The following is a 243,793-nucleotide window of genomic DNA, read 5'->3' on the forward strand; positions in this document are numbered from 1 at the left end:
TGCCCTGTTTCATTCTGTACTCCAAGGCCAAAGTTGCCTGTTATTCCAGGTGTTTCCTGACTTCCTACTTTTGCATTCCAGTCCCCCATAATGAAAAGGACATCTTTTTTGGGTGTTAGTTCTAAAAGGTCTTGTTGGTCTTCATAGAACCATTCAACTTCAGCTTCTTCAGCATTACTGGTCAGGGCATAGACTTGGATTACCATGATATTGAATGGTTTGCCTTGGAAATGAAGAGAGATCATTCTGTCATTTTTTAGATTGCATCCAAGTACTGCATTTTGGACTCTTTTTGTGACTGTGAGGGCTACTCCATTTCTTCAAAGGGATTCTTGCCCACAGTAGTAGATATAATGTTCCTCTAAGTTAAATTCACCCATTCCAGTCCATTTTAGTTTGCTGAATCCTAAAATGTTGATGTTCACTCTTGCTATCTCCTGTTTGACCACTTCCAATATGCCTTGATTCATGACCCTAACATGTTTACTTTTTTCCTTTTTTTATTATGTGGCTCTCAGAAAAATTTTAAATTCCATATGTCGCCATTTTTAATTCCATATGTCCATATGTTATTTGTATATTTGATACATTTGTATTAGACAACTTTGTATTCAATAGACCATAAAGACAATTTCTTAGTTGATTCTTTACTGCCTTTTTCAGAAAAGTAAAATATATATTTATAAAGCAGATTGGTATTTCAGACTCAAACTTACAAATATACTCCTTTGTATATATAAGGCTGATCACACTTGAAAGAAATTCACTTTTCCCAGGAATGTGCTTCCCAGTTTCATAGACACCTGAAACTGAAACTACCCAGTTTGCAGAGACAATACATTCTGTGCTCTGTGTAGGTTTCTTTTTCCTCTGAAAGGATTTTACTGTGCTATACTATTGAGTATCATCTATTCTTGTGAGGATTATTTGTGCTGTTAGCTCTCAATGGCTGGATGCTCTGCATGCCTGGACAACTTCTCCAGACAATCAAAAGTGTTGGGAAATATATTCTCATCTTGTGGGAATGGCACAATCACAATCATTGGCTGATCTCACATTTTAGTGTACATAACAATGATGAGAGAATCTTGTTAAAATGATAAGTTCCCAGGTTCCTACTCCCATTGAATTTTATCCAGGTAATTTAAATGGCAGGTGAATATTCGTTTGTCAGGCTTCCCATGTGATTCTGATGGGTAGAACCTCTAAATTATACTTTGGAAAGCATTTGTATAGAGAAAAGGCTGTGTGTACATTTGAAAGCAAGAATATACATGTCTCAACAAATGGTGTATTTGGTCAGCAAATCCAGGTCTTATTTTCATGTATTGTTTGTAAGACTATCGATACATTTATATAGCCCCAACAAAAATCAGAGTCACGTTAGGAAATAGAAATTAATCACAGATGGAGTGATGGTGGATACACAGGTTTAGAAGTTGTGGGTTGGAAATGGACAAGTCTTTTATAGTCTCTTAAATTCTAATTTCATCATCTATAAAATGAAATCAAATTACTTTTATTGCACTAAACTGTAAAATGTGTTATTATTTAAACTTTACACACTAAGGATAATTTAATAGCTAAGTATCTAGTAGACCCAGTATATAACTTTCACTGTAGCTTGAAGAAAATGCAATCTAAGGTAGAAATCTATCAGGGGAATTCCCTTGCAGTCCAGTGGTTAGGACTCTGTACTACCACTGCAAGGGAGGCCAGGTTCAAACTCTGGTCCTAAATCTAAGATCCCATAGCCAAAAGCATGGCCAAAAAAACCCCCAAAACAGCATTCTGATATTTATTCACTGACTATATTCAGACTATACATACTGACAACTTTCAAAAAATGAAGAGGAATTGGTATTTTGAAAATAATCACTTAACAGTGAAAACTGTTCTTTCTCAATAGAGAGAGAAGAGAAAGAGAGTCATTATATTACATTATTTTGGCCTTATGATGGTAATTTATTGTTCTTTTGTCCTTTGGCATTTACTGATATTATCTGTAAAATTCATTTGAGGGTATTTCCGGATATTTCAGGGTATTCCGGGTATTTCCCAAAACAATCCAACTTTTGCATTATTCTATAGTCAGTTACCAAATTTTGCTGTTTATTTTGCTGTTTATAAAAAATGTCAGTCGAACACTGAATTGACAAAGATGTGGCATGAGTATGATGCAACATAATTGACCAGTTTCCAGTAATAAAAGATCAATACATGCAACATAGAAAAATGTTATGTTATTGCCTTTATATTAATAATATCCACTAACCCATCTCTTTTCCTGTTTTATCCATCAAATCATAGGAGACCAGAAAATGGTAAAGTAAATGTATTAAAGCAATTCTCTCCCAAGCATTATTTTCAGGAGAATTGAGTGATCATAATGTGTAAGACAGTTTACTAAGTACGTTATTATGGGAAAGTGAAAGTCATAGTCTATGCTTTGCAACATAAAGACTGGCAAGTAGAAGACCATTTGGAATATAATCAGCATTCATTAAACAACTCATGATTAAGTGAGCAATTTATGAGTTAATGACAAAACAAATGAACTAATAGAAATGTAGTGAAACAACTCTGTCAAAACTGGAAGAGGACAAATCCCTAACTACCAATGTGGTCTTATCAGTATATATGAAACATTACTTCTCAGATGTCAAGGCTATGGAGCAGGAGGTAGACTGCTGAAGGCCAAGTTTAATTGTCATAGATACCGCTATGTGTGAATATTGTTTTAAAAAGGCTGCAGACTTTTGTAAATTCAAAAAAAAAAAAAAAACTCCACTTGCCAGTATGCAGGTGGGACCTGAGAAACAAGGAGAATGCATTTGGAATGTCAGGTTCACAATAAGAAAAAGATTACTAGATAACACAAAATTTAGAAGGGATGAAAATCTTTCAGCAGGTCGCTTTTCACTAGAGCAGAGGTATGAACAACAACAAATCTCTGACATACCACTAACATTGTTATACCACTGACAGTATTCAGTGCTTAAATTGACAAATTAGCATTAATAGATATCCCACCAATATCCCATTCAGGAATAAGACTGTTTGCACCAGAATAAAGCAAATGGGGAAACTAAAGAAAGAGGTTCCAGCATTTGTTGAGCTCTTATGTTCTAGATCCCTTTGTTTTGCTGATCTCAGTTAAGCCTGATACTAGCTCTGAGACTTACATATAACTCTCATTTTTCAGCAAAGGAAATTGACCTCCAAGATCCCTAACTATCTAACAAAGCCATATGGTAAGTAAATGATGAAGTCAAAACCAGAGCCATCTTAAATCTTCAATTTCCTGTGCTTTTTCCTTTCAAGGAAGAATACTGCTTCAGGGCGAAGTGAACAACTCCTGATGTCACTGATCATAGTTTAATTTCATAGTTTAATTGAATTTCCAAATCAAGGAGCTTCTGGTGTTTTCTAATACCACATACCATATAGAAAGAAAATATCACTAGGAAGAGGACAATGTCCTAAAGTTTGATCCAAATGGATTCTGCATTACTAAACAAGGTGGAAGTTCAAGGAAGATGAGTCTACAATACAAATAAAGATTTTAATAATGTGGGCAACTTGGAACATTCTATCAGAGGAATCATCTACCTGCAATAAATCTCCATGCTGATCACATGCATTTCACCACAATGAATTAGAGAGGTAAAAGGTAAATAAATAATTAGCACTTTGGCCAGTTCCAGTGGGTTTTTCTAGATATATTCTTGTTTTCATTTCATAGTAAGTTTGAAACAGTGAAAACAGTCATAGAGTGACAAAGAACATTTAATTGAGTGCCCTTAAACTGTTCACATTCTGTTACATTTGTGCAGTCTTTAAAGAAAGAAGCTACTTTACTGAAATGAAAAAGAGTTTTGGAAGAACATATAGGCATTTATATTCAAGAGGGAGAAAGGCCAACTGCTCTGAGAGAGCAAGATTTAGAGGAGTCTTGATTTGGGTAGATGAGAAAAGTTACATAATTGATAGAAACTGATAGGGCTCTATCATGAATTGTGGGATATGAATTGTGGGAAGTCATGTCTTTGGAAAGTAGACACCACTCTGCAGTGGATATTGAACCTCTGTGCAGAGATACCTGGAAATTCCTTTCTAGTAAGCTGAACTGAACTATTCTGGAGCCAACAGAAAGTGCCATCTATGTAAGCAAACCATATTCTGACTACACCTCCCCTCTGCAGTGTTATTCCCCCCACTCCTTTTTATTTTGCAATATACCTTGGGACTATCTCTGTTCTTGAGCTTTCTGTATTCCATAGGAATCACTCATTTACATGTTCATCTTCTATTTAATTATGAACTCTTGAGAGCAGTAACCATAGTTCCTTTCTTTACTCCCTTGATCTTCAAAACCTGGAGCACAATGCCTGGCATGACTGCAACATGGTACTTTCAGCCACCGATTTGGCCCACCGTCACATCCACACAGACAGTCCTCAATAAAAATCAACTACTTTGTCTGAGGTCTGGGTCCTCAACCATATCCCTCACTACACTTTACACTTTCTTCATGTTTCCATAATCACTTTGGCTCCTGCTCTGCTGTCTGTCTCTTTTGCCTGTGATCTCATATGATCTCCCCTTAACATTTCATGCCACATCTATAATGATCTTTTTCATTTATATTCCACTCAGGTTGGTACTTTGGCCTTGAATTAGTTTTAGTTTGCCCACTTGGGAGGGCATTCCAGCCTCATCCACCCTGAAACTATACATGAATTGACCCATAGATTTAGCATCAGTGACCAGGCTTGACTTATTCATGAAACATAACCAGACATATAGTGAAGTCACTCAGTCATGTCTGACTCTTTGCGACCCCATAGACTGTAGTCTACCAGGCTCCTCTGTCTGTGAGATTCTCCAGGCAAGAGTACTAGAGCGGGTTGCCATTTCCTTCTCCAGGGGATCTTCCCGATCCAGGGATCAAACCAAGGCCTCCTGCATAGCAGGCAGACACTTTACCCTGAGTCACCAGGGAAGCCCTAGACATATAGTTGGCACTCAAAAAATTATTGCTAGCTAAGTAAATATTTTAAATGCAGGAGGACTTACAAAGGCCAATGATAATATCATACAAAGAAACAGAAATTAAGACACATCCAGTTCCATAATGTTCACCTGACATCTATGAAGAAAAAAAATCTTAACAATCTCTAAATAATTTAAAATATACTGGTCTTTCTTAATATAGCAACTTAAGGGAGAAATTTAAAACACACACATACACACAAGGCAAGAAAACAAAATCTGTCATCATTTTTAAAGATTCCTATGCCCAAACACAGGGAATTCTGACATGAATTAAAACCTAAATTAGTTATAATTTGCATGGGATCACAAAGCCTCATACACAGGGTGCATCACGCTGATTTGGTTTCTAGGCTGCCCCAGTGCTCGTTTTGGATTTGTTCACACACAGATTCAGATGCATTTTAATCTCCATCTCAGCCCATATGGTCATCCCTTGAGCATTGAGAATAATTCTCAGGTACACAGTCACTCAGCTCTAAAACAAAAGTAAGAGCATGTCAGGCATGTACCTTATTCATCATTTCCAATATAGTAATTCATGAACCTCAAAGAAAATGGTACAAACTCTAGTGAAGCCTAATAATTTCCAATTCCATCTAATAGCAGGATCAAAAGGTGTTTCTTCTCCCAATGTGAGGGGCATGTACGGTGAGAGAATGGATACTAAGAAATGTTCACCACCGGGCTGGGGTAGGAAGCTTCCATCTGAGTAGGAGTTCAGGATCTGTTCTGTGATTTCTGTTGCTAGGCAACTGCTTCCTTTGTCTGCTTTGTTCAGAACAGTTGCTTTATTTATACTTGGTTTAAATGATGCAGATCATAATGTGAAATTATAAAATAGGAAAAATTTATATTAAAATTGTTCCAGGGAATTGGTAATTCTGTATGAAAACTAACGAATGTTGATGCAAATAAAGTTCCCACAAAAAAAAAACAAAGAACTCTAACCCAGTAGGTTCAATCTACCTGATACACTTTTGGAATAGACTATATAATAACCTAAAGTTAACTTTTGGTATCACCTATGATTGACCAAAATAAAATCTAGGCAACACTTAAATAATATAAAATACACCCTGAGGGCACTCTTTAGGAAAGAATAACATTTTAGTGTGAAATATTGAAATAATTTGGAGATTAAAGTGTGTTCAAAATCCAAAATAAACTGAGAAACAAAGAAGAGAAAATATGTAACAAGGCTAATGGATACAGGAGAGGAGAGGTATATTCATAAACTTTCCAAAATTTGAGGATCCTTGAAATATGTTTGTAATAAATTTTCCTATAACTCTAATCTGCACATACTATAAGAATTGAACTAATCTTCTTGATTGGGAAATATCACCTTTAATCTATTATAGATACATTTTAAAAATTGTTCTGAATATATTATTGTAAATGTGATTTTTAGATGAAGCAAAAACAATGAATATGTTCTGACCATGTTGTTGCTTAAAATTTGCCAATACTTTAACTATTCATCCCTGTTCTCATTAGCTAGTTTTTTTCATTTTTTCTTCACCCATTAATAACAATAAACCATTGAATACCTACAAGGATCAGATGTTTTGACACTTCACAGATCTTAATTCATTTGATCTTCAAATGATCCTATGAGAAAGTACTGCTACTATTATCATCACCATTGTTAGCACAAGAGCTGTGAAATGACATTCCCAGAGGTATCCAACTAACAGGTGGGAGATCAAAGATTCAGACATACATATTCTGATCTAGATTCCACCTGCTGAGGCACTAATTTATAAACTGTGATTTTATTTTCCCCCTGTGACATGATTTTGTGATTGACTATGTTCTCTCTGGACAACTTCCTTGACTTGGGTTTTAGTAAAATAACCAGCTAAAGGAATACTGTCTATCTCCATTTACTTTTGTTCTCAAGCCAGGTTATAAACATTATAAACTGTTGCATTCTTTCCATAATAAGCCCTTTCTAAAATGTGTCCCATTGGGACTTCCCTGGTGGTCCAGTGGTTAAGATTCCGTGCTTCCAAGCAGGATGCCCAAGTTTGACCCCTGGTCAGGGGAACTAAGATTCCACATGCCACATGGCCAAAAACAAAAGAAATTTTCTTCAACTGAATAAAAATGAAAATGCAACATACCAACTTGAAATATTTTAAAAATTAAATAAATAAAATGTGTCCCATTCATGATATTAATTTTATTGCTTTTTCCACTGTTCCCTATGGTCTTGAGTTTTGCAGTTCTTACTGTAAACTAACATGCTTGCATACTTATGAAAGCCTTCAGGCTCTTGGTTTCTCCATTATGCAGGAAAGTATTAAATAAATACTAAGAATTTAAAACACAATATATAGGTGCAGACTAGGTGTGAAGTCTGTTAATACTATAGCTAATGAAATTAGGGGTTTTTTCCTAACTTACACCGAGTTCTCAGTATGATTTTTTAATGCCTTCATATTACAAATTCTTTTTTTTTAATTATATCTCATTATTATTCTCTAAAAAAATAGTTTGTCAGATTTTTGAAGCAATAATAACTCTGATGTCATATGTTATCTGTTACTCTGATAACTAAATAAACCTTGAATGTAAAGAAAGGATCACTTTGATTTTACCCTAAGCAGAGGGAAAATAAGAATGGAAGAGCAAAGAGATTCTGATGCTTATTGGATTTGTTGTTTTGAGACTAAATTTCAATAGAGGTCAATCTTGCTTTATTCCACATGCAACTGGAACCTGATAAGATTTTCATCTCTAAGTCAATAGTTCTCAAACCACGAGTCACAGGCAAATAAAGAACTGTCTAAAGTTCATTGCGATCACTTGCTTCTTCATTGAACAGAAACAGAAAAGACGAAACAAACCAAGAGGTACCTGGCCAAGATGAAAGGACATTAAATTTCCTTAAGGCTTGTAATTTTCATGAGATTCCATCCAATGTTATTTTAAACCACACAAAGGATATTTCAATCCATTTACAAAATTATAGTTTTTAGGGTACATTTTTTCCCTATCAATAATATATATTAAAATTATCATTTTTATATATACTGTAAGAAAATTATTACTGTCCCTTAAGACTGTTCTTTGGAATAATTTGTTGTTGTTTAGTTGATAAGTCATGTCTGACTTTTTTATGACCCACAGACTGAGCCCACATATCCATGGGATTTCCCAGGCAAGAACCCTGGAGCGGGAAAATAGACTGTATTTTTATATAAAGTAATCATTTTAATAGCTTTCATAGTTCCTAAATAACAATACTTTTAAAAAGTACTAACTTTTAAAAATAATTTAAGTATAGTTGCTGTACAATATAAGTTATTGGTGTACTATATAGTGATTCACAATTTTTAAATGTTATACTACATTTATAGTTGTTACAAAATATTGGCTGTATTCCCCATGTTTTAAACACATCGTTGTAGCTTATTTTATACCAATTGGTTTGTACCTCTTACTCCTCTACTCCTGTATTACCCCTCTCCCCCTTCCCACTGGTAACCACTAGTTTGTTCTCTGTATCTATTAGTATGCTTTTTTTTTGTTATATTCACTAGTTTGCTGTATTTTTTAGATTCCACATTTAAGTGATATCATATAGTATTTTTCCTCCTCTGTCCAAATTATTCCACTAAGCATAATGGTCTCCAAGTCCATCCATGTTGCAGCAAATGGCAAAATTTTATTCTTTTTTATGGCTGAGTAGTATTCCATTATATATATAATATCTGTATATATACACAGCTTTACTGATTTGTCTATTGATGGACACTTAGGTTGCTTCTGTATCTCAGCAAACAATGCTGCTGTTGAGGTGCATGTATCTTTTGAATTATGTTGAAGTACTCAGCACAGGTTTGAAAATAATTTCCAAACATAGAGCATTTCAGAAGTGAGTTAATTAAGAACAAAGAGCAGAGATAAAGTGGGCACTGTGAGCTCAGGGGGCCAACCACCTGACAGACTAGGGAAAGTTGACTGATTTCCTGGGTTAAGAGCCAATTTTTACAGTTTCAAGACAAAGAAAATTCCTGCAGGAAAGTGTTAGGTGACTAGTTGGGGCACTATAGGGTGTTTACTGGAGTGGGTATCCTTACTTAATTGAGAGTTAGTAAGCTTGTAAGTGATTATCAGGGGGTTTTTTGCCAAGGTTACAAAGCGGCTCAGTCAGCTTCGGAGATAACTTGATTCTGGGCTCTGCTTTGAGGCCTTGGTGTAAGGCCTCATATGTGTGACCCCGGGCAAGACTCAACCAATTAATGGGCTTTTCTTGTGTTTCATTTTTGTTTTTTCAAATATATACCCTAGAGTGGAACGACTGGGTCACATGGTATTTTCATTATTAGTATCTTGAGAAACTTCACACTGTTTTCCACAATGGCTGGAAAGCACAACTTACATTACCACAAACAGTGTAAGGAGGATTCCATTTTCTCCACGTCCTCACCAGACTTCGCATTTGTTATTTTGTATGGAAGCCATTCGAACAAGTGTGAGGGAAAGGCCAGTAGAACTTACCTTCAGGAGCCCCACTGCGCTGCGGGAAGCAGAGACTTTTCTCTTCTGTGTGCTGCTGCTAAGTTGCTTCAGTCGTGTCTGACTCTGTGCGACCCCACAGACGGCAGCCCACGAGGCTCCCCCGGCTCCCCCGTCCCTGAGATTCTCCAGGCAAGAACACTGGAGTGGGTTGCCGTTTGCTTCTCCAGTGCATGAAAGTGAAAAGTGAAAGTGAAGACGCTCAATCGTGTACGACTCTCAGCGACCCCATGGACTGCAGCCTACCAGGCTCCTCCGTCCATGGGATGTAAATGCACACAAAATCTCATGTACATGGAGACTTAGGGCAAAATTGGTAATCTGATAGCAGCAGGGGTCAGACCTACCTGTTGCAGCTTGTTCCAGAGACAAACACACAGGCAGCGGCCTCATTTGGGATCTCGTTAGAATGAAGACGCTGGGGCAGCCGCCATCTTGAGATCCTTCTTCTTGCTCATGAATGGTCAACACCTGGTCCTTCCCAACAGCTAATAGGCACCAGGGCTGGGAGCCTCAGGCCAAATAGCCAGCCTGGTGAAACCGAGCCTGGCTCAGCCAGCAGGAAGTTAAATTGAAAGCATTAGCTGCTCAGTTCAGTTCAGTTCAGTTCAGTTCAGTTGCTCAGTTGTGTTCGACTCTTTGCAACCCCATGAACTGCAGCAGGCCAGGCCTTCATGTTCATCACCTACTCCCGGAGTTTACTCAAACTCATGTCCATTTAGTTGGGATGCCATCGAACCATCTCATCCTCTGTCGTCCCCTTCTCCTCCCGCCTTCAATCTTTGCTAGCATCAGGGTCCTTTCAAATCTCTGTTCAACTCTTTGCGACCCGTGTTCTATAGCCTGCCAGTTTCCTCTGTCCCTGATATTCTCTAGGCAAGAATACTGAAGTGGGTTGCCATTCCCTTCTCTGCCTTCTCTGGGGATCTTCCCAACCCAGGGAACAAACCAGGGTCTCCTGCATTCAAGGCAGATTTTTTACCAGCTGAGCCACCAGGGAAGCCCCATCAGCAGAAGGGATGCCTAAATGCTTCCAGAGCCCAAGTCTCCTCCAGAAGGCCACTTCTCCAGGATTGAGAAAGGTAGCTAACTTACCACATACATAAACACACAAATAAGAACTTAGGCCAAAATGAGGAGGCAGAAGAACATGTCCCAGATGATGCGACAAGATAAAACCTCAGAAAAGCTAGGTGAAGAGATAAGCAATGGACTCAAGAAAGATACTAACTTCTAATATATTAAAATATATCTTTTTGAAATAAAATGTGTAATGTATGTTATAAAATAGCTCCAATAATAAATGTATTTTTTATTTCATAATGGCACAGAAAACACACAGGGTTTAATCAAAGAATAGGGAAATGTAGTACAAAAGCCTGTTATCAGGAGTAACAGTGTCTCAGTATTCACAGACAAGGGGTGAAAGTCACTCAGTCATGTCCGACCCTTTGTGACCCCATGGACTATACAGTCCATGGAATTCTCCAGGCCTGAATACTGGAGTGGGTAGCCTTTCCCTTCTCCAGCAGATCTTCTTGATCCAGGAATTGAACCGGGGTCTCCTGAATTGCAGGCAAGTTCTTAAACAGCTGAGCTATCAGATACATTACTTATTTATATTTGGATTCATCAGAGGGCACAGAATTACATGAGATCACCATCATTTCAAAACATTTTTTATTATATGAGTTTCAGATTTACAGCATTCAAATTCAATATCTATATGCAGTACAAAGTGATGACCACCACAAGTCCAGTTACTGAATCACTGTGTTAGATAATCAAAAATATTTTATCATACTGAAATGCAATATGTAATTCTAAATAGAGGCAGTCATATACATGTAAATATTTAAGCTGATACTATTTATGGGTTCATAATGAGGCTGTGCAAAAGGAAAAGGTGTCACTTGTGATGGATAGTAAATTCATATTAGTGAAATACAAGAAAAAAAATCTTATCCTGGTAAGACTGATTATATTTGAAATATTGGGGTGACTATGAAATATGAATTCTATATCTGCTTTTGCAACCCATATTATCCCTAATTTTGACTTTTTATCTAACTGGGAAAATTAGAGCTTCTATTGTTTTTTAAAAAGTTTTCCAGCAGTTTTCTATCAGACAAATAGGAGAATTTCATGCTAAATTTAAGTGCATACCATGAATGTTTATAAAAACAAGAAATTAAAACTCAATTCAGGAAAAAAATATGTTTTTTTACACACTCTTTGACAGATTCCTGGATTTTGTTTTTGTCCACAAGCAAACTGCTTAGAAATAATTATATGATGATCTTAGAGATAACTGGATTCCTCCTTGGAACATTGTTTTATTCTTTTTTCCTATTGTTTAGTTATAAGCTCCGTGCCTGCAGGATTTTTAAAACTTGGTATTTTAATGATTGTGGATTAAAACCACAGCTATTTGGCACACACAGAAGGTTTAATGCATTGCAGGAGGAACCATCAGCAAGAACAGCAGGGGTGAGCTTTATTAAAGCAGTTGCACCACCCTTTGTCTATAAAATTCAAGCTGTTCTTAAACATTAGGCCTAGTGTAGGTTGCTTTCTAGAAGTGGAATTCTTTGCAGACTTTCACACTGCAAGTTCTTGCCCTGGGCATGTCAATGGATTTAAAACAAACAAACAAAAGAAACAGGAGCAACAGCAACAACGAAAAAAACCCTCTTATTGATTCTAACATTCTAATATTCTTTCCGTCTATGTTTTCCATTTCTAATAAACATATGTTGTTGCAATTAAATACAAACAGTAAAATTCTATTTTAAAATACATATTAACACATTGTGTGCTTTTGTTCTATATCATATTTTTTGATACAATTTCATAAATTTTTTTAGTTTTAGCTTACATCTGGTACTTTACATCTAATAACCCCATTTTGTCATAATTAAGCCTGTTTTTAGGAAATGTTTAAGATGTTGGATGCTAGCATCAATAATAAATGTGTGGGACCCAGTGATTTTTGATAAGCTTTTAGACTGACCAGTTCTCAAAGACTAGTTGGGTCTTGAGTGTTCATTAGACTGAAATTATCCTGAATTTCTAGCTTTAGCTTTCTATATCTTAAAGATTCATGGCTTTAAAGAAGCAAGTTATTCTTGAACATTATAAATTTTCTGGTGATGCTTTTGGATGGGTATGTGGGAGGAAAAAAAACAAGAAAATAGAAAATCAGAGAAAGAGGATTGATTGTGCCAAATCCACCTTTTTTTTTTTTTTATGCCGTTATATACAGTTCATGGAGCATAAAGGAAAGAAGTGTCTGATTTGTCCTTGTGGATACCCATTAGAAAGCATTGTGTATTCAAGGGTTGATTTTTGAATTTGCATTAAAGCAGTTAAAAAGAACTGGAGTCAAATGGTAGCATGAAGCATTTAAATAAAATTGGGAGAAAATAATAGCAAATGAAGCAACAGACAAAGTATTAATCTCAAAAATATACAAGCAACTCCTCCAGCTCAACTCCAGAAAAATAAATGACCCAATCAAAAAATGGGCCAAAGAACTAAACAGACATTTCTCCAAGGAAGACATACAGATGGCAAAAAAACACATGAAAAAATGCTCAACATCACTCATTATCAGAGAAATGCAAATCAAAACCACAGTGAGCTACCATTACACGCCAGTCAGGATGGCTGCTATCCAAAAGTCTACAAGCAATAAATGCTGGAGAGGGTGTGGAGAAAAGGGAACCCTCTTACACTGTTGGTGGGAATGCAAATTAGTACAGCCACTATGGAAAACAGTGTGGAGATTTCTTAAAAAGCTGGAAATAGAACTGCCATATGACCCAGCAATCCCACTTCTAGGCATACACACTGAGGAAACCAGATCCGAAAGAGACACATGCACCCCAATGTTCATCACAGCACTGTTTATAATAGCCAGGACGTGGAAGCAACCTAGATGCCCATCAGCAGACGAATGGATGAGGAAGCTGTGGTACATATACACCATGGAATATTACTCAGCCATTAAAAAGAATTCATTTGAATCAGTTCTAATGAGATGGATGAAACTGGAGCCCATTATACAGTGCGAAGTAAGCCAGAAAGATAAAGACCATTACAGTATACTAACACATATATATCGAATTTAGAAAGATGGTAACGATAACCCTATATGCAAAACAGAAAAAGAGACTCAGATGTATAGAACAGACTTGTGGACTCTGTGGGAGAAGGCGAGGGTGGGATGTTTCAAGAGAACAGCATCAAAACATGTATATCTAGGGTGAAACAGATCACCAGCCCAGGTTGGGTGCATGAGACAAGTGCTCGGGCCTGGTGCACTAGGAAGACCCAGAGGGATGGGGTGGAGAGGGAGGTGGGAGAGGGGACCGGGATGGGGAATACATGTAAATCCATGGCTAATTCATTTCAATGTATGACAAAAACCACTGCAATGTTGTTAAGTAATTAGCCTCCAACTAATAAAAATAAATGGAAAAAAAAATAAAGAAGAATTTTACAATTCTTTAAGTTGTAAAGAATTTTCCAATTCTTTAACTCACATTTAAGTTTTTGACTTCATAAAGCTGAAAGGTAAATTACCAATCCACGTCTCTCCCAGCCTAACCAAAAGAAGATGAGACTGCAGCGTATTAGAAAATCCTTTGCCAAGAACAATTGGGGTTTGGAAGCAGTCTCTCATCCTATTGCTAGAACAAAACAGCTACAACCTAACAGAACTGAGATGCGATGGGAGATCTCCGCCTCAGGTTAGTAGATTCTGCCTAAAGTTTCCCCACTTCCTTGGTTCAAATATCTTAATCTGTACACCGGTCAAAGAGCAAGAGCTCTTCCGCTTCTTTTCTCTTGTCATTTACCTTATTTTCCTAGTTCTGATTTTTTTCCCCATCATTATTGGGACATCCCTGTAATCAACATAAACTTAAATTTGGTTCCAAGTAATGCTGCCTGAATGTTGAAAGATACATCATTTTACTTGCCAAGCCCTGAATTCTCATCTATCAAAGTGCTTCCTCTAAAATGCCTGAAGTCAGCTTGTTTGAAATTAATTTATTTTGATTTTAGTTTCTCTTATTGTTTTGTTTTTTTTTTTGTTTTTTTTTTTCCATTTATTTTTATTAGTTAGAGGCTAATTACTTTACAATATTGTAGTGGTTTTTGCCATACATTGATGAATCAGCCATGGATTTACATGTGTTCCCCATCCCGATCCCCCCTCCTGCCTCCCTCTCCATCCCATCCCTTTTGAATCTTAGTTTCCTTCCAGAACGGAAGAGGTCACCTGCCCTGCTGAGGTGTTTCTCTCTTCCTTTTGCTTACTTTTTCCTTGAGCCACCATCCCCCTGTAGATTTCAGTACCCTGTGTGGCTGACACCATGCCTACCAACAGGGAGAACAGCAACTGTGGAATCTGGTTGTGATTATTTTCTTCTCCTGGAAGGTTATTAAAGGATAGTGATCTTATGTTTGCATTTTGTTATCAGTAAAAAAAAACAAAAAACAAAAAACACAAGTCTCTACTGCTTAGTTGTATCTGAAGAAGAAAACTGTATATGTATTTTATTCTTAGTCTCCCTAAGCAAGATAAAGTAATATGCTAACAACAATTGGATACTCAACATGACTCTTAGCTGTAAAATGATAGTGAAAATTAAGCCCCCTCCCTACAGTGAGCAGATAAGAAGGAATAGGGGAAAATATTACTGTTTGATTATTGATTTGCCATCCCAGAAAGGCTTATTATAGTACATCTTACTTTTTTACATGACACCCTGAGGACTGACAACAACTTCTGTACTTACCTAGAAGAGCGGTTTTGGAAATTTCCCAGTGTTATCTGGACATAATTGAAAAAGAGTCCAGGTATTGAATCCAGCAGTACCATATTCATTTAAAAGAATCTGGGAAGGGAGACAGGTGAGCAGAGTTACAATTTTCATGAATTCCTTTTGACATTGGCAGACTGTTCAAATGTACTGCCTTCTTTTTAGTCACAAAAATTTCCTAAAAGTATACAGAAGGAATAAATTCTTAACAGCAAAGAGAATGGAAAGAAGTGATTACTATAGAATAAGACTTTTAAAAACTCTAGAAGATACAAACCAGAGGTCGCTGCATGAATGCTAATGAGGTGGGGCAATGCAACTGTTGGTGACAACCCAGGAGAGGATTGAGTTTCTAAAATTAGCAGGTATATAAAGTAAAGATTTGTCTGTGAATTAATTGCATTGCTCAGGGACAGTGACATTAGAATGAAATTGAACACGAGCATACTAGTGATGGACAGTATTTACCTAATCAAAATATTAACATTATCCTCAAATCCAGAGCCAAAATATAGACACAGATTTAACTGTGTGATCAAGGATATAATATAAAATTCCCTTGACAATGTAAACTTGAAAAAGAATAAAGATGGTATATGAAAAGGGGGAAGAAAAGAGAAAGAATTTTAGAGACACTATTATCATCATATTCAAAATGAGGATGTCAATAAATACTTCAAAGTGATTAAAACAGTACATAGAAATGCAATTATACTTTTAAAGTACCTGGCAAGCTCCAGGAGATGGTGAGGGCTAGGGAAGCCTGGTGTGCTGCAGTCGGTGGGGCCACCAAGAGTTGGACATGACTGGGCAGCTGAACAACAACAAAGCAAGAAATACCAATAAAATGATAATATAACTATCAAACACTGGGAAGATGAGAGAACAAGAAGAGAGGGGATAAAATCAGGTAAATTGTTAACTTTATAAGATGTAGTCAAGAACTACTGCCTGAACTTGATGAAATAAAAAATTGACATAAAACAATGCTATCTACAAAGATGGGAGAAATCACGAAAAGAAACTGAAACACAGACTGTTAGAATGTTGCCTCAGGATAGGAACATTGGAGTTAGAAAGGAAAGTGAAAGTTACTCAGTCGTCTCCGACTCTTTGTGACCCCAAGGACTATAGTTCATAGAATTCTCTAGGCCAGAATACTGGAGTGGGTAGCCTTTCCCTTCTCCAGGGGATCTTCCCAACCCAGGGATCGGACCCAGCTCTCCCGCATTGCAGGCAGATTCTTTACCAGCTGAGCCACAAGGGAAGCATCTTAAAGGCATGATCTTAACCACAAACTCTTTTAGAATATTTGGTTGATATTTATTATATTTTTTTATGACAAACTAAAAATGTCAGACTTAACTCCTAATTTAGGTATAACTCTAACATGTCTTCTTCCTAAGCCGCTAGGTATAACTCTAACATGTCTTCTTCCTAAGCTGCAGTTTTCTCAGGTCAAAATGAGATAATGAAATAAACTGGTTAGCATGAGGCCTCTTACCTAAACATAAAACTTTTGTCATTAATATGATTCTTCCCTTTTTTCACATTTTCCTTTTGGGAATGGCAGAGTGGTTGGTAGAGAGGAAGAAATAAGTAATAAATGATGTGGTCATACATTCACATGGTAATAACTAGTAAACTGGAACTCACTACTAGAAAGTAAATCCCAGATATTGGAAACCTGAGATCAGGAAAGTCTCATTCCTGATATCTTGTGAAGACTTGTATAAAAATCTAAGCAGTCTGTTCTTAGACTTCTCCGCCTGCCATTAACACCATTTCAGAGTTTTGGTTGCCCCAGGCAGAGATATGAGCTGGAAGTAAGCACTAACACAATAGTCATAAAGGGTTATTGCACCTCCTTTTAATATCTAACCTGTGAAGCATTGAGAGGATTCAAGCCATTCTGATTCATTTCATATAATTTTTACACAGCCTACTAACAGGAAATGATATTCTCCATACTGCTTCAAATTTTAACTCGAAGTATTTTCTATTTATTAAAAAATAAACTTCCATTTTTTTTAATTCATTGTTCTATTTAAGTGTAGCAGGTTTTGATTGGAGATGACATTAATTATAAGTAAGGCTAATTTAGCAGATGGATAGTAATAAGATATACTGAATCATCAATTGAGAGAAAAATACACACTTACAGAAAAATGTGCTGACTATTCACTGGACATTTGTAGGCTGTATATCCAGTATTTAATTAATCAGATTTAGAATACTATTATCTTCATCAGGTAGTATCTCTTTATTAGGTAGTTATATATGTATTAATATATAATGTGAGTTATGCTTATACATATGTCCCTCCTTATCTGCTGTTTTGCTTTCATGGCTTCAGTTACCCATGGTTAATTATGGTCTGAAAATATTAATTGAAAAGTTCCAGAAATAAACAGTTCATAAGTTTTAGATTGCAGGCCAGGCCATTTTGAATAGCATAATAGAATCTCATGCTACGCTGCTCCACCCGCCTGCAGAATCATCCCTCTGTCCAATGTATCCTGCCCATTAGTCACTTAGCACTCATTTCGGTTATCAGATCAGCTATTGTGCTTTATCAGTGCTTGTGCTCAAGTAGCCCTTATTTTACTTAAAAATGACCCCAAAGCACAAGAGTAGTGATGCTGGCAATTTAGACGCACCAACAAAGCAGTAAAGCACTTCCTTTAAATAAAAAGCAGAAAGTTCTCTACTTAAAAAGGAAAACAAAATCATACTGAGGTAGCTAAGATCTGTGATAAGAACGAATCTATCTGTGAATTTGTGAAGAAGAAAAAAGAAATTCATGCTAGAAGATGGTGGAGCAGGAAAATCCTAGGCTTGCCTCCTCCCACAGACACACCAAAATTACAACTGCATGTAAGCAACTATCTCTGAGAATAACCTGAAGACTAGAAGAAAAGATATTTTGAAACGAAGGATAAAAATAAAAAGCCACACTGAGATGTTTAGGAACGTGGTCTCGCTGGGACTCACACCCCTGGTACTGTGAACCACAGGCAGGAGGGATGCACGACCTCAGACGTCCTCCCTGAGGAGTGAGGACTCTGACTTCCACATCAGGCTCCCCAGCTTGGGGACCTGCCCTGGGAAGATGAATCCCCATATGTCTGACTTTGAAAACCAGCAGGACTGGGAGAGCTGGCGGACTGTAGCAAATGCAGAATTTTTTCTGGAAGTTCACATGCAAAAACACACTTGCTCCAATGACCAGTACAGAAGCAGCGGCTAACAAAGTGCATGGGTCATGCATGATAGGAAATTTTTCCACCTGAAAAAGAAGGAAATTTTGACACATGCTACAATGTGAATGACATTAAGTACTAAGACATTATACTAAGTGATATAAATCATTCACAAAAGGATAGATACCACATGATTCTACATAATAAAGTGCCTGAAATAATCAAATTCATAGAGATGATTCAAGAAGAGTGGTGGTCAGGGGCAGGTGAAGGGAGAGTGACATTTTATTGTTTAATGGTTATGAAGTCTCAGTTGGGGAAGTTCAGGAGCTGGATGGTGATGATGGTTGCACAATAATATAAATGTGCTTAATGTCACTGAATTATGCACTCAAGTTTTGAAAATAGTACATTGTATGTTATGTGCATGTATGTGTGTTAGTTGCTCAGTTGTGTCCAACTCTTTGAAACCCATGGACTCTAACCCACCAGGCCTCTCTGTCCTTGGAATTTTCTAGGCAAGAATACTGGAGTGGGTAGCCTTTCCCTTCTCCAGGGGATCTTCCCAACTCAGAAATCAAACCCTGGTCTCCTGCATTACAGGAAGATTCTTTACTGTCTGAGCCACCAGGCAAGCCCCATGTTACATATAGTTATGTATAACTATTTTATCATAATTTTAAAAATTAAATTAAATTGAAAATAAAGTGATTAGAGCTTATCTAAACATTATAAGCGTGAAATCAAAGGAATTTTTCTAAAATGATTATTTCTTTAAAATACAATATTTTAATTATCAAGGGGGGAGGATTTACTATGAGTCATGATAGTCATCAATATTATAGTTAGCACAAAATGGAAAATATGTTGCAGAACATACAAAGAGGACCTAAAATGGACTTTTCAGAGGTGATTTTTATTTTTTAATGTTTTGCAATTATTGGTATATAAATCATTAAAACTGAGGATGAGATATTCAAAATGCACAATCCAAAAAATAAATTTTAGATAGAAAGGCATAGCAAAAGCCCAATCTAGTATATACATTTATAACTCTCAGGACTCCAAATTTTTAGAATGAACATTTATATATTTTCTCTCTGCTGGGACTCAGCCTGAGATGCTCTAGGACATTAAAACTTCTTTTCTTTCCTGAACACTCCTCTGTTTTATAATAAAAAAATTTGTTCTGCTATATAGCATGTAAAATTTTCTAACATATCAGGATAAAATGAAGTTAGAACATAGTAATCTGCCACCTTTCTTTTCTAGTACATTACAACATCTACTGAAATGATCAAACTTAATCTTGCACATCTAAACACGGGTGAGCCACAGTTCTGTGTAATCAACTTTGTTGAGGTATAAGTTGCACTAGACAAATTGAACCCATCTTGAGGGGATAGTTCAAGAGTTTTGCCAAATGTACACACCTTTTAACCACTAACATAATCAAGATATAGGAGATTTCTATTCTCCCCAAATGTTTCCCCTACCCTGCCTGGTTAATTCTAACCCTCTCTGTGGTCTCAGTTCAGTTCAGTCGCTCAGTTGTGTCCAATTCTTTGCGACCCCATGAATCACAGCACGCCAGGCCTCCCTGTCCATCACCAACTCCCAGAGTTTACTCAAACTCATGTCCGTTGATGGTGATGCCATCCAGCCATCTCATCCTCTGTTGTCCCCTTCTCCTCCTTCCCCCAATTCCTCCCAGCATCAGGGTCTTTTCCAATGAGTCAACTCTTCACATGAGGTGGCCAAAGTATTGGACTTTCAGCTTCAGCATCAGTCCTTCCAATGAACCTCCAGGACTGATCTCCTTTAGGATGGACTGGTTGGATGTCCTTGCAGTCCAAGGGACAATCAAGAGTCTTCTCCAACACCACACTTTAAAGCATCAATTCTTTAGTGCTCAGCTTTCTTTACAGTCCAACTCTCACATCCATACATGACCACTGGAAAAACCATAGCCTTGACTAGATGGACCTTTGTTGGCAAAGTAATGTCTCTGCTTTTTAATATGCTACCTAGGTTGGTCATAACTTTCCTTCCAAGGAGTGTCTTAATTTCATGGCTGCAATCACCATCTGCAGTGATTTTGGAGCCCCCAAAAATAAAGTCTGACACTGTTTCCACTGTTTCCCCATCTATTTCCCATGAAGTGATGGGACCAGATGCCATGATCTTAGTTTTCTGAATGTTGAGCTTTAACCAACAGTTTCACTCTCCTCTTTCACTTTCATCAAGAGGCTTTTTAGCTTCTTTTCACTTTCTGCCATAAGGGTGGTGCCATCTGCATATCTGAGGTTATTGATATTTCTCCCAGAAATCTTGATTCCAGCTTGTGCTTCTTCCAGCCCAGCATTTCTCATGATGTACTCTGCATATAAGTTAAATAAGCAGGGTGACAATATACAGCCCTGATATACTCCTTTTCCTATTAGGAACCAGTCTCTTGTTCCATGTCCAGTTCTAACTGTTGCTTCCTGGCTGCATACAGGTTTCTTAAGAGGCAGGCCAGGTGGTCTGGTATTCCCATCTCTTTCAGAATTTTCCACAGTTTGTTGTGATCCACACAGTCAAAGGCTTTGGCATAGTCAATAAAGCAGAAATAGATGTTTTTCTGGAACTCTCTTGCATTTTCCAATGATCCAGCGGATGTTGCCTGACAAACACCAAATCTCCTTTTTATTACCATAGATTTAGTTTTTCGAATACTTCAGGTGTGAGAGTGTACAATATGTTCTGTTTAGTGCTTGAGCTCCTAAGAGTAAAGTATTTTCAGGAAGAAGAAGAGATGTGGCAGGAGGAATTCAGGGATACTTGAAGGACCAGAAGGACTTGACTTGCTAGTCTGAAGATGGATGGGCTCCACATGACATCAGAGCAGATGGCTTTAAAGAGTTGAGAGACTCCAGCGCCATCATACGACAAGGAAATGAGGGTGTCAGCCCAACAGCCTCAAGAGCTGAATGGTGTCAATGACGCAAATGAGCTCAGAAGCAGACTCTCCATCAGGCAACAGCCCAAGGAGCCAACGCCTTGATTTTCTCCTTGTGTGGCCAAGAGTAGAGGAACCAGTAACATTCACCGGAGCTTCTGACCTACACACCTCTAAGCTAATGTGTTTTTAAGCCCAAAAGCTTGTGGTAATTTGTTATAGCAACACTAGAAAACAAGTGTGATATGTAAAGCAAAAAGAAAAGAAATAATAATTGTAAGAGTATTTAAAATAGGAGAGGATAAAAAGATACTAAAAAGTAGAAAAGTAAGCCTCTTTGAAAACACTCACTAAAGAGAAAGAAAGTGAGACTGATTTAGAAAACAAGAAGCCCACATGATTTTAGAAACGTGAGAATAACAATGCTAAAAAGTTAGACTAATAAATATTAATATTTAAAGTTACTCAATATTATTATATTCAAGACAGGGCGATTTGGGCATAAGTTTAGGAAAAACAATCATTGGAACAAAATAGAGTCTGTAAAAGACACAAAAATATACATTGACATGTTTAATGACCAAAAAATGTACTGTAAGTTGGTCAAGAAACAAGTCTTTACCAAAAAAATGGTGCTCCGTCAGTTAAATACCTATTTAGAAAAAGAAAAAAGAAAGTATAGCAAAACTTTGAGCATTACCTCCAATCACGCATAAAAATTAATTAGAGATAGATCTTAGGTCTAAATGTTAAAGATTTTAAAAAGTAGCCACAAGAAGAAAATCATGACCTTGGGTTAATAATTATTTTTCTTAAACAAGGAACAGGAAGTATTAACCATAAAAGGAAAAATTTTAAATAATTTTTGTTCATCAAATGTTAAAATAAGAGAATAAGAAGGAAAATTACAGACTTGAATAAAATATATCCAGACAATTGTTCGACATGCATGGGAAAGTATGCGTAACATCATTAGTCATAAAAGAAATGCAAAGTAAAACCAGGAGATAATTATACCCATCACAAAAGCTATAATTAAAAGGGTTAATGATACAAGGTGTATGCCAAGGAAAAACATCTAGAACTCTCATATGTTTCTGGCAGGAGTTTAAATTGATTTAACCACTTAGAAAATTGGGTGTATCTGTATGTAAAAATTTAACAAGTCATACAGTTATGACTAGTGTATATGTTAGTCTTCAATAGAAAGTTAAAAGTAATGCTAGAAATAAAAAAAAGACAGTTAAAAGAAAATAATTATAAGCAAGTATTGTAAACTACATTACAAAAATAAATTTGATAGATAAAGAATTACTTCCTTAATCTAAATTGTGCATTTTTAAAACTGAATCAAGAGGATATTTTTGTCAATGCAATTAATTAGTAAAAGAAATGAGATTTAAGAGTTGAAAACAAAAAAAAATCTAATGTTCATAGATGTTAGATTTTTAAACACAGAAAATCCAAAACCAAAACTAATCATGAAAACTCATGATAAATTTCAGCAATATCATCAGCTATAAAATGATATAAAATAAATATATTTAATATGCCAGGAACAATTTTACAATAATTTTTAAAGTTCTATTCTAACTATAACATATCTATAAATAAGGAAATCAAATGTTGTCCAACATCTAAAAGTATAATTAAATGAAATATTATTAGAATACAAGAAAGAAAGAATGAGAAATGTAACATTTTATGGAAAAATTCAACATTTTGGAGTTGTTTCTCCGCAAGTTACTCATAAATTTAACATAGCTGCAAAAATGTTCCAGCCGAGTTTTTCATAAAACTTACCAAGCTATCTAAAAGGTATATAAAGAAAGGCAAGAGTAGGCAAGACAATTTTTAAAAGCTATACATAACATAAACCTGTCCAGATTTCAAATTTTATTGGCTAATTAAAACAATGTGGTTTCAGAGAACTGTTAGCCAAGTATATAGTTATGCTACAAGATAGACTAGTAAAAGACACACACACACAAATTCATGGCAATGTGGCATAAACACACCTCTGAATATTTTGAAGGTGGTTTTGGCAGAAGTGCTCTGCATGAGCAAGAAAAGGATACACTTTTCCTGTAAATGACGCTAAGACAACCGGTTCTCCATATGGAGGAGGATAAATTAGATACTACCTCACACCATACTCAAAAAAAAGTTCCAGATGGGTTAAATACCTGTATATAAAAAGCAAAACATTGCAACATTTATAAGAATATATGTGAAAGCATCTTTGTGACATCAATGCAAAAAGATTACCAAAAAAAAAAAGGACAAAATTAGCCTATAAAATTAAAAGGAAATCAACAGTCTAAGAAAAATATTTGCAATGCATATAACCAATGCAATTTTGGTAGTCATTCTGCTTTTAGAAATACAACATGTACACAAGGATAGCTGTGAAGAATGTTAGATGCAGCACTGTTTGAAATAGTGAAAAGAAATGAAACTTGGAAATAATATACACACATCCCTATACATACATGTGTATACACACATATATACATATAGGTATATATTTTATTTTATTTTATTTTATTTTATTTTTCCATTTATTTTTATTAGTTGGATGCTAATTACTTTACATCATTACAGTAGTTTTTGTCATACATTGAAATGAATTAGCCATGGATTTACATGTATTCCCCATCCCGGTCCCCCCTCCCACCTCCCTCTCCACCCGATCCCTCTGGGTCTTCCCAGTGAACCAGGCCCGAGAACTTGTCTCATGCACCCAACCTGGGCTGGTGATCTGTTTCACCCTAGATAATATACATGTTTCAATGCTGTTCTCTTGAAACATCCCACCCTCGCCTTCTCCCAGAGTCCACAAGTCTGTTCTGTACATCTGAATATACATATAGGTATATATGTATATACATATAGGTATATATTTTATGATGCCAAATTTAAATACAGTTTTATTTAAGACCCTGAGTTTTCCACTTAGAATAGAGTGCTTAAGATGTGAACATTGTTCAGTCATGTCTGACTTTGTGACCCCATGGACTGTAGCCTGCCAGTCTCCTCTGTCCAAGGAATTCTCCAGGCCAGAATACTGGGGTGGGTAGCCATTCCCTTCTCCAGGGAATCTTCCCAACCCAGGGATTGAACCCAGGTCACCCACATTGCAGGCATCTTTACCATCTGGGCCTCCAGGGAAGATGCAATGTTATGTTATAAATTTGGATCCTTCACTGTTTCATTGTATGGGAAAATGTCAAATCTATGCTAAGGTTGACTTAACTCTTCAGTGGTGAGCCCAGAGGAGGCCTCCGCAGATAGACGAGCTCCACCACCAGGATGTCCTCCGGCATGCCTCCTGTACTCCAGAGTCCGGTAACGATGGAATTGCAGTCTTTCTAGCTCTTTCTACAAGTGTTCAGATTCTTTCTCTGAAGTCTGATTCTGATGATTTCATTACACTTACTAAGAATTTTTGTTTGCCCTCATTGTTGATCTTGCCTTGAAGTTTGTCATCATCAACAGCTTCATGCATAAGATTCAAGCAAATATTTGGAAAACACCTTTTTTCCGCTCTTTCTAATCTTTAGCTTTGTACTTCTCAGCTTTCTGGACCCTATGCTCCATAGCTTTCTTACTCTTATATGTATACATATATGTACATATGTGTATGTATTTCACTTCTTGGAGTATATATAGGATAGGCACACATATATCTATTTACATGCACATGTATACTCATTTGTACATATTTATGACAAAGCCATAAATTGTAATATTATATGAATTAACTAATCTGATTTCTATAATACTCACAATCTAAAAAGATACTTACTAAATACATAGCCAAAGGGCAACAGACTTGTGGAGAGAAAAAAATAGATTTAAAATTTATGCATAATGTTCTACTTTCATGAAAAAATTAAAGGAAATTACATATTAACATTTGACAAATATTAGTAGGGCATAGTTGGATTCAGTTACACTTTACTCTGTATTTTATTATCATTGATATTACTTTAAAAGTATCAAAAGAAAAATGCTTTATTTTTATATATGCTTTTCATCTCATAATTAATGTCCCTTATGAATTAGATTTGGTAGTTTCTACTTCAATCAGCAACTACATATAAAGGGTCTATTCTGAGCAACTTTATTTGCAAGGAGTAAACATTACATATAAAATATTATCTTCATTCTCAAGTGATACTACATCATTCTAAGCGGTAAATATCATGATCTGTGAAATACGTATGACATGAAATGCAATGAAATGTGAATATGAAATATAGATGCCGTAGGGGAGAAGAAACTGACACAAATGAAGACAATTAAACATGCAAGAATTTGTAATCTCAAATAAGCCTCAAAAATCAAAGAATTTGATAAAAGCAAGTGAAGTCATTAACAAGATAAGGAAACAAGATAAGCTAGGGAAGTGAACATTACTAAGGTTTATTTAATGAGGGCTTGCTGGAAGGAGCAGATTTTGTATTCTGGAACAAAGTGAGCGATATCCAGGCATTTAGAAGATAGTATTAGAGACTAAATGGGCCTTGAAACTTGTCAGAGACATTAGTAGTTGATGTGTATATATTTCCTAATTTGAACAAATTCAGTCTTTCTTTATTAGGCATTAAGTGTGTTAGTTGCTCAGTCATGTCGACTCTTTGCGACCACGTGGACTGTAGTCCACCAGGCTCCTCTCTCCTTGGGAATTCCCAGGCAAGAATACTGGAGTGGGTAACCATTTCCTTCTACAGGACATATTCCTGACCTTGGGATTGAACCCATGTCTCCCGCATTGCAGACAGATTCTTTACCATCTGAGCCATCAGGAAAGGCCAGGTCTTTCTTTATAACTGTACTGTATTTGATTGGTCCCACAATGGATGTGGCTCCAGACAGGGTAAATTCTAGTATCAATTACTGCTGTCCAGTAGCTTCATCACTAGATATGGGATAGTCCAGAATGAGAACAAGGGTGATATCATTAGAGCTTCTACTTGCTAATGATATAAATCCTGCCTAACTTTCTACTCCCCAAATCTCTTTCCCACTAGAAATACAGATCTGTATCACAATGGAAGTTTTACACTTTCTTGATCGAGGAATCAACATTATTCCAGAACACTACAATGTGTTTGAGTTGGTCACAGAATACGTTTTTAGCCCCTCTGAGGCACGTGGGAACCTTCATTCCGTGACCAGGGATCAAACCTGCACACCCTGCATTGAAGGAACAGAGACTTAGCCATTGGGCCACCAGGGAAGTCCCTGTCACAGAGTATGTTTTATTTCCTGATCTCTCCTTTTTCCAGGGTGTTTATGGGTTTATATCTGATTTAGATATTCCCCAGTCCTTCAGAAGTTCTCCTATATGGTCTTCCCTAATTTCTTTACTCCCCACTGTCTGGCTTATACTTGAAATGAATTTTTTTTTCATATACCTATGACTCTTTATTTCCCAAAGAAGGTTACAGATGCTTTTCCCTGGAAACCAGACTGCCTGGATTGGAGTATAAATTCTGTTCGTATCCATACAACCTGTGGCAAGTTGTTACATACTTAGATTCTTGGTTTCCTCCCCTTACAATAAGAGATCTATCTCATAGCATTTTTCTGAATATTAAAAAATGAATATTTGTTACGCACATATAACAGAGCCTAGCATAGAGAATAACAATCGTTTGCTGCTTTTCTATCTGATATTTCTTTTACATCTCTTCCGGTGACCTTCTACTGATTCTCTAGGAAGAACAATCTATGTGTTTCTAGAGGGAAGACTCCACTTCTTTCTACAGAAGTGGGCAATGGACTGAGGCCTTACCAGTTAGAGTAATTCAGTATTCTAGCCATAAGATAGGTTTGGGGCTTGGAATATGGTCCAATAAGGGGCAATGAGAGGAAAGGAGATTTTTGAGGAAGATGTGGGGTGAAATGCTGGAAATTGGACAGGTGCCCCTTTTCTTTTTATATTCATGAAGTTGCGAAAGTGTAAAATGAAACTTACTGGTAGTTGTTTTACTATAACAGAAATAAAACTAGGAACACATTTGATTACAATGTGTATATTTTTATAGTTTGAGCTATATTTCTTATAACTTGTAAGAAATACTCTAATTTAAATACTTGGCCTAAAAGGCTGAAAAAGATAGCTGCCTTCCTACACTTAGTTAAATCACAAAATCCTTTCTTAACATTTAGAGGAACTGTTTGGAGAAGAAATTGAGTAAATGTCTTATTCTTAATCCTATATATTATATATTAATCTATATATATATATATATATTATTCATCTAAAAAGCACTAATGAAAATAAATGTTCTTAGAAATATATATGTTCTCTCTCAATCCTTGCTAGTGATAACACCAAGTAGGGTTTTTTACTAAAGAGCAAGGAATTTATCACAAAGAATAAATCTAATTATGAACAAGAAGTAGGTCATCTTCTCACCATTTGGTAATATTTGATATATTAGGCATTATATTTATTTAAAACTATAAGTAAGGTTTTATATCTCATCGCAGTTAATGAGACAAAAGCAATAATTTCATGAAGTAATCCATTACCATAGTCATAAATAACAAAGCACTGAGGCTAATTGGTAAATTTCATATTAGAAATAAAGATAAAACCAGAAGGGTGGAAAAGTTTGTAGTAAGTCTATCTAAATTACAGAGCATCCATAGGTTGCAAAGTCTGATTCAGCATGAACAAAAAGGTGATTTTTAAGTATGTACTTGGCTGCGCCTCTGTAAATAAACTGCTTTTGTTAGTGCTTAACTTTAGAAACACTTTTAACTCCTAAGAGCCATTAAGCGTTTAATTTTGAATAAATATATTTCAGTTTTTCAAAATAATTGAAAAATCTTTTGACTAGAGAATGTAACATTTTCTTGGCTTTAGCATCACCTTGGTAATATTCAAATATGATTGCAGAAAGAAAATTTTTGACTTTGTTTTAAATTTTGGTATTTGTAATGGGGTTAAATATTAAGAGTTCAAAGAAGAGGCACATTCCACCTTCCCTTTATAATAAAAACAATTTACTCTCATTTGTTTGCTCAGTTTGATCTAAATACTAATGTAGAGTATGTTTTTCGCAGATTAATCAAAATGGAAAAGTAATTTTAATTGAGTTTGGTTTCAGAATATCTATTTCTTAGATAAGCATTTTGTTCCTTAAGCTTTAGAGTGAGTTATTAGAAAGCTCTCTGCCTCTTGTGTTGCATAAATTGAAAAGAGATCCTAAAATTAGAAAACATTGCATACTTAACTGTAAGAATTCTAATAATGAGACGTGTATACTGACTTAAAAATGTAAATAAAAAAAATATGTATAGTGTTATCACCCCCAAAACATTTATTGTACCACTGATTGTTCATGATATTATTTTAAGCCTTGACAATAATCAAGCATCTTCAGTTACAATGACCTCTGTCATAAGTTCCCAGGGGATAGAAAATACACTAATTTTAGAATTCTATGCCCTTTGAAATACTACTGGTGATTGGCCATAGTTATAAGTAATAGGGAAGACTATACCAATCTGGTAATTAAAAACACTTTTCCAAATTTTATGAAAACTATGTTTATTTTAATTTAATGCATTTTAAGTCAGTAGTATAATTTACATTAATATCATCTTTTTTAAAGCATGTGGTTCAATGAGTTTTTCCAAATGAATATAGTATTGAAACTGAATCAAGATGTATTTTCATCACCTCAAACTTCCATCATATACTTTGTACTCATTCCCATCCCAAATCCCTGCTGGAATTGTATAGAGTCTGAAATGACTTAGCGACCAAATGAACATACACACATACACACACACATATTCCATTGTATAGAAAACCACTGTTTTTAATCCATTTGCATATTGATAGTCATTTAGATTGTTGCCAATTTTGGCAATTATGAATAAAACCACCATAACTATTTGTGTACAGGTCTTTATGTAGATATATGTTTTCATTTCTCTTGCATACCTAGAAGTGAATTTGTTGGTTCATATATTCTTAAATTTATAAGAAAGTTCCAAACAGTGTTTCAAAGTGCTGTACCATACTGTTTTTCCAAAATAATGTAGGAGGGTCCAGTTGCTCTGCATCTTCACTGGGATTTGGAATTACCAAATCACCAGTTTTTATAAATTTAAGCATTATAGCAGATATGTAGAAGTATCTCATCATGAGTTTAATTTGCATTTCCTTCATGACTAATGATGCTGAGCATCTTTTCATGAGTTTATTTGCTATTCATATGTGCTCTTTTGTTCACATCTTGAGCTCTATAATTTCGGGGGGGTGTTTTATTTTTATTATTGAGTTATGAGAGCTCTTCATGTAGCTCTTCATACAAGTTCTTCATCAAATAGGTTTTTTGAAACTGTTTTCTGCCATTCCACTGCTTATGTTTTAATTTTTACAATGTTTTCTGAAGAGCATACATTTAAAATTTTGATAGTCTAATGTATTCATTTTTCTTCCTTATGGTTCATATTCTTTTGTTCTAAGAAATATTTGCCTATGATACAAAAACTTTTTATGTTTTGACTAAAACTGTTGTTTTATCTTTATATCTATTTGTTCAGGTTAATTTATATATAATGTGAAGTAAAAGTAAAAATTCACTTACTTTTGTGTATGAAAGTCCATTTATTACAGGATCCTTTGTTCAAAAGACTATTATCTTTCCCTCTGAAGTAATTTGACCCTATTGTCAAAAATCAATACATTTATATATGTGAGTATATTTCTCAACTCTGTTATGTTTCATTGGTATATATGTCTTTTCTAAAACAATACTATCTTGAATTCTCTTAGGTTTTTTTTTTTCCTAATATCTGATAGTCTGAGTTATCTAATTTATTTGTTAGTTTTTAAATTTGTTTGGTTGCTCTTGTGCTTTTCCATATGAATTTCATAATTGAGTGGTCAGTTTCTACAAAAACAATTTCAGGAAATAGGTTGATATTGCATATCTAAACATAATATTTTTTTCCAATCCCTGATCATGGTACATATTTGAATTTACTTGTTCATTCGCTAAGTCATGTCTGACTCTTTGTGACCCCATGAACTGCAGCACACCAGGCTCCTCTGCCCTTTACTATCTCTCAGAGTTTGCTCAAACTCATGTCCGTTGAGTCAGTGATTCCATCCAACCATCTCATCCTCTGTAATCTCCTATTCCTTTAGCCCTCAATCTTTCCCAGCATCAGGGTCTTTTCCAAAGAATTGGCTCTTCGCACCAGATGGCCAAAATATTATCTTCATATGTTTTGTAGATTTTAATGGGTAGAAATCTCTAAATATTTCATCTTTTGTTATTATTATAAAAAGTTTTAATTTAAATTCCCAATGTCACATTATAGTTTTCAAATAAAAAGTCTTCTGTCTTCCTCTCCAACTGTGATGTCTGTAAGTAGGTTGGGGATGGAGGTTAATGCACAATAGGAGGGACTGTAGCTAAATGCATAGAGAATTTATTTATAAATGCAGAATTTATATACAAATGTTCTGCATTTACAATATATGAAGTTTAATAGTATGTATAATGTATAAGCTTAATAGTATGTATGTAGAAGTATAATATATGAGCTTAATAGTATATGAAGCTCATTATTATTTTCTATGATCTTTTATAGTCTACTTTAAAAACGAACTCAAGAAAATATAACCATTTACATACAGATCATAGTTGTAATTCTGTGCCAAGAAATCAAAATGATCAGCAGTGATAGGTTAGTATATCAAAAAATAATTTAGAGTCTACATTATATCTCATTCAAATACAAGACTTTTAACATGTGAATAATATCACATTTATATTCTGCATTTTAGCGAGTAATAACATGTTTTGGAAGAATTAGCTTTCATATTTAGAAATTGATAATGAAACACCCTAAAAATAAAATTAATGTAAAAATTATACAATATTCTACCAGTACTTTGAGAAAAAATTCTCATCAATGTAGGTGTGAAATAAAGTTAAGTGCAATAAATATCATCTAACAGTTATAAGCTATTAATAATGTATCATAAAAAAAGATTGAATTCAGTGGAAATTTCCCACAGAATAGTAGTGTCAATAATTATATATTTGATCTCTTGCAATGTAAATTTTAGTCCATCTAAGTATTTTTGGCTAATCTGAATTTCTTAGGTCTGGGTGTATTATAATTTTATTTTCTAGCCCATATGACTCCACACTATTTTTGACTAAATGGGAAAGTTACCTAAACTGTTCCAAAAACTAAGATTTGATTATGTCTGTATGAATACTATTATTTTGACTTAGGATGCTAGAGTTGTACATCTAAATGTCATAAAGAAAATAGAACAAAATTATGAAAAAAAATGAATAGATGTTTCACTGAAGGGAATACAAGATGAAACAAGGAATATCAAAAGAAGTTTGACACCATTAGCCATCAAGAAATGAAATTATCAGTGAGCTATCACCACATACCTATCAGGATGACTAAAATTAAAATAAACAACAAATGCTGGCAAAGGTAAATAGTGACAAAAACAAATGCCACTGGGAAATTCCAGATAACTTATACTTTACTGGTAGTAACATAAAAGAATACAAATAGTCTGGAACATAGTTTAACAGTCTCTTTAAAAAGTAAACTTGCAACTACTGTAACTGTGTTTACATTCACATAGGGAAAATTATTTAACAATTAAAAAAAACATTTTTGATTCATGCAATGACTTGAATGCATTTTCAAACTATTCTGGATGAAAAAACCAGTCCCTAAAGGTTACATAATGGCACCCCACTCCAGTACTATTGCCTGGAAAATCCCGTGGACAGAGGAGCCTGGTAGGCTGCGGTCCATGGGGTCGCTAAGAGTCGGACACGACTGAGCGACTTCACTTTCACTTCTCACTTTCATGCATTGGAGAAGGAAATGGCAACCCACTCCAGTGTTCTTGCCTGGAGAATCCCAGGGACGGGGGAGCCTGGTGGGCTGCCGTCTATGGGATCACACAGAGTTGGACACAACTGAAGTGACTTAGCAGCAGCAAAGTTTACATAGTCCATATTTCTATTTATATAACATTTTAATGGTAGCAAAATTATACAACTGGACAACAGATTAGTAGTCACCAAGAGTCAGAGATGGAGTAGACAAATAAGGAGGTGGTGTAGTTAAAGGTCAGCATGAGGGATTCTGGTTGTGATGAATATATTCTGCACCTTGGCTATATGAATGAAATCTATTTTATGCACTTAAAAATACACTTGTCACATCCATTTATCGATGAAATATATGTATATTTCAAGTCTAAATTGAACTACATAAATTTTATTGATCTGGAGAGAATTTGCCATATGGATTCTTTACAATATTTTTATAACACTGATGTTATGTTATACTTAAAGTGGTAATTTGTATGTGGCATTGTTACTTTTGTTAATAGTATCATTCATATTAACAATAACCATTCAGCTTTTAGTAAATATTTATTTTTCCCACTATTACAAATATCAATATTTCTTTGATGAATATCTGTTCCATATTTATTCATGCTTTCTTCTGTATTTTTTGTGAGATGCATTCCCACAGGAAAATTGCTTAGGAGATAAGTATTTCCTAATTTTTGAACTATACTGTGAAATTGCCATTCAGTATAATTTGTCCTAAGACTCTTCCCATCAAAAATGTGTGAATGTTTCCATTTATCCAATACTAGTTGACTTTGAGGAATGTCCACTTGCCAGGAAACTCACTTTGACACAGTGCTAACCATTATTGAGATAGAGACTAGGAGTATTCAAGTGGTGAAAACTTTTTTCAAGTCTGAATAACACAGAGTGAAGCAGAGAGATGGAAAGTGGGAATTTGCACTGTTTAAATACCTAAAAAGAAATTCAAGTCAAAATGGTGTAAAGTCAATATAGTTTATGGAAGGGTTGCTTTCTTCAAACAACACATGCTTACATTGCTTCAGATAAGTTCATATAACAAAAAATTATCTGTGTGTTATTATTTCAAATTAGCAATGTGTTATATATTTTCAGCCTATATTTTTGGGACCATAATTCTGATGAATTTAATTTTAGTGCCAAATGATTCAGCTGCCAGCTTACATTGGCCATGTCCCAATTCATCCCTCCTAGAGCTGTCTACATGTACCTGTAGGGCTTATGTCCTGCTTTGCTCCACATTAGACAGCAGGTATTTTCTGAAAGTCAAGAGATTTTGAAAGGGACAGACTTATTGTAACTCAGCGAATCCCAGTGAAGACAGAAAGACACCAAAACTCACTGGCTTCAAAAAATATTATCAGGACATCTTTAATTCTTCAAATGCAGTAGACAATTTATTGATAAGAAGCTAGAGTTTGTCATTCTTTGTTTTGGACAGATATAGCAGTTTTGGCAGTTCAATCACATACAAATTACTTAGATAATCCAAGAAAATAAATTTACACATATAAGTTGCCTTTACATCATTATGCTCTGAAAAATAGTTTCATGGAATAGAGAGTGACATCTAACTCATGAAGTTGTAAACACAGTCAGCTGGCTCTGTAATGTAATCTTGACTCAAACCATCCCTTTTGCAGGTATGACATTAGCAAGCTATCACCTCTTTAATCTTCCTTGTTGTTATCTATAAAAGTCACAAGAAAATCGGCCTTACAGGGTTTTTGTGGTAATTAGAGATAATGTCATATATAGTGCCTGACCCAAAAGAAGTAAGGAAACACTGTTATTTACAGTGTTTATCATAAAGTTGGCCTTGCAGATAACACCACCTAGCAAGCTGAATTATAGTTAAACACTGCATTATCTATGTCTGCCTGCTAAACTGTAAGTTTCTGAGAGCAGAAACCATGTCTTATCTCTGAGCACCATTATCTAATACACGGTTGTTACTCTGCAAATGTTTCCTGGGATCAAGGGGAAAATTCCTCAAGTTACTAAAAACACCTTATATCAAGTGCACGTGAGCATGCTAAGTTACTTCAGCTGTGTCTAACTGCGACCCTATGGACTGTAGCCTGCCAGGCTCCTCTGTCCATGGGATTCTCCAGGCAAGAGTACTGGAGTGGGTTGCCATGCCCTCCTCCAGGGGATCTTCCTGACCCAGCATTGAACCAGCATCTCTCACTACTCCAGCCTTGGCAGGAGTGTTCTTTACCCCTAGAGCCACCTGGGAAGTCCATTATCAAGTTCAGGGATTACAATATCAATTTAAGGATATGAATACAATATTTATATGAGTAAGATAGACCACAGATTTTATATAATTCGATTTACTTCTAGTTTAATATTTTTATAAAGCCAATCAATATATCAAAATAAAAGTTAAGTTTTATCACTCACTCTTATATGCAATTATTAATATCTTGGAGTCTTACAAGTCAGAGCTTGAGAAATGTTTCTGAATTTAGTTGCATATGGGTAGCCAAATTTATTCCAACATTTTAATAATTTTGTGAACTACTTTTCATATATCATGAAGAAGCTAAGCTATATGTTTAAAAATCATAAAAGAAAAATATTTAAATTCTATTACAAGAGAATGGAGAAAAATGATTGAATATTGAGATTCACAGGTGAGAAATCAACCTTGACCTCCTTGTATTAATATTTCTCTTTAATGATGACCTAATGTAGGTGCAATACTTTGGGCTAACAAACTGATACGAGTTGTAGTTAGTCCATATGAACATGTCTAAATACTATGTCTTTTTGTTTACTCTTATGTTATACTAATATATAATATTTAACTATTTTACATAATGTCTATTGATTATATACATTTTTCTTACTATTATATACTGTCTACTATTCACTTGCCTAAATAATCAGCACAGACACACCAAATGAAAGTCTGAGATACTATTGACCCTCATTTGCTTTTTTATGAGTTTTAATTTGCTCATCACTTCCTCTATCACTTTATTCCTAACTGTTCATAGTACATGTGTGTGTCTGTTGGTATTGTCTCTAGTTTATCTGCCTCCACTTTCCACCCTCAGTATCTGCTGCTTTTCCTAAGCAGGGCTCTCACAGTGCTGTCTTCTGTACCTAAATCCTAAATGTGTCTTATGGTTTATATTTCCAAGGTTCTGCCATTAAGCTATATTTCAATGTGATGATTAATGTGATGAATTGTATTAATGTATTTTACATAGAAATGGCAGGTGACAATCATCCACATGAAGGTCACTCCTATGCATTTCTAAGTGACCTTGTAAAGGTCATCCACATTGCTGAGTGTCTCAGGCTAGAGAAGAGAAGTTAGAACTTCATGTCAGTTTCACCATCTATTAAACATCATTTAGCTAGAAACACAGAAGTCATTCTTTCCTCACATTTCTACAGTCACACCATGTAGGCAATCATGTAGGCTGTGACTTTTCTCCCACTTACATATTTCTTAAACTGCTTGTCTTCTCTCCCACTAGCTTCCCTTAATCAACAAACTCATCACCATACTTTGCCTGAACACCCAATAGCTGCCTCCTTGGTTCCTGGTACCTGAGTCCTTCTGTCATCACATCTTACGGAGAGATCCAAAATGTAAACTACATCACTGTAATGTCCTTGTTCAAAACTCTTAAATGGTTCTCACCACCTGGAAGAGAAATTTTAATGTTTACTACATGGCTTGCAGAGCCTTTATAATTCCCCCCGCCTTGTCCACCAACAGCATCCCCAAACTTTAAGCTACAGGAATTTATAATTATTTGCAGTTTCCAAAGCACAATTCACATTAGCAGCAAAATTTTTGCATTGGATGTTTTTTCTCAGAAATACTCAATCTGACTAATCAGAAAAATCTAACTCTTCTTTCGAATCTTAGATTAATGTTACCTGTTCTGTGATGCTCTATGCTGTGCTACAAATAAGCCTAATAGTTTCTTTGATTCTTTTCCCACCTCTTCTCATATATTAGACTCATTATTATTAGTGTTTTTATAATTAGCTTGCCTATTTAATAAACTGCATACTTTTTTGTGGATGCGCTAAGTTGCTTCAGTTGTGTCTGACTCTTTGCCACCCTATTTATTGTGGCCCACCAGGATCCTTTGTCCATGGGATAATCCAGGCAAGAATACTGGAGTGGGTTGCCATGCTCTCCTCCAGGGGACCTTCCTGACTCAGGGATCAAAACCGCATCTCATACATCTCTTGTATTAGCAGGAGAGTTCTTTATCACCTGAGGATTAAGTATTCTCATCACTGTGTTCCTAGGCACTAGCACAGTCATAGTACAGATGGGATGGACATGCTCAGCATGTCTGACTTTGCAACCCCATAGACTATTATTGCAACCCCATAGAATATTCCAGGCGAAAATACTGGAGTGGGCTGCCATTTCCTCCTCCAGGGGATCTTCCCGACCCAGGGATTGAACCCACATTTCCTGCACCAGCAGGCAGATTTTTTACCACCTGAGCCACCTAGGAAGCTATTTAGTACATATTAGGAGCTTAATAAATATTTATTGAGTGTATGAGTGCACTTTCCCAGTGACTCAGATGGTGAAGAATCCTTCTGCAATACAGGAGACCTGGGTTTAATCCCTGGGTCAGGAAGAGCCCCCTGGAGAAGGGAATGGCTACTATTCAAGTATTCTTGCCTGGAGAATTAGTGACTAAATTATATTGCTATCTAGGGAAACAATAGTATCTAATATTTGTCATTCAACATTATCTAATATATAATGTTTCTAATATTTAATATTATCTAATGCTTTCTATACTGGGAAATTTTCTAAAACCAAACAAGATAAAAATACATTGACATATTCTCAGATGGCACTAGAGGTAAATAACCCACCTGCCAATGCAGGAGACAGAAGAGGTGAGGGTTTGATCCCTGGGTCAGGAAAATCCCCTGATTTCCCAGGCGGAGGAAATGGAAACACTCTCCAGTATTCTTGCCTGAAATATCCCATGAACAGAGAGGAGCCTGGCAGGCTACAGTCCATAGGGTCGCACAGAGTCGGACACGACTAAAGCAAGTTATCACTCACACACGCAGGTTAACATAGTTAATATATAGGTGCTACAATTAGCTCCATTTTGTAGATGAGGATATTGAGGGAACATTTTGTGGTTTGCCTAAGATCCTACAGAAAGTAAATGAAAAAGAAAGGATTCAAACCCAGGCAATGTAGCTTTAGAGACCTCTCTCCCAACCACACCACTGTATCACTTTATAATTGAATATAATGTTACAAGATTTTGATCCAGCTTGTTTCTAGGCTTGTTTGATAAACATTTGAGAGTCCACCAGGAGTTATTTGCAAGATGGATATTTTTAAAACCTAAAAATAAAATTAGGGAAAAAATTTCTGTGTTTCAGATAGCATGGTGCCTGCCTTAGATAATAATTCACCAGCAGGGGCAATGAACTTGTGCTTGAGGGCTTAAGGAAAGAGAAACTCTAGGCTAAAAAATAAAAAGTTGTTTTTACACCAGGCACAAGGCACAAATAGCTCTCAGATGTCCAGATGAGAAATCATGGATTAGCATTTATCTCATTTTTGCATTGGGCACAGCGTGGATTTGGCCTGTCAGTAATGCAGGGTCAGTCTTCTAAAACTTTAACCCATTTGGTTACACCTGTGGCATTGTTAAGGTACAGGGAGCTTGTTCACAAAGTAACAAACAAACCCCAAATCATCTGCTTGAGTCTTTGAGTTGATTTCAATTTCCAGTGTTATCCAGAAATAGTGAGAAGTTTTCCTTAAAAGGTTAGCAAGATTTTGACAGTTAATATTTTCATGGCAGTTATGTTACCAATTCTGGACTCTGATAAATTAATTCTTTCCACGAGCACTTACTTTCTACCTTACATCTCTAACCTAGATAGACAACTGAATCACTTTTGCTCATTTTTTCCCAAACTATTGCATCCAAAGTTAGTAATGCATGGCAAATTTTAGCGAAGATTTTTCATGGTGAAAAACCTTTATATGTCAGAAATGCTTGCATGTCCTATTATCCTTAAAAGTTCTTGGGCCTCCTCATAGATGATTTATGTCTGGCCACCCTTCCCCAGAGAGCCCAGACTTATGTGCCTTGTTGCCTGCCTACTTCCCTTCCCCAACTCCAATTTCTCCCCTCTTACAGCAAATTACAAATTCCTTATCAGTGTTTTATGATAACAGTGTGGCTATATTTCTTTGTTTTGTACAGAACAAATCACAAAGGCCCAGATTTGCCCTCCCAGCATAGCTGATCAAAGTATATCTCTCAAATTAGAAACAGTAAGTAAATTAGTAAAAATTCCTTCTTCATAGATTCTCTTGTGGCAATAGTCCAAATAAATTTTTTACCAAATCATCCATCTTAATTGTCAAATGAATGCATAGTACAAACCCATATGTGTCACTTTGCAAAGAAGAATGCCACTGTCTCTCACTCATTATTTACAAAGAAATTTTCTCACATCAAAGCTCTAAAATTAATTTGTGTTTTTAATTGATTGATACTGGGTTTTAAATAAAATATAAGTATTATATTTTTATGTATATTATCATATATATTTAAATGTACCTGAATGAAAAACTGTAACCACATACCAAATTGCCTTTATTTTTGGACAGTATTTTTTTTTCTTCCTTTTTCCTTTAATCTTCCTTATTCTTCTTTTTCTTCGTGACATTTTTGAACCCTTATTTTCATTCTACCTGTCTAAACACAAGTGACTGTCTTCCCATATTATTCATTGGAATGGAATGGAAACATAAATAGAACCATATGTTTATGTACATACGCAGAAGAGGAGAGACCAGTCATCTTTTCATTCAGATACATTCAGGGCAGGACTCTACAATCTCATAGAGTTATAATTAAGTAATTTTAGTGATGTCTATATTTGATATTAAAATTTATAGATGAGCAGAAAAGTAAAGATCTATCAAATGACCCTTTTTCAAAAGCAATGAATTCATCCCCAAGTAATCGTTGAGAGCAATCAAGAGAACATACCAATTTCATAAAATCCAGCATCCAAATGACTAAGATAACTACAGGCTTATATCTTAAAGCAGCAGTCCCCAACCTTTTTGGTACCAGGGACTGATTTTATGGAAGAAAATTTTTCCACAGAGGAAGAAGGGGACGGTTCCGTCAGTAATGTGAGCAATGGGGAGTGACGGGGAGCTACAGATGAAGATGAAACTTGACTCATTCACTGGCCACTCCCCTCCTGCTATACAACCCTGTCCTGAACAGGGATTTGGGGACCCCTGTCTTAAAAGATTTCACTATACTTTGTGGTTTAACAACCAAAAATTAAAATTATCGGTTATTATTAACTTTACTAGTAGAAGGCAATTATGTTTACTCTTGGAAAAAAGCACTGTTTTAGAGATCAAGTTACTTATAACTATGTTGTGAAAAATGCATTTGGAAGACACATTATGCTTTTCTTGTTCTTTTGTATTAACATTGCAAGGAGATGCAAAGATTTTTTCATTTCTTAATCAAAAATCATAATAACTTTCTTAAAGTTAGAACATTATTATGAAGTCATAATGAGCCACAAGTATCATGAATTGAATGCAGTATGGTTTATTTAAAAAGTCCTCTGCAAGCTAGCTATCAATAATAACTCAGTAGGTACAGTGCCAACTAATCTCTGTGACCTAAATGGAAAAGGTATACAGGTTACATTGGGCTGTTAGAACAATGCAGAAGACTATGCTATTATGTCCAGCCAAAGGAAGATTATAGTAGTAATAATAGTGTTCGTCACTCAGTCATGTCCAATGCTTTGCCACCCCTTAGGTTATAGCCTGCCAGGCTCCTCTGCCCATGGAATTCTCAAGCAAGAATCCTGGAGTTAGTAGCCATTCCCTTCTCCAGGGGATCTTCCTGACCCAGGGATTGAACTGGGATCTTCTGCACTGCAGGCAGATTCTTTACCATCTGAGCCACCAGGGAAACCCAAAAATGATTATAGGAGGGATAAAGGAAGGTGTTTTTTAAAAAAACACATCAAAATTGCCAGAGTCAAATTACAACTAATACAGCATGTGTTTGTATGAAACTGTTTAAATAACGGCCACCTCAGGAATGGAAAAAAATGTTTCTGTTCCTCCTTTCACAACAGTAATTCATTTTTAAGAGAATAATACAGATAATCACCTGGGTTAGTAAAGAATGTCTGACTTTATACCCCAACGCCTATTTTCTAAAATCTCCTGATATCGAATTTTTGCACAGAGCATGTCAGTGCTCTGTGTGTTGGGATGCTGGAAAGTAAACTGAACTGCTATAGACATCTTTACAGGAATCTCTTGTTCCAGGTCTCAGCTTGGCCCTTGGTCTTTCTTTTCACAGAAGGAAAAATATTAATACTAACTGTGCTATCTTTGCCTCAGGGGCCACAAGGACACACCCATTCATTTGCTATTTATTCCTTGGGCTTATTGCCACTAAATGCTCTGTAGTGCTGAGATCCTAACTTATGGTAACATTTTTAATTTTAAAGAAGGAGTCAACAATAATAATCTGGAGATAATTAAAGAGGTAGGGACAGAAAAAATGGTGAATATTTGTAATGAAAGTGAGGTATAAATGAGAGTAAACTGGGAGGCAAAAAAATTAAGTGACACAAAGTGTAAGAAATGGAAGATTGAAAAATAATGAAAGCATTAAAAATGTAAAGGCCACTGTTGAGAAAATATTCTCTAGGACCTTAAGGCTGTCAATTCATCTTCTTCATTCACCAAATCTAACCTGTCACTGGAAATCCATACTCCTTTGCCAAAACTTTTTCTCTGAAAATGCTGAGGTCAGTAAGTCTGTTCTCCAAGATAAGGATGTACACTCTGTTGTTTCCATTCTTCACATATTACTGTTAGTCATGACACGTGCACATATACACACACACAAACACACACACATACTCACAGAAAAGGAGCATTTTTTGAAGTTATGTTACTATTTTACAATATGCATTTGTGTATAATTTTGACCTTAGACAATTATTCAGAAGAAATACATTCAATGTAAGATAAATTTACAAGACAAACAAAAGGTTAATGAAGCTATTTCAGTTCAGTTCAGTTCAGTCGCTCAGCTATGTCCGACTCTTTGTGACCCCATGGACTGCAGCATGTCAGGCTTCCCTGTCCATCACCAACTCCCAGAGCTTACTCAAACTCATGTCCATTGAGTTGGTGATGCCATCCAACTATTTCATCCTCTGTCGTTCCCTTCTCCTACTGCCTTCAATCTTTCCCAGCATTAGGGTCTTTTCAAAAGAGTCAGTTATTCGCATCAGGTGGCCAAAGTATTGGAGTTTCAGCCTTAGCATCAGTCATTCCAATGAATATTCAAGACTGAGTTCCTTTAGGATTGGCTGGTTGGATTTCCTTGCAGTCCAAGGCATTCTCAAGAGTCTTCTCCAACATCACAGTTTAAAAGCATCAATTTTTTGGCGCTCAGCTTTCTTTTTTTTTTTTTTAATTCCATCCCATTTTATTTATTTTTTTTTCCATTTTATTTATTTATTTTTTGTTTATTTTTATTTTTAATTTTTTTTCCATTTATTTTTATTAGTTGGAGGCTAATTACTTTACATCCTTGCAGTGGTTTTTGTCATACATTGAAATGAATTAGCCATGGATTTACATGTATTCCCCATCCCGGTCCCCCCTCCCACCTTTCACATCCATATATGACTCCTGGAAAAACCATATCTTTGACTAGATGGACATTTGTTGGCAAAGTAATGTCTCTGCTTTTTAGTATGCTCTCTAGGTTGATCATAGCTTTTCTTCCAAGGAGCAAGCCTCTTCTAATTTCATGGCTGCAATCACCATCTGCAGTGATTTTGGAGCCCCCCCAAATAAAGTCTGACCACTGTTTCCCCATCTATTTGCCATGAAGTGATGGGACCAGATGCCATGATCTTAGTTTTCTGATTGTTTCGTTTTAAGCCAAATTTTTCACTCTCCTCTTTCACTTTCATCAAGAGGCTCTTTAGTTCTTCTTTGCTTTCTGCTGTAAGGGTGGTGTCTGCATATCTGTGGTGATGGATATTTCTCCAAGCAATCTTGATTCCAGCTTGTGCATCATCCAGCACAGCATTTTGCATGATATACTCTGCAGATAAGTTATTTAATTGCACCAAATTACATCTGACCTTTATCATTTATCCAAAGCAATGAAGTAAAATGCTCTTGTCACTATTTCTGTTTTATTTTCAGTTCTGTTCATGCAACTTAATACTTCTCTTATACTGTATTTTCATGTCTGACAGAGTGAACATTCTTCTGTTTATTGACATTATCATTTTAAATATGGCTTCTCCTCATTTTCTTGGTTGCTTGGGAGAATATTTTTTTTCTTACTTTTATGCAGTATATTGTACAGTGTTCCTTCCTTGCTAAAAGATTTTTAAAAGCTTTTTTTCTTCATATATGTTTCCAGGGTATACATTCAAACATAAATTCACAGTCTAAGTTGATATTTGGTTTTATAACTTGTTAATTCATTGTTCTAGTTTAATAAGAATTTATTTGAATCTTAACATTATTTTAATTTGCATTTCTTCCCGTAGTAAAACAAATCATCTTGTGGTGATTTACCTAACTGTACACATGTGTTAAGTTATTCATCCACTTTGAAAACTTGCTCAATCTAAAACTACAGTAACATAGACCATCTGGTAATATCATGAGAATACATAAGTAGATCAATAGAACAGGTTTGATAATCCAAAAATAAATTCTTACATTTGCAGTACATTGATTTTTCACAAAGGCATCAAGGCAGTGTTAATAGGAAAAAGCAGGACTTTTCACCACAACATCCTGGGACAGTAAGATATAATCACGCAGATATTTATCCCTATCTCACATCATACAAACATTAGCTTAAAATGGATAACAGATTTAAATGCAAGGGCTAAACTGTAAATATTTTATAAGAAAACAGAAGAAATTTTCATGACTTTGAATTAGTCAAAGATTTCTAAAATGTGATTAAAAGCATGACCCATAAAATAAATATGAAAAATTGAACTTCATAAAAATTAAAAGCTTTCTTTCTAAGGACACCATTAAGAAAATGAAAAGCAATAGGGAAAATTATAATTCAGATATGATAAAATTACTTGTATCTTACATGTTTTTTGCTATTTGGTCACTAAGTTGTGTCTGACTCTTCTTGCAACTCCACGAACTGTAGCCTGCCCGGGTCGTCTCTCCATGGGATTTCCTAGGCAAGAACACCATAGTGGTCACCATTTCCTTCTCCAGGGGATCTTCCTGACCCAGAGATCAGGAGACCTTATCTTCTTCAATAGCAGGCAGATTCTTTACCACTGAGATACCAGGGAAGCTCCTGTGTCTTATATATACAATTATAATTTTGGCCCAATAAAATTAGTAAAATCTAAGAATTCATATTTCATCAAGAAAATATATGCTTTGCCAGTAAGCACTATGAGATATGCTCAATTTTATTCATTATTATGGAAGTGTAAGTTAAACCACAATAAGATATCATTCACTAGGATAATATATATTCAGACAATAGTAAGTATGGTAGGAACATGGAGAAATGGGAACCCTCATATCTTGCTAGTGGACTTGTCGAATGGTGGACAGAATTTGAAAAACCAGTAATTCTCAAAATATTGAGCATAAATTTACATATAAGAAATGAAAACACAGGACCACAAAAAGATATGTATGAGAATGTTTATTGTAGTATTATTTGTAATAGCCAGAAACTGGAAGCAGCCTAAATGTTCATCAACAGAATAATAGGTAAACAAAAGGTGATATATCTGTACAATGGAATATTAATCAGCAACATAATGGAAGGAACTACAGATGTACCGATCTACAATATGGATGACACTCAAACATATTATGCTAGGTGAATATATTCAGACACAAAAGAGTACATTTTTTATGATTCTACATCTATTAGATGTCCAGATAAAGGCAGATCTAGACAGAAAGGAGATTAGTGATCACCTGCGGCAACCCCAGTTGGGAAAAAAGTACTGACTACAAAGGGGAGATCTTCTGAGGAAAATAGAAATATTCTGAAACTGGATTAGGTGACTCTTGAACTTTTATGTACATACTAAAAGCTACTGATGTAAAACTGAGTGAATTTAATGTGTGTAAAATGCACTTAAATGAAAATGGTTAAAAATCAAATTTCATGTGAACCCCAAAGAGTTATCATTGAAATCAGTACAGAAACATAGTATTTTTGTGTGACATGAGTTTGTGATTGTTGCCTAATCATGACTGTGTGTGACTTAAATGAATCATGCCTGTTGCAGTATTTTTAGAGGTTAATACTTGAATATGTCTTTGCTCTCCAAAAATTCTGTACCTATTAAAACTTTTGTTTTCTCTTTATGTTCACTACGACTCACATGAGATGTATTTCAAGGAATACATTTTGGTTGTCTGCCAAGTTGGATTCAGAAGTGGGGGGAGAAATTGAAAATTGCGAGATAGGCCAGAGTCAGTTTACTGAGGAGTGTGTTACCATGGAAAGGAATTTAAATGAATATATTGTCTATAAAGAATCTTAACAGCTAAACTTTTTCATTGAACATCAATTTTATGTATCCTTTTTCCCCCTATACTGTATCTCTAAGTTAATAATATAAAAGGACATAGAAAAGAAATTACAATTTTCTTGTAATTGGTAAATTCTTGGAAGTTACCAAGAAAGATCTGCTTATACAATGTACATCTGGGAACTACTACATAAATACATTTGTATTTCTGTATGACATTGGACTTTCTTATAACATTCATTAATGCATTTAGACTAATGCACTTTCTCAATAGATGTACTGTTATATATTTGGTGATTTAGACTTCAGCCTAGAAAAATCAGATGAAGGTCTAATGAAATATACTAGGAAATGAAATCTATGTATACTAAATTAAGATATCAATATATGGAGAAAACTGTCCATTATGGGTAGGATTATTTATAGCCCTTTTTTTATTTTCTGTACTTTATTTAAAAGTGGGTGGTTCTTGGATGTTTTATCTTCCAGGTATCATCATTACAACTTGATATATTACATATAAATGGTAGTTATCTATAAACCCCATAAATACAAAGATCATATTTTTTAAAATATCAAATATTTCAGACTTGGTGGAGTTGCTTATTGAGAAGTTTTTGCTACCAGTAAATTCTCTGACAGTGTAAAAGATACTCCTTAGTTCATTTGGCCACTAGGAAATTTTATCCTTTGTTAAGGAGGCTGAAAAAGACATGGCCGTCTTGTGATCTTATGCACAGATATTAGTATGTTTTCTGGGAGTAAAAAAGATTTGGAATGACAGACTAATTACAGCTCAAGCAGGCAGATCTCTTGGCTTCTGTCTCATCTGAGCAAGGATTCAAACCAACAGACTGGTCACAGCTCAAGCAGATAGAACTGTACCTGCCACCAATCAGGAAAGGAAATGTAAATTGGGTGCATGATCAAGGCCAATCAGGAAAGGGGGCATGTCTGGGTACATGCAAAATAAGGCTTCTACATATTCAACTAGGCATGGACTGAGAGTTTTGATTGACAGTTGCAAATTATATAACAGACTCTATTGCACATCTTTTCCATAATTCAGTCTGCTATAATCAGATGTATGTATATATAGAATATTTATGAACCCTTAATGGGGCTCCTGGGTGCCTAAGTTTACTTGAAGCCACAGCTGTGCATCCAGGGTGCATGTACTTGAATTGGAGAAGCGCCTGTGGTTACATTGTACCCACCGCATGCCTAGGACACATGCTTAGAAGTTGGAAAAGTCTTTGTGGTTATTTTTCTAGCATATCTGTGAGCTCTCCAGGGCATGTCTAAGTGGTGTTTAGAGATTCAGGTTGCATCCTTTTCAGCTAGGCCACTCCTTGTGCTTGGCGTAACTTCCTACCTAATAGAACCATGGAAAATTTGAAGTGCCTTCTTAATTTTCAAACATATAAAAACTTCTAGTTACTTTTGTTGTATTGATTAATAGCTAATCTTTGCTATGATCAGAGAGCAAATCCTCTGATTTTAGTAATTTGACTTGTTTCATGACTCAGTATCTGATCAAATCTTGTCAATGATCCAGGTACTTAAACAGCATGAAAGTGAAAGTGAAAGTTGCTCAGTCACGTCCAACTCTTTGCGACCCCATGGACTGTACAGTCCGTTGAATTTTCCAGACCAGAATACTTGAGTGGATAGCCTTTCCCTTCTCCAGGGGATTTCCCAACCCAGGGATCGAACCCAGGTCTCCTGCATTGCAGGCAGGTTCTTTACAAACTGAGCTATCAAATTATCTTTTCTTCCTTTTTTTTTTTTTCCTGCAGTGCAAGGCCCTATATGGACTTCCCTGGTGGCTCAGACGGTAAAGCGTCTGCCTACAATGTGGGAGACCCGGGTTCGATCCCTGGGTCGGAAAGATCCCCTGGAGAAAGAAATGGCAACCCACTACCTTATTCTTTCCTGGAAAACCCCATGGACTGAGGATCCTGGTAGGCTACAGTCCACGGGGTCGCAAAGAGTCGGACACGACTGAACGACTTCACTCACTTCACTCACTCAGGCCCTATGTAAAGTCATTGCATTTATTATAAATCTTACTTTTCTAATATCCTTAATAATTTGTCTCTGTTTTTCAATTGATTACTGAAAGAGGTGCATCAAATTTTTCCATAGTAATTGTGAATGTGCCTATATCTTCTTTAAATTAACTTTTCTTCATATAACTTAGCTTATATTTTTAGGTCATTGTGGCTGAAAAGTGTCATATTTTCTCATGATTAATGCCTTTCATCATCTTTGGAAGAGTGATTTTCCTTAAAGTCTATTTGCCTGTTATGAATACAGCTACCCCTGGTTTATTTGGGGAAGCACTACTATGAGTATATCCACTTTTATCCTTGACTTGCATGTCTTAGAAAATGCCTAGAGTTAAATTTTGTCCACTGTACAAGCATGTAATAGCATTAATTGAGAAATTCATTATTTTAGGGCTTGTAATTTTAATGACAATGAAGTTAGGAGACCTGCCAAACAATTCCTGAGCTATGGAAGTATTAATTACGCCAATGTGTGTTTAAATTGTCCTTTGTAATAAAATATAATACATTATTCACCAAAGCTATTTTTGACTTACCTGCAGAATTTAATTAATCAGTTTCACAATCTTATTCCCTCTTAGCTATGACATTCTATTGCATTTTTATTTGCACTGTATGAAGTATTGATGGATAAGAATAATTATTTTTTTTATTTAATTAATTAAAGGAAAAATTAGAGTAAAAAACTGGTGCATATAGAAGTACTTTTGAAATCAAGTTCTACTTTTTAATACTTTCTAACCAACCATATATCTTTTTCAAAATTATTCTTGTTTTCGTTTTGTATCCTAAACACTAACCCCTTTCACTGACTACATATTGTGCTAATTCTTGAAATTGCTAGGCCTTTCCTTTTATTTAGTTGGTTCATACTCCCATCCAATTTACAGGCAATTTTTGCTAAACTCCATTTGAATATATTTTACTACAATACAGATACAAATAAATGTATCCAACAGGGTTTGCCTCAGTTCCTAAGTGTCAAAGTAATTTTCTTTCACAGGTGACTACATCCAGCATTTGAACATTGAAGATACACACAGGCCTGGCATCTCGGGTCATTTTAGTCGCAGAGCTCTTTATACAGTCAGCAGAACTGTCTTGGAACCTACATCACCGCTTGGCTTTGCTGTTTCCATAAACTTTGACGCCTGAAGCAGTTCTTAGTAAATATCTCACACTAAATACCTTCCAAAGAATCTAATCTGTGACAGCAGACAAACTTGTAACTGTGCTTGTGCAAAACAGAATAAGCTCAAATTGAAGTTTCACAGAACTCGAAGTGGGAGACTTTACCATCCACACAATCAGATCTGTTTCCACAGGAGGATGTAAAAGTTGAGAGATAAAGGAAGAAACTCCACAGAAAAAGCCAAAGGTTATAAACTGGACATGCACAGAAAAACAAAATGGACTTTAAAATGTGAAAATATGCTTAATTCCTCTTATAATGAAAGAAATGATACCTAAGACTGAGCATGCACACATAAAATGAACTGGCAATAGTCTTTGCCTCAGGAGATGGGAACAAAACTGCTTAGTGAGAAAAGTATAGGAGTCACACTTTTCACTACACGTGCATGTGTGTGAAGTTGCCTCAGTCGCGTCTGAATCTTTGTGACCCTATGGACTGTAGCCCGCCAGGCTGCTCTGTCACGGGATTCTCCAGGCAGAATACTGGGCGGGTTGCCATGCCCTCCTCCAGGGGATCATCCCAGCCCAGGGTCTCATGTCTCCTACCCTGGCAGGTGGCTTCTTTACCCCCAGCACCACTTGGGAAGCCCTTAAATCAAAGTGTTAGTCACTTAGTCTTGTACGACTGTGCCACTCCATGGACTACAAACTCGCCAGACTCTCTGTCCACGGAATTCTCCAGGCAAGAATACTGGAGCCGGTAGCCAGCCCCTTCTCCAGGGGATTTTCCCTACTCAGTCATCAAATCCGAGTCTCCTGCTGTGCAGGTAGATTCTTTCCCATCTGAGTCACTAGGGAAGCCCCTTTAGTTACACAGCCTATTGTAAATTCTGAATTTTGTGCAGTGTAACTGTATTAACTATTTGAAAAATAACACTAAGAACCAAAAATATTGAGACTCAAAGTCATATCCATTATGTCATATTGGACAACCCTTTAAGATGTCACTGGAAATGGATATTTGATTTCTTTTTAAATTCAATATGAAATTTTTGAGTGGTCACATTTTCTGGAGTTCTTTGAACAGTTCTAGGTGTCCTGACTGCTGATAACAGTTGTCTCTCCTAACAGCTAAGGCATTGTTTCTCATATTCTTAATTCTTTTCATCACTTTCTCTCTTCTGAACAGCAGTTCAGTAACAAACATGGACATTTATTTTATTGAAAAAAAACAAACAAAACATTTGTCTCTACTTCAGATAAAGACTTTAGTCATCATTTCCTAAATTTTTTCTTCAACCACAAGCCTCTATCTACACGAGATTAATGAATAGGAATATTTGAGGAGATGATATGATGTGGTATCTAAGTTTGCCATCCAGGAATCCTCTGATTATCCATTACCTGTTTTGGGTTAAATTCATAAACTGCATAATTCTGTTAATATGAACTAAAATATATTAGGAAAGCTGATATATCTGCTTCTTTTATTTATCTTTTAGAGTATCACAAGTAGAGCACTTGAACCTGACAATAAGGATTCTGTCCTCTGATCTAGGATTAGTCATACTGGTATGATACTATTCAATACTTTCAAAAGCTAAGTAAATCAGCTCTTCTGTGAAAATTTGAAAAAGGAACTCTCTGTCCAGACATATTGGATAAAAGATTCCTCTCTGAACTGAGCAATTAGGTAAAAAGTTTTCCCATCTGGTGAGGAGCTCAGGGTACAGCTTAGTGAGTGTGCAGAGGTGGATGTCAGCCCCTTGACCAGAGTGCAAGCTACCCAACTCTGAGCAACGGGGCTGCCTTGGCCAGCCCAGGGATGGAGATGAAGTTCAGGTGCAGCTCAGAGCTATTATTCCACTTAATATACGCTAACACCAGTTATGCCAAAGAAAACTGACACCTTGCCTGCCTTCACTTCAAGTGAGCAGAGCAACAAGACCTATGTCAGAGAAAAAGAAAAAAGAATTTCGGTTTCTCTGATAAATCAGTATATTTAAATAAATATAAATAAATACCCTTCTCCTTGAAACAGAGTAGTAACCCTATCTCTACTTAGTTCCTGTCTGCTAAATAAAGTCTTCTTGAGCTTTACCTAAAACTTCCCTCAAGAAGCACCATTTTCCCTCAATTTTGGAGGGCTGATCTCTGAAAATCTCTGACAAGGAAAATAGCAGCTTCTATCAACAACTGGTTCTCATCAATAATCTTGTTATTGTTGTGGATTATTTTCTCCTTTAAACACCTGAGATATTTTTATTTGGTGAACCAGTACCTGTCTTGTAGACTTCTTTGAAAGCAAACTTTTTTCTTTTATATCTGAGTCTTGATAATTTTCATTTAAAAAATGGTGGGAGAGCAAGAGTTATGAAATAGGTATAAAGCTTGATTTGTCATGTAATTATAATTGGGTTTCCCAGGTGGTGCTAGTGGTAAAGAACCCACTTGCCAATTCCTGAGACATAAGAGATAACGGGTTTTATCCCTGGGTCAGGAAGATGTCCTGGAGGAGGGCAGGACAACCCACACAAGCATAGAATCCCATGGACAGAGGAGCCTGGTGGGCTACAGTCCATGGGGTCACAAACAGTCAGGCAAGACTGAAGCGACTTAGCATGCACTTATAACTACAAAGGCAATTGCATGCTACCATGCCAGCACATTTTGTCAGCTATCTTCAAAAATACAGAGTACAACTACTTCTCACTAAATCCACGGCTGAATCCCTGCTTCTTGTGTCAATATCTCCTGCATGGACTATGACAAACATCTAAATGACCTCCCTGAGCTGTCTGTGTTCCTTATTGATCTACTTTCAACACAGCAGGTGGTGTGATAATATCAAAGTGTAAATGAAATCAATGTCACTTCTTTGCAGAAATTCTCTCAATAACTTCTCATTTCATGTCAGTAAAATATATATATATATATATTTATATATATATATATCATCTTCTTTATCCTTTCATCTGTTAATAGATACTTAGATTGCTTCCATATCTTGGCAATTCTAAATAATGCTGCTATGAATATTTGGGCATATTATCTTTTAGAATTTGTATTTTTTTTGTATTTTTGGATGCCCAGGAGTGAAATTTTTGGGTCATATGATAGTTCTGTTTTTAGCTTTTGAGAAACCTTCAGAAACCTGCCACAATTTACATTCCCATGGAAAGCGTCCCAGGTTTTCCTTTTCTCCACACCACCAACACTTGCTATTTGTGTCCTTTTTGAAGATAGCCATCATCAAAGGATGATATCTCATTGTGATTTCAATTTGCATTTCTCTGATATTAATAATGTTGAGCATCTTTTCATGTGCCTGTTGATCATCTGTATGTCTTCTTTGGAAAAATGTCTATTCAGGTCCTTTCCTCATTTTTTAATTGGGGCTTTTTTTTTTAAATTGAATTGTATGAGCTATGTACACATTTTGGATATCAACTCTTTATCAGTCATATCATTCAGAAATATTTTCTCCCACTCAATAGATGTTTTCATTTTGTTGGTTTTCTTTGCTGTGCAAAAACCTTCAAGTTTAACTAGGTCCCATCTGTTTATTTTTGCTTTTGCTTTCTAGTTAAATTGTTCTTGCTGTTTCTTGAAATCAAATTACTAACCATGTTCATGTCTAGAGAATATGCCTATTCTCTGGATGCCTTCTTCTCACAGAGCTTCTGGGACCTCCATTAGGTCTTTATTCCAATGTCACTATCTTAGTAAGCACTTCCTGTGTACCCCCTTTAGTACTTCCTACCATCCTTCCTACATTTTTCTGTCTAGCAATAATCAGTCTATACAGATCTTGCATTTAGTTGCTCAGTTGTGTCTGACTCTGCGACCCCATGAACTATAGTCCACCAGGCTACTCTGTCGATGGGATTTCCCAGGAAAGAATACTGGAGTGGGTTGCCACTCCCTCTTCCAGGGGAAATTCCCGACCCAGGGATTGAACCCACTTCTCCTGTGTCTCCTGCATTGGCAGGCAGATTCTTTACTTTACCTATTTTAAGTTATTGTTTATATTTACAACAAAACATGACTCCATAAAATATTTCTGTTTTGTGTATTCAGTCTTCTGAAATGTATATTTGTTTAGGGAAGATATTTATTTCATTCATTGAACATATACTTTCCTGCATTAAAAGAGCTACTTAATGCTTCTTTGTGTCAATATTATCATTTTTAATATGAAGACAACAATTCTTTTAACCTATTGAATGTTTGTGAAGGTTAAAAAGAATAAAATCCCATAAAAATTGTCACTATCAGGAACACAGTAAGGGCTCCATAAATGCAACTTTATAAGTATGATAATAATGATGAATGATAGTTTGTTACCTGATTCAGGGAATACTTAGTTGGATTTGGTCTCTTGAAATACAAAAAAACAAAATAAAAAGCTCATTGCCTGTCCCTGAAAAAGAACTTGAACAACTAGAAGCTGATGAGCTAAAGACTCACAATCAGGAGTTTGTTAGTATTGGCTGGTTATCCTACATTCACCAGGGAGGTCCATTTCAAATGTATAATTTGTCTCCTTCTCTACTTTGCTGCTTCATTTTATCATAATTCTCCATCCTACATACACTGTTAAACAAATCATCTTTTGAAACAAAAGATTCTCCTTTCACATGTTTCATTATTCAAGCTATGCAGTCTAAAACACAGAGGCAAACATTTGATTTTCTCAAGGTTTTAATTCTCACAGGCAATTACAGGCTCTGGTCCCTGTTACCAAATCATCTCACTAAATATAACTTCTTTTTATAAGTTTTCCATTTCAGGTGAATAAAAAACTACTTTCCCTTCCACATTATTGGGCTGTTACTTATATATCCACACTCATCCTTACTGTTACCTTCAATCATATGTGTTTATTCTTCGCTTCACTGCTTAAAACTTCATTCTCTAGATAATTGGATACAATTGTTTTAGCAATTTAGTGATACTTTTATTACTTTATCAAATAGGTTTATAGATACACATGTCAAAATTATTACTACCATTCTGCAATCAGCTTTATCTAAAGATCTTACTAATTTTGAGGTACATTATCAAACAAACTCCCTTAAATATATTCCATATGAATTTTTATTGAACTTTGCAAATTAACTTTTCAACATTTGAATTTAAAAAACTGATCTTAGAAGCTGAAATATGGATATGGCCTATTTTTTCAGTAATTTTAGTCAACACAGTTTTAATATACAAAGTAACAACAAAAAAGTTACCTTGTTAACCCAGAAAAAGGAAGATTTTCAAAGTTATAATCAGATTGTTTTGTTTTTTTAAAAAAATATTCTAGTGAAATAAACATTGCTAATAGTTGTACTGTTAAAATTTAGTTGTACTTGAACCTTAACACAAAGAAATGTATTTGTAGTTAAGTCAGTTTTTAAAATGCTTGCTGTTTGAAAATAGATGGTGAATTCAGTGACTGAGTGCACTTGTATGCTTTCACTTACATTCATACTAGAGTTACTTTTATAGGAAAAGATTTTAAGGAGAAACAGAAAGTCCAAATTATCAAAGGAATAACTCTTTGATAAATTGCTCCCTTTTAACAAAAGCAACATAATATGAATACTCAAAAACACCAAAAAAAAATTTAAAACATAGACAATAAGTCACATTTTTTGAAAACCGGATAATATTTAGTCTATGGATGTGCACAAAAATGACTATTTTCTTGTTGACCATTTTCATGAGAAATGCAAGATCACATTTCTTTCTGAGTTTTATAAGTGGTTATCCAAACAGCCATGTTGAAATTTTCAAATTTTAGCTTGTGAGGTTTTGTTGTAATGATAGTGGTAGCTGCTATGTTTTGCTATTTACAGACAGAAGATACAGGATAAAGCTACACAAGCCTGGTTATTACAAAACGTGGTTGCTGATACAGTTTGACTGGTGACATCATATAAGGTATCTGTTCGGTTTTCTTTTGCAAAAAATTAATATGAAGTTAATTTCTATTTTTTATTTTTCCTATATTAATATTATGCTTGCAAGATTAATCCACAGTGTTATCTGTAGTCTTGTTTTTTTTATTTTCATTATTTTATAGGATTTGATTGTATATATTAGGAAGGAAAAATATTAATATAAGGATAAACAGAAAATTACCTTTTCTAGTTACTGCTACACAACTTTTATTTCCCTATAAAATTCTCACTTAACATCATGGTAAGATCTGACTCAGAGGTAGACACATTTTCTTCAGGTCATTTTGGAAAACTTGATACTTCTGTAGGACTAAATAAAAGTGAGCTACTTAGCGGTCTGTGTGGAGTCCTATACATTTGATATTTTTTAAGATGGAAAGAGCAGCAGAGGATGCATTCTGGAAATTTCCTGATGACCTACAATTTTGGGAATTTATCTGTTCAGATTGTTAAACTATTCAAAATTGTCATAGTCTTCAAGACAGACCAAATGAAGAAATAAACCCCTGAAACTTATCTCCTGATATTAATGCTTTTATGTAATCTCTACCCTTGATGTGGGCAGCACCTGTGGCTTGCTTACATAGAGAAAATGGAGGCAAGACAAAGGAATTTAGATAGTTACATAAATGTGACACCACCTGTCTCTCTTTCCATTGCTGGCTTTGAAGAAGCAAGCTCCTTTCCATTGCTATATGGCAGAAACCAACACAGCATTGTAAAAATTTAAAAAAATAATAATAAAAAGAAGCAAGTTTTCATGAATCCTACAGCCACAAGGAAAGGAATATTTCTCACTTACCTTGCTCATATTACTTCTGAATAGCAGGGCTATTATAATACATAACTTAATTATTATTCAAAGATAAGGCAGACCCATATACTTTTCATTCAAGGGACAGAGATCAAAAGAGTCAATTTAATTAGACTTTATCAGGAAAATAGCACTCATCAATTATATTACATATTTTATGTTAGAAGCTACCATTGTGTTGGATGTGAAAGGAATGCAGATTAAGTAAGAGTTCAGTGAGCATATATCTAAAATCTTCCATAGGATGGTTGAAAGAGTAGTTGCACATTCAATTCCATAGCACTGGAAGAGAATGGGATGTAATTCACTATCATATATGTCCTCACTGGCATGGGAGTAACATATCAGGAAGATTTGTTATTGTTCAGTCACTCAGTTGTGTCTGACTCTTTGTGACCCCATGGACTGCAGCATGCGAAGGCATCCCTGTCCTTCACTATCTCCCAGAATTTGCTCAAACTGATGTTCATTGAGTTGGTGATGCTGCCATCCAACCATCTCATCCTCTGTCACCCCCTTCTCCTCCTGCCCTCAATCTTTCCTGGCATCAGGGTCTTTTACACTGAGTCGACTCTTCACGTCAGGGGGCTAAAGTGTTGGAGTTTCAGCGTCAGCATCAGTCCTTCCAATGAATATTCAGGACTGATTTCCTTTAGGATGGACTGGTTGGATTTGTCTTCTCCAGCACTACAGTTTGAAAGCATCAATTCTTCAGCATTCAGCCTTTATTATGGTCCAGCTTTCACATCTTACACGATTACTGGAAAATGATTATCTGGTAGATGAGTACGGGAAAAAAATGATTCTACACTTTGGCACATAAGGGGTCACCTGTTTCCTGAGAACAATGAATAACAATCAAGTCACAGAATGAAGCAATCTGTTCACATCATTCAGTTTGTTTACATGGAGGTCTAGTATAAACTAGAGTCGCCAAATTCTTTGCATTGTAATTAGTTTCCTCTTCTAAACTGAACTAAAATTATTCTCTGACCTGACTCACTTATAGGTAAATACAAAAATAGTTTTCTTAATATCTTAAAAATTATCTGACTATTCTATTTTACATATTCTCTTAAAACTTGCATACTGATTTTGAAATCATTTATATACATGAATGCAAACATCTAAAATAATTATTGTAGTCTCTTTCTTCCATCTCAAAGAATATAATTTATAAGGTCTGCACAGTCAAAGCTATGGTTTTTCCAGTAGTCACTCACAGATGTAAGAGTTGGACCATAAAAAAGGCTGAGTGCCGAAGAATTGATGTTTCCAAGTTGTGGTGCTGGAAAAGACTCTTGAGAGTCCCTTGGACAGTAAAATCATCAAACCATCAATCCTAAAGGATACCAACCATGAATATTCATTGGAAGGACTGTTGCTGAAACTCCAATACTTTGGCCACCTAATGCGAAGAGCTGACTCATTGAGAAAGACCCTGATGCTGGGAAGGATCGAAGGCCAAAAGAGAAGGGAGCAGCAGAGGGTAAGATAGTTAGATAGCATCACTGACACAATGGGTGTGAATATGAGCAAACTCTGGGAGATAGTGGAGGACAGAAGATCCTGGCATGCTGCAGCCCAGCGGGTCTCAAACAGTCAGACAGTCTGACAGTGACTGAATAACAACAAAGACAAGCAAATATCTAAAATAATTATTGTAGTCTCTTTCTCCCATCTCAAAGAATATCATTTTTACATTTCAAACTTTATATGAATACATATACAGATATATATGTGTATATATATATATATATATATATCAGAATTATCAAGTCATTTTATTATTTTGAAACTATGATTTAGTTATTTTTAATGCACTGAATAGGCATGAATTCTAACATTAATTAAAGAAGTACTTGGAACAGTGATCTGGAAATTTAGATTTTTTGAAAATTACTTTGAGATGGAGTTTGGTTGACTTCCTTTCTTGTCATCAGGCCTCAGATTTCCCTTTCAGGTTTTGCCAAGTCAGCTGCCATTAAGCACACTAAATACTCAGATAGTTCAGGAATGAGTTTCTTTCAAGAGAGCACATTAAGTTGAGGACTTATCCTGAAAGAAAGTTAAAGTTAAACCTTTAATTAATATTAAAATTATCTGAGTATGGCAAAAAAATGTCTGCCATGTTTATTTAACTTTTCACTGGATATAAATTAGACCAATTTGCATGGTGAAACTGGGTGGAGATTGGCATTTGTCAAATGGCATTTGTCTAACCCAACCAGGATACTCAGAGAAAACATTGTATCTGTGCCCATCATCCCAGATATTGCAGAGTGGTGTAGCGTGGTCTATTCAATTCAATTTCTATTGAAATTTCAAATGATCTATATGACCTGGGGGAGACCAAGATATATACCACTGATTCTCTTTCCCCAGATGTGGGAAATTAGCTATATTATAGCAAGTTAGCTATAAATTAAAATTGTAAAGAAGAAATTCTGATTTCTACCTCATCAAAGCTCACATTTTACATTTAACTATATGTGGTCTGTGTATGAATATCAGTCTACATGTGGTCTACATTGGCGCATCACTATGCTGAATCCCAAGGCTGAATGAAAGGGTCACTATATGAACATTTATTTCCTTGAGTGATGTTGAATAACAATCAAGTTTTTATTTTCCTACAAATAATTATTGGAAAAATACATTTTGTTGCATAAATTTTAAATTCAAGTGATTTAACCAATGAATCATTATTAAATTTTAAGTAGTGGAAAATCTAAAATAATATTCCAGATGATTCTAACTTATGTGCTAACACCTGATATTGTTTTTTCTTAAATTCCATCTTGGATTAGAAATCAATAGGAATTATCCCTCTGAAATACATACCTGATGCAAAAATCACCTCTTGATTAGCAAACGGCCAATATCAAAACTGTTTTATTGTTTCATTTGCTTCTTCATAGTTTGCATTTTACAATCTTTCTTTAAATCAAGCTAATGCTCTTAAACACAGCAAGAAAAGTAAAGACAGGAAATAAACTTTCAAATAGCATTTTCCTTTGGGGAACAGTTCAGGTAATTTGGAGTGTTTGATTTCAATGTTTGAGGAAGGAGACAGTTTTGTGAAAATATAATGAGAGTTAAAAAGATCTGAAATTGCTGGCTGTTCTTTGGGGAAATGTTAGTGTTTTCCTTTTCAGGTAAGGGGAACCACATAAAGTGGTTCTTTTTCCTCCCTACTTTTCAGGAGTGAAATGTTACATCAATTACTGTATGTATATTAACCATTGCAATAAGAATATGTTTTTTGTTTTTCTCACCTCTTATGCATTCAATCTTATTTGTATTTTATATCATTTTGTAAGCCCCATAAGTTCTGATGGATTTAAAGCTGTAAATAAAGTTTAATGAGCAACATACTGGTTCCATTGAAATAAAAATTGTGAAGTCCATTTATCCCATGTATATACTGGAAGAGTAAACTTCCTAAAATACGTATCTGATTCCACCATACTTTTAAAATATTGAAAAGTTGGTTTTCAACATAAAAACTCTTTTTGAGGATTATATATTCATGAATGGGTCCCTATTTACCTCTAATTATCACCTGTATTAATGTACTTCTCAAAACCCAACATCTAGTCTTTCTGAACTACTTATATTTGCAACACATAATATGTTTTCCAAACTGTATTAATCTATAACAGAGCTTCTTTTACTCTTCTTTTCATTATCTATGTAATTTCTCCAAATCTCTGAAAATACAGTTCCAGTATCCCTTGCTACAAAATGCTTTTCAAGATCCTCCCACATTGTTTAAACCCACCCCAATCCCGAACCTGATATGAGTTGAATCACTGTCTGCCTCATTGTGCCCACAGTATCATGTATAGTTATACTTCAAAACATTCAGAACACTGAATGTTTGAGATGCTTTTATATAACACCTACAACATAATAGGCACACAAACTTGATCAAACAAGTGTTTATTGATTTGACTTTTAAGTTGATGGGTCTTTGGATATAACAACCCTGCAGAAAATTTCAAACTGGGTGAGTACCCAGACAATTTCTGTCAATGGACAAAAGGTGGCATAGATTGTACATATGGTAAAACTGATTACATCATCTTCAAATAAGAGCTCCCCCATATAAAAGGCATGCTTGAGAATTTAGAAAGTATTAAAAGGGGGCATAGAGAAAATAAACAAAGTAAAATATATAACCAATGACTAAAAAATAATTTATGGATTCAGAATAGATTATTGGTATAAATACTGGTCACTCACAGTAGTGCTCCATTCCAACCTTACCAACATTAGATTCTCAGTGGAGAGGGAAACTACCCTCTTCAAGACTAACTGTAATGTATACTTTCCCAAAGGCTTCCCAGATGGTGCTAGTGAAAAGAATCTGCCTGCCAATGCAGGAGACCTGAGAGATGCAGGTTTGATCCCTGGGTTGGGAAGATCCCCTGGAGGAGGAAATGGCAACCCACTCCAGCATTCTTGCCTGGGCAATTCCACAGATAGAGATGCCTGCTGGGCTACAGTCTGTGGGGTCACAAAGAGTCGGACATGACTAATCATCTGCTCTCAAGTACACACTTTCCCAAGCAAACTTTTTGTCCTCCAACTTGATCATCAATAATTATTTTATCCTCTAATAAGCCTAAAATTTGTGATTAATCTTTACTTTCTTTAAGAAACTATATATCTTATCACAGCATAGATCTCAATTTACTAAATATCTGCCACAATGTCTTCTTTACTGTTAAATATCAACTCAGTAAGGCATCCAGAATGGAAAGTGTCTAGTGTTAAACATGAGTCATCTTAGTCAAAACACCACAGTTGGATGAGAGGGTTCATCCACATGTACAAATCTAAATATTTTATTAATAAGTGAAGTTCTGAATAATGTGGAATATAAATCTCAGAATATAGTGTAATACAGTTTCACACTATAAACTGTACACATGGGGAAGTGAGAGCCAGTGAAGTCAAACCTTTACAGGGTTACAAAAAAACTAGTCTATGATATCATTAATTGTCTTATTCTGTGCACAACTTTCCTTTTAATACAAATAGCTTATGAAACCAAGAAGCTATATCATCAGTGAATAGGTGGAAGAGATAAAAGTTGATAATAAAAAGCAGTAATTTATTTAGGAAGCTTTAATGAAAAAGGAAGCCATATATCTCACACTTAAAAAATTTACATTACTGTAAGTCCATATCATTATAATAACAGACTACTGGTAAAAGACACGCTGCTACCTTTCATTTACAAAAATAAACCTTCATGTAAGTGATATTTTCTGATTTTCCCTTCTCATTTAGTCAGCCACTGAAATATTAACCTTGATCATAATACAAGTCTCATGGGCCCACCCACTGTTTCTGCATACTGTTCATTGATCATTTGGTTAAGATATGACAGGATTTATTTCTAAAATTAACTTCTAGGTCACAAGCTTTCATACATTTTAAGTGTCTATATGGCAGATAGTTTTCTGCCAATAAATACTGACACCAGCTTTTAGGTTATGTACTGAAATGTAAATCCATCTTTGATATTTTTTTAAGTCCAAAGGATAGGGCTCTTATCAAGAAAAGTGAACTTGATATACAAGCTCAGATTCAGGACACTGAAGTTTTGGATGTTATTTTCAATCTATTTAATGAAACACTGCATTGTTGTGTTTTTCTCCCCTCTAAAGAAGTGGAAAAATAAAACCTCATAGACTATGAGGCTTGCTCATAGACTATGACAAAAATAAATTCCTAAGAGAATAATTAAATAATGTCTAGTTAAATATGTTTCTTTATAAGGAAGGATGTTATTAATGAAAATAAATACTGCCCCTATTTTTACATATACTGAGACACTGGAAAAAATATTTTGTTGAGACAATATTTCACTTGATATAAAAGGATGAAAGAAGAAAAATTAGTGAAATACAATGATCCTCAAAGAAACCCACATCATAATCTATGGAACCTGTGAATATGCTACCTTACTTGGGCAAAAGTGACTGGCATATGTGTCTATATTAAGGACATATATGGGAAGATTATTTCAGATTATCTAGGTGAGGCCAGTGTAATCACAACGGTCCTTAAAATTGGAGGAAGAAAGTAGAAGAGTCAGAAGAAGATGTGACTATGAACAAAAGCACAGAGAGATGCAAATTTTTTGGCTTTGATGATGGACGGAGAGGGCAATGAGCCAAAGAATAGGGATGGCCTCTAGAAACTGAAAACATCAACGAAATTAATTCTCTTCTAGAGCTCCCAGACAGAACTTAAGCCCTGGGAACGTACTGATTTTTAGCCCAATGAGGCCTATGTCAAACTTCTGCGTACAGACTGCAGTATTACACGTTTGTGCTACTGAGGCTTCAAGTCTGTAGTGTATGTGTACTGCCAAGTCGCTTCAGCTGTCTCAGACTCCGCGATGCAGTAGATTGTAGCCCCCCAGGCTCCTCTGTCCATAGGCTTCTCCAGGCAAGAATGCAGGAGTGGGTTGCCATTATCTACTCCAGGGCATCTTCCCAATGCAGGGATCGAACCTGAGTCTCTTAACATCTCCCTCATTGTCAGCTGAGTTCTTTACCAATAGCACCACCTGGGAATTATAACTGTGATAGAAAACTAATACAGGAAAGCTGGCCTTTCTTCTCAAAATGGAAGGTTAACCATAAGTATTTATTACTGCTACTTTCTGAAACTACTGAAACAACAGTAGAGGAATTTTCAAAGCATAGGAGAGTAAAACGATCAGGAAAGGAGAGTGTAAAAAGAACTCCTTGAAAGCCTGTTTAAAAAGCACACTTACCTTTGTTTAATCAACTCAACTTGTTTTCAGAACAATGACAGCAAGGCACCTCTCTGTAGGAAGGTGATTAAGTATCTTACCTGGACAATGTCACTGACTTTAAAGAAGACGTCTAAAGACACTAACTTCTGGTGAAGAGTCGAACCACATCACTGAAAATGGAAGTCGACAGACTTACTGCATACAATTGTGCAGAGTCTCAACAACCTTAAATTCAAAATCATATATATTAATGGATATTAGAAATAGAATGTGCGAAGAAGAAACAGTTAAAACACACTGTCAAAAATTTGACAACACTAAAATCCTTCGCTTATGATACAAGAAAAAGACTCAAAAAAAAAGGAAACTTTTAGAAAACAAAAACAACAAATCGTTCTTAAAAATTAAGACTACTAGAGAAGAACATCTTGGAAGATAAATGAAATCAAATATATGCATATAGATGTAAGTTAGAGATGATAAAATTAAGAAAATCTCCAAGAAAGTGGAGAAAAAATACAAAGAGTTACATAGAAGAGAAAATATGAGAATATTAGAAAATCATTCCAAGAGTTCTGACATCCAAATAATGAAGATTCCAGAAAGAGGGCAAGAGGAAGATGGAAAGGAGTAAATAAAGGAAAAAGAACTTAAGAACATTTTCTTGATGGTCATGAATTTCCAGATTGAAAGTGCACAGCAAAATAGATTAAAATTAGTGCACACTTAGGCAGAAATTTTGACATTTTAGAACACCAGGGAGGATTAGAATATCCTATTAGCTTTAAGCAGAGAAATCAGTTTTACACAGGGACTAAAACTTAATGGTGTTAGACATCTCAATAGCAATATTAGAGTCTAGTAGTAAAAGGAACAATGCTGCTGAAATTCAGAAGGATCATAATTTCTATACTAGACCAAACTCTTAATTATTAGGGACAAGTTATCTTATTTAAAGTAATCAAGCGTTCAAAAAGTTTACTTCTAGTTGTTTTTTTTTTTTTTTTTTTCTTTTTCTCCTGAGAAACCCCTGGAAAATGTGATTCATCAAAACTGAAAGAGTAAGGACTTCCTGCAGTCCAACGGTTAAGACTCTGCCCTTCTGCTGAAGACGCATGGTTCTAACCTTGGTAGGGAACTAAGAAAGATCCCATGTGCCATGTAGCATGCCAGAAAAACAAAAACAAGTAGACCAAGTAAGCTACATATGGTCCATGAAACTAGGTTTCTATACCGAGAAAGATGTGACTGAAATTCCCATGATTATAAAGGGAGATCCCAAGACAACAGCTGTGCAGTAAATGGAGAGAAATTTACACAACTGAGCAGATCAGGATGTTTTGATAGAAATTTCATCAAGAAGATAACACTGTTCCAATATTTTATGTGTTTGAGGAATTAATAGGAAAGTATTCATAATTGGGAAAGACACTATCGCTAAATTCGTGATCTATGCCAGTGTGTGTTCAGTTGGGTCTGACTCTTTGGGGCCTATGGCCTGTAGCCTGCCACGCTTCTCTACCCATGGAATTTTCCAGGCAAGAATGCTGGAGTGGGTTGCCATTTCCTCCTCTAGGGGATCGTCTCAAACCAGGGATCAAACGCGCATCTCTTGTGTCTCCTTCACTGGAAGATGGATTCTTTTACCACTAGTCCCACAAGTATATGTATGAATAAGCAAAGGAAAAATGACTCTACCAACTTTAGGGGGGGAAAGCTGTGAAGGATGAGAAAAATGATCAAAATACATGAATTCAAATGTCCAGTTCAGTTCAGTTCAGTCGCTCAGTCGTGTCCAACTCTTTGCGGCCGCATGAATTGGAGCATGCCAGGCCTCCCTGTCCATCACCAACTCCCGGTTACTCAAACTCATGTCCATCGAGTTAGTGATGCCATCCAGCCATCTCATCCTCTGTCACCCCCTTCTCCTCCTGTCCCCAATCCCTCCCAGCATGAGGGTCTTTTCCAATGAGTCAGCTCTTCGTATCAGGTGGCCAAAGTATTGGAGTTTCAGCTTCAGCTTCAGTCATTCCAGTGAACACCCAGGACTGATCTCCTTTCGGATGGACTGGTTGGATCTCCTTGCAGTCCAAGGGACTCTCAAGAGTCTTCTCCAACACCACAGTTCAAAAGCATCAAGTTTTCAGCACTCAGCTTTCTTCACAGTCCAACTCTTACATCCATACAGTAGAACTTAAAACACTGCTAATTAATCTAGTTAAAAATATGAAAATATATAACAATATTGGAAATCTAGGGTAGGGTGTACATAGTAGGGGCTTCCCAGGTGGCTCAGTGGTAAAGAGTCTACCTGTCAATGCAGGAGCCATAAGACACGGGTTTGATGCCTGGGTTGGGAAGGTCCCCTGCAGGAGGAAATGGCAACCCACTCCAGTATTCTTGCCTGGATAACCCCATGGACACAGGAGCCTGGTGGGCTATAGTCATCCACGGGGATGCAAAGAGTTGGACATGACTGAGCAACTGAACATGCACACGTGTACACAGTAGAGGTATGGTGAACAGCAAGTGTATAAGTAGAAATATATGTCCATCTACCACAATGTAAACAGATATGCCCCAAATGGAAAATCCAGAGGCAACAGCATAGCAACAGAACCATCCAAGAAGGTAAGGACCACTCAGCTTTGTGGATTTCATTTAATTAAAAACCCTCTAAACAACCTCACTTAGAATCAGTTTTTTCAAGTGCAAAAGGGATAATCTCCACCATGTAAAGTTGATGTAAGTGACGGACTAGTGAAGCTGGAAAAGGATAAAGAGTAGTTAAATTGAATGCTGAATTTAATAATTAATGAGGAAAGATAATGGGCCCTACTATATCTTTTGTCCATTGGTCACACGTAGCCTGAATATTCAAAACCAGCCATGATTTTGAGAAAGTTTTCAGGTACAAAAAACCATAATTTGGAAAAAAATTCTACTGTATGATGCAGATCATCCATTTTGAACTCCACTATGGCAGAATCTGTAGGAACATAACTTTGTGGATTAATTCTGTGAGGCACCAGAGACTTGAACATATGACATATCATCAAACTCATCTGATCTAAAATTAGGAAAACACTTTTTCCTTGAAACACTATCAGAAAAAGTAAATGACCACTTTTCCAAAGGTGATTTGATACTTAAAAAAAATTAGGAAAACTGTGTATTTGTCTGCTTTACTTACTGTGGCTTTTGATACTCAGATTCAGCAAAGGGTAAGATGGTCATGAAGCTTCTTCCAAGAAATGCAGGTCTCAAATGATCTGTATTAGTAAGTTCAGGTTCTGTATTGCTGAAGCATCTCATCAGTAAGGAGCCAAAATAAAAGTAACCTTTGAGGAAAGACTTGTAATGGACTGAATTATTGATTTTCAGGAGTTAAAGAGTCTTATGATAGACCAAATAAAGTAATGTGAGTCATCAACTTTTGGGAAGTAGAAAAAGGATGAGCACACTATAAAAATTTAACCCAATCATATTTTCAAAGTTTAAAACAGTTTTTATAAAACTGAACTTGCAGTATTGAATACATAAGTTCCTACTTTTGCACATTTAAATAATAATCAATAGCTTACCAGACAATGCAATTAGCTTGATGCTAATTTAAATATGTACAACATAACTCAAGCACAAATTCTGAAGTAGAGCTCATGGATGTGCTGTGTGGTCAAGCTGAACTCTCTTCATGGTATGAAATAGCAGAAACCTTCACTAAAATGGAATGTAAGCCACCTTCCCCATAATCTCACTTTTCCTCCGAAAGAAATCACACGTTATGTTTCCATCCTATTTCTACAAAGTGTCTCTTGAGTACTGACACAACTAAATACTTTCCAAAGTATTTAATCCCATATATGGATGAATTTAAAACAGCATAAGAACTTTTTCATAAATAATTAATGATAAAATATTATAATTTTTAATTGAATATATATTTACAAAAATGTATCCACATATTGCTGAGAAGGATATTTAAATTGAAGATAGGCATTATCAAAATAATTGTATTTTCATTTACATTTAAATAAATAGAATGAAATATTTTACCATGACAGAACTATCCATGAAAATCCCATTAAAAGGGACTAGTTTCTAACTAAGTTGAATTATTCAGTTTAATGAATACTATATTTTGCTTTACAACAGTTGCCACGTTGGTGGGCTGAAAATTATTTTGACTTAAGTTGACTTTTACTCCATTTGATTTGAGCTCTTACAAATTCCTGAAATGGAAATATCAAAGGTTTACCTTTTATTTAGTCAATAAAATGCATAACTTTTCACTGCTAGGAAAACATGTCATGTACAGATTAAACACATGTTACAGGAAATAACTTTGTTAAGAAGTCCTCCAGGAAGAAATATATGAAACTGAGATGACTTTGCTTGGAATGCCAGTGTCAAAAAAACCAGCAAAATGAGAAGAAAAAGCAATTCTTTATTTTTATCCAAATATATCAGACTTCATAATATAGTCTCAACAAAAATGTAGAGTCACCATATATCATCCAAACCAAGACATTATAAGAGTATTAATAATTACACAGGTACAACAGGTAAAAACTGGAACTCTCCTGGGTAAACCGAGACCAATGATCAACTTAGTAACAGGAGTTAAACTGCAATTACATGCAGAAATCATACTTTTCCCATATATATGTGGGAAAGAGAAAGGAATAGCATTCACTAAGAAAAATTAATTTGGCAACAGTGGTTCTTTCTCATCATCCAGGTCTCTGTTTAAATATCACCGCCTCCCCCTTCCAAAATAATCAATTATTTCACCCAATCATTTTCCATTGTGTTACTCTGCTTTCCTTCCATTAACTGATATTTTGACTCTGAAATTATGTTATTTTTATCTCCCCTCCCCCCTCTCCAACTGATATATGGTGTTTGAATGAGCAAGGACCACCTCTGACTTAGTCATATCCAAATCTACAGGAGCTAAAAATGCCTAGAACTTAGAAGACATGCAGAAATTTCACTGAATGAATGATTGAATGTATTTGGAGAGTTTATTTTTGGTCCCATTTTCCCCTTGGCACCAAAACCAAACTCAAATAACTCTCCAAATTAAATTATGGCTCTTTAGTTTTAAGTGGTTGGACTAAATGATCTGTGCAGTTTCTTCCACTGATAACAAATATACTGTGCCCCTTGGGCCCCTTCTTGCTCTGCTACTATTTCATTTCCTGTATCCAGCAAATAAGAAAGTTTGGGGGTAAAGGGTTAGGTCAATCAGGTCTATTCACAGTGGATGGATGCCCAAAGTTGATCATTTTGCCAGTAACAATTCCCTGGTATATGTTTGCACCTGCAGAATTTGATTGATACAGAGGTAGCCAGAAGGTATTAATATTATTGTAGTCAATTACAGAATTGTTGATGTAATAATTTTCCAATATGAAAATCATCCCAGGATTGCTAAAAAAGGGGAAAATAGTGGGACTCCAAACCAGCTATTAAGGATTTACATATTTATAAGGAGAAATAGATTAATTCTGGACAGACTTTAGAGTACAACACCCAAAGAAGTTTTATAGGAAAGTCCATGATATTCTGATAAGGAGCACTTACAAATTTTCATTAAAATCTCTACATTCCAAATCTTTATTTCACCTGTGTTCTTTTGAGGAATAGTTTTAATTCCCATTAATGAATCATAAATATCAGACCTTTGGGTTAAAAAAATAGTACTGCTACACTTATTTTGGTAGGCGAGAGATCCAAGACACTAATAAATTGATTGTTTACTGAAACAAAACAAAGCAAAAAACTCACATGGGTAAAATATCTTCAAGTTATCTGATTTTAAATTCTCTCAGGTATGTACAAAACATTCTGTCTGAATTGAGTGACAGGTATGGGATAAAGTAGGTTGCCCAGGTGAGGAAAAAAACCTGTCCTGTTATAACAAATGCCACAAACAAGAAAATGGCATAAAATGAGAGACATGATTAGACATACATTGTTTTATGCATAAATATCTATCATCTATTTCATTGTGTTGTTTTGTCTACTCAAGGATTAATTATTGGTTTTTAAAATGACAAAAGTTCGAGAAAAAGAGTGAAAAATATTACCAATTCACTCAGCTCGAAACAGGGACCATTCATTATGCAATTTCACACAGATTCCAATATATTCAATATTACTTGGCTACTGACTATTACAATGACGCACCATTTGTTCAGAGCTCATATTTAAATTAGATCATATACAAAAGAGATTTCCAGACTTTAGTCCAGGAAAGGACCAACTCTCAAAATAAGCAATGTTTATTTTTTCCCCAGTACTAGCAACTTTTAAAAATCATTAGAAATTGTCAGTGTATTAGTGTGCTTCAAAATTTACATGTCAAATATATAATGGTTACATTTTTGCAGGGCCATAAGTAGCACATACTTGTGTGACTCTCTCATAAAAAGTACAATGGAAAACCTTCCAGGTCCTTAAACAGCAGAAAACATTAAATCAGATTTTAAAATGACAAATAATTTAAGGCTAAAATATTTGGTATTAATAATTAATGCCAGAAGCTTTCCTAGCCTAATAAAGTAAACATGCACAAGAACTACAACTTTGAACAAAACATCACAATTTTATCAGATATATGTATGTATGTGTGAATATATATATATGTACATATATATGTATGTGTATATATAAAACTATGTGTACACACACATATATATATAGTTTTATCACCCTGAAAGCTATCAACTCATGTTTGGCTTAATACATATGTTAGAAATATTGTGGGTAGTACCACCCCTTTAAATATATATATACATTTTCCATAATATACAATATAAATATACCATATATAAATCATGCCATAAAACTAAATGCAAAATTTGCACATTATTGCATGCTTGATGTGATAATACATGCCCATTATTAAGAACTTCCTTCTGATGTCCCGCCTTTATAACATTTTCTTTCTGCACAGTAGCAATACTTGAAAAGGTAGGGTTCTCAAATATGCATATATGACTGGGAGAAAAAAATGTACCTTTCAAATTCCTTAGAGAGGATTACCTCATCAGCCAAATATTGGACTATTACTAAATCAAACAATAAATAAAGCCTGAAGGGGTGTTTTGTTATGTGAATCTATCAGAGTTCATTTTTCTTAATTTTGCTGGAAGATTCCCTTCCATCCTGGCTGCTCCTCCTGCCATCTTTTGAAGCTTCGGTGGCAAATCAGCCACTGATTGGCTCATGGGATCAGACAACATTTTGGTGGTTTTAGATACCAGTTTTTCTTCTGAGTTGCCAGGTACTGAACTTATTCGTTGAAGTTTCATGGGCAAATCGCCCAAGCTGTAGGCTTTTTCAGAAGTTGTAGAACTCATTCTTAAGAGTTTTTTGGGAAAGTCTTCTCTTCCAGTAATTTTCTGCAGCTTAGATGGAAGTTTGGTAGTAATGTCATCAAGTCCATCTAAGCATTCCACAGAGTTATGTCTTTCTTTGCTGTTAGTTATGGCTGGTGCTATTAAAGGAGATGACATAAGGAGCATTTCCTCCTGTTCTTTCACACTGTAAGGGGGGGTGGGGACTTCAAATGTTGCATGGAACTGGGAGTAATCAACTTTAAAGAATCCTTCTTCTAAGGAAATTACAGGGAAAAAACGATGACCCCAGAGAACTTCATCTTCAGTGTACGATGTTCGAGCTTGACAAGTCATTCCTGAAAGCAAAAAGAAAGTCCTTGATAAATTAGGCATAGTAGGAACACATATTCAGGCACTTTTCATTAAGGAATTCATTTTGCCTTCTTATTTAAGCTCTGGACTGTTTATCTGAGTAGACTGAATATAGGATATGTTTAAAGTTGTGGTGTTAATAACTTTGATACATATACTTTCTTCCCATAAAAATGAAGGGTACATTTAGTGTATATATTTGAAGGATAGTACATCAAAGCATTACTAATTGTTTATTATCATAAACCAAAAGTAAAAATGGCATAGAACAGTGTCATAATGTATGTCTCTTCTATAAGGAGATAAGTGAAAAAAAAAATCACATAGTCATTTGCCATCATTGAAGGAGCACTATTATATATGAAACAAACAAACTGACTTTGAATCCAAACTTTCCATCTGTGGAAACGTAAGGATATTTAGCTGAGCACAGCTTCCTCTTCTGAAGAGTAAAGCATAAAAAGCAATACCTTTCTCCCAGGAATGCTGTCAGTATGAAATAAAATCACTCATGTTGTTGTTGTTTAGTTGCCCAGTTGTGTCCAACTCTCTGTGACCCCACGGATTGCAGCATGCTGGGCTTCCTTGTCCTTCTCTATCTCCTGAGGTTTGCTCAAACTCATGTCCATTGAGTTGGTAAGCCATCTAACCATTTCATCCTCTGTCACTGCCTTCTCCTCTTGCCTTCAATCTTTCCCAGCATCAGGGTCTTTTCCAGTAATTTGGCTGTTCCCACCAGGTGGCCAAAATATTAGACCTTTAGCTTCAGTATCAGTCAGTCCTTCCAATGAATATTCAGAGTTGATTTCCTCTAGGATTGACTGCTTTGATCTCCTTGAAGTCCAAGAGACTCTCAAGAGTCTTCTCGAGCACAATTCGAAAGCATTAATTCTTCAGTGCTCAGCTTTCTTTATGGTCCAGATCTCACATCTGTTCATGACTACTGGAAAACCATAGCTTTGATTATATGTAACTTTGCTGGCAAAGTGAGGTCTCTGCTTTTTAATATGCTGTCTAGGTTTATCATAGCTTTCCTTCCATGGAGCAAGCATCTTTTAATTTCATGGCTGCAGTCACCATCCACTGTGATTTTGGAACCCAATAAAATAAAATCTGTCACTGTTTCTACTTTTCCCCACCCATTTGCCATGGAATGATGCAACCGGATGCCATGATCTTAATTTTTTGAATGTTGAATTTAAGTCAGCTTTCACTCACATTTTTTCACCAGGTAAGCTCGCAAAGTACTCATACAGAAATGTAAAACATATCTTATAATGTCTAAAAATGGTTGCCTTTTATAAATGAGAGCATAATAACCATCTCAAGTATTTGCTAAATGAATAAAAGTTGAAAACATTTCTGTTGCATAATGTAAAGTTACTGTAGTGATTCCTTTCTTCTGGACTTTTAAGGCCAGAACAAACTTTTGCTCAAGTTTTAGAAACCTATAAAATCAGTACTCTGGGCCACTGTGATATTACAAGTTCTATTCCTGCTATAAAAGCTTTGGAAACTGTATGTTGCATTTAAGATGTGAAATGTTGCTATTTGTATATGAATATTATGTTGCTTGGATATCATTTACCTTATGCTACTCTGATTTATTCAGCTCTGTTCTCATAAATCATATGTTAAGACTGAGTTACTGTTAAATCAGTCAACTTCAATATTCCTTTGTGAAGATTGGAAATATATGAATAAATTAAAGCCATATATTATATTTTAGTTTTATATTCATCAAAAGGTACGATTTTCTGTATCATTTGCAAAAGTCATTACTGTCCTCTACCTTTACTATCAGACTTCTCATAAAGGCTATTAAAGTGTAAAATAAAAGATGAACTTTAAAAATGCATCTCTTCAATAGTTAAGTATAATTTAAACAAGTAATAACAGTCTTTCTTCTTTCATTTCTATTCTCTCTTTGCCACTTTATAAATAATTTCTATTGTGTTTAAGCCTGGAATAGTTTGGATAAAGAGATATTCCTTTTTTCCCCTGACTAGTAATCATACATATAATAGTAAGAATGAACATAAAAGGCATAATTCAAAAACCATATTGAAATTAAATCCTTCACTGAAATCCTTCCAAAATCTTACCTTATAATTATTATCAGTTCTATATGACCAGGAAATCAGTTATTATGACATATATATTGGTTCTCTCCAGATAGTTTTTAAAGAAACTTATGTAGAAAATAAATGCCCATCTCAGGCACTATGTGAGGTACTCTCTATATATATTATCTCTAATCATCAGTATTATCTTGCTAAGGAAATCTTCTTATGTCCATTTTAAAGATAAGGAATATAGTTCTCAGAGAGATTAAATCTCTTGCCCTCCTAGTACACAGATATAGGAAGCTGAAAAGAAAAGATCTCAGTACTATTCTAACTTATGTTTTTTGTTGCTATTTTTACCTTGCCACAATGTCTCTGTTAGGAACCTGATTCTAAACAACTTATCAATCTCACTGTTACGGTGGATACCTAATAGTGATCCAATATTAGTCTTCATAATCTTTATCATATCAAGAATAGCCCCTAGAAATATTTGCTTATTTAAGCTGTGCTGGGCCTTTGTCAATATGCAGGTATTCCTCTAGCTGCCCTGAGTGGGGGCCACTCTCTAGCTGTGGTGCATGACTTTCTCACTGCGGAGGCTTCTCTTGCTGGGGAGCACAGACATGCTGTCTTCAGGGGCTGTGGGTGTGGGCTCAGCAGTCGTGGTTCCCAGGCTCTAGAGCACAGGCTCAATAGTTGAGTTGCACAGGCTTAGTTGCTCCATGGCATGTGGGATCCTCCCAGACTAGGGATCGAACCCGTGTCTCCTGCACTGGTGGGTGGATTCTTAACCACTGAGCCAGCAGGGAAGCACTCCCACCTCCAGAAATATGTACAGTGAAAATAACAAAATAGTTTAAAAATGATTTGTACATTTTATAGACATGCACACAGTAAGTAGCATTCTGTATTTTCAAACACTTCTAGCCTCTGATTAAATATTTCATGACAAAAAATTATAGATCATCACTTATTTAAAAATGATAAAAAATGTATTTCCTGATATATCTACTTGGTTTAATTTCAAGATGTTTAAATATTGAGCAAGCTACTTAGAAAAACAAATACTGATGTTCTTATCCATTAGTATTAAAATAGGAATATTAAAGTGAGTGAATACCTTTTAGTTGTTTAGTTTAAAAGTATCCTTTAATTTCTCTCCAAGAGCAATTATTCTCATGAATTCTTTATGAATAGTTTCCAGTATGGGGTATCAAGTTGAATTAAAGAAAAATTATTATAAATATATACTTACTGTTAAGTGACAGTACTTCCCTTACAACTTCATTTTAATTTTAAAAACACACCACTGAAAATTGACAGTGGGTGGGATTATCTGACAGAAGGGCATATATAACTAACTCAGTATTTACTTTTGTAACATAGACCTGTGTGCTTGTCCTTTGATCACTTTAAATGCATGTATACATTAACAGCTGAAGTAAATTCATATCATGAACTTTGTTTGATTATTTCTAATAATAGAGTACATACTGAAACAAAATTTGATTCCTATCACCATCTAAGCCCATATTTAGTGACCCTTTTTTAACATTAGGAAAGGTCTATGAAATTAAAAAACCAAAATTCTGTCTCCATTACTTATCAGTTGCTGATCCTCAATGCCTAACCTGAGTTGTTTATTATGAAGTTATCAGAAATCAGAGAGAGAAACTTAAATGGAAGGAAAAAAATGGGGAAATAAAATCTTGTAAAGTTTTCACTTTGAGGAATCAGGACTGATAACTGAGGTGATGTGACATCTACAATGGAAACAGGTATTTCAAATTCAGATATTTGTTTGCATAAAAATACCTGTAAGCTTTGTTACTAAAATGCTAGTGGTTAATTCTGACTGAAAAAGAAGGTGGTAATTTTATTCTACTATATGAAATTGACTTTACTTCCTTCCATAGCGACCTAACACTTGTGATGCAACATCTTTATATAATTGAAAATATATAAATTTGGCTTCCTAACACACTACTAAACAGCTTGTAGAAATCACTTAAAGCTCTCTGGGCTTCAGTTTATGCTTCTATGTAATAAAGATAACAGTATCCTTTGACAAAGCTATTGAGAGTTTGAGATAAGTATCCAAAACAGTGCTTGGTATTAGACAATGCTCAGTCATAACTACTTTTTTTTTAATCATTCTGTGGGTGATCATTTGTATTTCCTGTTTTTCCTAGACATTAGTGACAAAGCATTATTATAACTGGACAATTTTGACATTTTAGTAATTTGTCCCATAGGGGAAATTCACTTAAAAATTGCTAGGTATCACACAGCAATTTTCTTTTGAAATGGTCAATTAAATATCTGAAATATTTAAGTATGCAGAAAAAGATATGTTACTCATCTTCCCAATTTTTAGGGTTTCTCAGCATTTTCCACCTAATTATCTAGAATAGCAGGGGAGACAGAGTGGAAACTTGGTGTGTACTAAAAAGGCCAAGACAAGGTAAATGACTACAATCCACTATAAACTTTGGTAATGAACAGCATTTGCCAGCACTTTAACCTTTGTTTGTTCTTCTTCTGTTCCTTTTACCCTATCATTAAAAGTAGGTACACAAATATCAGAAATTTCCAATTCAACAACATCATTTTTAAAAATCTGGTTTCACCTCAGAATATTAATGTACAATCAACAAATGGATAATGAGGTTATAAACTGAATAACAGGAAAATGTCTATGATGGTCAGTCTGCAGTTTAGACATGCGCTAAGATACAATTGATAAACTACTTCTTTTTACAATTATACCAAATAAGTAACACCAGAAACGGTGTTAAAAAAAAATAGAATACAGAATCCAAGAGATGATTTCATGTAAACATAACTATGTTTTCTAAGAACATGTATATATCATAGTATTCTTCCTTCTTGAATGCTTTAACTGATGATATTCCTGCTCCCAGCCAAATTATTTAAAAATAATCCATGCTTGGAATCGTAATTACAAATGCCATTTGAATCAAAATAAATGCAGGTGAAAAGATACTATCTGATTGCGCCTCTTAACTTGCAATGCAACTGTTTGCATGTTTTAACCAGATTCCAGACTTGAACAAATGTGATGAAAATCAACACGAGCTCATCTCTGTGGAAACTGGCAAAGCAACAGATGCTGCTTTAACTGGAAATAGCTGGGACTTTTGAATCCTGAGATGAAAAACATTTTGTGAAAAAATTACTTATCTGTTCATTGATTCACGGACAAAGAAACTATATATTATTGTTTAATTTATTTCAAAGTCGGTGTTTTAACTTAAAATGATAGAGGCAATGTAGTATAATCTTTTTATTTTTGACTTTTCTTTTTCCTGATTCTGCCTTTATAGCATTACGTTCATTTCTTTAACTAAATTGAATGTTCATTCAGATAAGAAGTATGAAAGCTTTTAAAGCAAAAATGGTAAAGTGAGTTGTTACTTGATAAGTCTTTAATTAAGCTATCAGAATATCTCTAAGTAAGCTGTTCTCTGTTGCTTCTTCTGGCCAGAGGTGATGAATATGTCACTTACATGCAGTGAGTATGTGATAGTTAAATACAGTATTACCACAGTCTAAGGTGAGTGGGTGCTGTGATGCAAAAATATCAAATAATCAATAACTTCTGAACAGTGGAAGCTTTACCTAAACCTTACTCAATATAGAAGTTGATGAGAAAGACAGGTGGAGGGTTAGAAATTCTTCAGTAATGGTGGTTGTGACTGTGCTTTATCATGTGTGTAATAAAAAGAAAGACAAAAGCAGAACTCCTTTAAATAAGCCATGACATAATAATAATAATAAATAACATTGCTATAAGGCTAACTGTGTGTCAAATATCATTCTAAGCACTTTTCAGAATCCTTACAATTCCTTAAAGAAAGTATGTGAATCCCAGCTCTACCACTAACTAATGTATGATCTTAAAAAAAATCTACTAAATCTCTTAATCTTCAATTTCATCATCTGTAAAATTAAAGATACTTGCTCCTTGGAAGAAAAGCTCTGACCAGCCTAGACAGTGTAATAAAACCAGAGACATTACTTTGCTGACAAAGGTCCATCTAGTCAAAGCTATGGTTTTTCCAGTAGTCATGTATGGATATGAGAGTTGGACCAAGGAAGACTGAGCACCAAAGAACTGATGCTTTTGAACCACAGTGTTGGAGAAGACTTGAGAGTCCCTTGGACTGCAAGGAGATCAAATCAGTCAATCCTAAAGGAAATCAACCATGAATATTCATTGGAAGGACTGATACTGAAGCTCCAACACTTTGGCCACCTGATGTGAAGAGCTGACTAATTAGAAAAGACCATGATGCTGGAAAAGACTGAAGGCAGGAGGAGAAAGGGATGATAGAGGACGAGATGGTTGGATGGCATCACCGACTCAATGGACATGAGTTTGAGTAAGCTCTGGGAGATGATGAAGGACAGGGAAGCCTGGCGTTCTGCAGTCCATTGGGTTGCAACAACTGAGTGACTGAACAAATAATTTCACCTGAATATTCTGAGAATTAAATGAAATTAAATAATAGATATATGTACTTAAGTTATATTTATGTAACTTACATGTATAATTAAATTATATAAATATATATATAGAGAGCTTAGACAATAAAAATTGGTCACTTTCATCCAGAAGTCCTACTTATAGGCTATACAACTCTACAAATATCATTATGCCTTTATACACACACAGCTGAAATATTTAGCCAAGTTACATCTTTTTGTTTCTTAATTCTATCCTCTTTGTCTATTTTTTCTTTAAATTGGCATTGATTTTTATAAGTGAGCTGACAAATAGCTTAGCATGCATGTCATGTGCTATGAAAGTGAAGTAAAAGTTGCTCAGTCATGTCCAACTCTTCATGATCCCATAGATTACACAGTCCATGGAATTCTCCAGGCCAGAATACTGGAGTGGGGAGTCTTTCCCTTCTCCAGAGGATCTTCCCAACCCAGGGATACAACTCAGGCCTCCCACATTAAAGGCGGATTCTTTACCAGCTGAGCTACCAGGGAAGCCCAAGAATACTGGAGTGGGTAGTTTATCCCTTCTCCAGTGGATCTGCCCGACCCAGGGATCGAACCAGGGTCTCCTGCATTGCAGGTGGATTCTTTACCAACTGAGCTATCAGGGAAGCCCATGTGCTGTATCACAAAGTAATTTCCTAGTCTGCCCTATGCAGTGCTCTGAGGATTACTGAATAAGTTCTGTAGCTGTGCCTTTCCTAAAGTACTTCCAAACTTTCATCCATCACCCAAGATGTAACAACTGTAAAGCTCACTTGGCATTCTCTGCATGCTCCCTATTGTGTTGCACTGAGCTGAACTCTAAAGGATAAAGGTTCTGAGGAAGCATAGGATGTTTGGGGCTTTATCTTGTTTACAAAACATAAAAACCCTGTGTACACTGCTGCTCAATAATACTAAGGTCATGGCATCAGGCTCTTCTGGGATATATATTGCAAAGTTCCTAAGAATACATCATTGGCTTCCAGAAACTGCAGTTTTCAAAAAGATGGATGTCTTTAAAGCTCAGCATATTTTGATCAGACAGACTTTGGTAAAATGTTTCTGGCATACATTCAACCAAAAATTATCCTCTATTATTTACAAGCACTTGGTCTTACAGTGTGCTCACAGACATCAACTTGCTATCATTGCCTAAGTTAGGTCAAAGTCCAATAATTAAATTAAAAAAATAAAAACAAGAAGAAAAAGCCAATTATATTTGTTAGAGAATAAAGTGTAAATAGGACATTTAGCAATAAATGTCTCAAATGAACTACTTTAGATTTCTGAGTTCCCAGAAGAACAAAAGAAAATAGATTTTTATCCAATTCCAACAGAACAAAATGTTAGCTTCCTAGAAAGGAATATAAGTGCAGGTCCTAAGGGTCAATGGCAAATGGAATATATGATGTGGAATTCATTATCATACTGATGAAAATATAGTAAAGAGAATCAGGGTAATATTAAGTAAAAGGACATGGACCTTGAATATAAATGAGACTGTTGCTGTTTCAACCACTCATTAGTAAGGCCTTGGGCATATTACTTTAATGATCTGAATTTTGATTACTAAAAAAATCAACAATAATAAGGGATAATAATATATCAAGGATAATAATATACCATTTATAAGGCTATTATTATTATAAGATATTATCTAGCTGATGGGTTTACCATATAGCTGATAAATAATAAAGGTTCAATAACTGGTAGCTATTATCAATTATTATTATTATTAGTGTTCCAGCTAGATAAAAGATCATTTTATTTCAATTCTTTAGTGAACACTTCCTTAGAATCAACTCAAGGTAAATAATTTTCATCTTGTTTCTATTAATCTGATACATTCCAGGTTGTTTATCTAGAGTATGAGGGAATATCTATTAATGCATACATAATAAAGTGAGTCAAGTCTAGCACAGTCAACCTGGACTGCCCTGCACAAATGTGACTAACTTTACAGCAGCAACTATTTCCCTCAAAATACAATTAAATTCTCTACTTTGTTGACAAGGCACTATCTTCAGCTCTCCATACTCACTTCATACAGAAGCACTGCAGATATTAAAGGATATATTTTCAAATGATTATCATTCCCTTAACTAACCGGAAATGTTCAATTCTTGCATATCTTTTTTCTTTTTTTCCTTCACGGCATCTATTAAACATTCTTTCTAGCATTGACAACTATAGAATCAAAGCTACCTAAATCCATTCATGCTATTGTTTTCTCCTGTTAAGATATGATTTTTAGCTTCTGAAATATCTTAATGGTATAGGTATAATGTAACCTAATTGCTGTTAGGAATATACAAATATATAGGAAAATACTCTATATTATTAGACTGAAATCATAAAAGATACTTTTCAAAAAGAAAAATGTAATCGATTTTTAGCTTAAAAGAAAACAGAATATCTTTCAGATAATGCTGGAAGAAATAGAGGGAAACAATAGAATGGGAAAGACTAGAGATCTCTTCAAGAAAATTAGAGATACCAAGGGAACATTTCATGCAAAGATGGGCTCAATAAAGGACAGAAATGGTATGGACCTAACATGTGGTAAGAATATACAGAAGAATTATACAAAAAAAGATCTTAGTGACCCAGATAACAACAATGGTGTGGCCATTCACCTAGAGCCAGAAATCTTATAATGTGAAGTCAAGTGGGCCTTAAGAAGCATCACTACAAACAAAGCTAATGGAGGTGATGGAATTCCAGCGGAACTATTTCAAATTCTAAAAGATGATGCTGTGAAAGTGCTGCATTCAATATGCCAGCAAATTTGGAAAACTCAGCAGTGGCCACACGACTGGAAAAGCTCAGTTTTCATTCCAATCCCAAGGAAAAACAATGCCAAAGAATGTTCAAACTACCGCACAATTGCACTCATCTCACAAGCTAGCAAAGTAATGCTCAAAATTCTCCAAGCTAGGCTTCCATAGTACGTGAACTGTAAACTTCCATATTCTCAAGCTGAATTTAGAAAAGGCGGAGGAACCAGAGACCAAACTGCCAACATCCGCTGGATCATAGAAAAAGAAAGAGAATTCTAGAAAAACATCTACTTCTGCTTTATTGACTATGCTCAAGACTTTGACTGTGTGGATCATAAAAAACTGCAAAATTCTGAAAGAGATGGGAATACCAGACCACCTGACCTGCCTCCTGAGAAATCTGCATGCAAGTCAAGAAGCAACAGTTAGAACTGGACATGGAATAAGGAACTGGTTTAAAATTAGGAAAGGAGTACTTCAAGGCTGTATATTGTCACCCTGCTTATTTAACTTATATGTAGAGTACATCATGAGAATTATCAGGCTGGATGAAGCACAAGATGGAATGAAGACTACCGGGAGAAATATCAATAACCTCAGATATGCAGAAGACACCACCTTTATGGGAGAAAGTGAAGAGGAACTAAAGAGCCTCTTGATGAAAGTAAAAGAGGAGAGTGAAAAAGTTGGCTTAAAACTCAACATTCAACAAAAAAACAAAGATCATGGCATCTGGTCCTATTTGTTCAGTTCAATTCAGTCACTCAGTCATGTCCAACTCTTTGCTACTCCATGGACTGCAGCATGCCAGGTGTCCTTGTCCATGGCCAACTCCCAGAGTTTACTCAAACTCACGTCCATTGAGTCAGTGATGCCATCCAACAATCTCATCCTCTGTCATCCCCTTCTTCTCCTACCTTCAATCTTTCCCAGCATCAGGGTCTTTTCCAATGAGTCAGTTCTTCACATCAGGAGGCCAAAGTATTGGAGTTTCAGCTTCAGCATCAGTCCTTCCAATGAATATTCAAGGACTGATTTCCTTCAGGATGAACTGGTTGGATCTCCTTGCAGTCCTATCACTTCATGGCAAATAGATTGGGAAACAATGGAAACAGTAAGAGACTTTATATTGGGGGGGCTCCAAAATCACTGCAGATGGTGACTGAAGCCATGAAATTAAAAGACTCTTGATCCTTGGAAGAAAAGCTATCACCTACCTAGACAGCATATTGTAAAGTAGAGACATTACTTGGCCAACAAAGGTGTCTAGTCAAAGCTGTGGTTTTTCCAGTAGTCATGTATGGATATGAGAGTTGGACTATAAAGAAAGCTGAGTACCAAAGAACGGATGCTTTGAACTGTGGTGTTGGAGAAGACTCTTGAGAGTCCCTTAGACTGCAAGGAGATCCAACCAGTCCATCCTAAAGGAAATCAGCCCTGAATATTCATTGGAAAGACTGATGCTGAAGCTGAAACTCCAATACTTTGGCCACCTGATGCGAAGAACTGACTCATTGGAAAAGACCTTGATGCTGGGAAAGACTGAAGGCGGGGGGAGAAGGGGACAACAGAGGATAACAAATGAGGATGTTGCATGCCATCACCAACTCAACGCACATGAGTTTGAGTAAGCTCAGGGAGTTGGTGATTGGAGAGGGAAGCCTGGTGTGCTGCAGTCTATGGGGTCACAAAGAGTTGTACATGACTCAGCGACTGAACTAAACTGAATTGAATGCTGGAATTTAATCAACAGCTTGTCCATTGTCACATGACAAAGTATGCTGCAGTCCAGATATAAACTCAAACCTCCAAATCCAGAGCCAGTCTTTTTAACATCTATGATACTCTGTTCTGGTTTTCTTAAATGGATGACTTTCCTATTAGTTAAGTACTGTTTTCCATACATACTGCTTGGTTTATGGTATTTTGACTGCTTGAATTGTCCTCTACCATCTCTCTACCTGTTGATGTAATTCCTCATATTTAAAGAGGAGAGTGAAAAAGTTGGCTTAGAGCTCAACATTCAGAAAACTAAGATCATGGCATCTGGTCCCATCACTTCATGGCAAATAGATGGGGAAACAGTGAGAGACTTTATTTTGGGGGGCTCCAAATTCACTGTAGATGGTGATTGCAGCCATAAAATTAAAAGACGTTTACTCCTTGGAAGGAAAGTTAAGACCAACGTAGATAGCATATTAAAAACCAGAGACATTACTTTGCCAACAAAGGTCCACCTAGTCAAGGCTATGGTTTTTCAGTAGTCATGTATGGATGTAGTTGGACTATAAAGAAAGCTGAGCACTGAAGAATTGATGCTTTTGAACTGAGGTGTTGGAGAAGACTCTTGATTGTCCCTTGGACTGCAAGGAGATCCAACCAGTCCATCCTAAAGGAGATCAGTCCTGGGTGTTCATTGGAAGGTCTGATGTTGAAGCTGAAACTCCAATACTTTGGCCACCTGATGCGAAGAGGTGACTCATTGGAAAAGACCCTGATGCTGGGAAAGATTGAGGCAGGAGGAGTAGGGGACGACAGAGGATGAGATGGTTGGATGGCATCACTGACTCAATGGACATGAGTTTGGGTGGGCTCTGGGAGTTGGTGTTGGACAGCAAGGCCTGGTATGCTGCAGCTCATAGGGTCACAAAGAGTCGGACATGACTGAGACTGAACTGAACTGAACTGAACTGAAAATTCAGATCAAATGTCGTTAATTCTATGGAGTCTTTCCTAATAGGATTTTTCTATTTAATTTACTATGCTTTAAATGTGTCTTATTTTCATGCTCATATGCACAGATACACACATTCACATTCTTTGACAAGTGTATTAAATATCTCAATGACACACACACACATATATATACATATTGATCAATGATAATGTTTAACATTTATTAATTTGTTAAACATCTCCTTTCCACCAAGCACTCTTCTAGGTGCTGAATTACAAGGTGTTATGGCAATGGGATGAAAGATCAACACTCTCAACCTCCATGTTTAAACCAAGCTTTGGGGTACTTCCCTGGCAGTCCAATGGTTATGATTCTGCTCATCCACTGCAGAGGGCACAGGTTTGATTCCTGGATGGGGAACAGGGATACCATATGCCACAGAGTACAGCCAGAATGATTTTAAAAATAAATAAAAATAAAAGCAACTGTCTCTTAGGATGCAGTGGAACACTACATTTACATTTTTAATTAAAAATAAAATAAAAAATACACCTAGCCTGAGAAATGACTAGTAGTCTACCACACAGTTCACACCCACCACATGAAAAAACACATTCTGGGATGAGGACAGACTTGTGCACACATTCAGCTATGTAAGGGCACAAACAATTGTACCTGAATTTAGGATACAGCTCCTTTTTGTGCAGTGATGAGTAATGGAGAAATCACATATTTGATCCATATTTACTATGTTATACTGTATACACTCCCTTGGTGGCTCAGAGGGTAAAGTGTGCCTGCAATCCAGGAGACCTGGGTTCAATCCCTGGGTCAGGAAGATCCCCTGGAGAAGGAAATGGCAACCCACTCCAGTATTCTCGCCTGGAGAATTCTGTGGACGGAGGAGCCTGGTAGGCTACAGTCCACAGGGTCACAAAAGAGTCGGACATGACTGAGCAGCTTCATGTCTTCCTTTTTGTTCATTCATTATGGTTACAGATAAATATTAGAGTAAGCTTCTTAGAGAACTCTTTATCAACATAACATTGCTGGTATCCAACACTGTGCCTATATTGGATGCTTAATGCTTTCTTGGGAAGAGACAGTAAAAGGAATAAAGGAAAGGGAAGAATGGGAAGCCTAAAATGGCAGTGCAAGAAAAGTCAACTTTTTGAATGAATCAGAGTTCCCATACACATGGGTAATTTATTCACCACCAGAGGAGACTGTAGTCAACAAAATGGAAGTGATATAACTACAATATACATACATATAATATGACAATATTGATTACTTTCTATGCTTTTAAGGTGATGATCTATTAGTTCATCACATGAACTCAAAAATTCACTTTGAAACAACTATATTAAGAGCTTCTTATTTTGGTTAGTAAAGTAGGAAGGGGAAAATCTTAAAATATATTATATGTAATCACTATGTAGAATATGAATGATTCTTACACAAAGAAGCAAAACATACTTGCTAATAAATCATTTTCAATGACAACCAGTTTTTTCCTCACATTTTTGTGAAATTATACACTGAGAGATATACAACTAAATACATCTACTAGAGGTTAGATTTATCTGCATTTAGCCATTAAGTATTAAGATAATTAAATTACTTGAATAGGTAACCTCTAGCTATGGCTAAAATTTTGAGGAAACTACCCCTTATGCAACTGTAATCGATCACCTTAGAAAATGGAGACAATCCATTTTTATCGGATATTTGAAACCTTATTTTCCTTTTAATTCATGAGATTGACTTTTTATATAGGCTGTTATATCTTTATGCATCACAAACTATGGCTATTTTTTAAACATCTTCTTTGGCAGAAATTCAAATACATTTTGTTTGCTTGCAGGCTTAGAACAGAGCCTGAATAAATATTTGCAATTCAGCGGTTGTTCTGGTTCTACGCTTTGCAGTAAAAGGTCAGAGAATTTTGCTTCTAATTTTGTTGTTGTTATTTACAAAGCCTAAATGAAAAATAAAGTCCCTAAAATTTTATGGGAACTATTACAGAGTAGCTTTTAAGAGTGAAAAATACCACATCACAGTAATAATCACAATATATGATATTTTATAGGAAAATGATTGTTTTGAACACATATACACAAGTCTTTTGAAATAATCTATTTATCTTCCATGACATAAACAGGTATTTAAAAGTCAAACTATTAAAGGTTTCCTTAAACTACATTGTTCCTCATCTCCATGAATAACACTTAAAATTATCTGAATTAAAAAAAATAAAATCACTTCAAGTAAAAAGTCAGATATAAAAATACTAAGGCAAATAACATATGAGATGCAAATAGCAACTTCCTTAAACTGACATTTTCAGAAGAAGCCAAATTCTATAGCTTTATGCTAAAATACAGCTCAACTCCTAAGGCACCCTAATTTTTTTCCCATGTTTTAAGTAAAAAATGATCTCTCTACAGCATTTTGTTAATGAAGAGAACCAAGACATAGAGGAAAAATTCTCAACTGGTGGTTCTCACCAAACCCCACTGGTTTGGTGACCTTGTGGGGAAATTTTATCATATATATCTTTGCAGAAAGTTTTGACATTTATAAAAAGAATTATTTATATCCTATAAATGATGCTCGGTATACAATATATAAAACTGTCTAATATTCAAAGACTTCTTAATATTACAAAGGTATAAATAATGACCTAATAACCAAGGTCTAACTAAAGAAGAGAAAGAGAAAGGAGAAAAGACAAGTAAATTAATCCACTTAGAATATTAAGACTCAAGCTCTCTGGATAGATGTCCACTTAATGAAACATAAGATAGAATTAATAATTGGTAAAGAAGAGGCTCGTTTTGTGACCAATACCTACATGTATCAATTTTTATATGAATCATCATCAGAAATTACATTCTCAAATATTCTACCAATTTTAATAGGTTTGCAGCTATTGATGTTTATACTTCGATACATGACGTGAACAAGATTAAAACAAAGGTTAGAAAATAATGTCTTGCAGTTATTTTATTTCAAGAAATATTTTACTCTTCCTGATAAACATTCCTGAAGTTAAACAAGGTTATATTTCATTTGACTGACCTGAAAAATACATGAAATGTGTATTATTAAATCTTCTGAAATATACTGACATGGAAGTATCCAAAGTTATCCTGAGACTGTTTCATTCAGTAATTTATACCTTCATTTATCAAGAATTCAAAAAAAAGTGAAATAAATTTGTCTGCATTTTGGGAATACATAAAGAATAATAGAAATCTTTTAAACTAAATCAAAAGGAAGAATATTGGCAGTATTGATTTTTAAAAGAGAAAACGTAAGTTGGTTGATGGGATGAGGTGTGGGGAGTAAGCTTTGTCGCAGACGTTATTATGATGTAATATACACAGTTTATAGCAATATCACCTAAAATTTATTGTACATACACATTCTAGTCTATGCTAAAATTTGAAATGAATTATTTTATTTTCAAAATTTGTGTAAAGTTGTTGCTATCTCATTTTTAGCTAATAAACCTGCATCTAAAAAAAGGGCAGAAGATCTGAACAAACAATTCATCAAGGAAGATATACAGATGGCAATCAATCATATGAAAAGATGCTCCACATTGTATGTCATTTACGAATTGAAGAGTAAAATAACAAAGAGATACCACTATCCCCTTATTAGAATGGTAAAATCGGGAGCACTGACAATAGCAAATGCTGATGGGGTTGCGAAGCAACTGGAACTCCCAGGCACTGCTATGGGAATGCAAAATGGTACAGCCACCTTGAAAGACAGTTTGACAATTTCTTCCAAAACAAAATGTAGTCTTACTTATGATCCAGCAATAAATTTGTTATTTATTCAAATGAATTGAAAATTTATGTCCACACTAAAATCTGCACACAAATATTTACAGCAACTTTATTCATTATTGCCCAAACTTGGAAGCAACCAAAATGTTCTTCAATAGATAAATAGATAAACAAACTGGTGTATATCTACATAAAAGAACACTATTCAGTGATAAAAATAAATGAGCTATCATGCCAAAAAGAGAAATGGAGTAATTTCAAATGGATATTACTAAGTGAAAATAAGTATACCTGAAAAGCCTACATACTGTATGACTCTAATTATATGGCATTCTGGTCTGGAAAAGGCAGTGATGGAGAGAGTGAAAAGATTAATCAGTACAGGGTTTGGGGATGAAGAGCTGGCACACCAGGATTTTTAGGCCAGTAAAACTATTCTGTGTGATGTCATTACGTATTTGTCAAAATTTAGAATGCACAACACAAAAGGTGAACCCTAATGTAAACTATGGATGTAGACTGACAAGAACTTGTCAGTGTTGGTACATTGATTGTAAGTGATGAAAATAGATTGCTTCTATTTTGGAATTAACTCTTCTACACCTCAGAAGCCCTTATCAGTGCTTACATGCTACATTTCAACCATTTTAGTCTACCTTAAAGGTGAAACTAGGTACCATGATGCACATGATGGGAAAAACAAAACAAAGAAACTATTGACAGAGATATACTATCAAATCTGTTTTCTTTAACAGCTTCTAAATTTTGAATATTATAATTCACAAAGGGGTCTGAAACACTTAAATTTAAAAAAACATTACTTTTAAGGGTGGAATGAAAAGTTGCATAATTAAATACCCTATTTTGCTATTCTTACATTTGTACACTCTAACTATCCTGCTCACCACAACAGACCTAGCCAATTCACATAAGTGTAAATGGGCACATCTCTCTTACTGTGCCTATATTTTATCTCCACAAAATGAATGGAAGTAAGAAATAGGTATATTTTCTATGTAGTCTAAGTTAATTTTCAAAACCTAAGTTTAAAGTCAAAGTTTCCACAAACAAAGATATAAGTATGCAGCCATTCTTTAAAAATATAAACAAAACTTTCCATCTGTAATTTTAAACTATCATTACTGTTTATACCATCTACAGGAGCTCCATTCCTTCTGATACTGACAGTTCTTAGTTATTTATAGGCTGTTCTCAAGCTCTTTTTAATCTACTTCTTCCCTTAAGCAATACATACTCTTCTTTTAATCTTTCTTCAGACATGAATTCTTTAAGTGCATATGATATCTAATAAACAGTGGAAGAAGTAGAGATTACTGCAAAGTATTTAACAAATAAGATCTAAGTCTAGGACTGTTATGAGAACATTCTAGGATCTTAATAAAGAAATGTTCCTATCATCAGAAGAGAAAGGGAAATGTACATAGACTATTCATCAAGAGAAGCAGAAAGTAAACATTCAAAACCTCAATCTGCCAGAGGTGATTTAAGATGATACTTATGAAGCTTATGCTTCAGGGACTTCCACTAGCACATGTCCTTTTCATTTTCACATACTTGATTTCATCATTTTGTATTCCTTTTTCCTTAAAAAGACCTCCTCCTCAAATTATGAGAGCATCCCTTCCTGCCTAGATTTGCACCCACAATGTGCTATAACGTAAAATCAAAGTGACATGTTCAGTGACACAGACTACATGCACAATTAAAAAGATTTTCCATTATCTTTGTGCAATTATTTTATAATTTATCTGTTCTTAGTATTTTTTAACTTTGGAAGTCGATTATACATCCTGCATACCTTTTACTGGCATTCCCTATTTCACCTCAAGTACATAACTTATCTGTATAAACTGCCCAAACATGACATCATATTTTCCCATCTCAGATCTAATTCAGTGAAACAGCCTTCCACAGCACCTGGCAATTAACCTAAGGACTCTTCCTCACCATTTCCATCCTTCGATTTCATATAAAATTCAATAAATATTGTCTGTTATTAGTACTACTACAATTATCAAGATTTCAAAGCTTACTTTCAGGGACCAAGATCATATTATACAAAACTATTTTTATAGTAAAGGTTAAACTCTCTTATTTCCTTGGAATGCTGAAAAACTTCTATCTGACAAGGAGTATCTGTTGTTTTATATTGAAGGAAATTTGTACTTATCACCTGGAAAAAAATGTGCTACTCCACTCAGTGGGGGGTAATTGATGTGTTTAATCAAAGGTTGTGACATTGTCTGATAGGCTTTGCAGAAATCACCTTGACTGTTTCCGGGAGAAAATATCTGATCAGGTCTAGACTAAAGCAAGTAGACCAGTTGTGAAGCTGTGTTAAAAGACATTGACTGTGGAGATAGATAGAAAAGATATTTAAGAGGCAAATTTAACAAGACTTGAAAACTGATTATATTTAGAAGGTGAGAAAGACGGGAGACCAACAATTTCATATTGTTAGAAAGATGAAGATGGATGGACAGGCCGTGAAATTTTACTAGTACTTCTCATAAGAAAGAGAAGATAATAATAGCAAATTAAATCATACCCTTTTATTTTCTGAACTTTTTGATTAAATGTTTGACAGTTTTGTACCATCCTGTCTGCCAACTGAGTCCTAGCAGCCAGTAGCATAAGAAAAATAACCATCCTCATCTAATCATGTGTCATTAAACCAAGAACAATCACTTTCAACTAAGCTGTCTGTGCATAGTGCTAAGCTCAAAGGAAATGTTATGACCAAAATGTCACCTCAAATCTCAAGTTTCTATATCTAGCCTTTATTTAATTAATTATAGCTTCTTTGTTTTACTCCTGATATGCTGACAAAGCACTGACTAGGTCTCAGCCAAGTAAGTCAGATTAAATACACTGAGTTTGATGTACATGATGCACATCAATGCAATTGTTTTTCCAAGGCTCCTTTCTGGACAAATAGCTATCAATAATATTATAGTGATTTCGTGATATAAAAATATAGTTTTTATGGAAGCCATTAACTTTCCTAAAATCATAGAAATCTGTTGGAAAACGGGCACAATTCACTGCTTCTTTTCTAGGAATACAAGAGCAAAATAGGCCAAAAAAAAAAAAAAACCTACTTAATATTAAGAACTGTGACAAAGAAATATATCTAAGGTAAGCTGAGCAATCTCAGCCTGAGTAGCAAATGAAAGAAACTCAGAACAACTTGAGTTAGGAAACAATCTAAAACATTAACTTGCTTCAAAGAGGGAAACTGAGATACAAGAACAACTTCCTATAAAGGTGCCAGTCTCATCTGTTTTTCACTTATAACACGATTTATGTAAAAGATGATTTCAACACTAGGTAAGTGAACTGGGAATGTGAGTTCAATGACCAACTAAAATGAACACAACCTAAAGCCTTGCTTTAAAGTGAAGAAAGCTATGGTCTTGTCTAAGTAATTTCACTCTCAGTATAGGTTTAGTTATATTTTGAGCTGTGTCTTATTTTAATTGACAGTACTGGTTGTTATTACAATATGTAAAGGGAACAGCCATCTGTCTCTCTCTTTACCGCCATTTAAAAATAATATCTGTGTTTCAAATCTTTATACCTATTCCAAGGTCCTTTCAGATACTTTCAACCTTTGCTTACCTAGGTGAGGAAGCAAGTAACAGAACCTGGATGGTATAGCAGGTGATATGGTACCATTAAACAGAGGGTTTTTAAAGTTTATTACTTTAGATTTAAACATTATAAAAAATCTATTATACATAAGACAGCATAGCTGGCATAACACATTTTTGATACAGTGCATTGGTTAAGTAGAAGGCAGTGATGAAGACCATCCCCAAGAAAAAGAAATGCAAAAAGGCAAAATGGTTGTCTGAGGAGGCCTTATAGATATCTGAGGAAAGAAGAGAAGGGAAAGGAAGAAAAAAAGAAAAAGGAGGAGGAACAGAAAAAAAGAAAAAGGAGAAAAAGAAGAAAAGAAGAAGCAAAGGAGAAAAGGAAAGATATATGCATTTGAATGCAGAGTTCCAAAGAATAGCAAGGAGAGACAAGAAAGCCTTCCTCAGTGATCAATGCAAAGGAATAGAGAAAAATAACAGAATGGAAAAGACTAAAGATCTCTTCAAGAAAATCAGAGATACCAAGGGAACATTTCATGCAAAAATGGGCTCAATAAAGGACAGAAATTGTATGGACCTAACAGAAGCAGAAGATGTTAAGAAGAAGTGGCAAGAATACACAGAAGAATTGTACAAAAAAGATGTTTATGACCCAGATAACCACATAGTATGATCACCAAGAGCCAGACATCCTAAAATGTGAAGTCAACTGGGCCTTAGGAAGCATCACTATTAACAAAGCTAGAGGAGGTGATGGAATTCCAGTCGAACTATTTCGAATACTAAAAGATGATGCTGTGATAGTGCCACACTGAATATGCCAGCAAATTTGGAAAACTTATCAGTGGCCACAGGACTGGAAAAGGTCAGTTTTCATTTCAATACCAAAGAAAGACAATGCCAAAGAACGTTCAAACTATCACACAATTGCACTCATCTCACACACTAGTAAGGTAATGCTCAAAATTATGCAAGTTGGCCTTCATCGGTATGTGAACCATGACTTCCAGATGTTCAAGCTGGTTTTAGAAAAGGCAGAGGAACCAGAGATCAAACTGCCAACATTCACTGCATCATCAAAAAAGCAAGAGAGTTCCAGAAAAAAATCTACTTCTGCTTTATTGACTATGCCAAAGCCTTTGACTGTGTGGAAACTATGGAAAATTCTTCAAGAGATGGGAATACAAGGCCACCTGACCTGCCTCCTGAGAAATCTGTATGCAAGTCAAGAAGCAACAAATAGACCTGGACATGGAACAACAGAATGGTTCCAAATTGAGAAAGGAGTATGTCACGGCTCTATATTGTCACCCTGCTTATTTAACTTATATGCAGAGTACATCATGAGAAATACCAGGCTGGATGAAGCAAAAGCTGGAATCAAGACTGGTGGGAGAAATATCAATAACCTCAGATACGCAGATGACACTACCCTTATGGCAGAAAGCGAAGAAGAACTAAATAGCCTCTTGCTGAAAGTGAAGGAGGAGAGTGAAAAAGTTGACTTAAAGCTCAACATTCAGAAAACTAATCATGGCATCTGGTCCCATCACTTCATGGCAAATAGACGGAGAAACAATGGAAACAGTGACAGACTATTTTTTTTTGGACTCCAAAATCACTACAGATGCTGACTGCAGCCATGAAATTAAAAGATGCTTGCTCCTTGGAAGAAAAGCTATGACCAACCTATACAGCATATTTAAAAGCAAAGACATTACTTTGCCGACAAAGGTTCAGCCATTCAAAGCTATGGTTTTTCCAGTAGTTATGTATGGATGTGAGAGTTGGACTATAAAGAAAACTGAGCACTGAAGAATTGATGTTTTTCTACTGTGGTGTTAGAGAAGAACCTTGAGAGTCCCTTGGACTGCAAGGAGATGCAACCAGTCCATCCTAAAGGAAATCAGCCCTGAATCTTCATTGGAAGGACTGATGGTGAAGCTGAAGCTCTAATACTGTGGCCACCTGATGTGAAGAACTGACTCATTGGAAAAGATCCTGATGCTAGGAAAGACTGAACGCAGGAGGAGAAGGGGACAACAGAGGATGAGATGGTTGGATGACATCACCGACTCGATGGACATGAGTTTGGTAAGCTCCAGGAGAAGGTGATGGACAGGGAAGCCTGGCACGCTAAAGTCCACGGGGTCACAAAGAGTCAGACATGACTGAGTGACTGAACTGAACTGATTAGTTAAGTAAATTCTACTTTCCACTGTTTTTGTTTCAAAAACTCTATAAATATATCTCTCTAGCAATACAGAGTGAAAGTTCTTGATTGTGAAAGGATATATAAGATTTTATGCACCCAAAGACATGGAAAAAAAATGAGAGTAATGAAATTTCCCACCCTGCCAGAAGCAGCACCATGCAAGGGAGCAGCTCATGTATGAAGCCTATGTCCTAAACTTGGGCTTCATGTTAGAACAGAATAGCTCTGTTTTAACTGAACCAATAGTCCATCTGAACTGTGTTCTCCTTACCATTCCATGTTGACATCTCTCGACCCTGATGGTACTAAAGCCAATGATTACTTCAAATTCCCCAACCAGTCTTCCCAAATCAACACCCCAAAATGGCAACACTCCTTCCCCATCTAGCAAATGGAAAATTTTTTTAAATTTTATTTATTTAATAGGAGGATAATTACTTTACAGCACTGTGATGGGTTTTTGCCATACATCAATATGAACTGGCTACAGGTATACATGGGTCCCCTCCATCCTGAAATCCCCTTTCACTTCCCTCCCCACCCCATCCCTCCAGGTTGTCACAGAGCACTGGCTTTGGATGCATCATCTATCAAACTAGCCCTGGTTATCTATTTTATGTGTGGTAACAACTCTCTTTCTTTCTTTGAGTATTTGAGAATCTACTCTTTGCTTTGTTTGTTCTTACACATGGGAGGTGGGCAGGGCTGAGGTCACTGGGATCTCTATGAAGCTACCTAAAGATTTTGATGTCTATTAAAACATCTGGGTAGGTTTTCCAAGTTTTGGGTAAGTTCAGGTATATGAGGTTTTCAGAAGATGGCTCTTGTCAGTGAAACCTACACGTCTAGTGATCAAATGAAAAGTATGCTTTAAACATTTTTAATGTATATGTTAATAGGGAAGTAGTAGTGATTTTGAAAATGGAGTCATTGTCTTCTGGCCATTTACTTAATCTTCTAGGACTTAATTTTAGCACAACTAGAATTCAAATGTCAAACTCATGTCATCAATTTAATATGAAGGCTAGCAGAGTACAGAAATACACTCAAAAATGTGTTCTTGAATCTAATATATTGTTAGATTGTACTAACATATTGCATATTAGTATGCCTACATATGCTCTCTTACATATATAGTATATAATATGAATGTTATGCATAACATACTAACATACTATTAGTCTTCTGATAGTCTACTTGTATTTTCTAAAATGTGAATTACAGGAAAAATAGTTTCCTCCAGAATCTGATTATTAGAATCATTACTAATGATATCAGAAAATAAAATTCCTTATCATAATTATGTTGAACTATATGGTTTATAAAATATGTTTATATACTATTAAACATATTAGACTGGAATATATTACACTTGAGATAGCATCTATCTTAAAAACCTACTTGAGCATGAAGTGTCTTAAATGCATTTGTTTCAATAAAATTGGCAATTTTCTGAACATTCACAGGAAGCACCTATACACTTCTGTCTTCAACTTGCTTACTATCTCCATTGATCCCTGTGTCCTCCAACAATCACTAGTTTATGAGACTTCTAGAAGTTTAGAGTTGTGATGAATTGTATTTCAAGTAGGGGTCATCACAGGAAAGAGGCAATGGTCTCTTCATACTTGACATGCAGAGAGAGTCATCAACATGAATGAGGCAGTTAATTTAGTAGAACACCTGTTAAACTGACTTAGGAAAATATCACCTTTCAAAAGTCTTAAAGGAATTTTCTGAGTTACTGAAATTTCTAAGTACTAAGCCACAGAAAACTGATACATTTTATCAACACATAAGTCAAAAGAAAGGAGAGATCATTTTGAGAACTTCTTTTATTGAAGTATAAAAGAAATATATACTGTTAACCAAAAAACTAAGAAGTCAAAAAGAAGCTTATATCTAGAACACTTTGTTTGCAGGAGTTAGGTTTTCTCAGTAAATCAAGGAGGGTATAAATTAATTAAAAGATATGTTTATGATCAGAATGGGAAATAAAGGAAGATTTATTAAGTTGAAAAGGAGTGAAGGATTTGATTTGGTGAAAAGTTGTCATCTTAGAGAATAGAATGTACCAATAATAAAGAGAAATGGGGATCCTGGAGGCTCAGATACACAGACACATAAAAGGAATGGAGATTTACACATTCTAGCCTGTTCTTGAAAATGAAACTGTGCAAGATGACCAGAGGCCCTAATCCATGTATGCTGTTTTTGAACAGTTACTACTAGTATATGCAAATTTAGTAAGTTATTCTGTTACATCAAGTATGTTTGCTTTACATTAAAATGTAATTGCAGAAAATATCCCCCCAAAGAAACACACACTTATACATATAGAAATACAGGTACAGGTAGGTTTATCTGAGAAATAAAATGTTCAATCAAAATGCACACAACAGAATTGGTACTCCCTGGATTCATTGTGAAGCATTTTAGAACAGGCTGTGTTGCTGGAACCCATACTATCTAATCTAAATACCCTAATTATTGGCAAGCTCTCATCAAAGAGAAACAACTGCTCAAAAGTATCCACATGTATTTATTTCTAGTTAAATACAAAATTAGCTTTAACATTATCTCTGAAAAGCAAATGTTAGTGACAATTCTCAAATTACATGTGTGGAAACAGTTTTTTATCTGTGTGGGAAAGTTGGCCCCACATTGAGTTAAATTAGTAAAACTCCATGAACATATATTGTAAATTAATATCTTAACCAAATTTCCTTCTATATAAATAAAAAGAAAATAACATGGAGCTAAAAACTCTAAATATTTTATAAGTTTTGGAAAAATTTCCAGATTTCCAATAACATTTTAGAAAAAAATATGTTGTTAGTCAAATGCTATGTCCTCTGAACTTTTCTTCATGGATATTTTCACAAATCTCATTGGGCAAAGACTATTCCATAATTTTCTGTGCCATTTCTAATGATTAGTTGTGCTCAGCTGCATATTTGACCCTCACTAAACAATTCATGGATCCTGAGTATCAAGTGACCAAGGATGTCATGGGGATGTGAATCAGAGCCTCAATCAAACTCTCTCTCTCTTACTCTACCTTCTAAGTTAAATAGAGGGGAGAATGCCTCCTCTATAAGGTCGAAAACTAGGAAAGTCTTACCTAGTAAGTCTTCAACAAAACAAATGGTGAGTGAGTTCATGTTAGGTAATTCTACCACTGATCTTTAACTCTTAAAATTTCTATCCCAGTATTCTTGGTTGAGTATGAATGTACAATTAAGTTCATTTGTAATAGCTGATGTCTAATGAAAAATATTGCATGGGTTCTTGGTTCCTGAGTCTTCATTCCCATGACTAACTCCCCAAAATTACTACTTGTTTCTTAACATTTCTCTAAATATTTCAGTTATGTCATTAATACACTCAAACATTTAGGCATTGAGCATTATATTAAATTCTAGGCACTAAATGTAAATAGAACAATAAAAGCAGTTTGATCCCCACCTAGTTGACACAAGAGTGTAGGAAAGAATAGATTTCTAATCACATTTCAATAAAATGTGACAACTTCCCCCTAGGCGCTTCTGGAACACAAGGCTGATGTACCCACCCAGGTCAGGAAAAGTAAGGTCTCCTACAGTAGACAGCACACAGAGAAACGATAATGAAAAAGCAAATTGGGAGGGAGATTGTTCCAGGCCAAGAGATAGGAAAACTTAAATGCTGAAAGTGGAAGCCAGAAAAAAACACTGAATATATTGAATAAAACCAGTTATGGACAAACACAGACTATTAAAAATAAGGTAGCAGTAATAACATGACAAATAAGTAGATAGTGACCAGGCCACAGGCTTCCCTGGGGGCTCAGGTGGTAAAGAATCTGCCTGCAATGAAGGAGACCCAGGTTGATCCCTGGGTTGGGAAGACCTCCTGGAGAAGGGAATAGCTACCCACTCCAGTATTCTTGCCTGGAGAATTTCATGGACAGAGAAGCCTGGTGGGCTACAGTCCATGCAGTCGCAAAGAGTCAGACATGACTGAGTTCATAGGGAGGCATGTCATAAGACAGCCAGGTCATAGAGAGCCATGAAGTCACACTAAGCAGAGTGAACTTGAGAGAAACACAGAAGCATTGAAGACTATTAAATGTGTCACATACCTAGCAAGTGATAACTTCCCTTACAGATTTGTTTGATTTCCCTTTCAAAGGTCTCCCTTAAATAGATTGCACAGGATGGCTAGCACCAAATAATCCTCATGACTATTTTCCCTTAAAGGAGCATCACATGTGGTTTACTAAAGCCCTTTCAAGAAAACTTTATTACAGTCATTAGTTTCCGGTAGTTACTTTGACCTGTATCCCCTGGAAGGTTACCTATAAATCTGTTTTTGATATAATGCAGTTTCTAGTTCACAATTCCTCATCTGGGTTTCTTGTGACTAGATTCTGCTTTCTGGCTTCTACACATGAAAATGTATATTTATGATCTGTGTCATATGATTTAAATAGTTTCCCCATTTTGTAAATGGATTTACATATTTCTAAGTTAAAGGAATATTGCTGCAGGCCAGAGGTATACATTGAGTTTTTTTAATAGACTGTCCACTGATTTTATTTTAGTGATAGACCCACAGTGAACTCTTGACTTTTAAATAATGTTGAAAGGACTGAAAACTGGTATAATGTGACTTTGATGTCTATTACGTTAGGTACTCAAATCTTTGTTAAAAATGAAAGCCTAGTATTTAATATTTAAGGAGACGAAGATGAGTATACCAAGAAATAAATATTAATAAAATTAATAACACAATGATGTATTCTCAAGTATGAACCAATTTAGGGCCAAATAAACACTTCTCAAATTCTTACTCCTTTAAAACCTAAGAAATCAAAACTGCACACCAAAAATGCACTCATACATTCAAGTATGTGAAAACTTGCTTTGTGTACAATACTAAAAGGTCATCAGACCAGAGATGAATAAATAAGACAAGACCTTTGATTTAGGAGATTACAGCCTTATATAGAAGCAAAATTATAAACAAATACCCCACTAAAAAGCAATAGGAACAGAGCAAGAAATATATGTATATATATAGAGATAACGAAAAAGGAAATAACTGATACTGGTCATTGTGGGTGAGACCAGAAATATCATTCAAAAAAAGAGACATATGAACTGAGCTTAAAATGTATGGAAAACTATATGATTAAAAGGGGAAATATAAGAAAAGGAATGGATATAATATATCCAAAGTATAATGAAGGCAGTAAAATTAGAGACAGATTACATGAGACAGACAGAGGCATTAGGATCATGAGATTATCATGTTAGGTGCTGGAAAAATATTTGCTGATTGAGGGAAAAAAAGACTGAATAAATAAAACCATGAATCATCACTGGACTTCGTTCACTAAGTAGACAAGAGAAATCTCTATGGTATCTCAGAGAAGGAAATAGCAACCCGCTCCAGTATTCTTGCCTGGAGAATCCCGTGGACAGAGGAGCCTGGTGGGCTGCTGCCTATGGGGTCACCCAGAGTCGGACACGACTGAAGCGACTTAGCAGCAGCAGCTATGCTATTTCAGTCCTCTGCTTTACCCTGGCCTCTTTTTTATTTTCTTTTTTTCACTCCTTCAATGTTCCTTTCTATATCAACACTGACTATCCCTTGTTGTATCACTGTCTGTCTATCTTTCAATTATGATTCATAGTTATATTAGTGTATAGTAGTAAAAATGGATAAAAGTCAACTCAATGTTGCATATGCATGATTTATATGTCATCCTTTCTATTAGTGCTGTATTAATATTATTATGCAATATAAATTATTAAGAATCATATGCTGAAGTTCTAAGCTGTCAAAAAATAAATATATATGTAACATCCACTTCATTAAAATAATATCCTTCATGTTAGAAAAGAATCCCAAGCTTTAATATTTTCACAAAATATTCAATGCCAAATTTAAAGACTCAACTATTGTTTAGTCAAGCTAAAAGCATTTATAATAAAATACTACGAACTGTATTTCTATTGCACCAGATTTTTTTATCCTATTCTTTATTGGTATGCTGTACACACAAATGCTGATACTTTTATAAAGGATATTTTTACTATAATAACTTGAGAAATTAAAATATAGCTTTAATAATATCTAATTAGCATGTTAATTAAAATAATGATTCATTTACTTTTATAATCTAACAGGTATATTCTGTTCCCATGGAAACATAGTATCCATTATTACAGCAAAATATTTGGAATCTGAGCTATATAGTTTCAACTGCACTGGTTACAGTTCACCCTTGTCAGTGAAGCGAAGGCAAATGGAAAGAGACTGGGTTTCTGGTTTATAATGAATGGACAGATTGTCTTGGATCCAATTCTTCTACTACATGCCACACTTAGTGTTTCATTTTGTCAATAACAGAAATTGAATAAAACATATTTAAATGTTATCCTAGGTCAGTTAGAGTTGCTGAAATGTCCCAGTAGTTCAAGAAAATTATGAGACATAGAGACTGGAGATGAAAGCAAGATAGATACCTTCTTTAGTGTTGTAGTTTTAAATTTACATATTGAAAAAAAATAAAATAAGCACTCATATACGACTTACTTCACCTCCGATATTTGAAAACCTGCTCAGTTTCACTTGTAAACATCTGTGGAGATCATCTCCAAACCTCATACTAGAGTCAGAAAAATATTACACTGCACCTGGTTTTGAAGGTTTTTGTGAAGAACAACATCATTAAGTTTGACAAGTGGACTGTACGGTATGTAGTGAGCAGTAGCAGTAGCATGCTAAGGTGGTCTAAGCCCAAAAATATAAAAGCAGCATGGCTGCAGTCTTTGGTGTACTTCTGCTGCCAGACAGATGCACACTTACTTTAAAAAAAATTAGTGCCTTCTCTTTTCCTTTCTTGGAAAGGTTTGGGTGCGAACATTTCCATCCAGTGACCATAAGCTTCTGTGGGTGGTTTTGCTTTCTTGAAATCAGAAAGCCATCTCTACAAGGGTACAAGATATAACTAATGGGATTTTGTTTAAAGTACTCTGTAGAAAAATGATTTTTAGATAACCTGATTTTGAAAAGTTACAGGAAAATATTTTTTTCAAAATATCTTCAACGTTTTAATTTTTACAGGAGATTATTTTGCAATAGTCAATTGCTCAGTAATCTGCCCATGAAATAAGGTACTTCAAGGAAATAGTGTCTATGTTTTTGAATCATGCTTTCAGCTTATGATTCTCAACCTCATTTTAACACACAAAGAGCTTGGGCACTTTGAAGAAATAACTCATTCCAGGTCTTAAACAAGAAATGCACAAGGTGAAACTTGGACTTTTTACACTGAAAAACAAGAAACCTGTCAAAATCTAAAAGTCATGTAAAAAGGACACAGGAAACAAGTCAATTCGGTCAGTACTGATAAGAGATGGAGGATTTCAGCATGAAAAAGAATAACAAGTACTATTAATAGAAACACCGAATGTACAAAAATCCATGAGCTCATAACGGCACTTCAAAGTGTATCTCTCTATAGAAACAGATATAGACAGACACAGCTACAAAGAGAGACAAAGTGCTCAAACAGAATAAAAGAGAAAAAATAAAATTTCTGGTTGTTATTGGAGGTAGCTGGAACACCAACCCTTTAGATAAGAACTGGCAATTAAATAGAAAATTAATATTCAGGGTGTTATGGAATGAATTTGTGTCCCTTCAAAATTCATAAACTGAAACTCTAAGCCCCCATACCTTAGAATGTGACTATATTCAGAGACAAGGCTTTTAAAGAGGTAATAACGATTAAATGAGGTCACTAGTGTGGGGTTTAAGACAAAATGACTAGTGTTAAAATAAGATGAGAAAGGGAAATCAGCAACGCCAGAGCACAGAGAAAAAGCCAGGTTAAGGGCACAGTGAGAAGACTGCCATGTGCAAGTTTTAGACTTGCAACATCCAGAACTGTGACAAATACATTTTTAAAAGTGTTTTTAACCACTCGGTAATGGTCACCCCAGCTAACCCAACTGATACATTAGGTAACTAAAAACCTCTAGTCATTAAGGGCAAGTTTGCCTTTACAGTATCATTCCCAATAACAAATTATAAAAGAAACTATAAAATAAGAAAATCACCACCAATTTTCAATTCCAGATGAAATAATGATTCGTGCTATGATCATCAATGGATACTAAAATCATGAAAAAAGTTGATGGGAAAATTAACAACAAAGCAACCTGTCTGGGACCACCTTCATCCCTCAACCTGTCTCCATCACTAAAGTGGAACAAGCAGATATTACATGTACCCTGATGTGATATGACATTAATTACACAGTATCAGCTTTGAAATATTTTTGTCAAAAAGATAAACCTAAATTGAACTATGTGTTTGGCTTTCACTTCCAATTCTCAGAAAACACACCTATAGATGTAGGTACATATTTAGTAAGACCATGAGGAAGCAGACAAGGTTAGAATGTAAGACATTCTGCCCACTAATTGTTTTGCTTTTTTAATTAGGTGACTGGAGATAAGGAACTGGGAGACTGGACTGTATATACAAGAGACACTTTGGATTCTGGGGGTAAAAAATCAGTGAGAAACTGATGAAATTCAAATAAAGTGTATAGTTTAGTTAATAATACTGCACCAATACTAACTTCTTCCCTTGGATCATTGTACTATGGTTATACAATGGTATATATGTATGGTTGTACGATGGTAACATTAAAGGAAGGAGGGTAAATGCTATTCTGAAATTTACTGTAATCTGCAATGTTCAAATAACTAAAATTATTTCAAATTTGAAAGTTAAAAAGAATGAGTGACATAAAACAAATGCAAAGTGCACAGTGTTTTTGCTTCCCGATTTGAACATTTAAATTACAAAGAGACATTTTTTAAGACAACTTTTGTGTGTGTGTGTGTGTGTGTGTGTGTGTGCGCATTCACTCAGTTGTGTTGGACTCTTTGCAACACCATGGACTGTAGCCCTCCAGACTCCTCTGTCCATGGGATTTCCCAGGCAAGAATATTGGAGTGGGTTGCTATTTCCTACTCCAGATATTCCTGACAAACTGGGAAATTAGAAGATTAATTCAATCTTAGATATACTTAATTATGTAGGTATGATAATAGCATTATGAATGTAGAAGAGCAAATTATTTTGAAAGAAACAAATACAGATGTAATTAGACATGAGTGTCATGGTGCCAAGGATTTGACTTTAAAATTCTATAGGAAGGGAAAAAAGGAAAATTCACACTGATGACTTTTCATTGATACGGGTTGAATCTGGGGATAAGTATATGGAAGTTCATTATAACATCCTTTCCACATCTGTGTTAGTTTTTAAAAAGTTTATATTCTGTAACCTCTCCTTGGTCATGCAATAAGAACAGAGTTCTGGGCTCACTCAGCCCTGACCCACATCATTCATGGCTATACATATGCTTTTGAATCCCACAACTGCCTTATGACCAGTGAGGGCTGCCTGGCAATCTCTGTGCCTACTGTGAGTCTGCCGGAGAATCTCACGATATATATAATAAAGAAAAGTTTTAATAACTAAAGCGCAAGTGCTATGGGATTTTTATTATACCAGCATGCTACCAACTTCCAAAAAACAAAATGTCAGATGCATCAGTCACGTTTGTTGGGTTGCCACAACAAAATACTTCAGATGGGGTGACTTAAACAACAGAAATTTATTTTCTAAAAATTCTTGAGGCTGGAAGTCCTAGATCAAGATACTGGCCAATTCAAATCCTGGGGAGAGCTCTGTTCCTGGCTTGCACACAGTCACTGTCTTGATAAGACCTCACATAGCCTTTTCTCTGTACAGGGGTGGGTGGGGAGGGGGAGAAAGAGAGAGAGAGAGAGAGAGAGAGAGAGAGAGAGAGAGAGAGAGAAATGTCTCTTTTCCTCTTCTTATGAAGCCACCAATCCTATTGGATCAGGGTCCAACCCGTCATGACCTCATTTAACCTTAATTACCTCATAAAGATCCTATCTCCAAACATAGTCACCTTGGGGTTTAGGGCTTCAACAGATGAACTTAAGAGGATTAAAATTCAGTCCATGGGGCTTCCCAGGTGGCTAAGTGGTACAGAATCTGCCTGCCAATGCAGGAGATACAGGAGACATGGGTTCAATCCTTGGGATGGGAACATCCCCTGGAAGAGGAAATGGCAAACCACTCCGGTATTCTTGCCTGAAAAATCCCATGGACAGAGGAGCCTGATGGGCTACAGTCAAAAGCGTACAAAGAGTCGGATATGACTGAGCAACTGAGCAATCCAGTCCACAGCACATATCAATGGAATATTTGTTCTGACTCTCCCACCACCACCAAGGGTGAGGGGAAAAACATCTCTGAATGACCAAGTGTGGCTCAGTGTTTTAATATAGGAACATGAAGGGAGAAACAATTATATAAAAATGATTAGTTCAGTCTCCAACAGACATATTAAATAAGAGAGTTTCTTAGTTGATGAATAAATATGACTGGTTAACTGAGTTTTACTTTTTGCGAGTTTTCTTATTGCCCATTTTCTGAATCCCAATAGGATAAATGTAAAACTTACTTGAGATGTGGATTGTATATAAAATACAGAAACAACCAGACAGTAAAACAAAGGCTAAAAAAATAAGACAATAGCATGAAATTAAAGAGGGGAGATTTAGCAATTAAAAAGCACTTCCCAATAAGGAAATCTATTAGAGCAGGGAAAGTTCTCCTGGGGGAAGTATTGAAGTCTTATGAACCAAGTCATTTCAAATCGATTAGACAAAATCATCAAAAATGGCATTAAGAGAACAGTTCCTCAGGAGGAAGATGGGGTGGAAGGTTGATTAGGTAATGTAACAGAACTGTCTCACCTTTAAATGTCCATGATTCTAAAATTCTGTAAGATTTTTAGACAGCTTGTTCACCCTGTAGAGACTTTAATTTCATTTTTTATGACATATTTAATAGGTGAACAGCAGCGATCATGCAAGCTTGGCCTGGCTTGCTCTCTGGGGCTTGGGTTACTGGCACCGCACTAACTATAGCTCCAATGTAAACCTCAATGAAACCAATAATTACTAAGTAATCCCTGTGCAGAATTTCCATCAGACATCTAAGGCTCATATCAGCACTGCTAATGTAGAATTATTGAAATTTAAATCAGAAGTGTTTATCCAACACTGTGATGAGATAAAGTGATTTGAGACTGCTTATCATGATTAAGGCTGCAGATTGCAGGTTATTATTAGAATGAAAAAGGAATATGCAGTAAATGGGAAGAAAACCAAACACGAGTTCTTATTATCTGGTGGAAGAAAAAGACTGTATCTTGAATGCAATTAATGAACTAAAATGATTGTACTAGGTGTTTTGTTATTTTCTCACATTAGTCACTTTTATAACTGAGGACATGCATAGATATGACACAATGCCTCAGGGCCAAATGACTTGGGAGAACAAAGATAAAGTCCTGAGTTGTTTAAAACCTCTCACAAGGCTTTATCCTTAAAATATGAAACTATTATTAGTGACTAAAGTAAAGGTCAATGAGAAATTGCAATATGGATAAAAGAACTAACTCTGAACTACACTTTAAAACAATATATCAGAATACATCTACAGAATAATTATCACACATACGAAAATGTCACTCCATGGAAGTTTTTTCAAAACTTCCATAAACTGAAAGTTTAATGGTAGGTTATTTACAAAAACATTTGCTGATTTATTCATAATTTTCTATCATCTTCTAACCCAAAGTTATGAAGAATACTGCCAATCAATACATACACATTTATATTTATTAAATAACACAGATATAATATTTTATAGTCAATTTTTAGTGCTTTTATATTTGCAACAGTTCACACATACTGAATGATATCTGTGGATGAGCTTTTCTTCCCCAAATCTAGTCTGATTTCCTTTGGTTTAAGAATCTCATGTATCCAAACACCACATTGTGTAAGATAGATAGATGATAGATAGGTAAGTAGACAGAGGTATAGACATATGTATATACTTGCATATATCTATAACTATATACACATAAAGATAGCAAGCTCCAAAATGCAACACAGATGAAGGGAAAAGCAAAAAACAAGTCAAAACCAAAAAAAACTATTATATTTTCTTCTGAGTCAGTGATAATCATACCGTACTGTGAAAACTATTTTCTAAAATGTACAACTTTTAAAAAATTCTGATCAAGTCCCAACAATCAATATTCCATTTTGCATAGTATGATGTACAGCAATTTTTACTTAGTGCAGCTTTTATGCAGAATGTTTTTGTTTGATTACATTAACTAATTTATTCCTTTTCATCAAAATATTCTGAATTTATCACAAAAATATGTTTATTAATTATTAAATATTAATTCTTAATTATTTCAATTATAAATAATCAAGAAAGAACCATATACCAGGCAAAGGAACACCCTCACAAAATACATTTTCTAATGGAAAGAGATACAAAAGATAGACAACTGAATGACATCATGCTAGAAAATGATAAGCTCTTTGAGGATTAATAGTGAAAGTGAAAGTCACTTAGTAGTGTCCAACTCTTTGCTACCCCATGGACTATACAGTCCATGGAATTCTTCAGGGCAGAATACTGGAATGGGTAGCCTTTCCCTTCTCTAGGGGATCTTCCCAACCCAGGGATCAAACCCCAGTCTCCTGCATTGCAGGCAGATTCTTTACCAGCTGAGCCACAAGGGCAGGAATAATAAAGCAGTGTGATTGATGGCACAGGCATCCATATGTTAGGTGTCAAGAAATAACTCCATGATGGGCAGATGTGTAAATAAAGTAAGCAAAGGAAACCATGAAAACATCTGGCAGAACCAGGGCTCATCAAAAGGACCATGAATGCAAAGGTCCTGGGGAGGGTGTCAAGATGGCAAGTAAGAACAACAGTGGTTACGAGGGGGCGGCGTGCACCATGACTGCAGGGCAAAATATGTGAGGCATGCATATTAAGAAAGGAGTCAGGGAGACTGCTCATGTGAACCTCATAGATTGGAGGAAGGATATAAGGAAGACAGGAAGGGGATCTATACCCAGTCAAATCCCAGGAGGGCTTCATATACACCTACTATACATAAGGTCAAAACTGGGTTGACTCACACACTTTTCATCTATTCAACATTGATTCTTTCTGGTGAACAAGGGCATGTGTAATAAACCTATAATTAAATTACAGAGAAGGACAATGTTGAAAGCCAACTCTATAATCAATATTAATGTCTAAGGCAGTTTTAGTAAAGAAAAAGAAGTAAAGAATTGAATAAAATCCACAGAATCTATTTGCTATTACTGATTATTAATATAGTCCTTTGGAACAGAATTAGCTGTTGATACTTGTTAAATTCCTGAGAATTCTCTACAACAGAAATAATAACCATGAATGTTCACCTCCTTAGGACTGAGTTAAATTCAAAACATATATTTAAGAAGCTAAGGAGGACCTTTTCCTTAAGCAGAAAGAAAACAAGGATATAGAAGAAGAATTATATAGAAACATGGCTTCCCAGGTGGCAGTGGTAAAAAATCTGCCGGCCAATGCAGAAGATGCAAGAGATGAGGGTTCAATCTCTGGCTTGGGAAGATCTCCTGGGATAGCAAATGGCAACCCACTCCAGTATTCTTGCCTCGAAAATTTTCTGGACAGAGGAGCCTAGTGGCTAAAAGACCACAGGGTTGCAAAGAGTTGAATGTGACTGAGCAAGCGCAACTGAGCACACACACAGACGTGACTCTAAAGGAAATGTTTATACTGAATAAAAGTCAAACAAATGAGGCAACTCTACTCTCCTGTCTGTCTAACTACTGGGGCTACGGCAGCTACTCCTGCACATTCAACATGCCATAAATACACCAGCGTTGTCTCTGGGGAAGTCACAGTGCCTGCTTTTAACTGTCCTACCTATTTATGGCTGTGATCTTTTCCAGAATTGCTATCTGGCTCTAAAAGTATTTTGTTAAATTGCCTGGTTTACAATAAATCCTTTTGTTACCACTGTATTCCTAGGATTTAACAAAGATCTTAAAATGTTCCTGGGTGGTCACCTTTCACAATAATGCACATAATATTACTGATTGTATATTTTTTCACCCAAAGGCCCTGTAAGGCATTTCCACTGAGATTAAATTATAAAAGAAAAAGACAAAAGAGTGAGCAAAAATCATTTTATTAGCTTACTATATTGTGATTTCCTCCTTTAAAATACTTCAGTTTTATATACAATTTCACCATGACTTATTCTATTATTGTGTGTGTGTGTGTGTGTTAAGTCACTTGTCATGTCCAACTCTTTGCAACCCTATGGACTTTAGCTTACCAGGCTCTTCTGTCCATGGGATTCTCCAGGCAAGAATACTGGACTGGATTACCATTCCCTCCTCCAGACAGTCTTCCTGAGCCAGGAATCGAATCTACATCTCTGGTGTCTCTAGCATTGGCATGCATGGTCTTTACCATTAGCAAAACCTGAGAAGCCATACAATTGCTATACCTATACATTATATTAAGAATGATACATTTGAAAACTTTGCTAATAATTCATAAAATGATATTTGTCCCCTTAGGAATGGAGCTATGTCATCAACGCCAAAAGTTACTTAAGTACTGAAAACCAAGAGAAATCACCAAAGTTAGTTTAAAAAGAAAAGTTATCTCTTTTAAAAAGAAAAGCTACCTCTTTTTTAAAAAATGTATGTATCAGGTAATAATCTTGGCAGAAATTTTGAGGAAGAAACAAGATAGGAGAGAATGTGTTCAGAATGGAATTGGTGACATCATTTAGAGAGAAAAATAGTAAGTGTGCAGTGAGTGACAATTCTGTAGACACCACAACAAGTTGATTAATATATGCATTTTTATAGCTGTGAGTTTTGAAAATTTACCTGGGACAAGTAAACCCAATTTTTAAACACATTATTACATGGATAATACATTTATCTCTAATGAAGTAGGGCATAATGTATAGTTCTTCATAGGTGAGGAAGGTGACAGTTGACACCATTAGAGTCTGTAACTCAAAATCTCACCCATTCCTAACATTTTGTTCTTAGGGCAAACAGGTTGAATTGATAAGATCAATAACAATTTTTTCATATTTTAGTTTCTATAGTGAAATCTGTTTCAACTTACTGGATGATGCTAACATTTAACATATTTTATTTCATATTTTGCCAAGATAGTCATAAAACTGACCCCCCCAATAATAAATTAACCTTGAACAGTGGCAGATCATCATATCTGTCTAAGTCTATACTCTCATCAGCAGTCACTTAAGTAGGCAAAACTAGGTAAGGAGAAGGGAAAACCGGAGTTAAATCTGGATCCTAACAGAAGAAAACTGTCAAATAGAATATGGAGTCAGACAACGGAAATGCAACTCTAATCCATGATTCAGAAAAAAAAGTAGAGTAGATCTCAGAAGACATGGATATTCTGCTCTCCAAGAAGAGACTTCATGGATGGTAGGTTCCTATCTAGTAATCTTTAAGTAGAGGCTGGAGGTTTGCACTTGGAAAAGACTACTGTGCGAGGCAGAAAGAAAGTGGGGCACGGCTGCAAGCTGGTTACTAGTGAAGGCACATAGACTAGGATAAAACAAAAAACATGGGACAGCAGCCCCTGCTGACACTAAATATATGAAGAAAACTCTTTAGCCATTCAAAATAATGTTTAGGGGTATATTCCAGATACTTACTCTCTATATATCCTGGGTTAATAAGTTAACTTCAATTCCTTACTAACATCAATTCCCGCATCTGAAAAAACAGAAATGACAGTAATAATACCTAGCTTGTCTGTATTGCTGGGATTAACAGAGACACTGAATGAAAAGCATATAGGAGACACATAGAAAGTGCTCAATAAATTTTAGTTTTGATTATTATTAATATCCATAGTATCTTTAAAATGAAGCTTTTATTGCCCTTTTTCCAGCTTCACTCACTGACTATGTCATGTGTCAGGCAATCTGATTGCATATGACATAGCAAAATAATCTGTAAACAAACTATTTTAATGTCTCTTGACCTGGTTATGGGAGAACCAAATTAATCAAAACAAACTTTTGTAGAGCCCAAATCAACTGCCAGTATTGTACTGTGCCTCTAAGAATGAGAAAGCAGATCTGTCAATGCTTAAAAACAAAAGATTCTTTAGTCTGAAAAAAAGGGGGTACCATGGAGACAGAATCACTGACTTCCCATGAAATCAATATCCTATAAAAAAAGTGAAACAACTTTAGAAAGTTTCTAATTTCTAACAGAATTCAAAAGATTCTGTGGCTTTCACAACAGAATGGTTATAATACACTAGGAAAACTTAGACTGAATTTTTTTAAACACTTATTTAAAATTTTTAAAAAATATATATAGCTGATTCACTCTGTTGTATAGCAGAAACTAGTACAATATTGTAAAGCAATTATACCTCAATAATAAAATTTAAAAAAATTTAAAAACCATACATATACACATATGTATATATATATATATATATATACATATATATATATATATGTATATTAACTTTTGTCCTTACACTTCTTTTTCAATTAACAAATAGGACAAGTTTAGTATGCCCCACACTATGACAAGGCAGTTTGTCAAAATTTTCTTGATTATATAAGTTTCTGTTTGGTTGTACTGAGCTTTTGATCACCACTGCATTAAGAGATCAATTTGAGTAAAGTTTCACCCTTCTAATACTGATTCCTCTCATTGAGGGTGATGACATTCAAATTTTCTTTTGTATAATAGTCAATAGGCATTTATCTGAGGAATAAATAAATCCCACTCAGTGACGTTTGTCATGCTCTTAAAAATTTCAAGTTGATTCAAGATATTTTTGGTGAATTAAATCTTTTTCCTCTTACAGAATTTTCTACTTAATTGTCACTAGTAAGAAAGGCTGCTGAGTGAGACTTCCTTTGCCCAACAATTGACACCTAGGGAACAACCTAAAACCCAAGAAAGTTTTTAGAAGTTTTAAAATTTTTATTTTAAAGAGAACTTCAAGCAACAGGGACCACACCTTCCTTCCAGGCTTGTTAAGTGTGGCAGCCACTATGCATGCTCTATCAGTTGTGTTCGACTCTTTGTGACCCGCATGGACTGTAGACTGCCAGGTTCCTCTGTCCATGGGATTTTCCAGGCAAGAACACTGGAGTGGGTTGCCATTTCCTCCTTGAGGGGATCTTCCCAACCAAGGGATTGAACCCATGTCTCTTACATCTCCTGTATTGGCTGGTGGGTGGATTCTTTACCCCTGTGCCACCTGGGAATTGGATGAAATTCCACCCGTCTTTGTGGCACACCTGAAATTCTCCTTCTCATGTCCTTTTTCACTAACAGCTCAAAGTACACTGAAAATTGCTTCTTTCCTGGACACGCTGAACCGGGAGCATGGAGCAACTCACGGCAGTGGGACAGGAATGGACAAGAAGGGATGGGATGGGGGTTCAGGATGGGGAACACATGTAAATCCATGGCTGATTAAAGTCAATGTATGGCAAAAACCACTACAATATTGTAAAGTAATTAGCCTCCAACTATAAAAATAAATGGAAAAAAAAATGGACAAGACGTGGTGGAGCAAGGGCTCATGGTTAGTTGATGGATGCCAAAGGGAGACAAAGCTGCCACTCTCCAAGGAAGTGATGGAGGGGCTTGAAACAAACTTGAAAACTGTTCCCAAATATTCTTGTCTTTCTTGAGGAATGTCTTCATTAGCAGAGGCTCCCAAAGAATAAAAGCATAGGAAATCACTTGAGAGGCATCACCCTCTACTCCCTATAACTTCATACAACCTGTCTTATTTTTCAGATTCATTTATATATTTTTTTAAATTTATTTTATTTTTCAATAGAATTATAGTCATTTTATAATGTTATATTAGGGATCTAATTAAAAACTTCTGTGCAGCAAAGGAAACTGTCAGCAAAATAAAAAGACAGCTTACAGAATGGGAGAAAATTTTTGCAAATGATGCGACTGGCAAGGGATTAATCTCCCAAATATAGTAATAGTTCATATAGCTCCATAAAAGTAAAAAAATGGACAAAAGACCTAATAGACATTTCTCCAAAGACATATAGATGACCAAAAGGCACATGGAAAGATGCTAAATATCACTAATTATGAGAGAAATGCAAATCAAAATAACAGTGAAGTATCACCTCACGTTGGTCAAAAGGCCATCATTAAAAAAATCTACAAACAATAAATGCTGGAGGGCTGTGAAGCAAAGGGAATCCTCTTACACTGTTGGTAGGTATGTAATTTGATACAATCACTATGGAGAACAGTATGGAGGTTCCTTAAAAAACTAAATAGAACTACCTTATGACCCAGCAACCCATTCCTGAGCACACACCCAGAGAAAACCACAATTCGAAAAGGTACATGTGCCCAGTGTTCACTGGAGCACTGTTTACCACAGCCAAGACTAGGAAGCAACTGAAATGTCAATCAACAGATGAATGGGTAAAGATGTGGTACACAATGGAATAATACTCAGTCATAAAAATAATGAAATAGTGCCATCTGCAGAGATATGGATGGAACTAGAGACTGCCACACAGAGAAAAGTAAAGCAGAAAAGAGAAAAACAAGTATCATATAATATCACTTTAATGTGGAATCTAGAAAAATGATACAGATGAACTTACTTGCAAAGCAGAAATAGAGACACAGAGGTAGAGAACAAATGTAGGGACACCAAGGTGGGAAAGAAAGCAGGGGGAAGGGGCCGAATGAATAGAGAAATTGGGATGGACACATATACACAGCTATGTACAAAATACATAACTAATAGCAACCCAGGCTTCCCTGGTAGCTCAGCTGGTAAAGAATCCACCTGCAATGTGGGAGACCTGGGTTTAATCCCTGGGTTGGGAAGATCCCTGGACAACGGAGCAGCTATCCACTCCAGTACCTCTGGCCTGTAGGATTCACAGAGTCAAATACGACTGAGTGACTTTCACTTTCACTGACAACCTACCATATACTACAGGCAACTCTACTAACTGCTCTGTGGTGACCTAAATGGGAAGGAAATCCATAAAAAAAGGGGACATATGTATAACTGATTCACACTGCTATACAGCAGAAACTAATATAACACTGTAAAGCAACTATATTCCAATAAAAACTATTTTTACAAAATAAATAAAAAGGAAAAAAAGTCCACAGCTTGTCATTTAACACCTCCCCGGTCTATCTCTCTTTTGACCATGCCTTTCAGAAGATCTGGGTATCCCCAAAAGACTCTTCCCTGGTAGCTCAGTGGCAAAGAAACCTTCTGCCAATACAAAAGATGTGGGTACCATAGATAATATACATGTTTCGATGCTGATCACCAGCCTAGGTTGGATGCATGAGACAAGTGCTCCGACCTGGTGCACTGGGAAGACCCAGAGGGATCGGGTGGAGAGGGAGGTGGGAGGGGGGATCGGGATGGGGAATACATGTAAATCCATGGCTGATTCATGTCAATGTATGGCAAAACCCACTACAATACTGTAAAGTAATTAGCCTCCAACTAATAAAAATAAATGAAAAATAAATAAATAAAATAAAATGAAAAAAGATGTGGGTACAATCCTTGGGTTGAAAAATCCCCTAGAAAAGGAAATGGCATCCCAGTTTCTGGGATGTATTCTTGCCTGGAAAATCCTGTGGACAAAGAGCCTGGTAAGCTTCAGTCTGTGTGGTCACAAAGGGTCGGACACGACTTAGGGACAAAATAACAACAAAAAGGCACTTAATTCTTCCAGCATGGCCTTTCCCACTCACGTTCCTCACCTGAACCCAATCAGACTACAGCTGGGTTTAAGTAAGTTTTTAACACTTAGAGTACTGCTTGGAACATAGTAAGTATACAGCCAATGTAATAAATACATAAAGATGGAAAAAACATTACCAAGGCTTTATCCCACACTGAAAAACACCTAATCATTCTATTTCCACCCTGGGCAAGAAAATGCAAGAGACATACACTATAAATTTTTTGAATAGTGAAAGAACCACCTATAAGCAGTGGGAAATAAAATATTTTTATTCTGATAAAATTTTATTAAAGGGTGAGACCAAAGCCCTTTCCAGGAAAGTAAGTTTATTTTTTTTTTTTTTTTTTTTTTTTTGGAAAGTAAGTAATGTATTTATCTATTATAGATTCTTTTTACTGATCTAATAAATAGCTTAGTCACAAATGAGTTCAAATAAATATTTAAATTACATTTTTATCTAGTTAATTTTGGCTTGATTTTATTTTTTAATTCATGGGAACTTTATATATTTTTGAATATTTTTCAAATAGTAAACCTGCTGTTATAGTATCATTTAATAATTTTTAAAAAATAAAATGATTTGAAATGCAAAGTTTAAGATATGCTGAATCTATTTCTTGGTCCTGTTCTGATTAACTTTTCTGTATATTCTTATGCTCAGTTCAGTTCAGTTCAGTCGCTCAGTCGTGTCGGACTCTTTGCAACCCCATGAACTGCAGCATGCCAGGCTTCCCTGAATTCTTATGCTAGTATTATTTTAAGTACATAATCTCTTAATTTCACAAACTACTTTTACTGGCCCATATTTTAGCCTATCTAGTAGGCTCCCCTGGTGATCCTATGGTAAAGAATCTGCCTTCGATGCAGGAGACCTGGGTTCGATCTCTGGGTTGGGAAGATATCCTGGAGGACGGCATGGCAACCCACTCCAGTATTCTGGCCTGGAGAATCCCCATGGACAGAGAAGCCTGGTGGGCTACAGTCCATGGGGTCACAAAGAGTCAGACATGACTGAGTGACTAAGCACACAGTAGGACATGTTTTTAAATATGCCCTTGTCTTATCTGTTTCTCTTATTCTTTGACCCTTAATGTAGAGAGTCTCAATGACCTTTAAATTCTAATTTATACACTACTACGTATAAAGTAAATAACTAACGAGAACCTACTGTATAGCACAGGGAACTCTACTCAATGCTCTGTGGTGACCTAAATGGGAAGGAAATCTAACAAAGACAAGATATATGCATACATATAACTGATTCACATTACTATACAACAGAAACTAATACAACATTGTAAAGTGACTATCCTCCAACAAAGATTAAAAAAAAAAGTGCTCTGCACATACAAATGTGGCACTAAATTTTGAAAAATTTATAATACAGAAAAGTAAAACAAATTTTACACATTATATAGATGCGCATGCACATATATATATACATATATTTTTCAATGATGTGGAATTTCATATTCATTATGTGAAATAGCTAATGTTATCTCTTTATAAAAATTCATACAAAGGTGTAAGAACTTATAAAAACTAGGTATGTAATGCCAGTTCCTTGAGTACTAGGTAAAAATAAAGTATTTTATTCTAGGAAATATGTTTAATATTGCTCTATATTAGTACATAGTCAAGAAGGTTTTGGGTTTCAGTTTAAAATTTTATTAAAAAAAAAAAAAAGACACCACTAACCCCACTGCTTCTGATGGAAACATGGTGAAAAAAGAAAAATCCCAAGTCAAGACATTCTGTGGTAGATGTTACTGGAACAAAAGCCTGACAATTCTGCCCATCCAATGCTACTTATTTTCAGCCTTGTATGAGTGTTTCTGATAATTGCTTGTGTAGACAATTCACTTTGCCTCTCAATTTCTTAATTAACTAGATTTTCTGATGTAATTAGCTTACTGTCTAGTCTAGCACTGTTTAGGTGATATCATTCCCTCTTCTTCCCAGTTTTCTGACAATTGAAACGAGATTCTCATCTCTCAGAGATAATAGGGAAACCCCTCTAACCCAATCTTACTTATTTGACTGTGGAGACCAGGAAAAAGAACGGGGTGATTTTTCAAGAGTTGCAGGTTTTCTTCCTACTGCCTCTTTCTGCTATGTGGTCAGATGCCCACCCTGAACAGAGTTACCAGCAATGCTTGGAGGTGCTCATAAATAGTGAAATAAGCTGATGGGACACTATGAAACAACTGCTATTCCAATCTGCTCACACCAACAACAGTCATATCACTGTGACCTAGGAAACTTAATACTGTTGTGTTTCCAGCTTTCCATACCATTTACCCATTTCAGTCACTTAAGTTCAGTTCAGTCACTCAGTTATGTCCGACTCTTTGCAACACCATGGACTGCAGCACTCCAAGCCTCCCTGTCCATCACCAACTCCGGGAGTTTACCCAAACACATCTCCATTGAGTTGGAGATGCCATCCAACCATCTCATCCTCTGTCATCACCTTCTCCCACCTTCAATCTTTCCCAGCATCAGGGTCTTTTCAAATTAGTCAGATTTTCGCATCAGGTGGCCAAAGTATTGGAGTTTCAGTTTCAACATCAGTCCTTTCAATGAACACTCAGGACTGATCTCCTTTAGGATGGACTGTTGGATCTCCTCACAGTACAAGGGCCTCTTAAGAGTCTTCTCCAACACCATACTTCAAAAGCATCAATTCTTCAGCACTCAGCTTTCTTTATAGTCCAACTCTCACATTAATACATGACTAGTGGAAAAACCATAGCCTTCACTAGATGGACCTCTGTAGTCAAAGTAATGTCTCTGCTTTTTAATATGCTATCTAGGTCGGTCATAACTTTCCTGCCAAGGAGTAAGCGTCTTTTAATTTCATGGATGCAGTCATCATCTGCAGTGACTTTGGAGCCCAGAAAAATAAAGTCAGCCACAGTTTCCACTGTTTCCTCATCTAATTGCCATGAAGTGATGGGACCAGATGGCCATGATCTTAGTTTTCTGAATGTTGAGCTTTAAGCCAACTTTTTCACTCTCCTCCTTCACTCTCATCAAGAGGCTCTTTAGTTCTTCTTCACTTTCTGCCATAAGGGTGGTGTCATTTGCATATCTGAGGGTATTGATATTTCTCCTGGCAATCTTGATTCCACCTTGTGCTTCATCCAGCCCAGCATTTCACATGATTTACTCTGCATATAAGTTAAATAAGCAGGGTGACAATATACAGCCTTGGCATACTCCTTTTCCTATTTGGAACCAGTCTGTTGCTCCACGTCCAGTTCTAACTGTTGCTTCTTGACCTGCACAGAGATTTCTCAAGAGGCAGGTCACGTGATCTGGTATTCCCATCTCTTTCAGAATTTTTCACAGTTTACTATGATCCACATAGCCAAAAGCTTTAGCACAGTCAATAAAGCAGAAATAGATTTTTTCCTGGAACTCTCTTGCTTTTTCGATGATCCAACGAATGTTGGCAATTTGATCTCTGGTTCCTCTGGCTTTTCTAAAACCAGCTTGAACATGTGGAAGTTCATGGTTCATGTAAGCTTGAAGCCTGGCTTGGACAATTTTGAGCATTACTTTGCTAGCATGTGAGATGAGTGCAATTGTGTGGTACTTTGAGCATTCTTTGACATTGCCTTTCTTTGGGATTGGAATTAAACTGAACTTTTCTAGTCCTGTGGCCACTGCTGAGTTTTCCAAATTTGCTGGTATATTGACTGCAGCACTTTCACAGCATCATCTTTTAGGATTTGAAATAGCTCAACTGGAATTCCATCACCTCCACTAGCTTGTTTGTAGTGATGCTTCCTAAGGCCCACTTGCCTTCACATTCTAGATGTCTGGCTCTAGGTGAGTGATCACACCATTGTGATTATCTGGGTCATGAACATCTTTTTGTACAGTTCTTCTGTGTACTCTTTCCATCTCTTCTTAGTATCTTCTGCTTCCTTTAGGTCCATACCTTTTCTGTCCTTTGTTGAACCCATCTTTGCATGGAATGTTCCCTTGGTATCTCTAATTTTCTTGAAGAGATCTCATCTTTCCCATTATATTGTTTTCCTCTATTTCTTTGCATTGATCACTGAGGAAGCTTTTCTTATTTCTCCTTGATATTCCTTGGAACTCTGCATTCAAATGGGTATATCTTTCCTTTTTTCCTTTGCTTTTCTCTTCTCTTCTTTTCACAGTTATTTGTAAAGCCTCCTCAGACAGTCATTTTACTTTTTTGCATTCCTTTTTCTTGGGGATGGTCTTGATCCTTGTCTCCTGTACAAAGTCATAAACCTCCGTCCATAGTTCATCAAGCACTCTGTCTATCATATCTAGTCCCTTAAATCAATTTCTCACTTCCACTGTATAGTCATAAGGGATTTGATTTAGGTCATACCTGAATGGTCTAGTGGTTTTCCCCTTTCCTGCTTTCTTCAATTTAAGTCTGAATTTGGCAATAAGGAGTTCATGATCTGAGCCACAGTCAGCTCGCAGTCTTATTTTTGCTGACTGTATAGAGCTTCTCCATCTTTGGCTGCAAAGAATATAATTAGTCTGATTTCAGTATTGACTATCTGGTGATGTCCATGTGTAGAGTGTTCTCTTGTGTTGTTGGAAGAGTGTGTTTGCTGTGACCAATGCGTTCTCTTGGCAAAGCTCTATTAGCCTTTGTCCTGCTTCATTCTGTACTCCAAGGCCAAATTTGCCTGTTGCTCCAGGTGTTTCTCAACTTCCTACTTTTGCATTCCAGTCCCCTATAATGAAAAGGACAATTTTTGGGGGTGTTCTTGTAGTTCTTCATAGAACCATTCAACTTCAGCTTCTTTAGCATTACTCGTTGGGGCATAGACTTGACTTACCGTGATATTGAATGGTTTGCCTTGGAAATGAAGAGAGATCATTCTGTCGTTTTTGAAACTGCATCCAAGTACTGCATTTCAGACTCTTTTGTTCACTATGATGGCTACTCCATTTCTTCAAAGAGATTCTCACCCACAGTAGTAGATATAATGGTCATCTGCATTAAATTCAGCCATTCCAGTACATTTTAGTTCACTGATTCCTAAAATGTCGACATTCCTCTTGCCATCTCCTGTTTGATCACTTTCAACTTGCCTTGATTCATGGACCTAACATTCCAGGTTCCTATACAATATTGCTCTTTACAGCATCGACCCTGCTTCCATCACCAGTCACATCCACAACTGGGTGTTGTTTTTGCTTTGGTTCCATCTCTTCATTCTTTCTAGAGTTATTTCTCCACTGATCCAGTAACATATTGGGCACCTAATGACCTGGGGAGTTCATCTTTCAGTGTCCTATCTTTTTGCCTTTTCATACTGTTTATGGGGTTCTCAAGGCAAGAATACTGAAATGGTTTGTCATTCCCTTCTCCAGTGAACCACATTTTGTCAGAACTCTCCACCATGACCTGTCCATCTTGGGTGGCCCTACACAGCATGGCTCATAGTTTCATTGAGTTAGACAAGGCTATGGTCCATGTGATTAGATTGGTTAGTTTTCTATGATTGTGGTTTTCATTCTGTCTTCCCTCTGCTGGAGAAGGTGAAGAGGCTTATGATGAGAGAGACTGACTAAGGGGGAAACTGGGTCTTTTTATGATGGGTGGGTCCATGCTCAGTAAGCAGACTTTATATTTTGGCTCCAAAAATGACTGCAGATGGTGACTGCAGCCTTGAAATTAAAAGACGCTTACTCCTTGGAAGAAAAGTTGTGACCAACCTAGACAGCATATTAAAAAGCAGAGACATTACTTTGACAACAAAGGTCCATCTAGTCAAGGCTATGGTTTTTCCACTAGTCATGTATTGATGTGAGAGTTGGACTATAAAAAAACTGAGTGCCGAAGAGTTGATGCTTTTACCTGTGGTGTTGGAGAAGACTCTCAAGAGTCCCTTGGGCTGCAAGGAGATCCAACCAGTCCATCCTAAAGGAGATCAGTCCTGAACATTCACTGGAAGAACTGATGCTGAAGCTGAAACTCCAATACTTTGGCCACCTGATGCGAAAAGCTGACTCATTTGAAACGACCCTGATGCTGGGAAAGATTAAAGGTGGGAGGAGAAGGAAGAGAAGGGGACGACAGAGGATGAGATGGTTGGATGACATCACCGGCTCCATAGGCATGAGTTTGAGTAAACTCCGGGAGTTGGTGATGGATTGGGAGGTCTGGCATGCTACAATCCATGGGGTGGCAAAGAGTTGGCTGGACTGAGAGACTGAACTGAACTGATACTCAGTAAATCTCTAATCCAATTTTCTGTTGATGGGTGGAGCTGTGTTCCCACACCTGCTATTTAAAGTGAAGTGAAAGTGAAGTCACTCCATAGTGTCTGACTCTCTGTGACCCCATGGACTGTAGCCTACCAGGCTTCTCCATCCATGGGATTTTCCAGGCAAGAATACTCGAGAGGGTTGCCATTTCCTTCTCTAGGAGATCTCGACCCAGGGATTGAACACGGGTCTTCCACATTGCAGGCAGACGCTTTATCGCCTGAGCCACCATCTTTTTTTTTTCTTTTTTTTTTACCTATATACCTGGCCAAAGCATGGTGGAGGTAATGAAGATAATGGTGACCTCCTTCAAAAGATCCCATGCATAAATTGCTACACTCAGTGGTCCCAACCCTGCAGCAGGCCACCACAGACCCACGACTCCACTGGAGACTCCTGGTCACTCACAGCAAGTCTGGGTCAGTCTCTTTTGGGGTCACTGCTCCTTTCTCCTGGGTCCTGGTGCACAAAGTTCTGTTTGTGCCCTCCAAGAGTCTATTTCCCAGTCCTGTATAAGTTCTGGCAGCCTCCATGGTGGGGTTAATGGCGATCTCCTCCAAGAGGGCTTATGCCATACCCAGGTCTGCTGCACCCAGAGCCCCTGTCCCTGTAGCAGGCCACTGCTGACCTGTACCTCCACAGGAGATGTTCAAACACTGTTCTGTCTGAGTCTCTGTGCGGTCCCTTGATCCTGGTGCATACAAGGTTTGTTTAAGCCCTCTTAGCATCTCTGGCAGGGATGGGGTTTGATTGTAAACGTAAATTCACCCCTCCTACCATCTTGCTGGAGCTTCTCCTTTGCCCTTGAACGTGGGGTATCTCCTCACAGCCAGTCCCGTGAAGCAGGCTTTATATTAAGTGTAAGCTTCCCATTTGAATTATGATCTTGGTTCAGCTCTAAGAAGTACTAGTTTAAGCACTGCTGCTTCTGCTTCCTGATAAGAGCCGCTGTTTACGGCCAGCTCCGCTAGGACCACTCGGCCATTTGCAACGCAGCTGTAGGTGATCGTCACAGTGGGCGAGCTAATGAAAGAAAAGCTCCCGCCACATCTAACTGCCTGCGACAGTCTTGGGGTGGTGACTGGGGTGGGTTTTACCCTCTGAAAATGGTGTAACTTTTGTCACAAAGGTCACCCAGCATTAAACCAACAGTCAGGGCAATTGATGCCTCTTCTCATCCTTAAATGTTGGTCTCATTAAGAAGTAGAATGGTCTTTGAATAAATACTCTGAAAAAAGATTTATCTTTCCAATTGCACCTCCCTCACCTTTTTTCCAATCCAAATACCTTTGTAAAGGCAGTCTGATTACTAAATAAGGAAGTTTCCCTAATAATTCTTTTCTTGGCCACCTCCTGGGTAGTGATTAGGACCACAGGGTTGACGAGTTATACAGACCTCTTCTTTGAAATTTTAGGATTCCATCCTATCATTCCTGCCCATGCTGCTGCTTCTTCTTTTCCCCCTAACAACAGCCTCAGGCCAGACTGGCAGCTAATTTCCAGGCAAGAGCAGGTGGGACATCCTGGTCAAAACGTAGCTGATGAGATCCACATGAAGCAAGGAAGGTATTAATGCACCTCAATAAAGTTTATCAAAATGCCCTTATTCCTCTTTCATCAGACACTCTGGATGACAGGTCTGGGTACATGGAGATGGTGATTAGAGCGTTACAGTTAGTGGAACAGGATACACTGATTTTGTCCGTGTGCCGGGGGAGGAACAATGCCAACACTGGGGCAGGAATCACCTTGGAATTCAGGAGGTAAGAGCAGGGAGGGACATTAACTATCTCTCATCTTTTCAAAGCCACTCTGGAGTCTTCTTTACAAAAAAAAAAAAGAAAAGAAAACCTCTTGATACACTCTCTCAAAAGGTAGTAAGCTGCTTACATTTAAAAGACTCCTAGATGTGCCATTCCTCATTAAATGGTGATAAACCTTGACTTGATCTCCAGTCTCTACAACTTTGTAGAAGTCAATAAGAAGCATGAAGTGTGGCCTCAGCTCCTGCAGCTCTCATGCAAAATGCCTTCAGCACCTCTGAGTGTATCCATTCCCATCTCTCTTGCTTGGTTTTTACATGTGATGGATGAGTGCCACCTGGCCAGTGGTGTATTCAAGTATGATAGATCTGACTTCCTTTAAGCAATTCTTCTAAACACACGGGTTGAACTGGACTTGGGGAACCTAAGATTTACTAGCTAGCCAGGAAGCCACACTGAAAGTATCTCTACCCTGTGTCCCCTGATTGATGTATATTACCCTTAGGTAGAAGAACCATCTCAGTTAACACCTTCTTTCTAGGGGCACCATGTATGTCTCTGGGACTGCACTATTTCTGTGGAAGCCAGACATTAATTTATCTATAAACTGCTTTGATTTGATTTGTACCTCAGGAGTGGTCAAAAGAGCCCTTCAAGTGTTTAAGGAAACACTACCAGTAAATCACGTAGTTCTCAGATAAATGTGCAGGTCTTTGGGGATTGGACAACCTTAGTTACTAATAAATGACTGACTCGTGGTATATACAGTCATTGGGTGGTCATCCTTAAAATTGGAGCCAACCAATTAGAAATGATGCTAACAAATGTGTCCCTGACTTAGCTGAAGTTATCAGTGATACCACTTTGAACATAGAAGGTATTTAGATCAGTTTCAACTCACTGGCCAGGACTGTTATGGAAGACTGTCCTAAGTATCCATCTTTCAGATCAAGATAGAACAGATGACATCCCTAATATATCTCTCCACCTACAGTAATTCCTCTGAAAAAAGGAAAGGTTAATGAAGAGACTTAAAGAGAAAGTCATGTGTTTTTCTAAAGTATATACCCTGTTTTTTCAGGAATTTGTTCAGTAGGCTGAGTCTGGAGCCCTGAGGGTCATGGCTGAGGTCAATACTACAGGTTGGCCCTAAGCTGCTGCTTGGAGTCCTGTTGATAGTGCCTTTAATTCAATGTTCTATAGGACAAGTTGAACTGATATAGGTTTACTCTCTTGGTAAGAATAACCAGAGTGACCCACAGAGTAGGACAGTCATGTGACCACACAGCTAAGAATATGTGGGGTTAAGGTGTGGTCTGAGGGAGAGGCTGTCTGCCAGGACTCTAAGCATCCCTACATATTCTTGCTGAGTGTTTCAGATGCAGAGTTTATCCATCTCCTGATACTGAGCAGTTTTTCTAGGTAATCACATAAGCAGCTAAGTAGGCCATGTCCACCAGGGTGGGACAACCAGGTAGCTGCCTGCTCTCTAGCGGAAGAAGATCTGCTTTTCTGCCATGTGCTGTGATATTTACTGCTAGGTCCTAAAGTACTTAGAACTTGGTTCCTCAGCAGTGAAACAAATCTACTGCAGCATCTCTCTGGATCCACTGCATAGCCCCACTGGGACACAGGAGGTAAAGAGGACAGACAAATGTGCTGATGCTCATGCTGCTTTCCGTGCCACGTGTAATAAGGTCCTCTGTCTCCACCTGATGAGTCTTGTGCAAATATAGCTGATGTAGCTTGCAAATACAGTAAAATAAAATTTAAAAATCTTCACAGTTCTTGAGAGAAACACTATTTTGAATGAGATATTCTACTTGAGCATCTCTTAATTATCTTCCAAAATATTTGAATATATCCTTACAATGCATTAAAGGCACGCTGCTAGGAAGTAGCCGGACTAGAATTTGAATCAAAACTACAAATGCAGAACATGCTGTTAACTACTTTTCTATATTTCCTTGTACGTTGATGCAGTTTAAAAACATTGGAACATTTTGCATTTTATTTACTAATTTTCCCATGTCTATATTATGTAATTCTGTTTATAACTCACTAAACATCAACTTTTTTAGTCTTATTTTCTAAATTGGTAATCACTTTAAATTTGACAGATATCATCATCATTCTCTTTAAATTGAATATGATATATAAACTTTTTAAAAAACAAACTACGTAACTGCAACATGTCCATGTTCTGTATCACATTCTATCATTTGAATAAAACAGTTAAAAAAAGGAGTTTAATTCAAAATCAAAAATAATATGAGTTATACTATAGTCCTTTCATTGAAAAGTTCCAGAAATCTAGATGTCAAGAATTTATGAAGTAAAAATACAATATTTTAGTTACTTTGTTACAATTTGCAGTTCATAGGATGTGGCCACTTTGAAATTATCCCTGTACTACCATCAACTAATTAATCCAAAGGGAAAAGGATAAACTTAAAATCATTTCAAAGTGCTATTAATATGTTTTCTGAAGCAGAAAAAGAAAAAAAATATTTACAGATACCCTATTTTGAGTACAAAATAAGTCAACTTCACAAGACTTGTATTTCATCTTCAATGTTCTTCAGCTCCTTCTATGTTTTCACTCCTATCCAGCTACTGACATAAATAAAGATACCATTTCAACGATAAAGCCCAGACTGCAGGTGCCACCTCCAGAACACAGGAGGAAATTATTTTGCCCCAGAGGTCCATTACTTCCTCTTGTCCCCTTGAGTCTGTTAGGACAGGGTTTGTACAAAATACTGCACCATCATACCTATTTTTAAAAGTCTCTTATCAGTTATCAAATCCACCTCTTTGGTACACATAACTATAGATTATGCTTTTCACATGCATACATATTCCAACTACTGAAGGGACTTCTTAGAAAATCATTCATTTTTTCTCAGGATTCCATTTGTTAGTCCTTCAAAGTATACAGAACCCCCCCTTTGGAATTTTATATACCTCAATCTACCTATTTACTCTCTTTGTCTATATTTGCTTTTCGTCAACTTTTAAAAAAGTAATTTCTTATCTTCATGTTTTGAAATCTGATTTGGAAATGAACTTCAGGGAGAAAATCCACTGGCAACTTGGGAACTGCCTAGAAAATTATATTCAAATACAGGAAAACTCAAATGATGCAATAATGGAAAATTGATCATGTGTAATTATTTTACATTATAACATATTTATGTTTTGATACTAAATAGGTGAGGAACATGTCAAATATTGGCAAGCACTCCTCCAGCTGGGAGCACAGATTTGAGTGAAACTGATCAGGATCTGAACCTCAGTACCACTGTTGGTTAGTATGTTCACACAGATGAACTCCTCAATGCCCTCTACTTAGAATTATTCATCAATAGGGTGTAAATAACATCTACTCCACAGAGTTGGATGCTATCATACTTGCATGGTACCTGGATTTACTCATCACAATGGAGTTTATCTATTATTATCTCATGAGAAATTCAGCATAAAATTGATCATGAGAAGATGGTGCAATATGATTTCTCCTTCACTCTTATTTACTTGACCTGTTCTCTACATTTCGATATTGTGAAATATCCACTAGACAATCTAGAAAGGCAAAATTCTTTCAAATAAGGACAATGGAGGAAAATAAAGAAAATTCTGTGTGACCAGCAAGCAATGCACAAGACATCATATCAGAAATAGCTCTGCAGGAAATCTACTGATTAGATTTTAGCGAAAACTGGCACTTTTCAGTTAAATTGAAACGCTTAAGACTATTTCCTTAGAGATATTATATATCTTTGAAGTAGGTATTATTTTCACTATTTTATAAATAAAGTGAATTTGCTCAGTCGTGCCTGACTCCTTGCGATCTCATGGACTGTAGCCTACCAGGCTCCTCTGTCCATGGAATTTTCCAGGCAAGAGTACTGGAGTGGGTTGCCATTTCCTTGCTCAAAAAATAAAATGTCTTGAGGACAATCATGCCCAATAAAGTTCTAGCCCTCTATATTTTTAAATAGCCTTCATAACCCTAAAATAAATCTTTCTTAGAAATGCAAAAACTTTAAAAGATACCTTAATATAGAATGCACTGAAATACTAAGACACTATGATAACTCTTAGATTTTGTAACCTTTCTTGTGTTTTTATTTCTTTTGTGCAATTCAAAAATTATACTTAGAACAATTTTCTATAGCAACAGCAGCATTATTTATTCATCTAAAAGGTAATCAGCATTACTGACTCATTTTGTATTACACTTCAGTTCAAATTTCACTATTAATCTTGAATACACTGTCTTTCCATGCCACAAAATAGCTTTATTTCTATAGGCATCTTGTTAACAAGATGCTCCTATTAACTGTTTTCACTCTAATTTCAAATACATGACGGAAGAAGAAAAGTCAGCATACCTTCATATAAAAGAATACAGTTAGTAGCCAGAATTTAAAGCATAGGTTTTTTAAGTTAAGATTAAAGAGATACAATAATTTAAAGAATGAAGGATAAATTCATGATGAAGAACCTGTGATACAGATTTTCTTAGTTTTTCTCTGAAGCTTGCTGCTCAGAAACACTATGGAGATATGCAACTGCAGAACTGGCGAGAGGAACTGAAAGGATATATGAGGATAACAGAACCAAGTCTCAGCAGCGAGCAGAACACCAGTAGCAAAACTCAGCTCCCTCCCCAGCCACACTGATTCACACCTCCCCACGTGGCACCACTCTTCTGCCCCCACCAGCACTTTCTATAGAAAAGAAACCTAGGGGCACAGCGCAGTTGAAGGGTTGTTGCAAAACAAGGACTCTTTTAAAACCCTGATAACATCACATTGTGAGTAGCAGATTCTTTCATCAAAGACACATATCAACAGTTAACACACTAACCCTGACTGAACTAGAGTCAGAACCAAATAGCCAGAGCAGGAGAAAATCCCAAAGCGGCAGGATACAGATCCAAACTACATTCATACATGCTGAGAGAATGGGGCTAAGGCTAATTTTGGAGGTTCTGTTTTGAGTAAACAGAAACAAATCTATGGGATCTACAAATAATCATAAGAATTAAGAATGAACTTGCTAACGCTTAGAGTTAGTTACTCTTCCTGCTACTCTTACTAGGTTCTTACTATTTGCCAATTATGCTTTTAAATATTTAACACATACCCACTTACTTAATCCTAATGATAATCCTCTATAGTCAATGGGATTTTATTTCTATCTTAGAAATAGGAAAAATGAAGCCAAGTAACTTACCAAGTTAAGGTAAGTGATTTATGCTGGATCATGCAGTGAACACAAGTAGGCAAAAGGGGGATTTAAAACTCAGGCATCTGACTCCAGAGTACACAGACTTAACATTCACTTTATTTGATACATCTGAGGATTTCAAGGAAGTGAGAGCATCTACCACAGATTCTTAACACACTACTGGGTGCCTACTCCAAATCAAGTGAAGTCAAATAGGCAGGGCAGGAAGCTCTTAAGGACAGGAAGGTCAATGGAACACGCTCCTCAGATGGGGATGACACCAAAGGTCCTGATTTGCACAGCCATTTTTAAATTTGGCTTTTGTATGTAATTTTCACTTAAACATAATCTATACAACAACCCAAAGCTTCTTCTAAAGTCACCAGGGAAAAGCACAACAGTAAAAATAAAATAGCTTTTCAATAGGACTCAAATATATTTTTTAAATATAATTGGTTAGTGTAATAAAAGAGCATCAAGAAAAAAAAAAAAATGCCACAAGGAGAAAATAAGTGAGAATGAACAAGATATTATAAAAGAAGTTGGCAGAAATAGGAAGAAAATGCAAAATATTCTAAATATTGAAGCTCAATTAAAATCCATATTGAAGGCAATAGGTAATAAAAAGCAGAATTAAAAACTGAAAATAAGTGATGTAGAGGAAAAACATAAGTACTTTGAACATAAAGAAAAAAAATCACTGGAAAAAAAGCTATTCAATATAATAAACATGATAGACTTGGGGGAAACAGAATGGTGTGGTGGGGGTGGGGGGAGGCAAACCTATACATTCATTTCTGTCCCTGCATTCAACAGATATTTCCTCCCATGACTACTCAAAACCTAAAATTCCTTGCCTCTATAATCATACCCATATTTTTATAGAACTCATAAATTGAAAGAAGCTGATCTTTTACCTTCACTTTGCTTGAATTTTAGTGACATTCCAAGGACTATTATAGAAAAAGCTAGAACAAACTAAGATGTGTTCAAAGTTTTGGACAGTAAACTTCCCAGAGCTGGGGGTGGGAAGCTCCTGTACCTATAGATCAAAATAAGTCACTGAAGACTAGACAAGTATAACACAAATGAAACAATACGCACACATTTTCTTGACCTTTTTGGGTTTCAGGGGCAACGAAAATAAGCCTTTTACTGTAGAGACCAGATATTTGCACTGCTAATCCCCTGTCACTTTCAAGACTAGGTGACAAAAATGTCCCCTTTCTGTTGACTCTGTCCTGACTATCCTATTTAAAATTACAGTCTACTCTCTACTCAATCCCACTCCGCTCTGTTTTTATCTATGTTAAGTGCTTAGCACATAATAATGTATGATATAAATTCTTATATATTATTACTAGAATATAGGATTCATGAGGGATTGGAATGTTTTACGCTACTCAGTGATGAATCCCAAGAACAGAGAACAGTGCCGGACACATATTACATATCAATTAAGTGTCAGTTTTATTAAGGAGTGGAACGTTCAGGAAAGGGACAGAGGGCAGGATACATACATAGAAAGAAATATCAGGTCCCAAGAACTACATTTGGAGAACAGAAAAGTGGTTGGAATGGCAGAATGAGTGTTCAGTTGTTTAGTCATGTCTGACTCTTTGGGACCCTATGAACTGTAGCCCACCAGGCTCCTCTCTCCATGAAATATCCAGGGAAAAACACTGGAGTGGGGTTGCCATTTCTTACTCCAGTGTATCTTCCTGAACCAGGGATTGAACCCTTGCCTCTTGTGTCTCCTGCACTGGCAGGCAGATTTTTTACCACTGTGCCACCTGGGAAGCCCTGGAACGGTAGATGGAAGTCAAATAACGAAGAAGAGGATTTTATTTTAAGAATTCTGGAGACAGTTCTGGAGACAATAGGATTTACATGTTAAGTTACCCAAGTTAAAAGAAGAGTGGGTGTTTGAATCCAACAAGAAGAGCCTTGGAAATATCTAGGACCTGATTACACTACTGGCTTCTCTATGCATCCCCTTCTTCTCCACCACCCTCCTACAAATTTGTAAAATCATACATGCAATCCTGAAAGACTCCAGTCTTACATGTTGAGCCCTGCTTCCTTCCCACTCCAGCATACACTATGGCATGCATGCACACACACCCCCCACACACAGTCTGTTCCTCAGCCACATTGCACACCAAATGTAAGACACATGGTTAATCTTAGAAGACTCCTAGACAAAGATTCTACAATTTAATTATGTGAACCCTTCCCCAAAACATCTAAAATTCAAGGCAATCTCAATCAAAATTTCAACAAAGTTGTGTTTGTGTGTGTGTGTAGACTTTTTCAGGTTGATTCTGATGTCCATCTGAAAGAAAAACTGAAAGAACAGCCAAGTGGAATAATAAGGAAGGCTAGCCTTTCTTGATATAAAAAAGTACAAATGTACAAAAGGTTGTAGTCATTAATATAGTGTTTTCAGTCCAGGAATTAGTGGGAAAAAAAAAAAAGAAAGAAAGAATAAAGCCCATAAATGTTGGGACTTAAGCATCATGATAAATAAACTATGACATTTGTTGCAATTTCATTTATTGTTAAAATATAATAGAGACAACCTAAATGTTCAATTAGAGACAACCTAAATGTTCAAACTAGGGAAGATTATTAAATAAGTTATCACACATACTACAAAATACAGTGTGTAAGGAAGACTGCCTATAATATTTTCTTTACAGAAGAAAAGCAAATTATACTATATGTATGTACATACATATATGTACACACATATATACACACACATATATGCATACATATAAAATATTTTCCCATTTTTATAAAATATTAACACTTAAACAGAAACAATAGCAAGATTGAATGTATTTGCATTGTATACATTCACATGGCTAAAAACACCAGAGAACACACTAAATTGAACAGTGAGGTTTGGAAAAGCAGGACTTTACTTTTTATTTTAGGGTTCTGTGTTATTGGAAATTTTAAATAAGGAACATATTTCATGCTTGCATTTGTAATTAAACATATATCTATACATGTATCATGGTATCAAATTTCAGGCTCTTTGAAGAATATCCATTATCTAACTGAAGTCTTACATCAACTTCGTGAAACACAATTATACGTATTAATATTCAATTTCACAAAATGAGTAAAAAAATAAAAAATGCTCCATAGAAGACAATGGGAATGCTTAGGCACTGGAAAGGTGACAGCTGCCTTTATATGCAAAGCAATTAGAACACTGGGTGATACATCGTATATCTCAGTAGGTACTCAATGACACAAATAAAAGACAGATTTCTAGAGACTAGGAATCTAAACATCTAATTTGAGGCTTTTTCTTCACCCATACCCAGGCAGGTGAGCCCTTTCTAGACACTCCTGAACAGGTTATATGACTTTTGATCAGCAATGTTATAATAAAATAGGCTTGAGAATGGGTCTAGAATAGAAAAGACTCAACGAGCTATCATCACAGATCCTAAAGCAAGTATTCTGAAAAGAATTCTTGATCTTTAAAGGAATAGTTTACAAGGTTGAATTTATTGTTCCTCCTAATAAATATATTAGATGACTCTTAAATACTCCTACGTACTAAATTTTAGTAATAACAGCAAAAACACTAGTAAGGTATTCAGTTGTTTACCCAGGTAACCTACTTTAAATGATATCTGCATAAAGCCATTCTACTGTTATATATTAATAGTATCTTTTTCATAATCAAAATCACAAAGGAAACTTTAATGCATGATTTGAACTCAGTGACTCAAAAGTTAGAGAGCAACACAGACTACCATATTAGCTTTTCAAATATTAAATTATTTGCCTCCACTTGATGGAAAAACATGACCCAGGAGTATCAAGTGAGTAAGGACAAAAAGATGTCACTTCATTGAGCAAGGTGGTTAGTATTTAAAAGACACAAAACAAATAATTATGTCAACATTTCAGTGAAATCACTGAGACAAAATAACCAAGGCAGCTAACTGTGATACTTGAATTCAGTGGTTCAGTCGTGTCTGACTCATTACGACCCTATGGACTGCAGTGCGCCAGGCCTCCCTGTCCATCACCAACTACAGCAGTTTACTCAAATTCATGTCCATTGAGTCAGTGATGCCATCCAACCATCTCATCCTCTGTCGTCCCCTTTTCCTCCTGCCTTCAATCTTTCCCAGCATCAGGGTCTTTTCCAATGAGTCAATTCTTCACATCACGTGGCCAAAGTGTTGGGGTTTCAGCTTCAACAACAGTCCTTCCAATGAATATTCAGGTCTGATTTCCTTTAGGATTGACTGGTTTGATCTTATTGCAGTCCAAGGGACTCTGAAGAGTCTTCTCCAACACCACAGTTCAAAAGCATCAATTCTTCAGTGCTCAGCTTTCTTTATAGTCCAACTCTCACATCCATACATGACTACTGGAAAAACCATAGCCTTGACTAGATGGACCTTTGTTGGCAGAGTAATGTCTCTGCTTTTTAATATGCTGTCTAGGTTGGTCATAACTTTTCTTCCAAGGAGCAAGCTTTTAATTTCATGGTTGCAGTTACCATCTGCAGTGATTTTGGAGCCCCCCCCCAAAATAAAATCTGTCAGTTTCCATTGTTTCCCCATCTATTTGCCACGAAGTGATGAGACCAGATCCCATGATCTTAGTTTTCTGAATGTTGAGTTTTAAGCCAACTTTTTCACTCTCCTTTTTTACTTTCATCAAGAGGCTCTTTAGTTCTTCCTCGCTTTCTGCCATAAGGGTGGTGTCAACTGCATATCTGAGGTTATTGATATTTCTCCTGGCAATTTTGATTTCAGCTTGTGCTTCATCCAGTCCAGCATTTCTCATGATTTACTCTGCATATAAATTAAATAAGCAGGGTGACAGTATACAGCCATGACATACTCCTTTCCCGATTTTGAACCAGTCTTTTATTCCAGGTCCAGTTCTGTTGCTTCTTGACCTGCATACAGATTTCACAGGAAGCAGGTCAGGTGGTCTGGTATTCCCATCTCTTTAAGAATTTTCCACAGTTTGTTGCGATACACACAGTCAAAGGCTTTGGCATAGCCAATAATATGTGATACATTAATATTGTCTAAACAACATAACTGGAAAATTCAGTTTTTCCCTTTTGCATGATGATACTCTGCAGGATTTTTTATATCCATGGAAATCCACAGTTCTATTGAGTATCTACCTGATTTGGCATCTTTTCTTCTCGTATTGTATATCCTGAGTGCCATTCCTAAAATGAGTCTCTTTTTGTAAATCTTCTACCTTACAGAGAGATTCAAGTCCTTCAGATAACCTGACATGATTATGTAATTCAGCAGTATGTCACAATCTTCATTCAGACACTCAACATAATTTGCTGTTTAATCTATAATCCATGTTATGCAAGTGATACTAAGAGAAATGGCAATGAAAAAAATCTTCAGTTTAGTAGAAAATAACATCGGTCCAGGGTTTGTGAATTAGTCTGCAAGGATATCCCAAAAGATGCCCTTCCTTTAGAATTTGTGTTACTGTCATTCACATTCCAGTGGGGAAATCCAATTCTTCAAAATCCAATTTCCCAGGGAGAAATCCAATTACTTAAGTCATTCCTTACTCCGTAATGATGCTTTGGGCTCCACACTGATTTAGCAGGGAGGATGAAAAGAAAAGCACCTCACAAAGAAATGCAAAAGTAAAACACCAGGGTTTCTTTTATGACTCCAAAAGGGTCTGCTTTTCAAGAGTCTATAGGACAAAAAATATCAGTCATAATCTATTTCATCTAGACAGGTAGCAAATCAGTACTATAAAGCATTTAAAAGACTATGCCTCTGGAATACTAAATAAAAATATCCTTAAGAAGCTGAAAGACTTGAAAAATTTGAAATAAAAAAAAATTATACATGGAGACAGTAAAAGAAAGAAAAAAAAACCTGAGTCTTAGCATCTAAAGTTTCTGAAACATTTATAAAAATAAAAAGTATTATTACATTAAAATAGTGAAATAGCCATAGGAAATTAATTTTAAGTGTTGGCTGTCCACTAAATGTGTATAAAAATACACACTCGCTATACACATATATATACACACATACATATAAATACATTAACAGGGAGTATATAATATTCACATATATTGATAAAATAGGCAGCAAAATATAATTTCAGCTTCAAAGACACAGTTTGACTTGACTTTTGTTTTCTAGGTGAAGATTATAGATTCACGATCTCCGATTTTTCTCTAAAAAAAGCGCTAATTTTCTTCTAAAACTGTAGAAAACATAATTGTACATACCAAGTCATTTAAAGGAGAAATGAGAAAGTCAACATAATAGGCCTTCTTAGGCACAGAACTTACAAAGAAAAAAATGAACAAAATTGAAACAAGTTACACATAGATGAAACAAACATATGTTTAATAAGTCTGAATATAATCTTGTATAGGTATGTGGTGTAAACCAAAGTTATCTACTGAAAAGCCCTGATTTGTGACAAGGTACATGCATGTTACTGATCAACAAAGCAAATTCATTTGTTAAGCTTAAAGTATAGGCTTCATAGAGAAAAGAAAACAATGATTGTTTAAAGAGCAGATTCTTCAAAAATGGTAGTTTCAATCAGATTATATAAAAATGTTTACAAATGTTACTAAAATGATGGCTTCCTTGATGAAGCATCCTGTGCAACATTTTCTCCCTTGGTATTACAAATCTATAACACCAAGCAAATTTGGAAAACTCAGCAGTGGCCACAGGACTGGAAAAGGTCAGTTTTCATTCCAGGTCCAAAGGGTTCAAACTACTGCACAAGTGCATTCATCTCACATGCCAGCAAAGTAATGCTCAAAATTCTTCAAGCGAGGCTTCAAAGGTACATGAACCATGAACTTCCAAGTGTCCAAGCTGGATTTAGAAAAGGCACAGGAACCAGAGATCAAATTACCAAAATCCACTGGACACAGAAAAAGCAAGAGAATTCCAGGAAAACATCTATTACTGCTTTATTGATTGTGCCAAATCCTTTGACTGTGTAGATCACAACAAACAATGGAAAATTCTGAAAGAGATGGGAATACCAGACCACCTGACCTGCCTCTTGAGAAATCTGTATGCCTGTCAAGAAGTGACAGTTAGAACCAGACATGGAACACTGGTCTGGTTCCAAACTGGAAAAGGAGTATGTCATGGCTGTATATTGTCACCCTGTTTATTTAACTTATATACACAGTACATCATGTGAAATGCCAGGCTGGATGAAGCACAAGCTAGAATCAAGATTGCCACTCAGATACACAGATTATAATATGGCAGAAAGTGAAGAGGAACTAAAGAGCCTCTTGATGAAAGTGAAAGAGGAGAGTGAAAAAGCTGGCTTAAAACTCAACATTCAAAAAACTAAGATCATGGCATCCAGTCCCATCACTTCATGGCATCCAGTCCCATCACTTCATGGGAAATAGGTGGGGAAACAATGGAAAATAGTGACAGACTTTATTTTGGGGGGCTACAAAAATCACTACAGATGGTGACTGAAGCCATGAAATTAAAAGATGCTTGCTCCTTGGAAGAAAAGTTATGACCAACCTAGACAGCATATTAAAAAGCAGAGACAAGAGACATTGCTTTGCCAACAAAGATCCGTCTAGTCAAAGTTATGGTATTTCCACTAGTCATGCATGGATGTGAGAGTTGGACTACAAAGAAAGCTGAGTGCTGAAGAATTGATGCTTTTGAACTGTGGTGTTGGAGAAGACTCTTCAGAGTCCCTTGGACTGCAATAAGATCAAACCAGTCAATCCTAAAGGAAATCAGACCTGAATATTCATTGGAAGGACTGATGTTGAAGCTGAAACTCCAACATTTTGGCCACCTGATGCAAAGAGTTTACTTATTTGAAAAGACCCTGGTGCTGGGAAAGATTAAAAGCAGGAGGTGATTGGGATGACAGAGGATGAGATGGTTGGATGGCATCACCGATGGGATGGACATGGGTTTGAGTGAGCTCTGATAGCTGGTGACGAACAGGGAAGCCTGCAGCCCATGGGGTCACAAAGAGTCGGACACAACTGAGCAACTGAACTGAACTGACTGATTCTAGACCTGTGTCCCTGGCTTACTGCGACTGCAAGTGTTGTGATGGCTAAAATTATTTCATACTCATTTTTATATCCCATTACACAGTGGCTGGCATCAAGTTTGGATATTAGGAAAGAAAACAATATATTTCAAGTATTCTTTGATAGGAAAAGACTAGGTTTTTTTATAGATATCAATATTTCATCATCCATTTATATTTACAGAATACCTACTACATTTTGAGTATTATGCAATTATTTATTTCACTAGAACTGGGCACAAAACTACCTCTGATTGAAAACAATGAGAATTCAGATGACTTTCTTATTATTCAACAAGATTGAGTGCTTCATACCAGTGAAAATTTTCATCAAAAATCATCACAACATTATGGCAATTATCCTCTAATTTTAAAAAAAAAATGTTTTAAAAAGTAATGATCACACTCATTCATGAATGAGATCCAGTATGACTTTGAGGGCAAGCTGCCATTTGGCAGGTTAATCCCCTTTGCTTAGGAAACGAAAAGAGAGAATGTAGCTGTGAGTGCTCTTCTCTTAGTTATATTTATTCCTGGATCTCTTTCTTTCCTCCACTCAGTCATACTGCAACATATTGCACACTGCTTTAACTTGGAACAAGTACCAACTTCAAAATATAATTTGGAGAACCTTAAAAATAGACTGAACATATCATGACAAATCAAACGTTTTGAAATAACACTGTTGGCAAGGTGGCTTTAACTTAAAATGGAAAATGTTAACATTTTGCAAGAAGGTGAATTATTTTTCTTGGCAGATATGTTTTTAAGAACATTGAAAGGAAATACTGAATAAGAACAAAAGTTTCTAAAGTCAGTTCCCTTAAAGGAAATAAAAACATCAATGAGAAATGACAACAAAACATATATTCTCTCCTATTTGACAAAAACAATTCAATCTGAACAATAGCTTCCTATCAATAAAGAACCGAAATTCTTACTCGAAGGCCCAGGATGTGAAATTATGTATTAATCTGATTTTTCCATTTTGATGTGAACTGTCAGCTCCCAATTCAGCAAAACCAAACTTTCCTCATAGATTAGTTTGGAGGCATTTCCAGACACCTCCACGTTACATTGCTGGAAGTGAACATATACCAGTCCCTGAAAATAGCAAGGCACTTGCTTTAGGAAAAAAATAAAAAGAATTATCATAAAGTCTGGGCTCAGAATCTACAGTATGAATGCCTAGAGGCATTAAATCCAGTTACCTATATTCAATTCATGACCATCTCTTGTGCTGCTATTCACTCACATTTATTCATTCAATCAACAAATATTTGTCAGATGCCAGGCTCCTTGCACTAGTTGGTGAGCTTACAGGCATATGTATTAAAGGTTAGTCACGGGTCTCTGGAAACTTGAATTCCAATGTAGCTGCTGTGGTGTGTGTGTCTGTGTGTGTGTGTGTGTGTGTGTTTTTAAAGGAGCTATCCAGGAGCCAATACTTGGCAAACCCAAAATTTGAAAAGTTTGAGATGATAAATACTATATGCTTTAATGCTCTCATTCAGAAGATTTCTGTTTATAGGTTTTAAACCACAGATATTGCATTCTGAAATCACTTTAGAAAACTTCATGTGGGTAAAAACGTCAAAAGATTGAGGACTGTGTGATTATGGTAAAGTCACACAATCACGTTTTTCTGAATTTTTATGGTAGAGTATAGTCTTAGAAATCATGATTTAAGAAAGACATGAAAAGGCAGAGCACTAGAGCAACATTTTCATCTCCTCATTTTCATCTGCTCAGATATATGCATGCAGTTTCCAGCTCTCACCATAAATTGATGAGCATGTGCCTGGAAGGCGTTATTCTGATGGAGTTTATGCAGTTGCCTCTGATTACTTAAAACGACTCAATGTCATCAGTGGATGTTTTCCACCGAGCAAAATGAGGTTGTGGAAAGCAGAGTGCAGATACTGAACTGCCGCAAAGAGAGGGGAAAACAGTGGAAACTCACCAATATAATTCTTATGATGTGACTTGCACTTTTCATTAGCTCATTTATTTCCCCAAGTACTTGCAGTCTTTTACTTTCAAGGGCCATGGAATGAATCCTTAGAAACTATACTATTTTCTGAGGAAAGAAAAAATTAAGTCAGCCTAGTGCCTAAGTTTAAACTGACCATTTTAAGAAGTATTTCCTAAAGTTCTACTTAGTACAACTCTGGGTTTTCATTGTCAACAAAATTTTATTTTAGTTTTATTGCCCCAGTGGTTCAATTGGTAAAGAATTTGCCTGCAATGCAGGAGACCCGGGTTTGATCCCTGGGTTGGGAAGATCCCCTGAAGAAGGAAATGACAACCCACTCCAGTACTCTTGCCTGGAGAATTCCATGGACAAAGGAGCTAGGCAGGCTACAATCCATGGGATTATAAAGAGTCAGACATGACTGAATGATTAACTTTCACTTTTCTGAAAATTTGTGCTAGGAGTTTGTAGTAGAGATTCCCTTTGTCTTTCCCCTACCTCTATGATTTTGTTTATAATCATAAATGGCAACTTTGTTCAGAAGATGTTTTTCTATTCAAGTGGGTTGAAGTGTGTTTGACAGCACAATACAGTTAATATTTTTCATGAGGGTAAACATGTTTAAAAACATGTGGATAACTGAAAGAGAAATAAATAAACAAGGTCAAACATTCTGTGAGGCCACAAGGTTTCTGCCTTTGCCTTTGGCTATGATCAAAATACAGAATGATTCTCCTGGTCAATACAATCACCCATTAGTGATGAACTGATTTACAAAATCTTCATTGCTCCAAATAGATTGCTTTTTTTGAATTTTCACTACTAAAATAAGTGTGATTAAATGCTCGAAGCAGGAGAATTCTCATTAAAATAACTATATGGGCTCATAAGTTAGTCTGTCACAGCCCCATGGATTCTCACAGAAGAGAAGGAATTCTTGATCAAGGAAAATTAACTTTATTACTCACAGCAAAATCAGAGGTAAAAGTGTCAGCATAGCTGCTCTGGTTCCCTGAGCCCCAGATCCCACAAGGTAACCGAAAAGTCTACACGGAGCTTGGACATGCAGTGGGACATGTCAGCAGAGAGGAACCCCAAGCTCAGGGAATCTGCTGATCTTACATGCAGTTCTGCCCAGAGGGAGACCAAGTCTAGTTTAGGACTAAACGGTGCGCCCCTGGGATGTGTCTCCCTACTTTTCAGAATCAGCAGCTGAATATACAATCCTAAGAAGGAACATAGGTAAAGGATGGTTCGGTACACTGTGCAAGACATGGAAGATGTCAAGGGGACCATGATGGACTGCCAGGCAACAGATCTGACAAGTGATTTGCCTGCACCTACAGCTGGAAAGTCCTATAAATTAAAAATTAAAAACAAACTCATAGAAAAAGAAATCAGATTTGTGGTTATATGAGGTAGATGATGGAGGGAGGGGAAGTGGAGGAAGGTAATCAAAAAGTACCAACTTCTAGTTATAAGATAAAAAAGGAGCACACATGTAATTTACACCATGGTAAATATTATTAGCATTACTATAAGTTATATATGCCCCACTCCAGTACTCTTGCCTGGAAAATCCCATGGATGGAGGAACCTGGTAGGCTGCAGTCCATGGGGTCGCTGAGTCGGACACGACTGAGCGACTTCACTTTCACTTTTCACTTTCATGCATTGGAGAAGGAAATGGCAACCCACTCCAGTGTTCTTGCCTGGAGAATCCCAGGGACGGTGGAGCCTGGTGGGCTGCTGTCTATGGGGTCGCACAGAGTCAGACATGACTGACACGACGCAGCAGCAGCAGCAGCAGCATAAGTTATATATGAAAATTGTTAAGAAGTTAAATCCTAAGAGTTTTCATCACAAGGAAAATTTTTTTTCTATTTCTTTAATTTTGTATGTATACAAGTTGATGGATGTTCTCTAAACTCACTACCATATGTAAAATAGATAGCCAGTGGGAATTTGCTCTATGACTTGGGGACCTCAACTGGGACTCTGCAATAAACTAGAGGGGTGGGATGAGGTGGGAGGCGGGAGGTAGGGTCAAGAGGTAGTGGATGTATGTATAACTATGGCTGATGTACGGCAGAAAGCAACACAACAATGCAAAGAAATTATCATTCAATTACAAACAAATGAATTAAAACATAAAAACCATTTCATGACTTACGTTAGGCAAATCATGATGCTGCTCACCTTAAATTTATATACTGCTATATGTCAATTTACATGTCAGTGAAATGGCTGTCTGAGGAGGCTTTACAAGTAGCCAAGAAAAGAAGAGAAGCTAGAGGCAAAGAAAAAAAGGAAAGAATATACCTATTTGAATGCAGAGTTACAAAGAACAGCAAAGAGAGATAAGAAAGCCTTCTTAAGTGAATAATGCAAAGAAACGAGGAAACAATAGAAAAGGTAAGACTAGAGATCTCTTCAAGAAAATTAGACATCAAGGGAACACTTCATGCAAAGATGGGCACAATAAAGGAGAGAAAGGATATGGACTGAACACAAGCAGAAGATATTAAGAAGAGGTGGCAAGAATACACAGAAGAACTATACAGAAAAGATCTTCATGACTCAGATAACCACAATGGTGTGATCACTCACCTAGAGCCAACCATCTTGGAATGTGAAGTCAAGTGGGCCTTAGAAAGCATCACTAGGAACAAAGCTACTGGAGGTGATGGAATTCCAGCTGAGCTATGTCAAATCCTAAAAGATGATGTTGTGAAAGCACTGCCCTCAATATGCCAGAATTTGGAAAAACTAGGCAGTGGCCACAGGAATGAAAAAGGTCAGTTTTCATTCAGTCACAAAGAAGGGCACTGCCAAAGAATGTTCCAACTACTGCACAATTACACTCATTTCACATACGAGCAAAGTAATGCTCAAAATTTTCCAAGTTATGCTTCAACAGTACTTGAATGAAGAACTTCCAGATGTTGAAGCTGGATTTAGAAAAGGCAGAGGAACAAGAAATCAAATTGCCAACATCTGCTGGATCATAGAAAAAGCATGATAATTCCAGAAGAACATCTCCTTCTGCTTCATTGATTATGCCTTTGACTGTGTGGATCACAACAAACTGGAAAATTCTTTAAGACATGGAAATACCAGACCACCTGACCTGCCTCCTGAGAAATGTGCATGCAGGACAGGAAGAAATAGTTAGAACAGAACATGGAACATTGGACTGGTTCAAAATTGTGAAAGGAGTATGTCAAGACTGTATATTGTCACCCTGCTTATTTAACTTATATCCAGAATACACCATGTGAAATGCAGGCTAGATGAAGCACAAGCTGTAATCAAGATTGCTGGGAGAAATATCAACAACCTCACATATGCTGATGACACCACCCTTTTGGCAGAAAGTGAAGAGTAACTAAAAAGCCTTTTGATGGAGGTGAAAGAGGAGAGTACAAAGGCTGGCTTAAAAACTCAACATTCAAAAAATGAAGATCATGACATATGGTCCCATAACTTTATGACAAATAGATGGGGAAACAATGGAAACAGTGACAGACTTTATTTTGGGGGGCTCCAAAATCACTGCTGATGGTGTCTGCAGCCATGAAATTAAAAGACACTTGCTCCTTGGAAGAACAGCTATGATAAACCTAGAAAGTGTATTAAAAAGAAGAGACATTCCCTTGCCAACAAAGGTCTGTATAGTCAAAGCTATGGTTTTTCCAATAGTTATGTATGGATGTGAGAGCTGAACCATAAAAAAGTCTGAGCACCAAAGAAATGATGCTTTTGAACTATGGTGTTGGAGAAGACTCTTGAGAGTCCCTTGGACTGCAAGGAGATCAAACCAATCAATCCTAAAGGAAATCAGTCTTGAATATTCATTCATTGGAAGGACTGATGGTGAAGCTGAAGGTCCAATAATTTGGCCACTTCTTGGGAAGAGTCGACTCATTAAAAAGACCCTGATGCTGGGAAAGATTGAAGGCAGGAGGAGAAGGGAATGGCAGAGGATGAGATGGTTTGATGGCATCATTGACTCAACAGACATGAGTCTGAGCAAACTCTGGGAGAAGGTTAAGGACAGGGAACCCTGGCATGCTGGAGTCCATGGGATTGCAAAGAGTCAGCCATAAATGAGTGACTGAACAGCAACAATAGAATAAAAAATATTTTAGATCTAGAAATCTAAAATATGTAACAATGCAATACCAAAAAAAATTGTTCAAGGAAAAATTTTCCAATTCTATTATAGTTTCACTTTGCCTTCTAAAGAAGCTGCATAAGGATAGAAGATTTTATTTGTTCCTTAGGTTAATTTAATCTTATGGCAAAACATAGAACCTGGACTCTAATTGAGGGTTAAGATTTTTTTAAGCTATTTATTTATTTATTGGTTGCACTGGGTCTTTGCTGCTGCTCAGGAGCTTTTCTCTGGTTGTGGCAAGCAGGAGCTACTCTTCCTTGTGGCGCTCAGATTTGCTGTGGTGGTCTTGTTGCAGAGCCCATGTTCTAGGATGCACGGGCTTCAGTAGGTGCAGCGCACTGGCTCAGCAGTTGCTGCCTGTGGGCTCTAGATGGTGGGCTTAGTAGTTGTTGTTCATGGGCTTGACTGCTCAGCGGCACGTGGAATCTTCCTGGACCAGGGATCAACCCATGTCCCCCTGCACTGACTGGCAGATTCCTGTCCATTGTGCTACCAGGAAGTCTAATGTGGTTAAGAAAAGTTCAGTGTATTTTTTTGTTGAATGATTAAATAAATTCTGTCTGCCATTTGTCCCATTCTATTAGGCACCTTGCTGATTTAACCAGTTGAATCTGGGGTACTTTCTGCTTGAATCACCATCCTTGGCTGTGATAAAATGTGACTTGGTGCTGTCAACTAATACTGAAGGCTTTCTGGTCTCTTCTTAGATGCCCTTGTTCCCAGACCCTTGCTTTAACAATCCCTTTCATCTCCCTCAGAGTTTTTAGATCACTACTTCATTTCTGTTCTCCACAGTTGTGGATCCTTACTTACTTTTCTAACCAGCTCTGAACACTTGCCCATACTGGTTAAAAGAGTGAATTTCTTGGTCAAAGTCCACTTTCAAAATGTGATTTAGTTAGCTACTAGCTGTATGAACTCAGGTGTTGTAGTCTCACTTTGACTTACATTTGTTAAAATGATAATAATAATAAAATCCACCTCATGAAAATTAAATGAGGTAAACCATGTGTAAACAGTTCACAGAACAGGCTAGATCCAGGAAGTTCAATGAGCAATAAGAAACTTAATTTTTTTACACATGCTAGCTTCCAAAATTAACTTTGCTGCACCCTTTCACCTCTTTCCTGGACAAAACGTGGGGTACATCCTTTAGATTTTTAACTACCTTCAGAAGTTAATGAGCTAGCAGTTCTTATGTATTTTAAGCTACTAAAATTTTAATATTTAGTTTTAAATTATGAAAGCATGATAACACACAGGAGACTTGGAAAAAACAGAACAAAGTTATATATAGTTCTACTATATATTACAATTATTTTAAAATAGATAAATTAAGATATTTAGAATTTCAATATCAAACTCTCAAAAGTTAGTAGAATGAATAGACAGAAAAGTAGAACGATATAGTAGACCTGAAAAGCACTATGAACCAATTCAACATAATGAAGATTTATATAACTTTCACACAACAGCAGGGTACAAATTCTATTCAAGTTCCCATAGACTATAAACCAGATGACACTGGAATATTCCCAGGGGCATAAAACAAGGTACAAACCTTTAGACCATGAAATTTTTACACCTTCTTTTATGTCCCTGGATATGTTCCAATGTCTCCTACACTTTAATCTTAACCAATTAAAACTGCAATACTTCCCTAAATCAGGCACAACTAATGATTTCCAAAGGCTGACAGTGGAGGTAGGACTTATCTTTTTTTGGTATTCTTCCCTGTGTTTTCTCCTCCTCCTCAAAGTTTCACCTTCTCCTCTTAACCGCTTATCACTGGACAACTTCTGACTATCTAAACTGAAGAAGAGGAGAAATAAGGATAAAATCAAGGTCTCACTTAACTATTGCTGTTGAGATCCAAGTACTAGTTATCTTTATTGAAGTATTTTTCTGACTTATTCAAAGATCACCCTCTAACCTTGCTGGAATCCTCCCCCACCCCATCCCCAGGCAACATGAGCAAAAACTCCCTGGCAGAACCCTCCGGATTCTTATCCAACTCCTGATGTACATTCCATAGAGCTCTTCCCTGCTAGCACCACCACCTTTGGAAGGATATAGACTTGAAAACATATGCCTCCTAACTGGAAATTCATCCCACCAAACCCCAGAATCTTAGTCATCAAAAATAAGGAAATACTCTTACATTTTATGGGGATTCCCTGGTGGCTGAGAGGGTAAAGTGTCTGCCTGCAATGCAGAAGACCTGGGTTTGATTCCTGAAGGCCCCTGGAGAAGGAAATGGCAACTCGCTCCAATACTCTTGCCTGGAAAATCCCATGGACAGAGAAGCCTGGTAGGCTACAGTCCATGGAGTCGCAAAGAGACAGGACTGAGAGATTTCACTTTCACTTTTTTAACTTACATCTTATGATAACCCTTATAAAGCTGTTTGGTTTTATTGAAGGGAGAGGCAACTTTCTACAAAGCACATAACCTCACAACAAAATGATGGTGAAAAATGAAGACAAATGAAATAGCTGAATGTTAGTGTATCTATCATCTTACCTCACTAATCATTCATTTGGGAAGCCTCAGAGTCATTTAAGAGTGACAGATTCAGGACAAGTATTAAGAAGAATAATGAAAGCAAGTGGAGGAGATAATTGAAGTTCATGCAACAATATAATTAGGGAAGCATCCACAGTGTCAAAAGAAGGTACAACTTATGTCTGGTGTCTCTTGCTCTATTCCCTAGTAATTTGGTTGTCAGAGTAAGATTCACCACTATTAAGGTTTGTTCCATGACTATATTACCTGTGATGACAAAAGAGACATTCTAGGGTATCTTTTTAGTTCTCTGTATTACTTTGAATAATTTGGTCAACCTGTCTTGAAAGCTGTGCTATTTGCAGACTTTTATCAAAGTACTATCAGATATATGTCTGTTCAAGAAAAGGAGACAAGGTTATGCTTCATGATGACAGTCATATTTATGATGTCTTCCCCTTTTCTACACGAAATAAAACAGCTGCTTGTTACTGAACATACTGAATGGAATCTGATTCCTATGAATTTCTAAAATGTTAGAATGTATTGCTAATAATATTCTTATTAGAGAACTCTGATCACAGTAGTATTCATTTGTTCACTTAAATTTTGCTTCAAATGCTCTTTGTTGTAAATCCTTATTCTCTCCATCACATTGTCTTTAATTTTTCTTCTTCTATTTACCTATTTATTTTTGAATATCCAAAGCCTTTTCTATTTGGGCTTCTCAGTGTCAATACTGTACATTTCTCCATAGAATGTCAACGAAGATTTCATATTCAACAGGACAATGTGAAACACCTGGGTAAATATACACATCTACAATATTGAGAACAGAAGATAAATAAAATTATTTTCCCTATTATCTTGTGTGACTGTGTTTTGTCAGGAAGAGTTTACATTTTAATAAAATAATGATATCTATCATCTTAATGGTGTTTTGTATATTTCAAGGCAGTTTTGAGTGTATTATCTCAGTAAGCAGAGCAGACTTCTATTGTGTTCTGCTAAGTCTATTAAGATCATAATATTTAGAGTTAGTATTTTCCAAAGAAAGTAACTCTAGTTTCCAAGATCCCTTTGCTTCTCTAGTTTCTAATAAAGCCTTGTATAAAACAAACTAGCACAATTCAGATTCCTAGAAAAAGTACATATGTATCCTTAGTGTTCTCTTCATATATAAGCCTCATGATATTCCAACAAATAAATTCAAAGCAATAATGGGTTTAATTTCCCCTAGGGCCACTGTCTTCTTCATTTTAGGCTTAAGCTGAGTACTATTAGGCCCTAGGTACATGATATCTTCTGGACTTGCTGGTTAGAAAAAAACTCTAATATTCAGAAATTCTTGTACTTTATCTTATTGCAATATTACACAGCTAAGAAAAATATCAGCGACCAAATCCCTGAGTTTTCAGCAAATTAAGGGTTATAAAAATAATATAACACAGAACTACCAAAAACAGCAAAAGTTAACATTCATATCAACACATTCTTGACCATATGGCAAAGGTTTCTCAAACTCTAAAACTGAACTTCAGAGTGAGAATCACAAATAACTCTGAATCAAGAAAAGATAAGGTTTTTAAAAAACCCTCACAGCCATATCAAGGCAAATTTTGAATAACATTCTTTTTTCTCCATGATATTCATATTTTTCAAGGAAGGAGCATGCTACCTTACTTTTTGAAAATTATCCCTTCGAATATATTTGACTAGTAGTCCTCATATTTGAGTTGAAAAATACCTCAAACTCAGCCAGTGTTATCTTTTCCTCCCATTTTAAAAATGATAACAATACTAATTTCAGAAAACATAAATATATTTTAAGTTAATATTTTTAAAATAAGAAGAACATCTTTCTAAAGTCCATATATATGTGTTAGTATACTGTAATGGTCTTTATCTTTCTGGCTTACTTCGCTCTGTATAATGGGCTCCAGTTTCATCCATCTCATTAGAACTGATTTACCAACAGTTTGTAAAAAAAAAAAAAAAAAAAAGAAGAACATGGGGCCATGCAAAATACGTGTCTATTATAAATGTCACTAGCCATCTCAAATTTTTCCATCAATATTTATATAAAAGACCACATTTGCTATCAGACAAGCTGTGGTATCAAAGGAATAAGAGAAAATGACAAAATATCCATTTAGGTGCAAGAAAATCCTATACAGTAAATTTCTTCCTCTGCAAAATGAGGAAAGACTGCCATTTTCTCAGTTGTAGTGGTATAACACCACAATTTAAGCTCCAAAATACCAGCAGTCTGTGGTACACACCAGGACCACTCATGAATTCATATTCAATCCCTGGGTCTGAAAGATCTCATGGAGAAGGCAGCAGCTAACCACTCCAGTATTCTTGCCTGGAGAATTCCATGCACAGAGGAGTCTGGCAGGCTACAGTCCATGGGATTGCAAAGAGCTGGACATGACTGAGTGACTAACACCATTCAACTAACACAAAAAAGCAACTGAATACAATAATTTGGGATCGTTTTGTAGTTTTCATTATATCTTCTCACTATTTCTACTTTGCCAAGTATACATTATGGATGAAATATATGTAACTTTATTGATCTTACTTATTAATATAGCATATAGATATGTGATATGTATGTGTTTCTTCTTGATCATTCTGACTGACCTTCTTTGCTCTATCTTAAATATTGGTTATCTTGAAAGATCTTCTCATCTCATTTTTCAAGCGTAGTTTCACAGTAATATTAGCTACTCTATTTCTTAAAATTCCAAACTGAAGAAATGGCTGTGGATGAATGCCTGAGTCTTTCCCTGAAAATCTTCCCTCCACTGAGGCAGGTTTTTTGTTTTGTTTTGTTTTTTTGTCAACAACAATGTATATTTTGTATTATATTACAAGGAAGGGTAAAATTACCATCATAATTTTCTAATATCATTTAGTTGGAAAGCATCAGGGAATGAGAGTTAAGAGTATTTGAGATGACCACCAAAGGATGTATGGCTTTTCAAAAGGCAGAGATGGAAGAAGCTATGTTCCACTTAAAGGGAAAATCGTGGAGAAATGAATGCAGAAGGACATAGGGTAAATTCAAGGAACTTGAGAAGTACAGGCAGAATAGTGGGGGAAGTGTGCCACCTTTATCTACATCTAAATCAACCCAGATACAGCTTTTGTACTTATTAAACTCCTTTCATGATAATTGGACTTAGAAAAGTTTGGCAAAACGGAAAGAATAACAAGAGGTAAACGAATATCTCTGTAATGCTTGCAGCAGTCATATTTATATCTTCTTCCTGGTTCCCTAGGGTTTCCAAGAGGAAGCCAATGGTTGCTGTGATGTGTTGAGGGGTGGCAGGGAGGCAAAAGCAGAGAAGAACAAATAAGGTTGACACAGTCCCTGGTGTGGGGCAGCTCCATAAAGATATGTTAATATTCTACTGAAGTTTAACAGAAAAAAAAAAAAAAAAACAGTGAAAACAGCAAATAAGAGAAAAATACATTATGAAAATCAATTTTTTTCAGAAAGAATGCTAGGAAATAGAGCCATTAGTGACTGCTGGAGCTGGAAAAATGAGAGGAATACAATACAATGTCAGCAATATTTTATGTCATAGAAAATGCAGGGACAATAAGATGGAATCTTAATTTGAAAACAGAATATTAAAAAAAATATTTTCCTCCATCTTCCAAGTATGGAAACATTTTTCATCTCAATATATGTTTTACTGTCTTTAAATTGACATACATTCTTTAGAGTGGCAGAAAAAAATTTATTGGAAGATTTGTAAAAAGCCAAGTAATGTCATTCACTGTTACCACTTGATATCTCAAGAGTCCTGTATGTTGTACAGTAAATGAAATTTGAAATTAACAAATTGATATTCTCTGATTTATATTTGAAATATAACTATTAAATCTTCTGCTTCCCTTATAATGTGCATTATACTGATATATTATGGTTAATTCATTCTTGGTTTGTTCATCAAAAACAGTACATTTTATAATTCAGCTTTTAGAATACTGTGCTAAGCAAAAGAATATATGTATTTTTCTTGACTAAAATGAAACTCTTTTATGATAACACAGTTTTATTAATGATGCACAGCAATTTGGCCAGGGTAATAAATAACAGAGGAATCTTGACTATATATCTGCATCTCAATGGTATAAAATAAAATAGCACAGAGTACTAAGAAACAATTTGACTGACTTAAAATAACATGAGGAATGACATTTCATTCCTCATATAAAATGGTGCCCAATAACCAATGGGTAGTTTTATGGTTTTGGTGGATGACATCATTGATCCTGAAAAACATTTATCTGGCCCCATAAATGAGTGAAATATTTATGTTTGAATAACTTTTTTTGGAGAAGGAAATGGCAATCCACTCCAGTACTCTTGCCTGGAAAATTCCATGGACCGAGGAGTCTGGTAGGCTATAGTTCATGGGGTCACAAAGAGTCGGACACGACTTCACTTCACTTCACTTCAACTTTTTTTGGAAAGGACCTTTAGTATCCTTAAGTTCCCAAGGGTCTATGAAGGAAAATTTAATAACTTTCTAACTTCAGTTCTTAAAATGAAGGAATAAAAAGAAAACATTGAATATTCTAATAGTAATAATTTCAGTTTTAAATATACAGAGTCAAAACTGTATTTCAAAAGTTTACACCCGATTTCTAAAATAGATTCAGTCTGAGTGAGAACAGTGATTCGAATACAGAAAATCTATTTCCTTAGAAGATAATATTCATATCACAACAGGGGATCCTAAAAGAATTGATAGCCATCAATTTCAAGATCGAGACCTCGAAAGGAGACCTTGAAAGCATTTCTAGGTTGGTCCAAAAAACTGTGGAAAATTCTTAAAGAGATGGGAATACAAGACCCACCTTACCTGCCTCCTGAGAAACCTGTATGCAGGTCAAGAAGCAACAGTTAGAACTGGACATGGAACAAAGGACTGGTTCAAAAAAGGGAAGAGAGTACATCAAGGCTCTATGTTGTCACCCTGTTATTTAACTTATATGCAGAATACATCATGTGAAATGCTGGGCTGGGTGGAGCACAAGCTGAAATCAAGATTACTGCAAGAAATATCAATAACGTCAAGTATGCAGATGACACCACCCTTTTGGCAGAAAAGGAAAAGTAACTAGAGAGCATCTTAGGAAAGTGAAAGAGAGTGAAAAAGCTGGATTAAAACTCAACATTCAAAAAACTAAGATCATAGCATCTGGTCCCATTGCTTCATGGCAAATAGATGGGCAAACAATGGAAACAGTGACACCCTTCATTTTCTTGGGCTGCAAAATCACTGTGGACGGTGACTGCAGTCATGTAATTAAAAGACACTTGCTCATTGGAACAAAAGCTACCATAAACCTAGACAACATATTAGAAGGCATAACAGTTAATCTTTCAATAGAAACTCTTCAGGCCAGAAAGGAATGGCAGGACATACTTAAAATCATGAAAGAGAAGAACCTACAACCCAGATTACTATACCCAGCAAGGATCTCATTCAAATATGAAGGAGAAATCAAAAGATTTATAGACAAGCAAAAGCAGAGACCAAACTAGCTCTTCAACAAATGCTAAAGGATCTTCTCAAGACAGGAAACACAGAAAAGGTTTATAAACTTGATCCCAAAACAACAAAGTAAATGGCAATGTGATCATACTTATCAATAATTACCTTAAATGTATGGATTGCATGCCTCAACCAAAAGACAAAGACTGGCTGAATGGATACAAAAACAAGACCCCTATATATGCTGTCTACAAGAAACCTACCTCAAAACAAGGGACACATACAAACTGAAAGTGAAGGGCTGGAAAAAGATACTTCATGCAAATGGAGACCAAAAGAAAGCAGGGGTAGCAATACTCATATCAGATAAAATAGACTTTGAAATAAAGGCCGTGAAAACAAAGATGGACACTACATAATGACCAAAGGATCAATCCAAGAAGAAGATATAACAATTATAAATATATATGCACCCAACATAGGAGCACCACAATATGTAAGGCAAATGCTAACAAATATGAAAGCAGAAATTAACAGTAACACAATAATAGTGGGAGACTTTAACACCCCACTTAGACCTATGGATGGATCAACTAAACAAAAAATAAGCAAAGAAACACAAACTTCAAATGATGCAATGGACCAGATAGACCTAATTGATATCTATAGGACATTTCACCCCAAAACAATGAATTTCAACTTTTTCTCAAGTGCACACAAAATATTCTCCAGGATAGATCACATCCTGGGCCATAAATCTAGCCTCAGTAAATTAAAAAAAAAACTGAAATCATTTTAAGCATCTTTTCTGATAACAATGCAGTAAGATTAGATGTCAACTACAGGAAAAAAACTAATAAAAATACAAACACATGGAGGCTAAACAACACACTTCTGAATAACCAACAAATTACAGAAGAAATCACAATATGCATAGAAGTGAACATGACAACCCAAAACCTATGGGATTCAGTAAAAACAGTGTTAACGGGAAGGTTCAGAGCAATACAAGCTTACCTCAAGAAGCAAGAGAAAAATCAAATAAATAACCTAATTTTACACCTAAAGCAACTAGAAAAAGAAGAAATGAAGAACCCCAGGGTTAGTAGAAGGAAAGAAATCATAAAAATTAGGGCAGAAATAAGTGAAAAAGAAACAAAGGAGACTATAGCAAAAATCAACAAAACTAAACTGGTTCTTTGAGAAGATAAATAAAATAGACAAACCATTAGCCACACTAATCAAGAAAAAAAGGCAGAAGAATCAAATAAACAAAATTAGAAGTGAAAATGGAGAAATCACAACAGACAACACAGAAATACAAAGGATCATAAGAGACCACTATCAGCAACTAAATGCCAATAAAAGGGACAACTTAGAAGAAATTGGCAAATTCTTAGAAAACTATAACCTTTAAAAACTGAACCAGGAAGAAATAGAAAATCTTAACAGACCTATCACAAGCACAGAAATTGAAACTGGAATCAAAAATCTTCCAATAAACAAAAGCCTAGGACGAAATGACTTATCAGGTGAATTCTGCCAAAAATTTAGAGAAGAGCTAACACCTATCCTACTCAAACTCTTCCAGAAAATTGCAGAGGAAGATAAACTGCCAAACTCACTCTATGAGGCCACCAACACCCTAATACCAAAACCAGACAAAAATGCCACACACAAAAAAGAAAACTACAGGCCAATATCACTGATGAACATAGATGCAAAAATCCCCAACAAAATTCTAGCAAACAGAATCCAACAACATATTAAAAAGATCATACATCATGACCAAGTGGGCTTTATCCCAGGGATGGAAGGATTCTTTAAACTTTGCAAATCAATGTGATACACCACATTAACAAATTGAAAGATAAAAACCATATGATTATCTCAATAGATGCAGAGAAAGCCTTTGACAAAATTCAACATCCATTTATGATAAAAAAAAAAACCTCCATAAAGCAGGAATACAAGGAACATACCTCAAGATAATAAAAGCCATATATGATAAACCCACAGCAAACATTATCCTCAATGGTGAAAAATTGAAAGCATTTCCTCTAAAGTCAGAAACAAGACAAGGGTGCCCACTCTCACCACTACTCTACAACATAGTTTTGGAAGTTTTAGCCACAGCAATCAGAGAAGAAAAAGAAATAAAAGGAATCCAGATAGGAAAAGAAGTAAAACTCTCACTGTTTGAAGATGACATGATCCTCTACACAGAAAACCCTAAAGATACCACCAGAAAATTAGTAGAGCTAACCAATGAATATAGTAAAGTTGCAAGATATAAAATTAACACACAGAAATCCCTTGCATTCCTATACACTAACAATGAAAAAACAGAAAGAGAAATTAAGGAAACAATTCCATTCACCACTACAGTGAAAAGAATAAAACACTTAGGAATAAGTCTACCTAAAGAAACAAAAGATCTATATATACAAAACTATAAAACACTGATGAAAGAAATCAAAGATAACACAAATAGATGGAGAAATATACCATGTTCATGGATTGGAAGAATCAACACAGTGAAAATGACTATACTACCCAAACAAAGCTAGTGGAAGTGATGGAATTCCAGTTGAGCTATTTCAAATCCTAAAACATGATGCTGTAAAAGTGCTGCCCTCAATATGCCAGCAAATTTGAAAAACTCAACAGTGGCCATAGGACTGGAAAAGGTCAGTTTTCATTCCAATCCCAAAGAAAGGCAAGGCCAAAGAATGCTCAAACTACCACACAATTGCACTCATCTCACACGTTAGTAAATCAATGCTCAAAATTCTCCACGCCAGGCTTTAGCAATACGTGAACCATGACTCCAGATGTTCAAGCTGGATTTAGGAAAGGCAGAGGAACCAGAGATCAAATTCCCAACATCTGTTGGACCATCGAAAAAGCAAGAGAATTGCAGAAAAAAAACATCTATTTCTGCTTTATTGACTATGCCAAAGCCTTTGACTGTGTGGATCACAATAAACTGTGGAAAATTCCGAAAGAGATGGGAATACCAGACTACCTGACCTGCCTCTTGAGAAATCTGTATGCAGGTCAGGAAGCAACAGGTAGAAATGGACATGGAACAACAGACTGGTCACAAATTGGGAAAGGAGTATGTCAAAGCTGTGTATTGTCAGTTTTCTTATTTAACTTATATGCAGAGTACATCATGAGAAACGCTGGGCTGGATGAAGCACAAGCTGGATCATGACTGCTGGGAGAAATATCAATAACCTCAGATATACAGATGACACCACCCTTATGGCAGAAAGTGAAGAACTAAAGACCCTCTTGATGAAAGTGAAAGAGGAGAGTGAAAAAGTTGGCTTAGAGCTCAACATTCAGAAAACTAAGATCATGGCATCCCGTCCAATCAGTTAATGGCAAATAGATGGGGAAACAGTGGAAACAGTGGCTGACTTTATTTTGGGGGGCTCCAATATCACTTCAGATGGTGACTGCAGCCATGAAATTAAAAGATGCTTACTCCTTGACAGGAAAGTTATGACCAACCTAGACAGCATATTAAAAGCAGAGACATTACTTTGCCGACAGAAGTCTGTCTAGTCAAGGCTATGGTTTTTCCAGTAGTCATGTATGGATGTGAGAGTTGGACTATAAAGAAAGCTGAGCACTGAAGAATTGATGCTTATGAACTGTGGTGTTGGAGAAGACTCTTGAGAGTCCTTGGACTGCAAGGAAATCCAACCAGTCCATCCTAAGGGGGATCAGTCCTGGGTGTTATTGGAAGGACGGATGTTGAAGCTGAAACTCCAATACTTTGGCCACCTGATGTGAAGAGCTGACTCATTTGAAAAGACCCTGATGCTGGGAAAGATTGAGGGCAGGAGGAGTAGGGGATGACAGAGGATGAAATGGTTGGATGGCATCAACGACTCAATGGATATGCTGCTGCTACTGCTAAGTCACTTCAGTCATGTCCGACTCTAGTTTAGGTAAACTTTGGGAGTTGGGGATGGACAGAGATGCTTGAAGCATTGCAGCTCATGGAGTCACAAAGAGTTGGACATGACTGAGAGGATGAACTGAACTGAACCCAAAGGTATCTACAGAGTCAACACAATCTCTATCAAGCTACCAATGGTATTTTTCAGAGAACTAGAACAAATAACTTCACAATTTATATGGAAATACAAAAAACTTCGAATAGAGAAAGCAATATTGAGAAAGAAGAATGGATCTGGAGGAATCAACCTGCCTGACTTCAGACTATACTACAAAGCTACAGTTATTAAGACAGCATGGTACTGGCACAAAGACAGAAATACAGATCAATGGAACAAAATAGGAAGCCCAGAGATAAATCCACACATCTATGGACACCTTCTCTTTGAGAAAGGAAGCAAGAATATACAATGGAGAAAAGACAATCTCTTTAACAAGTGGTGCTGGGAAAACTGGTCAACCACTTGCAAAAGAATGAATCTAGAACACTTTCCAACACCATACACAAAAATAAACAAAATGGATTAAAGATCTAAATGTAAGACCAGAAACTATAAAACTCCTAGAGGAAAACATAGGCAAAACACTCTCTGACATAAATCACAGCAGGATCCTCTATGACCCACCTCCGGAAGTAATGGAAATAAAAGCAAAAATAAACAAATGGGACCTAATGAAACTTAAAAGCTTCTGCACAATGAAGGAAATATTAATGGAAATATATGGAATTTAGAAAGATGGTAACGATGACCCTACATGCTAGACAACAAAAGAGACACAAATGTAAAGAACAGACTTTTGGACTCTGTGGGAGAAGGCGAGGGTGGGATGATTCGAGAGGATAGCACTGAAACATTACCATATGTGAAACAGATCGCCAGTCTAGGTTCAACGTATGAAACAAGGCACTCAGGGTCGGTGTACTGGGATGACCCTGAGGGATGGGATGGGGAGGGAGGTGGGAGGGGGCTTCAGAATGGGAGACACATGTACTCCCATGGCTGATTCATATCAACATATGGCAAAAACCACTACAATATTGTAAAGTAATTAGCCTCCAATTAAAATAATTTTTTTTAAAGCAGAGATATTACTTTGCCAACAAAGGTTTGCATAGTCAAAGCTATGGTTTTTCCAGAAGTTGTGCATGGATATGAGACCTGGACAATAAAAAAGTCTGAGTGCCGAAGAACTGATGCCTTCAAACTGTGGTGCTGGAGAAGACTCTTGAGAGTCCCTTGGACTGCAAGGAGATCCAACCAGTCAATCCTAAATGAAATCAACCCTGAGTATTCATTGGAAGGACTGATGCTGAAGCTGAAGCTCCAATACTTTGGTCACCTGATGCAAAGAGCTGACTCATTGGAAAAGACTCTGATCCTGGAAAGATGGAAGGCAGGAGGAGAAGGGGACAACAGAGGATGAGATGGTTGGATGGCATCACCAACTCAATGGATATGAGTTTGAGCAAACTCCAGGAGATGGTGAAGGACAGGGAAACTTGGCATGCTGCAGCCCATGGGGTCACAAAGATTCGGGCAGGACTGATCAACTAAACAACAAGGTTGGTCCAGATACTCAGCAATTGGTCTTCAATTCATCTACCCTAAATATGACTCTTATGGGCTGAAATGCATTCTTTATCATTCATTTTTTGAATCGATCCCTAACCCCTAGTCCTTAGCATGTGACGACATATGGAGATAGGAACTTTAAAGGTAGTATGAAGTAAAACTGGGCCATTGGGAAGGCTTTAATTCAGTCTGACTGATGTCCTTATATGAAGAGGAAATTTGCACACAGAGACCAGGAACGACTGCAGACAGATGAAACACTTTGTGAGGAAACAGTGAGAACGGTCATTTGCAAACCAAGGACAAAGACCTCAGAAGAAACTAAACTTGCCACCCGGCTCTTGGACGTCTCATCTGCAATACTGTTAAAAAATAAATTCCTGTTGTTTATTCTACCCAGTTTGGACTATTTTGTTACGGCATCCATAGTAAACTAATACTGATAATTTTATCATACATCTTTACCATTTACACAAAATTTACCATTACAAAGTTTATTTAATCATATATTCTCTCTGAGAGAACAGTTGACAGCAACATTTGGAGGAATGTTTCACTTATACTGTGCTGCCTTGTACTGCCTGCACATTAGATCACAATCCAGTAAAGCTCTCCCCTCCTAGTCCTTCTCTCCTTCCTCCGATCCTCCACCATTAATCACTCCAACAATAGCAAAATGTAACTAGTATGTTATAGGCACTGTTCTAAATGCTTGACCTGCTGAATCACTCAATTCTCATGATTCCACAGTTACATTTATTTTTATGATCATTTTATTAACTGGGAAATAGACACAGGGAGGTAGGTAAAAGTACAAACTTTGGCCAAAAGTACAAACTTTGGCAGTCAACTGGGACTATATTTCACATTACAGGGTTTAAATAGTATTCTGCATTTTAGAAAGTACAGTTGTCTTCCATTTTGGTTCAATTATTCTCCTTACACAACCTGAATATTTATTACAGAAGTCATACCTGTTTTCCACTGAAAAGTTTTTTTTTTCTTTTATATAATACCAATAGCTTTTTGATTCAGATAGATAAGCTAAATAGAATTTTTTCCAGTTTAGAAATGGTCATAAATAATATTTCTGTGATAAATGAGAACTTGTAAATATTAAAAATTGTTTGAAAATCCTTGGTAACAGTACCAGTTGGAAAACCAAATTACCCTTGCCACAATTATTGATGTATTATTAAAGTAATACCCTAAAATTTAATGAAGTATATTATAAACTTCCAACTTCATCTCCCATAAAGAAAAAATAAAACTTATATTTTAAAGTTTATAAATTGGAGAGAGTACCAAACTCTTCCATCATTTGTTCATAAATCCAAGCTGAATTTCATTATGATATGTTTGAGAAATAGCTTTCTCCACTGAATTCAATAAAAGCATAGTAATCCAAATACATCCTAAGTCTGTAGCATACACAGAATTTAAACTAGGCATTAAAAAAATAGAATAATGGAAATAATTACTAATATAAAAACAAAACACTGTCTCCTGTAGTTGAGAAAAGTAGAGTAGAAGGTTACGGAGTTCAGATATGACTCCATCACTTTATAGCTGTGAGACATCGGGCAAGTTATTTAACCTCTCCGTGCCTCATGTGGAAAGTATCCTTACTTATTTTGTTTACTTTCTTAGTTGACCAGGGTGTGTGAAGATACAAAAAGAGAATAAAGCTTAAAATTACTTCAGCCAAAATTTCATTCATCTTTTGAATGAAGAGTGTGGAAATGAATGTGGAAAATCATAGTGTCTACTTGATAGATTTATGAGAATTTAACAAGTTTACATTTATATGGCACTTAAAACTGTGATTTAGTCATGCTATCTACTATGTATTTTTTAAAGACATGGAAATATTATAATTTTGTGGTTAATCCAGCAAGTTAGTGGTGGCAGAAATACATGTACTAAGGAGTTATTCTCTTACTATGTCATGAAAAAACAACCTGTTTCCTCGTCTCCGTCTGATTCCAAACGAAACAAAAAGACCAAAAAACAAGGTATAGACCTGTGAACATTATTTAAGCTCATTTTATAAACTCACTGGACTCATGCAAAATGCACTGGGAGATGAGATAAAAATGTTAACATCCATGACTATTCCAATGCTATTGAAATCCAAGCCCATTGCTTTAAAGTCACTTGTGAGTGTTTCTTCACCAAAACATGCTAAAATCGCTCTTCCCTGATTTAAATGTGGAACTCTTCATTCAAAAGATGAATGAAATTTTGGCTGAAGTAATTTTAAGCTTTATTCTCTTTTTGTATCTTCACACACCCTGGTCAACTAAGAAAGTAAACAAAATAAATAAGGATATTTTGTAGATGATTTATCTGAGTAGAATACTGTAAAGAAACTATCTCTCTTCCCAATCTTTCACCGAGGCAGAATGCAAGGGAACATTTTATTAGTTCCCATGCATGGCACCAGACAGGCAGCTGGGGACAGAGTTTTATTAGCAGATATTTTATCATGTCATTTTGCCTCCAATTTTCTAATCTATAAAATATATGCTGGAAGTGAAAGAATCTGTGTGTGTATGTGTGTGTGCCTGCACAAGCTTTGTAGGAATATGCATATGCTACGTTTCATAACAGTTTAAAATGGATTTTTCACCCATTTGCAATCATGTGTAGAGTAAATAATTATGGCTAATGCTTACGCCTTGGAAGGAAAGTTATGACCAACCTAGACAGCATATTAAAAAGCAGAGACATTATTTTGCCAACAAAGGTCCATCTAGTCAAGGCTATGGTTTTTCAAGTAGTCATGTATGGACGTGAGAGTTGTACTATAAGGAAAGCTGAGCACTGATGAGTTAATGCTTTTGAACTGTGGTGTTGAAGACTCTTGAGAGTCCCTCGAACTGCAAGGAGATCCAACCAGTCCATCCTAAAGGAAATCAGTCCTGAATGTTCATTAGAAGGACTGATGCTGAAGCTGAAACTCCAACACTTTGGCCACTGATGGGAAGAACTGACTCATTTGAAAAGACCTTGAAGCTGGGAAAGATTGAAGGCGGGAGGAGAAAGGGCCGACAGAGGATGAGATGGTTGGATGGCATCACCGACTCATCGGACAATGAGTTTGAGTAAACTCCAGGAGTTGGTGATGGACAGGGAAGTCTGGAGTGCTGCAGTCCATGGGGTTACAAGGAGTCAGACACGACTGAGTGACTGTACTGAACTGAACTGAACTGACTGAACATTTGTCTAGTACTTATCTTGTCCTGAGTATCTTAAATACACTAACTCATTTGATTCTTCCAACATCCTTCTCAGATAGGCACTATTATTATCATCATTTCACACATAAGGAAAGTGACGGATATAAAGGATAAAGAATTTGACCAGAATTATATGGTAAGCACATACCAGACCACATTTAACCTGGTATTCTGGCTCCATAATTATTCTTCTCAAGCACTACAGTGCTTCCTTAAACTACCTCAACAAGTAACACTTCCCAATAATCACAATGCACATAAGCAAGAAGAAGCTCCTAAAATATCACAAATAAAACAGCAATATACTTAATTTCACTGACAGGGCAAATAATCACAAGAACATCTTTAAAGGCACAAAGAATTATATACTCACTTGAGAAAACTTTGCAGAACTCAAAACCACTGAAAGTTCTGCCCAGCACTACACACCAGTTCACCATCGTTAGTCTGACCCAACAAAACACTAAATAAAAATAATTGAATTTATTAAGTCTTTACTGAGTTCCCACTAAGTATAAGGTAGGCAAAGTGGGAGAAATAAAAAATCACAGATGTGCTCCACACTCAGATCATTAACTTCTACCTATAGATACAGCAACAGTAAATATATTACTAGATAGTTCAGACAAATAAGAAGTATCCAAATATTTATTTTTTTCCCTTTAAGATCTATTTTTGTCTTACTATATCATCAGTAGCCAAGAAACAAGTCAATAAAAAGCCAAGACCTTGCATGCTATTGAATTCTATCATTTCAGTAATTAAAATGCATATTACTTAAGTATAAATTTCTAAACAGTCCTCATGGCTAATTCATGCATCTGTATTTCTGTTTTATTGTTGTGTTACTTCTTTTTTTCTCTCTAGACTGCTTTTACCATCAGCAAAAGACTAAAATTCAAGGCTAAGACTTCTTTGGAAAACTGTGAGTGATGTTTTAGTACTAATGTATCACTTGCAATCTTCATGTAAATAACTGAACACAAGATTGTAGGGCAAAAGGTACAGTCATAAGCCTCGGTGTTGTACCAGGGTGAAATGATTTCTTAGTGCTGCTGTAACTATCACAAATTCAGTAGTCTAAAATAAATGTATCAGCTTACAGTTATGTAAATCAGAAATCTGAAATGAGTGTCTCCAGGCTAAAAATCAAGGTATCATCTAGTCTGCATTCCTTTCTGGAAGCTGTAGGGGAAAATTCATTTCCTTGATTTTTTTCATTTTATAAAAATGATTATACCCTAATTCCTCGGCTCATGGCCCCTTTCCATCTTCAAAGCCAGCAAGGGTTGCTTGAGTCTCACAAATCAACTGAGACTGACTCTTCTGCTTTTCTCCTCCACATTTTAGGACCCCAGTGAATATACTGGGCCCACCCAGATAACTCAAGATACTCTCCCTAATTTATTGATTTGGGGTGGAGAGTAAAGGAGAGATAGCTTTATTAAGGAAGTTGGAAATCATGGAGACTCACCCAAATTTAAAATCAGCTTGTTAACAGCTTTCATTCCACCTTCCACTTTAATTCCCCCTTGCCTTGTAGTGTAACATTTAATTAGAGGCTCTGAGAGTCATATGTGAACATCTTCAGGGGGAAGGCCTATGATTCTGTCTACCAAAAAAGGCCAGTTTTTCTTTGAAATTGAGAAATTATTCATACTAATCTTTCTGTTCAAAAAAGAGGAAATCCTAAAGGAGAGCTTCTGATCAGATGTGCATCACATGTAATACATATGGATAAAACAAGAACATCATCTTACAAACCTCCTGTAGCCCACACCTGAGAGACTGTGCAAACCAAAATTCAGGTTCTCTCACCGGACCCATCCCTTCTCACTCCAGCTAACTCACTTCAGCAATAATCAGGTTCCTCTCCTCCATCTTCAATTCTGTTGCCTGGGACTAAAGCCCATCCACTTTTGGCAGGTTGCAAAGAATCAGGTGAGTCCGTGGTAAAGAATCTGCCTGCCAATGCAGGAGACATTCCAGTACTGTAGTCCAGTGTTACATGGAAAATTCCATGGACAGAGGAGTCTGGCAGGCTACAGTCCCTGAGGTCACAATGAGTCGGACATGACTGAGCAACTAGGTGTGAAAGAGTTAGACAAGACTGAGCAAGCACACATTTATTATTACCAGGTTTTTCCTCTTTCAACATCTTTCCCACCGATGACAGTTTCTATGACGTTAATCCTATTATGTCCCCTTTGATTAAAATAGTTCTGCATCACTTTGGGATAAAACTAAGTCATTTGTGAAAGTAATCTGTCTCAGTACCCAGCAGTCAAATCACTTGACACATAATCCTCTCTATACAACATATACACACATACATGTGCACAAACACATACATACCTCTCCCCATACTGAAATACTTATTATGCCCAGAATGTGCCAGGCTGTCTCCTACTTTTGTACCTTGTTTTCCCTTTTATAAAAACCCTTCTTTGTGTGCCTCAAAAAGCCCTTTTAGTAACTCAGTTCAAATAATTCCTCATGAGTAAATTCCTCCCTGGCCTTCTTAAAGTAAGACATTTCCTTCTCTGTATTCCCTTATATAATAGGATATACTACTCTATTAGAGACATTATCATGTCACTCTGAAATGTGTTCCCGCATCTCTCTCTCTCTCCCTCTGTCTCTCTCACATAATCACACACATATTTCTCTCCTCTCTGTCTCTTTTCCTCTCTTCCTGTCTCTGTCATTTCTCTTGCTCTCTGACTAGAATCTAATCCCTTCGAGAGCAAGAATGGTACAACCATCATTTTTAATCTATTCAACATGTAAATGGAGCTTCTGATGGTTCTAAATAAATATTGCTGAAATAAAAGTTACTCTTTGATTACTGTATTATATATGTAATACCAGTTCGGTCGCTCAGTCATGTCCGACTCTTTGTGACCCCATGGACTGCAACATGCCAGGCCTCCCTGTCCATCACCAACTCCTGGAGTTTACTCAAACTCATGTCCATCGAGTCAGTGATGCCATCCAACCATCTCATCCTCTGTCATCCCCTTCTCCTCCCACGTTCAATCTTTCCCAGCATCAGGGTCTTTTCAAATGAGTCAGCTCTTCACATCAGGTGGCCAAAGTATTGGAGTTCCAGCTTCAACATCAGTCCTTCCAATGAACACTTAGAACTGATCTTCTTAAGGATGGACTGATTGGATCTCCTTCCAGCCCAAGGGACTCTCAAGAGTTGTCTCCAACACCACAATTCAAAAGCATGAATTCTTTGGCGCTCAGCTTTCTTTACAGCCTACCTCTCACATCCATACATGACTACTAGAAAAACCATAGCCTTGACTAGACAGACATTTGTTGGCAAAGCAATGACTCTGCTTTTTAATATGCTGTCTAGGCTGGTCATAACTTTCCTGCTAAAGAGTAAGCATCTTTTAATTTCATGGCTGCAATCACCATCTGCAATGATTTTGGAGCTCCCCCACCAAAAAAAGTCAGCCACTGTTTCCACTGTTTACCCATCTATTTGCCATGAAGTGATGGGACTGGATGCCATGATCTTAGTTTTCTGAATGTTGAGCTCTAAGCCAACTTTTTCACTCTCCTCTTTCACTTTCATCAAGAGGGTCTTTAGTTCCTCTTCAATTTCTGCCATAAGGGTGGTGTCATCTGTATATCTGAGGTTATTGATATTTCTCCCAGTAATCTTGATGCCAGCTTGTGCTTCACCCAGCCCAGAGCTTCTCATGATGTACTCTGCATATAAGTTAAATTGGCAGGGTGACAATATACAGCCTTGATGTACTCCTTTTCCTATTTGGAACCAGTCTGTTGTTCCATGTCCAGTTCTACCTGTGGCTTCCTGACCTGCATACAGATTTCTCAAGAGACAGGTCAGGTGATCTGGTATTCCCATCTCTTTCAGAATTTTCCACAGTTTATTGTGATCCACACTGTCAAAGGCTTTGGCATACTCAATACAGCAGAAGTATATGTTTTTCTATAATTCTCTTGCTTTTTCGATGGTCCAGCAGATGCTGGCAATTTGATCTCTGGTTCCTCTGCCTTTTCTAAAACCAACTTGAACATCTGGAAGTTCATGGTTCACATACTGTTGAAGCCTGGCTTGGAGAATTTTGAGCATTACTTTACTAGCGTGTGAGATGAGTGCAATTGTGGGGTAGTTTCAGCGTTCTTTGGCATTGCCTTATATATGCAGTACATAATTCATTATTTTATTATATTAACGTATTATTAGTCTTTAGTTACCAGGTCACAAGTGCTGAAACACATTTTGAACAATAGAAAAAAACTCAAACGCCTCATCATAACCCTAAACTAGAAGAATACACGGAAGTGTCCAGCTCCTTTGGGAGTCAGACTTTGGAAGCAATTTGGGAGATATGCTGATCAGAGCATTATTGTAAAACTGACTCTGAGAACCAGCCTGATAAGTCATCAAGTGTTTAAATTCATTGAGCTGTTAGTGGGAGCTGACATGTTAGAGAAGCAAAAACCTTGAGCAGCTTCAGGTACCAAAGCATCATCCAGGATGGTCTCCTTTTATCATGAATTCCTTTGCACAAAGTCTACAGAAACTACTTCCAGGCTAGAGGTAAGTAATCAATCTCCACCTACACAATGCAATGAATTATCAACATATTGTGATGTTCCTTGTTCTTCATAAGAAAAAGTAAGCCATCAGTGAATTAATACTGTTTTTCTTTTCATTTCAGAGGATAAGTAATACTACACTTTATTAGGCACCTACTTTTTTTTTTTCTTCTTTTCACAGGCACCTACTTTTTGCCAAGCAAGTATTGGATTTACATATATTTAATCCTTATGGGGCTTCCAGGGTGGCTCAGAGGTAAAGAATCTGCTTGCCAATGCAGAAGATGTGAGCATGATCTCTGGGTCAGGAAGATAGCCTGAAGGAGGGCATGGCAACCCACTCCAGTATTCTTGCTTGGAAATCAAATGGACAGAGGAGCCTGGCAGGCTATGGTCCATGAGGTCGTGAAGAGTCGTACATGACTAAAGCCGCCGAGCAAATACATATAATGGGAAGGATCCAATCCTTATGACGTCTCACTGAGAAGAATATTATCATTTTGATTTCACATAGGGAGAAAGTAAAGATTAGGGCATTATACTAGCTCCTGTTGCTAAAGTCACAAAGCTTTGGTCCCTTCAAAGACAAGCCCATGCCCTTAAACTATAGGCTTTCCTACATTCCCTGAAACAAAGGAGAAAAAATGATAAACCTCTCTTAGACCACAGAGAAGAAGGGAGACTATCTCCAGTCTCAAATACATAAGAAAATTACTGCTCACCAAAAAAGACCTATGCATGCATACATGTTATAATGATTAAACCCATAATAAAAATTAAATAAAATTAATCTCAGTTACTAAAGCTGTTATATCATTTATATTTACATAGTACTTAGTTGTCTTAAGGGAAAACTAACCATGTTTAACTCTTAAATCTTTGTAACGTAATAGGCTAAAAGTTTGAAAGAGGTTTAGTATTTTAAATCATCAAAAACATAACTCTCAAACTTCCCTGGTAGTCCAGTAGTTAAAAATCTGCCTGCCAATGCAGGAGACACAGGTTCAATCCCTGGTCTAAGAAGATCCCACATACTGTGGAGCAACTGAGCCCGTGCAGGAGAGGTACAACTACTGAAGCCTGCATGCCTACAGCCCACGCTCTGCAACGAGAGGAACTGTCACAACTAGAGAAAACCCACACATAGCAACATAGACCCGGAGCAGCCAAAAATAAATAAATAAAATAAAGACCAATACCCTCTGAGTGATACTGCTGAAAGCGCTTCCTACACTAGAGCTTTAGTCTACCAGATAAAAATTACAAAATAGAAATCTGTCATTTATTCTTGAAAGCAATATTTGTTGCTTTGCTTTGGCCTTTAAGTATCTCAGTTCTACATAGTAATCTTGGTAACACCATAGTAATATGGAAGCTGTAACTGATCATTAACTATATTTTAACAAAAAATGAATTATTACTTTTTTTTGAAATTTATTTTTTTCAAAATGTGATCTCTATACTGAGACTATAAAATATAGTTGTAAAAAATTTTCAGAAACCTTTAGCTTTTAGTTAATCATCTTGTATAAGCAGACATAGAGTTATTTTAGTAAAGATTTAGAAAATAACACACTTTGCAGATTATCACATTTGGTATCTTTCTTTTAAAATTTGTGATTATTCCTTTTCTTTATAATTAAGGACAAACCAATGAACAGAGTAAACTATATCCATGAGTTGGCATGCAGGAAACAGAGTTTGTGAAAGAAACGGTCCACTGAGTTAGTTTTTGGTTCTCTGCCATTAAAGGCCATATTCACACTGATTTTTATTGCCTAATGGTTAACAGAAAGGCAATCTCCTTTCTCTCTTTAGTTTCCTTTTGTCAACTTAGTCTGTTCATTAAATGTAACAACTGACTCAGAGCAGCTATGACTGAAATATTCAGCACATTTATACAAAAAACTTAATTCTTTGAAAAAGCATCACTAAAAGATATACTTCAAAAGAAAAATATATTTAAGAAATGAAACACTCCTAAAGTCCAATATATTTAAACAGAATACACCAAACAATGGAGCTGGGGGTAGAGTAGTTACTGATTCAATTAATAAGGTTATCACTTTTCAACATCCTTCATCATGCAGAAGAATAAAAAGTATCAGGTCACTGGCACAGAATGGGAGAGGAGGGAAAAGTGAAATAGAGACAAAGGATAAAGAGGATTTGTCAGAGTGACAGCAAAGAGGAAGGTAAGTAATGACTTTCATAGGACTGTTGATAGTTGTTTGGCTTGTACTGGGTCAATAATTTTTGACAGCAGACAAAATCAACCTGGCTAAACTAAGAAATGCACATGATATTGAATAAAAAGGAAAAAATAATATTTGCTTAAGTTTGACACATACACACACACACTCATACTCACACAAAGTCCAGGGATAGTCAAATGTAAATAACAAGACCTATTGTGACTCAACTGACATATTCTCAGTGAAAACTTTGAAAATATCCTACTTGCACAAAAAATTTTTATTTATGTGCATTATGTACGAAGAGGTGTTTCCAAACTAGATTTACCATTCTGATCATTCAGACAAATTTAGCTCATGCCCCAACTGCATCTTTCCAATTTGATGATGATGATGATGATGATGATGATGATGTGTGTGTGTGTGTGTGTGTGTGTGTGTGTGTGTGTATGTGAGAGAGAGAGAGAGAGAGAGAGAGAAAATTGGTTGAAGAGACTTCTGAAAATTTTTCTTTGGAATATTTAGAAACCGAGTGAATGGTATGTGTGATGTTATTTAAAAACAGAACACCAGAACATAATTCTACTTTTCTGAACACCTAATTTTTCTAAATGTGGAAGTTGTTGTTCGGTCACTCAGTCGTGTCTGACTGTCCAACAGCAAGGGCTGCAGCATTTATTACCAATGGATTGCGACAAAACATGAATATACAGGACAAAAAACAATAAATGTTTAATAGTCTGCAGAACATTGCTAAACACTTAGTATTGCCATCTTTTTCTGGTATTATCAGCATTTAACTAGAGTAATTTTTTAAAACTAATATTGTACATATTTCTATCTCTATCTCTCTCTATATTTTTTCCTTCAGTTGGACTAAAATATTTATTAAATATAATCAAGAATAATTTTGTAAAGTACTTATCTGTCCTTTCTGAACCATACTGTAGAGATACGATCACATAATTGAAAGAACATTTCCTATATTAGGTATGGAAAAAACATGTTTTACCAAATATTAGGGCTACAAATTACTGAAAAATGTCTGAAATCTTCAGCTTCAAATGCAATAAATTTAATTCAAAAGTTTACAAATTAATTCATCAATTATGTGTATATTAGTATGTTACATATGTTTCTTTATCATGACCGATAGTGAACAACTGCTTTTATTCAAGCTCCTTCTCAATCTACTCTCCAAACTTCCAGGCAGAGGGAGGATGAGACAGGAAATCACGAGACAGTGAAACAGCAGAAACCCTAAGAATTCCTTTCTCCTAAATTCCAATTAAAAGTGCTCATAAAATTTTTCTCAGTTTGCAATTTCTAATGGACTAATAAGAAAATAGACCCTGATGCTGGAAGGGATTGGGGGCAGGAGGAGAAGGGGACAAGAGAGGACGAGATGGATGGATGGCATCACCAACTCGATGGACATGAGTTTGAGTAAGCTCCAGGAGTTGGTGATGGACAGGGAGGCGTGCTGCGATTCATGGGGTCACAAAGAGTCTGACATGACTGAGTAACTGAACTGAATTGAATAAGAAAAAAGCAAGCTCAGCATTTTGAAGGCAATATTCTGCCTCATAGATAAGGCAAGTGTACCAAAATTCTATTATCTCCATACTTCCTTGTACTTTTTCCATTTCCTAAGATTGCCAGGATCTACAGTCTGTCCCCTCTATATTCTGTGTAATTACTTATGCATAGTCATTAACTGAAAAACTTCTATACAATTCCAAAAAGAAACATACTGAATTCCTTTGACTCTAAAATAAATATTGTGCCACACTGCGGTTGTTGAGTTGCTCAGTCATGTCTGAGTCTGTGAGATTCAACCTGCATATACTGCCTTGCAGGTGGATTATTTAGCACTGATCCACCAGGCAAGACAGACAGATGGATAGACTGGTGCCTGAAGATAGATAGATAGACTCCAGACAGATAGACAGAGTCCCTGAAGAACTATAGACAGAAGTTTGTGATACTCTACAGGAAGCAGTGATCAATATCATCCCCAAGAAAAAGAAATGCAAAAAGGGAAAATGATTGTCTAAGGAGGGCTTACAAATAGCTGAGAAAAGAAGAGAAGCTAAAGGCAAAGCAAAAAAGGAAAGATATACCCATCTGAATGCAGAGTTCCAAAGAACAACAAGGAGAGATATTAAGGCCCTCTTCAGTGATCAATGTAAAGAAATAGAGGAAAACATTAGCATGGGAAAGACTAGAGATCTCTTCAAGAAAATTAGAGATACCAAGGGAACATTTCATGCAAGGATGAATACAATAAAGGACAGAAATGGTATGGACTGAAAAGAAACAGAAGATACTAAGAGGTGACAAGAATACACAGAACTATACAAAAAAGATCTCAATGACCCAAATAGCCATGATGCTGTGATCACTGGCCTAGAGCCAGACATCCTGGAATGTGAAGTCAAGTAGGCCTTAGGAAGCATCATTATGAACAAAGCTAGTGGAGGTGATGGAATTCCAAATTCTAAAAGATAATGCTGTGAAAGTGATGCACTCAATAAGCCAGCAAATTTGGAAAACTCATCAGTGGCCACAGGACTGGAAAAGGTCAGTTTTTATTCCAATCCCAAAGAAAGCCAATGCCAAAGAATGTTCAATCTACCACACAATTGCACTCATCTCACATGCCAGCAGGGTAACGCTCAAAATTCTCCAAGCCAGGCTTCAACAGTACACGAACCAAGAACTTTCAGATGTTCAAGCTTGATTTAGAAAAGGCAGAGGAACCAGATATCAAATTGCCAGCATCCATTGGATCACTGAAAAAGCACAAGAGTTTCAGAAAAACATCTATTCCTGCTTTATTGACTATGCCAGAGCCTTTGATTGTGTGGATCACAACAAATCACAACAAATTGAAAATTCTTAGAGATGGGAATACCAGACCACCTGACCTGCCTCCTGAGAAATCTGTTTGCAGCAAGAAGCAACAGTTAGAATTGGGCATGGAACAACAGACTGGCTCCACATTGGGAGAGGAGTATGTCAAGGCAATATTGTCACCCTACTTATTTAACTTATATGCAGAGTGCATCATACAAAATGCAGGCTGGATGAAGCACAAACAAATCAAGATTGCCAGGAAAAATATCAATAACCTCAGATATGCAGATGACACCACTATTATGGCAGAAAGTGAAGAGGAAGTAAGAGTCTCTTGATGAAAATGAAAGAGGAGAGTGAAAAAGTTGGCTTAAAACTCAATATTCAGAAAACTAAGATCATGGCATCCAGTCCCATCACTTCATGGGAAATAGGTGGGGAAACAATGGAAACAGTAACAGACTTTATTTTCTTGGGCTCCAAAATCACTGCAGATGGTGACTGCAGCTATGAAATTAAAAGGCACTTGCTCCCTTGGGAGAAAAACTATAACCAACCTAGATAGCCTATTAAAAAGCAGAGACATTACCTTGCCAACAAAGGTCCATCTAGTCAAAGCTAAAATTTTTCCAGTAGGCATGTATGGATGTGAAAGTTGGACTATAAAGAAAGCTGAGCGCTGAAGAATTGATGCTTTTGAACTGTGGTGTTGAAGCTTCTTGAGAGTCCCTTGGACTGCAAGGAGATCCAACCAGTCCATCCTTAAGCAAATCAGTCCTGAATATTCATTGGAAGGACTGATGTTGAAGCTGAAACTCCAATACTTTGGCCACCTGATGTGAAGGTGTCACTCACTGGAAAATACCCTGATGCTGGTAAAGATTGAAGGCAAAAGGAGAAGGAGACGACAGAGGATGAGATGGTTGGATGGCATGACCGACTCGATGGACATGAGTTTGAGGAAGCTTCAAGAGCTGGTGATGGACAGGGAAGCCTGGCGTGCTTCAGTCCATGGGGTCACATGAGTTGGACATTCCTGAGCAACAGAACTGAATACCAGGAAAGGCCTATTGTGTTACATGATGACATTAGTAAAAATGTATTTTAATTCAATTAGTATATTTTATAAAATCTATTTGATTATTTTTAATGTTTACTTATAAAATATACTGTAAACTCAATCTTTTAGTTTTTAGCAGTAGTAACTATTAGAAAGGAAAAAAAATAAAGAATTTATGTATTTAAGAAACTTTCATGTAGAAGAAGATAGATACCCAAATCTGTGAAGCAAACAGCCTTCGAAAAAAGGAATGTGATACAAATAACATAGATGAGTGGTTTAGCAAAAAACTTTTCTGCAAAATACTGGCTCTTGAATACCAAGATAAACTGACCAAGCTCCTTTGAATTTTTTTTTTTTAATTCCAGCAAGAAGGACACTTTTCTGTGATATACAAAAGTATCATGGAGAAGACAATTCTTTCATCTAAAAAGAAATAAAAGTAGCAAAAATAAATTTAGTGTGAGAGGTTAAAAAAAGAGGGATAGCCTCATGGGCTGTTCATCTGAATTTAATAATTAAAAAGTACCCAGTTATTACACTGTCATTATAAATGCTAAAAATAAGTGACATCCTTAAAAGGTAACCATGGTTTAGAAAAATTATTCTGCATTTGCTTTTGCTAATATGTTCAGAATTCTAAGTCTTTCCCATATATTTCAGAATTGCTTCCACACATTATGCATAAAATTGGTAATTTTAAATGAAGTATGTTTTCCATCACCTGTTTATTACAGTGTCCCCACCTGATTTCACCATTTCATCAAAATATATGCCCCATTATTACTACAGTTAGTTTTTGAAACACTGAAAGCATCTGATGCTTCAAAGATAAATATTTCTCATTGCCATATTTAAAACGGATTACCAACAAGGACCTACTAGCACAGGGAACTCTGCTCAATGTTAAGTGGAAGCCTGGATGGGAAGGAGTTTGGGGGAGGATGGATACATGCATGTATACATGACTGAGTCACCCTGCTGTTCACCTGAAATGATCACAGCATTGTTTGTTAATCAGCCATACTCCAATACAAGACAGAAAGTCAAAAAAATAAATACTTCTCCAATAAAAATCAATCTAAATAACTAAATCCTAAAATAAATCAAAGACATTGCAGGAATTATAATATTACTTCTCAACGCAAAACTGTGTGTGAGCTCAGTAGTATCTCACTCTTTGCATCCCCACAGACTGCAGCCCACCAGGATCCTCTCCCCATGGGACTTTCCTGGCAAGAATACTTGGCAACCCAAAGAGTGGGTTGCCATTTCCTACTCCAGAGTATCTTCCCAACCCAGGAATTGAACCCGTGGTCTCCTGCATCTCCTGCACTGGCAGACAGATTCTTTACCACCAGTGCCACCCAAGAAGCCTCAAATATAAAACTAGGCTGACCAACTTCTCTTCCATTGGATATTTGTATTGTTGGGGTATAATAAATATTGGAGACTCTTGACAGTCCCTTGGACTGCAAGGAGATCCAACCAGTTCATCCTAAAGGAGATCAGTCCAGGGTGTTCATTGGAAGGAATGATGTTGAAGCTGAAACTCCAATACTTTGGCCACCTCATGCGAAGAGTTGACTCATTGGAAAAGACCCTGATGCTGGGAGAGATTGAGGGCAGGAGGAGAAGGGGACGACAGAGGATGAGATGGCTGGATGGCATCAGCGAGTCAATGGACATGAGTTTGAGTAAACTCCAGGAGCTGATGATGGACAGGGAGGCCTGGCGTGCCTTCATGGGGTCACAAAGAGTCGGACACGACTGAGCAACTGAACTGAACTGAATAAAGGTTGGAACATACATAAATATTTTATAAAAATGTTAAATTTACCTATTTGATCATAAATGACTTGTTAAAAGTCTGAATCAATGCAAGTGGAAAAGTGTAACCTTATTTATTCAAGTGCTGTTCATCCAGTGTTGGAGAGGAAATGAAGCAGAGTTTATATGCATGGAAATCAGTTTCTATCTGAGAGAACTAGTTCTACTCTACAAGATTTCCTTTGAAGCATTTTCCCTGGACCAGAATTTTTTTTTTTTTTCATTTTGAGGATATGTGTCATTTCAGACATGCTTGAAAGCAAATTATGTTTTGTTGATCAATATACTTGTAAGTGATTAAAATATTAGAGTTTGCTAACTTTTAAAAATTTAATAAAATAGAGGAAACCAATACCCATCCTTGGCCAGCTTAATATGACAAAATTACATTTGATGACCTTTTTTGCAGCTTATTGTGATGCTATAAATGAAAATATGAACTTTTAGAAAAAGACAGTTAAAGAAAACCCTCTAGCAATTATGCATTGGTGGTGTTAACAGTCGCATAGTAAGTATAAAAACAGCTGAAGATTAATGAATTTGTATCTAAAATACCATTCTATGACAAAGTATTAAAGAAAAAAATGTAACATAATGACTACACAAATGTTTTTAGCAGGTATATTAAGATATGCTCTCAAGTATGAATATTAGACATTCAATCACTTTAATAACCCTTTAAAACTTTTAAAAGTGCATAAAATAAAAATGTGCAACCCAAAAAGGTAAAAGTCTGGATTATTAAAATGATGTTAAAATACTAGAGATATCCACATCAGAAATAAAAGATGTTTTGAAACATTATTTCAAATAACTCAACTCAATGGTTCTTAACATGTGGGAGAGAAATGAATTTGACAGCACCATGCATCTGCTCAAAACTGAGAAGTATTCCAAAAAAACGCTGTATCATAAAATCTATACCAAACTGTACATATCTACTCTCCAAATGCATCCCTTAAACTACTCCAAATTCTTATTTTCAGAATCACATGTAAGTTAACTACCTAGTAAAGTTGCCCACACTCCAAAAAGCTGCCAGATTTAACAGCAATCCCTCAGACACACTCTTAAAATTCATCTTTTGGTGCTAGCTAATTATCAAAGAAGAAAGAAATCCCATGGTGTTATGTTTAAAAGAAATACAGTGAGTTATTTAAGGAGGTGATTATATTTTAAAATCAAATACTACATTAAAATAAGTATAAATAAATCAATATAAATTAAAAGTTAATTTCAGTTGTTGAAATACACCACTTACATCATAAAAAATGTAGTAACTTTTAATCCAGAGCCTCTTCTTAGATCCCATGCTAACTTCATTGTCTCAACCTATTCATGGGAATTTGCCACATGACTTCCTAAAGGCTGATGAATCAGTTCAGTTCAGTTTAGTCGCTCAGTTATGTCCGACTCTTTGCGACCCCTGGGACTGCAGCATGCCAGGCGTCCCTGTCCATCACCCTGGATATTACTCCCAGAGCTTACTAAAACTTAAGTCCATCAAGTTGGTGATGCCATCCAACCATCTCATCCTCTGTTGTCCCCTTCTCCTCCGGCCTTCAAGTTTCCCAGAATCAGGATATTTTCAAATGAGTCAGTTTTTCCAATCAGCTAGCCAAAGTATTGGAGTTTCAGCTTTAGCATCAGTTCTTCCAATGAACACCCAGGACTGATCTCCTTTAGGGTGGACTGGTTGGATCTCCTTGCAGTCCAAAGGACACTCAAGAGTCTTCTCCAACACCACAGTTCAAAAGCATCAATTCTTTGGCACTCAGCTTTTTTTATAGTCCAATTCTCACATCCATACATGACTACTGGAAAAACCACGGCTTTGACTAGATGGACATTTGTTGGCAAAGTAATGTCTCTGCTTTTTAATATGCGGTCTAGGTTGGTCATAGCTTTCTTTCCAAGGAGCAGTGTCTTTTAATTTCATGGCAGGAGTCACCATCTGCAGTGATTTTGGAGCCCCCCAAAAATAAAATCTGTCACTGTTTCCGCTGTTTCCCCATCTATTTGCCAAGAAGTAATGGGACCAGATACCATGAATTAGTTTTCTGGATGTTGAGTTTTAAGCTAACTTTTTCACTCTCCTCTTTCACTTTCATCAAGAGGCTCTTTAGTTCTTCTTCACTTTCTGCCATAAGGGTGGTGTCATCTGCATATCTGAGGTTATTGATATTTCTCCCAGCAATCTTGACTCCAGCTTGTATTTCATCCAGCCCAGAGCTTCTCATGATGTACTCTGTATATAAGTTAAATAAGCAGGGTGACAATATACAGCCTTGATGTACTCCTATCCCAATATGGAACCAATTTGCTGTTTTATCCAGTTCTACCTGTTGCTTCCTGACCTGCATACAGATGGAAGCAAGTAAGGTGGTCTGGTATTCACATCTCTTTCAGAATTTTCAACCATCTGTTGTGATCCACACAATCAAAGGCTTTGGCACAGTCAATAAAGCAGAAGTAGATGTTTCTCTGGAACTTTTGTGCTTTTTCAATGATCCAACGGATGTTGGCAATTTGATCTCTGGTTCCTCTGCCTTTTCTAAATCCAGCTTGAACATCTGGAGGTTCGTGGCTCATGTACTGTTGAAGCCTGGCTTGGAGAATTGTGAGTATTACTCTGCTGGCGTGTGAGATGAGTGCAACTGTGTGGTAGTTTAAACATTCTTTAGCATGGGCTTTCTTTGAGATTGAAATAAAAACTGACCTTTTCCAGTCCTGTGGCCACTACTGATTTTCCATTTTGCTGGCATTTGAGTGCATCACTTTCACAGCATCATCTTTTAGTATTTGAAACAGCTCAACTGGGATTCTATCACCTCCACTAGTTTTGTTTGTAATGATGCTTCCTAAGGCCCACTTGACTTTGCATTCCAGAATGTCTGGCTCTAGGCGAGTAATCACACCATCATGGTTATTTGGGTCATTGAGATCTTTTTTGTACAGTTCTTCTGTGTATTCTTGTCACCTCTTACTATCTTCTGTTTCTTCAGTCCATACCATTTCTGTCCTTTATTGTGCCCATCTTTGCATGAAATGTTCCCTTGGTATCTCTAATTTTCTTGAAGAGATCTCTAGTCTTTCCCATTCTATTGTTTTCCTCTATTTCTTTTCATTAATCACTGAGGAAGGCTTTCTTATCTCTCCTTGCTATTCTTTGGAACTCTGCATTCAAATGGGTATATCTTTCCTTTTCTCCTTTGCCTTTAGCTTCTCTTCTTTTCTCAGCTATCTGTAAAACTTCCTCAGACAACCATTTTCCCTTTTTGCATTTCTTTTTCTTGGGGATGGTCTTGATCACTGCCTCCTGTGCTGATGAAGGGTACATCAAAAACCACTAAGTACTCCAATGCTTTTCACAGGAATTATAATAAAGTAAATTGAAATTTGGAAATATCATTTAATATAATACTGAGTTAATAAAACTATTTTTGAGAAAAAAAATTTCAACACATTTGTAATTATACAGTTCAAATAATTATAAACTTTCTGAGCTTTTTAAGACACTGAGATTGGTAAAGGCAAGAAGGCTTTGAAAGATGCCACTACCATTTCTGATCTAGCTTATAAGAACTGGCCTCTGAAAACAGAATTTAAGGATAATAATTCAGAATGATTCTCAGCTTTCACATTGCTCTGATTTTCTGAGGTAAAGCTTAAAACCAATCAAGTACTTTATATATGTTTTTTCTTGCTAAAGTACATTTTCTTTTCCACAAATTAAGGGAAAGTAACAAGGAAAGTGAGGGTGTTCCCAGGTAGTACAATTAGTAAAGAACCCGCCTGCCAGTTCAGGAGATGTAAGAGACATGGGTTCAAGCCCCAAGTTAGGAAGATCCTCTGGAGGAGGGTATGGCAACCACTCCAGTATTCTTGCCTAGTGAATCCCATGGACAGAGGAGCCTTGTGGGCTACAGTCCATGGGGTCACAGAGAGCCAGACATAACTGAAACGACACAGCATGGCTTATCACAAGGACAGTAAAAAGTTAAGCTTACAATTCATCATCATACTGTCAAAAACCATACTTTAAGAACAAAAGCAACTGTTAGTGTAGATTTTATATTTCTGTGTTCCAACCATTCCAAATTCCATGATGTGCTTTTAATACCTATGAATTGCACATTAGAGTTTTCTTTATTCCAGGAATATGCAACAAATTAAAAAACAACTGAGAAACTACTGCCTACTATTCTCAGCTTTTATTTCTTGTTCCCTCTTTACTCAATGTCCTGTCCCAGGGAGAACATAAATATAAGGATAGGGGATAGGGAATTAGACTGATCTGCTGAATATATTATTTGGCATGTGAAATACAAAAACAACCCTGCATCTTTGCAAGCAATTTCAGAATCCCTTATTTCTGTTTAGATTTCTCCCTAAATCCAAATTTTCAACAAAGATGATTATTTTATGTAAATTTTGGCTTATGACCTCACTCAAAACCAGTCATCTTTCTCAGTATCAATGTATGTATTTCCAGCATCTTGACAGATTTCCTTTCACTTCTATCTTGGCCTCTATTTCCCAGCACACATGGGACTAAATGTCTACAACCCCATGTAGTTTCTCAGTTTGTTTTCAAACATAAACAAGGGAAATTCAAACTAATCTATTATACCTGATTAAAAAAAGTCACCCTTTGCATGAAGCCACCACTAATTTTGTGCTCCAAGTTCTTTACATAGTAACTTGTATAGTCTACCTTGCTAGTACCAATTTCCCCTCTAAGGATTAGAGGAATCCAAATCCTGACCTCAGTCTAAGGCTATGGTCTTGCCATTGATTAATGACGTTGTCTAGTATCTAGAGTCTACTATACTCTTGAAAAGTGTTCGTTTCTCTTCTACTGGACTCTCAGAATACTGTGACCATGTTGGATGCTGCTGACACCAACAGTAATGAGTAACAGTGGCTTGATAAATGGCCCAAGGTATGACAGGTTCTACTTTATGGAATACACCACCTCTTAATTCCCAGAGTTGGGTTTGTCCTATTCTGCCTCCCTATCACTATCTTTTCAGCTATCTGACCCCATTGACTTTAAACTTTCCTACAAAAAGTTTTTACTGCCAGTAAATTAGCTTTATACAGCACCATTCCACATTCACAAAAATCCCTCAATATTATTATTGAGTACTTTTATCACTTCATTTCTTATATTTAATACATTTTTAATTTATCTCACATATGCGAGGTACTGATTCAAAATTTTTTTTTTCCAGATGACAGTTCACTTGTTCTAGTGTTATTCATCAAAAGTACTGTATCATTTATCAAAAAGGCCTGTTTTCTGTGTCTGTGTAGAAGAGACGACCTAGGTGGTTCTCCTTTTTCCATCTTCTGAACAAATTAATTTTAACAAACAACCTTTAAAATGTATCTTCTTGAGGCTTATTATCTATGAAAATAAATGTAATATTTATTTAATCACAAATTTAATACATCAATCAAATTCTGCTAGCATCTTCAAAAGTTTGGCTTCAGTATTTTGCTCTGAGGAAGCTGTCATCCGAAGACTAGAATGGGGGAAAACAAAACTATTTCTAATAAGTTATTTAATGAAAATTACAGGATCTTTATGGATCCTTATGCTTCCTGACCTCCCTCAATTCACTGCCTCCTCAATACTTCAAAGCAATAACAAGAACAGTATTGTAAGATTAATCAGTCACAGAATGAATAAAATCATAAAACACAACCCCTTTAATTCAGAAAATCATCTAATTAGCGATGGTATAGAATAATCACTCTTAATAATAATCCTTAAAAATAATAAATAATCCTTAAAACACTGCAGGCAAGAAAGACAAGGAAAAAAAAAATAAAAACAGAAGCAAAAATTCCTAATTCTCAGTTCCTTCAATCTGTCAAATATGCTGCTTCCAGTTTCCAAGAGCTGTGCTGGGGCAGAATTTAGGACTAGGAAGATTTCCACCAACATGAATTCTACCCATCCTTCCAAGAAGTCTCAGTGACACAAATTTTTAACAAATTAGTTTGGTGCACAACATCTGGAATTACCACTGCAATGCTGTAAAGTAATTAGCCTCCAACTAATAAAAATAAATGGGAAAAAAAAAAAAACAAAGAGAACTGTTGAGACAGCAATGAATTTCAAAGATATGAACCAATGGAGAAAGCATAAGAAAGCAAAAAATGCTATATCCTTTAGAGAAAGATAAAATGTTGTATTCTAACGCATATATATGGAATCTAGAAAAATGGTCCTGAAGAATTTATTTACAGGGCAGCAGTGAAGAAACAGACATAGAGAATAGACTTATGAACACGCAGAGAGGGGAGAAGAGGGTGAGATGCATGGAAACAGTAACATGGAAACTTACATTACCATGTGTAAAATAGACAGCCAATGCGAATTGCTGTGTGGCTCAGGGAACTCAAACAGGGGCTCTGTACCAACCTAGAGGGGTGGATGGGGAGGGAGATGGGAGGGAGGTTCAAAAGGGAGGAGATATATGTATACCTGTGGCTTATTCATGTTGAGGTTTGACAGAAAACAGCAAAATTCTGTAAAGCAATTATCCTTCAATACTAAAATAATTTTTTAAAAAGTTGTATCTTTTGTAAATATGTTTAACACTGAGAATTGTAAACTACTGAATTTCCCCCAAAGTGTGGAACTCAGTTTAAAATTTCATCTCTTATTGTAGTACTTTTCCAGAGCCAGTGATAATAATAAGTCTGTAGATACAATCACAATTATAAATTTCTTTTAAAAGACCTGAATTTATTACTGAAAATTTCTGCATTAAAACTACCAACAGAAGAATAATATGAGTATGCAAAATTTATTAATAGTTTCAGGATTCATAAAGCTTCCCTTCTACCCATTTCTACAGTAATTCATATAACCACAGAATGTTGGCATCAGTGTATAGAGTCTATTACAAATGTAAAGAATATCAAAGCAATTAAACAGGATTTAGATTTTCAGCTAAAATAATTTTTCTATAATTATAATGGCATTTATGCAATCTATGGCACAAGTTACTGAAAGTTATTGTAAAGGCAAAAGCAAAGAGATCTGGAGTTTAATTAAAAGTGACAGTTAAGGCCTATTCCAAATAAGTTCTTATAAGAACCTTATCTAGTACTGCCAAGAATATTAATAACCTATGAGTAGCTTAGTAACCCTAGTAGATACAATGATAAGGTCAAACATATATTAAGCTCAGTTTCAACATTAACAGACACTCCCTATAAAAATGAGAACATAAAAAAATAGATTATTTTAACTAAATATTTTTCTTTCTAATTTGAGTAACAGAAAACTCTCTAAAACCAATCTCATTTTCCTTGAGGACTGAATTTCCACATAATGGCAAAAGAAAATTTGTAATTCATATCCATCTTAAGTTTCTTATCACATATTCTTTCATAAGAAATAATGATTCATCACGGGAGAAATATAGTCAGATTTAAAATATGTTACTGCTTATTTAAGAAACTAGAAACTAGGGTCAGCAAAAAATAATGTTTAGAATGAAAATGGTTAAATTGGTGAATGCAGAGATTTCCACACTTTCTCTCTTCATTGCTCCCTTCCTGCTTCAGTAATTTTTTTTCTTTACCTTTTTATCCAAAAGAAATATCTGCCTATTCTGTTCATTAAGCAGTTAAATTCAAACAATTTACTAATTATTTATGCCCTTAACAACTTAGCAGTTATTTTAAAAACTAAATCCAAGGAAAAATAATATTTTATTTCATTCTTAAATAACCACAGTTACTACTGGTATGGGTACACCTGTTTGGCCAAAAACAATCATTCATTTCAAAACTATTAATTTTATGCAGTAGGATATCAACTGAACCCAAGTCAAAGATCACAAAGGTGAGCGATGCATACTGCGTGCCTACACAGAGGTTGCAGCACGTAAGACACAAGGAATACAGTGAGGAACCAGGCAGAAAAAGTCACTTCCCTCCTGCACTTTACATTCTAGCAAAAACAACTAACGCAGAATATCTAAAGAAATGCTCATTATGTCATTTTATTTGTGGTAAGGGCTACAAAGGAAACTGACAAAGAGCGTAGGCTGGCTTGAGAATAAATACGGGTGGAGGGAATCAAGTTATTTTAAGGGAGATGAGAGGTCCTCCTGAAAAAGATAACATGTGCAGTAAACTCTGAAGCAGTGATTTTCAGTGGAAGGTGAGTCTGCTTCCCATGGGACATCTGGAAAAGTTTGAAGACATTCTGGCTGTTGTAACTGGGAGGGATGCTGCAGGCAATCCAGTAGGTAAATGCCACAGATGCTGCAAACATCCTAGAATACACAGACAGCCCACATGTGCTACCCCCTGACAAAGAATTGTCTGACCCCAAATGGTCATGATGCTGAGAAGCTTTTACATAGATGTGTGTGTGTGGGGGGGGTTGTTTGGGGTTGGTGGGGATCAGTGGGCATTCCAGAAAAAAGGAACAGAACTTACAAATTCTTAAATAGTAAGAGGATAGTACATCCAATGGCTTCCTTGGTGGCTCAGATGGTAAAGTGTCTGCCTGCAGTGCAGGAAACCCAAGTTCAATCCCTGGGTTGGGAAGATCCCCTGGAGAAGGAAATGGCAACCCACTCCAGCTCCCTTGCCTGGAAAATCCCATGGACAGAGGAGACTAGTAGATTACAGTTCATAGGGTCGCAAAGAGTCAGACACGACTGAGCGACTTCACTATCACTTTCATAGTACATCCAATGAACAAAGAGAGGGTCTGTACAGATGGAGGCCAGTGTAGACAACTGCAGCAATTCTTAAAATTCACTGAAGAAAGTTAGAGGAAAATGTAATCAAAAAGGCTGTTCTGCCTAAATAATCCTTAGGGTAAAAAGAAGAGGAGCACAGTAGCTGTCATTTTAATTATTCAAGGAAATATCGGGCAGTATATTATGATAGCATTCAACTTCACCTTCTGCTGTAAAATGTGACGCAGTGAAGAAAATACTGATCTGCACAAAGGCCTACACAGGGACTAAATGGCTGTGTCATGGCTTGTATTGGCCTCTGAGCAACTGTGAGATTCTATAGCTGATCAAGCATAACTCTGGTTTTTGGTCAAATCAAAAAACCTGAAGGGACAAAGAGAGGAGGGCATTTTATAATCAGAGACACTTTCACCCTTTAGCTTCCATTTAAAATAATTACTTTCATTACTTTGACACTGATATTTCTTTTACCCCAGAATGTAATTGATACTGTTACAGTAAGCTGCTGACATTTAGGTGCTAAGTTGTGCCCAACTCTTTGTGACTCCATGGACTATAGCCCACCAGGGTCCTCTGTCCATTGAATTTCCCAGGTAAAAATACTGGAGTGGGTTGCCATTTCCTTCTCCAGAGGATCTTCCCTCCCCAGGGACTAAACCCAAGTCTCTGACGTCTCCTGCATTGCAGGAGGATTTTCATACTTAACTCAATGACTTAGTAAACTGACAACAGAAACTGATGTCACAACTGAGTACAGAGACTAATTTGTTTAAATGACATCTTTGAAGAATCCAGATAGGATCCTCACCAGCTATAAGCCGTCAGATAGAAGCTATGATAAGAAGCATACACTCTTAAAAAAGCCCTCCTAATATTAGCAGCTGTACAATAGATAAAACAAAGAGAAAGGATGTGTTTATATATATATATATATATATATATATATATATATATATTATATATATGTGTTATATATATAAACATCTAGTTTGTATGTAATAGGTTTATTTATATATATATATACACACACACACATATACAGAGAAGGTAATGGCACCCCACTCCAGTACTCTTGCCTGGTAAATCCCATGGACAGAGGAGCCTGGTAGGCTGCAGTCCATGGGGTCAAGAAGAGTTGGACATGACTGAGCAACTTCACTTTCACTTTTCACCTTCATGCATTGGAGAAGGAAATGGCAACCCACTCCAGTGTTCTTGCCTGGAGAATCCCAGGGACGGGGGAGCCTGGTGGGCTGCCGTCTACGGAGTCACACAGAGTCGGACATGACTGAAGCGACTTAGTAGCAGCAGCAGATACATATACAAAACATGTAGTTTGTACGTGATAGGTTTAGAGCTAAAACTTCTCACTTGTTTATATTCAGCTCCTCAAATATCCTCATGTTAAGGCAGAGAAAACAAGTCATACAAAAAGAAGTCATCTGTCCAAATCAGATTTGATTCACTGAAAAGAAATTAAAAAGGCACTTGATAACATATTTAAACTTTTAATAACTAAGTTAAAAATCTAACAAGAAATTGGCAGAAATATGAATCCCAAAGCTACTATTATAAATATCCTGGACTAGGTATTTTCATTATTTTATTTTATCAGCACAGTTCTGGAAAGCTTTGGAATCATTATGTTACAGATGAAGAAACCAGGGCTTGGAGAAATTAAATAATCTGCCTCAGCAGGTAAGTTCAAAGTAGAGCTGAGACAGGCTGGGACCTGCTGCAGTGCATGAACCTGGATAAACCTCTCCTCCAGTAACAAAATACAGAGAAACTATATGGGACTAAAGGAGCAACTGGGATAAATTCTGGACAAAAATACAAAAAGACCAAAAAGCCCCTCCTGCCACTTCTGAAGGGCCAGAAGCAAAAAACAGGGTGTTGGGAGCAAAAGCAGGGTACTGTGCATGCCCCCTGAAATCAATACCACCAGACAGGGGTGGACAAACCACATAAGTCACACTTCCAGCCTGACCCCTGGACACAGCCTTACCCTTACTCCATATAAGGAACAAGCTTCCACCCCATCTTCAGCAAACTTGCAAGCAAGGAAACCTATAATTTATTCTTGCTCCCGTCTGCTGCAGCATAGCCCCAATAAAGCTTTGGCTGAATTTATCTGGTCTCAGGTCAATTTCTTCTGATTAGTGAAGGACAAGAACCCTGGTTGGTATCAGAACAAGGAATTCTCTGTATTTTCAGCAGACTGCCTGCTAGGAACTCTTTCCCAACCACCCCCCAGCCCATTTCCTTCAAAGCTTCCCAGCCTTCTCAATAACCAGTGAAGGTAACCTACACTATTTTTCAAGTCAACACCCAATTTAATGTGACAGCCACAGTTAGAAGGGACCATCATCCATTTTGATTTCCAGTTCGTTTTCTCTTTTTGATACTATTTCTCTATGTGCAGGCCTCCAGGATTAGAGTCCCTCTAACCATAGCCCTCTGTGGTATCTCTTGACAGTTTATATAAAATCCTGTTTGTTTCTGCAAACAACTCTTGGATATAGGAAATAGTAGACACCCTGCTGCACAAAAAATAGAAACCAAGTTCCCAGGAGGTAAATGGTTTTGCTGGGATACTTATATAAACAAGTAACCATCATATCTTCAAACATCTAGTCCAAGTCTCACTTATTACAAGTAACTGCCTCCTTCACCTTCAACCAGGCTTAAAATTCTGGCCCATTCTCTGAGACGCATGTGGAAACATTACCTACACACACTGGGTAACACTGAATGAACCTCTTCTAGATGTTCATTTCTATATTATTCTCACCAAAATAACAACCTTTTAAAAACAGACACAGCATTTGATATTTGATACATAATATTAAAGGTATTTTCTTTCTCACACTAAGTCAGATCAGAGCCTTGCAAAGCAATTTCTGCAGAAGGCCCATGTGTTTCCCATTTCTTCAGTAAAAATCACCACTTAGTGGTTTAAGCACAAATGTGTTATCTTAGATGTCTGGAGGTCAGAAATACAAAACCAAGAAATGGTAGGACTGAGTTTCTAGTAGAGGCTCTAGGAGAGAATCCATTCTTTGCCTTTTGTAGCCTCTAGAGGCTGCCTACATTCCTTGGCTTGTGGCCCCATCAACCTAGTCTCTACTTCCATCAGTTACAAGTCCTTTTTCTACCTCCTACCTTCCTCTTTAGCCTATAAGCACACTTGTAGTGACACCGGGTTCATCTGGCTAATCCAGGATCATCTCACCATCTCAAAATACTCGTTACATATCTGCAAAGCCCCTTTCAATGTGTAAGGTAATATTGATATATTTACAAGTTCTATAATGCTGAGTATCCTAAGAAAGCATAATAAAACAATAAAAAAATATTGAAAATATAAAAGGATGGGAATATTATGGAGATTATGAGTTTCTCCAAATAAATATTATGATTATTTAAATATTATGAAAATTGCAAATTTCCCCACTTAAGTCTAAAATTAAGATTCCGATCAGCATTCCAGAGAGGTTTTTTTTAGGGACTGGTAAGCTAATCTAAGTTTTCAAACCACACAGTGAAGTCAACAATAAAAAAAAAAAAGTCACAAGTGATATAATTTACTTACAGTTTAAATATGGGCAGAATAAGCAATATTTATTTTAGAGATGCATACAAATATGACGAAAATAAAAACTGTGCATGGTACTGATACACATCATTTCAGAAGAGTAATTTCCTTGGGGGAATAAGGAAGTAGAAAGAAGTGCAGTTAGATCTTAGCAATTTGTGTTTTTAAAACAAAATTTCAAACAAACATTTCAACTTTCAAACAAATGTTAAGACTGAGCAGTGGACACACAAATGTTTCTTCTTACCCATATGTTTGAAATATTTTATAAATAAAATTCAATTGAAATAGAACCAATATGAAGAAGGTCCTTGAAGTATAGTGCAAAAAGAACTGGCTCAAATGGCAAATCTCTTGGAACCACATTAACATCAAAAGTACAACATCCCTCTGGTATATCTGAAATTCATCTTAGGCTAAACACTAGGCTGGAGGGCAGTTCAACTGTACAAAGGACTAAGAATTGACATTAGTGTCCCAGAACTCTGAGTTTGTTCCGAAGTTCATCCCAATTTCACACAAACCTAGGCTTTATAGCCATGAGACTCATTCTCCGTTGGCTACAGACAGCAATGTTATAAAAGAGCATTTAATGGAAGGATTGGGAGCACCATCTGTTCATGAGTCAGCAAAACCAGGGAATTTCTGTCATCTATTTTAATTCTTTGCTTATGAGCCTTGTTTTCTGTTGTCAGAGGCCTCCAGGGCCAATTCAAGAGTCCAATCATCAGTGTAAGCTGCAAACGTACAATCACTAAGCATAATGCCCTGAAGAAAAACCTAAAAAAAGAGCTCTCAAGACAATTTAGAAGTACCCCTTTCCTTAAACCTGGGCTCTCAAGTAGTTAAATTGTCTCTTACATATTCAGTTTATTATTGAATCCAATTAAAGAATTAGCATTTGTTTCATGTGAAAAAAAAGATCCTTTTTCCTTTGTCACATTTCGCCTGTTGTCCAAGATTGTAGTCCCTCCAGGGACACCCAATAGTACTAAGCAAAGTTCTAAACTTGGCTAGAAGCAGCTTGGACATCACTAGCTTTTGGTCTTTGACTTTAATTTGTATTCAGTTGCATTTCAAATACTATGACTTCTCTGGAAGTCAAACTTGATATAAATTCTGAACACTGTTGCTGACCCAGTGCCATTCTCCCCATACTAAAATAATCCTTGTTCTGAAATTCTGAGGGATCCCCCGCCAACATCCCTGCAAAACCACTCAATTTAAATGTAGGGACTAATTGTCAAAAGATTCTCTATTGTCAAGAGATTTACAAAAATGCCTGAAATTAAGGAAATTTACTTAGTCAAGATTATGTTCAATAAGCTTGAAATGCTGAGCATTTCTCCAACTTTAAGCAGAGAATTTTTAAGGAGGCCATCGAAATCAGAGATTAAAACTAAGCTTGCAAAATATACTGAAGTATCCAAATCTTTCTTCTATTTGATACTACATAATAAGATCTCATGTGCAGGGGGAAAAAGCCAAAATGTGCACAGTTGTAAGTTGGGAGATACAGAGATGAATGTAAGAAGGGAAAAAGGGCAAAGTTTACTTGATTGAGTGAAAATTATATTTTAAGTTCCTATTCCTATTTTTGATAGTCTAGAGGCACTATTTCTGATAAAGGAACAGCCTGAACCAGCTGTCGCAATACTAAACCTTCTTCCCCCAAAATATTCACTTCACTTATTATACCGCTCTGCTGCTCACAAATACAAAATCAGCAGCTTTCTTTAGTTGCTCATCCAGAAAGAGCCAAAAAAAATGAGGAATGGGAAGAACATTCCGTTGCATTCAAATATGTTGATTTATATTCTTCATTTGTAATACTGTATCTATTAATATATTGTATTTCACTCTAAAAAACCCACACTTGTGAAAATATTTATATAATGCCCACTTAAAAGTATATTTTAAATTCATTATTAATGTATTTGTAATGGCCTGTCAAGTTATCATTTTTTTTTTACTTACTTAATTTGGAAGGATAGAGAAGCCTAGATTTGTTAAGTTTTATAACTTCCCAAGATTACATAGTTTCCCACTAAAACTCACACAAAATCCTCTCACACATGTTTTGGCCTCTTTCTACTATAAATTTCTTACAATTTACAAATTTGAACCAATTCTTTTATCCTAAATATTAAATTAGACTTAAAAGAAAGGTATTTGCTCTCTTATACCACATAGCACATTTGATAAAAATGGCACTGTGAACATACAACCATCTATAGAAGCAATTTTATAAAAATCTAGTGTAAGGATTTCCAATATATAAAATACGAATCTATTTATTATTCAATGAATTATCAAACATGAGTCACAATTATATTAGAGGATATCAGCCCTTGAATACATAGTACAGTGTTAGTTTGAAAAATTAAATTACATACATATAAAGTTCTTAAGATAGAACTTTATATATAGGAGGTTATTAATATATATGATAATTGTTACAATCATTATCATTATTATTATTTATATTCATAGATAATAGTTAATTCCCTTCTTATTGAATTAAGTCCCATTGTTTGTACACTAAATGAAGAATATAAGAAAGTATAGAATAGAGGTACTATCTATATATAAACATGAAATTTCTATCAACTTGAAGTAAGGAAGACAGATTCTATTCTAGGATTGATCAAATGGTGATAATAAGAAGGCATGTACCATATATGCTATTTACACAAGACATAAACTGTCTGGAAATCCAAGAACCACAACAGAAAAATACTGAAGACCACTGGAATAAAGGTAAACAGTGAAGGTCCTCAAAGTGACATCTTTAAGGGGAGATGATGTGGAAAAACAGTAACACACTTAAAACAGAATTGGTGACAGAGTCTTCCAGATACCTATAGCTATATTGAAAAGTGAAAGAAAGTGAAGTCGCTCAGTCGTGTCTGACTCTTTGCAACCCCGTGGACTGCAGCCCACCAGGCTCCTCCGTCCATGGGATTCTCCAGACAAGAATACTGGAGTGGGTTGCCATTCCTTCTCCAGGGGATCATTCCGACCCAGGCATCGAACCCAGGTCTCCGGCATTGCAGGCAGACGCTTTAACCTCTGAGCCACCAGGGAAGCCCATAGCTATATTAACTATCCCCAATTCACAAATGAAGAAACTATAGGAAGCTTTAATTAATTTATCTGATATCAAAAAGCTAGTAGAAACTAGAGGTAAACTCCAAACCCAAATTATCCAATCTATCTCACTAACCTTTAGATGAAATCATGTTATATTCTTTATATCCCTTTTGTGTAACTTCATTTCTATGTAAACTTAAAAGCAACAGAGAATATACTATCTTGATTCAATATCAAACTAAAAGGAAAAGCAGGTTTGTGAGAAAAAACATGAGTGAGAACCTTAGAATGAAATGTCTATCTTTGCGCTCAGGTTTTATGAACATAAAATGCTGACCATAGAGAGAAACAACCTATAAACACTAACAAAAATTAAAATTATTTGAATTTGAGTAATTTTTCTGGCCACAAATATTCACAGAGAGTCTTAATATTTCTTAGCATGAATCTTAGGCAGAATAATGTTTGTAAATGCCTGAAATATCAGATTAAATAAAATATTCAATAATTTAATGTTTAGCATCAAAATTCTAAAAATATCCTATGTGACAAATTTTGTCACAATGAAAATTAGGTAATAGTTTGAATTAAATGAAAAATCAAGAATCAATGACCTAAGCTTTCATCTCAAGAAGCTAGGAAAATACTGTAACTCAACCTCAAGGAGAAATAGGAAAAAAAGAAAAAATAGTGTTAAGAAGAAATCAGTAACAAAAGTGGCAGATACAAAATAGGGAACCTCAACAAAGTCACCAGTCTGTTTTTTGAAAAACTTTAAGTGTTGAAAAATCTCATGCAAGACTGACGAATAAAATACAGAGAAAATACATATTTCCAGTTATAGGAAAGAAAAGGGAGCTATCATTATAGATTAGAAATATTACAAAGATAAAACAAAGATATTATAGACAACTACGCATCAATAAATTTGACAACTTAGAATAAATAAACAAATCTCTTAGAAATATATCTGACAAAACTGATACAAGTAGAAAATCTGAATAGTGCTATTACTGATAAAGAAATTAGATTTGCAATTAAAATCTACTGCAACCTAAAGTTTTCTTTAACAGATAAATGGATTAAGAAACTGCAGAAGATAGATGAAAATGATGTGACTGACAAGGGCTTAATTTCCAAAATATACGAACAGCTCATACAACTCAACAACAGGAAAACAAACAAAAAATGGGCAGCAGAGTTAAACAGACATTTCTACAAAGACGACATACCAATGGCTAAAAAGCACAAGCAGAAATGCTCAACATCACTAATTATTAGAAAAATGCAAATCAAAACTACAATGAGGTATCACCTCACACGAATCAGAACGGTCATCATTAAAAAGTCAGTAAGTAACAAATGCTGGAGAAGGTGTGGAGAAAAGGAAACCTTCCTAAACCATTGGTGGAAACGTAAGTTGGTGCAGGTTCCTCAGAAAACTAAAAAGAGAATTTCTTGATGATCTGGCTCTCCCACTCCTGGGCATATACCCAGACAAAACTGTAATTCCAAAAGATACCTCCACTCCTGTGCTCACAGTGACACTATTCACAATAGCCAAGACATGAAAGCAGATGAATGATAAAGATGTGGTACATATATACAATGGAATACTACTCAGTCATAAAAAGAGAAAAATGCCATTTGTGGCAACATGGATGCAACTAGAGAGATTATCATACTAGGTGAAGTAAGCCAGAAAGAGAAAGACAAATAGCATATGATATTCTTACATGTAGAATCTAAAATATAGCTCAAATGAACGTATCTATGAAACAGAACAATCATACAGACACAGAGCACAGATTTGTGGTTGCCCAGGAGGAAGAAGATAGAGGAAGGCTGGACTGGGAGTTTGGGTTAGTAGATGCAAACTATTACATATAAAATGGTTCTCACAATTGGTATTACAGTTATGAAAGATATTAACATCAAGAGAAGCTAGGTGATATGTAAGTGCAAACTCCCTATATTATTTATCTAAGTTTGCTGTAAATATAAAATGATCTCAAAATAATGCCTCTTAAAAGAAAGAATATGACAAATTTCATGGAAAAAGAAGAAACTATGTATCATACTATTGAAGTAAATGTATTAAAAATTCTTGGAAATAACATCTGAATAATGTTTAAAATCTGTCATATATTAATATCAATGCCAAATTTTTTTCCTCTCCCCATCCCATACTTTCAGTAGTCTCTGGAGGCCAGGCCTTTTCCACCTCTATTTTTTTCCTTTTTCAGATACAATTTTCAAAATGCCATTTTAAATTTGCGAGTCAAAGCCATTCACGTGGTTAAAACAAACCAAAGAGGAAAAAAAAATACTCACTGGAAATTAAAATTTGGGTGAAGGACAAGGCATTTATGCTACAGTGCTGAGTCCAGAACTAATACTACAATGAACATGATTTCTTATCATCCTAAATTCAAGAAAGAACAACAATATATAAATAAGTAACGTGAAATAAGGAGATATTTTCTCAAATGTTAGTGTCAACAAAAACTTAATAAGCCAATTTTGTCATGCTATTTCTAAGTGGCTTTACATCAATCAGAAAGGCTGCTATTAATAAACATTATATAAATAAACATTTATGGGGCAGTTTAATTGCTATAACCTGTACTGAAAGCATGGGGAGCTGTCACATTATTGGCCTTTGACTTCATAATTACAGTTTTAACAATCCATTACAAAGAATATTTCAATAGCTCAAAAAGCCTTGCTACAAAAACCATAGTCATTAGATTATAATTCACTAGACAAAATTTGTGTGCAATAAGAGACGATTAAGGTCTTCATTGAGGTGAATAATAACACTAATCAAGATAGGATTGCTGCTTTAGGACAATATGTGGTACACATAAACCGTTCAATGTTACTTATATTAAGCTGTCTCATATACTGATTGGTTATATCTATTAAATGTTTGGGCTTCCCAGGTGGCACAGTGGTAAAGAATCCACCTGCCAACGCAGGAGCCGTGAGTTCAATCCCTGGGTTGGGAAGACCCCCTGAAGTAGGAAACAGCAACCTGCCCCAGTATTCTTCCCTGGAAATTTCACGAACAAAGGAGTCTAGTGGGCTCCATGGGGTTGCAGGAGTCAGATATGACTGAGCGCGCGCACACACACACACACACACACATTAGATGTTTTAGACACAATTTGTCATATTTCATGTATGTTTTATTTCTGACTGCCATTCATCTCTATTAATGATGCTTTTGTTACAAAAAATGTTAATCTTCATATAGTCATATTAACAATAGCTTTCTTATAGAGTTCTAACAGTTTCAATAGAATCCCAAACTTTCTAACACTTCATGTCTTACTAGAACAATTAGTATTTCTATTTTACAGTTAAGGAAACCAGTGTATTTAGTAATATGAAGGTTTACATAGGATCTTATAAAAAGTAACTATTTGAGAAATATTTGAACCTAACAAGTAATACATATTTGAGGAACTTGAGGAACTTACAAATGGTAAATATTCAGAAAAGGCTTCTGATTAGCCATTACTATGATTACTATTATTATCATCAAGTGAAATTTCATATTTCCTCTTCCTCTAGGTTAAGGATATACCAAATAAATAAATTTTAGTAAACTAATATTTTAAATCATCAAAATCATAAAATCAAAAGTATTTTAAATCATAAATCATAAATATTTAAATCATAAATCAAAATATTTTAAATCATAAAGTTTAAAAGCATCTCCATTTCTTCAAGTTTCTCATATCCTCCTATTAAGCTTCATACTTTTTGTGTAACTTTTATCCTTCTTAAATTTATTCACACATATTTTGTAGTTTGTGTGGTAGTTTGTATTATTATTCTGAATGGATTTAATTTTCTCATCATATTTCTTAATTGGTTATTGGTGTTGCAAAGGAAAACTACTGATCTTTATTGGTATTACTCTTTTAATGACAATAGTCTATTTTAAAAGAAAAGTAATCTCAATTTCAGTACACTGATCCATTGTTTCTGTATTCAAGATTTTTAAAACAGAACCATTTTGCTTGCACAGTTGGTTTAAGAAGGAATTAATTGAAAATAAAATTAAAAAGCTGTATTTCCCTAAATGTATTAAAAACAATTTTAGTAGATGTTACAGGCTGAATTGTGTCCCCTTCAAATTCATACACTGAAGTTCTAATTAAACCTCAACACTTCAGAATGTGTCTGTATTTGCAGATAGGGCTTTTAAACTAGTAATTACACTGAAAAGAGATCATAGCTGGGTCCTGCTCCAATATGACTGATGTCATAGAAAGAAGAGATACAAGAGGCAGACACAGAAGGAAACCATGTGAAATCACAGGGAGAAGATGCCAATCTACCAGTCAAGGAGAGAGAAGCCAGAAGAAACAAACTGAGTTGAGACCTTGATCTTGGTCTTCTAGCCACTAAAACTGTAAGAAAATAAATTTCTGCTGTTTCAACCAGCCAGTCTGTGATACCTTCTAAGGCAGCTCTAGAAAACTAATATAAGAGAAGCAAAAAATTCAGAAGTAACCTATTTTCATTTTAGAAGAGAGAAATCAGTATCAAGAAGTCAGGTTACTCTGCCAAGGTCATAACACTAAGCAAAGGAAAGAAGAAAGAAAAAAAAACAGTATTCAAGCACAGTTTAAAATACAGAAAAGCAACTGATAAAATATCTTGGGTTACAACCCTCTGAGATGAGGGTTATAACTATATTCTTGTAGAGTTTAACAATATTCTTGTAGAGTTTAACAATTTGGGGTTATGCCTATGCAACATATGACAATCAGATGCAAAGATTATTTGGCTTGAGGGGTTGGCAAGTTAACTACCTTTATGAACTATGATAAAGCAGATCTCCTAAAACTTTTGAACAAATTCAATTTTCCATGGACATACAGATGAGCTGTCTACAAATGTAGACATCTGAGAAAACTTTAATATTGGGTGGAGGTCATTTGGTGTCAACTAAGTGTATCTGAAAGGTCTTTTACTTGTCAGTGAATCTGTTATTTAGTGGTCAGTGGCAAAATTCCCAATCAATAATTTATACAAAATTAATAGCTTCCAAAAGAACAGACTGACATCTATGTTGACATGAATTTACCCTACCATTGCCCATTCCAACCAAAAATAAGAGCAGTGATTCTCATTATGCAGTGCATCTGGTAACTTTTAAAAATGGAATGAGAACAATTCCTGCTAATGTTGAATAGTGAAAATATTAAGTTTCTTTTTCAATGAATCTGGTCAGTTGAAATCTGTACAGTGCTTTGCAAGCCAGTTCATTTTCACCACTAAGTGAGGGAAAAGTCAAGCAGCTGACAGAGAATTGTCAATTTATTCATTCCTATAGTATATTTACCATGTAAAATCACATGAAACAACTTGTGTTTCTCAGAATATCAGTCTTCTCACTGAAAGTAATATTTAAAAGAAAAATTTGAATTTTATCACTGCTTCCTGAGCATGTAAATTATTCTTTATTCTATTTCCCTAATACATTTGAATAAAGGAGTATAGGTGTCTAATAAATTTGTCAATCAGTGTATGACTGATAAGTTTTTAATTCACTCATATTTCTTCTAAATTAGATCTTACAACTGGATGAATTTAGTTCCAAGACATAAGACACAGGGTACCAGGCATCCTAGAGATGTAACAAAGAATTGCTTCCTTACTTGTTCTCACTGGATAATATCATACACCTCAACAACTGGAAAAGAAAAACTAGCCTCTGCCAGAGAACCCACCTGTACCTTTCAACTTTTCAGTTCTAAAAGGTGATAATCAAGGTAAGCGATCACACCTCTAAGATGCCAGTGCACTGGCTTCCCTGGTGGCTCAGATGGTAGAGAGTCTTCCTGCAATGCAGGAAACAAGGCCTTAATCCCAGGGTTGGGAAGATCTCCTGGAGAAGGGAATGGCTACTCACTCCAGTATTCTTGCCTAGAGAATTCCATGGACAGAGGAGCCTGGTGGGCTACAGTCAAGGGGTTGCAAAGAGTTGGACACAACTGAGTGACTAATACTTTTATATTTTACAGAAGTTTTATTTGAAAGGCCACTGTACCTTTAGTGCATGAAATAGAATAAAGAAAAAAAAAAAAGGACAAGTGATCTATCAATTTAAACTGATTTTAAACTAGGAGTCATATCATCTTTTTAAGTATTGTTTAATAGGCATATATGTGATAGTTATGAATTTGGTTATGAATTCAAGTGGAAGAAAAGTCAAGATGTAAATTTAAAACAATCAAAATAACACAATAGGGTTTATTTCTTCTTGTCACAAAAGGGTCACAGAAAATTCTAACTTATTCATGTATTATATTTTGAGGTGGTAGGTGGTAGAGTCAAGGAAGCTTAATGATCTCTAGGGATTTACTAGAGTCCCAGGGAGGCATATTTTGTCTAGAAAACTTGAAGAAGAACTGAGTTTAGTGAGAATTGGACACTGAGAAAATGCTCCCTGACCAAGCCCACGTGTTCATTGAAGATTAACTGTTTTCCTGCCTTGGGCACTGGAATCTGTTACTTTATTTCCCAAAGTCATGGTCCTTGGTATTTGGCTCATTCAAACATCTGGTCTTCCTCTGGGACTCTATAGTGTTTGGGGCTCAATCAAAGTCTTGCCATTTCAAAAATCTACAGCTCTAAACCCCTTTCTCTTGAGAAATTACATTCACAGAGGACTATTTGTCCTTTTCAAACTCAAGAAATGACCTCTTCTTTCACTTGTCTGGAAAGGGCATGAGATGGCAAAGCTGTTTACCTGTAGTGATGGGGGTAATGTAAGGAGAGTTCAGACTTTTAGAAATATTAATGTGGTGCCTTATGACCCCACTTTACCCCTCCACTACACCCCCCATTTTCCCACAATAGGGATAGAAAACATATTATATTCATTCTTCCCTAATGGAACCACAGCAACAACAATAAAAAAAAAAACCCTCGACTCTAGTTTTCTTCTTAAAAATATACCTTGTTTTATTAATTTTATAAGAAAAAACAAAGAAGATGAAAAAGTAAAGTAGAATACTAATTGAAGCTTCTCAATTCCCCTTTCAGTAATTCTTTAGCCTTATGTTTGTAACTCTTCTAGTTTGCAAACCATTCTAAAAGAACTAGAGAATATAGCTTTAATCACTCTGATAAATGAGTACAAGGAATAACTGTTAACAGCTCAAAAGGTACACATTTTATGACAAATGTAATACTGACCTCTCAAGAGAAGCATTATTTTCAATTCACTTCTTACTTAATAGACTATAAAGTACAACTCTAAAGTGGGTTTATGCAATGAAAAAGTACTGTAAGCTTGGTATGTATCCCTGCTGCACAAAAATAATGTTCTGGAGCTTCCCTCGTCTTCCAACAGCAAGAGCAGGAAGTAGTTTGCTTGCTAGAAGTTCTTACTGCCATTGTACAATGGGCAGACTCGATTATATTGATGGGATCTGAGCAGCAAGCAATTATTACTTATTTAGATAAAAACACTGTCCATATAATTATGATGTCATAAGACAGGAGATGCATTTCACAAATGATTTTCCAGGAAGTTATAGCAAGAAACATCTGAGAGAAGAATTTGGTGCTTATTAATTTTCTATGTAGCTTTAGCCATTTTTATGAACATTTTTGTGCTCACTGTCATTTCCTTTCAAAATACATACATTTCAAATACATATATATGTGTGTATGTACACCCTTACCACCAGTAATGATAACATAACAATATCATTACATGTCTTTATAATTTTAGTACATGTCTATCTATGAATCAAAAATGTTTCTAAATTTCTCTAGTAGAAAACCAGTTAATAGATTTTATGGTATACATTTTATAAATAAAATAAAGTTCAGAGGGACTTCCAATCCTGGGAAGACAGAGTAAATATACTTATCCCTGTGTCTCCAGTTAAGTACAACTAAACTCCATAGATGTTATATTTAAAGCAAACATAAGAAAACTGAAAGAGAATAAGGCAAAATAGCGGTGGCTCGCAGGGCCCAAGAAAAGACACAGTAATTAGTTCACTGGATTTCCTTTTTACTTCATGTACATTCTAGACTTGGAACAAAAGAACTCACAACTAAGAAACACCAAAGAACACAGACATAAAAAGCCTCAACAAAAGCGTGGTCCCTCTAACCAAAAGAAAGGAGAAAGGACAGCCCAACAAGATCGAAAACTGTTAGGCAAAAATCCTATTCCAGTCAAACACCACACGATAACCTTTGGGCCCACTTCTACTGGAGGGGTCTCAGAGCAGGCTGAGTAGGGAACTCCTATTTTCTCCTCCCTGGTGTTGGCGGAGACCACACGGGGAATCTGGATTTGTGTAACCAACAGGCAGTAACACGGTATCCCCCCAGTACTGTCATGGTAGTGTCAGGGAGGCCTGGTAGAGAGACAGAACTTTCGCCATGACCATGTCACCCCCCTCCACCTCTCCAGTCAGCGCAGGCCACGTGTGGAGACGTACGCTGGCTTTGCTACATCTCCCCAACAGAGAGATACCGGCAGAAGCCGAGCAGAGGGCCCGAATTCCCATTCCTGCTCAGCAGTAGAGAGGAGACAATGCAGGCTGAGTGAGAACCTAAACTTCTACCGCCCTCTTACCTTCCCCATCCAAGCAGGTCAGAGGAAACCAGCCAAACCAGGAAGGTTAAATAAATCTCAGAGACCCATAAAATGTCCACTAGTCATTCCAAGAACCAGGGAGGTCTCAAACTGAACGATAAAATGCAACCAACAGATGCCAAAACCAAGATGACAAAGATGCTGTTAATTATTTGAGAAAAAACTGAAAGCAGACTTCCTAAAAATGCTTTAATGAGCAAGTGTAAAGCCACCTGAAATAAATGGAAAAGATAATCTCATCAAACAAATAGAAGATATAAAGATAAACAAAATGGAAATTTTAGAAGTATAAAGCACAGTAACTGAAATAAAGATTACCAGGGACACAGAGGGACATTAAATAATGATAAAAAGCCAAATCACCAAGAAGATATAACCACCCTAAATGTGCTCATACCCAAACAGCAAAGATGAAAAACACGTGAAACAAAATCTGACAGAAATGAAAGGAAAAGTACACAAATTGACAGCTATAGTTGGAGACTCAAAACCCCCTTTTTGTACTATTGATAGAACAGTTACACGGAAACTAGGAAGGATACAGAATAAGTTGAATCATCCACGAACAGAACCTAATCAACATTTATAAAATATTCCACTAACAAACATCAGAATGTACATTAATTTCCAATACCCACAGAACCTAGAACAAAGTAGACGATAAAATAAATCTCATCAGGTTTAAGAGAACTGAAATCATGTAGCATGAGTTCACTGATCACAGTGGAACCAAATCAGGAATTAGTGACAGAGGATACAAGCGAAATCTCTAAATACTTGACAATCCAACAACATACTTCTAAATAATTCATAGGTCAAGAGGAAATCCAAAAAAGCACAATGAACTGCATGAAAATGAAAAAAATAACATACCTGGTGGTGGTATAGACCCTAAGTCCTGTCCGACTCTTGTGACCCCATGGACGGTAGCCCACCAGGCTCCTCTGTCCATGGGATTTCCCAGGCAAGAATACTGGAGTGTTGGCATTTCCTTCTCCAGGGGATTGTTTTACCCAGGGATCGAATCTGTGTCTCCTGCATGGCAGGCAGTCTCCTGCACTGCAGGCAGATTCTTTACCGCTGAGCCAGCAGGGAAGCCCCACAACATATTGAAAAAAGCACACAGCATAGATAAAGCAACACTAGAGGGAAATGTATGGCACTAAATGCCTATGTTGGCACAGAGGAGAGGCCTCAAATGAATAATCTAAAATCCTACCTCAAGAACTTAGAAAAAGAAAAGTAAAATAAGCCCAAAGAAGCCAAAAGGAAGAAAAAATAAAGTACATTAAAAAAAAATGAAATTAAAAACATGGACTTCCCTGGTGGTCCACTGGTTAAGAATCTGTCTGCCAATACAGGGAACACAGGTGTGATCCCTGTTCCAGAATAATTCCACACGCCACAGAGCAAAAAGACTGTGCACCAAGCTACTGAATCTACTCTCTAGCACCTATGAGCCACAACTAGGGAGTAGCCCCTGCTTACCACAACTAGATAATACCTATGCACAGCAAGGAAGATGAGCACAAACAAAAGTAAAAAAATAAATAAAAAATGAAGTTTAAAAATAGAAAAACACTCTAAAAAAATCAATGTTGCAAATAGTTGGTTCTTTGAAACAATTACCAAAATCAACAAAACTTAATCAAAGGTCTAACAGAAAAGAAGAAGGAAAATAAACGTAACTAATGTAAGGGTTACCACAACAGACCTTGTAGACATTAGAAGGCTTATAAGAGAATACTATGAACAATTATACACAGAAATATTTGACAACTCAGATAAAATGAATTAATTCCTTAAAAAAAACATGAACTAGCAAAATAGAATATGAGATAGAAAATATGAACAGCCTTACACATATAAAGAATTTAATTCCTAACTAAAAATCCCCCAAATAGAAATTTTTAGGCCGGTTTCACTGGAAAATTCTACCAAACATTTAAATAGTAACTAATACCCATTTTACACACTCTCTTCCAGAAAAAAAAAAAAAAAAAAACCAAAGAGGAAGGAAGTACTCACAAATTCATTTTATGAAGCAAGGATTATCCTGATACCAAAACAAAAACAGTACAAAAAATAGCAATATCCAAGCTTCTCTGGTTGCTCAGTGGTAAAGAATCCACCTGGGTTTGATGGAGACATGGGTTTGATCCCTGATCTGGGAAGACGCCACATGCCTCAAGCAACTAAACCCATGTGCCACAACTACTGAACCTTTTCTCTCGAGCCCAAGAGCCACAACGGCTGAGCCATGTGCTGCAGTTACTGAAGCCCACAGGCCCTAGAGCCTACACTTGGCAACAAGAGAAGCTACCCCAATGAGAAGCCCTCACGCTGCAACTAGAGAGTAGCCCCTGCTCGCTGCAACTAAAGAAAAGCCCAGACAGCAATGAAGATCTAGCACAGCCAAATAAAAAATTTTATTTTTTAAATAAAGAAAAATAAACTATTAACTTTCATGTCAATTTTAAAAAAATATTTATATCCTTCATGAATATAGATGCCAAAATTTCTAACAAATATAAGCAAATAGAGTTCAGCAACATATACAAAATAATTATAAACCATGACTAAGTGAGGTTTATTCCCGGGATGCATAGCTGTTTCAATATGAAGTTTCAATATGAAAAACTCAATCAATATGATCTATCACATTAGCCCATTAAAAGAGAAAAATCACTGCATCATATTAACTGATCCAGAAAAATATTTGACAAAATTTAATATCCATTCATAAGTTTAAAGATACTCAGAAAACAGGAATAGGGACTTCCTTAGTGGTCCAATGGCTAAGACTCTGAACTCTCTGTGCAGGGGGCTGGGGTTTGATCCCTGGTCAGGGAACAAGATCCCACACATCTCAACTAAGGGTTCTCATACCACAGCAAAAGATCCTGCATGCCACAACTAAGACCCAGCACAGCCAAAATAAATAATAAAAATAAATACTTAAAAATATGAAAATAGAAAATAGAAATAAGAGGGTAGATTCTTCAACTTTATAAAGAATACTGCAAAATTATAGGTAATACTATACTTAATATTAAATAATGAATGCTACTTTTTCAAATAGAGACTAAGGCAAGAATGCCCATACTAACAATGCATAATTAACATAGTACTGAAAGTTCAAGCCTATGCAATTATGCAAGAAAATAAAAATGCATTCACATCAGAAAGAAATTTATAAATAAAATTTTATAGATGACATGATTTTCTATGTAGGAAATTTCATATATATATATATATATATATATATGTCCTAGAACTAATAAATGAGTTCAGCAAGGTTACAGGTATGTCTTAGTCAAATAGTCTGCTATAACAGAATTATCCTGGACTGCGTGGCTTATAAACAAACAGTTCGAGAAGCTGGGGAGTCCAAGAGTATGGCACCATCAAATTTGTTGTCTGTCGAGTTTCTGCTTCCTGGCTCAAAGATGGCCATCTTCCTGCTGTGTCCTCATAAGGCAGAAGGGGCAAGGGAGTGCTCTAAGGTCTCTTTTATACAAACTCTTTTCCTGTTCATGAAGGTTCCACCTTAAAGGCCCCCCTTCCTAATACCATCACAATGGGGATTTAATTTCAATATATGAATTGGGGGTGGGGGGAGGAAACATAAATATTCAGTCTATATCAAGGTAGAATATTTTAAAATCTTTTTTTTTTTAATTTTTAAAATCTATTTTATCCCTATAGACTAGAAATGAACACACAAGACACTCAAAAAAAAAAAATAATACCATCACAATCAATAAAAAAGAAAATACTTAGGAGTAAATCTAACAAAACATACACAGGATTTGTGTCCTGAAAAACTATTAAGTGCTAAGTGTATATATCAAAGAGTATCTCATAAATGGGGAGACATACATTGTTCCTGAATTGGAAGATTCAAAATTGTAAAGAAGTCAATTCTCCCCAAATTGATCTATAGGTTCAAACTAGTATGTTTCAAAATCTCAGCAAGGTGTTTTATAGACATGAGAAGATTACTCTAAAATTTTATGAAACGGTAAAGGGACTAGAATTTCTAAACAACCTTGAAAAAGAACAAGGCAGGAAGAATCTGTCTACCTGATTTGAGACTTACTATACAACTACAGGTGGAGAAGGCAATGGCACCCCACTGCAGTACTCTTGCCTGGAAAATCTCACGGACAGAGAAGCCTGGTAGGCTGCAGTCCATGGTGTCGCTAAGAGTCAGACATGACTGAGAGACTTCACTTTCACTTTTCACTTTCATGCATTGGAGAAGGAAAAGGCAACCCACTCCAGTGTTCTTGCCTGGAGAATCCCAGGGACGGGTTAGCCTAGTGGGCTGCCATCTATGGAGTCACACAGAGTCGGACACGACTGAAGCAACTTAGCAACAGCAGCAGCAGCGTACAACTGTAGAAATAAGACTATTAGGTTTTGTCAAAGCAACAGACACATAGATCAATGGCACAGAGCAGAGAATCCAAAAATAGATCCACACAAATACACCTAACTCACTTTCAACAAAGGTGCAAAAAGCAATTTGATGGAGAAAAGATGGCACTTTCAACAGTGCTAGATCAATTCAACATTCATTGGCACACATGGAAAAATGAACCTTGATTTAAATCTTATGCTACATACAAAAGATAACTCAGACTTACATGTTAAATGTAAAACTCAAAAACTATTAGAAAAAAATAGAAAACATTCTTTGGGATCTAGGGTCAGGGGAAGAGGTACTACACTTCACTCGGAAAACATAATTCATAAAGTGAAAAGTTGGTACCTTGGACCTCATATAAATTAAAAAATTTTATTCTCTGAAAAACCCTGTGAAGATGATAAAAAGATAGGCTACAGACTGGGTGAGAATATTTGCAAACCACATAACCAACAAAAGACTTGTGTCTAGAATATACAAAGAACTTTCAAAATTCAACATAAGCAATCTATAAAACAGTGATGGAAATATTCTGTATCTTGACTGTTCCAAAGACATTATCTTAATTGCGATGTCATGTTTATATTTTTGCAAGAGGTTACCATTAGGGGAAATGAGGTAAAGGGTACATGGGATCTGTACTACTTCTAACAAGTACATGTGAATTTGCAATTATCTCTTTAAAAGTTTAAAAAAATTAAGGCTCAAAAATACTGATTCTGAAATTAGTTAGAAAGATGCCCTAGCTCTTTCTTATGAGTCACTCTGCCTGAGTTAATCAAACTTAGAATATGGTCATTCCTCGGTGTCCACAGGGAATAGATTCCAGGACCTCTGAAGATACCAAAACCTGAGAGGTTGCTTAATTCTCTTATATAAAATGGGCAGTATTTGTATATAACCTACCTATATCCTCCCCTATACTTTAAATCACCTCTGGATTACCTGTAATATATAATACAGTATAAACATTATATAACTAGTTATAAATACAATGTACATGTTATGGGAATAGTTGCCAGTGAGTGGCAACATTTTGCTTTTTGGAACTGTCTGGAATTTTTAAAAATATTTTCAAGCCCTGGTTGTTTGAATCTGTAGATGTGGAACCCGTGGATATAGAGGGCCAACTGTATAGCACAGAATCTAAACAAACGCTTGCAATGAGAGAAGTAATCAGAACGCAGAGATGACTGGATCTAAAACAGGTGGATCAATCAGCAGAAAAAGTCAAGTCAGAAGCAAAATCAAGAATAGGAGATCTAAGTCAAAAAGTAAAAGCAAAATGTTAAGTCTTCTGCCTAGACTATGGGAAAGACAGAAAGCAGAACATTTAGATACAGAAAATTGTCTGAAAGTTTCAAATATTAATACTTGGCTACATTGCACTTGATGGCACACGCTTCACTTTCACTGGTTCAAAGGTTGATTCCTACATAACAAAACTAACTTTCCTCCTCCAGCACCAGTCTGGATCAGAAATCAATGAATAAATATTTATGCAGAGCTTACAAGAAATATTTAGTACTTGGGAAAGGTATTGCATAAAATCTGTCCTGAAGGATTTAAAAATGTAATAAGAAAGGAGTGCAAAATTGTTTATTATAAGTAAAACCATTATGAACAGTAAGTTCAAGAGTAAATGGGTCTGCAGGCTACCACACTGACTGTTTCACCACTTACGAGTTATGTTGTTGTTGTTAATGCACTAAGTCATGTCTGACTCTTTGGTGACCTCATGGACTATAGACCGCAAGGCTCCTCTGTCCATGTTATATTCCAGGCAACAATACTGGAGTGCATTGCCATTTCCTTCTCCAGAGGATCTTTCCAACCCAGGAATCGAACCTTGTCTCCTGCAATAGCAGGCAGATTCTTTAACACTGAATCACCAGAGAAGCATTAGTTACTTACCTTTGCACAAATTTCTGAGGTTATTGGCTTCTCCATTAACAAAATTAGAATATTTTGAATATACAATGGTTTTATAAGGATCAAATGAGATATCAGATGCTGATTACTTATAAAAACTAAATAAAAATCAAGTCTAAATGTAAATCTTTTGTCTCAAGTCGATAATATAGAAGGAAAAAATCATCAGGTTAGAAGATATTTGACTAAAGCTCATCTTTAGTATTCTGTAATTTAAATTGCCTTACAATCTTAAAAAATAAATAATTACATCCCTTACATTTTCATCTTAATATATAATGGTGTGCTATTTGAAAACAAATGTGCTTTTTTTTCCTGTGCTTATGAAAGTTGTGACTTTGCCCAGATCCACATATTCCAGACTCATCCTAACTGAATTGGAAATATATACTAGAATTCCTAATGGAGGTAGCAAATAGAGTTCCATTATAAATTTGAATAAGAAATTTATAGAGAAAATGGTCCTTATGAGGCATAGTCATTATCGCGGGACAACTGACTTAGTCCTTGACTTTTCCTAACACTTTACGCAATACTATAAAGAACCAAAGAGGTATTCACATTAATTTCTAAGCCCTTTTATTGGCATACTTACTCTATTACATATTTATTTATGGCATTTAGATTCATTGTTAAAAAGTCAAGACACTTTTATTGTCATATGCAAAAGCCCATATTTGTAGATATATGCTTTTTTTAAAGATCACTTTAGCAAAAGTGAAACTATTCACTTAGCAAAAGTGAAACTCTCTCTCTCTCTCTCTCTCTATGTGTGTGTGTGTGTGTGTGTGTGTGTGTGTGTGTAAGGTATGCATTCGTGCAAAGTCACTTCAGTTGTATCCAACTCCTGTGATGCTATGGACTATGGCCCACCAGGCTTCTCTGTCCATGGGATTCTGCAGGCAAGAATACTGGAATGGAAAACCAGAAATAATTTAGTGCATACTGAAATTTTGTTTCATAATAAAACAATACAAATGAAATATTCTAATCTATAAAGTGAATATAATCATATACTTTTCAGAAAAGCATTATTTGCCAAATTTATTTTAGAAAACATAAGGTTATTTTAGAAAATATAAGGCATCTCAAGACACTATCTCGCAATACAATCTTGTAATATATAGATGGCTTTATTTCTTCCTTAGGAATGTACTTAACTTGAAATCAGTAATTCAAAGTCAGCCCTTTGTGACTTTAATTTCAAAAGACTGCAAAGTGAGTTAAACAGAATCCACATGTGACATACATGCTTCATGTCTTATAAGAAGCAAATCTCAATTCTACAATAATATTGTACATTCTTCAACTTTACTTATTGTTGATACCAAGACTACTGTTCACATTTACTCTCGAAGAGGCATTTGCATTACACCTTCTCTCCCTGCATCTCACTCTGATTTGCCAATTATTTGTCTTTTCTTTTTTTTTTTTTTTTACCAGTTAAACAAATCAGGTTTAGGGTTCTGTGTTCTCTTCTACTTTGGGACTGGAGAGGTTTATTTAACAAATTTAGGTCTTACTCTCTGTTTCATTTACCTCTGTAGCTTTATTTCATTGTTCTTTTCTAGTTTAAGTCAGTTTGTGATGTCCTTTTATTTGCTAATAGATACCATTAAGATTACAAATTTAGACACCAAACAGGATTTAATTTGTGGAATTCTTGGTCACTTTGAATCAAACAGTCTGTAAATTTAGTATGAATTATTTAAACTCAAAATGTCATAAAATAAATAGCTACTTGTTTGATTTTTGCATTTTCTAAACTTTTAAAATTTCTGCTGCTATAGATTGGGGTTAGAGATGTAAAAAATATATCTTTTGCTTTGAATTTCTATTTTTATGTCATGGTAGGAAGAAATGTGGTCAAATGAGTATCAATTTTGGAAATACTGTAGATTTGTCAAATTGTCCTTGTATTTTGTAATTCTTTCCTAATATTTCAACGTTTTTAAGTTTCTTCTATTTATTACCCAATAGGTTTAAGCTCTATCTTCCGGTAGACTGGAACTTTTAACTATTGTTTTTCTATCTGATGCATTAGACTCTAAATTACACATTACTTGATTTTTTAAAAAATCATTGAGTTTATTTTGCTTGGTATATCTTTGCCTATTCATTTGCTATAATAGCTCCATCTCCCTAAGTGAGCTTTCTTTGTCATTTTAAGTATCACAGAGCTAGGATATACAAACTAATCTAAGAGCTCCTTGCAAACAGAAAACGCACCTCTGATGTATCAGTTTGGAGTCTTGAGGCTTCAAGGAGGTTTGTCTGTCTCTTCCCTCAGTCCATGCCAACATCATCTTCCTCCCTATCTCTGAGGAGAAAATTCTCACTTAACCTAAACAACTGTTCTCCCAGATGTATCCGGGTTACAAGCACTGAAATCAAGCAGAAGGCCAGAGGGACCCACATGGACCAACCTTTAAGCAGACTGTCTTCAAGAATTCCTGTTTATCACCCTCCCTAAGGGGAAGACAATTTTTGTGAGGTCCATTGAGAGCAAGGTCTCTTTGCTCTGAAGCAAATTACAGTTTCAACTTTTGTGGTTTGAACTTCTCTCCTCTGATTTCTCCCTTATTCTATTTCGTTTGTTTTACACACTTTAGAAATTGATCAAAGTGGCTTATTTACTGATTGTATCCTTTCTGGCTTCCTAGAATTCTTAAATGGACTCATTTTTTGCACTTACTCTGTCTGCTATTTCAATGAAATTTGGGCTAAACTCACATGTTAAACTTACCATCTGAAACCTCAAGTCAATACTCTAAGTTCTGTTTCCAGCTATAGTTTTCAACACAAATAACTGGAAAAATTTTTGCTCAAATTTTCATCCTATTCTACTTACTTCCATAGAAGATTTGAATGGAGAAATGAACAATTAGAATTTTTAACACAATCAATTCCTTGTCACCCATTTCAAGAAGACAGGAAAAAACTGCCTAAGGTGATGGGGGTGGTGAGCAAAATGTTCATTACAATATTGGAAAATAATATTGCAAAGCTAAACCAATTATATTTTTATTTCTATACAGGATAGTTTGAATTAAACTTATCAAACAAATGTGACACAAAAGAGGTTTATGGAGTAACCTAGAGATAATCAAGCAGTGCAGCATATTATCCATCAGCACATGAACATGTGCAGGAGGCAGCCCATAAGGGCTCATATCTCAAAGGCATCACTGATCAGCTGCGTGACTGTAAGGAAGTTACTTCGCCTCTCTGACAATTAGTTTTATCACCTATGATAACAGTGTCCACCTAATTAGATAAGAGGTTTAAATAATATATGAAAACACAAAATAAGAATTACTCTATAATAGTTACTCAATAACTATTTCTTCAGATTATTAAAAGGTAGAGACTTCCCTGGAGGTCTACTAATTAAGAATCCATGCTCTCAATGTAGGGGGCATGGGTTCAGTCCTGGTTGGTGAACTAAGATCCCACATGCCACACGGTATGGCAAGAAACAAAAAGCTGTGTTTCTCAGAAAGCATAGAGATGGCAATGCCTGGAAATCCAGACCATATATCCTTTCAACCTTAATTATTTCAGTTACAGGATTCCCTGGAAAGCTATATCATAGTGAGTAAAATGATGAGTTACTCTGTACTCAATCCAAAAGCTCAAGAAAAATGACCAAAGTGCTTTGTCTTGGGCTTTTTTGCAATTTGTTTTTACTTTCTGTCTGGTAGAAAATAAAGCCAGAACTGGTAGATTTGGCCAATTCAAAATATGTGGTTTTAATTTCATGTTCTATGCCATAGTAAAATTTTATATTGATTTTATATGAGAAAGTTCTCATTTTTTTTGATTATATAAAATTTTCACACACACACACACAAGAAAAACATAGGAAGGAGGTTAGAGTCAGTGCTAAAGCAGACTCAAGCAAAAACTACCATCTGCAGCAGGAGGACTTCTTAAAACCCAGGGGTGTCTTCTTACCCAACTGTCAACACCAGGAATTATGCCAAGGGGACAGATGCTAAAACTGGAAAATCTCATCTAGGGCGTGACATTAGAGTTCTATGATTTCTCTCTAAAAAAGCATCAGTAACAATGGCAACAAAGTATTAAGAAGAAAACAAAAGCATGCTTCTTAATGAAAAATGGCTTCCATTAAATAGTTATACTACTAAAATTCTATTAACAAAAATGAACATACTGCTTTGTGGGATGGGAAGTAAAATCTGGATTGAACTGGTTTCCAAGAGACCAGGAGGTATTTTTTTTTAATCATGGGTGACAACAGGGAACATATGATCAACCAGCAATATAATAACAGAAGCCATTACTAAAAATAGTTTCTAATGACAGTGCAGAGCTGAAGAAAAACAATAAGGAAATCTCTCCTGCTGTTTTAACAATACAGAGATAGAAACCTGATAATGAAAATTGATAATTAAAGACAGCTTTCAGCAAGAAAAATGAAAAACAATCTATAATTAATACCATTACAATGGGGAATTTATGATCCAGAAGCACAGATAGCCTTTAGCAAAACCTATTTCATGCTCAAATATTTTTGAACTTGATTTTTTACTCCCTTTAGATTTCCATTCTATCAGAGGAGAAACTTGGCTTTAAAGGTTTCATAGTCTTCAGCTGCTTGTCAATCAGACTGAATCTGAAAGTATACTTGATGACTAGGGCTTTATTTTCTAAAGCATAAGCTTGCAAACTTTAAGTGCCAAGCAGGTAACATGGATGAGTGAGGCCAACAATGTGAGAACTGTGGGGACCAGGAGAGAGAATGGCTCAAGGACAGAAGATGAGTGCTATTCAGCTTGGTGTGATAAAGCAAGCCTGGTGTAGTTAAATCTCACTTTTCAAATAAAATTCTGAAAATTCATACTTCCAGGAGATAGTGAAGGACAGAGGAGCCCAGCATGCTGCAGTCCATGGGGTCGCAAAAAGTTGGACATGACTTAGCACAACACAATCTACATAATCACAAGTTACATAAGTGCTGCTGTTTTTTAAAAAAGAAATACCAAGAATTATTTTAAAACTATGGGCATCAAATACACCAATGAACTAAATCCAACACACGTTGCCAGATGGTAATCTCTTGAAAGGTCTCAAATTTAAGTAAACTCGAAAAGATAAAGAAGGTTCTTTTGTTTGTTCTGCTTTGTTTGGGAAGTATGATACAGCCATGCAATAACATGTGACTTTTTACACGAAGAAAAAGCCTGTGATTTGCAAATTCTGTTCAGTTTTTGTAAGTAAGAGATATAAACTAGCTAAGAAAAACTGGATTATAAAGCACCCCCATGTCAGAAGTAATTCTAGATTTCTCAAGAAATGAAAGGAAAAATGAGAGAAATTTTAGCTGTTATTTCTTTATTTCTAAAAGGTAACAAAACAGTATACATTTCTATTTATGTTTTAGGTAAGAAGCACTAATAATAATAATAATAATAATCCAGTATGGTTATTAACTTATTCAGTGTTTCAAAGGAAAATAAAATCATTAATAAAGCCTATGTTGTAATGAGCTATGATGGGCTTCCCTGGTGGTTCAGACAGTAAAGGATCTGCCTGTAATGTGGGAGACCCAAGTTCAATCCCTGGGTTGAGAAGACTCCGCCAAGAAGGGAATGGCAACCCACTCCAGTATTCTTGCCTAAACAATTCCATAACAGAGGAGCCTGGTGGGCTACAATTCATGGGGTCTCAAAAGAGTTGGACATGACTAAGCGATTTATTTAATGAGATATGAGCCACTAAAGACAACCCTATAAAGGAGAATCAAATAAACAAATTTTCCTTTCTCTTTTAATGTATGAGAAAAAACAAACACCAATAAAAAACCCAAAGAGAAGAATTAATAAAAGAAGTACCATAGGTGAATATTTTCATTAAAAAAGTACCATAGGTGAATATTTTGTCAACTTCAAATTTTATTTCACCCAAGAAATCCTAATTATTCCCCTTGTATTTCATTTCATTCTAAGGCAAATTGATAAGGAGATTTTCTTCCCATCAGCCAGTCTTTTCCATTTCTACACCTCACTGCTTTTCATTTCTACTTACAGAGGAAAAAACTCACATACATACCTATAAGACACAATACCACCTCAGTCAATTGCCAAATGCAAATGAAAATACTGAATTATTTCCCAAATATCAACATAAAGGCAGAAAGAACATATCTATCAAAGCATACATTGCAGCTTATATCTTGAAGTATTAGCCTAAGTAGGCCGGTATATTTCTGTGTGCATTCTCCCCAAGACTGAATTCTGAGGCCCTGCAAATTATGAGGTTTTCCACTCTGGCTAGTGAAAACAAGATTGCTTCCTGTCGGCTCCCTCTAACCTTTTTCAGTGGTCCTTTCCCTCACCTGAGGTAGTTCCCCTGCACGTGGGTCTGAAGACTCTAGACCTCCGCAGACCTCCCAAAGTGTGTCTCTGTGCAGCTCTCTCCTCTGGAACATCCCACCACTTTCCTCTCTCTGGGATCCCGGCGCTTCCCTTTCACTCAGGGACCCCAAGGCTCCACCTGCTGCCCTCCCCGGCACCACAGCCTGGAATCTGCGCAGGGGGAAGCAGGGCAGTCAGGCTCACTTCATTGTTTCCCCTCTCTCAGGAATCAGGGCCTTTCCAGGTTTAATATCCAATGTCTTGAAAACTGTTGTCTAATACAGTGTGTTCTTCAGATGTTTCAGGCAGGATAATATGCTTTGTCTCTGTCAATCTGTCTTTGCAGGATGATGATGATGATTTAGTAGCTAAGTCAGAAATCTAGTTTTTTTTCTTTTAAATGTATAGTTTTCAGAGTGAGTCTGTCCTTTCCTCCCCCCATTCATTATTCTTTACCATTTCTATTGCTTCAGTAAATACAGGCTGTGAACCCTCAGACTTGGCAAGTTAAATCAGAGTGGCCACCAGCAGAATTCAGTCTTCAGGTCTTTTCATTTTGTTTTGTTTCTTCATACTTAGGACCAGTGACCCTGTCACTTTCTCCCACTTCTTATGGCTTTGAGGATCTCTTACTTTTGGGGTTTTTTGTTGTTGCTGTTGTTTTTCCTTTTTTGGCTGTGCAGCTTGCAAGATCTTAGTTCCCTGACTAGGAACTGAAGCCTGGGCTCCTGCAGAAGCTCAGAGTCCTAACCACTGGACAAGCAGGGAAGTATCCAGGGCCTGTTAGTGTTGAAACAGCCTCAGGTTCTAGACACTAAGGTGGCCTGCATTGAGAGCTGCAATAACTAAGTCTATGACTTCTTGTACCAACCAATGAAGTTCAGGAAAACCGTATATACTTTATAGCAACAAGAGAGAAAGAAGCACAGGAAACAGAAACTCCAAGAATTATTCAGAAGACACTGCGAATTTCCAAAGAGTAATGCCACACACCTGGTACACACTGGCATTGGACAATCATAGAGACACAGTAGCCTTCTTCTACTAGTCAAAAATTATAACTTAAAAATCAGAATTGAGCTTATTATTTATTACTTCATGTATCAAATTAGAAGGAGCTAAAATTCTTAAGCCAAACTAGAATATCTTTCTATGAAACAGTCCAGGACCTGTAACTTAAAATCAAAATTTCACAGTTTTCTTTTGCTTCTCCTAAAAGATAATATGGGGGAAAACCTGAGTGATACACAATGACTTTACACAATGTAAGTTTGACTATTCTGAAGGAAATAAATATAAAAATCTTAAATAAATGAAGTCATCTATAATAATATACAAAGAAAAACAATTCTCAGAGCAATTGGCACCATGTCTATATATGCCAAGTTTCACTTTTTAAACGGATTTCTTAATATTCAAAGACATTTTGTACTTACATTAATAATTCAAACAAATTAAGTTAACTACATCCCAGATGAAAACAAAATAATGTAGGATTTTACTAAGCATATTTCCAGGGTCTCCCTTCCTGCTTGGAGAAAAGCTGCCACAAAATTAGGCCTCTTCCTACCCTAGAAAGCTGATTGCCTTATAATCTCAGCTGGTTTGTGTCAACAAGAACACTGATTAAGATACTCCTGTGACCTGGAGACAGACCACAGCTGGGTGTAAAGTCCAGGAAGCTAAAGCTGGAGCTATTACTTGACTGAACATAAACAGAACCGGCTTAATGAACAACCTGAATGCGAGGTGAATAGGAAAAAGAAAAAGCTTCCTTTTTCTCTACTTAATTCCTTTCAGTTCACTCAGTTGGCTCCTGATTCTTCAATGAATGACAATATCTCAATTTCCATGGAAAGAACCTGTCTTTGCTGATCATGACAATTCACTTTCACTACTAAATGGCTCAGTCTTGTCTAAAATCAAACTTCAATGCCGCTTTTTTTTTTTACTCCAAATAAGCAGGGGCATGTGGTCTGATCATTCCCTCTCTCCATCACTGCGCTCACCCTTTTTCCACCTGCTGGTTCTGCAAAACTGGAAAGGACAGTAGGAGGAGGGATAAGAGGCAGGGGAGCACGACACGGACAGATCTTTAGTTTCACCTTGTTTAACACAAGTCAGTTGTCCAGGTAAGCTGGTTGGTTTAGTCTCCAAATCTGTATAAGGAAAGTAGATTTCAAGAGACAAACTGTCTACATATCAATAGGTTAAAGCAAAAATCAATACTAAAGCTTTTACTTGCTTGCTTTTTCCAGTATCACGGTGGGGAAACAGCCTCTGTTTTCTAGAAATGCACTAAACATCTGATTTATTTTCCACTTTTAAAATGAATCACTCATAGAAGCTAAATGTGTTTTTGTACTTTCTATCCTTGATTAATCCCTGATACTTTCAAGTGATCTGTAAATAATACATGCTTTTGAATGATATCTTGCCAGACTGTTCTTAGCAGGCCTAGAGCTACACACTGAATTTTGATGGGCAGTTAGTGAAATAATGCAAAGAAGGCAGAAATGAACAGCTAATGAGCTACTTGGGATGCCAGCCTGGCACTGCATCCAAGAAAAACTTCAAACCAAGTGGTGATACAAAGGGAAAAAAATTGATGAAAGCCACAAATCTTTTTGAATCCTGTTCCAGAATATGACCCTGTGAGATGTTTTTATGTTTCTAAAGAGTCCATTGAAGTCTGCCATTGTCTTTCATTTATCTAAATACCAGTGGGTAAGAAAAGTATGGACTGATATGAAGAAAAGGAGGTAAGGGTTGAGAAAGAGAAAAGCCCAAAAATACTATGCTAATTAGGAAACAATGACAAATTCCATAGCAACAAAATTGTCCTGGGATACCTAGGATATTTTGAAATTTAAAATACAAACATATGCAGAATTAGACACAGCAGAAAAACTCACTTTCTATCAAGCTTTATCTCTACAAATAGTTTCAGAATGGTAGGAAAAATAATAAAGTATACTGCCAGCACGTTTTAAACTATTAGGTAGGTATCTTGGCTTACCTTACAAGGTTTAAGTAGAAACTCAGAAAGAGCAAGATTTTCATTCTAATTTTTTAATGTATTTTTAAATTTATTTTTAACTATAGGATAATTTCTTTACAATGTTGTGTTGGTTTCTGCCATATAACATGAATCAGCCATAAGTATACATATATCCCCTCCCTCACGACACCCCCCTCCAATCCCACCCCTCTAGGTCATTACAGAACACTGGGCTGAGTTCCCTGTGTGATACAGCAACTTCCCACTAACTGCCTGTTTTACACATGGTAATGTATATATGTCAACTCTACTCTCTCAGTTCATCTCACCCTCCCCTTCCTCACTGTGTCCACAAGTTTGTTTTCTACATTTGTGTCTCTGTTCTTGCCTTGCTAATAGAGTCATCTGTATTATTTTTCTATATTCCATATAAGTGTGTTAATGTACAATATTTGTTTTTTTCTTTCTGACTTGCTTCACTCTGTGTAAGAGGCTCTAGGTTCATCTACCTCAGTTCAACAGACTACATTCGCTCCTTTTTATGGCTGAATACTACTGCATTGTATTATTTAATCTAGGGACTTCCCTGTCAGTCCACTGAAGACTATGTACTTCCAGTGCAGGGGGCACAGGTTTGATCTCTGGTTGGGGAACTAAGATCCCACATGCCACCATGCATGGCCAAAAAAACAAATAAATAAAAGCTTAATATTAAAAATTTGATTTAATCTAAGAAATTATGCACTGCTCAAAATATTCAATCTCTAAAACTCTTCCATGGGTGATAAGAGAGTTGGACTAGGTTTTGACCAATGCAATGGAGAGAGAATCTGCTAGGAAATTTCCTCTCCTAAATATAATGTTTAAGTCTCACTAGGACAGAGCTCTGTTAGCCTTTCCTCTTTCCCCTTCTTTCTGCTTGTAACTTTAAATAATGTCTAAAAGTGAGGCAGCCATAATGGCCAGTGGCAGGAAAGACATATGTTAAAGATGGCAAAGCAAGAAGAAAGAAGGTGTCTGAGTCTCTAAGCAGTCTTTGAGCAGCTGGACCAGCCTGTCTGCCAGCTTCTGCACATCTTGTTAGAAATGAAAAATAAAGCTCTAGCTGTTGAAATCACTGTTGACTGGATTTTCTACTATTTGCCATCAAATGCATGCCTAATTCATTCAGTATTATTTAGGACTGCACATATAAATCAAGCTTTCTGAGTTAAGGTAATTCTGATTTTAAATTATTTCACTATAGTTTATTTTATAATAAAACTTATTCTTATTCATTTGTTTTTAAAATGGATTTACATAGTCTCTAGGATTCCCAGGTAGCACAATGAAGGAAATGGCAACCCACCCCAGTATTCCTGCCTAGGAAATCCCAAGGACAGAGGAGACTGTGAGCCACAGTCCACGGAGTCACAAAAGATTTGGACGTGACTAAACAACAACAACAAAATATAGTCTCTATTGCTCTCTACATGTAGCATTTTGGTCCCAAGTCCATGATTTTCACTGATGAGAGGTCAGAATAATTAACCTTTTTTTATCAGTCACTTTATGCCAATATGATTTATTGGCAGAGGTTTATAAAATGATAATGCTTCTGAAAAACACTTTCAAAAATATAGCACCACAGAACAGAAAAAAAGCCTAAGTCAATTAGGAGTTAAAATATCTAAGAATGTTCTGAACACTGAATATTATATTCAGGTTCATGGACCAGTTCAAGAAGAACTTAATTAAATGACCATGGCTGACTCAGTTAAAGGAAAGCTCCTTACTCTTGTTAGAACTTTATATTTTACAGCACTTGCAAATAAAAGATGAAATTCCTCCATGTATAGTTAGCAAAAACTATCAGTAAAACTAACTAACTAAAAACTATTAGTAATTTTAAAAACTATATATATATATAAGATGCTTGCTCCTTGGAAGGAAAGCTATGACAAACCTAGACAGTGTATTGAAAAGCAGAGACATCACTGTGCTGACAAAGGTCTGTACAGTCAAAGCTATGGTTTTTCCAGTGTGGTTTTCCATCACATGTACAGATGTAAGAGTTACCATAAAGAAGGTTAAGATGCTTTTGAAGACTAGTGTTGGAGAAGACTCTTGAGAGTTCCTTGGCCTGCAGGGAGATCAAACCAGTCAATCCTAAAGGAAGTCAACCCTGAATATTCATTGGAAGGACTGATGCTGAAGCTAAAGCCCCAATACTTTGGCTACCTGATGCCAAGAGCCGACTCATTGGAAAAGACCCTGATGCTGAGAATGATTGAGGGCAGGAGGAAAAAGGGGCAACAGAGGATGAAATGGTTAGATAGCATCACCAACTCAATGTACATGAATTTGAACAAACTCTGGGAGATAATGAAGGACAGGGAAGCTTGGCATGCTGAAGTCCATGGGATCACAGAGTCGAACATGACTGAACAACAACTGAACAATGACAGCAATAAATTTTGGATATAATTCTACAAAACTGGCATAAATAAATACAATTTCAATTCATTATCATCATGCTAAACCTGCACTTGTCAATTAAAAACCTGCTGAAACTGAAGAAGGCTTCATTTCTGCCATTCATTAATAAAATTTCATTGCAATTTCACATAAAGGCTTATCATTAGTCAATAGTTTTAGAGCATTAGTCTGAAGAAATTGGTATATATAATATATGTTAATAAGCTACTGAAAAATGAGTTCAACCAAGACCTAAGGATTTTGATGACAGCAACAGCAAATGGTCATTTTACTGGGTGGCCCTTAAGTCCTAAATATACTAAGCACAATCATGACTTTATCTTGTTTTAATATTGTTAGTTTAATACCCCACATACACACACAAAGTAAAAGAGATGGGAAAATCTTTTACCTTCATTTTACCAATGAAGATATCAAGACAGAGGAAAATTAATCAACTTTCCTAGAATCAATGTGAATAACAGACAGCATATAGTCTTTAAAGTCAGGCAATCTAACTCTGAAAGTCTGTATCTATAATCAATAAATTATAATTTATAGATGAGTTTACTCTCTCAAATTTAACAAACAATCCAATATCCTCTTACTAATGGACATATTTTAAAAATCATCAAGTTGAAATATCATGCAACACATTCTTTTACAGTGAGTCAACTGTTCAAATACTGATCTTTTCACTAAGGATGAATAATTTGTTCCAGTGGTTTCAGAAACCCACCACATAATTCCCAGAAAGTGAAATCCCATCCTTGGTAGATTAATAGGGAAGTGGTTTACTGTACCATGACAAAAGTTTTGAGAATGTATGATCTTTGAGATATTCCCCTTCCAAACTGACACCAATATAAGGTAGTTCTGGCATTTACATGGCTATCCAGCATCAGAGCACAGTATTTTAAAATACACAGAGACAAGCACAAACCATGGTGGATGAAAGCAAGCTACAGGGCTTTCTATAAAAAATCAACAAGCTCAAGAGTATCAGAGGTTTCACTAGCTATAACTGCATTGCCGAAAAAATAAAGATAAATTTTTACTAAACATCTATGCAAAATGACACAAAATACTATTGAAATTTTGATACAACCAAAAAAAGAAGAGTTAAAGGAGCCTACTTGAAAAACCATGACATAAATAAAATACTAATACATATGAAAAAATATGAATAAATATGAAAAATGATGTTATTTCCATTCATCAAAATCATTATATTTTATATATTATGGCACTTAATAATTTCAAAAAATATTAATTACCCTTTGCCTTAGCAAAAACCAGAATAAGCATATATTGTAAATAATGAAAATTTTATTCAAGGATATTATTTGACTTGGCAGTGATAACATGGCTATTCAGGGGCAGAACTGGATTCTGACTCAACACTAGCACAGTAACTGGCCATGCTGGTAGAAGACTACTCTAAATGTCATTGGAAAAAGGTAATACCGTACATAATGTCTGCACTCTAGTTTTCAATATAATCAAACTGTTAGTGTGAGATATCATGTAAAAGAATCTACAGTATTCCGTAAACACATAAACATTCAGCTATTGAGTAGATTTGATTTATAATCTTTCCATAAATTAAAATAATCTTCAGGTTATTGGCAGATCTGTGTAGATCACACCAAACAGCTAAAAATGGAAAGTTTAAGAGTACTGCCAAGGATTAATGAAACAGATTGGAATATTGGGACAGACATAAACACACTACTATATATAAAACAGATAACTAAATAAGAGCTACTGGATGGCACAGGGAACTCTACTCAATACTCTGTAATGATATATATGGGAACAGAATCTCAAAAAGCATAGGTATATACATGACTGAATCACTTTGCTCTACCCCTGAAATTAACACAATACTGTAAATCAACTATACTGCAATAAAATTTTTAAAGAGAAAAATAAGAGTTAATGAAATAAAGTTTGACACAAGAAAATTAAGTCAAATATTACTAGGGAAAAACAAAGGAAGCAAAACCATACAAGTTTATGTTTTCAAACAAGTGGCACAGGTGTGGGGAGAAGTGAAAAATGGAAGTCACAGTGAGTTTGAGGATGTTTCACGATACAGAACTTCAATTTTGCAAAGCATGGTCTTAGCATCATCCCTTTGAATTCTTAGAAAAGGAACTGAGAGATAAGTGGAGAAGGTATTACTATCAATTTTAAAAACAAGAATTGTTCAATGATATCTTCCCAAAATACACAGGTAGTTGGTGGAGGCTACCAGATACAAAATGTAAAAAGTAGTAAAAGACAAGTTTCCAAAAGAGAATTTTGGAAGGAAAAAAAAGAAAATAAACATCTATTGTCTGACCAGTGAGTGATGGCAGGGATATGATCAAAACCAGAAAAAAAATTCAAAGATTTCATTTAAAAAGAAAAAAGTCAAAAGGCTCTAGTTAATAATACTATCAGTGAAGATTTATTTCTTGAAGGAGATTTTGAAAGTCTAAGAACATTATTTTTGAAATATGAATCATTAAACTGCAAAAGAATCTCTCAAATGAAACACTAAAAGTCCAGATAAGTCATAAAAACTCTTTCAGAGTTAAGTAATACTTCATGTCTCAGCTCTGCATTAAAGGTACATGTGTAGGTTAAAAGTAAAATGTATCATTTTACTTTATAAATAATGTAAAGTGAAACATTACTTTTATAATATAACACTGGAATAGAATTTACTTTAACCCACTACATCAGGTTTTATTTGTCCGGCCAGTTAAGCTTCTCATCCTCCAATTTAAAATGATACTCTATTGAGGCAAGGCAAAGTGCTCACGTAAAGGAAATAATCCATCCCTAGGACATGTGACTGCTAGTACAATTCCAAGAAGTGAAAGATGTGAGGGAAGGCATTTTTCAACAGGTATGTTCTAATCTCACTTCTGCCTGCAGAGTAAAAACTACTGCATTGCAGAAACTGTGAAAGTGAAAGCGAAGCCACTCAGTCGTGTCCGACTCTGCGACCCCATGCACTGCAACCTACCACACTCCTCCGTCCATGGGATTTTGTATAACAACTTAAATTTCAATATGGCAACACACTAAAAGAAAATTCTTGACTCTCAGGAGCAATGAACTTTTCTACATCACTTTTCCCAAGATCATTTTGAATAGTATTTTATTCAAAGAAACACGGCAGAAATTTACCTATATTCAGCACTCACTGAACTCAATTATTCTTAATATAGCAAAGGTCAAAATAATAATAGCAGCTTTTGGTTAATTTTAAGTGTGTTCATCAGAAGACACATTTGTACAGACACACACATCAACATTTTGTAAGTTCAGACACTCACAGTATCGTCTTAGATGTTGTCACTAATAGACTAATTTCCATAACTATAAAATTACAATTTTTATCTTCATACAAAGGATTTATCTAATTTTAACACATTTTTAATTTTTGAGATTTTAGTTTTCATCACAGAGTCACAATTTTATTTCTTAAAGAATTCTGAAAGATAAATGGAGCATAATTCAACAGGGCTCTCTAGGACTTAATTTTAAGTTATATAGTACAAATAAACATATCAACAGTTTAGACAGCAAAGAATCTGCCTGCAATGCAATAGACGTGGGTTTGATCCCTGGGTTGGGAAGATTCCCTGGAGAAGTATTTTGCCTGGAGAATTCCACAGACAGAGGAGCCTGGTAAGCTACAGTCTATGGGATCACAAAGAATCGGACATGACTGAGCAGCTAACACAGAGGATTTCTTTACACAGATCTAAAAAAGGTTTTTAAATTCCAAGTCTAATTTGACACTTTGGTTTATATACCACACTACAGTAGGTCTTTAGAAAAAAGATCATGTTGAAGACAAACTCATTCTACATATCTAAATTAAAGAATAAGTTTTTGCAGCAAATATTGATGGAAAATAATAATTTACGACCACTTAAAATTTAACTAAAGTATTTAGCATATCTCATTTGATTTCCAAAATTTACATATCATATTGATATTAAGCATTTTTCAAAAGGTAAAGGAATTCAAACCATATCCATTTTACTTATCTTTCCTCTCCCAGGAGGTTCAAAATGAACAAAGAAAACAATGAAATGAGAAAGACAACATTATTGATATATACACTACTATTATTTTATACATCATCATTCAGAGACCTTTAGGTACAAATCTAATCATAGCACTTTCCTGCTCTAAAAACCTGTTATACCTTCCGTTTTCCCTAACAAATTGAAGTTCCAGCTCTGAGACCTATCCATGACTTCCCAATACCTTCCCAGCTTTAATTTCTGGGCTTATTCCACTTCATACATCTCTCTCTTTAGTCCAAATATGAATTTAGAAAATCTTGTGCTATATATAGTCCCTGTATTGTATACCCCTAAGTCTGCAATTTCCTCATCTTAAGTGTCTTCATCTTCAGACACCAAATTTCATCAGGGGCAATACCTCAACAAGACTTTTCAACAAGTCTTTCCCCATATGCTGGCCAAAGTGAAAGTGAAAATCACTCAATCATGTCCAACTCTTTGCAACTCCATGGAATTCTCTAGGCCAGAATACTGGAGTGGGTAGCCGTTCCCTTCTCCAGGGGATCTTCCCAATCCAGGGATCGAATCCAGGTCTTCCATACTGCAGGCGGATTCTTCACCAGATGAGCCACCAGATGCATTTTCAAACTTCCCTTAGCAACAGATTATCATTTCTCATCCAAATTACTGCTCTAACACCCTAATTGATCAACCCATCTTTAGTTTTTCTCCTGCTTAATACTATTGATAAATTCAGCCAGAGTGATTTTTTTTCCTAAAATGTAGTTATGATCACATCATTCTTCTACTTAAAAGCCATCTGTGGTTCCTCATTGCTCAAAACAATTAAGTGCAAACACATAAATGTCTTAAAAGTGCTACATTTTCTAGCCTTTATTTTTCCAATACCATCTCCTGAAACTTCTTTATTTCTCCATTACCCCATATATCATCTGCATATGATATTTTCCTAAAGGACATCAACCCTGAATATTCATTGGAAGGACTGATGCTGAAGTTGAAGCCCCAATACTTTGGCTACCTGATGAGAAGAGCCGATTCACTGGAAAAGACCCTGATGCTCAGAAAGACTGAAGACAAAAAGAAAAGAGGATGGCAGAAGATGAGATGATAGCATCACCAACTCAATGGACATGAAACTGAGCAAACTGGGAGACAGTGAAGGACAGGTAAGCCTGATGTGCTGCAGTCCATGGGGTCGCTAAGAGTCAGACATGACTTAGCAGCTGAACTACAATAACCCCATATATACTCTATCTCTAACCACGGGAATATCTTTCAGTACCTTAAACAAAGCAAGTGTTCTCTTTATACTATACTTGAGGTCTTCCAAGTTTGCTGGAATAATTCCAGTAATACTCCTACTACTCCTCCTTGGCCTAGCTAACTCCCTTACCATTTCTAAGCATAGGCTGTAGCCTTGAGATGTCTCCAATCATACCACTAACAGTGTATTTCCCAATTTACATTACTCTCACTGCCTGGGTAAGTGTTAGTTCTCACTGGATCATGAATTTTGCCAACTGGCATCCTCAGACTTTCTTATTTATCACTATGACCCAGTGCCTGGCACAGAGCTTGAAATACACAGTTACTTAATACATAGTTATTGAAAACATGAATAAGCTCAATAACTACCAGTCGTATTGAATTTAAAAAAAAAAAAAAAAGGACTTTGCAGTCTTGTTCAAGACCAGGCCTATTTATAAAGCATATATCTCCTGACTGACCTTCCCCTCTCCTCAGCTGGGCAACTAGTTGACCTGATCAAAAACTAAAGCTCTAGTAACAGGGAGAAAATCCTTGACATATCTTAAAAGATACACAATCACCATAATTATCAATTATTTTGAAGATGGTAAACAATTACATTTAAATAAGTGAATCATTGTTGGTAATGAGAAGAAAGCCTGAATAAGACTCAAAGTGCATACACATCGAGGAAACCAGATCTGAAAGAGACACGTGTACCCCAATGTTCATCACAGCACTGCTTATAATAGCCAGGATATGGAAGCAACCTAGATGCCCATCAGCAGACGAATGGATAAGGAAGCTGTGGTACATATACACAATGGAATATTACTCAGCCATTAAAAAGAATACATGTGAATCAGTTCTAATGAGATGGATAAAACTGAAGCCCATTATATAAAGTGAAGTAAGCCAGAAAGATAAACACCAATATAGTATATAACGCATAGTATATGGAATTTAGAAAGATGGTAATGATAACCCTATATGCAAGACAGAAAAAGAGACACAGAAGTACAGAACAGACTTTTGGACTCTATGGGAGAAAGCAAAGGTGGGATGATCTGAGAGAACAGCATCGAAACATGTATATTATCAAGTGTAAACAGATCGCCAGTCCAGGTTGGATGCATGAGACAAGTGCTCGGGCTGGTGCACTGGGATGACCCAGAGGGATGGGATGGGGAGAGAGGTGGGAGGGGTGTTCAGGATGAGGAACACATGTAAATCCATGGCTGATTCATGTCAATGTATGGCAAAAACCACTATAATATTGTAAAGTAATTAGCCTCCAACTAATAAAAATAAGTGGAAAAAAAATGAACAGCTGATTTAATGTATTTGTTTAAAAAAAAAAAAAGACTCAAAGTGCAAAGATATATTCCAGACTCTTCCACCAACTGGTTCTCAAAAGACAGGCAAATTATTTCACCTCATCGAATCAGAGTTTCCATTTCCATTTCAACTAAAATATCACTAAGGTGCACTTTATCTTTATAATATTATCATTTCAATTCTGTTAGGTTTTAAAAATAATAAATGTGCCCTTTTTTCTTTCCTCTCAACTTTCTCTGGTTTTGGTAATATTATGGCTTCTATTGTAAAGAAAAGACAGAAATACACTTCTTCAAAGCTGAAATAGCATATTAGACTTAACCAAGCATATCCAAGCCAAGGAACACATGATATTGGGCAGATATGATTAAATGACCAGTTCATAGTACAGCCACTATGGAAAACAGTGTGGAGATTTCTTAAAAAACTGGAAATAGAACTGCCATATGACCCAGCAGTCCCACTTCTGGGCATACACACCAAAGAAACCAGATCTGAAAGAGACACGTGCACCCCAGTGTTCATCGCAGAACTGTTTATAATAGCCAGGACATGGAAGCAACCTAGATGCCCATCAGCAGACGAATGGACAAGGAAGCTGTGGTACATATACACCATGGAATATTACTCAGCCATTAAAAAGAATTCATTTGAATCAGTTCTAATGAGACGGATGAAACTGGAGCCCATTATACAGAGTGAAGTAAGCCAGAAAGATAAAGACCATTACAGTATACTAACACATATATATGGAATTTAGAAAGATGGTAACGAGAACCCTATATTCAAAATAGAAAAAGTTTCACAGATGTACAGAACAGACTTTTGGACTCTGTGGGAGAAGGCGAGGGTGGGATGTTTCAAGAGAACAGCATCGAAACATGTATATTATCTGTGGTGAAACAGATCACCAGCCCAGGTTGGATGCATGAGACAAGTGCTCGGGCCTGGTGCACTGGGAAGAACCAGAGGGATCGGGTGGAGAGGGAGGTGGGAGGGGGATCGGGATGGGGAATACATGTAAATCCATGGCTAATTCATTTCAATGTATGACAAAAACCACTGCAATGTTGTAAAGTAATTAGCCTCCAACTAATAAAAATAAATGAAAAAAATAATAATAAAATAAATGACCAGTTCAACTAAGGTACATTTTACCTGATATCCACACAACTGGTCTAGGAGAACCTGGAATATAGAAGGGCACTCTGTAAAGATTATTTCCCTTCTTTATTAATGTTTTAGACATATTTAAAAGATAAGCAAAATTCAGTTTGTTAGACTGAATTTAAACACTAATAAATAACTGAACAAAAAACAACAAACCATCAATGCATTGCATAAGAGAGACATTAAAAGTTTAAGACCAAAGTCCGTCCTCAATTTTGGCAAATGGGCCTTAAAAACTCGAGACTTCTAAACTTTTTCATAAGGGATTATGGTGAGTCACTACTATTCTATAATTTAAAGGCTATAAAATGTTAAAATCTTAACTAAATGAAGAAAATAAGCCAAATAAGCTTAACAAACCTTTGCATTTAATGTATACAAATTAAAATGAAGGTAATGAAGCATATTTGAAAAAAAGCCACTGGGAGAAATGTAGAGCAAAGCAAAACTAGAAAGAAACAGATAACACATGTTAAAACATTTTTGGAACCGATAATGCTAATCTGAATAAATACACACATACAAAGAGGCTACATCATTTTCTCTCTACATTCTCTAAGCAGTGCTGCCAAATACGGAAGGATCGGAGCCATTTCTGGGGAACTGCTGAATCAGGAGCATGAGTCAGAAAGTAAACCCTTAGCACTGAAAAAGTAATAAAAACAGTGCTTGGAGCTTATATATGTACATTCTGTTCCGAAGGTCCAAACCTTCCCCAATTATCAAAGCACCATGAGCTCTTCCCTTCCCAAAGTTACCCCTTCATATTGTACATTTGGAAGAAAGATTTCCTCTCATGGACTCAGATTTTGTCTGTATCTAAATGTTGAGATATGCTACAGAGTTAATATTACATGTGCCTAAAAAGGGCCCTGAAAACTAATGTCATTAAGTTTCCAACTTAAATGACAAGAAATCTAAAGTAAAAACAAAATAAAATAAAAGGTCTAAATTAAAGTAAAAATTATTTAGAGGTGTACAAAAAGGTTGCTTGACAGTAATTTGGAAGACAAAGATGCACTTTTTTCAAAAGCCTTTAAGATCAAATCATCCAGACATCACTCTTTGAACTATGCAGCAGGAATGATTGTAAAAGAGCTACTCTCATGCTCGTGAGTTATTTTTGGTGCAAGACATTCAGAAAATACACACCACCCATAATCAACACAATGAAGTTTAGGCTCCGAGGGTAATAAGTCATCTTTGGACAACAAAGAAGGAATCATCCTCCTTTTTCTCCCACCCCAGGATGATGGCTTCTCGGTTTAGTAATGGCACCCTGTTACCATCATTAATGACTAATAAAATGCACAACTTATAAAATAACTTCATATACTTTTATTTTATTCAACATTCATTTTCAACTGCAACAGTAACAACGGCAGCCATGATTTCCCACTTGAACTGCAGTTCTGAGCTCTCCACTATGAGCTGAATGGGTTAATGATCTCAGCTCTTCCAAACAGAGCCTAGGACAAAGAAATAGCTAATCAAAATGAAGCAATCCAAATTGGGTCTAGAATCCTTATTTGTCAAGACAAACTCACTCCATCTGAATCTCAAATCTTACTCACTCATTATCCATTTCCTATTATAACTTTATTTCTCTTTAATCTCTGCAATATCCACAAAACTTATCCCAGAAAACAAAGCCCTCAAATCTTTAGCTTTAAAGATCAACAGCCAGGTTTAGTCTTAATGTAAAATTATGGGGGAAAAAAAGAAAGTCCTATTGAACTTTGCAGTAAACATAATGATAATTCCTCTTGAAAGTGAAAGTGAAGTCACTCAGTCATGTCCGACTCTCTACCCCCATGGACTGTAACCTACCAGGCTTCTCTGTTCATGGGATTTTCCAAGCAAGAGTACTGGAGTGGGTTGACATTTCCTTCTCCAGGGGATCTTCCCGACCCAGGGATCGAACCCAGGTCTCCCACATTGCAGGCAGACACTTTACCCCTCTGAGCCACCAGGGAAGCCCAGCTTAGCTTTACACAATTTCCATTGTACCCAATGTTCTATTCCAGATTTTATAGAAATAATACAGTTAGGTAGATGAGGCAGAAACATAGTAGTATTTTCTCCTGTGATATTAAAGGCAAATAATTCTAATAAGAAAAAATGAGTTTTGTTCACTTGAGGTTCTTTACAGATAACCAACTTTGTAATCCTCTCTTAAGACAATGAGTCTCCCATACATATAGGTGTAAGACCTGTTCCCACAGTATAATTAACACTAACATTTGAAAGTTGTCGGCCTTCTGGTTTTAAAGGAAGGCTCGGGTCCAAAGGTCTGGGTAACCAGGAAGAGTCATTTATGAAAACTGGAACAGAAGAATCCTCCCATGTAATTGGTCTTAATAGAGGAGGACCAGGTACATATGCCCAATAAGTATGATTGGCACCTACCATGGTAGTTATCACGGGGAACATAGCCAAGAACAAGGTAGCCAAGGTCAAAGCTGTCCCTGTTCTTTGACCAATTTTTCCCCTTCAATGGTCAACTTCTTCAATTGACCCCAAGTGGATGGTTTGGCTTTGTTGGTCCTTGGAGCCTGTTCCGGGTGGTGCTGATCATCAGTCTTCTTATCCCCCTCACAGGTGACTCTCCAGGAGGATCAATGTCGAATTATGTCCTCCTCTTTCCTTTCTTTGACATGCCTTCCTGGTATCCAATGGTGTTGTCCATCATCAAGCACTTTCACTGTCCTCCAATCTCTCGGCTGGAATTCCCTGCATCTTCTGGCACTGCCAAAAAAGCCTCAAAACCTCAGGTCCCTGTTTGGGCGCCAAATGTTGGGATCAGCCCAACAACGAACTGAACTGAGGGAGCAGTGCCACAGAAGAATAAAGAAAAATAAGACTCAGAAATAAGGTGGGGATTGGGGGCTGATGCCATTCACAGGCATAATTCCTCTTATGAAATGGTAAATACTGCATGCATTAAATACTTGCATGCAGTGTTCTGGTCAAGCCCATATGTAGTGATTTCAGTGAACGGAATACTCTCCAGCAGTGAGTGGCACTAAAACTGCTGTTTGGCATTTACATTATATATTCACACAATGTTCCACAATAGCTATCACATCTTGTTCTTCGTTAAGATGATGAATAGCAATGCATTTTAATTCATACTCCTGATTTTCACTGTTTTCCACCCACATTCATTTGCATTTGGCTACATTGATCAGCACAGTCTGAGTTGACACAAAGCTTCATCTCTGAAGACTTCAAAAATCTAAAGAGCTATGTTCTCTTTCATTAGTCCTTAGTATTTCAGTTGAGTAATTAATTCACTAAATATTTGTGGCTTTACTAGTTGCTGGACTAAGGAGTTCTCAAACTTTAATGTTCTTAATAAGAATCACATGGGTGCCTATTACAAATGCAAATTTCTTGGTTCACAAATACCAGATATTTGAACACTCTAAGACTAAGTGAGGGCCCCAAAGTCAGTAGTTTAATAAGTATCCCATGGGACTCCAATGCAGTTAGTCGTAGGACTTTACCTTGAAAATCTCTGAAGATTACCTAGTTAAGGTATAAATCTTGATGTTCCTTGTCACTGGGCTAAGCCACATCTTCACCAAAACTGTCTTCCCCAATTACAATCCCCCATGCCTACATTTTAACAATTAGCTACATTATCCATAAGGTTTGCAGACTTCTTTTATCATGCTGGCTTCTCAGGTGGCCCAGTGGTAAAGAATCTGCCTGCCAATGCAGGAGACACAAGAGATGCAGGTTTGATCTCTAGGTCCAGAAGATCCCCTGAAGTTGGAACTGGCAACCCACTCTGGTATTCTTGCCTGGAAAAATCTTGCGGACAGAGGAGCCTGATGGGCTACAGTCCATGGGCTCACTAAGAGTCAGACACAACTGAGCGTACACACACTACTACTTTATCATATTCCCCATAGGCAAATTGTGACAAATATAGTGTCAACCCTCCCCAACCCACTTTAGCCTCAGTAACTTACCCATACCACCCTCCTGCACAACAAATGATAAACTTCATTCTAAAACACTGAGGGACTGTATTAATTAAATATTCTATACAAGACAGGAAAATAACAGAGAAAACAACATGAAAATATTCTTTTTAGGTGTTTTTGAGGATTCAGCATTGACAAAGGCAGAATATGGAAAACAGTGGAATAACTCCAATAATGAGTTTGAGAAGACCTATTCCACTACCAATGAAGCAAACTTCCACAATATATTGAAGCAGGCCTCTAGGAGGGCTTAACTAACACTCCTGACTGCGAAGCTCAGTGACCATCCCAGTTTGCTCAGAGCTCCTACAGCACTGAAAGCTACATGCCCCAGAAAACCTTTCAGTTTCAGATTAGTGGAGATAGTCATCCTACTTCATGCCTCACTGTTTAGGCATTAATAAACAGTCCCTGGGAAAATGTCTATAATAGCCTATCAAAAGAAAATAATAAACCAAGATTTTATTTAGGAATTATTCATAAAAATTCCCTTATATTTAAAAAAGAATCCATGGTTTTCAAAAACCTGAGTTCTATTTTGACTCACCAAATTATTCAAAAGCTATCTCTAAAAGAGAAAAAAAATCACAATTAAGAAACAATAAATTTCAAACAAATATATAATCCTAAGAAGTCACTTGGAGGAGGGTACTTTGAGATTTCCAAAATATACACATCCATGGGTCTTATGTGGCAAGGTAAGTCTTCTGAAACACCACTTACCTTAAGAGCAACTGCAACCTGGGCAGGAACAGCGAAACCAGAGAATAAACAAGACATCCCTGATTTAGGTCCTGACTACAAAAGGGACGAGGAGCTCACAGGCTAATGATTCAGTACTTTCAATGAGGAAGGATGAATAAAATTTCCAATAGTCAAGAGGGAGCTACATCATTTGCAGTAACACTAGGGGTTTGTTGAATACTATCTCTGGAAGGATCATTAAACTGTAACTATTAATTACCACCAATAAAGCTAAATATTGTAGACTCATTCACAGAGGAAAATTGTAGGCACATCTCAATTATTCACAAGTTGAGCTTCTGCTCTGTGATTTTTTTCATTAGAAAATTTCCAACTGTTTTTCACTAGTAAGGAGAAGCCAGTGGCTTGTTCATGCTGTTTGATTTATTTTTCTCAATTTATCTTATTGTTTCTCTGTCTCAGCTTCTTCTAAATAGCCAGAGGAACTTCAGTGGGAAAGATCCTGGAGCTGATTTTTCCCATTCCTGTTTAATCATAAGTAACAACTTTGGAACCAGAGGCCTTTTTCATTACTTTCAACAGTTATATAGTTGTCTGAGTCAGACAATTTCACACACGAACCAATTATCTCTGGTCTGGCCTATTGTAACAGCTAATGACTGGTCTGCCTCCAGCCTCAGCCCCACTCAATCCATCCTCCACCTGCAGCCAGAAGGATCTTTCGATCCCGAAAGTAGGATTGTGGCATTCTCCTGCTTCAGATCCCGAAAGTAGGATTGTGGCATTCTCCTGCTTCAAATCCTCGGAGGGCTTTACTGCTTGTAGAATTAGGTTCAAATCATGCCTCAGGGATAGGCTCATCTCCAGGCAATCCCCCTCCACCTGTCCTGTATCTGGACCACATAAAACGATTTGATTCTAATAAAATGAATTCTCATTTGCTGTTCCTTGGGCTGTAATGTCCAGCTCTCCTCACCCTCCTTATGACCTTCTCCTTCACCTTCCTGTCTCAACCCATGCTGTGTCCACTATGGGGCTTTCTCAGACTGCTTAAGAAGGCACCCATCAGGAACCACTACTCTTGGCCTACACTATAGCATGGCATACATCTGTTTGAGCACATCCTGCTAACAGTCAATTTCGTTCAACTTCTTTCTCCCTTTGGACTCCGGGCTTCCACTTTTATTACCCTTGTAATATCTTACACCTACCATAGGGGATCCCCAGGTGGCTCAAGTGGTAAAGAATCTGCCTGCCAATGCAGGAGGTACAGGAGACACAGGTTTGATCTCGGGGTCAGGTAAATCCCCTGGGGGAGGAAATGGCAACCGGCTCCAGCATTCTTGCCTGGAGAACTCCGAGGACTGACCCCCTACAGTCCATGGGGTCACAAAGAGTAGGCATGAACATACACCTACCATAACATGAATAATCAAAAGGATTTGTTGATTAACTTCCTATAAGAAAATAATGTGTGACTCAGAAAGCAAGCTTATAAACAGAGAGCAACTCTATTAAAATCAGTTAAAAATAACAATAAATAGATTAGAAATGTTTACTGGTATCTACTAATTTCTGCAATCTATGATATACAATATGTGATATAAAAAATATAGCCTCAAAATGAAGTCCTCAATCAATTTACAGTTTATCTCGAGATATTAATAAAGTACATGGGAGATGAATGTGAAAATATATATACATGTATGTGAAAAATGTATACATGTATATATAATAAACTATTTTGATAATAGTATGCAGACTACTAGGGATAGAGTTTTTCAAAATAATGTTCTAATTATATAGGCAATTTATACATACAATAAATTGCAAGCAAAATGAGCAACAGTGTCTGAGAATTCATGGAATAAAATTCATAGTCAATAAATACCATAATTTCAACCTTGCTAGTAATCAATCAGAATAAAATGATGTCAAATTGGCAAAAATAAAGCTGATTATAAAATCTATTATTGGCAAGGGTATGAAGAAATGGGAACCTTTATATCCAGATGTAAATTGGTATCAACTTTCTATGCAGCAACCCTGAAATAGATGTTAAGAACAAATAAATATATATGTTCCTTTACCCAGGAATTTCATCTCTAAGAATTAATATAAAATAGTAAACTTAGTAGTAAATTAAAACTGTGGCCTGTAAGGGTATTTATCTTAATAAAAAGGAAATGGCTAAAAATTCCAGACTAGGAGATAGATAATAAAAATTCAAATACACACAACTGGCATACAATAAAGTCATTAAGATGAAGGGTGTAGAACCCTAATTTGACATGCTGCTGCTGCTGCTGCTGGCGCTGTCCAACTCTGTGTGACCCCATAAGACAGCAGCCTACCAGTCTCCGCCGTCCCTGGGATTCTCTAAGTAAGAACACTGGAGTGGGTTGCCATTTCCTTCTCCAGTGTGTGAAAGTGAAAAATGAAAGTGAAGTCGCTCAGTCGTGTACGACTTTTCGCAACCCCATGCCTGCAGCCTACCAGGCTCCTCCGTCCATGGGATTTTCCAGGCAAGAGTACTGGAGTGGATTGCTATTGCATTCGCTGTAATTTGACATGAGAGATGTTAAACACATATTATACAATAAAGAATGTTATAAAACAGCACATGTTTAATAACAATATATCTTAATACAGACACTTGAAAGGTTAATGACCTATACATTAACTGTACAGTAGTGAAAATAAGAGTAAAGTGTTTATTTTGCATATTTGTATTTTTAAATTTTTTTCTAAAATGAGAATGCATTTAATAGCCCTTTCATAGTAAAAAAATAAAACAGCATTTTAAATGAGTTTATTAAAGGAAAGCACATGGACTATAGAGTCCAGGGAGAACTATAAACAAATATGGCAGTTCTCATACCATGTAAGAGAAGACAGAAATGCTGTCCTAGGTAATGAAAATGGTATTATCGCAGACATAGGAGCAAAAGGGAGCATCAGTGGATGGACATTACAGGAAGCAGAGCAGCCTAATTTTCTCAGGAAGGAACACATGCATCTTGATTGGCAGTCATTAGGGCTTTTTGAGCACAGGTTTATTATGATAGTAGTGTTGAAGCAAACTCACCAAGCAACCATTCAATAGTGCACAGTCTCCATGTAAGCAAATACTAAATCCATTCCTGAGACAACTACTGTGATTTAGAAGTGAACGTAAAGAGGAAGTGTTGAATTAAGAAACATCACGAAGAAGGAGCAGAAGCCAGTTACCAGCTCTCTTGGAGCTCTAACAACTGCTGAAGCTCTATCGAGAATCCCTTTCAAAGAAAAGAGATTTACTTTACTCAAGGTACTGTGTTTGGGCTGAAAAGTCATCTTCTCATCGCAGCCTACTCTGACTTCCCTACAACTCTAATCCCTCTTGCCTTGTTTTCTTATTTTTTTTTCCATAGCATTTATTTTCAAACATTCTAAATGAGGCACTTCATTTATTGTCTGATTTCCACATGTGATTATAACAGGAATTGTGTTTTGTTAACTAACATGTCCCCAGAGTCTAGAATACTGTTTCGCCTGTAACAGGTACTCAGTAGATATTTGTGAAATGATTTAATTGGATAATTTTAAAAAAGGAAGAAAGGGGGAGAGATCTTGGATAAAACAGCCATGATTAAAAGGGACAAACTTTCCAGATGAGGATGTAATTTGAGGGTAAGATGACTACTTGGTATTTAGATAAATTGACTCTGAATCAAAAAAGTGACATCTGAGTAGAAGAATGTCCTGGAAATTGATGGCATATATAAGGCCAGTGAGAGACTTCATAGTAGCAGTTTCGTCGCTAAGTTGTGTCCAAAGCTTGTGACCCTATGAACTGTAGCTTCCCAGGCTCCTCCGTCCATGGGATTCTCCAGGCAAGAATACTGGAGTGGGTCGCCATTTCCTTCTCATAGCTGGAGATAAGAGAAATAATGGACTTGAAAGTACTTTGTGGATTCGTTAAAAAAAATCAAGTATTTTGATTCAAAAGGAAAGAAGGGAAGGGCAGTGATCCAGGAAAAAATTACAGGGAGAGGCAGTCATACAGGTTATAAGGAACAACTGGAAAATAAAAATTAAAAGAAACAAAAAAGAAGGAGAGAGAGAATGTGGTGTCTCTGAATTCCAGAAAGTACCTTGAGTATAAAGGAATAAATAATTGGATGATGTTTTTCATGAAGAAAACACTGGAATACATATAAGAGAAATGAGAGTCAGTTATTTTAAGTATTAGGTATGCTAAGTATTGGCACTTGAGTCACAGGTAATAGATATAATGATAAAGGAGATGGTTTTGAAGAAGAATAAAGACATTTTACTCACAGACACTAGCAAAAAAAAAAGAAGATAGCCATGAGAAATGGACAAAGAGGGCAAAAAAAAGGTATCAAAATTGAAGTGTCACATTCTTTTTGACAGACTAGGTGGAAAGACAGTATGCTAAGGAAGGCATAGGACAGCTGGGACTGGGGGCATGGAAAGAGAGAAAAGGGCTAAAATAGATCCCATGGGGACAGAGCCTGGGAGTGCAGAAAAGACAATTAAGAAGCCTGCCAAATAGTAGCGGAGAGCAGATTGAAGTTTGAAAGCATCGAGTTCTAATGAGCCAAATCTGCAATGCTGTTTGCCGCTAGCAGTGCTCTCCCTCCTGGGAGAAGCAGCAAAGAGAGCAAGAGTTGGAGGTAACCTATGTTTAGAAATTTGCTATGTGAGCCAAGAAGCAGAGGTTATTCATGAAGAGGTGGATGTTCTGTTCCTTAATGGAAGTGAAAGACCAGCTCATTAGAAGCAAGCAAAGCAGCATCCCTGAACTTGATCACTGAGGAGTATTTCCAAGGAGGTGGGGAAAGTAATTATTTGTGAGTCTTGAGCTGGAAGCTGAGACTCTCAAAGAAATGAGAAAGCTTCTAATTTTCCACCCCCCTCTCCTCATCACCAGCACCACTCCCACTGTGACTACAGGAAGGAAAGAGGCAAAAACCAAATGACATCAGATCCTCATCAGAGGATTGCAGCCAAGTGAGCAATGGTGTGCCTGTGCTGGGGGGTAAAGGCTGTGAGTTTAGTACTTTTAATACAAAAACTGTCAAAAGTTTAATACATTCCCTAGGCGTTGGGGTCACTTGTTTTTAAGTAAACTGCATGCAATCCAGTTTATTTATGAAAAAATGTTTTTTGTTAGTTATATAGAGTTTGAGATGACTAAATCACTACTCTAGCATTTCAATGCAGGCTTTGCTTTTGAATCAAACCCCAGCATTTGCTGTAGCAATGCAATATAATCGTCTGTCATGTAGAGGTGCTCCCCACCTCTCTTACTTCTCACCCCACACTCCACACTGCTCACTCTATCCTAACCACCACCTCCTTCTTTTAGTTCCTGGAATCGATCAGGTTGGTTCCCGACTCAGGATCCTTGTACCAGTCACTTCTCAGCCTCTGTTGTGCTCTCCTCTAGACAGGCCCAGAGGTCCTTCTTGAAAGGCAAGTCTCCACCTTGGTATCACCTTCTAGGAGAGACCTTTCCTGAGTGTCAACCTAAGACTGGGAAGCATACTTTATATTGCCAGAATTTCAAATATTTTCCAAGTACAGAGCATGCATTTATATATTTATCTAGTGAATGAATGATTTTAAAAACTCTTAGTGGTTTAATGTTAAGTATGATGAAAAGTTACATTGAGTAAACAGTTAGTCACAAGCCTGTGAAACAAACAAACAAACAAACAAAAAAACACTGGAGTTAAAATGGTATTACTGATGTTCAAAACATCCCCAAAGATCATATTTGCCTTACTCTAAGCAAATAACTATTATGAGAAAGTATTATGAATGAAAGGATAAAGGAGGAAACATCCTGAAAAATGAATCTAAATAAATCTCAGTATAATTTTAAATGATCATATGGACATAAGAACGTTCATGATATTTTTACCAGACTCAGGAAGGTCTGAGAATATAGACAGATTTTACAGAGTTTGAACAGTACATGATTTAATTAGTTAGGGCATATATGCAAACAAAATGTCAGATAAATTTTCCATGAAATAACATGTATAAATTATGAGTAATGTTTTGCTGTTTTTCTTGCTATACTGGATCTAGAAAACAGGCTTAGTTAAGAGGTTAAGAGGAGGTAGACTTTATTCTTTTCTCCATGAAAGGCAATCTCTAAATAAGAAATTCAGTTTCAAGGCAAGTTTTCACATTTTCTGTGGAAAGTACTCTCTGCCAGTTCATTATTTTTAAAAAAGGAGAAAGAAGAAATTGTTAAAGTGAAATCTACAGTCCTAATGAATAATTTAATGTTACAAAACTCCAAATTACTTTATGTAGAATATCATTTACTAACCATGATCCTCTGAAATCTGATGGAGACACATCAGTTCAGTCAAGAACACAAACGAGTATTTTAAAAACAGTCTGCTTCAGTATTCCCTTATGATGCCCGTGTAGAAGTCAAAATTTGAAAGAACTAATGAATAAGGCAGGCTCAGACAAATCCAAGTTGAGAGATGTTCTACTAAATACCTGGCCTTTATACTTTAAGTACATCAAGGTCAAGAACACAAAGTAAGAATGAGAAACTATTCCATCCTGAGACTGAGAAGACAAGTAAACAAATAAGGGCATAATCTTTCATTTGATGTTGAACCAGGAAAAAATAGTCATGATGGAAATTACTTGAACAACTGATAGTAGAACAACTGAAGGGAGCCTATATGCTAAATAACAGTACTGTATCATTGTCTAATATTCTGATTTTTTTAATTACATTGTGATTTTGTAGAAGAATTTTCTCATTCTTAAGAGATACACACTAACTAGAGATAAGTAGGGAAAAATGGATGAATGGATAGATAGGTAGACAGAAAGAACTAAATGAAAGGTTTCTGAGACTGTCAAGGGAAACAGAAACTTCACTGTAGCAGTGATTAGAATAATAAGCAATTAATAAACAATAAGCAGCTGCATCAAAAGTAGAACCATATGCTATAAAAACAAATCAATAAAAACCATCTGCTGTTTAAGTGCTAACAATATATTATTACTTCAATAAACGAGGCAAATAAAACTGAAATTTAAAGATTTCTTGAACTAGAAGCTTTTACATATTGGTTTCATCATTATCAATATATTGTAAAAAATATACTATAGCATGATTTCAATTTTAAGTTAAAAATCTAGAGAATTTAAACCATAAAACTGTCCACAGAAATCAAATTCCAGATAAAGATTGATGAATTAAGTCTTTACTCATTGTCCTCTAAACCTTAAATTTAAAGTGAAGCACTAATGTTAACCAAATAATAGTAATACAACAAGTAGTTTCAAGGTGATTATTATATCTTTCTCCTTTAGAGAGAAGAAAAAGAAGTTTATAGAGATTGAGTATCTTGCCCACATTTCAAATATGAATTATGTAGCAGATGTATAATATTACAATGGCTTGCCTCCCCCTGCTCCTTGGACAAAGCTTTATGTCAAGGTGGGAGATTCTTTCCTTATGTAACATCTACCTTGACATAAGGCTTGAACGCATCTATGTTACTGCCAATGTTATTAAAACTTTCAGTGCCATAGTTTATACATAATAACTAGCACTTTAAGATGACTAGAATGATATTGGCAGAAAAAAATTGAAAGTGAAAATATTTCTGCTTTCTCACTATTTGTAGCAAAGATAAAACTCAAGATAGATAGATAGATATAACTATGTAGATACTCCTTTGTTAGTCTCAAGCATCCAGCAGATTGTGAACCAACTGGCAATGCTTAGCTCCCAAATAATATACTCTGATTTACTGTTATTTTTCTTTTGCCAACCTTGTTCTCCCCAGAGAGTAGTAAATTGTGAGTATTTGCAGCACTACCAACATTGCATCTTAAAGAATAACATACAGCACACAGCTAGCTATAGCAAAGCAGAAAAGGAAGAAATTTTCTTTTTAAAAAATTTTTGGTTAAGGTTCAGCTGGGGAAATCTACTGACCTACTTTGAAATTAAAATGCTGCGTTAGCACACGCGCACACACACACCCACACATACACATGTACACACAGGGAATTTTCCACTGAGGTTGCACTTAGTAGCATATCAAAGCTCTATCAGTGACACCCGAATCACCATCCCTAAGGCAAGAATATGCCTGCTGAGTTCAGGCTGCTCACTAATTGCCCTGAATTTATTTTAACCTTAAACCTTTTAAAAAATATGATTATAGGAAATCCAACTCCACAATTAAACTAGAACATCATAATCATTTCTAGAAGTCATCTCAGTTCCCTTTTTTGTCTTGCAGTAAGTATTTCTGAGTTTACATTATACATTCAATCATCACAACAATAAATCATCTTCAAAGCAGTATCAACTGAATGTTACAAAGAAATAACAGACAAATCATCACTTTCATTATTGCAAGCTGAGACATTTAGCCCAACCTATGAGAGGTACTATGCATATAATACAAAGTTATCATGGAATAAAGAAATTCGATGGCATAGCTATGTTTTTACTCACCAGTTGTTTCCACAATGCCTTCTAGGATGACGACAATCTCGAACTGTTCAGTTTGCATGCTTCGCTGAGATAGGTCATAAAAGGGGCTTTTGGCATCGATCACGTGGCAAATCGTGAGGGGGGAAACAAGAAAAAGTTGATCTGCCCCTGTACTAAAACCTACATCCAGTTCAAGTTGATCAAGGGGAAGGAACTCACCCTCAGGTGTCTGCCGAGACTAGACAAGCACACAGAAAAAGAGAAGAAATCACCACTTGTACTGAAATTTGCAAGGCAGCCCAACAGTAATTTACATTATTGCCAACATTCTGCACTATCAATCATCTGCAACAAAATCCAAACAAATCATTATGCAGCTATGTTCTAGCAAATGGGCCGAAATCCCACATAACTCATGTGGAACATACATGCATTATTTATAATATACGACTTACTATAATTACCATTTCCTAACTCATAAGCTTTGGAGAAACGCCTGGTCCAACAATGGCTGATAACACAGACTGTGGAGCTAACTGTACATGTGCTACGGCTTGACATAAATCACTAAATGATAACACACTGCATGCCAGATGTTTCTTCCTCTCAAAGCATATAAGTAGGCAATTCTTATGGAGTTAAAGATAAAAGGTTGATCATAATTTAAAAACAGATTTACTGCATTATTATAAAGCAAGCATAATCATTTATTTTTCTAGGACCTTTGAAAAGTAATAAATAGATATAAACTAGAATAGAATAGTGAAGATGTTATCATATTAAATAACGTTATATACACAACAGCTCACATAATAAAAATAAAGGCAGATGCTGTTAACTAGTGGTTTTCGAACTACTACTAAGTAACCGCATTGAAGTTGTTCATTTCTCTACCTATTTAAGGAATTGTAAAAATAGTGAAAATTAATGCTCAAATGAAGTTAAGTCAAAATGTAGTTTAAAATATCTGTATTAGACAAACTTTTAGCTTACTAAAATTTTTATAAGACAGTGGCATTCGATATAAATCACTGAAAAGGTTAATTCAACAAACTGCTTACATGGTGAAAAAAAAGTATACACATGATTATAAACAATTAGCAAGTCATGAAAGTAAACTTATTTCCCTTTTCTATTCATTTTCCATATCTGGTCTTTCCATATTCGTATTCCTTATCTTACTTACAAGGACCACAAAAAGCAAGTATTTAGGTTTATATGATGATGCTGGTAAAATAAAAGCTGGGTTAAGCAGTTACATACAGAAAAATCAGAGTGGAGGGAGGCTTGCTGCTGGTCAACTGGGGTTTGGAAAAATCCAGTATATTTTAAGAGACTCTTTGCAAAGCTAATTTAATAAACAAAACAGACTCCATAACACTGGTCTGTCCAATGAATCAGTAGGTTGAACACAGAGTCTTTACTCAGAGTTCCAGAAAAGACAGAGGTTTTGTAAATGAGCCTGAAAACACTGAGAACTATGGTATATATATAGTAACCTGCCCTCCATAGCAAAATAGAACCAAGACTTGAAAGTTGGTGACAAATTGTTGTAGCAGCAATTGCAGATTCCTAAAAACAAAGCTAGTCAGTTAATGAAGCTACTTTGTAATTAGTGACACTCAGGAGTTTTGAGTAGGAAAAACATCCAATGAAAAGACAGAGACTATTTTTCTTCTCTGCCCTAGGAGTAGTTGATTAAATTTTTAAAAAGAAGAAGAAAATGATTACTGACAAGGAAAAAAAAAAAACACACACACACACAGAAAAACCTGATGGTGCAAAAATAAAAACAGCAGCTCTAACAATTAATGTTGGAGAAAGCTAATCATTTCTAAGCCAGCAGAACTCACTTATCTTTCACTATATATTCTCAAATTGGTAAAATACAGATGAGACCAGTATCTTTCCAAGTATACAGTTGTATAGCTATATTGATTATGTAGCAAAATAAAAGCTAAATACAAAGCAAAAATAAAAGCAAAAATCCTGGGTCACTGTTCTCCCACCTACTAAGAAACAGGTGCTATATAAACACAAGGTGGTATTCTGACATTTATAGTTAATATCAGAATTTGGGTCATTTTACCAACTATTCTAAGCTCTGCTTTTTCTGCGTGAAATAAAAATATTCACAAGTATAATTTTAAGCTCACTTTCCCATTCATTTTAAAATAATTTCCCCCAAAGAACAGATATTTTTCTACTTTTATATAATACACCAAGACTGAAATTCATCTCCCTCACTCATATATTTGTTATTTATACATGTGCCTCATTCTCAGAGTAAGCTATTAGCTTCATATTCTCTGCTCATTCTACAACCCGTGGAAAGAAGTGGCCTAGAAACAGACTGGCTATCAGGAAAATGCCAACCTAGAACAAGAAAATGTCTTATTTTTAGCCAAGCAGTTAATTCATATGTAGGTAATTTACACTTAAATATGCATGAATCTATGCCATTCAGACTCTACGTTATCTTCTGATTTTAAAAATGTGTTCCATATACTCAAAATTATGCCTATACCCTCCTCCAAATGCTTTATATCCTAAGTCTTGGCAGAAACAAAGCTAACAACTGCATTTATTTTGTGATACTATAGGAGAAGTAATACTTCATTTCACTGAAAAAAAGATTCTCACAATTACATCTTTTTTAGATAAGTGAAATTCTCTGCACATTCATTGAAAATTATTTCCCAGTGGGTAACCCTAAACCTTTCTTTAAAGGACTCTGAGGTACTACATATATCCACAATTTCATCTTTCAAGTCTTCTTCCATTTTGTTTGGTTAAGAGCTATTTCAACTATCAATATGCTTACCTCACTAATTTCTGTTTGCTTCTCTGACTCTGCAGTAGAATGAGAAGCCTATTAATCACTGTGAATTAAAAAGAAAGCTCTTCTATTTAAAGGTTGGGAAGGGATTGGCAGGTGCTTGTAGAACTGGAATTGTTTGAAGTCAGAGCTCCTGGCAAAAGCAAGGTTATCTTATCAACGCTCAGACAAACACAATATTCCAGAAACTGATATATGCCTACCAAATATATCTTTAGAAGCAGGCACATTCTATTCTAGGCTTACAAGGAATTCTAATCTAGGATTTTCTAATTCTGGTGCAATTCTAGAGATTTTCTGGAGCAAGGGGGGTAAAAAAGCCTACGATAGTTTTAAGTTTCTCAACTTGTATAACTGGAGTTTCAGAACTTTTCCTCAAGGAATTGTAATACATACACATACATGACAAACACAAAGAAAAAATAGGAGTTATGTATGTGCCTTTATAAACTTAAACTATGATCTGTACCTTGAGTATGTAATAAATCAGGAGCAATAATATTTCATCTATTTCTAGTAATCTTATTTATATAACAATTACTGTATTTCACTCAGAAATGTTGATAATAGAAAAACTTTAGAGAAAAACCTATTTAACCTTAATTTATTATGGTATCTTAAGAATTATGATAAAAGAAGAATCTTTCATTAGTAGAGCAGTTTGCACCTAGTCTACATCATATCTTTTAGCTGTATAAACCTCCTAATTCCAAAGGGAATACAGAATCATGATCATTTTTACATAAAAATATGTAAACAGATACAGTCAAAATAAAAAAATTAATTCAAAACACCTGCTAAAGGTTAAGATTAATGTGGTAAATTGTTAAAATTTCTGAGGTTGACTTTACTTGATGAAATAATCACTTAGAGTCTTGAAACTATTGGATGAATAAGTTGGAGAAAGGTGGAATGAAACACAGCTCATGGAAAATTAGTTAATTCTTTAAAATTTAGAACATAATTTGAAAACACTAGGACCTCAGAATGACTTCCATATAACTTTTATTTTCAGTTGTATAGAATAACTTTTCAAAAGGAAATAAATATCTCTGAAATTTTAAAGCTTTTCTGGTTGGTTGCATATAGAAAATTCTGGGAATTAAGAGAAAAATCAAGGAAGTCTAAGGCATAAAGTTTGTTTCAATTTATTGTCCAAATAAATTATAAGTAGAATATCATAGATATTTGAAATGATTTTATACAATTTAGATCTTGGCAATAATTTCCAAGTTATTCTTTGTAATAAAATATTATTATTGAAATATACTATTTCTGTTATATACACTTCAGTTAGAAGTCACATGGATCTATGTCTAGAACTTAAGGTTTGTGACTCATTCTATAGTCACAAGTACTAATTTCAAAGAAGTAGTTAATGTCAAATGACTTTGAACTCCCTTAGAGTCCAAAAAGGCCTGCAAGATGATCAATAACAAATTCTGACTATAGGTGAAAAAAGAACCAAAAGTCACAGATGCTTGGAAGGGATTATCATGGTCATGTACTTTACAGACAAATTACCTATAGTGAAAGACTGCTGAGTACATATCCAAAGACACACACATACACACACGCACACTGCTCTGGGATACAGTTACAACTGCCTTTGGCATAACCAGATCCACATTTGTTCATTCTCCTTCTGGGAAACTTGTGGTCAATTGCCCACATTCATTCAACATGGACAAACTTTACCAACACAATCAATCTCTTTGCTCTCTTTCTCCCATCTCTCTAACCCATAGCTGTGTTGTAATTATAACTATTGTGCCCTTCCCCAGCTCAGAGGCAAGCAAGGGGAATAGGGAAAAAAGGAAAAAAACATTTAATCACTAACATCTGACATGTGAGATGCACCTTTATCATATTCTAAGACTTGATCTACCCCTCTACCACCTTTCACACGTCTCCATTGGAAAAGGCAATGAGCGCAAGTGGTTCAGAAAGAAAAGAAAACAAGTAGGTGAAGATGGAGAGGGTGGCTCTTCTTGCCTATCATCTCTCCACTATTCTATCTGAAATTTCACTTCTCTTTAAATGGGCAATGTGTGTGTCTATGTGTATGTTGAACATATGCTGAAGTTAGAAAATTACACGCAATGAGGTCAGGGTACCACGTGGAATGTGAAATTAGGAAATGAGCCAAAAGCAGGTACAAGGATAAAGAACAACAATGTCTTGTGACTAAAAGCTGTTCTGGCAATGGTTTTGGGATCAGACCAAAATTAGAGTCAGGCAGAGGAAAGTATGGACCTAGAATTTCATATGGATAAACTACAATTGTACATTTTTTACTCCTTAAGTTTGAAACTCCATCAATACTCAGGTGGAAAAAATATGACCAACATCAAACCTAAAATAAAGATTTTTTCAATGCTAAGCCAATTATTCCATAAAATATGTTCATTTTTATGAAAAGAAAGTAACTTATAGAATGGAATGTAATTTATCTTGTAATAAATTTTTGTGAGGCTTTTATTCCATTCAAATGAAAGAACAGCTTTTTAATTCCTTGGGGACTTTTTATGGAATTTATAATAATAACTGTGGATGGGATTTGTAACCCTACTTGCACATTCTCCTCCTACTCACCAAATACCCTCAAAGCCATCAAGTGTTTTTCCTTACTTCTCATTTGTTCTTACCTACTGCTGTGTATTTGTGGGTCTTTATGTCCTTATTTCTGTTCATGCTGTAGTCCCCTAAGCACAAGCCACCCTGTACTTTGCAGGAACCATATTCAAAATAAAAAACAAACAAAACAACATATTACTACTATTTAAAAGAAGAATAATAATTATAGTCTTTTTAAAAGGAACCCAAGTTCTATACCTATTACAGAATTATTGTACTTGTGTCAGAGAAAGCAAAGCTAGGCTAAATAAGAACTGTACTTTTTTAATAAGACATAATAAATCCACCTAATAAAACCTCACTGACATTAAGATCTAGCCCAAGAGTTCTGGGGTACTCAGTCTTAGACTCCTTGAATCTTTTTACTAGTCACATGTATAATGTTAAGGAGAAGAGTGTTTTTTTAATAGATATTCATTTGTGAATTATTTTATTTAAAGAGAGATGACTAATAATCTCAAGATTAAAACTAAAGTGCAAACTGGCCAAGAGCAACCGGGGAAAAGAGTCAGTCATATAAAATAGGGTCATATAGAGTCAAAATCATAATTACATTTAAGTGCAAGGTATAGAATGAAGACAAACTAATAAATAAATGAAAAATATCAGGAATTGTATGGTCCAGGAATCACTGTGATTAAAAGATTAAGACATATGAAGAGAATGAAGAGCTTATTAGTTTTGCAGATTCAATTTTGTTTTTTATAGCATCTGCACTGGATCACAATCATACGAGGAAACCAGATAACATCCAATTTTGAGTATGCATGTAAATGGAGAATAGAAAACATGACCATAAAAATAATGCAAGGGATATATTAAAAGATAACTGGGAACCATTACTTCTCACTAAGTGAGAGCTTAAAGGTTACATAGCTGGCATCCTATGAAAGAAAGATGCTGACTATTTTCCATGAATAAAAATATGAAAAAATAAAGTTATATTTCCATGAGAAAAACATCCTTACCACTTAATTTTAAATTATGTATCTAACAATAGTTGATTTTATGTTTATTGTATGTAAACAAGGTTTGACTGAGTAGCTATACATACACACACATATACACATGTATACATGTAAGTACAGTGGCTTCCGGACAGTAAGTGTGCAAGCTCTTACATGATGCTTCAAGAAGTTGAAATCTTTCCCTACTAAGAGGGAAGTCTAGGGCAGTCAACCATCAGTGTTAGATTTGTGGGAAGGAGTGAGATTTCCAAATCCTTTTAACCCAACACTAAATTACAAGCTCCAATGTACCAACCATTAGTCTCAACTCCCTGACTCAGGCATTTTTATTAAAATTTTAAACTGGATGTTATGCTAACTTAACACAACTGTGCCATTCATTAGTTCCTATATTTTAGATTTTTTAAAAAGACAGCTAAAAAAATAAATAAATAAAATAAAAAGACAGCTAAAATAAACTGAAAATTCAAATAAAACATCAATATGGGGATGAAAAGAGGAAAAGAGAAAGACCATTCATCTTAAAAGAGCTTCCTATAGCTGTATTTATAATAAATATTATAAATTTTAAAGAATAATTTCCAATTATATTCTAAAATTTTTATTTAATCTACTTTCATTTTTTCCTAAGTAGAAAAGGACTGATCACTCCAAGCATAAAGTTGGAAGATCTATATTAAATATCAAAATAAATTTCAGTATTTGCAAGCTCAGAAGATAGGAATAGAGTTGAAATAAAATTTGCTTTCATGTAAGTTAACAACAGCTAATAATTAAGCAGAAAATTATAAAAAACTTCCATCAAGAAAGAGAACCCCAAAAAATGCATGAAAAACCTCATAGTGGCAAGGATCAGAAAGCCACGTGAATGTTCTTACTGTCTTGCAAGAATAGAAAGCGCTTTAGTCATCAAATAGAATTCTTACATTAATATTTACAACAGGCTTTATTCAGCAAATAAGAAAACAGTAATAGAAAAAAATACAAATGAAATTAAATTAGGTAATAGGAAGAACTCATACAGACTATTGTTAAATATTAAGCTTTTGTTGCCTTAAAAGTCTATGTATTTCATTGTATTAAAGATACATAAATTTTACATTTAAAATGTCAAACATGGGTTAAGAGAAGAAACTGAGATGTGTAATAATATTTAATAAGAATGTATAAGACTAACATCAAAACGTTACTGCTTTAAGCTTTTGGTATAGCTTCACTTTAAAAATATAGTTGGCTGCTTTGGGTCACTTCATCTCAGTTCCTAAGAGAAAATAACAGTCATTTACTAAAGGCATATCTTCCCTCTAATTTTGCTGAATGTTATCATTTTCCCAATAAAACATGGCTCCTTTTTAATGAAGTCTAAGGAAATGACAAGAACTCTGAGAATTCATTTTAGTCACCATGGCTACTGGAGAAATCAACTTCAAGCAAACTACTTACTACAAGTAAGTGACTGGATGAAGAGCTGCCACTCATCAACCCTCTCCCTTCACAAAAAAATCAGGACAGAATTTCATCATAATTTGTTTAGATATAAACTGATGCCACATGCCAATCAATTTTACTTTTAACCCTGACGTCTTCCCAACATATCAAAAGTAAAGAATTTTAATAGTATACATATTGTTTTAATTAGATGTTTTTAATCACCTTGTGTTAATATAGCACCTTGCTCCAAATTTGCCAACACTAGAAATCTATTTTTTTAATAAAGACACTTCTTACAGTACATGCACTACATGGTCTCATGCAGAAAAATCACTATCAGCGTCCTGAACCACTAGAGACCAGGGGCTTCAGATTCACTATAACTTTGTAAAAAGCAAAAACAATAACCAAAACATGCTATGTATATTAATTCTATTTATTTCTGACTTCTGATCAATCTAAAAACATCCAAATATGTTTCCTTAAAAAGATATTTGTTTTAATAAATGTATTTATATCTTTGAAAAACTAGAGAATAGCAATAAGTGACCTTAAAGGTCTAATTTTTAATTTCTAGTAGATCAACCAATATGGTAAACTATTCTTCAGTAAGAATCTCAAAGTGACACACAAACATGGCTTCCACGATAGAGACTTTTGCTATATATTTACAAAATGTTCCCAGTACACCTAACCTAAAAAAGAGGTTATGTATCTTGTTCTATACATAGAAACAGGCACATACAACAAACATGTCTACAGCATGTTTAACCTGATCCAAATAACTCAGTTCAAACAGGGGTCCATAGCAGGATACACTAAGTTAAAATGTTTTAAAAATTACATGCAGCTCATTGGAGTTTTATAAAGAATATGATCCACTCAAATTACTTATTTACAATTATCTTAATTAACATATACATTGGAACTAGGTTAAAAATTTTCCAGTAAGCTACACACAATTTGTTTATTTACTGTCTGTAGCATAGGAAATATGCATATGATGTGAAGTGGCAGGACAACTGAGCTACTTTAATTCTAACACTATACTGAGCAAGATAGTCAAAATTGATTAGGGCAAGACCTTATAAATGAATGATAAAAATGACACAAGAGCCAAACTTTTAAAAAGCACACAGTACTACTTTAACGGCCGTGTAAACTGAAGCTGTATAAAACCATACAGGCCTGGGATGTAGAACTGAAATCTCAAAGGCAAAATGTCAACCTAAATACTTTAGATTTTCATTTTATTAGTGCTAAATTGTGAATGGGGCTATGACTTTCTATGGAATCTCAGAGAAATCGTTGAGATTGTACTGCGGTCATCTTTTTTGCTTTATGAACATTTGAAAACTAGGGAGAATCCCTCAAAAAGATGAACTAGAAATAACACAGAGAGAACTGGGCCTGTACCCCTCATTCCCACACTCTAATTGGGTTAGTGAGCAGAGGGGGCTTCCCTCCTTGTTTGGAGTGGTGCCCTCTAACGACCAGATGGACCTTGCTTTAAAATCACTCCAGAAGCGATTTCTCTTAGCATTTACAGGGCTGTTGGTAGGAAGCAATCTTCTTTCATACACACTAAGAATTTTCAGGTGAAATCTGTAATTGACAAAGGCTTCACAGAAACAAGCAATTAAGAATAAAATGAATAAAAGAGACTGCAGGGAAAGCACTCAGCTTTCACAGAACACTTCTCTAGGATAATATTTAGTAAAAATAAAAATTGACAACAACCAGGTGTTACTTTTTCCACTTTATAAACTGCTTCTCCCATCTGTGTACTTGTTAAAAAGATGACCACAGAGTTATTGGGTCTGAAGTAATAATCCACTTGCTGATACTATTAGGGAGCGGGACGGGGGTGGTGGGGGGAGAGGGAAGAACTATAAATAAATAAATAAAGCCTTAGGTGAAAATTGAGGCAAGTTCAGCACCTTTTGTCCTCAGACTAAAAGCCTGCTCAGTTTTAATACTTCAAGTTTACTGGAGTGGTGTACTGACAACAAATTCAAAGCTCTCTAAATAGGAAAAGAGCCAGGATAGGAAGGAGAACAGGGTCTGCCTTTACCTCAGAGGGCCAGGAGCCAACACCACTCGGTCAGTGTTACTAGTCCAGAAGCGCTACAAGTACGTCCGAGTAATATAAACAAGAATAAAACAAACAAGTGCAAGAGAATGGGTGGGAAAAGAACAGAACTGTCGACTGTACTCTCGTCGCCCCATCCTCCACCCCGAAAAAGCAAGTTTGCCAGTAGCGTCAGACAGCCTAGGAGCCAGAGGGGAGCCCTCAGGTGGGTTAACTCCCCCGAGCGTGAGGAATGGCGGCCGCCAGGCGGGGAGGGGCGGACAGCACTTACTTTGAGCAGCTTACAGCGGATCTGCGCGGACACCATGTGGCTGTTGCGCAGGTTGCCCACTCGGAACATGAGCGTGAGTTTCCCGTCCCTCATAGAGATCACCGCGTGCTCGCTAAACATCAGGGTCTCCGCGCGCTTCTTGGGCTGGGACATCTTGATGAACATGCAGCCGATGAGGAAGGCGTCCACGATGGAGCCGAGAATGGACTGGAAGAGGAAGAGGATGATGCCCTCGGGGCACTTGTCGGTGATGTAGCGGTAGCCATAGCCGATGGTGGCCTCGGTCTCGATGAAGAAGAGGAAGGCCGAAGGGAAGTTATAGACATTGGCCACGCAGGGCGTGTAGTTGCCGACGTGGGCTTTGTTCAGGTCGCCCCGAGTGTAGGCGATCACCCACCACATGGACGCCATGAAGAGCCAGGCCACTGTATAGGTGAGGATGAAGATGAAGAGGTTCCAGCGCCACTTGAGGTCCACCAGGGTGGTGAAAAGGTCCGAGAGGTAGCGGCTCGTCTCACTGCCCAGGTTGCCGTGTTGGACATTGCACCGGCCGTTCTTGTCCACGAACCGCTGTCGCTTCTTCTTGGGCACAAGCTGCTGCTGCTGCGGGCCCTGGCCCGGCCCCTGGGGCTGCAAGCCCGAGCCGCTGGACGAGGTGGTCACTACCTGGTAATCGTCCCCAAATTTCCTTCGGAGTGCAGACATAATACGGAGGGGCGAGCCAGATTCAAACGCGAAGCGAAGGCGCAGGAGCCGAGCGCTGCAAACCAGCACCAATAAGGAAGTGGGGGCGGGAGAGAAAGGGGGGACCAAAGCCGGCGCGCCTGGGGTGGGGGGCGCACCCGGCGGTAGCTGCGGTCTCTGCCCCCCGCAGACGTCTCTCCTCCCCTGCGACGGAGGCTTTCTCTCCACGCTGAGTCTTAAAACCGAAAAAAGTGTTCTCCCACAGTCAAGGCAGGAGGGCTGCGAGGACCACGAACCCAAGCGCGAATTCGCCTCCAAGCTTTTCCAGGCTTCTCCTCTCTGCCCCCACCACCGGCATCCCGGGGGCCACCTCTCGCCTTCTCACAGCCCCCCCTGACTATCCTGCCGCACTCCCAAACTGACTGCTTTAAAATGAACGAGTTGACCAGCGAGTTCCACCCCACCGGCCAACTCGCCGGGTTGCCCTAGCGGCACTACCTGCTCCGACCAGACCCTCCCCCCCACCCCGCCGCTCCCAGCTCGCCCGCCCCCCCACCCCCCGGGACGGCTGCCGGCTCCCTCCGGCGCGCCCGCCTCCTATCTTTTGGCCCAAATCCCGCCCAAAGGCATGTCTGCCCGGGCACGGGTGCAGCAGCCCCTACCCGCGTCCTCCCGGCTCAGAGTCCCCTCTCCGGACTCCAGAGACGCGTCCGCCTGCCGTCCGCCGGCCGCGGAGTTTCCCCGGGCGCCCCCCGGGCCCCCCGGCCGCCCCCGCGCCCGGCAGAGACGTGGCGGTGCGCTACCGCCCGGCACTCACCCGAGGGGAGAGGGCAGGAGGCGGCGCCGCGGGCGGCAGCGGCCGCCGGGCCTCGCACTCTGCGCTCAGGGCTCTTCTCGCCTCCACTTTTCCCGGCGCACCACGATGGGCGCCAGCGCCGGTCCCCCAAGCTCTGCGCCTTCCTGGGGGCACCGCGCGGCCCCCACCGGGAGGATCCTGGTGCACCGGGCAACGGGAAGACTTGGGAGCGGGACTCGAGGGCTCCTGGGCACCGCCGCGCTCTCCTGGCTGGCGACAAAGGTGCTGCCGGAGGGGGTCTGAGCTTCGGGATTCGAGTCAGACTCTCAGGTGAAATACCAGCGCCGCTCCAGCTTTTCCTCGGCTTCACGGCGCCTGCCTTTTTCCTCTTCCCCCCCTGGCCCCCCACTGCCGGTCCGCGTCTCTGCGGCCCGGGTGGGAAGGAGCGAGGCGCGAGCCGGGGGCGGCGGGAGAGTGGTGTGTGTGCGGGTGCTTGTGATCCGCTGCAGAGCCGCGCTAGCCCCGCCTGTCCTGCTTCCCCCGCTGTTTCACCAGCCTGAATTGCACCTCCGCGCCTCAGTTGAGCCTGCAGTGTCTGGCAGCTCAGGAAAAAGCTAGCCCCTCCAATGAGAAGCGACTCTAAATCTGCTCCCCAAAGCCAGCCAACTCTTCTTCCTCGCCCCTCTGCATCAGACAGAAACCCCCCCAACAAGCACGAAAAGCTTCTCTCTGAAAGGGGAGAAGTGTAATGTGTCTGTATAACTAGGGCTCTCCTTTACACGGATGCCTGGGTTTAAGGATGCACCATACAGAGACACCGCAACTGGCTTCGTGATAAGCATGTTCAGAACTCAGAGTTGCAAGCAG

General features: G+C 36.3%; 1 protein-coding gene across 7 annotated transcripts; it reads right to left on the reverse strand.

Moving 5' to 3' along the window:
* Nucleotides 1-66,270: 66,270 nt before the first annotated feature.
* On the reverse strand, nt 66,271-242,655 carry KCNJ3 (potassium inwardly rectifying channel subfamily J member 3). Of its 7 annotated transcripts, XM_020893071.2 has the most exons (4): nt 241,447-242,655; nt 231,230-231,446; nt 106,959-107,019; nt 69,461-69,548 (listed from the first exon to the last, which is right to left on the reverse strand). In XM_020893071.2, exons 1-3 carry the CDS (start codon nt 242,149-242,151, stop codon nt 106,976-106,978), a joined length of 966 nt encoding a protein of 321 aa, XP_020748730.1. In that variant the 5' UTR covers nt 242,152-242,655; the 3' UTR covers nt 69,461-69,548; nt 106,959-106,975. The 7 variants fall into 7 exon arrangements, with proteins under 7 accessions (XP_020748729.1, XP_020748732.1, XP_020748730.1 ...); XM_020893070.2 differs by lacking the exon at nt 106,959-107,019 and having other exon boundaries at nt 66,271-69,548; XM_070476179.1 differs by lacking the exons at nt 69,461-69,548; nt 106,959-107,019 and adding an exon at nt 129,941-130,045.
* Nucleotides 242,656-243,793: the final 1,138 nt, after the last annotated feature.

Source organism: Odocoileus virginianus, chromosome 13 (genome assembly GCF_023699985.2).
Source record: "Odocoileus virginianus isolate 20LAN1187 ecotype Illinois chromosome 13, Ovbor_1.2, whole genome shotgun sequence".
Taxonomy (NCBI): Eukaryota; Metazoa; Chordata; class Mammalia; order Artiodactyla; family Cervidae; genus Odocoileus; species Odocoileus virginianus.

What these genes read in the sequence shown, in the direction of transcription:
- KCNJ3 (XM_020893070.2), bottom strand. Translation starts at nt 242,151, where the DNA reads ATGTCTGCACTCCGAAGGAAATTTGGGGACGATTACCAGGTAGTGACC. An exon ending in TCCGCTGTAAGCTGCTCAAA is followed by an intron (nt 231,447 to 241,446) that starts GTAAGTGCTGTC and finishes GTGCTTGTCTAG; the next exon opens with TCTCGGCAGACACCTGAGGG. An exon ending in AGGCATTGTGGAAACAACTG is followed by an intron (nt 69,549 to 231,229) that starts GTGAGTAAAAAC and finishes TTTTGCTTTCAG; the next exon opens with GAATGACTTGTCAAGCTCGA.